The 288358-nt window shown below is 41.1% G+C and overlaps 6 protein-coding genes and 1 long non-coding RNA gene across 18 annotated transcripts; 4 read left to right on the top strand and 3 right to left on the bottom strand.

Annotated features, from left to right (window-relative positions):
- The first annotated feature begins 12964 nt into the window (after nt 1-12964).
- Nucleotides 12965-41179, top strand: OCLN (occludin). Of its 2 annotated transcripts, XM_073346206.2 has the most exons (9): nt 12965-13142; nt 15021-15113; nt 15926-16610; nt 19569-19730; nt 27954-28087; nt 34340-34540; nt 37376-37547; nt 38297-38338; nt 39894-41179. In XM_073346206.2, exons 2-9 carry the CDS (start codon nt 15064-15066, stop codon nt 39993-39995), a joined length of 1548 nt encoding a protein of 515 aa, XP_073202307.2. In that variant the 5' UTR covers nt 12965-13142; nt 15021-15063; the 3' UTR covers nt 39996-41179. The 2 variants fall into 2 exon arrangements, with proteins under 2 accessions (XP_073202307.2, XP_078709144.1); XM_078853018.1 differs by lacking the exon at nt 15021-15113.
- A 7579-nt stretch (nt 41180-48758) lies between these two features.
- GTF2H2 (general transcription factor IIH subunit 2) lies at nt 48759-73214 on the top strand. Of its 4 annotated transcripts, none has more exons than XM_073344322.2 (16): nt 48761-49353; nt 49971-50066; nt 50147-50224; nt 51686-51722; nt 52475-52561; nt 54908-54958; nt 55533-55587; nt 56527-56632; nt 58584-58674; nt 58827-58914; nt 59589-59696; nt 60969-61032; nt 64153-64256; nt 71746-71848; nt 72108-72147; nt 72810-73214. In XM_073344322.2, the coding sequence occupies exons 2-16, from the start codon at nt 50011-50013 to the stop codon at nt 72927-72929; spliced, it is 1188 nt and encodes a 395-aa protein (XP_073200423.1). In that variant the 5' UTR covers nt 48761-49353; nt 49971-50010; the 3' UTR covers nt 72930-73214. The 4 variants fall into 4 exon arrangements, with proteins under 4 accessions (XP_073200427.1, XP_073200423.1, XP_073200424.1 ...); XM_073344323.2 differs by lacking the exon at nt 48761-49353 and adding an exon at nt 49361-49526; XM_073344324.2 differs by lacking the exon at nt 48761-49353 and adding an exon at nt 49732-49872.
- A 10185-nt stretch (nt 73215-83399) lies between these two features.
- LOC140911394 (survival of motor neuron protein) lies at nt 83400-96419 on the bottom strand. 4 transcript variants are annotated; one of them, XM_073344328.2, is made up of 9 exons: nt 96276-96419; nt 95868-95939; nt 93646-93771; nt 93058-93258; nt 88947-89087; nt 87989-88060; nt 86107-86217; nt 85036-85121; nt 83400-83497 (listed from the first exon to the last, which is right to left on the bottom strand). In XM_073344328.2, the coding sequence occupies exons 1-8, from the start codon at nt 96327-96329 to the stop codon at nt 85065-85067; spliced, it is 834 nt and encodes a 277-aa protein (XP_073200429.1). In that variant the 5' UTR covers nt 96330-96419; the 3' UTR covers nt 83400-83497; nt 85036-85064. The 4 variants fall into 4 exon arrangements, with proteins under 4 accessions (XP_073200429.1, XP_073200428.1, XP_073200431.1 ...); XM_073344327.2 differs by lacking the exon at nt 83400-83497 and adding an exon at nt 83554-84192; XM_073344330.2 differs by lacking the exon at nt 83400-83497 and adding an exon at nt 83554-84188.
- A 3134-nt stretch (nt 96420-99553) lies between these two features.
- On the bottom strand, nt 99554-105624 carry SERF1B (small EDRK-rich factor 1B). The gene is made up of 3 exons (XM_073344332.2): nt 105505-105624; nt 103406-103514; nt 99554-99738 (listed from the first exon to the last, which is right to left on the bottom strand). Exons 1-3 carry the CDS (start codon nt 105509-105511, stop codon nt 99666-99668), a joined length of 189 nt encoding a protein of 62 aa, XP_073200433.1. The 5' UTR covers nt 105512-105624; the 3' UTR covers nt 99554-99665.
- A 6859-nt stretch (nt 105625-112483) lies between these two features.
- BDP1 (BDP1 general transcription factor IIIB subunit) lies at nt 112484-184003 on the top strand. Of its 4 annotated transcripts, none has more exons than XM_073344316.2 (42): nt 112484-112921; nt 115045-115600; nt 116771-116880; nt 118431-118490; nt 119086-119226; nt 120248-120381; nt 122497-122591; nt 123006-123060; nt 123726-123869; nt 125600-125881; nt 127618-127789; nt 129260-129416; nt 130801-130883; nt 133611-133773; nt 137139-137230; nt 138043-138184; nt 138726-138808; nt 139928-140159; nt 140740-140933; nt 141799-142009; nt 142693-142886; nt 148480-148699; nt 149616-149752; nt 151645-151852; nt 152666-152847; nt 154303-154522; nt 156175-156392; nt 157068-157449; nt 158918-159043; nt 159371-159407; nt 161212-161295; nt 163173-163401; nt 164494-164657; nt 166910-167033; nt 168509-168695; nt 170702-170762; nt 172325-172523; nt 174325-174541; nt 175441-175483; nt 177158-177440; nt 179316-179562; nt 181164-184003. In XM_073344316.2, the coding sequence occupies exons 1-42, from the start codon at nt 112710-112712 to the stop codon at nt 181284-181286; spliced, it is 7203 nt and encodes a 2400-aa protein (XP_073200417.2). In that variant the 5' UTR covers nt 112484-112709; the 3' UTR covers nt 181287-184003. The 4 variants fall into 4 exon arrangements, with proteins under 4 accessions (XP_073200417.2, XP_073200416.2, XP_073200419.2 ...); XM_073344315.2 differs by having other exon boundaries at nt 138723-138808; XM_073344317.2 differs by lacking the exon at nt 112484-112921 and adding an exon at nt 113127-113344 and having other exon boundaries at nt 138723-138808.
- On the bottom strand, nt 142840-196647 carry LOC140911392 (uncharacterized). Its single transcript, XR_012158933.2, has 5 exons — nt 195834-196647; nt 187965-188058; nt 164221-164424; nt 161836-161906; nt 142840-142915 (listed from the first exon to the last, which is right to left on the bottom strand). It is a non-coding gene; the product is annotated as an uncharacterized LOC140911392 (long non-coding RNA).
- On the top strand, nt 195644-287220 carry MCCC2 (methylcrotonyl-CoA carboxylase subunit 2). Of its 2 annotated transcripts, XM_073344321.2 has the most exons (18): nt 195644-196114; nt 197448-197540; nt 204132-204198; nt 208366-208450; nt 212155-212256; nt 214739-214866; nt 224260-224372; nt 233345-233458; nt 251097-251161; nt 259272-259371; nt 260547-260642; nt 262050-262122; nt 262373-262449; nt 268559-268625; nt 268852-269008; nt 269880-269994; nt 279126-279211; nt 286813-287220. In XM_073344321.2, the coding sequence occupies exons 1-18, from the start codon at nt 195983-195985 to the stop codon at nt 286928-286930; spliced, it is 1788 nt and encodes a 595-aa protein (XP_073200422.2). In that variant the 5' UTR covers nt 195644-195982; the 3' UTR covers nt 286931-287220. The 2 variants fall into 2 exon arrangements, with proteins under 2 accessions (XP_073200422.2, XP_073200420.2); XM_073344319.2 differs by lacking the exon at nt 197448-197540 and having other exon boundaries at nt 195893-196114.
- The last annotated feature ends 1138 nt before the right edge of the window (nt 287221-288358 follow it).

Below are 288358 nucleotides of genomic sequence, written 5' to 3'. Positions count from 1 at the left end.
CTTGACAGCAGCAAGGAGTGGTTCAACAACAGGCTGAGCAGAATGACTGCGGAGTGTGCTTTTGGCCGTTTGAAAGCTCACTGGCAATACCTGTATGGGAAGCTGGACATGGACGATGACAGTATTCCTGTGCTTATAGCCGTGTGCTGTATGCTCCATAATATTTGTGAAGGGTCAGGTGAAAGCTTCACTCAGGGTTGGACTGCAGAGGCTGAGCACCTGGAGGCTAAGTTTGAACCACCAGAGACCAGGGCTATTAGAGGGGCACAGCGCAGGGCCATAAGGATCAGGATGCTTGCAGCAGCAATTTGAAGCTAAAAGCCACTAATATCTGCTGTTATGCTCGGGATTGCAGTGCTTGTAATGCTAAGAGGTGATAGATGCACGTGATGCAAGAAGGGGCCTTAACATAATTGTATGTTGCTTTGCAGTGCTCTTTTTGCGTTCACTTAATAAAATATTGCTTTTAAACAAACATAATTTTTATTGAAAGACAATCACTAGAGGAGAGAGTAAATTAAAAAAAACATCAGCAGGGAGGGGCATGGGGGATGGGAAGGTCTCAAGAGGAGGAGGGGTCCCGGGATGGCTACAGATTTGTGTATGTTGACAGATCATAGCCAACCCTCTCCACTGGAGTACAATGCAGTGGGTGCTGTACTTCAACATTGCCAAACTGCAGAGGGATGGGTGTTGAGTTCAGTGGGTAGTGGGAGTCCACAGTGCTGGACTGTGAGGAGGGAGGAGTGGAATGCTGCGGGTACAGACTGGAGCCAGGAGGTTGATAACAGTGTGTTGGCGCTATGGGGGAGGGGGGTCACATGGGGAAGAGTTTTGCAACAGCGGCTGCAGGGGAGGGTAGGCGCGGGGCTGCTCAGTTTGAAGAGCTAGTCTCGCCTGGAGTGTGTCTGCTTGGTGCTCCGTAACTGTTAAGAGCCGCTCTGTGGCTTCTTTCTGGTGTGCTGCTTTCTCCTTTCGGTCCCTCTTCTCGCTGTCCCGCCACTCCTTCAGTTCTTTTTTCTTGGCGGCTGAGTGCATCATAACCTCACGCATGAAGTCCTCTTTAGTTCTTCTTGGACACTTTCTAATTCTGCACAGCCATTCTACCATCGATAACAAAGAGGGAGGCTGGGCTCCCAAGGTCATCTCTGTGAAGTTTAAATGCAACATTTTACAGAAGCAGTATTGTTTGCAACACAGACAACACTGTTTCAGTGCTTTAAAACGCAGCCAGTACTCACACACCTGTCACTAACTGGCTGGCCCCAGGCAAGCACACATGAGCCACAAGACCCCCAAAATGGTGAGTAGCCACAGGGGCAGGGGAAATCTCTGCTCCTGGACCCTGCTGTACACTGGGCATGTGGCACTTGGGGAGAGCCAGCACTGTAGGGTGGGCCTGATAATCATTCCTGTCCCCACACTTTCCACAGGAGGTGATCATTATGGAAGATATCTCGCTGCTGAGGGTGAGCAGGGAATCAAAGGAGGGTCTTCTCCAAGCCTGTGGCTTCCACCCTGGCCCCTATGCGGCTCGCCTGTGTGCAGCAATGGTCCCCCGGCGCCTGTGACCACAAAGTGGTGTAGGAAAGTTATCGTTAATGGGGCAAGAAACAAAGTAGCTCTGCCAAGGAACCTGCAGCAGCAGATTGCTCAGTATCTCCACAAAAGTTTGCTGGAGATCTAAGGGAGGGAGATTCCTGTGAAGTGAGGGAGTCTATCAACAGCCTGTTCCCGCCGCTCAGACTAGGCATGCAGTAGGAAACAAGCCTGCTTTCTGCAACCCTCCTGCCCCCAACAACTTGCTACCGCAATTCTCAAAATCAGATCCGCTTACCAGGAGCCTCCTCTCCTGTTTGCACTTCGCCAAGATCCGACTGCTGTGACTGACTAGGCTCCTCTGGGGTAGAAAAGAGCTCCTGACTGCATGCATCTTTGGCCTCCAAGTCATCTTCTGCCTCTGAATCCCGCCCCCCTCTTAGTCCAAGACTGATACCTCCTGGCTCGGTCCACTCTCAACTGGCACACAAGCCAACGAAGTATCCACAGGGGCCTTTGCCTTGGAGTTGGGGTCGCCACTGAGTATCGCATCCAGCTCTTTGTAGAACCGGCAGCTCATGGGCACAGCACCAGAGCAGCAGTTCACCTCACATGCCTTGTGGTAGGCATTCTGCAGCTCCTTCACTTTGACCCTGCACTGCAGTGTGTCCCGGTCTTGGCCCCTTTCTATCGTGCATCTAGAAATCTGTCCATAGGTATCATAATTCTGAGGGCTGGAGTGCAGCTGTGACTGCACAGCCTCCTCTCCCCAAATGCTGGTGAGGTCCAGCAGCTCAGCATTGCTCCAAGTCGGGGATCGCCTGGTATGTGGAGCAGGCATGGCATGGAAAGATGCGCTGAGACCACTGCATGTTAGGATATAGATATTCAGGCCTGTCTGTAAAGGCCTATACTCGAAGAATTTAGGTGTATTCTTACCACTTAGCTAGTTATAGAGGTATAAAAGAAAGAATCAAAATCACTGTCTGCCAGTGTAAAGGCCTTCTCTTACTGTGACAGTCTGAGGCCCTGTTCTTATGCTAAGATGTTTGGCTAAGTAGCAGAGGCAGCCATAAGCTGGGAAGCGAGTGGTCACACCCTTACATTCCAAACAAGTCACATTGAAATAAGGTGCTCTTGGGCTGTTAGGAATACAGTTCTGTCCTGATAATACCTATCACCTCCAGAGAAAGGGAAGTGCCTAGAAAATGTAAAGGGAAACTTAGTTTGATAGCATCCTGTCTGGCAATGCTGGGCATGTGGCACTTGGGAATCTTATAACTTATCAATAGCTGGGATGTGAAATCCTCATTTCTGTGTTGTTCTACCATTGTAGTCCCCATTTCCCTATTGTTTGTCGTATAATCTCTGTCTGGTTCTGAGATTGTTTCTGTCTGGTGTATAATTAATTTTGCTGGATGTAAACTAATTAAGGTGGTGGGATATAATTGGTTACATAATCATGTTACAGTATGTTAGGATTGGTTAGTTAAATTTCAGGAAGGTATAGCGAAGCAGAACTCAAGTTTTACTATATAGTCTACAGTCAATCAGGAAGTAAGGGGGGAAATGGGAACAGGGAATGGGGGTGAGGAAATTGGAATCATGTTTTGTTAAGGGGGGGAATGGGAACAGGGACACAGGTAAGGCTCTGTGGTGTCAGAGCTGGGAAGGGGGACACTAAGGAAGGAAACTAGAATCATGCTTGCTGGAAGTTCACCCCAATAAACATCAAATTGTTTGCACCTTTGGACATCGGGTATTGTAGCTCTCTGTTCATGCAAGGAGGACCAGGGAAGTAAGCGGGTGAAGGAATAAGCCCCCTACCACTGCACACATCACTGAGCAAACAGGAAGGAGACTTTCAAATTTGCAAAGGAATGTATCTGGTGGGGCTGACGATTGGTCACCTAAGGTCAGGGCAGTAGAGTTCAAACTGATGACCAGAGAGGTGAGAACAGGCATTGTGGGACACCTCCTGGAGGCCAATCGTAATGCTATAATCAGCAAGGTGTCTACACTGGCACTGCAGTGCTGTAGCCCCGGCGCAGAAAGCTGTACGCCTCTCAGCGGGGCGGTATTTTTAGAGCGCTGTATCCGCGCACTACGTGGCTTCGCAGTGTGAACACCTTGGGAATTACTGCACTCAAAGCTGCTTTATGGCGCAGAAACTTGCCAGGGTAAATGGGCCTTATTTATTATTGTGGTTGCTGGGAGGTGGCAAGTATGACTGCTATTGCTGTAGGACAACATACATAACTTAGTACAAAATCTGTTCTAATTGTGATGAGGCAGATACCTAATCACCTGGAACTATTTGATGATTAAGTGTAAAACAAGATAGTAACATCTTTTCATTATTACTGTGACCTGGATCTGAAACAATGATCAAGAAGATAAAAGCTCCATCTCCTCCTCATCAGTTAATTTAAACTACAAATGCCATTTAGATAGATCAGACTGTAATTACTGGAGTAGGAACTTACTTAGGACAGTGTGACTAACACTCCCACTCTTGTTTTAAAAGATTAATTAAATAGTCTCTTGGGCTATTCAGTAATAGGTGTGTCAGTGCATTGGTTTTGACTCTCTTCTATGAAACACCTCTAACACCACAGTGGTTCAGTTCTGACTGAGGAGTATGTCATTGACTGTTAACACCATTTTCTCTAACACCATTAATTACATTGCTATTGATATAATTGGCGATATCTTTGATTGCTGATGGCCCAAGTTTGGCTGACGGAGGTCCAACTTTGAGTTATCTACGGGCATGTCTTCACTAGCAACGTTAAATCATTGCCGTGGCCGTGATTTAACATGCCTGTGTGGTCGCTGCACCAGTGCTGGGAGAGAGCTCTCCCACCACTGTAAAAAACCACCCCCATGAGGGGAATAGCTCCCAGCACTGGTGCACTGTCTACACTGGCACTTTACAATGCTGAAACTTACAGTGCTCAGGGATGTGTTTTTTCACACCCCTGAGCAAGGAAGTTGCAGTGCTGTCAAGTGCCAGTGTAGACAAGCCCTACTTCTCTAGTTCCCCTGCCAGAAAATGGTAGAATATGGTAGAAATTTTTTTTTCTCTCTCCCCTACTTGCTGCCAGGGTGGGAAATTAGCCTAGCTCTGATTTGCCAAGTCTGTACAGAATCCCAAAGAATTTGCTTGCTCTTTAGCCCAGCCCTGTTTTATGGAGGTAACCTTTTGTAAAACTGGGATGGATTGTTTGCCCACCTTGAGCTACCTCTGATGAATGACCCCTTTGAAATATTGTGTACAGTACTATAGTTTGCTTACTAGGTTCATTTTCCACTGTGCTCCTAAATGCACTATTAAGCACCTGATCTGGAAAAGACTCAAACGTAACTTTCCATATGTAAATAATCCCACTGAAATCAATGCAGACTATTCATGCAGAAAGTTAAGCATGTACGTGAGTCTTTGCAGCGTTATAATCCAAGTTTACTATTCAGAGTAGACCTGAAAGAAGTATTAAAATATACCACCAAGCAATTAAAATTTGTAAAGCTGCCAGAGCTATCTGAACTACCTTAGCTGTGTAACTGAACAATTACTAAATGTGTGAACATCTACATTAGTTTAAAGAATGATTTTATTTTACAGTACTTATATTGTAGGTCCATGGTCCAGCAGATTTTGTACTTTTAACTAGTGCCTAAGTACTGGTATAGGCTGATACTTGAGAAATTCCATAACAGAAGTGGGAGAGGCTATTCTTATGTTGTGTGCAGTACTGTATTATCTGCTCTGCAAAGCTCTATTTTGAATCATATGAGTAAGTTCTGAATTTTAAACAGGAAATATCTGCTGGGAGTTTTAGACAAAAGAACCTTCATTCTGAGGAAACTAGATTAGAAGTTAGGATCTGACAGTTATAGTCACAGAAAAATATTAACCTATCTCTATATCAATGAAGAATATTAGACTTGACTACTTAGTTTTTGACTGAACTACTCCAAGGTACTCTACTCCCATGAGAAGTGAGAAATCAAGTTACATCAGGGAAATAAAACAGGTGCTGCTCTTGCAACTTTCTATAAAAAATATATATACTTAAGCCTTGATCCTGCAAGTAAAAGCATATAGATGTATTCCTGTTCCGCTCAAAGCCCAATGCAGAAAATGGGGCTCTGTCCATGCATTGTAATTTGTAGGATCAGCCCTGTGATTATGTCCTAGGGCCAAGATTTTCAAAAACAGGAGCCTAAAATTAGGGTCCTAAATCCATATTTTGGCACCTACATTAGTGACCTGATTTTCAAAAGTGTGGCGTGCCCAACAACTCCCATTTGAGGGTTTACTTGCAGTGAAATTAGAAGCCACTTTAAGTCCCCCCCCCTTTTTTTTTCCTGTTAATTCACTTTGAAGGGGGGTCTTTGTTAAACAACACTTAGTTTTATAGGTCCTAGAAATATGGTAGGTGCTTAACAGGAATAAATGCTGTTCTCAGAGTGGGTTTTTTTAGGCATTTTAGAGTATTTGTACTGGGGTGATTCACTACTGAACCAATACCCCATTTGTGGGGTTAGCTGTGTTAGGGGCACTGTGCCATTGCAGATACTGTTTTTCAGCCAAAGCATAAAATCAATTTTGATCATTGATAAATCTGTGGTAACTTTCTAAGAAGCCAACTGTCCTGGCTAAATTCCCATTTGGATAATTACATTCTATCTGCTTAGGTTCTTAAGACACCCATCACTATGCTATCTAAATACCTGTTCTGCTTAGCTACGTTCCCCTTGCAGTTTCAATGGCACAGGGTATATTATATTGAAATCCTAGAGAATGAAAGGCACTGTCTACTTCTAGATACTGTTTATTTGTAACCCATTGCTAGTGTTAATATGCACACTTACCCTGTGCTAAGACATTTTAGACCCTTAAAAAAGTGTTATCTCCATACAAACAAAAGTTCCATTCAGATATGTCCACCCTCTAATAATCAAGTGTACCATTTTTGTTCTCTGTTTTGTCTACTTTGAATATAAGGTCATAGAAGGCACTTCTCTAATCTTCCTTCTCTATAATGCTGATTACATTGTTGACACTCAGTACATAATATTAATTACCAGGATATGCCTTGCTCAAGTTGCTATATCAATATGCAAATGTGTGTAATAAATAATAATAAAGATGGGTGATGTTTTTCCATCTTGGTATGTTAGAGCAACAGAATCAACTCCTGCTGACTAATTCAAACAATTAGATTGTCTAATCGCCAAACATTCTATTCACTTCATAATACTAGGCCTCAAAGTTAATAGCATTACTTAAGTGCATTGAGTGGACATAGAAACTGATTATTTTCTTCCTCTAAGAGGCCATTACTCTAGGTATGTGTACACAAATGAGGCACATTGCCAAGGTCCTGTGTGGAAGTCTATTCTTCTACTGGCTATGTTGTACCTGTTATGAAAGAAAAAGGAGTTTTTAGCATTCATGAGTGTCAGTCTGGTTCTTCTCACCTTTGCTGTGTTTAATTTTAGAAAGATCAGAAGTTGTTAGTGAAAAGTTGTAAGAAAAGCACCACCAAGAAGTTAATATCTAGTAGGCTCATGCTCTAGGACAGTGGTTTCAAACTGTAGGTCATGACCCAGTACTGGGTCACGGAATATAAGGCACTGAGTCGCAACAGCTCTGGTCAGCACTGCTGACCAGGCAATTAGAAGTCCTGTCAGCGGTGCTTCCCAGCTAAGGCAGGCTAGTCCCTACCTGTTCTGACACCGTGCTGCGCCCCAGAAGCAAGTCTGGCTCCTAGGCGCGGGGGCCATGGGGCTCTGTGCACTGCCCCCACCCCGAGCACCAGCTCCGCACTCCCATTGGGAACCAGCCAATGGGAGCTGGGGGGTTGTGTCTGCGGGTGAGAGCTGTGTGGAGCCGCTTGCACGCCTCTGCCTAGGAGCTGGAACTGCTGCTGGCCGCTTCTAGGGTGCAGCACAGTCCGCGGTGCCAGAACAGGCAGGAAACCTGCTTTAGTACTCCCGTTGCGCCACTGACTGAGAGCTGCCCAAGGTAAGCCTGTGCCCCAATCCCTTGCCCCAGCCTGGAGCCCCTTCCTGCACCCCAGAGCCTGCACCCCCAGCCCAGAGCCTGAGCCCCCTCCTGCACCCCAAACCCCTCATCCCTGGCACCTCAACCCCAACCCTGAACCCCTCCCACACCCCAAATCCCTCATCCCCAGCTCTGTTGGGTTGCAGGCATCAACAATTTTCTTCAACTGGATTGCCAGAAAAAAGTTTGAAAACCACTGCTCTAGGACAATAGCTGGTAACCTTGACTAGTATTTTTGGATGATCCATCCCTAGTGATCTGGCTTTTTTGTCTACTGATGTGACAAAAGGAGGAGAAGGGACAAGGTAAATCTGTAAGCATATCTAATAAATACTGAGTATCTAAGTCCTGATTAAGGTAAACAGCAGTTTAGATGCATCCAACACACATCTGTACCCCACTGTTCACTCTACCACCATGTTAAAAGTACATTAAGGGCCCAGTCCAAAGCCTACTAAAATAAATGAGAAACTCCCACTGACTTCAGTGGGCTTTGCATCATGCCCCAAAAAGGCCGTTGCACTTTTCAACAAAGGCCATCCAGCCAAACAAATCCAGTTGGCTTGTTAATGGATGGAAGTGTTACTGATGGTGGTGGTGTCCTTGATTAATCCTATGAGGTCTGAAGGATTGTGGCAATGGCCAATAAAGGATACTCCATAGACAACAAGTGTAGTTTTAGTTCACTTTGAGTATGGCTACACTGGAAACTTCAAAGTGCTGTTGCAAGAACGCTTCCGCGGCACTGCTTTGAAGTGTGAGTGTGGTCACATGTGAACGCTGGGAGACAGCTCTCCTAACGCTCCTGGTAATCCACCTCCATGAGAGGATTAGCTCCCAGCGCTTGGAGCCTGTCTACACTAGCACTTTAAAGCGCTCAGACTTGCTGCGCTCAGCGGGGTGATTTTTCACACCCCTGAGCCAGCAAGTTAGAGCACTATAAAATGTAAGTGTAGACAAGCCCTTTGTGTTCCCCGGATATAGTTCTGAATTCCCACCCAGATGACATTAGAGCCAAGCTCCTTCCCAGTTGCTGTCTCCAAAAGAGGCAAAAACTGGGAATTCCAAATATGATTTTTAAAGAGGCTTTTTAAAAAAAGACTTAAAACAATTGGGTTTTACAGTAAAAGAGCTAACAAAGTCTGAAAAATTGTGGCGGAGAACCACCCTTTAAAAGAGCCTAATAGACACAGTAAAGATTCCATATTCAAGATTGTAAATAGAAAGCTATTTAAAATGTAACTTTGACCCCCGCCCCCTGGCAATTCCTCAGTATTGAAATAGTCCCTGTTAGACTTTGGAATTAACTTTTTTCTGTTTTGTTTTTGTTAAGAGTGAAAAGAGGTGGAGGAGGAAGAATTCAGACTTTTTATGTGGCTACTGTTTGAGGAAAGTTTCCGGTAACAAGCTTTTAACAAGGGAACAGTGTGTCAGTGTGCATTGTATATTGTAAAAGACAAAACTATGTTTTTTAATGAAAATTTTAAATGAAGTCTGAATAAACAAAACATAGAATTACCCAAAACAACAGACTATAATTTACGTGCATTTTTTTATTTTACCAGAGTCCTTGTTTAGAACCTTCTCTGGATGTATGTGCAGTTGATCTATCATTTTGTAATACAACAGAACATTAAACCATATGTAATTACTGAGGTCATGTCTACACTATGGGTGCTATGCTCTTGTAGTATAGACACTCTGCTCCCTGCATCCATAGAAGGGGTTTTTGGTCAGTCAGTCTGTAATCCACTTCCCCAGCAACTGCAGCTAAGACCTAGCCGTGTCTACGCATGGTGGTTTAGGTTGGCTTAACTATGGTGCTCACACCCCTGACCAACGCTGATAGGTTGACCAGGATCTACACAGTGCAACTTCATAGAAATAAAAGAAGACAAGGTCCCTGTCCTGATGAGCTTAATTTACATACAGATAATACAAGGTTAACTTTATCCAAATGAAATGGGACTACACAAGCCCTCTCCACTACTTGTCTTAATGCATGCAATAAGGGACAAACCCTGGAACTACAAAGAGACCAGGATTTCACCCTCAGCTTTTCAGTGGGGTTAAGGTAACAGGCAAGAATTTCACCCACAATACTGAAGACAATATCAACATTATGGGTGGAGAGGAAGTTTAGTGGGCTAACAAAACAATGGACAGTACTTAGGGGAGTATTAGGGTTAAGTTATGGGTACTTTTGGTTGTCACAATTGTTTCATGTATCCTCTCTCAATGCATCAATATTTATAATGCACCTATCATTACTAGCTGGAGGCTGATGGTTTTACAGGGCTGGAGATTGGCATAACTATTCTGTGCTTGTGTACTTAGTAACTTTTTTAATGTTTCCTCTCAAATAATGATAGTAAATTTATCAATTATTTTGTCAGTTAATCTTTTCAGGCTCAGGATACCAACCAATTTTCTGTATGTATAATCTAATAAACCTTAGGTTGAGGATGCATAAATCCTAGACCAGATATGTAATGTCTTTCCACAATCCCTGCAATATTTAAGCTGCCCAGGAGGGAGGAGGGGAAAGAGAGAAACAACCCTCCTGTTTAGACCCATGAGTACAGTTCGAATGTTTAAAATAAAGAAAACAAATAATCAGGCCAGTGATTAAATTAATTATTTTTCAACAGATTTAGTATTACTCTGTCAAGACTATTGGAATTTGCAAATAACTTCCCCACTGGTACTAATAATGCAATCACAAGTTTAACCCACCGCTTTATGGCATTAGTAAGAAGATATCCTTAGGCTATTAGTACCAGCTGGAGGTCAGCTGTATCATGTCCAGGGAGTTAGATTAACTTGCTCCTTATTGACAGGTTTCAGAGTAACAGCCGTGTTAGTCTGTATTCACAAAAAGAAAAGGAGTACTTGTGGCACCTTAGAGACTAACCAATTTATTTGAGCATAAGCTTTCGTGAGCTACAGCTCACTTCATCGGATGCATACTGTGGAAAGTGTAGAAGATCTTATCTGATCAGATAAGCTATTACCAGCAGGAGAGTGGGGTGGGGGGAGGTATTTTTTCATGCTTTGTGTGTGTAAAAAGATCTTCTACACTTTCCACAGTATGCATCCGATGAAGTGAGCTGTAGCTCACGAAAGCTTATGCTCAAATAAATTGGTTAGTCTCTAAGGTGCCACAAGTACTCCTTTTCTTTTTGCTCCTTATTGTTATTATCTCTGATAAATGAAACTAGCGCTTACTTTTTAAATTTAGATTAGACAAAGTAGAAGGGAAAGGGTAAAGACACTTAATGCCTATCCACTGAAAAGTGTCTTAATTGCTACCAAAGAGGTGGAATCACACTAGTTAATGTGTAAAAATAATTCCAGCTCTTATACTAGTGCTTCCAATATAATTACATCAAGGATAAATAGTCCAATCTCCAATACCAGATGTTTCTACTGTTGTTAAAACTAATCCCATTCACGCTTTACAAAAGCTTTTGTTATAGTAGCAAGGGGCCTTTCTTATGTAGCTGCCTCTGGGATCAGCTAGCCTTAGGAATATCAATGTGAGAGTTAAATGTCCATCTCCACAGGTGATTGACACACCAATACAGCTCTTGGGACTGAGATCATCTAATTTATCAGGGCTTCAGGAGGTAGGTACAGCACCCAAGGAAGCTGAAGCACTGTCTCCATTCAATTTTATTTTGCTCCTGACTAAAATGCATTCTATTTTGAGCTTTGCTTATAGGGGAAAGTTATGTATATGGACACTCTCAAGTTATGTTTACACTATGGGTGCTAAGGTGCCATAATTATGCTGTTTAAGCACCATAGTGTAGACTCAGAAACCCAGCAGACTGGGTTTTTCTGTTGCTCTAGGAACTTCACCTTCCCAAACAACAGAAACTGGGTCAAGAACAGCATTCTTCCCTCAACCTACCTGCTTCTATACTGGGGATGAGGTGGGCATAGTTATGATATAGTGCTCAGGAGAGTGGACCTTTTACACCTCTGACTACTATAGATAGCTATGTCAACCTAAGTTTTAAGAAAAAAGAAAAGGAGTACTTGTGGCACCTTAGAGACTAACCAATTTATTTGAGCATGAGCTTTCGTGAGCTGCAGCTCACTTCATCGGATGCATACCGTGGAAACTGCAGCAGACTTTATATATACACAGAGAATATGAAACAATACCTCCTCCCACCCCACTGTCCTGCTGGTAATAGCTTATCTAAAGTGATCATCAGGTTGGGCCATTTCCAGCACAAATCCAGGTTTTCTCACCCTCCACCCCCCCCCACAAATTCACTCTCCTGCTGGTGATAGTTTTAAGAGTTTGAAGTTTGAAGTTTTAAGAGTAGACCAGGCCGTACGCAGATATTTTGGGGGTTTAGTTTATGGTACTTAGGAAGGGGTTTAAGTTAAGCTGAAAAAGGTACTCCTACACTAGTGTGTCCAGACAGAGGATTGTACCAGTCCAACAATTTTAGTTGAAATTCAAACCTTAGTTTATACCACCAACCCTCCCCCCCCAAAACGCATGTTAATATATTATAAGGGCTTTGTTCTTTTTATTTCCTTCTAGTGCATGCAGTTGAGGAAGGGGAAAGGTGCACAGAAACAGCGCCACCCCACTCCTACTACTGCTGATTTAAAGGGTGGCACTGGCAGCGGGAGAATGGTAGGGATTATCACCTTTGCCCTAATGCTTTCCCCTCAATTGGAACCAGTTTATTTCTGCCCAACATTGTAAAAGGTCTTTCTTTTTTCCTGGGGCTAACACTCACAGGCCGGGGAGCTGTGCCCATTCCTGTTTTATTGCTACAGCACAACAGGCATTTTACAAACAACGTCAAGACGGGTGCCTGGGCTGAGGAGCTGCAATCTCAGGGCTTCATCACTGCGCCCCCAAATCGCCCACTGATCTCAGGGGGGCAGTTCTGGACAGCAGCGGAGGGGCGACACAGGCATCCCAGCTGAAGGGTTAAAGTGTCTGTGAAGTGGCGTCAGGGAAGGGCTGAGAGTGAGAGGCTCCCCCGCTGCCCCTCATCCCCCCACCCGCACTTCGGCGTTCCTCGGGCACGGCTCCAGCCCGCCCGCTCTTTATTTACACTCGAAGCTCAGGGCTTGGCCATCCTCACTCGAAACTGGTTCCCGGCTCCTTCCACGCGCTCGCCAGCGGCGCTGCCGGAACAACCTGTTCGCCGCCTGGTCCCGCGCCTGAGTTTCAGGTGACGGGGTCGCGCGCCGCGAGCGCCCCGCCCGCTGCCGGAGGGGAAGAGAGCAGCCAATGGGCGGCTCCCACCCCGCATTCCAGGCAGGGCAGCGGGAGCGCGGGGCGGGAGGGAGGGAGGAATGGGGGATGATCGCTCCCGTCCTTTAGCCCCAGGTGTGCAGACAGGGCGCATGCACCGCGGCTGGGTGTGGCTGCTTGGCAGGGAGGGGGAGAGGCAGGCAGGCAGGCAGGCTGGCAGCGCCTCGTTGTACAGCACAGAGGTTAAAGAGCGGCGTTCTGGCGAGTCCAGCTGGTGCGTGCGCTGCTGGCATTAAGGTAAATGGTCTTCGGGAGCGGAGTGCCTGCGTGGGTTACAAACCTCCGAAGGGAAAATCGAAGTGGGATGGGGGTGAGAGCAGAGTGTGTGTGTGTAGTTAATAGTGTTGTTTGCTTTGTGTAGTGGTCGCGGGGAGGAGTCTCCCCCTCGCCCCGCGCTCAGCGACGCGGAAATGTAGGGGACTTTAGTTTCTCATTAAAAGTTTTCGTATATATTTATACTTATGGCTTGTAATTTGAAATATCGAAATAAGACAGAACGCTGATACTTCCAGTCTCTAGGGTACTAGTATGCGTTGTTCATTACTATAGCGAGATCATGCGGAGATCTCATTTATTAAATGCTCGGTTGCATTGGGCGTTTTTTTTCCCTGACACCATGATGGCTCTTTAGTTACATCTTTTGCAAGTTACGGTTCTGGGGCTCTTTTGGCACCTTAGAGACTAACCAATTTATTTGAGCATAAGCTTTCGTGAGCTACAGCTCACTTCATCTGGGGCTGTGCACTATAATAAGGTTTTAGTCTCAATTGCTCTCTGATGTGAGTGCTCTCTAAAAAAGAGTAATACAAGGAGGGAAGAATCAATCATATGATTTTAATATGTATTTTCCACAGAAGTTGTAAACACCACATCCTTTGGGAGCACTCAATAAGTACTTCCTGGGTGTCCTGTTCAAAGTTGAGTCTTTTCTAACAAGTTGCTTCCTTAAGATTTTCTTCCTCAGGAGTGACCATTCCACCAGGGCATTCAGTCTGTTATGAATGCTTTCTTTTCTGTAAAGAGATTTTTCAGTATGCACCAGAAAACATGCATTAAATTCTTCTTTGCCTCTCAAAGAAACTCTGTATTATTCAGCAACTAATGTCTTCTATTCTTTCCTTTATCTTCACCTCAAGTAGTATCACCTCAAGGCTGCACTGAAACAAATTACATTTTGGTTGAAATAGCTGTACTCCGCATAACTAAGTTTGTGAAATGTTTTGGTAATGTTTATTGAACTGATTTTCCTACCCCAGCAATTAATGAGGACAACCACTTCGGGGACTGAAATCTTTATTGTTTGAAACCATAATTTTAAAAGGCTAATTTTAAAGAGAGTTCTTGGTACTCCACTCTACACATAATGACTCTAAAACCAAGAACCTCCACCATCAAAAACCGATTAGCTATATACACTACTTGCTGTCACTGTGGGTGTGGTGGAGATAAAATTTTCACTCTCTTAAATGCGTGAATAACAAAAGTTTCCCAGCCAGTATTGCCAAGTCCTTTCTTTTGCTGTAGTTCATGGGGCAATCTGATTGACCAAGGTCTTTTCTCACTCTTGTTTAGAGAAACATCCAATTTATCCCCAAATGTTGAATTAATTTACTAGATGCACTCTACCAATGGTCATCTGAAATGATGTACTGCTTTGTATCAGTACATAAACAAACTGGGTAAAGGCAAAACTAAAGCACCCCTCCAAAAAGGAAAATTGTAGATGGTCATGAAGAATTATCCATGGTGTCACTACTTGAGAGATCTAGCAAGCTGTTAAATAATTCAAGATATTTTGGGGAGAAATCGTAGTGTTAAGATCAACCACTGTATATTTTTTTTTTTTTTTTTAAAAAGTGTAGGATGAAGGGGAGTCTCTGCATATTTTGGGGGAATAGAAGGGATTGTTTGTTTGCAGTTGGTGAATGGAAAGCTCTAATTGTTGAAAGCCTTGAGAGAAAAACTAACTGATTTGTCTACTTGTCTTTTCATTATTATTAGAGATTGAATAGTTAGCTGTACTGCTTAATAGCAAGGTGATCAGATTAGCTATTATGTCATTAAGCTGTTTAGATGGCTTTGTTACTAAGCCTGTCACTTTTTTTTTTTTCCTAGTTACCAAAAATAAGTCTGAATTTAGCGGACCAGCACTTCAGCTATGTCATCCAGACCTTTTGAGAGTCCTCCACCTTATCGACCAGATGAATTGTAAATACTCTCTTTTCTGCTTTGGTTACCAATTTAATTTACCCCAGATAAGCAGTGTACATAGTTGGAGTTCATATCTTTAACAGCTCATTTTATACAACTGTTAACAGTAGCTGTGTCAACTATCATCAGGTTGCTGCTGTTGGACTGTACCTTGCTGCTTATTTAATGAAAAAGCAGACATCTGTCTAACACATGGGGCATGTGTAGGATGTTCTAATAGCTTGTTTACCACTTTACAAGATGCTTTTACAGATCTAAGTGACAAAACTAATCAAACATAAAATTTAAACTGTCAATTAGGCTTTGCTAGGCTCAGTGTTGCAACTGACTATCAATGGGGTTTAGGCTCCTATGTGCCTAAATTCCTTTTGAAAATGAGATTTAGGCTTCTAAATCAATTAGGCATTGTTGAGTGCTATTCAATCTAAATACCTTTGCAAACGTGGGCCCTACTGTTGTGTATAATAAATACTGCACATTATCACTGTTAAACATTCTCTCCAAGTTTTCCAGAGCACCTGTTATAGTAATCTCTAAATGCCAATGGTCAGAGTTAATTGATTTCAACCTTCTAATATTTATAGCCAATCATTGTAAAAGCTATCTTTTTGGAGGAATATATGCATTCCGTTTAAATTTAGGGGGTCTTCTTTAAGAACTGGTTAATTCTGATCACTTCCTGAATTAGTCTGTTCCTGATAACTTCATAATCTCATTGCATACGTGTCATGCACTATGATTTTTTTGTACAATAGTTTTTCAGAGATGGCTTAAAAACTTCAGTTGATAATGTTTTCATCTTATTGCAGCAAACCTTCTCACTATGCACCAAGCAACATTACATATGCTGAGGAGATGCACTCTCAGCCCATGTATTCTCAACCAGCCTATTCCTACTACCCAGAGGATGAAGTGCAACACTTCTACAGATGGACTTCCCCTCCAGGAATAATAAAGATCATGTCAATTCTCATTGTAGTGATGTGTGTAGGCATCTTTGCTTGTGTTGCTTCCACGTTGCCTTGGGATCTAGAATTCTATGGAAGTTCCTCTTTGGGATCTGGTATAGGATATCCTGGATATGGTGGTTTTGGAGGCAGTTACAGTTATGGCTCTGGATATGGATATGGTGGAGCCTATGGCATTGGAGGAAATTACATTGAGCCCCGAGCTGCTAAAGGCTTCATACTTGCAATGTCAGCTTTTTGCTTTATTGCTGGAATGGCGATTTTTATAACAAGTGTTACCAACTCAAACATGTCTAGAACAAGAAGATATTATCTAATTCTGATAATAGTAAGTGCTGTCCTTGGCTTCTTGGTATTCATCGCATCTATAGTGTATGTAATGGCAGTAAACCCAACTGCACAAGCTTCAGGATCTGTGTTCTACAGTCAACTTATTGCTCTGTGCAGCCAATATTCTGCATCTACAAATACAGGAATCTTTGTGAATCAATACTTGTATCACTACTGTGTGGTAGAGCCTCAAGAGGTATGTATGCACTAATGGTTTGTTTGTTTTTTCCCTTTAGCTGACTAAATCATACATCTAACAATTCTGAGTGCAAAAAGTCATGTACAAAATCCATAGCTAATCTAGCTAAACTTTCTCTGCTCATTAAACCAACTCCTTTTAAATTCTACCTTACCCACTGCACGGAGTGTTTCTAAAACAAATGAAGAGCCCCTGAAGAACTTTTAAATTCTTCCAGGAATATAGTAAACTCCAGGAGTAGGGCCCTACTAAATTCATGGTCCATTTTGGTCAATTGCACAGTCTTATGATAGATGAAATCATTAATTTATGATTTCATCTATCTAAATCTGAAATTTCATGGTGTTGTAAGTGTAGGGGGTCCTGACTCAGAAAGGAGTTGTGGGGCATTTGCAAGGTTACTGTGGGGGGGGGGGGGGGAGGTTGCAGTACTGCTATCCTTACGTCTGTGCTGCTGGTGCATTCAGAGCTGGGCAGCGGGAGGGCGGCAGCGGCTGGCTGGGAGCCCAGATCTGAAGGCAGAGCCACCACCAGCAGCAGCACAGAAGGAAGGATGGCCTGGTGTGGTATTGCCACCCTTACTTCTGCGCTGCTACTGGCGAGATGTTGTCTTTAGAGCTGGGCACCCAGCTAACAACCGCCGCTCTCTGGCTGCCCACAGAAGTAAGGGTGGCAATATCGCACTCCCCCTACAATAACCTTGCAAACACCCAACACCGTAACCCACCCCACCCCCGCACGGCAACTCCCTTTTGGGTCAGGACTCCCAATTTAAGAAACACTGGTCTCCCTCTGTGAAATCTGGTCTTGTGTGTGCTTTTAACCTAATCTATACAGATTTCACAGGGGAACAACACCAGATTTCATGTCCATAATGCATTTTTCATGGCTGTGAATTTTCTAGGGCCACATACATGCTCATGGATAGAATTAAAATAAATACAAATAAGAGGTCAAAATAAAGTCCTTTCCTTTTCAACTGGTGGTGATCTGTTTAGTGTGCCAACCCTTTTTTCTCATTTCCCATTGCCCCACTACATCCCTACCCTGTCACAGTAAAAGGAGCTAATTACTTTGGATGTTTTTGCATGTGGATTTTCAGAATAGCAGCTGTGTTAGTCTGTATCCGCAAAAAGAAAAGGAGTACTTGTGGCCACTTAGCGACTAACACAAATTTATTTGAGCATAAACTTTTGTGAGCTACTGTTAGCTCACAAAAGGTTATGCTCAAATAAATTTGTGTTAGTCGCTAAGTGGCCACAAGTACTCCTTTTCTTTATATGTGAATGTGAGTCTTGTTTCTTTGTCGGTGTTTTTTAACCTAGTTTCTTGTATCACATTTATGTGCACTAATAGCAGCCACGCAAGAAAAAAGTCACTATGATAAGCCATAACCACTTCTTGGTGTCCAATATGACCTTGTGGTGATACATTTAATACCTTTTTAAATAAATCTTCAGCTACTGCGGTCACTAATACGTCGGGGTAATGGAATTTTATAAAATACTAAATTTCAAAACCTGTATTTGATGATTAAAAGAGCCTGAGATAAATACAACCGTGGCACTTGTGGGTAGGCCTTTTTTTAGAATGCCGCAGTTTCCATATTATTGACTAATCTCCACATTTCTAAAAAGTAGATTTAATTTTAATTGAATTCATGTACAGAAAAAATCTGAGCTGGTGAAGTTTAATGGCACAATACCGTAGACTTCTGGACTCCTGTCCTAATTAGTGAACACAGTTTTCCTTGGTCTCTTGTCTTCTCGTGTGTGTGGTTTTTGGTTTTTTGTGTTTTTTTTTTTTTTTTTTTTTTCCCCCTAGATATAGGTAGAGAATGTTTTGAAACACATGTGGGCACTCTGTTTAAGGTCCCAGAAAAGGAAGGGGTATTTTTAACTTGAGGTAAAATCTTAGTGAAGAGGTGGTTTGTAGTTTTTGTATAGGTTATCAAGTCTAAGATTAGGCTCCTCAGTAGGCTTTGACTCAACCTGCTTCAGGGGAAATCTAATCTGACCTGATACCTTGTGTGAAAACTACAAACTGCCTTGCCTTCACTAGGGTTTTTTTCCTCAAATTAGTTAACTCCAGTTAAGAACACACTTTTTTTTTTTTTTTCTTTTCCCTCCCCCTGCTCAGTGAAGACAAGACCTCAGGGTGATGTCAGATGAGCTATGTGAGTGAAAATTTACCTCTCAAGTCACTTTTAGTTACCATTCACTTTTTTCTTTATAAATCTATATTAAGTGAAATTCATATTTGGGATCAAGGGGGCCTTTGCTAAAGATCTAACATCCTTGACTCCTATTCAATAAAGGTATTAAAGCTCTTAGTAAACATGCTTGAAACCTCCTGAAAGGTCCTTTCTGGTTTTTACTGGGAGAAAAAATTTGTTTCCTAATGTTTCTGGTTTAAAACTTAAAAAAAAAGAAAAAAAAAAGAAGAAAAAAGTCTAAAGTTTCAAAAAATAAAAAAGCAAAAAAGGAGAAGGTCAATTTAAAAAAAATCCTTTTCATGTCACCTTTGAGGAGTTTCTTAAAAAGAAAAGAAAAAGAAAGTTGACTAGGTGGTGGTCCTGCAGCAGTTCTCTTCATGTTTCATACAGGCACCGCTGAAATCAGTGCAGGTGCCCAAGATCCATCCTCCTTGGTATAAAAGCGTGGGGGGAGGGGGGTTTCCAGCAGGATTTACTCCTCTGCTAGTCTTAAATAGCTTCAATTTGGACTGCTCAGTATGCTCTAAAGCCCATATTATTGGTCTGGAAATTGGGGATGTTCATCTGATGGGAAGATGTCAGAATTTTAATTTGGATTAGGATGCTGATTTATGTGGAGAGGGAGGAAAGGGCAGCTGTTTGTGGGTGTTTTGGAGGGGAGCACTGAACTGATTTTTTGGCACCTTGAATGGATGGTTTTGTCTTTAACTAATATCTGCTACAAATTTTTTCTTTTTTAGGCTATTGCCATTGTGTTGGGATTCTTGGTTATTGTGGCTCTTGCCATAATCATATACTTTTCTGTAAAGACCCGAAATCAGATGAATTATTATGGTAAAATGAACATTCTCTGGGATAAAGCAAAGGTTTATGAAGAAGATCCCCCCAATGTAGAAGAATGGGTAAGTTTTTCATATTGGATGCTTATTCTAAACAGGTATAAACCCTCAAATTTCTTTTCAAATTCAAGGTTTCTATGCCCCAAATTTGACTCACCTCTATTATAAGTGACATGATTATGTAAAACTCTCATTTTAAAAAAACCCAACCCCATATCTTTAAAAATCTGGGGGGAGAAAATATTACCAAGAGCATAGTACTAAGAGCAACTCCACAATAACAAGTCAGTTTGCACATGGAATAGAGCAAAAGCACTGTTAAACTAAGTGTCGGTTTTCAGCTTCTACGATGGGTTGTCTCCAACAGTAAAATTATTGTAAAATTTACTATCGTATTTTAATAATATTCAGGGCTTGTGTGTATTGTTATACGAAATACTCTGTAAACAGATGGTCTCAGGTGATTAAATCAATCTATACAGTGATACTAAGAACATAATCGGAAGAGGAAGCACATAAAACTGTAACGGTACTTTGATGTAGTCTCCCAGTTAAACGCTCTGGAAACCAAGCAACTGGGCTGTGAGATCTGTTATCCAACTTTGAGAAACATCCTTATTAGCTTTTACTTGTAGCTGCTTTTCAAAAAGCCCAGATGGGTATCACGCAATCTAAAGTAAATCACACACAATTTCAGGGGTACTTGATTTCTTAATGCTTGTAACTGCATTCACAGTATTCATTGTGTACCTTGTAAGTGTGTTTATGACTCATGTGATTCTGCCTGTGCTCATTGGGTAAAGGTCATGAGCCAGGACTGTACTGGGAACTGCTATAAAGATTCATTTGAAGTAAATGTTTCGGTGAGACAGTTTCTGGGTGTGTCTTTTCATTACTTGCTTACTTGTGTTTGAAGATGGCAGAAAACGGAATATACAGGAAACTATCAGTAAAACTTAAAACCCTGATGATTGATGTCTTGAGGTTTTTTTGTTTTTGTGTTTTTATTTTTGTCAGTATAAAGAGGTGGTAGCCTCTCCACAGTTAAGGTTTTGGCGAGTTTCTGTTGCAAAGGTCTCTTCTAGTCTCTTAGAATTTATGGTTTGGAAGATTGTTTTGGCCAGAAAACTGCCAGATATATTCTGAAAGTGAAGGATAATAAACTTTGTTTGAATTACAGTTACGATTACATTTTAGAGACTTCTGCTCTTCTGTTTCTTTTGTCTCCTCATAGGTCTGTAATAGCTTGTTTTTACACCTTCACATTTTCTAGGTAGTTGAGTCTCCTTCAATTCATGTCCTAGCTTTATCTGAAAAAATGAGTTTAACTTATTGTTCTGAGACCCAGTCCTGCTCTAAGTGATGATGGTTGTAGTTCTTTGCCACTGCAGTGGAAGAATTGGATACTATGCATGTGAACATGTAGTTCTCTAATGGCTGGCAGTGTCTTAGAAATAATTAGGGGGGTGGTTTGGTTTATTTTATTTTTTTCTGTATATGTTGGTCTCCTTTTAGTTTAAGGAGTAGATGTTTGGTTTTGGATACCAGGCTAAGGTTCCAGTACTGGCTGTGTTGGGGAATGTGGTAGTAGCCTCTTAACAGTTGTCACAATAGTCCATGATTATTTTGAAAATGGTGGGTTGTTTTGTTTTTATCAATCTTACCACTCCATACAACCCTCCCCACCCCCCGGAGCTCTTAAACTTCTAGGGTTAGGTCTTCTTGAGAACTAGAACACTCTCTGAACATTTATATGAAACTAAGGTTTCAGCCATGTTAGTCTGTATTCGCAAAAAGAAAAGGAGTACTTGTGGCACCTTAGAGATTTAAATTGGTTAGTCTCTAAGGTGCCACAAGTACTCCTTTTCTTTATATGAAACTAAGGGAGTACTACTTGAGGTGAAAAGATTTTGTTTTCTGTGTGAAGTTTTTGCTAAGTGTCTTACCTTTCAGAGACCCTCTCTGTCTGCCCAGAAAAATCACATTATAGCATGAAATGAAACCTAGGGAGCTCTGGAAATTGCTTTGTTAAAAGATTGTTCTGTTCCTGGTTTTGAAGAAATTGTCATTGATTGAAAAGTTAATCATGCTTCACAGCCAATGAGACTGAGGAAGGAGAGAATATAGTGACAAAGACTATTTTTGCCTCTGACTTCCAAACTGAACAGGACTAACTTTCAAAAGTGAAGAATGATTGACAACTACCCCTTTTATTCAGGTTCTGATAGTGCACCCATCACTGTGGTACCTGGGTTCATGCCTCACCAAAATTATCCCTTAATTTAGGATATGCACAGATGGAGGTGACTGAGGAGCTGAGAGTTCAGCTTACTAAAAGTTACACAACTTGTGGCACAACTGGGCACAGAACTCTCTTAAATCGTGACACATTTTGGCGGCAAAGTCTAGTTCAAGACCCTAAAATGAATTTTTAAACTTAAGCGCTGCCCAGTCATTTCTCCAGCGTAACAGCTGGGCTTGAAGGGAAGTGCGGTGTTTTCCCTTTTGACGTCTCACTGCCTGTCGTCTCATCTGGTGTTAAGACATCAAGGGGAAGCACACTTCCTTCACAACACACCTGGGACTTGTCTATTGTATCCTGACATTTTGAAATGACCCAAATCTTGTATCTGTTCTTAGGACAGCACTACTAGGACAGCACTTTTCTCAAACTTCATTGCATCGTGACCCCCTTCTGACAACAAAAATTACAACATGACCTCAGGAGGGGAGACTGAAGACTGAGCTGGCCCGAATCCCATGGCCTGAGTCCCACCACCCTGGGCAATAGGGGGGGTCAAAGCTGAAGCCCAAGGGCTTTTGCCCGGGGGGGCGGGGGCGCCATGTAACTAGCCCTGGGCAGTGGGGTTTGGGTTTCAGCTTCAGACTTGCTGGGGCCCAACACCAGCCTTGGCAACTCCATTAAAATGGTGTCACAACCTAGGTTCCCTGTAAGCTGTGCAGCTGCCATGCAGGTTGCCCGGCCCAGGCCCGCCGGAGTTGCCATGGCCGGTGAGTCCCCTCTCTCTCTCTCGCCCGAGCCCCCTCCCACACTCCGAACCCCTCGGGCCCCACCCTACCATATGAAGTTTCATGTGCACCAATATGGAGGTGATGTGTCACACAGCACCTCCATATTAGTCCACTTAAAAATTAAGTCCACACACGCTGGGAAAAATTAGAGGGAACACTGGTCATGACCCACTTTGGGGTCCCGACCCACAGTCTGAGAACCCGTGAACTAGTATGATATTAAGTGACTGTAAAGGGGAGAGATTTTGTTTTTAAAGTTCAGGGTTTCTTGGGGGTGGGGTTTGCGGTTTTGTTTTTTTTGGCTGCTTTATAAAGATGATGTGAAGTTTGTTTGTTTTTGTGTTTTTTTTTTTAAAAAAAGTAGAAATATCAGACAAGTACAAGTAAAGTCTATTTTCCTGGTCCACTGAAAGACTTCTTGTGGGAATGGGGTCTGGTGATAGAGCTGGTTCTGAACTTTCTGATGAAAGTGGTTTTAGTCGGAAAATGCCACTTGGTTGAAAACAAACATGGAACATAGTAGTTTTTATGAACTTCTGGCAAAAGTCAGGCAGGGTTCCAATGGAGAGCTTCTGGGGTCTGCAGCTCTGAGAGAGCCTGGCCGTGCTTCACAGCAGGGAGCCTGTATACCAGGGGTGGGCAAACTTTTTGGCCCGAGGGCCACATCGGGTGCAAAATTGTATGGAGAGCCAGATAGGGAAGGCTGTGCAGCCCCAACGGCCTGGCCCCGCCCCCTTTCCAACCCATCCCACTTCCTGCCCCCTGACTGCCCCCCTCAGAATCCTTCCACCCATCCAACAACTTCCTGCCCCTTATCCAACCCCCCCAGCCCCCTTACCATGCAGCTCAGAGTAGCTTGTCTGGCCGCCCGGCTGGAGCCAGACACACTGCCCTGCATGAGCGTGCAGGTGTGCTGCCCGCGTGGAGGCGTGGCTGCAGGGATGGGGGAACAGTGGGCTAGCCTCCTGGGCCAAGAGCTCAGGGGCCGAGCAGGACTGTCCCCATGTGGCCCGCGGGCCATAGCTTGCCCACCTCTGCTATATATGCTGAGAGCATGGGTAAGACATCTGGTCTAAGGAACCTCCTCCGTTCTTTCTTGTTGCTCTACCAGCCAAGTTCTGCCAAAATATCTCTGTTCTGATTGCCATTTCTAGATCTCTACTTCTCCATCCTAAGTAGATAACTTCCATTGTTCCCATTATGTGCTGTTTTTCCATGTGTCAAAAGTCAACACACTTTTTCTGAGGTCTTCGTTCCAACTTCTAAACTTTCGTGTGTGACCTGATCAGGATTTGAACTCTTCCTAGCTGTAAACGATTCATGCATTCGTGAAAACACTGTCAAAACAGACTTTTTAACGTGGGAATAACTAAACAGTAATGTGGATTTAAAATGCATGAGTTTTTTCCTAAATTGGACAACTAAATGTTTCCTCTGCTGATAAACCTTGTTGAATGTACATCCTAACTTTATGCTCTAATTTGCAATTGTTCATATGTGTTTGAAGAGGAAAACACATTGATGCTTTATCTACATGCAAGCTGTGTTTGTGTCCTGTCCTTTAAAGCTCATGTTGTCCAGAATAAGTTACATTCCTCTCTTAGACTGTGTCTACACTACAGACCTTACAGCAGTACTACAACAGCTGTACCACAGCAGCTGCACCGCTGTAAGGTCTCCTGTGTAGTCACTGTATGCCGACATAGTGCTGTCACAACGGTGCGTCTGTCGGTGAAACTTATGTCAGTCAGGGGTGTGTGTTACTGACAAAGTTTTACCAACCAACAAAGGTGCTAGTGTAGACATAACCTGAGACTGAAGGACAGTTGCTAAAGGGTGGATATCTAAATGTGTTTGTTTCCTTGTCATATTTTCCTCCAGCCTAAATTCTGGTCTAATTAGAGTTGCACTAGCATAATGTAAGGGGTGTGACTTTTAAACCAATTTGGTTACATTGATGTGACTTTGTGGACACTCCCACATTGATTTAAACCTGGCTTATGTTGGTTTGAATTTACAGGGGCAAACTACGTTGCCAGGCTTAAACAGATGGGAATGTGCCCACATAAGTTTTCACTAGTTCAGCTAAATGTAATTAAATTGGCACAAGTTTGTGAAGCCATACCCTTATTCTTCAAAGATTTTATGTTGAAAAAGAATTGAGCCCTTATGAACAACCTTATTTGGACTTTTATTTAAGGAAATATGTCTATTTACTAGCTTGGGTGGTTTTTTAAATTGTGCTTCCCTCTCCTCAGGTTGTTTTTCCTCCCGCATCTCCTCCCCACCCCCTTTTTTTTTTCTCCCTGTAAGCAGTGTAGTATAATCTCCAAGTATATTTTTCTACGGCAAAAAGTGAAGGGTTTTGTGTGCACTTGAACATTCTATCGGCTAACAGAGCTGATTCCCACAGCTAGGAAGGGAGAGGGAGATAAAAATAGGTTTCAGAGTAACAGCCGTGTTAGTCTGTATTTGCAAAAAGAAAAGGAGTACTTGTGGCACCTTAGAGACTAACCAATTTATTTGAGCATGAGCTTTCGTGAGCTACAGCTCACTTCATCGGATGCATACCATGGAAACTGGTCCTGTCATCCAGAGTGCACAAACTTTGTACATGGTTCATAAGTAACACTCATTCTTTACGGCAATATAGGTTTTTAGAAGTTGTTGCTGCTTTTTCCCTTGTCTGTAGTGTGTGGGGGAAAGTAAGAGTTGAGATCCTACCAGTGCAGCATTCTGAGAGCTTTTGTTTGTCTCTTGCCCGCTGCCATTCTAAATTAAGTAGCTTCTTTCTCTTTTTGATCTACCTTTCTGGAGCCTTGTCCATGCCAGCAAACTTTGTAGCAGCAATTGACTACTGATGAGAGTAAGGGTGAAAGCTGCAGTGAAGCCAGGGCTTGGGCATCTTTACCATGGTATCACAACAGATGACATGATGGGTACAGCATGAACCTTGGCTATGCTACAACTTCCATGGGTGGTGAATTATATGTATACCTTTTACTAGTGGAGATGCACTTAGGTCTCTTATTTGTTCCTGTGTGTGTGAGCTGTAGCTCACGAAAGCTTATGCTCAAATAAATTGGTTAGTCTCTAAGGTGCCACAAGTACTCCTTTTCTCTTTACTATTGAGTGTCTGTGTGGTATGTCTCCTTGCTCCAGGCCATGCTGGTGCTGCCTCTTCTTCATCAGCAGAAGCACAATTAGACTGAAGCTGATCTGGTACGATAAGCACTTTTCTCCTGGCTTAGCAGTTACAGAATGGCACTGACTAGGCTTTCATGTCTGCTTTTAGGGTGGCTCCATCTGCTACAATTAGTGGGAACAAGAACATTGGCGTAATAGTCCCACAATAGAATTTGAAAAACTGGTATTGATGAGGAGATGCAGGATATTGACCTCTTGTGCCAACCCTAAACCCTTCTCTATTCATAGAGATCTCTAGTTATTAAAAAAGCAGGGAAAAATCAGTTAAGTGATATTTTGGAGTTAAAAAAATACTTCTGATGCCATATCAAATAAAATCTGGAAGAAAATTGAATGTTTTGAGACTCTTCCTTGGAAAACACTTCGGATGTAAAACACCCTGTAGAACTGGAAAAACTAGTTGAGCCACCCTTTTGTCCAAAGAAACCCTAAAGGGATTTCATGCCTGCATATTTTCACAACATTAAAATCTCTAGATTAGACACAGCTTTGAGAGTAAAAAGAAAAGGAGGACTTGTGGCACCTTAGAGACTAACCAATTTATTTGAGCATGAGCTTTCGTGAGTTACAGCTCACTTCATCGGATGAATCCGATGCATCCGATGAAGTGAGCTGTAACTCACGAAAGCTCATGCTCAAATAAATTGGTTAGTCTCTAAGGTGCCACAAGTCCTCCTTTTCTTTTTGCGAATACAGACTAACACGGCTGTTACTCTGAAACCTGTCAGCTTTGAGAGTAAAGCCCTCTTCTGTCTGAACTGTGAAGAGTAGGCAGTCTTGCAAACAATCAATAGTGTCATGTACACAATACCCAAATATAAATTTAAGACTCTAAAATGCTTAATGCTGGAGGACACTACAGAGAGGTAAATTACAAACATACCTGTTGTATTTAGATCCATTGAGCACAATCTAGTTAATTCGGGGCCCAGTTAAGAAAGGTTCTTAAACTCGTGCCAGACTTCAAGCACGTGAATAGTTTCCTTGACTTTAGTGGGTCTACTTGTGTTTAAATAACTTGTTGAACTGGGGCTACAAATAAAGCTGATCACCCAGTTGCTCTGAAAGTCCTATTGTTTCTCAGCCAACTACATTAATCTACTCCTTCTACTCTAATCTTCACACTTTGAAAGCCTGCCCCTTTCAATTTTCAGGTCACTCTTAATGGCATCTTTTTAAGAAATATAAATAAAAGTTACGCTTCAAATAAAACAATCTTCTCCTTTTCTCCTCCCCCCCCCGCCCCATACTATTTCTACTTCCAATTCCAAAATTGCTCCACTTCCTTCAAACTGACCCCCCCACCCCAAAAAAAAAGACAGTAGTAATGGGCTGGGGAAGACTTATGTAGTCAACCCTCATTCATTAATCTGGTGCTGATACGAAGCAGCTGCTGAGGCTTATCTGAAAGTGATTAAAACTATTCCATGGGACTGCAAGTGTAAGACCCTTTTTTCATATACTTGTAAGCTATCTTGTTTCAGAAATACCCATAGCACAAATACCTCATGTAACAATGGGCAGCAGAATCAAATTTCTTTATAAATACAAACACAGGACTCTCACGCTTTGGGCCTAGAGCTTCCTGTGCCAAAAAGGGTGAAATTGCTGTGGTGCTAAAGGATTTATTTATTTATGGTCCTCTGTGGTCCTCAGTGATGTCTAGCATGTGAGGGATCTTCAGACAACAATCCCCCATGCGCACACGAGCTCAGCCCTCGGAAGCATTCAGTCACGCTTATTTCAATCCGAGTCTCCACGTCTCTGTGGTCAGTGCTACCCTAGTATTAAAATAGAGCCTCATGACTTCATCATAGGGGTGCTAATGTCTCAGTCAGCTGCTATACATATAGGAACATTTTTGAATAATTTGTGTAATTCTAGTTCTGAAAACGCTTAATTTATTTTAAAAATCAAGCAAAACTGAGAGTGAACTGCTACAGGTCTTTGTTTAAAAAAAAAGAAAAGAAAAAAGCTTTCAGCCACAAAACTGAGATGGTATGTATTTTAATGTTTCTCTTTTTTGGATGGGGATTATTTTACTAGGTAAAAAATGTAAATGCAGAACCAGCAGAAGTAGCGGACTACCCAGATCAAGTTGCCAGTTCCATGGTTTACTCTGTTTCTGAGAAAGTTAATGAAAATCAAGTTTATACAGACACAACCTACAGAGCTATGCCGTAAGTAAACTGTTCCTGCCTTGTTAATGGATACAGAACACTAGAAGGGTCATAGAAATGCATTTAGACTCTTGCTCTAAAGAGAGGATCAAATCTTTATTCTTACTCAGGATTTCCTATGGAAGAACTTGGTGGGATTCTTACCTGAACAGTTATTGCAGATGTTATCCTGTCTGTAGGGTGTTGATTAACTTGTGAATGTTGACTTGATTTTGTGTCAATTTAATATTATAGTTTTCTAAGGTTATGGAAGATTAATGTGAAACTTTTACCTTTTAGTTTGTAAAAATCAAGCGAACTTTTACACACAAGCCTCAGCTCAAAGTGTAGTTGAAAGGGGTGGTCTCCAGGTTATGTTGTTCTTACTTATTCATAACATGTTTTTGATATGAAATAGTTGCTAGTCAATTTGTTTTAAGATAATCTAGGAATTGGCTGTATTTTGTAGTATTTATCCATATTCGTCCCTTTCTGGTGCAGAGATTTTTAGTTGCTGTCTGTCGCTTGCATTATGCACTTTTATCCTTGTTTTGACTTGCAGTCTGGTCTGCAGAGATTACTTACATTGAAACTAGTGCTGTGCAGAGTACAAAGAGCCTAGGATAGATTCTTCTAAGGCATTTATCATTTTGGTGTCCAAGCACCAGAGTGTGTAAATATTTAAAGGAGAAAAGGGAAATACTCCTTACCATAAACCATAGTGGAGGTAGGGGGAATTAAACAGAGTATGCTGATGAAGGAAAAATTGCACCTATGTTTGAAGAAGAATAGAAGGGAACTGTCAGAGCTGTGGGGGTAGGGTGTGTGTGTGGGGGGGTGGGGGGAGAGTAAATTTAAATGCATGAAATTCAAAGATGGGGTGCTGAAGAGAAACACTGACTGGGTGGATAAATACATTCACTTCCAAACAAGCAATCAATAATGGTAGTCTAACCAGGTTCCTTCTAAAAAGAAAGTACTAAAATCAACTCATTCTAACCCACCCCTATATCTCTTTATCCTTGGAAAAATTATCAGTCTCTCATATGAGTGGAAATATCAAGTCTCCTTAAGGTCATATTGATCTCTGAACTCCTTTCCCCCACCCTGGGGGAGTTAGGGCATGCTACAGAGTTTGTTGGCTTTGTGTCCGGACTAGAAGGTGTGTTCTTCAACTTTTAATTGCCCATCCGTATCTCTCTTGGGCTCATCTGTGGCACACGATGGCTGCTCTCCAGACTGGAAATCATGTAGCAAATCCACAACACTGGACTGCTGCTAAAACACACATGCTGTTCCTTTTTCTATGTTATAGAGCAGGCAGAGGACTTGGACTGTGCAGAAATTCCGCTTCTAAGCAGGACTCCTGTTCTCTGCTTGCTCATGATAATGGAAGAGACACCACTGCCAAAAGTGAGGGGGGTGGCTGGGTGTATGTGTGTGTATACCTGAAAAACAAACCCATGGCTGGGTCTAATTTGAGGTCGACAACCTGTCTGTTTAAATATAATTGTGGTTCTTTCCTGAATGCTTTAAATCAGAACATGTCTCTAAAGACTTTGGATATTCTTCATTGATTGTTACTCTCACATTTTGTGAAAAGAAAATTCGTTACAATTTGAAGATCTCCAGCAACTGCTTATAACTGTAGTTATTGACACACATTCAAATACTACAGACATTTCCTTCTCTTTCCTGCAGATCACTTGTCATACAGGCATTGATCTTTCAAGAAACTGTTAAATAGTGAACACACTGAAGTGTGAATCAGGCTCTGTACTTATGAAACACATTAGAATTTTGAAAACTAATTCAGAGCAACTGAACCCTGATTCTGGAATTCAATGCCAAATGTGCAGTATCTTAACTTTGCCACTCACAACAATTAGGAGGGGAGTTACACCTCTCCTCCCAGTAGATGCATCTTCTGTTCCAGTAAGTGCCAGAGATGATTTTCTAGATTAGTGGTCCCTGAACTTTTCAGGGTTGTGCACCCCCCACCCTGTTACTTCTGTCTGTGCCCCCTCCTGGCGCGCCAGGGCTTCTGGGGTGGGAGGGACATGGATGGGGTAAGGGGCTGAGGCCACAGTTGGGGCAGGGCCGGAGCTGAGGCTGGGAGTGGAGCCAGTGGGGCTGCAGCTGGGGGTGGGGTCAGAGCAGAGCTGGGGACGGAGTGGGGCTGGATGGCGTTCCTTTCCCGTCCCCTGTGGGGGCTGGCCCAGGCCTGTCTCACACCCCTAAAGTGGTGTGCCCCACAATTTGGGAACCCCTGCTCCTAGATACCCTTTAGCTGCATAGGGAAAGGAAAACACTTCAAATTCAGTAGGAATTTTTAAATTAAATTTATAATAGGATGAAGTCTTATGGCAAGTCTGAATGGAGTCCACTATATCTGTTTCTCTCAATGACAGGTGCATGGGCCAGCGCCAGTCCCTGAGATCTCCCTGACACAGTTTTAGGAAGGCAGCAAGCCTGTCCCTGATATCAAAAAGGTTGAGAAATACTGCACTAATCACTCTGTGGTACCTCTTAACCCTCTTTACTTCCCTCCTCTGACAGCTTTGGACTGGGGTGATCTTTTCTCCGTCTGAGGCATGCTGGATATAGTTTCCTTCAGAAGAATGCCTTGAAGTCAAGGCACAGAGAATATATTGCTAGTTCTAGGTGACGGTACTGTTTCATCCCACCCGGCACTGGACCCTGGTTCTGGTACTGACCCTGGTACTGGGGTCCCAGAAGTGGTGCCAACCAAAGTGGTGCAGGTGGAGGAAGAAGAGGCAGCCTATCCTCCAGGGCTGGCCTCTTCCTCCTCATCCCTGAATGAGGCGGTTGCAGGCCCCAGTAACCTGCTCCCTCCGGATGACTTCAGAGCCCATCAAGAGCTCCTGAAATGGGTCACCATAAACTTGGGGCTGGAAGCTGAGGAGCTGAAGGAGCCTGTGCACAATTTAATTGATATTCTGGCTGCAGTGACTCCCCCCAGAGTGGCCCTGCCAGTTAATGAGGTAGTATTGGGGCCTGTCAGGGTGCTATGGCAGACCCATTCGTGTCTGCCCCCATCTCAAAAAGGGCAGAGAAGTAGTACTATGTACCTGCCAGTGGGTTTGAGTACCTGTACTCACATCTCTTCTCCCCCGCCCTGGTCCCTGGTGGTGTCGGCTGCAAACAAGTAGGACAGACAGGACAGTTGAACTCTACTCCCGAAAATAAGGCGGCTAAGAGACTGGACCTGTTTGGACATACCACTTATTTGACAGGGGGGAAGGGATAGCTCAGTGGTTTGAGCATTGGCCTGCTAAACCCAAGGTTGTGAGTTCAATCCTTGAGGGGGTCATTTAGGTATCTGGGGCAAAAATTGGGGATTGGCCCTGCTTTGAGCAGGGGGTTGGACTAGATGACCTCCTGAGGTCCCTTCCAACCCTGATAGTCTATGACAGGCAGCCTCAAGTTACATATCTCTAACCAGCTGGCTCTAAGTCAGTATGATTTGAATCTGTGTGACTCAGTGGTCCAATTTAAGGACTCTCTGTCGCAGGAGTCGAGGCAGGAATTCATGGCCATCCTGGAGTAAGGCAAGATGCGGGGCCAGGGACCTCCCTCCTGACTGCTCTGGATGCGGCCGACTCAGCAGCCAGAACGATGGCGTCCGTCACGATGAGGCGCTGTTCGTGGCTCCAGTCATCAGGTGCCTCTCACAAAGTGCTGCAGTCCATCCAGGACCTCCCCTTCAAGGGTACCTCCCTGTTCTTGGAACAGACAAACATCAAGCTTCACCGCCTCTAAGACTCGAGGCCTATGCTTTGCTCCCTGGGCCTTTACACTACCCCAGCCTCAAAAAAGCATTTTAGGCCCCAGCAGCCTCCCAGATTTCTGGTGCCTCCCAGGCAAGAGCCCTACAAAAGAAAGGGAAAGGGCTATAAATGTTGTCAGCCCTTACCTTCTGCCTCAGCTTTCCAGTTGGGCTGACACAGATAGCCTGGTGAGGCCAGGCAGGCCTTTTGAAGGTAGGCCTAAGGATGGCATACCCATCTCGACGGCAGATCCATCCCCCTATTTGGTTTTGGACCGCCTGTCGCCCTTCCACCTGGCATGGTCTTAATAACATTGGATCATTTGGGTGCTCAGCACTATAACAGTTGGTTACATCCTCCAGTAACCCTTTGTGTCCCGTCTCCGTCCCCGCTACCTCCTTCCCCCATCCCTCTTCAAGGACCCTTCTCACAAGCAGCTTCTCATCCAGGAGGTGCAAGCCCTCCTTTGTGTGGGGGCTGTAGAGGAAGTTCCTCAGACATGAGAGGGAAGGGGTCTTATTCCCAATTTCCTAATCCTGAAGGCCAAAGGGGGTCTAATGGCCCTTCCTGGACCTGTGTCGCCTCAACAAATATCACAAGAAACTGAGGTTCCACATGGTCTCCCTGGCCTCCATCATTCCCTCCCTGGATCCAGAGGACTGGTATGTCAACCTCAATTTGAAGAACTCTTATTTCCATATCTCCACTTTCCATTGACACAGGAGATTCCTCAGGTTTGTGGTGGGCCAATGCCACTACTAATTCACTGTGCTTCTGTTTAGCCTGTCGGCAGCCCTGCAGGTTTTCACTAAGTAGTGGTTCCGGCCTTCCTCGGGCATTGAGGTGTACAAGTCTGCCCATACCTTGCCGACTGACTAATCAAAGGCCACTCACAGGCTCAAATCCAGCAAACACTGGCATAATATGGGCCACCTTTCAGGCGGTGGGCCTCATAATAAACAAGCAAAAGTCAACTTTGATCCCAGCTCACAGAATAGAGTTCATTGGCGTGGTACTTGACTCCAGCTCAGGCCTATTTACTGGAGACCATATTCTGAGCTCTGTCAGACTGGATCTCCCAGCTTGCAACCTACCCTCTTACAACTGCCTGGGTTTGCCTCAAATTGTTGGGTCACATGGCAGCATGTACCTATTTGGTGCAGTAGGCGCAGCTATGCCTCAGACCTCTACGGATGTGGCTGGTGTCAGTCTACTCCCTGAGCAGACACCAAGTCCAAGTGGCGTTTTGGATTTTGCTGCCAAGTCCTAGCTTCACTGGCTTGGTGGAGAGACCTGGGTTCCATACCTTTTGCTGCCATGTATCTGTCGGTAACCTTGGTTTTGGATGCATCAGACCTGGGGTGGGGAGCCCACCTCAACAGTCTCATGACTCAGGGTATCTGGTCCCAGGAAGAACTCTTCCTGCAAATAAATGTCAGGGAACTCAGGGTGGTACACTTGGCTTGCCAGATGGTCCTTGCCCAGATCTAAGGCAAGGTGGTGCAGGTCTTGACAGACAACACAACTTCCATGTTTTACATCAACAAGCAGGGAGGAGCTCAGTTTTCAGCCCTGTGCTCTAGAAAATCCAGGAAGAGAGCCTATATGTTAACAACGATAGATCATGTAAATAGGAAATTTATATACAAAACATGATTATTTGCAGGTACTATCACCATCCTGTGAAATTACTTGTTGGTGCAAATGCCATGTTTTTCCTAACCTTTTGCTCACCATAACTCTCTATTTCTGTTGCCCACTTCTTAATCTTCAGTGTCCTTTATTCTTCAGTGTCCATCCTAAAATGTGATACTCAGGATTGCGTCCAGGACAGTCAGTGTGGTCTCTCGATTCTTGCTATAAGCAAAATGTAGTTGAGTTTCTAAAATCTTAGGGGCATTCGTACAGCAGAAATGCTAATCGTGTAAGAAATTTCATACTCCATGGTTAGGTAACACACAGATTTCTATCCATTTGAAGGACAGCCTTTGACAGACCTACCTTTGACAGCCCTCTGGGCGACTGCCATTCTATGAGCTATTTTTTTTTTTTTAAATGGAGTGCAATTCCGTAACACACACTTTTAAAAATTCACAAGTAGCTTTCCTTGTATAGGGATATCTTCTAGTTCTTTAAAAGGTTAGTTGATTACACTGGGCTGAAAGTGTATGTTTCTCAACTCACCAGTTCTAGGTGAAAATGGGAGCATGAAATCAGAGGTGGAGTGTTTTAAAAATCTTGGAAACTTGTTCCATTTGATTTTGGAACAAATGCATTCATATTTTATATTCATTTTGTTAGCCAAAGTTAGTGAATTAAAATGAGTGACTTTTGTTTTCCAAATACATGTTGAATTTTTTATAGAATAAAAATCCAGATTATTTTGTCTTTAATTGATCCTGTTAATACTTACCCTGCATGGTTAATGTTGATAATTCAGCCTGTAAATGGCAACTAATGAGATCTTTACCCCTTTTGGTAGGGAGTCTGAAGTTATTGTTCCATTAATGAAGGATCTCACGCAGTCAAATTATACTGGTAACAGTAGTTATGATGGATCGGCTAAGGAACCACCACAAAAGAGAAGAGCAGGAAGACGGAAAAGAACCAACTCTGATAACTATGATGCAGATTACACTACTGGAGGGGAGTCTTGTGATGAGCTGGAGGAGGACTGGGACAGGTACTGACAACAACTTCATCAGGCATTGAAATAATACTAACTCCCCTGCTTGTGATGCTCTAGATGAACTAACCCAGTTAATAAGTGTGGTGTCTGCTGAATGTGGTAGTGGTTGGAAGCTTGTTATTAATATAGCTGCAGTGCCACTTCTGTACTGTGAATAGTGGCAGCGTAAGGACTATTGGAATAGGAAGGAGGGCCTAGAAAGGTGGTGGGGAAAAGAGTTTCCTTTTATACTTGGAAACATTGCTGTTGAAAGGAGTATTTGCAGCAGTAGCATTATTAGCAGCAGTATCTGCTGTTACTTGTCTGAAGTAGCCTCTTCCACTGATGCTACTACCTAGAATGATTTCATAACGTGGTCACTGAACAAGACTTTGGGTGTCTTGGGACATCTGAATTCACCAGGATGCACCAAGTACATTTGAAGTGTCCCATTTATATTTTAATATTGAGACTGAAACAGTTAACCAATATAACAGATGCTTCAAAATTTGTTTGTGAGTTCCTAACACTGCTCACCAGAGCAAGTCAAGTTGAATGCGTACATGCTGCAAGCTCTTCCACAAGGCGGGTAATAAAACTCTCCCCTCCTCTGCAACACTCCTGTTACTTCAATATTGAAACGCACTGACTTCCTCCCAAGCACACGCAGCAAATCTGTGCTAAACCCGCTTTCATAGTCTTTAATGTTCTCTCACAGTAAGTACTGCCCCTCTTCTCACCCCTCCCCCTCAAAAAAAAAAGTTTATTCTGCCCTGCATATAGACAAAAACTGACATGCTTTGGGTGATGAAGAAACTGAAATATTTGTTATGGACAGCTAGGATTTCATGCCGCTATGAAGCGGATAGTGCTTTTTGAGTGAAATTAGCCGTATTTAATAATAAATACAAGTGGTCTTTAATCAAGTTAATCTGTGGAACACTTGCTAAAAACTGATGGCTATTCCAAAATGAGCTGGTGAGAGGGCAGTAGTGGAATAATATAGCTGAATCCTAACCTGCAGAGGTGTAAGATTTATAAACCTACAAGAAAGAAGGATTAAACCATTCAAACCACTATAGAGTTTGGTAAGGTTAGCAATTTGCATTTAGGAAAAGCACTTGGGTATTTTTGCGTTGTATATAATGTGAATTGGGGAAGTTGGTTCCTGGGAAAATCCAGAAGATGGGAAGAGTACTAATGTTGTGCCAGTATTCAAAAAGGAAAAGTAGGATGACTTGGGTAATTATAGGCCAATTAGCCTGACATCAATCCTGGGCAAAATAATTGAAAAGCTGATATGGGATTCAATTAATAATGAATGAAAGGCTAGGATTATAATAAGGCTTGGAAAGATTAGATTTTTATCAATTAAATGTCAATTTCACTGTTCACATGCAAAGCAACAAAAAAATATTTCCATCAGTAATCATCAAAATTTACAGATGGGTGAAGAAATAAAAATGCTGCTTTGAATATTTGGACACTTGATGACAGTTTGTGTTTTAACAGTTGTAAAACTAACTTTTTGAATCTCAACATCTGTAATTAATCACCTCACCCCTGCCTGATTTCCCGCAATTGTGAAAATGTAATCAGTAAAAAAAATTAAAAATGCCTAACAATAAACATTGATATTATCTTGAAATTATTTTAAAAAATTGAAGCCTAAATATAATTAATGCCAGTTAAATGTGATTTTATGGAATACAGGTCTTGTCATACAAATCTGACTATATACTTTGGTAAGATTACAAGTTTGATAATAAAAGTAACTGTGTAGATGTAATATACTTTGATTTTAATACTGCATGCTATTCTGATTTTAAAAATTTGGCTCTATACAATGGCTTAAGAACTAGTTAACTGACAGATCTCCGCAAGTAGATATCAGTAGGGAATCATCCTTGCATGGGCGTGTTTCTAGTGGTGGTCTCAAGGGATTGGTACTAGATCCAATGCTATTCAACATTTTTTTATCTATGATCTGGAAGCAATATAAAATCACTGTGGACAAAATTTGCAGATGACACATTGTTGGAATGGTAAGTCATGATGACTGGGAATCATGTGGAACAATCTGGTTTGCTTGATAATCTGGGCCCATTCAAACAGAATGTGTGTTAATAATGTCAAAAGCAAAGTTGCACATCTAGGAACAAGGAATGCAGGCAATGCTTACAGAATGGGGAGATGTATCCAGGAAAGCAGTGACTCTGAAAAGGATTTAGGAATCAGTGAACAAGTAACTCGACATGAGCTCCCAGTGTGCTGCTCTGGCAGAAAGGCTAAGACCATTCACAGGGAATATTCAGTAGGAGTAGGAGGTTATTTTACTTCTATATATGGCATTGATGAGACTGACACTTGATTATTCCATACAGTTCTGGGGTCCACATTTTAAGAAAGATATTGAAACATTGGAGAAGGTACAGAAGAGGGTCACAAAAATGCATAAAGGGATGGAGAAAAGGTCTTACAGTAAGAGATTTGAAGTGATTAGTCTGTTTAATTTATCAAAAAGGAGATTGAGGGGTGAGGTGATTACAGAATACCTTCAGAGGGAGAAAATCGCAAGTACTAAAGGGCTCTTTTAACTTAAAGGAGAAAGACATAACAAGAACTGAGTAGTTTGCTATGTGGCCCTACCAGAGCCATTAGTTTCTCTGTCAAGAGCAGTAACTTTCATCCAAAACTTAACATGCACGCACTCACCCTCCATCAAATGGATAAACAAATGTTTTTTCTGTTTATACAGCTGAAGATAGCCCATACCATATGTAACAAATGGGTTTTTCTCTCTCTCCTTCTCTTTTCCTTCCCCTCCGCCCCCACCAAATCTTCCCCTAGGGAATACCCACTAGTAACAACAGATCAACAAAGGCAAGCATATAAGCGAGATTTTGACTCCGGATTACAAGAATACAAGAGTTTGCAAGCTGAGCTTGATGAAGTCAGTAAAACTCTCTCTCGACTGGATAAAGAGTTGGATGGCTATAGTGAAGACAGTGAGGAATATAAGGTATTTCCATGGAAAAGTTGAATGTTTAAGCAGGATATCTTGGGGGGGGGGAAGGTGGTGTTTGTTTTAATGTATGCAAAAATAGGTGCCATGTACCAGTGAATGCTAGCTTTGTCCTACAAATTACTGTATAGCAAGTAAAAACTTAGACTTAGTGAACTGATCATGCGAAACTTACTGGATTTGAATTTGAAAAAGGAGCTTTTCAGAATTTAGAGGTTTTATTAAAATGTTGATGGGATACTGAAGATCTTAGTAATTGGAAAACTCTCCTACAAATAGGATGAAAAAACTTCCTGATCTTTTGATCGTAAGATGATCATATATTTTTAGACTCTGCTCCAGAGTTCTAGATCTTAACCTGGGATTAAAAACTATCCACGTACTGGAAGAAATACTGATGGTGGTGATCTCTTCTGTCAATATCAGGATTTTTGTCCAGCCTTAATATCATTCCCCACCTCCTGTAGATTTTTATTAAATGGGCCTTTCTCCTCTGAGAGGATGGCATGCACCATATATCCTAACACAAACAGATTTCTAGCTCTAAATCCGTCACTGTCTACCAGGCTGACTCCAAAGACTATTTTTATATCCTCTGTAGATCAACTGCCTTTCTTTGTAACTTTAGATTTTTTTCCAAATGTAGGTTAACCACTCAAAACCGTGTAACAGAATGTTAAACCTGTGGTGTTCATAGCACTGACATGAACTGTCCTACTTAATTTAATTTTTCTCCCTAATTATAGATTGCTGCTGAACAGTACAATAGGATGAAGGCTATAAAAGCAGTAAGTATCATAATGTTCTCTTATTCTTGTTTGCTATTTCTAAGGACTTTTTTGTTTTTGTTTTAAAAAAGGGTGGTTTTTTTTTTCTTCCTTCTTTTCTCCCTGTCTGACTCGCATGCAGAGTGGCACCTGTTGGAAGCAGGTGCCAAGTACTTTTTCTTTTAGCAGATCTCTAATTGGGGCTTGCGCAGTAAATTCAAGAAGTCAAACTTGGCCCATCTCCAATGTAGTCAGGCAGTCTAGTTGTGACTGCTTATACCAGGACTGAAATTGGCCTAAACTACAGCGAAACCTGTTAAGAGGCTTCTCAGTATGACCAAAATATAATGGGTGTTTATGGTGAGATGACTCCATCTATTGCAGTACTGAATTAATGGCAACTGAGTAAAGACTTCAATGTGCTTAAAGCATTTTCTAGGCAGGCAGAATGCCCATTAAATAGCAGGACTAATAAAGCACTGGCAAAGGTTAATTATGGGGCAAGATTCCCTTGTCCTTCAATCCTAATATACAACATTCCTGATTTTCAAGCATTGGGCTTCTCTTGATTTAGTCTGTCAAATTATACGGGTTTGTAGGCAAACTTTAGTAAGGGACTAAGATTGCATTGGCAGGGAGATACTGAATGGATAAACAAGTCCTTTCCTATCTCTGCTGGTTTTATCTTCGTAGAAATTAAACAGTTACTTTACCTAATCTGAAACTTCTGCATACATGAGAACAGTATCTTCTGACAGCAATTTTTGAAAACTTTGAAACAATAGATGAAATGTTGCCACCTCTCACAATTTCATAGCAAGTCTCACGATACTTAGTGTCAGTCCTAATACTCCAGGTGATTGTCAGCTTTTTAGTAAAATAGTTTTTAGATCTCATGGCTGCAGAACAAAGCTTTCAAAATGAGCTCTGAATGCTCAAAGAAAGAACACAAGGTCAATAGTTCTCCCCCACCCCAAAAAGAGACTAACTCATGATTTTTGAACTCTTGAGATTAGCAGTACTGGAGTTGAAACAATGTATTTCCTAGGTATTGGCAATATTTTTGCTACTGGTACTGGGAAGCTGCTTTGGACCTTGCATAGGAGGGTTGGTTGCAACTCCTGTCTCTTGATCAGACTGTGTCTGTGCTTATTTACATATGATTCCCTACTTGCTGGTCACCAATACACATTTGATTTTTTTTCCAAAGCTTAGAAGTTCCTATTCGAATGGTTTCTTCTTACAGCAGGCTAGTGCAGTTGCTTTACCAGTTTAAGTACTTTTTTACAGTATAAAAGTAACTTAAGAGTCTAAGTGTTTTATCATTATACAAATTGCCAGAATTATATGTAACCAGATGAGCTGCTTAGATTCCTGGGTACCCTTTTCAGATAGGACTCAAGCTGAAGTTTACTGACTGACTTTTTATAACTCTGAAATTTATAATTTTATTTCAAATGCATTTTTATATTAATGTGCAGCCCTAGAGCATTTTTCATATGAAAAAAATACTTTTAGATACTTCTAGAGAATTCTGGTTGGTCTAATGCCACACTTGGTCTGTTTTTCTTTTTAGTCAGCAGACTACAAGAACAAAAAGGCACAGTGCAAGAAGCTGAAGAGTAAACTGTCCCACATAAAAAGGATGGTCAGCGACTATGACAATCGGAGATCGTAGAGAAGGAAAAGAAGGAAACAAATTAGAATCACTAAATAGGTTATGTCCAGTTTTGTAACAATGGGATATAAAATGGCTTTGGTGGCAGCTGAGAACCAAAACCCCTTTTGTCTTACTGGTAAACAAACAAACAACCCACCACCAACAACAACCTCTGTTTGTTTTAGTTACCTCAATGTAACAAATTTTGATACCTTGTTTACTATGGAGTATGGCTAACAAACCAGACAAGGAATCTGTTCTCTTTGAAGCCTGGCATTTTTGCCTGGGAACAATTCAGGTCCAAGGCTTGTTATCTAAAAGTTGAACTTATTTAGAATTAAGTTGTTGAGGACTTTAAATATCATTGCCCTTGTCTGCATATTGACTCATTCCCCAGCTTTGTTCTCTACTCCATATGGTGTGCCCTAATTTTGAAAAGCAGTTTCCAGATAATACTGCATCTCTTGTGGCTCCTAGTTGCAACACATTTGGATCTGTGTTGCTGACATAAACAGTAAGCTCTGTGACCTTCAAAATTTCACTCCTCCAGTGTGCATTATATCCCACTGTAACCACCCCATTCGTAGGGTCATGATTAACCATTTGTTTAGGAATGTGTTAAGTTGCATAAGTAAGTGTATTAATGAGACCAATGTAGTGTGTAACTAATGAAAAAGTGAAACTAAATGTGAATATATTCGCTTTTTTAAAAACAATCTACATTTGTATTTTAGATTTGTTTATTGTACAGGCGTGTATTTAGAATAACCAGTTAATCTTTTTATGGCTTAAGTATGATTTGTAACTGTGTGACTATGTGCAGAATCTGGAAGTTCCTGTGAGCAGTTGTCTTCTGCTAAATATGATCTATTTGACAACTAAGTCAATGCATTGTCTGATGCAATTAACTTTGACCATTGTTTTTTTTAAAACAGCCAAAATGTTTTGACCATTGTAATTAAAATAGTTTGGTGGGGGCCTAAATGAACTAAAACCAAAGTGAAGTTCAGTGATTTTAATAAAGTTCTGAATCTTCCTTTTTTAGGCTTAAATTCCCATGCTAGCTGCTATTTTTTTTAAATGGTCTCTTAAGAGGAAAAAAGTGACTCTTCGTGGAAATTCCAGAACACTTTTTATACATAATAAAACAATCTTTTCTGAAAGTTGCACTCTTAAATTTTTAATAAAAAGAAAAGGAGTACTTGTGGCACCTTAGAGACTAACCAATTTATTTCAGCATAAGCTTTCGTGAGCTACAGCTCACTTCATCGGATGCATACTGTGGAAACTGCAGAATCTTCTGCAGTTTCCACAGTATGCATCCGCTGTAGCTCACGAAAGCTTATGCTGAAATAAATTGGTTAGTCTCTAAGGTGCCACAAGTACTCCTTTTCTTTTTGTGAATACAGACTAACATGGCTGTTACTCTGAAACCTAAATTTTTAATGTAATACTTAAATTGTCTGCAGTATATAGCTTTTTTAAAGTAAATCATTTTTCATATTAACTGCTCTTAAAGAGTAAGCAAGTTTATGCTTCTAAAAATATTTTAGCCTGCATTACTGAATACCTTCAATAAAACCATTTACAAAAAATCTGATTTTACTTTTTTTTCCTATGCATTTCATACTGTTTCATTTCACCCATGAAAGCTCATGCTTCAATACGTCTGTTAGTCTATAAGGTGCCACAGGACTCTTTGCCGCTTTTACAGATCCAGACTAACACGGCTACCCCTCTGATGCATAAATAGATTAGTCCTTCTAGTCAATTTGACTCTGATTCTCATGTGCTGGACCAATGCTAAAATATGTGGGTTGCAAATAGCTGTAGGAATCACAATCTAACATGGCAGAAAACCTCAAGCTAGAGAACCCCCTGATCCCCTCCCTTCATATCCCCACAGTTGGATAACTCTTGGACCCACTAGATTGCCAGTAAAGGGGATCCATATGGATTTAAAAAAGAAAGTGGGGAGACATGGACTGGCATATGTAGAGTGATGGTAGAGACCGAGGCACTCAAGAACAATGAAAGTTTAAAAAGCTAGAGTTTTGCAATTAATGTCTATGGCAGTAAGATGGCTTAAACAGCACACCACAAAATTGTCAGGGCAAGTAACAGTAACAAAGAAAGAATTAGAAGAATCAAAAGAAGCTGCACAGCCCTGGAATGCTCCCACCTCCCCCCTGCCCCCCCTTGCAGGGTGGCAAGCAGCCCAGAGACAACCAGCACAGGAACAGAATAAAACACTGGAAACAGCTGCAAGGAACCTACAAAAAAGAGATGTGCCGTCCTCTGTTATAAATATTGGTGGTAAACAGCAGACTTCAAGTAGCTCCCTCGTGCTTGAAGAACGGGAACAGAAGTGGAAAAAGATAGCCCTAGTAAAATTAAAAGATGAAACAGGGTCCACTACAGTGCAACCACTAGCTTATGATAAAAGCTAGGTTCTGGTAAAACCTAGACTGGTGCCTGTCAGAATGGGACAAGTAAACGCACAGATGGAAAAAGTAGCACACAATACTTTCACTGAATTGGTAAATCAAATGAGGGGAAAAAATGGAAGAATTCACAGAGCACATTAGGAGACAGGAGCTGCAACTCAATTGCAGGGGAATGAATAAAAAAGGAATTTCAAAGTCAAAAACTAAAATTGAGCAGATTAACACCCAGAATTGATGCATTAACACATGGAGTTGCCCAAAAACAATTAACTACAGCAAAAAAAAAAAAAAAAAAAAGGCACTCCTGCCATCCATTTGGCACGCACACAAAAGCAACAGATGCTGGGCAAACAAATTCACGTTTTACAAGAGCAGGTAACGACCCCCACTCTCTTCTCAGAGCCAGGATAAAAACCAAGGGTGCGGTTCCCAACTGTGCTGGTTCCCAACTGCTTTGACCCAGGGAACCACACTCATATCTAAAAATACAACCTTCTTTCTCAAATATTTTTACATACCTGTTACGTTTTTCCATTATATGCTTTCTCAGTTTGCTGAATTTGCTGCTGCTGCCTGTACTTTCAAATACCTTGATAGAGTTACTCTCTCTTGGCTCAGGTCTTGCTACCTTTCTAGGTTGCTCTTGACCAGCCCTTTCCCCTGCCTCTCCTCGCTTTCGCTCACTCTCTTTGTTTTAAAAATTATAGTTTTTTTACAGAAACCTCCAAAAGATAAAGCAATTGAAAACAGAACAAAACAACAAACAAGGAAAACAAGTTAAAAACTTTACCTTAAATAAATCCAGTAAATTACTTATTTTAACCCTTCAGGAATGCAACAGCTGGAATTATTCCTAACTTTCTCGAAGATATGGTTGCCAAGCAACAGAAATGCAGACTCTGCTTCTAATCCTAACCATGCACTAATATTTGAAACATGGGCTTTTCTAATTTCATATAGCAGAGTTTTAAAATAATGTTAAATATAAAGTAATGCAAAATTCCTTGTTACCAAATTAATTCAATAATTTAGCATATATTAATATATTTTTGTCAATTTATATTAAACATTTTAATTAAAGTAATAACTTGCTTAATCAAGTGTTTAACCCTTTTTATTTTTGTTTGCTGTATTTTGTAGTTATGAATAGAATTCTGGCGCCATTCCTTTCTAACTGTAAGTGTGTCCTGTATGTCATGTGTTGTCCTGTATTGTATGTTGTGTGTGTCATGTAACTATTTTTATTTATTTATTGGTTGCAATGAAAGTCAATTTTATACCCTTTAAAAAATATATGTGGTACCACACTATTTTAAGATCATGGTTGGGGTATAATCATAGTATTATGATCAATTTTTTTTTGCAAAGTTCAAAAAGGTTTCAGTTACAAATATCTGTACATCTATTTCTGCCTCAACAAATGATGCAATTGCAAACAAGAATTCTTTTATCAGTTTTTGTTGTTCAAAGAAAAAAGGTAAGGGGAAATCTCAACATTAAGGTAAAGATAATATTAACAAAATGTCAATTTCTTGTTTGGGCTTTTTATAAACTTGTTTGGATTTTTAAATATAGTTATAGCAAAAATGTTTTAAAAACAACAGTTTATGTATAAAACTAATCAAACAATTTCAACAGGTTTCCACGTTTTCAACAGGTTTCCACCTTTGGCTCCCAAACACCAAAAAAAGCATCATAAAAGTTTAATACCCTTAAAGTATTTGCATGAACCTGTATTTAAAATGTATTTTGGGTTTAATTTTAGAGTTGGTTTAATTAGATATGCTTTTCCTTTGGTGTTATGTTACATTATGTTAACAGGAAGCAGTGGTTATTAAAGCTTGTGCTTCTAAACAGTTAACAAGAATGAAATTGGTATCTCAAGCAAATTAACTCTGAAAGCTTGGTAAAAATTATGTTAACTCTTTTGCTAACATGGAATGTTTTGTTTTTTTTAAATCATATGTAACTTTGTAGTTAAGCATTACATTTAGAATAAAATATTAGTAATTCAGTTCAAATGAAAATGAATATCTATACAACAATTGGAAAAAGTATAGCTTGTATTATAAAAGACGTGGTCCCTATTACATTGTCAACAAACTAAGTTAAACTTTGTATTAAGTTTTTGGTTTACTGAAAACAAAAAAGGAAAAACAAACAAAGTTACTATGTTAACTAACAAAAGTTGTTTAAGTTGCATCCCACAAACCAAAGACTCCAGAAAGTATCACACCCTGAAGACGCCAGAAAATATCGGTATACAGTGACAAAAACCCCCAAGGATCAAGAAAAGAAAAATGAAGTGCTTCATATAGGAGAGAGACCCATCAAATACACCTATCTACCATATATGAACAATTAAACAAACAGCCAGCTGAAAACCACTAGCTGAACCAGGATAAACTGTCATTTAATTTCAACTTGGTTGCTGTGGAAAAACAATTGTATTATCGCTGTACTGTTGTATTATTGCTGTACAACATTTACAACGTGCGTAACCTTGCTAAACTGTTTAACCAACACACGGGTAACAATCAAAAAACGAATGGCAGCAAACAACATAAAGGCAAGGAAAAAACAAATTGCTATAAACTTAAGTTACACAGTAACTGCAAATTGGATAAACAAATTCCCTGTTAGTACCAGTCATAATTTGGGTTACTGACACTGCATCCTAATCCTAATGTTATTCAGAACAATCTTATTCGGTGTCTGGATACCAATACTAAATCCTGACACAGCAATATTTAATAACTTGGTTACTTTCCATTCAGTAGGTTATCTGGAAGACAGCATTCATGGAAAAACAACTGAATCTCCCTCAACTACGGGTGTATCACAGAGAAGTTCAATCAATGGAATAGAGAAGCTAGCCCGTTCAGTTTTCTGCCCAGTGAAGCTTACCAGAGCGTGACAACCAGCATTAAGGATAATCTATAACATGGAGGGACGGTACTGTGTAGTAATTAATTACAATATATTTATAAATAAAGGCCTCAGGGGTAGTGTCACTACTCCAAATTTCTGTTTTATTTCTCACATACATAACACTATGGGACACAACATCACAATCCCTATCCTAGTATTTCAAAACTCTGAGCCTACTGCTAATAATGATACAGATGGTAACTTTAATTGCCCTAATAAAAGTGAGTTGCTATCTGCAGTACCACAAGGGCCAAGCTACACTGTCACATTGAAAAAGAATTGGTATGCTTGTATATAAAGTGCTGACATATGTACACATAAAGATTATATCAATATGCCTGTATACACTATAAATATATATATTATTTGGGAGTGCCTCTAAGACTCAATTATAAAATGACATTTCTCAGGCAAGTTCCCAGGCTTAACATTCCCAAGCCCACCCTAAGGGACTAAAAATAATTGGATAATAAAGTCTATCAGTCATATGAGGGAATGTGCAGACTTAAAGACAGATGGGGCATGAGTGTATGGATGGTAAAATAAGGTAACCACATCACAGTGTTTAGCCCACTGGGGTTATCTTTCGTCCATGCATTATGCTTTTCCAGGACAAACGGTAAACATTCTCCCTGTAAAAAGACAAAAAGTGGGGGAATGTAGTAAGATGAGGCCCTGAAACATAAACCCTTGGTATCAGAGGCCCGGTATGAGACCTAAGGCCTGAGCTAAAGCAATGGTCAAGACTTTGCTAACATAAACAAAGTTAAGCTGTGAGCCAGAGGCAGGCCCTGCTCACAGAAGCTGGCAAGGAAAGGGCTGATGTTGTATAAAGATATGCTGTTGCATAAACATGCATCTAAAGTGTATTAGATACCAGAGCCATACACAAATGGTACAAGAACATTCTTATACTGTCCACACAGATAATAAGGACAGGGGCAAAAGGCTAGTATGATGGATAGAGTTGTTTTGTTCGAACCAACATGTACAAGGTGAGAGGTGGCACCTTACTGTGTATAAGGGTGGTGCATTATTACGTAAAGGGATTGCACCTCAATACATCAGGAGTGTTATGTAACTTGTTTGTACCTGTGTACAAGAATACATCTCTGGGGCACTGTATTTGTCTAGCCTAGGGGGCAGTGGAAAGTCCCGCCACTGACTGAGCTGAGTCCATTGTCAGGGAGCACATAGGGACTAGCAACAAACCATATATAAGTTATATGAATTGGGGAGCTAGAGATTGTGTTTCTCTTCGACAATAAACCTGGCTGACATGCCTTCATACCTTACTAGAGTTTGTGGTCATTGGGGGTTCTCTTGGGGTCTGCTGTGTTAGCTATCTGCGCAAAGCTGGGGCAGCACACAGAGGGAACACGCACGCAGCCAACTGTTATCATCGAACAAGAGCAGAGCACCACACCGGTAGCTACTGACAACACTTTTCAGAAGTTTGAATCTTTAAATAATTTTTTTTAAGGGTTCCCATATAGAGTAGAATAGTTTCATGCAAACTCATTGCATAGACACTTAAAAAATAGAAACTACTAGATACTTAGAAAAAATGCTGTTTCTCTTCCCCATAGCAATTACCACCCCGCCTCATGATAATCATAGATGTTGTTCCATGTAATAAATATTCAGAGATTTCATGTATGAGTCAAGTAACTGTCCATAGGTTTGTACTGATGTTTTGTTAGAAAAAATCCTAAACAAAGTAAAATATCCCAAGGAAACAGGTTCCTAGCCCCAGGGAAAGCATTCTGAGGTCAAAGTTTGAGATTCTATTTGATTTGTAAAAACTATTAACTTTTTATTTGTTCAAATTTTTTCTATTAGTTGATTAGTCATAGAGCCATATAAAATATATTACACTACTGTGTAGAAGTAAAACAATTCCAGACTCTGTGTCTTACAAGAGTGTTACTCCCACATTTCAGAGTAACAGCCGTGTTAGTCTGTATTGGCACCTTAGAGACTAACCAATTCATTTGAACCTGAGCTTTCGTGAGCTACAGCTCACTTCATCGGATGCATACCGTGGAAATGAAGTGAGCTGTAGCTCACGAAAGCTCATGCTCAAATAAATTGGTTAGTCTCTAAGGTGCCACAAGTGCTCCTTTTCTCCCACATTTGGGGCCATTGGTGTAGACTACAATAGTATTATTAGGGAACATTCAACAAATAGAAAAAATAGATGTACAATAACTTACACATAATACTGCATTTTAATGTATAAATCCCACTTCTCAGATACTTCAGTTAATGGCTAGAATAAAGATGATTTACACAGGTGTTTTTAGAATGTAGTGCTTTAATCTGGTGCAAAATCATACTTCCTTGACAACAGATTCCCCATGAAACAAATTTATTTATGAACATGGCATGATACCTCCACAGTCTGGCACTATGTGAATAACAGCAAATGACCAAGAGAAACAATATTATTATATGGGAAACAAGATTAATTTATATCTATGTGGAAGGGAATTTTGCCCCAATCCTACAGATTTATGAACCCACAGAACTCTACACCCTGTGAGTAATCCCACTGACTTTGGGGGTATTCACACTATGTAAACAGTCTTTGGAGGACTGGGATCTTTGTCAAGTAACTAGAGTAGGGGACTAACAGTTGTGTGATTCATGATTTGACCTAGGGTAAGCCTACTTCTGGATCTGAACTAGATCAGTCTGTCTTAGGTATAGATGCTGTGCTAACCACCACAGTCAATATTGGAGTGCTTTACAAACTATAAACCAAGAGAATATTCAAGATATAAATACCTCCTTGCCCAGCACATGGATTTTTTTATTAAATATTTTTAATGTTGTTAGTTATGGCAGAGAGATGTCTTGTATTTTATTCTGACAGTGGCAAAGTTTGTCCCAATCTTATCTTCTAAGGAAGTTTCATGGCTAACTATCAGGTGCTCTATCAGCTCCCACTAGTCTCACTTTTGTTCTTGCAGAGCACAGCTTAATGGCAATATTGAAGACCACTTGTCCAATCCTTTTGACAGCTTTGACGGTGAAGACCAGGACATTAAATTTAATCTGGTATTTCCCTGGAAGCTAATGTAGTTACCAAAGCACCAAGGTGATGTGCTTATATGTATGGTGCCTAATAAGAGAGTTTCACATGTCCCAGAGGCTTTTTCACTGTCTCTTAATTCCTAGCTATATTGTGTTTTGTACTCATCAAGTCTGCCATGGTGGTGGTGACAAATAATTTGAAACGATTCCCTCTTCTTCACAGCAGCTCTGACTTGTCTGGGTTTAGTTTCACCCAGTTTACCAACCAGCTGCTGAGTTATTTCCGGGGTCGGGGATAACCACTTAACTCCTTGTCTCTTCACAGACAGATTTTGAATTTAATGGGTGAAAGAGCAAAGGTTCAGAGGCCACAAGAGCGGCCAGCTCTGGCTGGGGAGAGTTTCCCCTCGCAGGAACCAAGGAAGTGCGAGGCTGGACGCGCCTAAAGGTCCTGACTGACGGCGGCCGCGCACTGGAGGCTGCAGCGCCTAGCACAATACCCCTGCCAGAGCCAGTGGCAAGCGTCCAGCCCCGTGGGGTCTGGGGCCAGGTTCAGAGCCGCCTCCTCCCGAGCCGGGCCCGCGGAGGTACGAGGGCGGACGCTCCATGGGCCGCAGCGCAGCCAGGAGCGTGCTGGGGTCCCGGGTAACTCGGGCCCCGAGCCACAGCAGCCTCGCACAGGAGCGCGCGGGGCCAGGCGCGAGGAAGAAGCGTTGGTCCACAGCGCCGCGTGCCTGCCGGGGGTGGGGGAAGACGGCACGTCTTACCCCCGTGTAGTTCCCCCCGGGGGCCGGGCACCACTCCCCGCCCCGTTCCAGGCCGGCCCTTCCTGAAGCCGGAACGTTCCTGCTGCGGCCCGGCGCGCCGGTCGGACGAGTTGCAACAGCGCCGAGCGGCTGAGGTTGGAGGTTGGGGGTTCCGGGAATTCGCCGCGGGGAGCTCGAGCCCGGTCCCGGCAGGTCAGCGCCGTGCGCTGGGATCCGCGCGTCCCCCCGACACCCCCCCGCCCCCGGCCGGCCTGGGAGAGCGGGGCGCACGGGCGGCAGGAGCAGGTCGGGGCGGAGGGGAAAGTAGAGCCGCGCACAGGCCCCGGGGCCAGCAGCCTCAGCCCTGCCTCTCCCGGGGGCCCCGGGTAATGGCTCCTCGCCGACTGGCCCCGCCTCAAGCCCTCGGGACTCCCTTTAGCTCTCTAGGAAAGTTAATTTGCTTTAAAAAACAGTCCTGCCCTCCCCTCTGTGGGGCGTGGGAATGAGCGTCATTGGCTTAAAAACGAACCGGTCACAATAAACGCCCGGAACGCGTTCCCCGGCGCGGCGTCATTTAGCCCGTCTACACTCGCCCCCCCCCCCGCCCGCTCAGGAGCGCGCCCATGCCCAGGGCAAAGCTCTACTTGCGTGTTAGTATTATTGGGGGGACCTAGTTTTGACACAAGTAATTCAGCATCTTAAGTCACATTTTTATTGTCAGCCCAGAGACTGGTACGTTGCATTAGTTCCCGATGTGCTATCGCACGTAATGAGACAGAATTTATCAAAATGCCTTTGCTTACAAGGATGTAATCATTTATCCTTAACAGTATCGTAAGCAAGCAGATTTGGACGGACAGACAGACAGACATGGATGACGAGCCTGAAAGAACTAAACGCTGGGAAGGGGGTTATGAAAGAACATGGTAAGCTTTGTTTTATTAATTATTTTATTTTAAGAGAGAAAATTTAATCTAATTTGTATGTAATAAATTGTTCATTGTAGGGAGGTTCTCAAAGAAGATGAATCTGGGTCACTGAAAGCAACTATAGAGGACATTCTTTTTAAGGCGAAGAGAAAAAGGTAAGTAGTCAGTTCTGAAGTACAGGGAACACATTAGGAAAAGCTCATCTCTGATGTAACTATGTTGAAGTCAGAGGAATTACACTGAGAAAAAATTGTCCCCATCAGGTAGATTAAACATACTGCAATATTTATAAGTAAACATACTTTCTCCTTTTCCCCCTTTTTTCCTCATTCTATGTCTTAGATTCAGCCTCCCGTTCCGTAATTCTGTCTATACTTAATTGTGCCAGAAAGAGTAACTTGAGATTTCTCTGCAGCAGGGGTGGACAAACTTTTTGGCCTGAGGGCCACATCAGGGTTGCAAAACTTTTATGGGGGGTTGGGTAGGGAAGGCCGTGCCTCCCCAAACAGCCTGGACCCTGCCCCCTATCTGCCCCGTCCCACTTTCCGCCCCCTAATTGCCCCCCTCAAAACCCCTGACCCATCCAGCCTGTCCCTGTTCCTTGTCCCCTGACCACCCCCGCCTGGGACGTCACCCCTTATCCACACCCCTGCCCCTAACCGACCCCTGACTGCTCCTCCACCCCATCCAACTGCCCCCTGTACCCTGACTGCCCCCCGGGACTCCCTGCCCCTTATCCAACCCCTCCCCGCCCCCTTACCACGCCGCTCAGAGGGGCAGGAGCTTGCAGCCACGCTGCTGTCCTGCCTGGCAGGAGCAGCGGGCCAGAGCGCTGGTGTTGCAGCGCGCTGAGGCTGCAAGAGAGGAGGGACAGCAGGGGAGGAGTCAGGGGCGAGCCTCCCCGACTGGGAGCTCAGGGGCCAGGCAGGATGGTCCCGGGGGCCGGGCCGTAGTTTGCCCACGTCTGCTCTACAGCCTATTTAAGGGCATTGATACTGGGTGGTTCATACCTCTGCTCCCAAAGAAGTTAGGTCCTAAACTTATATATGTGGAGTGCAGTGTGCTGCAACTAGACTACTGAATGTAAATAGCAGAATCCATCTTTGTATGTCCTCTAACAAAATATTGATATACAGATTATTTTAATCTGTTCATTATTGGACTGGCTGGATATTTACCTAGTGCTGTGTGACTTGCACCAAATTATAAATTGATGTTGTTTAAAATTCTGTGTCTAAAAACATTCTAGGCAAAGGCTAGTTTTAATTCACAGATTGATGTTAAGGCATAAAACCCCAAACTTTCAAATATATTATATTTTTGTAAATAGTTCAGAGTGGCAAAGAAGTTCAAAACAAACTCCATTAAAACTCCATAACTCCATTAAAATTTGATAAGACTCACTGCACTGTTTTTTTACTGAGCCTCTGCCCTCCACAGTTTTTCATAGCCCTAGTTGTATGGCTATTTGGAACCTAATCTTTCATCCTTTTTAAATGCATTGATGTTAAGGGTAATTTAGCATGTAATGTAACTGTAGGATTGGCCTTAGTTATTGATGCTGTTTAGAATCCCATGTTATAGTCTTAGCTCAAATTCTTCTGTATTTTTACCAGAATCTTTGAACACCATGGGCAAGTTAGACTTGGAATGGTATGTTTATATAATCCCCTTGACTCTTGTATCTAGTTTTGTTGTGTCTGAGATTATTTGTACTGAAGTGGTTTTCCCTCTTCAGAAAACATAGTGGCTTCAAATCTAAGAAATGTTTTTACTGACTTGATGTGCATGAGTTTGAGGTTTCTTTCTGTCCCAACAGACAGTTTTTTTTTTTTACTTTCGTGAATTGGTGTGTAGTATGCTAAATGTTGAAAGTGTCTGATATTCAAGAGACATGGGTTCTATTTCCCCTGCTTTGTGATACAGTTGAATCGCACAGCCTCTTGGAGTCTGTTTCCCAATGTGTAAAATGGGCATAATGGTACTAGCTTAATTCAAAACAGTTGTGAGAACTGATTGATTTGTAAAACACTGACTTCCTCAGTTGAAGTGACGATATAAATACAAAATATTATTATTCCATAATCCTTTTGAGAGAGGATGAGAACAGTGATAATTTATCAGGAGAAGATCTCTGCTCACATTGTAAAAGGAGGATGGAGAGGAATTTAACCTCTTTAATCAGCAGCAATTAAAGAATCCTTAAAGGCCATTATGCTGTTCCATACTCTAAATATTGCCAATGTGACAGAGAAGGCTGTACATATTTTCTATTTAATGTACTTGAAATAAACAGTAATTTTAAATTACTGTCTTATAAATTTGTTTCACGTGAGTTTTAAAAGTTTATCTTAGTTTCAAACCAAGAATTTGTGGAATTAATATCCTTTATGATTATGATTCAGATGCGTCACCTTTATGTGGTGGTAGATGGATCAAGGACTATGGAGGACCAAGATTTAAAACCTAACAGGCTTACTTGTACCTTAAAGGTATTTATTTTATCAAAAGTATGTTAACCTACCTTTGTTGTGATGTCTGCAGATCACATCCATCTGGGCTCGAACAGGATTGCAACTACCTTTGACTAATACTTCTGTTAATGCTCCCATCTGCCTCTTTCCTTTTTGTCTGTTGTTTGTCTTACATATTTTGCAAACTGTAGATCAGTGATTCCCCGACTTTGTAGTAAGGCGACTCACCAGCAATGTTTGGTTGGTTGTTGTTGCAACCCACCATTACATATTTGCACCCTCTGTTCTGGCACTGCAACCCTAATCCCGGCCCAGTGCGAGGACTAGGAGAGGAAGGGCATGTTTGGAGAGTGAATACACCCTGCACTGATCCTGCAGTGGCAGCTCCTATCCAGGGTGTGTCCCCCTCCAGATGTTGTGACCTGGTGCACAGGAGCGCAGCACCTCTCTCTCAAATTTGGCCTTGCTTCCCCTCCATGGTGACCAAATTTGAGTGGGTGGCACTGCAATACCATATACCAGGTAGCAACACCTGGAATAGGGAGCTGGGCTCAGCCCCACGGGAGAGGAGCTGCCACTGTGGAATGAGTATGGGGTGAGCTTGCTCTCCAACCCCCAACTTTCACCAGGCTGGGAGAAGTGAATGCTTGGCTAGGCTGTGCAGTGATGGGTTAGTCTGGCCCTGGTTGTGGTGATCCGTCTAGAATATTCCTGTAATCCACTGGTGGGTAGGGAACACTGATTTGGGAAACACTGTTGCAAACTCTGTGAGGTAAAGGCTGTCTTTGTGTTTGTTTTGTACAGTAACTAGTACAATGGGACTGTTTGGCATCATTAGACACAACAGAAGTAAGAGTAATAATAATAACGTTAGGAGGGCTTTGGAGACGTTTAAACAACAGAAAGTGCCATACAAAGAATGTGGGAATTAGCAGACGGGGGGTATCACCCATAGCATGCAGTGGAAAGAGAACAAATACACTTTACACTTCTTAAAAATAAATTTTAATATTTTGTACTGAAAATATGCTTCAGGTCCTGCTTGAGTCTGTGATAGTGACTTATTCCAATTTAGATAGGTATGACGACTACAGTGGACTGAACTTGATGGAGATAAGATGTTGCCCTGATAATAACTAAGCATTAAAATTATGTTTTAAAATGTGTATCATTCTGATTTCCTATACAAATAAAACATTTTATTATGTGCCGTATTTATAGCAACAATTTTAGCTAACATAGGCAAAACTTTCGTATTTTGCTGAATCAAATACTCTGTTTTCCTCTTTTCCCTGTAATACAGTGATGGACCCCCTGCAGCCCATCAGGGTAATCTGATTGCGGGCCACAGGACATTTTGCTGACGTTGACTGTCCGCAGGCACAGCCCCCCCAGCTCCCAGTGGCCGCAGTTCTCTGTTCCTGGCCAATGGGAGCTGCGGGAAGCGGCAGCCAGCATGTCCCTGCAGCCCGCTGCTTCCTGCAGCTCCCATTGTCTGGGAACGGCAAACTGCAGCCACTGGCAGCTGTGGGGGGCCGTGCCTGCAAACAGTCAACGTCAGCTAAATGTCCTATGGCATGCAATCAGATTACCCTGATGGGCCGCATGTGGGCTGCAGGTTGCCCACCACTGCTGTAATATCTTCCATGTGTTCAGAAGTATCGATAATGTAGAGTCCTTGGTGTGAATTAGGGGAACACACTTTGTTTAAACTTCAGAGCTTTTTTTAAAAAAATTAAGTAATTATCAGTATTTCTTTTGTGTGAATGGGGAAGACCCTCTGTTCAAAATAACGCTAATCTTCCATGTGTTAACCAAAATACTGCTTAGTTTTGGTTAGTGAATTTGAGTCATATGGAAGGTGGAATAAGTTTGGCTGAATATGACTTAGTCCCGGATCTATTCCTGCAAACAGTTACATGTGTTTAACTTTACGGACGTGAATAATGCCAGTGACTTAATTGGTATACACACATGCTTAAAGTTGTACAACCGTTTGCAGCATTGGGACCTTAATTTTTGCTAACTAGATTATTGGTCACAGAAAATAACTCAATAATCATTACCACTGATCTGTATTACAGATTAAAATTTCAGCTGTTGTCTTAATTCTAACTAATACTGTTAGATCTATTTTAAATTTGCTGCAGAAATAACACTAGTATAGTTACCATATACTTAATGTAAACTGAGATTTTTTTCTAAAGTTTCTGAAGGGTACTATGCACCCAAGGAGTGTAGAGGTGGAGGATTAGGGTGTTTATAAAAGTTCTAAATGGTTTTATTAGTACTGTACTATCATTTTAAGAGATATGAAATGACTAATGTATTGAATTATCTAATACTCAGAACTTTTTCTTATAGTTATTGGAATATTTTGTTGAAGAATACTTTGACCAAAATCCTATTAGTCAGGTAGGTATGTACACCTGTGTTGGAAACGAGATTCATTGTTACTGATTAAGAAGTTGTCTGAAAAGAAAGTTGGAAGAACTATTTTGAAGTTTTCATTTAATTTTAATAATTTTCCAACAGATTATTTTAAATTAGTAGTAGTCTTTTCCTCTTTCTCTCCTGATCTTGTGTAAATTTTTTTTCCTATTAAATGGTGAGAATGAGAAATCAATTGAATACTGATTTACAGTTTTTCTGAAGTACAAATGCTAACACAATTAGGATTTGGAATTGCATTCTTAAAGACAGGAAGAAGATGTAAAGAGACATTTTAGTCTTTAAGGGCTTGAGGTACCAATAGGGTGAAGAATTAAGAATATATTTTCATCTTAATACAAAGGGAGTTGTGCTAGTAATTTCCTGTATCTCAAGGTGAGAGCTGGTTTCAAATTACTGTGCTTGGAAAGAAAGCCTGCAGAGAAAGATGTAGGTATTGTAAGCACTGATCCAAAAAGATCTATCTAACAATACATCGGGTATACGAAGAATGTAGATCAAATTGTTTGTAACTCACTAATAGAACTATTTCTTGCAGATTGGTATAATTGTAACTAAGAGTAAAAGAGCTGAAAAGCTGACAGAACTTTCAGGTAGGAAAGAAGTATCCTTTTGTATTAGAGAATCATTGTCATCATAACTGTTGCACTCTACAGCTCTGATCTTGCAACTTATTCCATACAGACAGACCCTAATAAAGTTAGTAGAGCACCAGAAGGATGTAGGGGTCCATGTTAGTGGATCTAATTGCAGGATAGTAGTCTGTTTTGAGATAAATTTCTGATTGGTCAGGGAGTCTACTTATGCTTAGAAATATAAATATATGTATGTTTAAGAGCAGCAATCAAATTTCAGTATTGATTTTTCTCTTGATAACTTTGTGCATGTAATTTGTATTGACTGCCAACACATGAATTTCTCTATTGCCTCCCTTTCTGCTCTTTTTTTCCTCTCACCAACTTCCTCTTTTATATACATTTTCATGACTTGGTGCGAGAGCCGTCTTCTCGGAGCACTTCCTGTTTGGAACAGCCTTCCTGTATTTCTCCCTCATCAATATTTCAAATATCCTATGAAAAACATACCTTTTTCCCGATACTGGTTATTTTCTTTCTCTCCTTGTTATCTGTTTTAACTTTGCAATTGTAGTTAATGGAGGCCTTATGATCTAGTGGATTAGAGATGAGGCTGAGAAACAGGAACACTTGATTTTTGATTTAAGTTCTGCCACTAACAAACTGTGTGGCTTCAGGCAAGTCATTTAACTTCTCTTTGTCTACTTAGCCAATCTACTACCTTGTTTAGGTGCTTTGAGGGTGATTTAATGTTTGTACAGTGCTTTGAGGATGTAAAGGACAATGTAAGTACTAAATAGTATTGTTACTAAAACAATTTGTGATACAGTTCACACAAGGATATTTTTGGTTTATGTATATCATACTGTATCAGTATAAATTTAAAAAAACTTAGTTGTACATTCTTCTGTTATCTTACCATTTCAGGTGAGTTTTGTTTTTTGTTTTTACTTATAGGAAACCCAAGAAAGCATACAACTGCTCTGAAGAAAGCTGTAGATCTGACCTGCCATGGAGAACCATCTCTGTATAACTCTTTAAATTTGGCCATGCAGACTTTAAAGTTAGTATATGCAGGTTATTATAGGTTTTATTCTTTTGGAACAACAGAAACTGATAAAACGTTGATTGGGAGTAATGCCTTGCATAGTGCTGCACTGATCCTTCTGAGATACTTTAAGGTGTTATTGCAATACAAATAACTAACTTCTGCTTTGTACACGCACAATCAATGTAATTGTCATTTAAAAATAAAAAAAAAGCATTTAATATTCCCAGACAAAAACCTGTTTATGCTGCTGTTCAGATGGGAGTATGTAATTGTTAGGAAAAATTGGAAGCATTATTTAATACTAGTAAGAAGTGGGAAACTTTGGTTTTCTGTTTCTATAAGAGCACAAAGTATTTATCAAAACATATAAACAAAACATAACCGTTAGATATCTATAACATAAATATCAAATGTCGCCTTGTCTTTTGGTTCACTCTTCAGTTTCAACACCTTGGAGAAACAATTACTGCCAAAATTAACACTTTGAGTATTTGTGTATATGATTTCATTCTCTTCTTTGAAGAGGTAGGCAAGACCACAGCTGTTACATGTAAAGAGCTGAAAAGTGCAGATTTTGAACTTTTAACTGCATATTAATTAAAGCAAAGAACATATTAAAATTTTTCTGCATAGTAAGTGGTTCAGCTCTTCAGATATGAACAGACTTTCCATGGTGCACTCCAAAGCTGTAAAGTCAAATGGGAAAGTGGTGTAAGTAATAGTCTGTAGGAAAGGTTTTAATGAAATTGACTATGAGGCTAGGACAAATGGAACCTGGGTTACTGTAGCAAAAGGAGCAATTGATGAATTATTTTTTTAATTATGATAGTGTGTAAAGGCCCCACTCAGGATCCAAGCCCCTTTGAGCTGGGTATTGTACAAACACAGCTGAAGACAACATAGTCCCTGTCCTAGAAAGATTAAAATCTAATAACAGATGAAAGTTTGGAAATGGGGATATAGCAGACAGGTAAATGAACAGGATGATGAAATACCATCAATTTTGTTAGTTTTCTATTTTTATTTGTAACTGTTTCTTTTTAATTTGGCTGTAGAGGTAGGGTCTGGGGGAATGGCAGGAGTGGGGCTAGTTAAAGGTATGAGAAAAGGAAGGAGGGGGAAGAGGAACAGTCATGGCTTACCACTTGCGCCAAGGTCATCTGGCTGAGTTTTGTATGTATCACATGAAAAGTGAGCAGCTTTTTAGATTTTTGCTGGGAGGGAGCTTGCATGGTAAATAAGTGGCATGAGAGAAAGAATGGATGTTTGAGGGAGAGTCTGACTGGTGAGCAAGAAAGGCCAGGAACAATGACAGAGTAAAGGTGGTGGTGGATATTGCAGTAGGTTACTAGGACAGCTAGTTAATGTGGTTCTAAATTAAGAGCCTGAAAAGGAAAGACAAGAAGCTTGTTGTCTGAGTTGATGGTGATTTCTTTTTCCTATAGGGAATTGAAAATGAAATAAAATAGATCATCTTAAAGCATTTGCTGTATTCTGATATGTGAAAGTGAGAGAGAAATAGAAAGACACAATAAACTTTGAGAACCCTGCTCTCTGTGAAAGATGTCATAGATTTGCATCTCTGAATTGACCACAGAATAAAGTTTAAAAAAAGTGCTCGGAGATTTGTTGTGGTGGTTTCAGACTGAATCTAATTTATCCCTGGAGGACTGTGGTGGGATAACTTCAAGAACTATAACAAGCCATCAACTGAAAGGGACATTTCAGTAGGTTAGATTTTGGAAAAGTATGACCTTATTGTGGGAGCAATTCTGTGAGGGATTTACGTTATCCTTTAGTGTTTGTGGGCATTAGCCATGTGTTTTTCTGAATTTTGTACAACTGAGTACTAGGAAATGTTACTCTTGGGGACACACAGCATCAAACTTCAACGTACGTGTATGTAATTGTTATATTCTTAGTTTATAGCTAATTTAAATATACATCTTTTTACCTTCTATAGGCACATGCCAGGACATACAAGCAGGGAGGTTTTGATTATCTTCAGTAGCCTGACAACATGTGATCCATCTAATATCTATGATCTAATTAAGGTATAGAAGTGAAGAATTAGTACCACTTAAAAAAAAAAAATGTTGTTGAAGCATCATTTTTTGTCATTACTTTTTAATTGAAAATGTATGCACCTTTTACAGTTTTCAGTTCTGCTGATGCATTTGCGTGTTTTTTGTTTTTGTATGTGAAGTGCTTAAAGGCAGTTAAGATCAGAGTATCTGTCATCGGCCTATCTGCTGAAGTTCGAGTTTGTACTGTACTTGCCCGAGAAACGGGTGGTAAGTATATAGACTGATTCTGAATATACATCAGTAATAGTCATTTAAGTCTGAAAGTAAAGTAACTGTTTTGACAATTTTGTAAAAATAAATTTTGATGTTTAAAGAGGATGTATTTTTTTGACCATACTGTTGTGTTAGGAGAATATTTCATAATTGCTCCCTCCGTTTAAAGAAGTCATACAAATTCAGTAGATTTGATACGTAACTGTAGCTGCTGATTTGGAAGAGAGATGATTAAAGAAATAAAGATACCTGAAAAAGTCTGTAGGTAAACTGTATCATATTAAAGTTAATAAACATGTATTACCATTCGTGACTACAATGGTTAGTGGGAAAAAAATTGCATTGTATAAGTTAGTGTGGAGAGGGAAAGGTAGGCTCTCTCTATCTAACATTTTAGAGGTACACAGTCATACTTGTATATTTAAAAAAAATATGTAGTAACTATAGGTAACATCCCATATATTTTGCACTATTAGCACTATACATTTTTACTTAAACTGTTTTCAAGTTTTGCCTAAACTTGATATTCCAGGTTTTTTTCTTGTTCATGGTTCTGATCTCAGTAAAACTACCCATACGTTATTTGAACAGCTATTATGATTGTGGTGTTTTCGTATTCTTAATACATGACTCTCCGCCAACTCATTTATTTTCTTCCTCCATGATAGGAACATACCATGTAATTTTAGATGAAAGCCACTATAAGGAGCTGCTGATGCATCATATTAGCCCTCCACCTGCCAGTTCAAGTTCTGAATGCTCCCTTATTCGAATGGGTAGGATTGTATTTTATTAAATTTTAAGTGCAAGATTTAAGAATCTTTGGTGTAACATCCTCTTTTGTGTCTTCTGTATTAAAATAATATGAACAAAGAAGCTGTTTGGAATCTGAAAAACATATCGATACATAATTGTTTTCATTTTAAGTTTTCAGTTTTAGCAAACTGAATTCTAATATATTTAACAATATACCTACAAACCATTTAGCTATTTAAATTAAAAATTGAAAATTAAAACAAAAAAGAGACAAAACTCCATTTTAAGTGGGTAGTAGCAAATTTTACACAATATTTCTTTGTGCGGTAGTGGAAAAATGTGATATGTAAAATATTAAGAAGATAAACCTGAAAAGTGTATCTCTCCATTTGTATTTCTGTTTGCCATCTTATCATGATGACTGCCTTCTGTACCTTGGCCAAAACCCATGAGCCTTTTAAATGCATGCCAGTATTGCTATGTGATTAACAAATTGGGCATATATTAACAGAAATCTTGTCAGCATGTTCCTTTCTAACAACTGGAATCAGCTCCTTGGCTTCCTCCTGATGGAAAAAGAAAGAGTGTGAGCCTGAAGTTAAACCAAAGTAGCAGCACAATGTTCTGCTGCTGTGCCACTGTGCAGGCTTGATCCCCATTTTAAAACAACTTTCCTTTCATTTCTCAAAGTGAATAAATATATAAAAAGTAGACACTTGTGTGTAATCCTTATAATTAAATTATTTAAGTTTTTGTTTTTTCAGTCTAATCAGGGGAACAGAAATAAAAAAACTATTTCCTTGGTTGAGATGAGCTATAAAAATAATAACTAGAGGAGGACTCGAAGCTACCTAGGACCTCCAGAAAATATTGTATTAACCATCACACTGCATTCAGAAGGATCGTGTCTCTGAAGTCTGAACATTAAATGATTTCCCTTAATTTCTGACTTGAACCATAATTCCCTTTAATACATTGTTCTTTCTCCTTCTGTACTATCTCATCTAATTTTCTGTGTAATTGCCAAAAAATTGGGGTTTGTCAGTTTCACTCTAAGTGGGGGAAAAAAATTGTTTTTGTAAGGAGATGCAATACAAGATTTGGAGGTAGAAGTAGGAAGAGAACAATCATGATGGATTTAATATCTAGGAAAAGGTGCATTGATTTCTGTAATAACGTGAAATATTCTAAACAGTAACCCCTAACTTTTTAACTTCTCCACTCAAATAGGAAATTGTTTGTTGTATGTTACCAATGCATATAGTGATGTAATATTTTTCTTGGCTCCTAAGGGTTTCCTCAACATACCATTGCGTCTCTCTCTGATCAGGATGCTAAACCATCATTTAGCATGGCGTAAGTAAAATATGGTTACTTTTAGGCATTATTAGAACTCTGTGGTATCTAGATAAACTTAGAAAATGCTGTATTTGCACTGAAAGGTACAAAACATCATGAAAATGGGTAGGCAGCAGGTGTGCTGTGACCACTGCTTATGACATTGTTCATGAGAGACAAGGTGGGTGAGGTAATATCTTTTATTAGACCAACTTCTTTTGGTGTGAGAGACAAGCTTTTGTGCTTATACAGAGGTCCTCTTCAGGCCACTGCATACAACTGTTCATAATAGTCTCATTTTATCTTGTACTGCTAACATCTGTTTGTATGCAGCTGTTGTCTCTTATCTTATACTTTTAGATTTTAAGATCTTTAGGTAGCGTCATCTTTTGGTTGGTTGTATAGTGCCTAACACAATGGAACCCTGATCCCTGACTGGTGCCCTTAGGAGCCACTGCAATACGTATACACTTTTTACTATACTATAGCAAATAATATAAATCAGCATCCTTAAACATGGTGTTGATAAAGAAAGAATACCTGGAACTGAGTCTTCCATTCATTTAGTTGTTAATGTATAGTGAAATTGAAAGCTTGATGAGCAAGAGAATGCCCTTCTTCGTGAGAAAAGACAGTAGAGGATTTTTTTTTAAGTTTCAGAAGGAAAAAAATGGTTACTCACCTTCTCATAACTGTTGTTCTTCGAGATGTGTTGCTCATATCCATTCCAATTAGGGGTGTGCGCACTGCGTGCACAGTCGTCGGAAAGTCCCCCCCCCCCCCCAGCAGCGCCTGGAGTGGCGCCTCCATGGCGCTCAATATATGACCCTTCTGACCTCAGTTCCTTCTTGCCAGTTACTCTGACAGAGGGAAAGGAGTACTTGTGGCACCTTAGAGACTAACCAATTTATTTGAGCATGAGCTTTCGTGAGCTACAGCTCACTTCATCGGATGCATACCGTGGAAACTGCAGCAGATATTATATACACACAGAGATCATGAAACAATACCTCCTCCCACCCCACTGTCCTGCTGGTAATAGCTTATCTAAAGTGATCATCAAGCTGGGCCATTTCCAGCACAAATCCAGGTTTTCTCACCCTCTACCCCCCCACACACAAACTCACTCTCCTGCTGGTAATAGCTCATCCAAAGTGACCACTCTCCCTACAATGTGCATGATAATCAAGGTGGGCCATTTCCAACCTGGATTTGTGCTGGAAATGGCCCATCTTGATTATCATGCACATTGTGAGGAGAGCTGTCACTTTGGATGGGCTATTACCAGCAGGAGAGTGAGTTTGTGTGTGGTGGGGTGAAGGGTGAGAAAACCTGGATTTGTGCTGGAAATGGCCCAACTTGATCACTTTAGATAAGCTATTACCAGCAGGACAGTGGGGTGGGAGGAGGTATTGTTTCATGATCTCTGTGTGTATATATAATATCTGCTGCAGTTTCCACGGTATGCATCCGATGAAGTGAGCTGTAGCTCACGAAAGCTCATGCTCAAATAAATTGGTTAGTCTCTAAGGTGCCACAAGTACTCCTTTTCTTTTTGCGAATACAGACTAACACGGCTGTTACTCTGAAATCTGACAGAGGGGAAGGTGGCCGGGTTTGGAATGGATGTGAACAACACCTCTCGAAGAAAACAGTTACAAGAAGGTAACTGTTTTTCTTCTTTGAGTGATTGCTCATATTGATTCCAATTAGGTGACTCCCAAGCCTTACCTAGGTGGTGGGGTCAGAGTTATGGAATCACAGACTGGAGTGCTGCCCTGCTGAAGGCTGCATCGTCTCTCATGCTGGGTGATGGCATAGTGAGCCATTTCCGCTACAGCCGCCGGAGCGCTCCACACCAATGAAGTTGGTGCCGGGTCTTGCTCCGCTGGGGTGGGGTGTGGTCTCAGCACCTCCTCCATAAGGAGCTGCTTTAGGCGGCAGTCTCTTGCCTTTTTTTGTTCTGGGGCGAAACCCTTTACAAACCCTGCACATGTCCGCTTGGTGCGCTTCCCCCAGACGCTTTAAGCGAGCGTCGTGGGGGTTGCCTGCTGGGATTGGCTTATTGAAGGTTTGAACCCTTGGGACTTAGGCATGCCCTGAGTCCCCAAGGGGAGAATGCAGTTGGGGTGGAGGGGAAATCCCCACTCCCAACAGCTATTGATCATAACTGCAGTAAACTAAACTAGAAATAACTCTAAAACTACACTACACAGAAAGGCTAGGGAAAACGAGGAGAGCTTGCTAAGCCAGTCACCACAGTTCCAACAACTGTCACTGGCGGTAAAAAGGAACTGAGGAGGTGCTGGGTTGGGGGGTCATATATTGAGTGCCATGGAGGCACCACTCCAGGAGGCTCCACAGCCAAACCGGGTGCTGCTAGGGGAAAAACTTTCCAATGACTGTGCACGTGGCATGCGCACACCCTAATTGGAATCGATATGAGCAATCACTCGAAGAAGAACAGTGTATACTCCATGAGAGAATTAAAATGCATATCTTTTGTTTTTAAGTCCAAATGAGAGTTTCTCTGTGTGTGGAAAAATTATGACTATAATATAGTGGATGCCTTTTATAAAGTCACTTTCTAGAGGTAAAGGAAATTTCAGTTGTGGGAGGAAAATTAATCTTCTGTTATGGAGGGAAAGCAAGGTTCTGGCTTCTGAGGTGGCCAAATCAAGCATAAATTTCCTCTCTAGAAAAAAGATTTCTTTAAACCATTAGATCTTGGATCACATTTCAAAAAGCTTATTGAACTCCTTATGACATTTCCCTATTCTTGGGTGTTGTTGAGACACAGGGTTAGAAACTCCATTATCAGTGGAAATTGAGCTACTAGGTAACACTTAATAAATTTCTGAATATTTTGCTACTTAAGAAATGGGAAGGTTAATCCCAGGATTTAATTAAAGACCCTGGTAAAGTGTTGGTGTTTTCTTATAACACTTAATTAAGTGGCCATGTCATTTAAGGAAATGTGTATTTAATAGTGAATTTTCTGGTTGATTTGCAACTTTGCATCACACCAAACTCTATGTGACAAACTCTATGTGTGTTCTCCAATTCTGTCCAACAGTTTCACATTTGTCCAAGAGATTTCAACAATATTGATTTCTTCTCTTCCCGCCCCACCCCCAGGCACTTGGAAAACAACAGTGATCCAGGTCTCACGCTGGGTGGATATTTCTGTCCCCAGTGTAGAGCCAAATACTGTGAACTCCCTGTGGAATGCAAAATCTGTGGTGAGTATGAAAAAACAACACAAAGTATATAGACTTGGTGAAAACAAAAGGAGGGAAAACAGAGAGATGATGTAATGGGAGGGGGTCTACTAGACCAGCAAATCAGGAGAAGGAGGTGAATGAAGCATTTCTAGAACAAATTATAGAAATAAGGAAAACATCAGACTTGGTAGGAATGGGGGACTTTAATTACCCAGGCATCTCTTGGAAAAGCAATATGGCAAAACACAAAATGTCCCAAAAATTCTTGTAATGTATTGGGGACAACATTTTGTTTCAGAAGATGGTGGAAGTAACCAGGGGAACACCATTTTAGACTTGCTTCTAACTATCGGGGAGGAATTGATTGCAAATCTGAAGGTTGATGGCAATGTGGGTGAAATGATCATGAAACGGTAGATTTTATGATTCTAAGGAAAGGGAGGAGAGCAGCAGAATAAGGACTTAGACAAACTCAGAGAACTGGAAGGTAAGGTCCCATGGGAGGAAAATGTAAGGGATAAATGAGTTCAGGAGAACTAGCAGCTTCTCCGAGACAATATTAAAAGCATAACAGCAAACTATCCTGATGTGATGGAAAGATATGAAGGATAATAAGAGGCCACTTTGGCTGCACTTGAAAATCAAAAGGGAATCCTACAAAAAATGGTAACATGGACAAATTGCTAAGGAAAGTACAAAAGAATAGCACACACACAAAATCAGAAAGACTAAGGCACAAAATGAATTGTACCTAGCAAGGGACAATAAAAGGCAACAAGAAGAGGTTTTATAAAGACATTAGGAGCAAGAAAAAGTGTAAATCCTGTACTTAGCAGGGAAGAAGAGCTAATAATGGATCACATTGAGATGGCTGAGGTGTTTAATGCCTATTTCTTCCGTCTTCACTGAAAAGATAAGTTGTGACCAGATACTTAACACAATTAATATTAACAACAAGGAAGAAGGATTGCAGACCAAAATAGGGAAAGAACTGGTTAAAGAATATTTATATGTATTCATATTGGCATTGCCTGATGAAATGCACCCTAGGGTACCTTAAGGAATTACCTGAACGAATTTTGCAACCATTAGTAATTATCTTTGAGAACTCATGGAGGATGGGGGAGGAATAGAGAAGGGTGAAGATAGTACCTGTTTTTTAAAAAGGGGGCCCAGGGAATTATAGACCAGTCAGAGGTGAAAGTAAGCCAGTACGGTGTACCAGTAAGAAAGTGGCCGCTGGTATGGGCTGGTACATAGCTGAAATTAAAGTGCTGCCGTGGCAGTGCTTTAAGGACCATATCGGCAGGGGCAAAAGGGGCAGCTGCCCTGGGGCTCGGCTATTTAAAAGAACACAGGGCTCCTGGCCACCACTACTGCAGCAGTGGCTGGAGCCCCAGGCAGCGCTGCAGGTGGCTGGCCCCCAGTCCTGCCCATAGGTGTGGGAAGTAGGAGTGTGGGAGGTGCCACAGCACCCCCACGCTTTGTGCCCAGAGTGGCCCCGTGTTGGGGTCCCAGCCGTCAGCCTCCCACCCGGGGGCCCCACTGCAGGTCTCAGCTGCCGGCCCCTCATCCAGGGTTCCAGGCGCTGGCCCTGGGGGCTCTGCTGCTACTTGGGGTCCTGGCCATGGGGCTCTGGTCCTGGCTCTGGCCTTCACAGCCGCCCCTAGCTATGGTCCCAGCCTGGGGCAGTGAGGGGCGCGGACAGGGCAGGGGTGAGGGGGTGCAGCTCAGCACCCCCACCCTAAAAATTGTTCCAGTGTCACTGGCTATGCCCCTTCTGTCCGAGGCCCCGTCCCTTCCAGGGGCCCAGAGCCGCCCCCCACCTTGCTCAGGGACCCAACAGCCCTGTGTAGCAGTAAGAGATTTAAGCTACTTTCACCCTTGAGACCAGTCAGCCTAACTTTGATACCTGGAAAAATATTGGAACAAATTTTTAAACAATCAATTTTAAAGCACCTAGAGTATAATAGGTTTATCAGTAATAAAGTAATCAGTGTGGATTTGCTAAGAACAATTCATGCCAAACCAATGTAATTTCCTTCTTTGACAAGGGTACTGGCCTAATGAGTGGGGGCGGGAGGGTGGCAGGGCAGCGAAGAAGTAGACATGATTTATCTTGATTTTTAGTAAGGCTTTTGACACAGTCCCACATGACATTCTCATAAGCAAACTAGGGAAATGTGGCCTTGATGAAATTACTATAAGGTGCATAACTGGTTGAAAGACTATATTCAAATAATAGTTATCAATGGTTTACTGTCAAGCTGGGAGGACATATCTAGTGGGGTCTTCCAGGGTTGTGTCCTGGGATCAGTTCTGGTCAGTATTTTCATTAATGACTTGGATATGGAGTGAAGGGTATGCTTATAAAATGTGTGGATGACACTTAAGTACGGGAGGTTGCTTGCACTTTGAAAGACAGGATTAGCGTTCAAAACCACCTTGACAAATTGAAGAATTGGCCTGAAATCAACATGATGAAATTCAGTAAAGACAAGTGCAAAGTACTGCACTTAGGAATACAAAATCAAATGCCCAACTATAAAATGGGGAATAACTGGCTAAGCGATAATATTGCTGAAAAGGATCAGGGGTTACTGTGGATCACAAATTGAATATGAGTCAACAATATGATACAGTTGCAAAAAAAGGCTAATGTAGTTCTGCGGTGAATGAACAAGTGTAAGACTTGGGGGGTAACTGTCCTGTCTGGTGCTGATGAGGCCTCAGCTGGAGTCCGGTTCTGAGTGCCACACTTTAAGAAAGATATTAACAAATTGCAGAGGCTCTGGTGGAGAGTAACAAAAATGATAAATGGTTAGAAAACCTGACCTATGAGTATTTCGTGTTTTCAGTTTTTATTTGTTTAAAAAAAAAAAAAAACTGGGAATTTTTCAGCGTTTATTTTCCAAACCTTAAAAACGGGATGAAATCAGGTTAAAAAATTTTGGGAAAAATTGGATGGGCGGGAGGAGGAGAAAGGGGGGAGGGGAGGAAATACCCAAAAACTTTTCTAATATACACATTTTACTACCGTATAATTTAAACTTTTTTTTTTAAATGTACAAAGGTATATTTTGTGTCTCTCAGAGCTTGTAGTTTTTCCCAGAAATCCTGGTTTGCGTACGCTTGTATAATTTTCTTCAAAGTATCTTCACTCGTGTTGAGCCTCTTGCAGTCATGGAATTAGTCCAATTTTGAAAATATGCACTCTGCATCAGTAGATCCAGGGGATACACTCATAACTTGCTGTGCCACTTTGCTGAAGTTGGGAAGTGTGTTTTGATGTTGTTGTTCTAAAAAGCCAGAACATCCAGTTACGTATTGTCAGGGTTAGGCAAGTTCATGGAATTAGTAAATGCCCCTTTCAGATTTGAAATTTTATCTTTAGTGGCCAGTGGTTGAAATACTCTGGCATAACTGTCATATTCTGCTGCAAAATTCATCTTGAGGAAGGGGTGCAATACCGGACGACATTCCAAAAAGAATCTTTGGCACCAAACACTTTGGGGGTTCAGATTATAGGCCACAGTCATCTCCTATTTCTGGCTGTGTTGTGCTGAAGGTTTTGAGTGCTTGTTTGATTTTTCTTGTGTTCCAGGGTGGGAAGGATTTCCAGAAATAGATGGTTTTCTTGCCATATGTTTCTCCTGCAGCTTTTATGCTCAGTTCAGCTGAGATTTTGGTTCTCAGGATCGGGTCAATATCTTTATTGGCAAACGGCAGTAGTTGGAGAAAATTCGAGTGTTTTCTGTGTGTCACACAGTGACTCTAAGTTTTCAACAATGAATATTACCTTGGTGTGCAGAATCTAGCACTTATTTTGGTTATTTGTCAGTCTCTTCAGAGTTTCTGCTTTAGAACCAACAAACTCAGGATGATCTAGAAGATACATTAGCACAGTCCATGTGTTATTTACATAACAAGCAGCGAAATACAAGCTCATCCACCAATGTGGCACAACACAGGGGTAGTTAATTGGCAATTGGCTCTGCACTCAATTCGCACTGTGTTAAACAAAGCCTTCAGTTTGTTTGCAAGCTTGAAAATGGCCCTGAATCCAGTGATACAAAATTTCACATGTTTCATTTCTCTGTAGCAGTAGCTGCTGACAGCACAGTATTACTCAGATGAGCTGGACTGGTAATACGCAGCAGCTCCGGTTTCTGATTGAGTTTAATCTCCTGTGCAAACGTAGTCATGTAGGAAGCAGAATCTGTATTAGTTGTGGCCACGTTTTCCCTAGTTGGTACATATCAAACATGTCAGTTATTGTTGTGTCAACAAAACCGCTGTCAGCAGAGGGATGAATGTCACATCAGCACAAAACAATGTGGGTTTATTTGCTTTGAAATAAAAAAATGAGAACAAAAAGCCAAGAACTGGATGGTCCAAAGTGTCAGGAGACTCATCACAAATCAGACTAGACTCCACATTTCCGTCAATCTGTTCCATCAGTGTAGGTGCTAAAGCATTGTCGTTTTCTTTCAGGTGCTTACGAGTGAGGTTGTCTGCATTAGGAAGGGTTTTTGCAGCTGGACAGTATTGTTGCACAAAGTCATCAATAGGTCCCTCTGCTATTAACAGCAGTTGTCCAGCAAAAGAAAGAGCACGCACAAATTAATTGACACAATCATGCTGTGCCTTCTCTTTCATTAAAGCCCTGGTAAAAGCTCCTGGTATTGACTGTTTATCCGGAAGCTCGCTTTCCTTCTTTAAGCTTCTTGTGTCGCTTGCTTTCAACATGTCCCTTTATTCTGTCAGCACGAGCACTGACCTCTGTTCCGCAGTACTTGCAGCACAATGCATCCTCCTCAGTCCCATCTTTACCTTTCTTGAAAATGTCTAAGCACTGATTTGCTTATTGGTATTCCGCATAGGTTTGCGTCTTCATCCCATGTTTACCTTTTTACCTTGTCTATCTATAGCCCCCAAGGAGCTTACCTAAGCTTCTGGGACTCTATGTGCTGGTAGTTCAGGGAGAGGCATACCCTTCCCCTGGGAAGGGAGAGCCAAGGGCAGACTTGAGTCTGCTAGGCAACCAAGTGGGAGAGAGGAGAGATACTGTGTAGAACAACAGGTTTCAGAGTAACAGCCGTGTTAGTCTGTATTCGCAAAAAGAAAAGGAGGACTTGTGGCACCTTAGAGACTAACCAATTTATTTGAGCATAAGCTTTCGTGAGCTACAGCTCACTTCATCGGATGCATACTGTGGAAAGTGTAGAAGATCTTTTATGCACACAAAGCATGAAAAAATACCTCCCCCCACCCCACTCTCCTGCTGGCAAAAGCTATCTAAACCCACTCTCCTGCTGGTAATAGCTTATCTAAAGTGACCACTCTCCTTACAATGTGTGTGATAATCAAGGTGGGCCATTTCCAGCACAAATCCAGGGTTTAACAAGAACGTTGGGGGGGGGGTAGGAAAAAACAAGGGGAAATAGGTTACCTTGAAGGTAAAAAAAACATTTCCCCTTGTTTTTTCCTACCCCCCGCCACCCCCCCCAGTCGTTCTTGTTAAATCCTGGATTTGTGCTGGAAATGGCCCACCTTGATTATCATACACATTGTAAGGAGAGTGATCACTTTAGATAAGCTATTGCCAGTAGGAGAGTGGGGTGGGGGGAGGTATTTTTTCATGCTTTGTGTGTATAAAAGATCTTCTACACTTTCCACAGTATGCATCCGATGAAGTGAGCTGTAGCTCATGAAAGCTTATGCTCATATAAATTGGTTAGTCTCTAAGGTGCCACAAGTACTCCTTTTCTTTTTGTGTAGAACAACAGGGGCCCCTGTTGGTTTGGGGAAGGATTGCAGGCATGTCTGCTCAGAGGAAGAGGCAGTCAAATGATTGACAAGGGAAAGCCTGGGAAGAAGAGCGAGCTTGATCAATAGGGAATGAGATGCCCATTCCTGGGAGCCTTGGAGTGGGGAGAAACCATTTTGGGGGTAGTGTGGAACCAGCCACAGAAAGGGTAAGACTGGCTGTGTGGGGATCCTGAAGAACCCAGACCTGTCTATCCAAACCCATAAGGAGATTGGTAGTAACGGAGATAACCAGGTACATAGGGGCCATTACATATCTTTATCTGTGGAGGATTGATTGTTTAAATTCAGTGCCACACTAAATGAACAGAAAGAAGTGGACAGGTAGTGTTTCCTTGTGAGCCAATCGTAGCACGATATTAATGTTTAATTTTCCAACCTCTACCGTGTGTGCACTGTGTTTTACACTGTGGAACTGCTTCAGTTTCAGAGCTGCAGGACACAACAATCGCATAAAGCGTTAGTGTTTAACAAAAATAAGTACCTGAAAAAATACTGAGTGGATTGATAAAGGGGTGTAAATCAGTAAAAACTGAACACCTTCAATAAACCTGGTAATTTATCAGTGAAAATTGGTAAAAACTGAAAACGTGGAACACTATGAGGAAAGGTTTAAAAAAAACTGGGCATTTCTAATCCTAAGAAAAGAAGACTTGGGGGGAGGGAACCTGATAGTTTTCAGATACATTAAGGGTTGTTATAAAGAGGATGATGATCAATTGTTCTCCATATCCACTGAAAATAGGACAAGAAGTAATGGACTTAAACTGCAGCAAGGGAGATTTAAGTTAGATATTAGGAAGAACTATCCTTCTAGTTAGACAGTACTGGAATAGGCTTCCAAGGGAGTTTGTAGAATCCCTGTTGAAGGTTTTTAAGAACAGGTTAAACAAAATAAATGTTAGGTATGGTTTTAGGTATATTTGATCGTGCTTCAATGTAGGGTGTTGGACTAGGTGACCTCTCAAGGTCCTTCCAGCCTTATATTCCGATGATTCTTTACATATAATGGTAAGCAACAACAAAACAAATCCTTAAGCTATTGGGATGTAGAAAAACTCAATTGTGCCTGTTGCAGAACTTGTCCTTAATTCTATAGTCTTGGGTATCAAATAAGTTTGACGCTCTCCGGGCTACAGTGTGTAGAAAGCAATACCATAACAGACGGTTGTGTCATAGACTGGATGCTGAATTCCTTGTGTGCTTGAAACTTTTGTTGAGGACAGTGGGAATTTGGGATGAATCAGAATTTGATCAGACTCCATTTCTTTTGTATTCCAGTATCTTTTATATTCACTTGATTGGCATACATACATATCCAAAAAGGGATTCCTTTAGCAACCAATATAGTTAGATAGTATAGTGGAAATATCACTTGTGCTGGAGGAAAGGTGTAATTTGCCTTCATTGAAGGGCTTGGGCATAGTTATATTTTTATTATAGAATTAAAATAATAATTCACCAACCCTCAAAAGAAGTCATTAGTATACTTTTGTAAACCTCTGCAATCACTAACCTAGATGGAACAGAATGGAATTGTATAACTTCTAATTCTTAAGAGATTTTTAAATTCTATGTGGACTGAGGCAGAAATTTTCCTGTATTCATGAAATCAAATATTTTGCTTTATCTTGACAGATGATTTTTTTTGGTCTTTTTTTTTATTTTGACATTCAAGGTCTTACATTAGTCTCTGCACCCCATCTGGCTCGGTCTTACCATCACCTGTTTCCTTTGGATGCCTTTCAAGAAATTACACTGGAAGAATATAAAGGAGAACGGTATGTAAATCATGCCTGCTATAAAGAATCAACTTGAGCCCTTACAGATCTCATCTTTTGTTTTGAAAATAAGATAAGTTGGCAATGATTTCTTTAGTAGTGGTAGAACTAGTGCATGTTAAGTTAAATGGCTGTGATTTGTCCTTTAAATTACAGAAATGGATATCAAATAATTGTATAAGAAATGACTGTGTAAAATGGTGTTGTTTAACAATTTTTTTCTCTGCTTTCAATAAAAATATTGACTTCTGTTTCATAGCTATTGTCAAGGCTGCCAAGGGGAGATTAAAGATCAACATGTAAGTTATTAAAATGTAATGTAATTTGCACACTGCTTCTTAATGTAATTTAATCTTTGTGAAGGTCATCATGACAAAAAACCTGTATGGAGACCATCATGTTGGCTAGATTGAATTCTCAGTCCTAGCTTCTCACTTTTTCGACTGCAAATCAGCACACTTGAGGTAAGGGAATGTCCAGAGACTCAGGTGTGCTGCTGCTCTTGCTCAAAAAGTTGACAGGGCTAAGAATGAGTCCTGTTCCCACCTCTGGGCATAAGGATGGTGGGAGTCTCTAACGAGTAGAGTAAAATTAGAGAAAAATGAGCTTTGTCAGACACAATGCTTATAGTTGTAGAACTCTTTAATGTAACCCGTACTTATTTTTTAAACATATGTTAGCTGTAGTACTCCTAGGATTCCCAAGTTATTACAGTGATGGGTTTTTTAAGGGTGAGAATTTGGGCAACTCTTAGTTTAATAAGAAACACAATTTATAGTTTATTCGGATTGAATCTAAGCTATATTTAGCCTGAAAGATACTGTCTTTTCATATTGGAAACTTTAATTTGATGTAAATATGCAACATAGTTTTTTGTTTACAGTACTCTATTGCATTACTGTAATAAACAGGGATATTTGTATTTGAAAATTTAACTTAATTTTTTAATCTTTTCACTCAGGTTTACATCTGTAAAGTCTGCCAGAATGTATTTTGTATGGAATGTGACTTATTTGTTCATGATTCTCTGCACTGCTGTCCTGGCTGCATTCACAAGGATCCTGCTCCTCTGGGTGTATGATACCAGGTGTTTGTAGAGATTGTCCTACCTGTTTCATTCTTGCACAGAGTCAAATTAGACTATTCAACCACAGACTTCAGTAAGGCAACTCAAAAACAAGAAGAAATACCTAGATGAATGTGGTAATAAACCCACTTTTTAGTTAATGTATAGAATTGGAATATTTAAATTCTTCTGGTTAATGTTTATAAAAATATCTGCATCATCTGATTCATTTCCCTAACTTGTTTTGAAAGCCTTTGACTTACTTGAGTCATGCTAAATAAAGTGTAAATCTGTAAGTGTGTGGAAAAGTGATAAAAATTGATTTGTATGCTAAAACAGTTTTTTTTTACAAGTTATGAAACAAACATGAACCAATCAAATATATTATACTTAAACATGGTTTTTCTACCCTTGGGATAGAATTTTTTAAATTATAGTAGAAACAAATCTTTTATTATAAGAACTTATCCAAGTACTTTGTGACAGACTCGCAGGATAAACTTTCTAAACATAGAAATGCAGGGCTGGAAGGGACCTCAAATAGTTATCTAGTCCATCCTCCTATGTTGAGGCAGGGTTAAGTATACCTAGGCCATCCTTGACACATTTGTCTAACCTGTTCTTAAAAACCTCTGAGGATGGGTATTCCACAACCTTCCTCGGTAACCTGTGCCAGAGTTTAACTATTCTTATAGTTAAAGTTTTTCTTAATATCTAACCTAAATCTCCTTTGCTGCAAACTAAGCTGATTACTACTATTACCTGTGGTAGAATAACTGATCTTACATATAAGAAACACTCCTTCAAATATGTAAAAGGTTATCCAGTCTCTATTCAGTTTAGACTAAATGTGCCCAGTTCTTTCAACCTTTTCTCATAAATCATGTTTTCTAAACCTGAACTTCTGTTGTTCTCTAGATTCTCCAATTTGATCACATCTTATGGTGCCAAAAATTGTGCGTGGTACATTAGCTGAGGTCTTACAGAGAACTCTCTTGTTAACAGATTGCAGAATGACTTTTGCCACAGTGCACGCTGCTGACTCATACTCTTGTGAGCCACTATAACCACCCCGTCCTTTCCTTCAGTATTTCTGACTAGCCAGTTATTCCTCATTTAGCAGTTGAGCATTTGATTTTTCATTCCTCAGTTATTTGCACTTAACTTTACTGAATTTCTTATTCTCCAATTTATCAAGGTAATTTGGAATTTTTAATACTCTCCTTCAGAGTTTGCAACCACTCCCAGTTTGGCATCAGCCACAAATTTTATAAGCATACTCTCTACTCCATCAACCCATTCATTAATGAAAATAGTGAGATGGACCAGACTACTCAGGGATCCCACTGTTAGCCGACGGCCAAGGATGTTTGGTGAGGTGCCAGCTATGCCCGTTTATACCATCCGTGACTTTAACCGCTAGGACGCACTGTCCCTTCGCGGCGGGCAGCCCGGGCTAGGCTGACGGATGCCCCAAGGTCCTAACCACCCGTGACTTTAACTGCTAGAGCTCAGAGCTCCTTCGCAGCGGGCAGTCAATACTGACTGACAGGTGCCCCAATGGCAGCACTAAGAGCCTCTCCACACCCGTGACTTTAACTGCTAGAGCTCAGAGCTCCTTCGCAGCGGGCAGCCAGGATTGACTGACAGGTGCCCCAAGAGTTTGCCCCGTGGAGGCGGCACAACTCAACGCTAGGCTCTTAGTACTCTCACCTAATGGCCAGGCTTTAGAGCCAAAACGGCTGAGGTTCTTTAATTGTGTTGGCTGCTTTACAGTAAACCAGAGAAACAAGTCAGGCTTATGCATAAATGGTTACCAAAATTTATTAAGCTAGATTCTAATCATGTGGTTACAAAATTGCTAGTGCCTACTTATTTAAATGTAGAGATGTTACACACACAAACAAGTTACAAAACTGAAGCCACAATCCCAAAGAAAGAAAACAAAGTATAGAGCTCTATTTCAAAATATGTGTACACTAAAGATAGAAGATCAGGTGTGGGTGCTTCTTACCCTCCTTGCATCTCTCGATTCCAGCGGTGCCAAGCCAGGATCGGTCACTCAATTCCGCAGAAAGACGAATAAGGGACAAGGCGTAGGGACCCTCTTAGCTGCAGAAGCCTTGGGAGGCTGTCACTTATCTGACCAGCAGATAGATAGTGAAAAGCACTCAAAAATCATGGTGCTGTAGGTCCCCTACTTATACCTCTGTACTCCTTTATTCTCTTTCTCCTTTCTTATGCCAAATTGAGGCTGGTCTGTCGGGGTGACGCCAGCTTTCGCAAGAGTAGTTTACACTTGCAAAGGAGAGAAACAATAAGTGTCGACTACTGGACATTTCTTTTATCAGGGTAAATATTTTCCCAACTAGGATGTTGGTGTGTGTGCATCACGCTATTTAGTAGGGGCTAACAGCCATGTCTGTCACAGGGCCTCTGCCTGCTGTGAGCTTAATCGTTGTATCTGTTCCCAGAGGCACATTGTAGCAGCACACCTGTGCTTTCACAGCTTCAAAGGCTGTGCTGGAATATATGTTAAGTGCCCTGTTCCTGCTTCCTCCTGTGTTTCCAGCAATGCTGGTCTGAGGGGGGGGGCTGGCTGTCTGGCTACATCCCAGATTGCAAGGTGGCGGTGATGCCAGCACCTCTTGCCCTCCTTGGGGAAATCTAGAAATACCCAACAACCAAATTAGAGGATGAGGGTTCGCGGAATTGGTTAGGATCCCTTTTTAGCTCTAGGTATCTGATTTGTGTGGAGGACAGAGCAGTTTGAATCAAACGCTTCATAATACATAAAGTTACACAAAAAACAATTACAATAATTAAAATGGTTAAAACAGTATTCACAACCGAATGTAAAAACGGGGAGAGGGAGAATCCCAAGTGTTGAGCTAACCATTGCATCCATGAGGTTTGTCCATTCTCCGCCACTGCATGTAGTGGTACAAATTCAAGTCCCAGTCCATTGGTTGAATCCAGCAAGGTGCACATCCAGCAATTTGTAGCACCAGCAGCTGAGGCGATGGTTTGGATTGCTCCCTGAAGAGGATGTTCTGGTATTGCCAAGGTGACTGGAGCCAACAGAAGGATCGTGAGGGCTTGCAGGAACATATCTCTGGTGGGTCGTGTTGTAGCTAAAAAAACTTATTTTAAAACCAAAAGCAAAAATTACACCTGATATTATAAGTAATGGCAAATATATCAACAGTCCATAGTAGTCTCTAGTGATCAAACAGGTCTGCTGCATGGTCCATTTTGCTGACAGGTTAGCTGGCAGGTTGCTCGGAACCATGGGACCATTCCTGCAATAAATCACATGGTCAGCCGGTCTTGGATGCGATCCAAGCCTCTGTAATGGTTATTAGCCTTTTATCAGCATTTAAGGCACTCCATACACGTTTCTCTTTATAGGCGTGCAAAACGCAGGCAAAGGTTCCCAGGGCTGGGTGTTTAATCACAACAGTATCTCCGGGAGCATACTTGGAACTGTGCAGTGGTGTTCTGGCAGGGGAGATAGCTTTCCCTGTAGGGAAGAATCCCCTGCTGATTGGACTTCCTGTAGGAGTCTGTCTGTTGTTTAATCTCTGCACCACTTCGTCCAGTCTGTCTCCCCATGTGCCATCAGTAGGCTTCAAGTGATTCTTTAGAAACCCATTCCAGCGCTCGACCATGCCATTAGATTGAGGTCGATATGGAAGGTGGAAGGTCCATTGGACTCCATGGTTAAGGGTCCATTCCCTTACAAGTTTATTCTTAAAATGCGAACCATTATCTGATTGGATTTCTTGAGGCATTGGGACAATTGCTGTTAAGCGGTTTAGTCCCATAACTGTGGACAACCCTGTTGCCAATCGGGTTGGATATGCAAAACCAATCCCTGAAACAATTTCTACTCCAGTCAAGATGTATTTCCACCTCTGCCTTGTAGTGGGCAGTGGTCCGACATAGTCGACCTGCCAGGTTGCCCATAGTGTTTTTCCATCTCTTAGCCTGGCAAACCTTTGTCCTTCTGCTATATGTTTTCTAGTCTCAGCACAAATAGTGCAGGCTTGCACCAGGTCTCTAGCCTGTCTGTGGGTGATAGGCCACCCCCTGATATGTGCTTGCCGCACTAACTCATCACTTCCTGTGTGTCCTAAATTATCATGTAACCATGAATATAAGCGTTCCCATTCTACTTGTGTGGTAAAGAGCTGGGCAGCTGCATCGGCTAAATTGTTTAACTGTGCAGCTGGGGTATTATTCTTCTGATGAGCTGAGACATGTCCTATAGACAGGGGTTGTTGCAGGGCATGCTGATATAACCACTTCCAGTATTCCAGTCCCCAGACTGGTTTACCTCCTATTTCCCAGTGGTTATTTTTCCAGTTAGTGATCCACTGAGTGGCACCTGCCCATACTGCATAGGAGTCCGTATATACTGCGGTGGCTCCTGCTTCACAGGCCAGTTTAATTGCAGCTAATTCTGCAAGTTGTGCTGACCCATCAATTTCAGCAGTTAGGGGTGCTGCAGAGGTGTCTGCAGGCACTGCTGCAGCTTTTCCCTTCCATTTTCCTTTTACCAGCCTGGCACTGCCATCAGTGAACCATACTCCCTCAGGCTTAGAAGGATCAAATGGGGCAGCATCCTTAATGGGAGACTGCTGTGGAGGCAGGCGGTATTCATCAGGCATTCCTACTTTCCATAGGGATTCCTGAATCATAGTGGGGTTTTGTGCAGTGTCTGCACTCCCTACCCTGTGGTGTATGTAAAGTGCCCATCTTTGGATAGTCATCTTTTGTGCTACACCAGGTGGTAACTCTTTCCCTTCCAATATAGGTTTAATGATTGGAAGAGGAGTGTGAATTGTGATGTCCTTATCCTGAGTTAATTCCTCAGTTTCTCTCAAGGCTGTGTAAGCTGCCAGAAGCACCTTCTCATAAGGTGTGTAGTTAGCCTGTGACCCTTGCCATGACTTGGAACCAAACTGAATTGGTCGTCTGGGAGCAGTGTCACTTTCTTGCCAGAGAGCATAAGACATTCCAGTGGCTCCCACAGTTAGGTACAAATGGAATGGGGCTTCAGGATGTATGGGACCCAGAGCCTGATAGGTGTGTATCTCCCCTATCAGTTGCCTGAGGGCTTCCTCATGGGCAGGAGCCCATTCCCAGGCAGCACTTTTCTTTAACAAATTGTACAATGGTCTGGCTATAATGGCAAAGCCAGGTACATGTTTTCTCCAAAACCCCAGAGTTCCCAAAATCTGTCTCAATTGATCTTTACTTTCAGGGGAGGGTGCCCGATTTAGCTCTTGCACAGTGTCATTAGGCACAGACCTCCTACCTCCCATCCATACAGTACCTAAGAATTTTATCTCTTGGGAGGGACCTTGGCATTTCTCAGCTGGTAACTCTAAATTAAGGGCTTCTAGTGCTCCTTTGATTTGATTCATAGCCTCCTGTACCTCTTCTGAGGTTTTCCCACCTATTAAGATGTCATCAATGTATTGCACAGTTTGTACATTGGGTGGCAGGATAAGGTCATCTAGGACCTTTGCCAGTGCCCCATGGCAAATAGTGGGTGAGTGTTTAAACCCTTGTGGCATTCGGGTAAAAGTGTATTGTACACCTTTCCAAGTAAAAGCAAATCTTTCCTGGTCAGCTGGTTGCAAAGGGACCATGAAGAACATGTCCTTTACATCTAATACTGCTAGCCAGGGTTTATCCCAGGTTTGTATGGTGTTTACAATATCTGTTATGCTAGGGACTGCTGCAGTTAATGGTCCAGTGTTACTGTTTAGCTTTCTATAGTCTATAGTGAGTCTCCATTTGCCATTTGGTTTCTTAATGGGCCACACAGGAGAATTAAAGCGAGAGTGGGTACGAATTAAAATTCCTCGCTGTTCCATATCTTTGATCAGGTCAGTAACAGGGCTTATGGCCTCAGCTGGGACATTATACTGCTTTATGTTTGTTACTGTTGAGGGCGGGAGAGCAGGTGCGCTGCTCAGTAAGTTTACAGAATAGTGGGGAGGGCTTTCCTCTTCCAGGTGGGTGGCATGAGGAACAGAACTGACTCCAAAAGCCCATCTTTCCCCATTAATCCTTCCCTTCTTTCCTCTTAAAACGTCCATGCCCAGTATGTTGGCATTGCCCAAAATCACCTCATATTTTCGGGGCTGATGGTGGGGTTGCAATGGGATATCCAGTTTTATCTTAACTAATGGGTAAGTTATGGTACTGCCATTTACCCCTGTAACAAGTACCTGTTTTCCGCCAGTAGGTGACGAGCCCTGAAAACTTTCTCGCTTAATCATGGACCTTTGAGCCCCTGTGTCCATTAAGAAAGGAATAATGTGTTTGTCATTTACAGTTACATGTAGCCGGGGGTCTTTTGCTGTTGTTTTCTCCTCTTTGGATTTAAGCTGGTTTATTAGGAGAGGAGATTGGCCCCCGCAAGCTAGTTTCCCTGCTCTGGTAATTCTTGCAGTTGCTGCAGCAATGGAGTATACCGGGTGTCTGCAGGTGGGGAAAGAGGAGAGAGCTGCAGAGGTGCACTGGGAGTAGCATTAGTTGTCTCCCAGTCAGCTCTTTTAAAGGTGGTGAATAATTTTAGCCGCTCTGTGGGCAGTCCATTTATCACATCTCTGGGATAACCTAAAGCCAGACATTGTCTCCACAACTTGGCTCTAAGCTCCTTTTCCTCCTGGGTTGGCTCTTGCTTGTTTTTATGTCCTTTAGATGGTGCCCCCTTGTTTCCCTGAAGGGAACGCATCTTAGCTTTGCCTGTCAGTGCTCTGATGTCTCCAAATTCTCTAAAGTATGACACCAGAAGGTTTAGCAGTGCCCGAAAGGTACTGTTATGTGCTGCAGCTTCTGATCTAAGGGACAGTGCCATAGCCCTGTGGTTACTCGGAACTCCCTTAAGCAGGGGTCTGAGATCATCTACATCTACCTGACCCTCCCATGGGCTTTCATAGGCTAACTCTTGAGGGTTTTGACCAAGCATGCTAATGACAGCCACAGTTAATAGAGCTGTTTTTACCTCATCTATGTTGGTCCAGTGCATTACTGTGGGTTCATCTCGGTCTGCTGGGTAAATTCCTTTTGCCCATTGACAAGCCAGAGACCAAAGTGTTTTAGGGATGTTCCCCTCTGAATGTTCCAGGAATATTCCTGCACCTAAGTTAAGGCGCTCAGTTTCTTGGGCTGTCAGGCGTATATATCCACCCCCAGTGTCCCAGAGGCGGACCAGCCACTCTATTATACCTTCCTCATGCTTTTTAGCAAAATCTCCCTGGATTGTTTTAACTCCATGGGAGTATATTGGCGGGTGGTAATTTTGGTAAAGTGTGTTGGAGCTTTACTCCCTTTTCCCTTTTTACCTCCCTTCTTTGTTTTTGAAGAGGTGGATGGATAATTGTCATCCCCTTCTTCATCCAGCTCTGCCCCACTCAAATTTTCCTCATGTTCTTCTGATTTGTGATGTGTGATAGCTGGTCTTAATTTTACAGAGGGACCTTCCTCCTCAGAGGAGGGGGACTCATTTGCTGAATCCCAAATGTCTCCATCCCATTCCTCAGGGTCTAGCCAGAGAGCAGTCTCAACTTTAGCCCGGTTGATACTGCGTGTTTTAGTCTCCAGCTTTTCCCTTCGTTCTATCCCTTCTTTCTCAATTAAGGGAAGTAATCTTTTCTGAAGATGTTCCATATCCCTATTCAGTGTTCTTACTCTGGTATCTAAATTCTGGCATTCCTTGCGCAGTGTGTCCCTTTCCTGTTGCAGCCTATTAAATTCTATTGCCAGACCATGATAATCCTTACAGGCAGCTTGCCAAACGTTAGTAAGCAGCCATATACAAGCACCTTTTCCTTTCCCTTTCTTCATCTTGCAGGCAGTTCTCCAGTTACAGAAATGCTGCCAGATCTCTGCTGGTTTTCCCCAATATTTCTCCAGCAGTTCTTTGCTCCACAGAGGATTTCCCCATCCCTCTTGGGTCAAACTTTTCTCTAGCTCAGGGAATTCTGTGGTGTTTATCATGACTGGTTTCATTGTGTTACTGTAGTGCAGCCTATATCACAATCCTGTTCGTGACGCCAATTTCTGTTAGCCGACGGCCAAGGATGTTTGGTGAGGTGCCAGCTATGCCCGTTTATACCATCCGTGACTTTAACCGCTAGGACGCACTGTCCCTTCGCGGCGGGCAGCCCGGGCTAGGCTGACGGATGCCCCAAGGTCCTAACCACCCGTGACTTTAACTGCTAGAGCTCAGAGCTCCTTCGCAGCAGGCAGTCAATACTGACTGACAGGTGCCCCAATGGCAGCACTAAGAGCCTCTCCACACCCGTGACTTTAACTGCTAGAGCTCAGAGCTCCTTCGCAGCGGGCAGCCAGGATTGACTGACAGGTGCCCCAAGAGTTTGCCCCGTGGAGGCGGCACAACTCAACGCTAGGCTCTTAGTACTCTCACCTAATGGCCAGGCTTTAGAGCCAAAACGGCTGAGGTTCTTTAATTGTGTTGGCTGCTTTACAGTAAACCAGAGAAAACAAGTCAGGCTTATGCATAAATGGTTACCAAAATTTATTAAGCTAGATTCTAATCATGTGGTTACAAAATTGCTAGTGCCTACTTATTTAAATGTAGAGATGTTACACACACAAACAAGTTACAAAACTGAAGCCACAATCCCAAAGAAAGAAAACAAAGTATAGAGCTCTATTTCAAAATATGTGTACACTAAAGATAGGAGATCAGGTGTGGGTGCTTCTTACCCTCCTTGCATCTCTCAATTCCAGCGGTGCCAAGCCAGGATCGGTCACTCAATTCCGCGGAAAGACAAATAAGGGACAAGGCGTAGGGACCCTCTTAGCTGCAGAAGCCTTGGGAGGCTGTCACTTATCTGACCAGCAGATAGATAGTGAAAAGCACTCAAAAATCATGGTGCTGTAGGTCCCCTACTTATACCTCTGTACTCCTTTATTCTCTTTCTCCTTTCTTATGCCAAATTGAGGCTGGTCTGTCGGGGTGACGCCAGCTTTCGCAAGAGTAGTTTACACTTGCAAAGGAGAGAAACAATAAGTGTCGACTACTGGACATTTCTTTTATCAGGGTAAATATTTTCCCAACTAGGATGTTGGTGTGTGTGCATCACGCTATTTAGTAGGGGCTAACAGCCATGTCTGTCACAGGGCCTCTGCCTGCTGTGAGCTTAATCGTTGTATCTGTTCCCAGAGGCACATTGTAGCAGCACACCTGTGCTTTCACAGCTTCAAAGGCTGTGCTGGAATATATGTTAAGTGCCCTGTTCCTGCTTCCTCCTGTGTTTCCAGCAATGCTGGTCTGAGGGGGGGGGGCTGGCTGTCTGGCTACACCCACTTAACATATCCTCCCAGGTTGAAATCTAACCATGAAAAATGAGTAATTTTGAATTAATCCAAGGACAAATCATTTTGATGTTTCAATGTATGTATTATAGCCACTATGGAGTGTAAAAGTTTGAGTCTTATAAACAAGTTTTAAAAAGTGGGGGAAAGATATGTGATGTGAAAAAAATAATAAGCAGTGCATTTTAATTAAGTGACCCACCCTCATTCTCAGAAATGGGAGCTGCAGGCTTTTTGTCAGGGTGTGAGACATTACATCTAACCTAAAGGAAATAAAAATGGGGGTTAAAAGTCTTATTCTAAATGATTACCCAAAGAGCACTCTTAGCAATTCTGTTTTTAGTGCTTTTCATTTGTTAGCATTGCAATGTTACAATATTTTGAAAGAGGATTTGAATTATCTTCCTTATGTCAGCAAGAGAATGATGTAAGTTCCAGTGAATTATAATCTTGGCAAATGTACTTTGATTTGCCCAAGAAGTGGGAGCAGAGTTGGTTACTGACGGTATGCATCCGCTGAAGTGAGCTGTAGCTCACAAAAGCTCATGCTCAAATAAATTGGTTAGTCTCTAAGGTGCCACAAATACTCCTTTTCTTTTTGCGAATATAGACTAACACGGCTGTTACTCTGAAACCTGACAGTTAATGATATTTCAGACATGTAAGAAAGGAGTGAAAGTAGTGTGTTACAAATAGCTACACCATCCACTCTGAATAACTGCATTGTGGTAGGCCTTTAACAAGATGCAAATGAGGGGGTGTATATGCTACTCTTGTGAGTATTCTGCACTCCTGTGCACATGCAGAATTTGTTTCCCCCCAGCAAATATTTTCCCCCTCTGCAGAATATAGATTCTGCTGCAGAGGTGTTGCAGTTACCCCTTTCATCCACCAGGGGCTGCTGTGGGACCAGAAGAGAGAGGCTGCACTCACAGTAGGGTCAGGTGAGGAGGCACTGGCCAGACAGAGCAGGGCACAGGGGTCTCCAATCTTTTTGAATCGTACACCCCCAGGGCCAGCTCTGGGGAAGCAAAGAAGGGAAAAAAAAAAAAAAAGCTGCCACCAGCATGCCACCAAAGACGAAGCAGGGAGAACCGAGCTGCTGCAGGCTTGCCGTGGAAGAATCAAAGGTCCAGGAGCGCTGCTGCCACCATGCCGGAGGCACTCCCCTTGCCGCGTACCCCACTTTGGAGACCACTGATCTAGATGGTATGTCTTTCCTATATACATATGCCATCCAAACAGTAAAAAAAACATTTAAGTTTAAAAAAGCAAATTCAGAGAGTTTGAGTAAATTTTATTTACAAACATGCAAAATAAGTACAGCAACAACTCATCTATGAGCCTTCCCTAGCTCATCTGCTCTATGTTCAAGGTTCTGATCCTACTCCTAAGATAGGATGTTTAACATTTTCTACATGTCAGTAACTCCCACCAGCAGTTACAATTACGTACATCACTGCCTATCTGTATCTTGCTAAAATATTTTGTACTTCTCAGTTCTGATCAAAATTAGTTGGATAATTCAAATTACAAATTTAAAAATGTAAGATACAACCATACAGAGAGATCAGCATGTATATAACCTCTTGTTTCAAAAGGGATCTGTACAGTATTTTTAAAATCCATAACATTAGCTTTAAACAATTTAAGAGGGGCAGGTGTCATTTTATTGCTGCAGTGCTTTTTAAATATACATCTTGCTGGTTGCCTTTAAGAATGCATGAATGACTATTTTGCTACTTTAAGAAGTCTGATGTTGCACTAATTCAGTCAGGCAGTTCACTATTAAAATTGCAAGGGATTTAGATGTTAAGCCCAGTTAGTCTTTGTGCTTTTAAAAAAAAAATCAATCTTCATTATCAACCAATGCACAAGTGACGTCTCTCCCCCAAAGAGGGATATTTGTACCTGGCTTAAAAGAGAAATAACAATTATATTGTATAGGTACATGCACACATTTTTTTAAACAAGTACCACCTGCAAGTCACTATAAATCATACTTGTCCTTTAAAGACAAGTCTGTCAGAAAAACAAGTGAAAAGGAACAGATGGCAGAATACATTTTGTGCACTGCAGTAAAGTGATTAATACTTAAGGGAGATCCTATGCAAAAGTTATTTCAAACCGAAGTGCAGATACTCAGCATTAAGGTGGGGGTGGGGGAAAATAAAATTAAAAACCTTAACAGGACAGGAAAAACCTCAATAACTGAGCTAGATGTTAGTCCCATCTTGAAAAAGAAACTCAAGCACAATCTCTCCTACTCTACATGTATAAGCAAGCAATTGTTTCTAAAAATGTGTGTAGGGTCACAAGTCAGATTTGATCACAAACTCTCTTAACAGGTCTTCTGTTTCCATGACTGATTAAGTTAGCTGTCTTGTTCACATTAAGATAGCAGCCCTTCTAAATCATAGTGGAAGTAGTCAACAACATGGACAAATTAATTTTTAGTAATACCAGCCACACTGATTTCCCAATCACAAATCCATCCTTGGAAAGTACTGTTAAGAGCCTAGTCCAGCTCTCACCCACTATGCCTGGTGGCAAGTCACTTGCTACATTTTGACAGTGACAGAGATTTTCTTCACTGATGGCCAAGATGACTTGATGTCTTAGAACCTAAAGGTGCCCTTTTCTTTAAAGGGACATGCTCCAGAGCTAGGATGCAATTCCAAACTGAGTTTCTCAGTTTGGTCACAGGCTGATCACTGATTGCAACATTTAAAACTTTAAACACAAATACAATACTTACAATTGCTCAAGATAGTAAGTGATATTCAATTATTTAGGGTGAGGACCTCTCTCCAAGGCAGCTTCCATACGGCTCTGTTTTAAACCCTATGGGACACAGGATAGCAAAAGTTTGTTATTCAAGTGTGAAGACAAAATAAAAAATGAAACTTTCTCATCGTGGTAAAATATTTTGGGCCAAATCCTTCTAGTCTCTCATGAAACATTGGTTATTTATAGATAGACTGAGGACAACCAACCAAACATATTATATTGAAATCAGGAACTAAAACAACTATTTGCTATTGCCTTGATCCGTGTCCCTACAGAACAACTTGAGAAATTTTTGCTGTTAAACCAAAAGTAAATAATGGAAACCCACAGACATTTAATCTAAAGTGCCAATTCCCAAATTCTGTTTGTTTAGTCTTCAGTCCACATTTGAATGTTAACAAGAATGTTCCATTAAAGAAAAAGGGGGGTCATTAATTATCAAAGCTTGAAAAGTCAAATCTGTTCCACATTTTTTTCCCCTTCCTTTGCAATTATGCAAAAAGCAGCCCTCCACAACCATTGATTTTTCATCAGTGTGGAGTACCAGCATAAGCTATCCATGTACCACAAATCCATCCCTCCCACTGGTCAGCAATGAAGAATATTGTAGGGGGGGGAGGGTGTTAGAGAATAGATTAGCTCTATTTTACACCCCACCAATATCCAGCAGTTGTTAGAAAATAAAAATCTTTCCAGAACAAGTCCAGATTTATTCCAACCACACAATCTGTTCTTCAATTATGACAAACTGTGCATGGTAGGAAACTCCACTGGCCTGGAAAGCTGCAACTGTTGATCTCAAATTATTTTTATATAATATATTTAAATGTGTAAATGTAAAACATAGAAAGTTCTCATTAGTTAAGTGGACTGATCTGCTTTTGCTCAGAGAGAGACAGGAACACTTAAACAGAATGCCTTTAGAGCTAGGTTCTCATAAATTAGAATAAAAGTTCCATAACAAAAAACTACTTTTCTTAAACAGTAGAAGAACCCAAAGCTAGACCACATATGCAACATTTCAACAGGAGTCACTTACCAGATAGTAGCCGGTGTGATAACCACTCATATACCAGGCTATTAACATACTTCCCAAAGCTTCCTCATCTTCAGGAGAATCTGGACCCATGGGTGGTGGAGGAGGAATCAACTAGGAGATTGCAACAAAACCCTGTGAACTGGCTTTATTTAATTGGTGTTTATCTTACAGGCGGAGGAAGTGAATGACAACCACCATCTCTGAAATTACTGACAAATAATTAATTAAGGAATAGAAATGCATTCTTGCACATGCTTCAAAATAAAAGAGATAGTATTTGCTTAAACACCTTATTTACAAAGGCACATGTACCACTGCTCTGTATTTAGCTCCTATGATCAGCGTATCCACTGAGAGATACAGTAAGGGAAAAACTTATTTTCCAAAATTCATAACACACTCAGGGCGTTTCTACAAACAAAAGCTTTGACTATACTGATAGTTAAAGCACTACCCACCCACTAATGCAGATGCAGTTGTATTAGTATCATTATTCCCATAAGGGAAGGGAAAAGATATGTCAGTATAAGGGAACTTAATATCTGTTGGAATTATTAATATTTTAAATTAAGATAGGAAATCAACAAATACCAATTTAATAATAATCTCCTTTATTAAATCCACAGGCCAAATGGTACTATATGTAAAAAGAAAAGGAGTACTTGTGACACCTTAGAGACTAACAAATTTATTTGAGCATATAAAATCTCCCCACTGTATTTTCTACTTCATGCATCCGATGAAGTGAGCTGTAGCTCACAAAAGCATATGCTCAAATAAATTTGTTAGTCTAAGGTGCCACAAGTACTCCTTTTCTTTTTGCGGATACAGACTAACACGCTGCTACTCTGAGACCTAGTACTATATGTAGTTGCTCTAAACATGCCTAAATAATAAGCAATTTATTACATCCAAACAGTAACAAAACACTGTAAGCATTTGATCAAGATACTTACAAAATGGGCTATCCCCAGGGTACTCAGACCCATATAGGTCAGTTCCAAAATGGTCAGGCAGGTATTAAAGGTATTTTTTTATACCCTTTAACAAACTAGTGATGCCATTGCCAATTACTAACTTCAGTTAAAGACCAATTTGAGACAATTCATCCTTATTTTGTCTTAATCCAGATAAGATTTACAACCTTTCCTCCCAAGGGTTTTCCACATCTCCTCCTTGTTGTCCAACAGTTTTCCCATTGCACCTGGGTTCACCTGGGCTTTAACACTGGTGTGGGGGTTGGGGAAGGGCTATGTTGGCTCATTTTAAGACATTCTCTTTGTTTGATTTAAAACCATCTGTACTCACCCCCTCTCTCTGTCAGAGGCTGCTTTTTTAGAAACTTCCCCTAATGTTATTAGTTATTGAATCAGACATCCTCAATACTTTATTCCTTCTGGCCTTACCACTTATTATTTTCAAGGCCTTCTTCCTACTTGCTAGTCAGGCCCTTTCTTTGCAATACATATACATTTCCTTAACCAAACTTAAGATAACTTTAATTCTTTAATTTTATACTTATTCTACAATATCAGGTATAACTATTTCAGTAAAAAAAAGTCTCACCTCTAACTGAAATAGTTACACCAGTACAAAAACTCTGTATAAAACAGATCTTACTCACTCTATCCTTGTGAATTCCATAATAGAAATGTACTCCCTGTGATCCAGAATACAAACTCCAGAAGCTGGGAGGAAATTTATAATTGCAACATTAAGATTGGCTTAACTGGAACACTGCTACTGGGCACGTACGCAGTACTGACTAGGTATTCATTTCAATTTAAAAGCAGGTATGTGCACACCGATGACCAAGAAAGTCAGTTAGAAAAGTGGAGATCAAATATTTGCCTTTAACCACTATTTTTCACATACCACTTACCGGTGGTCCTGTTGGGAATGGTGGGGGGCAGCTTGATAAGAAAGGTGGTGGTCCACTAAATTTTGGTCCAGACTACAGTGAAATAATTGAATATGAAACAAAATTTGGAATTAAAAAGGGAAAGAAACCTGCCTTAAAATATTATTATGCAACAGATCACAAAACTGCTTAAGCAAAGGTAGCAAGTCCCAATGACTTAATGAATCAAAAGTATAGGAACATGGGCCAGCTATAAAAGCTTCTTGTCGGTATTCTCTGACGTGAGCGTCAGCAAGCCTAGCAAAAAAAGACAGTGACTTTATAAATATCACAAAGAGAGGCTTGAAGTGATGTTTTAATAATAATAATTTTTAAAACGCCTTTTAAAGGGAATCTGAAGCTGCATACTCACATTAAAAAACTGTTCCTTACATCTAATATTTCTATATCCAAGATATAACTGATCATATCTGGTCTAGCATAGGATCTAAGTTCACTCTATTTTTGAATATTAAATTTACTATACCACACATTTTTATTACAAATCACACTATGCTCATATTTAAAGATGAAATGACAGGCTCTTATCTTAATTTATATTGGTTCTTCACATATGAAATGTTCTGGTCATCTTCCACTTATATTGTAACGTTCCAAAAATAAAAGCCAATTTTTTTTTTCAATTGCATTTCATATAGAATCTATTCTAGATTGTAAATACATAGGGTGACAATTTGACCCCAAAGAAGTCAATGAGAAAACTCCACTGATTACCAGGGTGTCTGGATTTCACTCCTACGATTTACCACAGGGATATTTAAGTTTCAAGAGTTGTCATGAGAGCTTAACACCATGCAAAAGTTGGAATTTAATATCTAGAAGAAGAGTGGTAAACACATTTTCTCAGAGCTGTGAAATAAGTCATGTCTGAAGATCCTGCTCTGCTTCAGGCCACTATCACAGCTAGGGCTATGCTTACCCTTCCCAGGCCTGGTGGTGGAGGAGGTGGAAAATGGGAGTTCCAGTGAGAGGATTTTAATTTTGTAGAGTTGTATTTGTTTCCAGGTGACTGGGAGGACTTTTCACTTTCATCTGTTGAATACTGAGTCTCATTTTCATTCTAGAAAGAAAATTGTATTCTTAACTAAAACTCTCGTACACTTGTTCCCAGGTTACAACTCCCACGTATCTATAGCAAATGTTAAATCAAATTCAATATGAAACCTTTCACTAGGAAAGCCTTGTCCACATCCTCATCTTCCATCTTGATTTCTTAACTCTGCCCCTGCTGATTCAAAAATGCACCTGCTAAGATCATCTTCCTTGTCTTTCATTTTGACCGTGTAATCCCTTCTCTCGTTGAATCTCTCCACTGTCTCCTCTCTTTCTACCACATCAAGTTCAATCTTGTTCTCACATCCAAGGTCCTTTACAGTTCTGCTACTCCCCTATTTAGCAATTAAATTTAATTGCTCATTCCTTAAGAACGGCCATACTGGATCAGACCAAAGGTCCATCTAGCCCCGTATCCTGTCTTCCGACAGTGGCCAATGCCAAGTGCCCCAAAGGGAATGAACAGAACAGGAAATCAAGAGATCCATCCCGTTGCCCATTCCCAGCTTCTGACAAACAGAGACTAAGAGCACCATCCCTATCCATCTTGGCTAATGACCACTGATGGACCTATCCTCCATGAATTTATCTAGTTATTTTTGAACGCTGTTATAGTCTTAGCCTTCACAACATCCTCTGGCAAGGAGTTCCACAGGGTGACTGTGTGTTGTGTGAAAAAATACTTCCTTTTGTTTGTTTTAAACCTGCTGCCTATTAATTTCATTTGGTGACCCCTAGTTCTTGTGTTATGAAGAGTAAATAACACTTCCTTATCTATATAATTATGGCTGGTGTGGAGAAAGTAGATCTCTATCATATCACCCCTTAGTCATCTCCTTTTCAAGCTGAAAAGTCCCAGTCTTATTAATCTATCCTTAGCAGCCGTTCTATACCCCTAATCATTTTTGTTTCCCTTTTCTGAACCTTTTCCAATTCCAATATATCATTTTTGAGCTAGGGTGATCACATCTGCGCATAGTATTCGAGATGCGGCTGAACTATGGCTTTATATAGCAGCAATATGATATTTTCTGTCTTATCTATCCCTTTCTTAATGATTCCCAACATTCTATTCACTTTTTTGATTGCCACTGCACATTGAGTGGATGTTTTCAGAGAACTATCCACAATGACTCCAAGATCTCTTTCTTGAGTGGTAACAGCTAATTTAGACCCCATCATTTTATATGTATAGCTGAGATGTTTTCTAATATGCATTACTTTGCATTTATCAACATTGAATTTCATTTGCCATTTTGTTGCCCAGTCACCCAGTTTTGAGAGATCCTTTTGTAGCGCTTCGCAGTCAGCCTGGGACTTAACTATCTTGAGCAATTTTGTATCATCAGCAAATTTTGCCACCTCACTGTTTACCCCTTTTTCCAGATCATTTATGAATATACTGAAAAGGACTGGGCCCACTACAGACTCCTGGGGGGCACCACTATTTACCTCTCTCCATTCTGAAAACTGACCATTTATTCCTACCCTTTGTGTCCTATCTTTTAACCAGTTACCAATCCACAAGAGCACCTTCCCTCTTATCCCATAGCAGCTTACTTTGCTTAAGAGCCTTTGGTGAAGGACCTCATCAAAGGCCTTCTGAAAAATCTAAGTACACTTTATCTACTGGATCCCCCTTGTCCACATGCTTGTTGACCCCCTCAAAGAATCCTAGTAGACTGGTAAGGTATGATTTCCCTTTACAAAAGCCATGTTGACTCTTCCCCAACAAATTATGCTCATCTACGTGTCTGACAATTTTGTTCTTTACTATAGTTTCGATCAGTTTGCCCAGTACTGAAGTCAGGCTTCCCGGCCTGTAATTGCTGGGATCATCTCTGGAGCCCCTTTTAAAAACTGGCATCACACTAGCTATCCTCCAGTCATTTGGACAGAAGCTGATTTAATTATAGGTTACAGACTACAGTTAGTAGTTCTGCAATTTCACATCTGAGTTCCTTCAGAACTCTTGGGTGAATACCATCTGGTCCTTGTGACTTCTTTTTTGCATTGCTCCCTTATCCCCAGCACTGCCACCAGTTGTCAGCCTTAACAACCCAGTTGTCTAGTTCTCCCACTCTTACCACCTTTTTCTAGTCTCATATACATCTTGGGAAGATGGATTTTGATCATTTAAAATTCAGAAAGTGACTTTAAGACATTTTAAGGCCGGGGCTATTTCTTAGCACATTCACACACAAAAAGATCACTCTCTAATCTCATATGAAATCCTCCACATTTAACACCGAGCCCCGCATCAGCAAAAATAGTAGATTGTTTGTGTTTTCTTGTAGAAAGGGCCAAAAGTCTGCAGTGTACAGGGAAAAAGAGACAGCTGTTTTCAGACCTGACATGTCTACTACCCCACTAGTAAAACTTCTTAATGTCCAACACTGCTGATTAGAAATTGAAATAGGAGATTGATATGTGCCTGTCACACTGAGAAAGACAACATCTCCCTTCATTAAATGATTATTAAGTGAAATATCAGGAGAAGCAGGGTTTTGCAGCAATCCGGCAGGTGAGAATTAGTTTTGTGCAAGAATCCTAGGGCCATATACAGTCCTGATGTGGTAATAGTAATAATACCACTTAGCTCTTCTAAAACACTTTCCATCCAAAGCTCTTAGAGTACAGTAACTCCTCATTTAAAGTCATCCCAGTTAATGTTTCGTTGCTGATCAATTAGAGAACATGCTAGTTTAAAGTTGTGCAAAGCTCCCTTATAACGTTGTTTGCCAGCTGCCTGCTTTGTCCACTGCTTGCAGAAAGAGCAGCCGGTTGGAGCTAGCTGGTGGGTGCTTGGAATCAGATTGGAATGGCACGCCCCCTATCAGCTCCCTGCTCCCCTAAGATCCCTGTACCGCAGCCTCCCAGCAGGCTATCAGTTGCCCCTCCCCGCACTGCCACGTGTTGCTCCTGCCCTCTGCCTTGGAGCTACTCCCGAGAGCCTCCTGCTTGCTGTGCAAGGTGGGGGGGGGGAGGGACAGAGGGGTGCTAATGTCAGCGTGTCCCCCTATCCCCGCTCCTGCCCCCCATCTCCATAGAGCATGGGGGGACATGACAGGGCTCAGGACGGAGGGAGCTTGTAGGCAGTAGCTGCTGTCTCAACTAGCTGATCTAGCTAAAAAGGCAGTGTACTTAAGAGTCGGGTCTGTGTACTTAAAGGGGCAACACACGTCTCTCTCTCTTTCACACACACACACGGTGTGTGTGTGTCTCTCTCTCTACCATACTGTCTCCCCTCCCTCCGTTCGTGCTGCGTTGGAGAGTGTGAGGCTATGTTAAAAACAATGTATTAACCACTGAGGGCTCAGCCGAATGCTAGTTCATCATTTAGCAGTAACGCATTCCCTGGGAAATATCCCACTCTCTTCCATCCTCTGACTCCACCACCTCAACCAAGCTTCACAATGATCATTGCTGTGTACAGTATTGTTGGTTAAAACTTATACTGTGTGTGTGTAGATATATAAAATATAGTCTTTTGTCTGGCAATTTTTTCCCTGGAACCTAACCCTCCCCCCTATTTACATTAATTTTATGGGGAAATTGGATTTGCTTAACATCATTTCGCTTAAAGTAGCATTTTTCAGGAACATACCTACAGCATTAAGCAAGGAGTTACTGTACTCTACAAAAAAGGTCAGCACCCCCATTTTACAGACAAAAAAACTAAGTCCAGAAAGGAAGCCACTAGCCCAAGGTCACCCAGCAAAGCAGTGGCAGAGCTGGGAACTGAAGTCAGGTCTCCAGAGTCTCAGTCCAGCACCCAATCCATGAGGCCACAGTACTAAATAGGCACCATATACCATTACTTTCAACAGATTCATGACCATTTATAGCAAGGATCACTTTTGAGTCACATACTCTTATCGCCCTTCAGTTCTACAAGGGCAACAGGAATACAACAAAAGTTAAAAGGCTTTGCTTATTTTTAGTAGAATATTAATTGTTTATATTTGCCCTCTCACCTCCCCGGCATTCTGTTCCTTGTTTTCTTTTTCAACGGTGTTTGGAAGAAGCAGATCAGATAGATTGTGCTCTTCCCTATTTCCATACCCAGTGTAAACAGCAACACAGGTCCCTCTCTTCTGATCGATCGAGGCAATAGTTGCTAGGTACACATTGCCATCCTCAGACCAAACTGCACTACAGGCATCACCAACTTTCCACTGCAACGAAAGCAAGAAAGTCAAGTCAACAGCTATACCTGTGACCCTTGAAAAATGTTTTCCCCAGATGTAACTTTTCTCATCGTCAAGTGTTTCAAACATCTAAATGTTAACATATCCATCTACTATGCATACAAACTTTTGAATTAAATTCTGCCCGATGTGCCTCTCCCTCACTACAGATTATTCTTTGTATCCAATTAATCTGTTTCTAAAGTGGCCCCAGCAAAGCAAGAATTTATAAATCTTATTTACAATCTCATTGAGGTCAATAACTAAAATCTTCCCTTGATAAGCAAATAAACCTTATGTTTTAAAATGTACTATGAACATGTGCAGTACAAAAATCATTAACATTTAGTTTTGGTATTCAGCTTTTAAGGTGACCTGCTTCAATGGTGCTGCGTTGCTTTTCTTCCTACTTCTGTTCTTTTTATTATTTTTTCTCTTTGTCCCTGAGCATTGTTCTTGTTTGTCTGAAGGCTCTGAACACTCACCATTCTTTAGAGCATTCTACAAAAGAGAAAAGGATTTAATGGATTATACCCCAACATCTCAACTATGACGTGTACTTCTATCCCCCATCAAAATAGCAACCAGAGCTAAATAGGGGATGCAGATGGCAAATTTCTCCTGATTTCATAAATGACATAATAGTAAGGGTGCATGCATTTACTTTGTCTATATTTTATGTTGTTGTAAAAAGGACCACTAAATTTAGACGTGTGTCTTTAAAACACAGATTTTAGCCAAATGTGACTATTTCCACTTGTATGAGCCATTTTCGATAATTCTACTTTTGAAAGAATAATCTGACCAAAATGAACTTCTCTACACTACGGGTGTTTCAGCAGCACAGCTCTGGCTGTATAGCTGTTCTGCTGTAGAGCCGTCGTGTAGACACTTCCTACAGCAGCTGGGAAAGGATTTTTCCATCACTGTGGATAATCAGCCTCCTCAAGTAGTGGTTGCTCTGTCAACAGAAGCATTCTTCTATCAACGAAGCAATGTCTATGCCAGGAATTAGGCTAGTGTAGCTATAGTGCCAAAATGTGAATTTTTCATACACCTAAGCAATGTAACTATGTTGATCTAAATTTGAAGTGTAGCCTAGGCCTGTAACAAAGGAAAGGAAAAGCATCCCCATAACTGTCTCACACTCTTAAAAAAGAAAAAAAAACTATCGGCAGTGACTTATCATACACCTCTACACCGATATAACATGAATTCAGATATAACGCGGTAAAGCAGTGCTCTGAGAGGCGGGGCTGCGCGCTCCGGTGGTCAGTGTGTCAGGTTCCGACACGCTGCCCTGAGCAGCGTGTTAAGGGTGCTGAGCCAGGGCTGAGGGGTTGGATAAGGGGCAGAGGGTCTCGGATGGTTCAGAGGTTCTGAGGGCGGGGCGGTCAGGGGTGCTGGATAGGGCATGGGAGTCCTGGAGGGCCTGTCAGGGGTGTGGATAGGGGTTGGTGCAGTCAGGTGACAGAGAGCATGGGGGGGGAGGGGTTGGTTCTGAGGGGTCAGTCGGAAGGTGGGAAGGGACTATTAATAACAGAAATGCTTGAGCCAAAACAAGTTGGATATAACACTGTTTCACCTATAACGCAGTAAGATTTTTTGGCTCCCGAGGACTGTGTTATATCAGGGTAGAGGTGTAATTCCCAATTGGAGGAGGATCAGAAGCCACCTCCGAATGCCATCAAGAATAGTTATGCCCCTCTCGGTTTAGAAATTCAAAGTTTTGTGTGAACTAGGGAGGACCCTTTGGCACCGATCCCACACAGAAGAAGCACCTCCCCCCAACACGTAGGGTTGCCAGACATCCAGTTTTCAAGCATAATGCCCGGTCGAAAAGGGACCCTGGCAGCACCGCGTGGCGGAGCAACAGGGGCCCCCCAGGGCTAAGGCAGGCTCCATGCCTGCCCTGGCTTTGTGCCAGTCCCAGAAGCGGTCACCAGGTCCTGCAGCCCCATGGCATATGGGTGACCAAGGAGGCTCCCTGTGTTGCCCCCACCCCCAGCGCTGGCTCCACAGCTCCCATTGGCCTGGAACCATGACCAATGGGAGCTGCACCTGCGGGTGCGAGGGCAGCACCCAGAACCGTCCTTGTGCCTAGGGGCCGCAGGGACCTGGCGGCTGCTTCCTGGGAGCCATGGTAAGCACGGCCGGGACCCTGCACCCCAACTCCTCTCACAAACCCCCACCCCCTGCCCCAGCCCAGAGTCGCCTCCCACACCCAAACTCCCTCCCAGGGCCCGCACCCCAACCCAGCGCCCCCTCCTGCACCCCAAATCCCGCACCCCCAGCCAGGTGAATGAGCGAGGGTGGGGACGTGCGAGGAACAGAGGGAGGGAGCGAGAATGGAGCGAGAGGGGGTGGGGTGGGGCCGGAGATGTTTCGTTTTGTTTGTGCCATTAGAAAGTTGGGGCAACCAACCCCACGGACCCGGGAGGGAGGGAGGGAGGAGGGTCCGAACGCTGCCGCCGCGAGGTTCCCCGCGGGACCCGGGCGGTGCAGCGCAAAGATGAGAAGTTTTTGGAGCTGGGGTGGTTGGGGCTGAACGGCTGCTAGGCCGGTCACGGGGACACGGCGCGGCAGGGCCGCGTTACCTTAAACGACGCCACCGCTCTGTCGTACGCCTTTATCAGGGCGGTGTCATCCCAGATGTCCGAATCGTCGCTCTGTGGGGGGAGCGGGGACAGGAAGTTTTACCACCACGTGCAGCCCGCGCCCGGCGTCGCCCCCCGGCCGGGTCAGGCCGCAGCGGCGGTCACGGGGTGTCGGTTACGGGGAGGGCGGACAGGGCACGGGGCAGAAACCCGCCCGGCCGGCACGGCCGCTAATGGCCCGGGGGCAGCGCGCGGGGAGCAACCCCCGCCGCCAGGCCCGGCCCAGCCACGCGGCCCCGCCGGTCCCACGCGCCTGAGGCGGCCCCGGGCCTCCACCTGGTGATGAAACGCCCTACCCCGAGCCGCGACCCCTGCCCGAGGCGAGACCCGCGCGCCTCCCGCCAGTACCTGCCCGGCGCCGCGTTTAAACAGCACCGTCTCGGCCCCGGCGTGGCCTGCCATAGCAAAAGTTTGACCGGTCGGTGGCCTCTACCACTCAGCCAGCGCGCATGCGCGGCCCTTCACACGCGCCCCCCCCGGGGAGTAGAGGGGTGGAGCTTGATGGTCTGCTGCAGCTGCCTCTGTCGGCACGGCCTCCTCCCAACTCCAGCCCTTCCCCCACAGCAGGGTTGGACGCGGGGCTGACGTGCTGCCCTCGTTTTAACAAGGGGTCCTCCAAGGATCTTCTCAGCCCTTCCCCCTCCCCCAAATGAGTAGGGGTAATCTGTTCATTTCCTATTTACATGAATGTGCTTTTCCAAAAAGAGGCAGGAGCACAGACAAATTCACCCAGGGTCCAAGTGCTCTTCTGCAGGACGTTTTATTTTCTTCTGGAAGAACAGACTAAAGGCATCCTTAGCATAATGCACTGCTCAGAGTGTATGATTTTAAACAGGGATAACAGAGATGGAGAGGAAATTTAGGGGACTGTCAGGTATTTTCCCCAAAACGTCCATGGAGCAAGATGGACATCTTAATGCAAGAATCAGAGTCAAAAGTTCAAGAAATCAAGACGGTTTAGGAAGTTCTGTGAGGAATTTCAGGTTTTGTATTTATGCAGAGGTGAACTGCTTATATAAACCACTTAATGAGTGCTGTGGCTTGACAATGCTTGTTTTACTCCTGCAAATATTTCCAGTTCTGAATTTTGCATCTGGCATGGTGGAAGAGACCTAAAATGGGTACTAACCCTACTTGTTCATAATATGGGTAAATATTAATTTTACAGAGCATGCTTGTGCTATTAGTACTGCTGTCAAAACTGCCACCCTTGGAAGCAAATTTCATTACACCATTTCAGGCATTCCCTCCCCACCCTGAACTCTGGGGTACAGATATGGGGACCCGCATGAAAGACCCCCTAAGCTTATTTCTAGCAGCTTAGGTTAAAACTTCCCCAAGGGTCAAATCCCTTCTTGTCCTTGGATGGTATTCGCTGCCACCACCACGTGAGTTAGACAAAGATTCAAGGAAAAGAACCACTTGGAGTTCCTGTTCCCCGAAATATTCCCCCCAAGCACCTTCACCCCCTTCCTGGGGAGGCTTGAGAATATTATCTTCACCAATTGGTAGAGGTGAGCACAGACCAAATCCCTGGGTTTTCTAAGACAGGAAAACCAATCAGATTCTTAAAAAAAAAACAAAAACAGAACTTTATAATAAAGAAAAAAAAGTATAAGAAGCACCTCTGTAAAATCAGGATAGAAGGTAATTTTACAGGGTAATCAGATTCAAAACACAGAGAGTTCCCCTCTAGGCAAAACTGTAAAGTTACAAAAAACAGGGATAAACCTCCCTCTAAGCATAAGGAAAATTCACAAGCTAAAACAAGATACTCTAACACATTTCCTTGCTCTTGCTTACTATTTCTGTAAAGTTAGATGTATCATTCAGTAGGAGCTAGATTACTTGCTTGGTCTCTCTCTGTCTCCGGAGAGAGCACACACAGCACAAAAACAAAGCCCCCCCAAGATTTGAAAGTATTGTCTTTCCCCATTGGTTCTTCTGGTCAGGTGCCAACTATGTTAATTGAACTGATTAAGGGCATTCTGTACCTCTAGCTAAGAGGGATTTTATATTACTGCATGCATAAAGTTGTTACCCTTCCCTTTATATTTATGACACACCATTCTTGCACTTTGGCATTAACATAGGGAACACCACTTCTCTGTACAAGGATGATGGCATGATTATAGCTTTTTGTTGATACTATTGTACTACTTTGATAACACAAGTTCTTGGCCAATTATTGATCTCTTTTATTGCCTCCTAGAAGAGATGTAAGAACAGTGGTAGAACAGGTGTAGATTACTCTATCAATCAGGTGGAGGCATAGAATTCCCCCCTCTCCCCCCACAAGTTACTGGGACCTGCAACTTCCTCATGCCATTTCTTTATATTCATGCAGGGAAGAGGGAGTTTCTTCAGATCTAGCACTTTCAGACAAGCTTGTGCTTCATTTAAATTGATAGTTATCCTTAATAGAAGATCTGGCAGATTGTGTAGAGAGCAAGACTTGGAATTAGGTTAACTGGTAGTTCAGACTACTTTCTATTTATTAGTCTACTACATAGGCATCAAAAGGAAACTAGAGTTTGCATAATTTGAGGCATATATAGGAGCAGTGAAAGCTGAATTGACAATGAATAATTTTGCACCCCCCCGGCATGTATATATGGGTAAAACTAGCTTTAAACTCCTTGAAACCCACCTTTCCTACTCCCTAGAAAAGCTAGTTCGCTAGAGTTAACCTTACACTCAGTTCACTGCCCCCCTCAGCCTCTGCCCTACCTATGAAAGGAATCCCTCTAAGGCAATTTACCTCATTGTACATAGCATTTTGTATGTATATAAAGAGAAATGGAGGATTGACAGTTAAATGCATGTTTAAATATTTTTTTAATTGCCCTCCCATGATTTTTCTAAACTAATCTCATTTTAATGAAAGTTAGTGTTCAGATTTTTCTGAGCAGGAGTAGTTCTCCTTGACTTTCAGTTGAGGGTGCTCAGAAAAGTAAAGAAGTTATGGCTATAGATCTGTGGTTATGAGGTTGCCGCCCTTCCCAACCAGACAGTGTTTTAACTTGGTGAGGCTAAACTAAAAGTTTACAAGCCAATATACTATAATCTTTCCCAGAAGACAAGATTGAACAAGTCATGCCAGATTTTAGTCTTCTGAAAGTTACTGTTTTGAAAAGTTCATTTTCTTGGTCTTACAGTGCAGATTTCTTTTAATTCAAGCCCAGTAAAAGGTTATCCACTGTACCCCATTTCAGATTAAACAATACTTCATGTGACATTTTATTGTAAAAATAATTTAAAATGAGATTTACAGTTCAGACCTTTACAAGTTTGAATACATTGTACAAAGGTATTGGGCTTTTAAATTAGTGTTCCACTGTGAATGATTGTTATACTTTAAGGGTCACAAAGTAGGTAAACTGGTCTAATCGTGGCTTTAATAGTGTAGTCACACAAGCCATTCAGTGAAGCCAACATTGTTAATAATGAAAGGTGCAGTTAAGCTATAGCTACCATTACTTAAACTAGGCTTATTTGCATGCCTATAAGAGCGCTTGCAATTTTTTTGAAATAAGTATTCTAGGTAACTTAATGAAGTGTTGGTTTACTCAGCCTATACGAACCAAAAATTCTAAATAAGTGCAAATTGAATAAGTCTACAAGTATAAGATAAACATTTGCCATTTAATGGTAGGCCACTTTTACAAATAAGTGATATTTTAGGCCCTATAACTTGGTGTACTGTAACATTTTAGGCTATTTATGCAGCCACACACTTTATTTTGCTTCTGCCTGCAGAGTCTTCTTCTCATTAGCTGCTTTCTGCTTTTGCTGCATGATTTCAGAGTCTCTGTAAAAGACAGATATTTAGTTAGAAAAATAGTGAGTTACTGAAAATATTCCTTGACTGTTACTTCCATTCTTGCTTTTCAAGCAATGGAACAAAACCACATGCAACAGCATATAATGGATCAATATTTAAGCTTAAAAGTGATCAGGACAATAGATTGATAGCCCTGCAGAGGCCCAGCCCAGATACCAAGTCTACTTGCCTGCATTTTACTACATGAAAGAACTATTGATATTTTATGTACCTGTCAACATTCATCCTGGATGAATAGATATTTCCAAGGTAGCACTGAAGTTCTAGTCTGATACTTCAGCAGACGGTGCATACAGTAGATGAATCCAAGCTCCAATATTTAAACCCATTTGAGGTACCAAATTTTGAGTTTGCCAATACTTGGCAGAAAATGGAAACCAAAGCTATTTGGTATAGATATTCCAAAATCCAATCCACAGATTATACTCAGTCACATGAATGAGCTATATATAGATCAAGCCCCAACAAAAAGGTTATAAATCCTGTCTCATATGTTCAGTAAAGTCAGGAGTCTGACAGCTTTTTACCTGGTTGTAACACACAGAGAAAGCATCTTTCAACCTGTAACCTTTAGGTCAAGAGGATGTCTCTCTAATTTGACTGGCTCTGAAGACAGCTATTTACTGAACCAATTTCAATTTGAAAGTGTATTTTGAGGCAGTTGCTATTTAAATCAAGGCTGATTGCACACTTTATAGTTAATTATATAGTACAAGGTAGTATATTAAAGTCTTATAATTCAAGAACACTGTGGTGGCCTTGAGTCATGTTGTGACCAGACTTAAAAACAAAGATCCAAGCAACAAATTAAGTGTAAAGTACAGATTGTGTTTAGTGTGATGCTTCCCCAGGGGTTCTCAGGAGCGTGAGGCACTTCACCACTAGCATGAAATAGTCTGGTCTGTGCCTGCTGTAGATCTCCTCCCTGAAGGCAACAGCCCCTGGCAGCACAAGCACTATTTTCCAGGCCTCTGCAGACCTTGCTCTCTGTTCAGGTACAGAGAGGCACACCCCAGTCCCTGAATACTTGGGAATGTTCCCTGTAGCATCCAACCCCTAATCCACTGAACACTTACAGAATTACCGGGACTGCTATTCTCAAAGGAACAGTACACACTAACTTCTAAGATTCAACTCAGGAACATCACTTTGCTTAACACCACAGCACTTAGATATAGCTACAGTAAAACAAGAAAAAGTTTATCAAAGACTATAGTAAAGTGGCAGTAAGAGTATTGGAAACAAAGAACAAAAAATTGGGCTGTTGATTAATTGCAGTTAACTCATGCAATTAAAAAATTAACTGCGATTAATTGCACTGTTAAATAGAATACCAATTGAAGTTTATTAAATGTTCTTCTATATTTTCAAATATAGGTTTCTATTACAACACAGAATAGAAAGTGTATTACAAATATTTGCACTGTAAAAATGATAAATACAAGTACTATACAAGTACTATAGTGAAATCTATCGTGAAAGCGTAACTTAAAAATGTAACCAAAAAAAAACAAACTTACGTAACTGCACTCAAAAAACAAAACAATGTAAAACTTAAGAGTCTACAAATCCACTCAGTCCTACTTCTTGTTAAGCCAATTGCTAAGACACAAAAGTTTGTTTCCATTTTCAGGAGATACTGCTTCCTATTTACAGTGTCACCTGAAAGTGAGAACTGGCATACTCATGGCATTTTTGTAGCCAGCATTGCAAGGTGTTTACATGCCAGATATGCTAAACATTCGTATGCACCTTCATGCTTCAGCCACCATTCCGGAGGACATGATTCCATGATTATGATGCTCGTTAAAATAAAATTGTGCGTTAATTAAATTTGTGACTGTACTCCTTGGAAGAATTTTATATCCCCTGCTCTATTTTACCCGCATTTGGCAATATATTTCATGTTGTAACAGTCTGGGGTGATGACCCAGCATATGTTGTTCATTTTAAGAACACTTTCACAGCAGATTTGACAAAACGTAAAGAAGGTACCAATGTGAGATTTCTAAAGATAGCTACAGCACTTGACCCAAGATTTAAGAATCTGAAGTACCTTCCAAAATCTGAGAGGGACAGGGTGTGGAGCATGCTTTCAGAAGTCTTAAGAGAAACATTCTGATGCGGAGACTACAGAACCTGAACCACCAAAATAGAAAATCAGCCTTCTGCGATGGCATCTGACTCAGATGATGAAAATGAACATGTGGTGGTCTGCACTGCTTTGGGTTGTTATCGAGCAGACCAAGTCATCAGCATGGACACATCCTCTGGAGTGGGAGTTGAAGTATGAAGGGGCATATGAATTTTTAGCGCATCTGGCGCGTAAATATCTTGCAACGCTAGCTACAACAGTGCCATGCGAATGGCTGTTCACTTTCTGGTGACACTGAACAAGAAGCAGACATTATCTCCTGCAAATGTAACCAAACCTGTCTGTCTGAGCAACTGGCTGAACAAGAAGTAGGACTGAGTGGACTTGTAAGCTCTAAAGTTTAACATTGTTTTGTTTTTGAATGCAGTTATTTTTTGTACATAATTCTACATCTGTAAGTTCAACTTTCATGATAAAGAGACTGCACTACAGGACTTGTAGTAAGTATTTTTCAATTCACTCTTGTTTACAGTGCAAATATTTATAATAAAAAATACAAAATGAGCACTACACACTTTGTATTCTATGTTGTAATTGAAATAAATATTTGAAAAGTGTGCAAAACATCCAAAAATATTTATAAATAGTATTCTATTATTGTTTTACAGCATGATTAATTGCAATTAGTTTTTTAATCGCTTGATAGCCATAAAAATAAATTTAGTTTTTAGAAAGCATAAGTTATTCTTTAGAAACTCTCACCCAAAGTAGTCTAGCATTTTCAGCCAAACCCGGTTAAGACCCTTTTTTCCCCCATGAAGCAAAAGCACTCTCCTTTTACTCCCCCAATGAAGGGTGCCTGGGCATCCCTTCTGTCCCCTCAACTATACTCAAGCAAACCTTTGATATGCACTTCACAAAAAGGCCCCCCCGGTGTTTTTCTTCCTGTTAGTTTTATCTTACAATCCTTCATTTGTATTCAGTTCAAATGAATGGTAGGTGGACCCACTGTGAATGAGGCAATACTCAATTTATAGATGAACAAATCTCTCCTCTACTAGGTTAAGCTGCTTTTCAGACTGAAATGGCTAATTCCTTGTTTAGATAAGAAAAGTATCCACGGTTTCGACTGAACTGGTATGCTGATTTACTCTCCATGAACTACACTCTTTAAAAAAAAAGTCTCAAAGCATGTAAGAGGGAAGGAAAATATGAAGAACTGCTCAATCTGAACGTTTTTGTTTTGGCACCTCAAGTGAATGGCTGGGGAGGTACTGCCACTTCCCTCCTAACAAGGGGTCAAAACCAAGGACTACAGTAGAACCCAGAAGGGCATTTGAGGCCCACCCATCCACCCAAGACAGATTCAAGATCAAGAAATACTGAGGGGAAGCCAAGTCTGAGTAACCTAAAATATGTACAGATGTTCAAAATATAATCAGTGTCTACTAGTATCAAGTAGGTACAGCTTATTTGCATGAGCAGAGCTTATAGAATACCACTCACCCTCCTCTTTGAGACCTGTGTACTAGAGCTTACCTTTGTTTTCTCTGAGACGCAGACAAACTATCCTCTTTCCTTTTCCCCTTGAGGACCTCCTGGGTTTTCTTCAGATTTTTCTGGCGGGCAAGTTCACGCTGGTTCCCACCTACATAATATTCAAGTTTATATATGTGCTGTAATTTTCACTTCCTTACCTCCACTCTTGTACACAAACAGTAATTTAGTACCTTAAGACCAAAACCAGTAAAAAGCATTGCTAAAACTACCCATGGAGGTTTTCCTCCCCAAGTTTGGATCCAAGAGAGAAATTCTGCAAGGCAAAACAGCAAGTCTGGTGTAAAGCAAGGAGGTGCTAGAGCTTCACAAATTTAACAGTGAAGAGAATTTAACATTTTTTCCCTAACCTTGCTCTGAAAAACAGCTACATGTTTTTTGTTGAAGTGTTCCTAGGAACTTCAGTTTGAGGCAGATGTGGCATGGAAAAGTTCTGCCAAATATAAGCAGTTCAGGCTAAGTTACAAGTAAGCTTGGAAGGATCAGATTTTTATTGGTGTCAGTAAATGTTGATTTCACCACATGTACAAGCTGACAAAATTATTTCCAATGAGAATAATCAAAGTTTAGGTATGTAGTCTGATGATCATGTATTTAAAGTTTTACATGTCCCAGGACTCTAAACCTGGAAGTTCACTATATAATGAAAGTTAGGACTGCTCAGTATAGCAGAAAGATCTCCAGGCCTGCTCTGCCGCTTCAATTACTATTTTAGAATAGATAAGGAGGAATGTACCAATGCCCATTGTCACGTATTAGCAAGTACTTTTGATTTGAGGATGACAGGAGTACAGAACACATCATCCATGCCTCTTTTTGACCTCAAGTTATGCATACTATACAGTACCTCTTCATAAGTAGACTGAGACAGCTGTGTCTCTGATTGCATAAGCCTGCAACTTCCCTTTCAGGCTGGAGGGCATTTGCATGAGGAAGTTTAGTTCTTAATTATGCAATTCTTCCTTGAACTTGGATCACTACAGTGAATTTAAGCTGCATGTTTAGAAACTCTGAGCTCAACTTAGAACATCTCACAAGTTGAACTACAAAACAGACAACTTCAGTAATGCTGAAGATTAACTTGTTTCCAGGAGAAATGAAAAAATTGCTCTAGAGTTTAAGAAAACTGTAGTAATGAATGTCTGACTACTACTGTGACGTTTCAAACGCTGTTAATTTTTTGCCATTAATATAGTCAAGTGACATTGTACCCCCCCGCCCCCACACACACACCTGACTTTGAGCAATATGGATTCCTGCAACACCTCATAGTACTGCTACAGTATGTTTGATTTTTTTTAGTTATGTACGTAAAAAAAGAGGGCACAGTCTGGCAGTGGTAAGAAGTATGGCGCTATTAGATGCTCAGGGGCCATTTAGGGGGAATTTTATTTGTAGCCTGACAGCCAACAATGGAAGGTTGAGCGCCAGACCTGACTGATCAGCAGCTCATCACAAACAGCCCTGCAAAGACTACCCAGGAGCCGCTGCTTTGCTCCGAGTTGCCCATGTTTTTAAGGCTGGCTTTAGGGACACCGTTGGGGACCCGGCTGTGAACACACCCCTTGTTTACAGCCACCGAGGTTTCGCTCCAGAAATACCCAGTTGTACGTGGCGGAAAATGGGGTCACCAAGGCGCGAGGTCGCACTACGAACGCCACAGATCCCCGAGTCCCGGACGCCGCGTTAATCCCCCGCCAGGCCCCTTCCTGGGGGAGCCCCGCACAACCGCCGCTCACCCTAGAGGGCAAAGGGAGGCCGCGGGCCCGGCCGCTCCTGCAGTCAGACGCTGGGTGGGGCCACTATGGCGCCAGCTCTGACGAAGCCTGCGGGGCTCAGGGGCCCCGGGGCCTTCACAGCTCGGCGGGGAGGCTCCGGAGCGGGAAAGAGGCGCCTGGAGCCTGAACGACCAGGACCAGCCACCCTCATGCACGTACCGAGCCCGACCCAGAGCCGGCGAGAAGGGGGCGCGCTCGCGGGCCGCCGCCGCTCCATCACCTAGGCCCGACAGCGGCCAGCGAACGCGCGGAGCCGGCAGAGCCGTTCCCGAAAGGGCAGGGCCACTTCAGGTTGATACTCACGGGCCATGGCGGGACGCACAGAACCTGAGCCGCAGCTACTTCTCCCGAGCGCTCCGACAGTTGCCAGAACCTTCTTCAGTCTCCTCCTCAGCGCCCCCCCGCCGACGTGGCTTATATAATGACACGCCTCGGTGATGTCACAAATATGCCGACGTCACCAGCCACCCCCACCAAGATTAGAATTAGCCGGAGCCTTTGAGCGGGGGGTCGTTAACATTGCGCGTGTTCAGTTAGCAGCATGTCCAGGCTGCTGTTGCTCTGATGGACCTCGGTAAATCTTGCATAATGACATGTTTCAGAGTAACAGCCCTGTTAGTCTGTATTCGCAAAAAGAAAAGGAGGACTTGTGGCACCTTAGAGACTAACCAATTTATTTGAGCATGAGCTTTCCTGAGCTACAGCTCACTTCATCAGATGCATGCTGTGGAAACTGCAGCAGACTTTATATATACACAGAGAATATGAAAAAATACCTCCTCCCACCCCATTGTCCAGCTGGTAATAGCTTATCTAAAGTGATCATCAGGTGGGCCATTTCCAGCACAAATCCAGGTTTTCTCACCCTCCACCCCCCAACACAAATTCACTCTCCTGCTGGTGATAGCCCATCCAAAGTGACAACTCTTTACACAATGTGCATGATAATAAAGTTGGGCCATTTCCTGCACAAATCCAGGTTCTCTCACCCCCTCACCCCCCTCCCAAAAGCCACACACACAAACTCACTATCCTGCTGGTAATAGCTCATCCAAAGTGACCATTCTCTCTACAATGTGCATAATTAAGGTGGGCCATTTCCAGCACAAATCCAGGTTTTCTCACATCCCCCCCACCCCCATACACACACAAACTCACTCTCCTGCTGGTAATAGCTCATCCAAACTGACCACTCTCCAAGTTTAAATCCAAGTTAAACCAGAACATCTGGGGGGGGGGGGGTAGGAAAAAACAAGAGGAAATAGGCTACCTTGCATAATGACTTAGCCACTCCCAGTCTCTATTTAAGCCTAAATTAATAGTATCCAATTTGCAAATGAATTCCAATTCAGCAGTTTCTCGCTGGAGTCTGGATTTGAAGTTTTTTTGTTTTAAGATAGCGACCTTCATGTCTGTGATTGCGTGACCAGAGAGATTGAAGTGTTCTCCGACTGGTTTATGAATGTTATAATTCTTGACATCTGATTTGTGTCCATTTATTCTTTTACGTAGAGACTGTCCAGTTTGACCAATGTACATGGCAGAGGGGCATTGCTGGCACATGATGGCACATATCACATTGGTGGATGTGCAGGTGAACGAGCCTCTGATAGTGTGGCTGATGTTATTAGGCCCTGTGATGGTGTCCCCTGAATAGATATGTGGGCACAGTTGGCAACGGGCTTTGTTGCAAGGATAAGTTCCTGGGTTAGTGGTTCTGTTGTGTGGTATGTGGTTGTTGGTGAGTATTTGCTTCAGGTTGCGGGGCTGTCTGTAGGCAAGGACTGGCCTGTCTCCCAAGATTTGTGAGAGTGTTGGGTCATCCTTTAGGATAGGTTGTAGATCCTTAATAATGCGTTGGAGGGGTTTTAGTTGGGGGCTGAAGGTGACGGCTAGTGGCGTTCTGTTATTTTCTTTGTTAGGCCTGTCCTGTAGTAGGTAACTTCTGGGAACTCTTCTGGCTCTATCAATCTGTTTCTTTACTTCTGCAGGTGGGTATTGTAGTTGTAAGAAAGCTTGACAGAGATCTTGTAGGTGTTTGTCTCTGTCTGAGGGGTTGGAGCAAATGCGGTTGTATCGCAGAGCTTGGCTGTAGACGATGGATCGTGTGGTGTGGTCAGGGTGAAAGCTGGAGGCATGCAGGTAGGAATAGCGGTCAGTAGGTTTCCGGTATAGGGTGGTGTTTATGTGACCATTGTTTATTAGCACTGTAGTGTTAATAAACAATGGGAGGGGGGTGAGGGGGTGAGAGAACCTGGATTTGTGCAGGAAATGGCCCAACTTTATTATCATGCACATTGTGTAAAGAGTTGTCACTTTGGATGGGCTATCACCAGCAGGAGAGTGAATTTGTGTGTGGGGGGTGGAGGTGAGAAAACCTGGATTTGTGCTGGAAATGGCCCACCTGATGATCACTTTAGATAAGCTATTACCAGCTGGACAATGGGGTGGGAGGAGGTATTTTTTCATATTCTCTGTGTATATATAAAGTCTGCTGCAGTTTCCACGGCATGCATCTGATGAAGTGAGCTGTAGCTCACGAAAACTCATGCTCAAATAAATTGGTTAGTCTCTAAGGTGCCACAAGTACTCCTTTTCTTTTCTCGGTAAATCTGTTTCTCACGAGTTGTGGAGATCAGTGTTCTCAGGATACTTAGGCTGTGTCGGAGTCTCAGGATATTTGGTGTGGTTTCTACCCCTTCCGCCAAATTCCAGGAGGCAGTAACGTCACGTGCTAGCTGAAAGCCACAACTTTTCTGTTTTGGAAGCAGGTTTTTGTCCTGCCTGGTCGCATAAAAAAGCGTGAACATATAATCCCAGTGCACCCGAAGGTCTCAAAAACCAGAAAGCAAATAGAGATGTTTTGAGCCTTTTAGGGAACGCTTTGGGTCCTGTTTTCAAATATTTCTCTTCAAACATGAAGGCTTTTCAAAGAATTAGAACCGCGATTCTTCATATCATCACAGAATTCCAGGTACTCGGACTTAAAAAACACACTAAATATTGCAATAGTTAAGATAAAATGGTGAGTGATGGTAAATTTCTAAAATGTCAACTGGAAGTGCCCAATGTTTACTTGTCTTGCAATGTAGAAAATTATGGTGCTCTAACAGTGCCAGGTCCAGTCCTCCCATGCTAAATGAGAACTCATTGCCAGGAATTCAGAGTTAATCGGAGGTGATTTTTGTACAATTTGAGAAAAACAATATTTTAACATCACATTTAATCCTTAAACAGGTAATATAATTTACCTAAAACTAAATACGAAAGCCCGAAAAACTAAACTTCATAAACCAGATGCCCCACATCATTGCAAATTATAATATCTCTTTGGGCTGAAAATATTATCTGCTTGATTCTCAGCTCTTGGATTTAGAATTATTTTAGAAATGTAGTACAAAATTAATTCAGCTGTTTTTGAGTTACTAGAATATGAAAAACTGTGGCCCTGACCTTGTAATCAGATCTGTGCAGGCAGATCCTTACAACTATGCAGCACCCCTTTGATTTCTCTGCACAGGCAGAAGGGTCTGCCACTCCTACACAGGTTTCATTATAAAGTTGGTACTTTAGGTCCCAAATCTATAAACATTTAGGCACGTGTTTAACTTCACTAATGTGAGTAGTCTCAATCAAAGCAATTGGACTGCTCACATGAGTAAAATTAAATAAGTGCCTAAGCACTTGCAGGATTAACACCTACGCTGTTCAATGAGTTTTGCATGAGCAGATACTTGTAACTAACCAAAATCATGAAGGCAATGGGGCTCTGCATGGACACAAGAAACTGCCTGCATGGATCTTATTGCAAGCTCAAGATGTAAAATTATAAATTTTTTGGTTGCAGGGACTATTTCTTATTATGGCCCTGATGAACTCTGTGTAGTTGCCAGGGTCTGCCCATGCAGAGTTCACAGCAAGAATGAGGCCTATATGTGCAGAATGCCTGGCACAATGGTGCCCTGAACCTGACTGAGGCCTGTGTACATGACTGTAATACAAATAAATAAAAGTAATTCCAAACTACAGAAAATCTTATTTATTGACTGCAGCATTAAGTCTGTCACAACAATTATGGTCCTCAAGCAGCAAAGAGTTCCACATGGATGCAGGAGCTTACTTATATGTAGCTTTTTGCTGGACTAAGCCCTCTATTTGCATCTCCTTTAATACGTTATTGTGACGAGGCAGAATAAATGCCTTTTTACTGCCTTGAATTTTGGAGGGTTTTTAATAAGGGTCAGGGCATATAAAATTTACATGTTATATAAAACCCATCAGTTGATTTTATAAATAAATAAAAATTAAAAAAATAATACTTTACAATTCTATAATAACTTTCATCCCAAAGCTGTTCATCAAGCTACTGGTCAAATATTGAAGTCAACTCTAGGGGGCAGGAAGGTAATATTTTGGCCTGAGATATTGGTAAAAACACCTATGAGAAGAGAAGGCTTTACGAGAATTTGGATGGATCATCTCTAATATTCACACAGCTAAGATCTGGGTTTTAAGAGCTCATCTGAAAGATACCCCTTTCCTCACTCCCTACTGCATAGAAAACAATGCAGTCTCCCATTTATCTGTCTGAGGGGTTGAATTACGGGGTAAAGGTGGTGCTATCTTTTAAAGCTCCACCAACAAAATAAAGGCTTGTCTACATGACCAATTAGTTTGTGGCTAGCTGGGCTGTGAATCTACACCCAGTAGCAGGCCACTGACCAACTGTCCATATGCACCCTCCTGATGTACGTTAACAGGGTATACTTTGATGCAGTCCTCTTTGAAAGTATCAGCAGAGTGCACTTAGTGTGTCAGCAGCAGGCTAGTAGTATGTTGTAGATTCACATCTCAGCTTGCCGTGAACTAAATGTTCATGTAGACAAGTCCTAAACCCTGCTCATATGAGTTGTCAAAATGAGACATTGCTAACAGTAGATTGTGAAGTATTTCTTATGATTGTGCATGTTCTCTGAGCTCTACTGCACTCCTTGAGCTTGGCTCCCCCTGGTGGGGTCTGAATATACCTGTGGACTCTACTGGATTCCTTGGGCTTGGCTTCTTAATTGGGGAAAAAATTAGTATTAAAATTTAAATTATTACTGTGCATGTGCATTAACACCTAACTGAAATGAATGGGGTAGTTAATGCCCAGGAGAGCTATGTTATTCCAGGCTGTCTGCAAACTCATCTCCATTTCAGTTACACCTGCTTGCCATTTTTGAGGTTTTCTTTGCAACAAAAGCTAGAGATATTTTTTTTCTAAATGGAAGCTGAAATTCTAGAGAAAAAGATGGAAGTTTTTGGAAGAGTACTGTTATGGCGTGTCACAGTGTTTCAGCTCCGTCTAAGACCTGAAGTATGGGAAGAATGAAGGAGCCAAGGCCACCTTGATGGCATCTGAGGCCTGGTGTTGCAAAGAGACAAGCTTGAGCTAGTGCTTTGGATGCAAATACCCTCTCAATGAGTGAGTGGGCAAGTGTGAAGCTGAAGCCTGGGCTTGGCTCTGCATTTGGTGACTAGTTCCTCTATGCCACTTTGAGGTGTTCCCAATATGGATCCAAATTTAAGTCCCTACCCTGCTGGCTGTTCAATGGACGTGGTCCCTGCATCTGTTTGGAGCAACCTGCAGAATATATTCCTGGGGGAATTCTGCACGACTGCGTGCATGCAGAATTCATGTCCTGCAGATTTCTTTGCTTCCCCACAGAAAAATGACTTTCTGATGTGGAAGCAGAGGGGAGCTGCAAGAGCGGTCATGAGCCCCTCCCCAGCAACACAGGCACATTGTTTTGGGTGCCCAGAGTAGCCAGCGGAGGGGTAAATCACAGCGGGGAGTGGGGGGCACTGGGGATGGCCCAGCCAGTGACTCCTACCCTGCAATGGGCTCAGTTGCTAGTCCTGGATGGGCTGGGGTTGGGGGCAGACAGGACTTTCTCTTCCCTGCAAAGAGTGGCTGGGAACCTCCCCTGGCTGCAGGAGGCTCTGCACCCTCCCCATCCCTGCCTCCATCACTCCTCAGCCATGGGAGGAGCTACTCCCCCATCCACCCAACCCCTGTGCATCTGAATCCCTCCCATTCCCTCACCCCCACCTGAACCCCTACCCTGCTGAGCCTCACTCCCTGCATCCAGAGCCTCCATGCACCTAGATTCTCCCAACAAGCCCCCTGCACCAAAACCCCCCCGCTGAGCTCCCTCTGCACCTGGACCCCACTCTTGGATCCAGACCACCCCTCACTGAGCCGTCTGCACCTGGACCCCCATCCCATTAAGCCCCCCCAGCACCCAGATTCCTCAGCTCAGCCTCCATGCCCCCCCACTGAGCCCCAACCACCTTCACCTGAACTTCCCCTACAGAGTCCCATTGCCCTTGCAAATGGAACCCCCCAACAAGCCCCTATGCATCCAGATTCCCTCTGCACTCGGATGCCTGCACTGAGCAACATGCACCCAGATTGCGCCACCCAAAATCTTCTCACCCCACATCTGGATCCCCCCATGCTAAGCCTCTCCACACTTGCATCCTGGTGGACTGACTACCCATACCTGGTGTGCATGGTGCGGAGGGGTAGAGCCCCCGGTATCTTTCTGGGGCAGGCCCAGCCCTTGTGCTGTGTCAGGTTCGGGTGCAGTCTCACTGCTAAGTCCATGTCGCAGAGAGGTGCGGGGGCTGCAGGGTGATCTCCCACTTCTATGCAGCCAGTGGCCTGTGCTTCCTACTGCCACGCTGGAGCCTCCACATTTATTGACGAATAAAATTTGTAGGATTTTGGAATATTGTGTACAGAATTTTTAATTTTTTTGGCACAGAATTCCCTCAGGAGTAAAGCCAGTTTATGGCTTTGCCCCAGGGATTGTCAATCGCAAAAACTTGAAAACCCTGAATAAGAACCCCCTCTCTCCTCCCAAAATCAGAAGACTGGCTTACAAATGAGATTTTAAAAATATCCATTTTGGAGGTATTATTTATTTGCTTTTTTGTATGAGCCCTTTTCAACTCTGTAAAAACACAAAGGCTAGAAAAGTGACAGTTTTAAAGGAAAGCTGAGATTCTCACATCACAGACCTCCAAGCACTGGGGAGCGTGTGTATGTGGGGCGCGCTTTAACAAACACCCCATACCCCGCGAGGCACAGACTCGCGATACACAACACTGTGTGTCCCCTCCGGCTCCCCGTCACTTTGGCCGCAATCTCCACTAGTTACGGAAGGTCTAGCGGGCGAGCACGCTCCACTTACCCCGCCTTCTGACGCGTCACGTTGGAACGTAGTTTTCCCCCTGCGGCCGGCCGCAGGTTGATGACGTTTGGCTGCGCCAGGCCCTGTACACGGCGGGGAAGGGGGACCCGGTGTGCGGCAAGTGACATGAGGCGGCGCCGCCGGAGAGGGGACACTTGGCTCTAGCGTTTCCCTGGCCGCGAGGGAGTGACCTCGCCGCTCCCAGGGGCCGGACCGAGCTCTTTCCTCCCGCGCCTGAGCGACGGGCTCGGGGAGCAGCCCGGCAACATGTTCCGCCGAGCCAGGCTCAGCGTGAAGCCCAACGTGAGGCTCGGGGGTAGGGGCGGCGGCTGCGCCCCGGAGCCGCAGGGCGGCCAGGATTCCGCCTCCCCGCCGGCAGGGAAAGAGCCGCAGCCCAGCGCGACAGCCTCTCCCGGAGCCGCTGCCGGTCCCTGCCCGGACCCCCCGCCCCAGCCGGCGGGGGAACAGCCGGGGAGCAGGTGAGTCCCGCAACTCGCGCTGTGTACCGGGGTCTGCGCGGCTCTAGCCCCACCCCGCCGCCGTGGGCAAGTCCCGCCGTCAGGAGCTGCCCCAGCTCCGTACAGCCCCGGGGAGCAGGACCAGCAACCGCTGGGAGGGCGCTGCTTGGAGGCTTCAGTCCTGTACAGGTTCTCAGGTATCTGGAAAGCTTTGGGAGCTGCCTACCATCATGGCCAGCAGTCTGCCTGCCCTTGCCCTCCACACCGCGCCTCACACCGCAGCTGCACGCACCGTGCTTGGGAGCTGTCAGGTGTCCAACGCCTTCTACGCGTCTGTCTCCCTTTATTTCAGGAGATATTTTTCCTGTCTGAAGGTGGTTCCCTCGTTGGCTTGGGTTTGCCGTGTTTGAAGTTGCCAAGTACATATTACTGCAGGATGAGAGGGTACTATTTGCTAGGTCTAAGATAACTAACAATGCAACGGGTGCTACGCCTTGGTTTAGAAATAAATGGCTCTATAGGTATTTTTTGTACATAATTATTCTTTCTTTATGTTATAGTCCCCAATCCTGTAATAAGCCTCATGTGGAAGGGCCTCCATTGAAATAAATTGATACCTGCCTAGGTGCAGGGGTTTAATATTTAAAATTTGTGGTTGAAGTTAGTACTTGGAAGTTTAGTGTTGATTTCCCTAGAACTGAATAATTTTATCTTTTTCATAAGTACAGACCTTTTTCTGTTGTTATTAATCTACTGTTTTATTGCAGTGGCACATAGGAAGTTATATCTTTTTTTCTATAACATCTTAGGACACTAGAGCAAGTATTAAGAAACCATTATAATAATGATTCACTCTGGAGCCAGATATTACCTTGATTTGCACAGTTCTCATTGAAATCAATGGTGGAGGTCCTCAGAACACAGCTCAAGGAAAGTATACTGCTCCTAGTTATGTAACACTGAAATTTGAGGGGGGCCATTAAAAAACAGCAGCAGCAAACGGGTGGTTTTTTTTTTTTTTGGTACCAAAACTTGGGTGTATATCTGTGAATTAGGATGGGCAACACTTTCTTGGATTTACACCTAGAGTTAAAGAAACAGTCCAGATTAAAATTGTTAAATGTTACTTAGTACTTTGTCCATTTTAAAGTGTCTAAATGATTTTACCACAGAGCTTGAAAAATATACCTGACATTTTGTGGAGTTGTATTTTATTAAGACTTGACATTCCTGGTACTTTGAAAGTTAAAATACAACCAGGGACTCACCATCCAGGCCTTTTTATATATATCATGTAGAACCAAAAAAAAATCACACACAATCGTCATTTAAAAAAAATCTTTGCAGTTTACCTCTGCTTTATCTTGACCAAGGAATGATCAGCAGTTGAGGCACTGGAGTGGTGTGCAGAGCTGGAAGACAATAGTACATTGGTTTGCACCAGGTTCATGTTGGGAATATTGTCTTTGCAAACTTAAGTGTTAGAAACTTAGTTTCATTTTAAACAAAGATTGACTTCCTGTAGAAACTAATAGTACTCACCTAGGAAAGGCTGCAGACTTTTTGTACACTTAGCATAGAATAGTGAAAGTAGAGTAGCCTTTTGTCAGTTTCACTCTGGGTTTTAAGGAGTTACACAGTGATATAATATTTGAGTTGCAAATACTGCAGAGGAATTTAAATTAAGCCTTTTTCCTGACCCCTAAAAATCATAAAAATGGTTGTTATGTCTGAGTTTGTTAAATATTTTTATACAATTTCAATTTTGGGCATAAACTATTCTCCAGTATTTTATTACTTGGTGATCTATGAGTGTGTTGATATTGAAGGTAAAGAGCATTCCATCAAAAAACAACAACAAAAACCAGTCTGAATACTTAAATGTTAATCACTATTGCTAAAAACTTGTTAATATTTTGAGGTCCGTAATTTTTGGACATAAGAATCAATATTTTACTTAATTTATGAGGCAACATTCAATATGTCTTGGTTTGGTTAAGTATGGATTCTTGGATAAGGTTCTCAGAGTAATACACTTTTCTTTAGTACTATATTTAGGCTTTAGATGTGCATGCTTCAATGCAATCTTAAAAGTAGCAAAACTGTCATTGTAAGGGTAAGATATTTGTTTTAATTTTCCATAGAGATGAAAGGACTGGTGCTGCCAATGATGATGGAGAAGCTAGGAAACCTGCAGATACACCTTTACAGAGAAGAAAACGAATATCCACTATGCCTAATCTGGCAAAACCCAGAGTTACACTTCCATCTGCACAACGTTCAGTATCAAAGTCTTCTCAAAAACAAGTACCTCAGTCTGTTACTAATGGTAACTCTTCACTTCAGAAGGAATCCTATCCATCAGAGAAGAGCAATACAGAAAGCTCTCCAAAGTCTCCCATACTGCCTGAAAAGAAAACACCTGTCCCACAAGTGCCACAGTTTTCTCCACTTAAAAAATCAGTGAGCAAAGAGCCAAATGTGGGTGTAACTGCTCTCAAAAATGACGAAATCCTCCAGAAGAACACACCCTGTCCTCTCAAGGAGAGACCTACCCAAGGAAGACCTACACAAGAGGAAATGCCACATACAAAACCCCCTCTAACAAAAGATAAACAAAAATGCTCAGACCGTGAAAGAATCCTCAAAGCTCAGAAGTTAAGAGAGATGCTCAAAGAAGAGCTGAAGAAAGAGAAAATGGTAAGGTCCTGCTTTGGGAATTTTGGGCGGAGAGGCAACAAAAAAGGGGATCAACATTTGCCTGATCCCTGTGGGTCAATTCCAGTAGGTATGATAACTGTGATGTCAGCAGCATAGTGCTGGCAGCCTATGATGGGGTCTAGTAGCTCTTGTCCTATCACAGGAGTGAGTGTTCTTTTGTATAAAAATGATTTTTGTGGTGGTGTTGGTCAGGTGATTCTACTAATGGACCTTTATGTGACATAATAATACTCCTGCTAACATGCCAGCCAGAATGCTTACTATTTTTACTATGTATTTTTATCATTGGTAAATACGACAGCGGGGGCTGAGAATTGGGACTCTTGTGTTCTGTACTCAACTTTGTTATTGACTCAGTTCTGTTACGTTGGACAGCTCACTTCTCTACTATTATACTGTTAACCAATATCCACCATTTTATAGTTGAGCAATCTTATGGGGATGTTAAAACACTTAACTATTAAACCTCATGAGCCTAATGAAAACTGAATTCAGCAGCACAGTGTAAGATATTTGTATATATCAGTAGAGAAGACACACATGAGAAGGAAAAGAGGCAGCAGCTTTCCTTTAGGTGGATAAGTCAACTTGAAAACTAGTCAGTTTAAAAAAAAAAGTGGTTTAATACACTATGACAGGTCCTTAATCTCTCTGCCAACAACAATAATAATTGGGTATTCATAGGAGCATTCATAGTGTCTGAAACGACTTTTAACTATTTTTTTAATTGATAGTGTTCATTTTTAAAAGTTGAATTAATCATTTATATGAAAACCCAACAGTTGTAATCCTGTAGAAGTTCACTATTTGTTTTATTTTGAATTAGGCAAAGATCAAATATCATCTAAAGTGTCTCAGGCTCCTTGGTTTGGCACACCTCAGTCCTTTTAGTCTCTGATACTAGACCATCTGTCCAGTGTGTCTTGGCTTCTGGGTCTATGCACTCATACCCACACAGAGCATTGAGGTCTCTTGAAAAGCCAGGTTGATTAAGGTTGATGATGTCTTTGAGAAATGTACACTGTAAAATCAAAAAGTTACAATAATGGTAGAGAAAAATTAGACCAGGCACATATAAAAATAAATATTTACATTATATAATTTGTGTGAGTAAAGAAAAATCTAAATAAACGTGTCTTTGGTATGTAGAAAAGATGGAAAAATAGACCTACGGTAATTGAAGGGAAAACTCCACCAGATCATTCCAAAATGACCATGAGAGACTTGATATACTACCTGCCAGAAAACAATCCTATGAAGTAAGTACAGTTCTCTTTTCTTAAAGGTAAATTGTTTTTGTCTGTGTCTACTAATTTAATCCTTGTGAAATGTATTATACTGATAACCCTGAATATGGAAGTCCAGTTTATCAGTAGAAGAGGTAAAGCATGAGCAGTAGCAGTGTAAGCTTCTGAATGCTGTATCACTATTACTTGGTATTTATATTGCAATTGGGAATAGGGTCTTGTGTTAAGTTCTGTACAAACATACGGAGACCCAGTCCATACCCTGAAGTATTTCAATGTATATAGACAAGTAATAAGTGAAGGGTGGTATGACATAATCAAATCTGTGTGTATACATGAACATACACTTGAATTTTTCCTAATTGTAGATTAAATATTAGCTGCCCTTCAGTGTAGCCATCATATGTTGGTTGACTTTTTTAATAGGCATCATGGCTGAGGTGTGTCTTGAGAGGGTAGTGACCGTATGGTATCAAATTGGAGTATGGGTGTTCCATGTAACAGAAGTAAGGTTAAGATTTTGTCATGGTTATTTTTAGTAAAAGTTACAGACAAGTTGAGCAATAAACAAAAATTTATGAGAGCTCTGACCTGTCCATGACTTTTACTAAAAATCATGCGGTAGAGCGGGAGGAAAGAAATGACACCTGAATCCCCATGGCGGGGGCTAACATCTTTAGCCCCACCACCATGGGGGGGGGGCGGGGCACAGCTCCGGCTCCACACCCCGCAGAAGCCGTGCAGTGGGGCCACCAACAATGGCTCTGGTGTCTGTTGAAGCCGCAGGGGTTGAGTGCATGGCCTCAGCTGCGGGAGATGAGGGGGACCCCTGCTCTGGCTGCGCTGCTGACAGCTGAAGCTGAAGTCATGGCGGTCCAGTAAAGTCACAGAATCCGTGACCTCCATGACTAAATTATATTCTTAATCATGTGTAGTATGGAACAAGGCATGAAAATAATGTCAAACCTCTGGCAATATAATCCCTACCTGGAAGGACCAGCCTTAGGAGTAGTAGGGTAGGAAGTTCATTTTCCGTGTCCACTGGAAGTTTGGCACTTTTACTTGCCTTGCTAACGTTGTTGCCAATTGTGCTGGTAGCAGTGGCACTGTTAGCTGTTCACTGGTAACTGGTCTGAGATCAAAAAACTCATGGTATGTCTACATGGAGTAGCAGTGTGTGCTACATGGATATGATTTCTAATGTGCGCTAACAAGTTCCACGCTAATGGGTCTATATAGCTAGCATGAACTAAAAATACCCTATTGCATTTTAGCGTAGTACTATGATGTTATGTAGTGGATTCAGACAGATGATGTGAAATGACAGCAGGTTCTCTATCCCATTACTAATTCTCCTGAACTATTCATTTCTAGAACCTTAAGTTGCTGAAGTCACTTAGCAGTATATACAGATTGTGAAATTAGATGATGCACTAGCATGATGTAAAGATGTTTTGCCTTCAGATTTAGAACAGAGTTTGGGGGTGGTTTTTTTTTTTTTTTCTGTTAGAGTAAATCTATGCATCAGTGAATATTGTCATATCTCTAATATTCATTAATAGGTCTTCTCTGGCAGAAGAAAAGAAAACTGAGAAGACTTCTACACAGGTCCAAATGAAAGAGTAAGTCTTTGTGTCTGTGGTACTTAACATCAAAATGCCTTCTGTTGGAAAAGAAGTACATTTTATGTATAATAAGTAATGTAGAAGGGATTGTCTGGTTCCTAACTCATTGTTGTGATAAATTTATTCCTTTGTTTTAAATTAATTATTTTAGGTGGCGGGAAGATGGAGGGGAAATGGTAGTCATTAGATACATTGTCCAGGAGCAGAATGTAGAAATCGATCTGTTCACTCAGACTTCTTGAGGCAGGCTAGCTGTGATGTTATTCATGGTAATAGGTTGATCATGTTACATTTGTGTTTTTAATCATTATTATGACAGGGAGTACTTGTAATTCAAGGAAAGTTATTGTTGCAGCCAGTTAACATCATGTTAAAGTATGTTTGTGGTGTTAATTTTACATGCATCAAGCCAACTGACATTTTCATATATCAAAATATAACTGATAAAACATTAATCTGAAGATTTATAAAATTGTGGGGGTTTTAGCTAGGTGTCTGAATAATGTGTGGGGTAATCTAGCAGATACATCGCGAGCAGAAGAAAATGCTTCTTGTGTGTATGTTCTGAAGTGTTAATCTTTCAAAATTGTAGATCAGAAGAGATACATGTTCCTGACCATGAAGATGAGGAGGCTGAGACTGAGCCAGAGGAAGGGGAGGAGAATGATGGTCCTCTTCTAGTTCCTCGAGTGAAAGTAGCAGAAGATGGTACAATTATTCTGGATGAAGAAAGGTAACTGATATTCTGCAACTGACTCCTGTGCTATGTGTGTCTGATGAATTACTGTCTGGTTTCCAGAGTGGTTAACAGTGTAACTCCTGCTAACCGAGTTAACTATCTGGCTTCATAATTTTACATAACACCTACAATTTATTTCCATGTTGGATAGCAAATTAGGGCTATACACAATGCATCATTACACAGTCAGGATTTGAGTTGCTACAGGAGCTTAGGGATGTTCTGGTAGAGGAAGTTGGAACAGTCAAAAGGAAATGAAGAATTTCCCATACGTGACCTTGCAAAAGAGTTTTCTTGGAGTTTAAGACTAATTGGACAAACATTTTTGAGATATTGGACTCTTCACTACACTTAATGTATATGTGTTCCATATTTCTAAAATGTTAGAGTGAATGTAATTACAGTAGAACCTCAGAAGAACACCTAGGGAATGGAGGTTGTTCGTAACTCTGAACAAAACGTGGTTATTTTTTTCAAAAGTTTACAACTGAATGTTGACTTAATACAGCTTTGAAACTTTACTGCAGAAAAAAATGCTGCTTTTAACCATCTTAATTTAAATTAAACAAGCACAGAACCAGTTTCCTTACCTTTTCAAGTCCTTTTTTTCTTAAAAACTTTCCCTTTATTTTTTTAGTAGTTTACATTTAATGCAGTACTGTACTGTATTTGCTTTTTTGTTGTTGTTGGTCTCTGCTGTCTGATTGTGTACTTCTAGTTCCAAATGAGGGGTGTGGTTGACTGGTCAGTTTGTGTGACTGCTGTTTGTAACTCTGAGGTTCTACTGTATGTAATTTAACTAGATTAATATCAGTCCCCAATATTCTCTAATTCATATAATAGAGAGATATTGGCATGGTAGTGAAACCTAGTTAAATTGATGTGAACTTGGAGTATGGCAGGAAGAGTCTTAATTCTCAGGTTCTCAACAGACATAAAATGTGGTTCTCCAGTTTTTATTGCCCCAATGGCATTTCTGATGTCTGACATTCATGGGTTGCTTTCTTCTTTTCAGTTTAACTGTAGAAGTTTTAAGGACAAAAGGGTCATGTGTCGTAGAAGAAAATGATCCTATCTTTGAGCGTGGCTCCACAACTACCTATTCCAGCTTTAGAAAAAGTTTCTATACCAAGCCGTGGTCAAATAAAGGTAGGTGTACTTTAATTTCAAGTTTTGAGTCTGTAGAAGACTAAGCCCTGATCCTGCAGACACTTGCAAACGTACATTTACACATGTGAGTAGTCGCATTGACCTCAATGGATCTATTCATGTGTAAAGTTAATCACTTATTTAATAGTTGTAGGATAAGGGCCTTAATGAGCAAAGTTCTAGTTTGTGTTGAGCATATGCATACTCACGAAACCCCACACCTAGTGAGATAATGGGCTGGAAGCTGGTTGCCACTCCAATGTGTCCGTGACAGGAGGGTCATTATGGGACTGGGGACCAGATGTATAAACTGCATATTAAATCATGTGTGCTTCCTAATCCGGCAGCAGTTATGCATACAGCCCTTCCAGCATGGTTTAGGAATAGATGGTGTGAGGGATATCGTGCATCGTGTATATGTGCACATATGTTTTGTGGGTGCAGGACACTATGCTTGTATCTACCAGAATTTGGCCGCCATTATTTGCCGGCAGCACAGTGTGGTAGAGATCACTGTGTATGAGAACACTTCTCAAACCTTTGGGTGGAAGATTGTGGTGTTTCATTCCTGATTCTCTCATGAATTCTTTGGAATACTGCTACTCTTTGTAAATAAAGAGCAGTTAAAAAAATACAATGTTTTGTTCTATTTTTGTGGTTTGATTAATAAAGAATAAGATGAGAATTAAAATTAATGAATTAATGTTGATCTAGTACTCTGCAGAATTAGTGAGATGAGTGTTTGCTTATTTTAAAAATCTAGATTGTTCTTTTTGTTGACAATTGATATGATAATAGTAGTAATAAAGATGTATTTAAGAAAGTAACACATGGAGTAACTTAAGCCCAAAATGTGACAATTCTTAGTATTCTTTTAATCTGAGAACTCTATAAAATAACATTCCCTAAGCATTAATTCTCCATTGATACTGATACATAAATAAAAATAAGCTTGTTAATTGAAAACAAAGGAAACTTCTAAATGTTTGTGAAATGCAAGAGAACAAAATTGTTAGGGGCAAAGCTGTTTTTTTTTTTTTTAAATTAAACATAGTATTATCAATACTCCCATGTGTGTACGAAATACAACTATAAAATCACAATAGTGATTGTAAGTAATAGCATATAAAATAAGCTAAACCTCAGGAGAAAAATATTTTCAGCAAATGTGCTGAGTGGTTATTCATAGTCAAAAAATTGTATGATCTGCAGAAGCCAAATTCTTTGTTTAGAACATGCATTATTTAACGTCAAAGTATACTGTTCACAAAGACGTAGTATAGAGGGAATTGATTTTCAGGTGGTTAAAAGCTGGTGTGAAAATGTGAAGTATTTGATAACCACAGAAGCAACTTATTTTGATTAAGCTCTTAGAACATGAACATTATTCCTGATACATGATGATCATTTTTAATTACTTCAGTGTTTATCTTCCTGACTTAATAGCTTACTTATTAACAAAATTACATTATTTAAGTTTTAGAGAAGAAGTCTTCTCCAAACTGGTCTTTACCGGAGTGAATAGTGTTAGTAGTACCTGAATCACCTCTCCCTTCTTCTTAAGTCACGACATGAGGAAAATATTTTTCAGTGTTATTTAGTGTATTCGACTATGAAGGGTGGGGAATCAGTGAATAATTTCAAGTGTATTGGATATATATTCACTTACAGTAATTAGCTTGATACTTTCTCCATGTTGCTAGATGCTCAGAAGCTACACTGATGCCGTAAGTACCTAGATAAACATTTGTACAGCATTGCTCAGGAGTATCAAGATGCTTTACAATGTGATAAGCAGAAAAAGTATAAAATAAAGCAAACTCAAATAACAATAACTTTGAATACGGGGTAGCTGGGTGAAATGTAATGGCCTGTGGGTTACAGGAGTTCAGATGATCCTTTTTGGCCTTAAACTCTGTGCAACTATGAACTGGAATAATGGTCTGGTTTGGAATTTAGCTCTGTCTGAATATATTGGATATACATATTTTTTTTACTCTTAAATGTAAAGATTTTGGTTCATATAGTAAAAAGAATAGCATTCAATGTGTGTGTGTGTGTGTGTGTGCGCGTGTAAAGATAGAGATATTTTAGTTTATTTTATCTTTGTTCCAGAAACTGACATGTTCTTCTTAGCTATCAGCATGGTAGGAACAGACTTCTCTCTGATTGGTCAGCTGTTTCCTCACAGAGCAAGAACAGAGATTAAGGTAAGTAAAGCAGAGAATGATATTAACAGTGCAATTGTCAGCATTTGCTTTTGTTCTCAACCTCTTGCATGCTGTTTATACAATATTTTAGTATTAATAATTTTTGATGGTATTTGGTTCCGGGGTAAAGTTTGTAGTAACTGTACGTTTTCAGAATGCAGTTAATATCCAGAGTAATATGTCTGAAATGGATAAGATGCTTCTTGATCTGATACAAATTAGTTCAACTTCCTAATTTGAAGTAGATATACTTGTAACACACTGGTTTGATTTACAACCTTGTTTCTTTGTGGGCAACGTTTTCCCTAACTAAAGGAGTATTTTATCCTGATTTGCTACCTTCTATATCTGTAGTACTGTAACATTTGCTTAGTGGAGAAGGATTAATATAATTTACAATATACATTTTTTCAGAACAAGTTTAAACGTGAGGAAAAAGCAAATGGATGGAGGATAGATAAAGCATTCAGTAAGTTTTTACTTAGCTAAATTCTTCTGATTAAGTGTTATGAATATGTAATTTTTTAGGGGCTTTAGTTTGTTTGATCCAATAAATTAATTCTACAACAGGGTGTTTGTTTGTAATACTTAACATTTAGAGGATAGTATAGTTGTTAAAGTACAAGACTGAAAGTAAAATTTTTAGCTTTTAGTCCTAGCTCTGTTGTTGATTTGGTGTCTAATTTGGGCTAAGCATATACTTTCTCTGTGTCTCGGATTCTTTCTGTGAAATAGGGAGTAACATTTAACTCTCACATGTTGAGGATCCATTGGTTACTAATGGTAGAGCACTCTGAGAATCTTGAATGACAAGTGCCATATAGGTACTACTGTTCCTGTCATGAAATTTGAGTGTCTACTTCATTTAGCACAATGGGTCATAATTTGATATTGTGATGCAACCTGAATATTTGTTTCTGCACGCCTAATATGTTTCCTCTGGTCTCTGCAAGCTTTCAGTGCCACTTGTGTAAAAGACACTGACTAGTCATGAAACGTGCAGTATGGAAAGTGGTGATTGAACATGGAAATCATAAATGAACTATGTGGTTTAAAAAAGCAGAAGCTTAAAGAATAACTTTATTAACTGTGAAATATTAACTTTTTATATTTCACTCTTTTTTAATTGGACAGAGGAAAAGCGACCATTTGACTTTGAATTCTTTGCCCAGTTGCTTGAGGAGGTACTGGCAGATGAGAAAAAAAGGAAGCAAAAAGCTACTAAAAGACCAAGTTCAAAAGAGAAGAAGGCACCCAAATCTCGGAAAAAGCAAAAAGGTACTTAATTTAAAATTTTCCTTTCAAAATAGTAATACGGAATAATACTGTTATAGTGCTTCACTATTGGGTCATTGAACAAGGAAAAAAAAAATCCTATAAGACAGTGGTTCTCAAAGCCCATCCACCACTTGTTGAGGGAAAGCCCCTGGCGGGCCGGACCGGTTTGTTTACCTGCTGCATCCGCAGGTTTGGCCGATCACGTGATCGGCCGAACCTGCGGACGCGGCAGGTAAACAAACCGGTCCGGCCCACCAAGGGCTTTCCCTCAACAAGTGGCGGACCGGCTTTGAGAACCACTGCTGTAAGAAATCTCATACTTCACGGTTCTGAACAGATTTCTTTCAGGCAATGGGAGACTTGTGTGATACTGGATTCTTAGAAGGACGTTTTCAGTTCTTAATTTGCTCATTTAGGGGACAGTATTAACCAATTTCTAGAGAGGTATTTTATATGAAATAAAATTGTACTACCTTAACCAGGTTACAGTTGGTTTGGAATCTTGTATTTCTGTTTTGGAGTATTTCAGATTGATCTGTTAATAAATATCTTCGTAGGGTGCTCACAAATTTTTTATATAGTACTTCAATGCTTGTAAAAAGAACTTCATGAATTTTTATGCATGTTTTGCTTTAGCAGTAGTGTAAGACTATATTTATAGTTTTTAAATGTCATTTTGTGACTCTCTGAACATTAGCCACTGTCAAAAGCTGTTTCAGGGAAAATGGCCTTGAGAACAATATGTGAAAAGTTGTTACAAAGGTGAGACTGTCTAGGAAGTAGCAGCCAAAAAAGCAATTCTTAAAGACCATTGTTGTTTTTAGAAATTTACTTGTCTGAAATTTACTAGATAAGATTATGAATATGAGTTAATGGAAATCATGCTCTCTTTTCCTACCTGATAGATTTCACACCACATGTAAAGTGTTAGGTTTATTTTTTAGCCCACAACTAAAAACTTATTTTGTACTTAATGCAGTACAGAAGGCATGTTTCTTTACTCTTGTGCTGCATTTTGGATTTGTCACTTATACGGGTGGGGAGGAGGGATGGGAAAAAATAGTGTAAAAATATAAAATGCAAGTAAAAGCAGTTACTCATGGTGTTGAACACTATATATAAACATCAAGATTTTTGCGGTGATTGACTATTGGTATTTCAGAGTGTGCTTTAAAAAAGAAAAAAGTAGTTGAGTCATTTTTAGAAGCTATTTACCAAAACCAGAAAACAATCTGCCTAGAAAGTTTAGGTTCCTAATACTTCTGAGTAGTGTAGTATATAGTAAAAGCAAAGAATTTATCTAATTAAACTACAGTAGCGTAATATACCATATGCAGCCACAAATTAGGATCTACCCACAATAGTAGGATTTTTTTTTTTCCGGGAAGACAGGTGCCTAATTTTCATATTGTAGTACAGTCAGTGTAACTACCCAACCTAAAAACCACAAGAGCAAAGTGATGTGCATTGAGTATAGAATGACATTTTTAGCAGTCTCAGATAAAAGGGTTGTCCCCCAAATGTGTGTTGCAGCATCAGTTAACCTGTGCTGAGACTTGATTGCATCTGGTTGGTTGTATGCCAAAACATTTTTTAGGGCTCTGTTGCTATATCTGACAGGATATTGCCATGGATAGATGAATGCGCCAGACATTGATAGTGGAAAGACCTTGGAGATTCTTGGTTTATAATACCAGTATATTTACCTGGAACTGTACTGTCTTTGATAGCTAAAGTTGTCAGTGAAGAAGCAGGTAATGACCAGGATGATCCTCAGGGTGTCAGAATTTCTGATGCAGAAACAGAAGTGGATGCTGGGACAGCTGAGAAGGAGAATGAAGCATCTCTGAATGTCTCTGAACAGACAGAAGAGATTATATTGGAGCCAGTGACAACCAAAAAGAAGAGGAAAAAGAAGAAAAAAGATGATTCTGAACTGGAAGTGGAGAATCTGTCTGAAGAGGGAGCTGCCCCCTCAAAACCAGCTAAGGGAGGGAAATCCAGCAATAAAAGTAAGATTAAAATGCTCAACCATAATCCCTCCTTCTGCTGTTGGCATTGTTACAGTTTGTTGCACATTAGCAACCCCGTCGGATTATAAATCTCAAATTTTAGCCTATGGAAGTACCTGGTGTGTTCTCTTTGGGCCTTTGTATGGTGTAAAAAAATTATAACGTGTAGGTACTATTGTTGGTTCGGAGAGGATGGTAATTGTTTTCATTCAGCTTGGGTCTCACAATTACCATCCTCTCTTAGTTTACCTGTACCCTCTTTAATCTAATCTACCTCCTTATCAGAAGCCTGGGAGAAAACACAAGTTTTGCAGTGTGCTCTGAAGGTCAGCAAACCATTGGGGGAGAAATGAGCTTTAGTTGAGGGCGTCTCTCAAAAGATACCTGGCAACCAGTCCCCTCTCTTTTTAAACAGGAGTGCTATTAGCTTCAGTACCTTGGTTGATATTAAGTGTCATTTACTGCATATGGATAGAGTTCATCTCTTTGGTACCCAGGACTCTAAACCATTTAAGGTTTTGAAGTGAAAACAGGTTGAATGACATATGGAAACAAATTGGATCTTTCATTGCAGACCTTGGGGCACAGACACAATTTATGAAGCACCTCTAAGCAAGAACACTACCACTTTCTGGACTACCTGACGTTTCATGGTGGTCTTTAGATATAACTCCCGATAATGCATTACAACAATCCAATCTATTATGTTTGGTTTAAACCACTGTGGTCGCACAGGTGAGATCTCCGCTATATTAATATGCAGTATGGATCGTCCTTGAAAATGTAGTTAGGGAAAAATATATAATGAATTCATAAACCTTTTGGTGAAAGTTGTATGGCACTTTTCATTTTAAAGGGCACTGTCAGGTAGTTTTGGCCCCAAATCAAAAAATGCCCCAAATCTCCAAACAGCTCCCATTAAAATTTAACATCTTGAGAAATATTTTAATTTAAAAAAATCAACCTAGTTTTTGTTGAGAGATAGTAATTTTCCTCAGAAGTGTTTAAAACTTTGCAGCATTGTTACGTGAAAAATGGATGGTGAAACTGTGTAGAAGCTCCAAACTGAATGGGGTGCAAACCAGTAAATGAAATAACCTAGATTTTTAAACCTCTTTGAATGTTGATTAATAGAGGTAAAGAAAATGTTTAACATTTGAACCTCAATTTCTTTTCAGTTTACTATAAATTACAGTATAATCTTAAAAATTCTATAAGCCTACAACTTGTAATGACTTTCATAAAAGGTTGCATCATTTTCAGTAATGGTAATTGACAATTGACATCTGTTCAATGACACAACCATTATTTAGAAACACCATCTCCATACGCAATATTGTTTTCTTTGTAGACTCCAAATTTTGCTCCACTTAGAAAAAAGTGATGTTCTTTTTCCTGACTGTAGCAACGAATCTGAATGTAGCCCAAAGTTTCAAACTTCAGCTATCTATACCCATAAGTCTGAACTTTCAAAGTGAAGTGATTTTTTTTTTTTTTGGTTGGTTGCTTTAATTTTTGAGGTGCCCAGTCAGAAACACTTTAAATGCCAGATTTTTCTGAAATTCAGGTCCTTCTCAGGTGTCTCAAATTGGTCCCCAAAATAACTTCTAAAATTGAAGCCCAATTTTTGTTATGAGTGTTGGTGTTTTTCTCTTGTGGATGTTTTGGAATCTGTACCTAATGTTTCCAGACATTTTCTGGAAATACATATTAAACACCTAACAATTTGTTAACAGAAAAAAATGCAGTGTCTGGTACAAACAGTGACAATCATACTGAAAGTGGGGAGGAACTGGATGTTCTTAATCAAGAAAATGCGGCTGAGACTCCTGTCCTGATGGAGCAAGAATCACATTCCTGTTTACAACTGAATGATAAAACCGAAGAAAGTGATCTCAATTTAGCCAGGTAATTTTTGCTACATATGGACTCAAACACAGCAAGAAATGGTTTGATTTTTAAAATTAGTTGTTTTTTCATTTTTACCATCACATTCATTAGTGAAGATGGGCAGGGTCTTCGGTTTCCATGTGTTGTCAAGCTTTGCTCTCAAGGGTAGTGGACTCACTTGCTTTAAGTTTATACCTGCAACATGATCCTTACCCTGAAAGCCTTGTCTTAATTTAATGGCAGGTTTCAGAGTAGCAGCTGTGTTAGTCTGTATTCGCAAAAAGAAAAGGAGTACTTGTGGCACCTTAGAGACTAACCAATTTATTTGAGCATAAGCTTTCGTGAGCTACAACTCACTTCATCTGATGCATAAAAGTGGAAAATGCAGTGAGGATGTTTTTATACACACAGACCATGAAAAAATGGGTGTTTATCACTTCAAAAGGTTTTCTCCCCCCACAAACCCACTCTCCTGCTGGTAATAGCTTATCTAAAGTGATCACTCTCCTTACAATGTGTATGATGATCAAGGTGGGCCATTTCCAGCACAAATCCAGGTTTTCTCTCCCCGCACCCCAAAAATTAATGCTAAACCTCCATTTTTTTGATTCTTTAAATCCAAAATTTTTCTCATTTTTTGGGATGAACATCAAGACCAGAGACTTATTCCAAACCTTTCCGTAAAGCTTTAAGGAAAATATGATGGTACCACTAAAGCAGAGCTTAGTAACATTATTAGTGTACTTTCTGGCAGGGATGGGGTGGGGGGTTCTGTACACTTTTTACTATAAAATGTATCTTCTGTAACACTTGTGGGGAAACAAAATTATACTTAATTTCATGCCGAGTTGAAACAGAACCAGGTTTTCTGTCAAGATGCAATTGTTTTTGGTCATGAACTTTGAGAAACTTTTTTACAGTACATGACACTTCACTTTGTGTTACTTAAATCCACGTTTACTAAGGAGATTTTCTTATCCCTGTTACAGAACATCTATCATTTTTGTGTAAATGACGAGATATTTATGGAAGAACTATAACACTTCTAATATTCTCTGGGTTGAAGTACAATTTCATTGTGTTAATGAAGCTCTTCTTGATATTCTCCCTTCCATATTAGATTTTCTCTGTAAAATGAAAGAGTTCCTGTAGCCAATTCAGAATATTCAAAAGCTTTTTTGCTTTTAAAATAATTCTTCATCTGCAGTGCTTAAAAGGCATTTTATTAAGATAAACCAAAACTTTTCAGAGTGTCTGTATTTGGTTGCAAGAACTCTTATTTAAACGAAGGGAATGAAGTTGGCAGTCATAAGATTTGGCAGGTTCAATAGAACTCTTAAAATTTCTGCAGATTGTCCGGTTGGGCAAGTGCAGAGTGGTAACACTGTATATTTAATAACTCCATAGTGCAATTTGATCCTGCAGCCCTGATTAACTTGTGTGTGAAAAGTACTGATGTTACATTTTCTCTGAATGCCTTATTTACAGCTTTCAAGATACTAGTGCTGGATTAATAGAAACTGAATCTTCTGAACCAGAAACCTCAGATATCATCTCTGGGTCACAGGATTGGCAACCTTCAGAATCTCAAGCTTCAGGTACCAGAAATAAAAAAGGAAATGGTGAAGAAACCAGTGAAGCAAAGGTATCTTTGTTTTTATGGATTCTTTTGGACTCCGGTAATCCTTCTCACATAGTAGCATTCACATAAAATAAAGATTTCTTCGATAAATATCTCGTAACATTCTCATATACAGCTCAGCACACAGTCATTAAACCTGGAAATATCACTAGAAGTTAAATAAGTTGCCAGTCAGTGGGATAAATGACTTTTATTGGTTTTATTTTAGTAGGCCAAACTGATTCAGGGAGTATAATGTTTGGATTGGGTTCATCTCATAGTGCAAAAATTTAAAGGTGCTGTTTAAACTCTTCATTAGCTTTCCAAAACAAAGACTATGAAGGAGAAAATTCCACTAGTAAAATTCCGTGTCTTCCATTGTCTTGGAGCCCACTTCTGCAGGGACTTGGTACCATGTGCTTGCTAGCGTAACTAGTAATGCTTGTCTGAAGGATTCTTTTAATCTTTTTAATCTTTCTAAGACACAGGATTGTCTTGTGGCTGAAGCGTGGGAGGGGTCGGAGATACTTCCTATGCTACTTTGGGCGAGTCGCTTAAACTCTTGACTGTCAATTTCACCAGTTTCGTCAATTTCATTAGTTTTATATTTAAAAAATAAGCAAACAAACCCCATTTTTACTGGGAGGCTGGCTAATTCTAATCTTTGTGAAGCACCTTGAATCCCTTGAGTGGGAAGTGTTGTAGAAATACAACACTCAACTGCCTCAGAAGAATTGAAGTGTACAGAGTAGCCTGGACCCTGTAATGTGCCTCAGTCCTGCCTACAAACCAGAACTAAGCAGACGTGTTTTCAGGCCAACTAGCTATGACAATATATTGCTATTGTAACAGGAGGGACAGCCTTAAGAAAAGCCTGGAGTCTCAAGTCATCATAATCAGAATGATTATGTTACTATCACTAATGTTTTTACATTGTAGATTACGTGTGCTGCGGTTAAATGAATTTAATTTGATGCATACTAAATCTCCGTTGCAATCTGAAAATGCCAAACCAGTCAGTACAGGAAATACTTTGAGGATATTTATGTGATGAAACAACTGTAGATTAAAACGAGGAAAAATAGTTTTATGTAGCAGAAATGCTTTTGTTCGTATCTAATAGGTAGATTTTATATTTTACTATACCCGTTGATCAAGAATAATTGCCTTTATCATTCTTGCTTTTTGCAATAATGCCTAGTGATCTCTGGTGGAAAGATTATTTAAGGCCTACAGCCAACAATAGTTAAAATTGGTACTAGAATCTCACTCACTCAATTTAACTGAAAGATGAAAGAGGAGCCTTGTTTTCACTTTCATTTGCACCAATGTTTAACTGTCTTGTAGCAAGAGTTTCTTCACTATTGCAGGAATCAGGAGTTCTAAATATTACTTTGTTTCCACATAGAACAATGAAGTATGTGATTTATATAAACCAGCTGAAAAGGAGAGTACAGCAGGAAAAAGCCATGATTCTAAATCTGAAACAATGTGAGTAGTTATTCTGCCTAGCAATAGTAGTCTGCTGAGAGTTAAACCTATATTTCTCAATTTCGGGGTGGGGTAGGTATGTGCGTTATAAAATCTGTTCACACGGCACAACAGGTGGTCTTTTGCTCCTCTTTATTTTAAAAATACTTCAAATAGAACTAAGTTTCTGTGGTCAAAGAATGACGCTTATAGAAAACTTCAAAATGTTGCATAGGGACAGGCAGGTTATGTTGGTTTTAATGCGAGTTACAGCCTGTGCAATTTAGTATACCAAGATCTTGGGGGTTCATGGTCAAGATAATAGCTCTGAATGAGTAAGGGGTGGGGATTGAATTAATCTAGTATGTAGTAGTGTACTATTCAGATCTTCTGATCATTATGCCATACTACAGCATATTAACTTCCTTCTGCTGTCTCCAACCTAGGACTACCGCCTTTTTAAAGGCAGCTCAGTCCCATGTTAGTGGCTGTTTTAGTCTTACTTGGCCTGCCCCTGCATATATGTAATCTGATGAGGAGTCTGAGGTAGCATGTGCCAAAGAGGATCTGTGGTTGTGTTTCTCCATTATCTGCCTTCAGCAGCCCTAGCCAAGAAAAATCCATAGGCCAGGGTGGCATATAAGATTCTGATTCCTGAGTGGAACGGAGAGAGGTGGGTTTCTTTCTAGGGGAGGGAGGAGAATGGAGAATGAATGCAGGAAAGAGAACATGGAGGAAAATATAGAGAAAGCAAAGGAATACAACATGAAATAAAGAATTAAATATACAGAGAAGGCACAGTAGGCAGATGTTAAGAGCTTTTCAAAGGAGGGGAAGAAAATGTACTGGATGCTCCCTATTTCCCTCTTCTCCCTGTGGCTGCTTTTTGTGTTTCTTGAAATGCGTTTCTTTGGAGGTTATTGCGAGGTATCTTTTGATCCTTAGGCCACACCTTGCTTTATCATATATGCTATTAAAAAATGGAGTGATACTTGGATTTTAAAATATAGTTAATATTTCATGTTGTACTATTTGTATCAAACTGCAAAACGAGAGCATTTTTAGACCCTTTAGTAAGGCCTATCAGATTTGTTTACCCACTTTTAGATGTAATCAGCTTCCACAGGATGGATGTGTTCACCCGTATGACCTGAAGGAAAATACCATTGTAGCTCAGGAGGGAGCAAGAGATCGGCATCCGACTTGTCTGAAGAGAGCTGTTAGAGGAAGAGGGGCTGACTTACAGCCTTGGAACAAGAGACCAAGAGGATAATTAGGGTGGAGAAGGGCATTTAAACACTGTATTTTCCCAATTCAGGCACTGACAAGAGGAGTAACTTGTCTCCAGTCTTGAGAGGAACTAGAGAGAAATCCATTTGAGCCCCGATCAAGCTGCTATTGAAATCCAATGAGTCTTTTTTCCCATTTACTTCAGTGTGAGACCTTTGGGAAGGATATATCCCTATACCTGATATCAGGAGAAGATGTTACAGTTTGTCAGGGTGGATTGATTTAAATCAGTGATTTAAATCACCAAGTGGAAAGCCCTTGATTTCAATAATTTTTAACCAACTTTGCCGTTTGTACTTCAGTTATTTTTCTAAAGAAAGGTGCATTCTTATTGGTTGATATAAGTGTTAAAACATGTTGATTTACAACTAAATAGATCTTATACGCTAGATTTGGTGCATCTTTTTGCTACCTAGGAGTACACAATAACTACATACATTTACAATACTACATACATTTATTTATGCAATTTTATAGCTTAATATTTTCAGATTCTTATGATACATTTTTGGTATGTTAGAAAACGATGAATGATATATTGCTTATTTACTAGATAATTAATTTTTTGTTCATTTTTTTTGTCAAGCTGCATTGGGATTGTAAATAGAATTTAATCAAACACACCACAGTGTACAAAACTTATTTTTTTATTAAACAAAGCAACCTTAAATGTTTTGATAAGATAAGTTTATGTATCCAAAACCTGTTTCAAATTTACAGCTAAATTATTTATTAAAGGAACAGAGGAATTAACTGTAGTCAGTCAAACTGATTATTGAAGTTTAATTTTCAAATATGCCTAAGTGAAAGTAACTGGATCTAGTCTTGTCTAAACCTCTCTTGAAAATGAGAGAGTCTCCTGAATTACTTAGGCTGAGCTATTGTGGTATATTTATAAAGCTTGACCTCAAAAGTTAGATGTTTTCCACCTGATTCCTTCTTTATATAGGAAAACAGCTTTTAATTCCAAGTTTTTAATAGAGGTTCATGGATTCAGCATATTTTTTACTTAAATATTTTAAGAGATTATCAATTTAGGCCTTAACATATTTTGTGTTAAATTCAGATTTCATTTTAAACAGGTTTATTTTTAAAAAAGAAAACTTATTATAATTCAAATAACCATAAAAAGAATTTTATATTTTTCAAAAAAAATCTATTTTTTTTATCCACCCTGCAACTGTTACTTCTCTAATATTCTCTTTGAGGGTGTGGCCCCATGCAGTGCTGAAAACCAGTAAATTTATGAAGTGTCCTTACACACTTACAAAAGATTCTGTACTTTCAAGAAATAAAGCATACCCACAAATGGCATAGAACACAGTAATGATTTCTGTCAGTTACTATTTTATTGTATGGAATATGTAGGTAACTTGTTTTTGGAGGATATATTTGATCATCTAAAGACCTGGATTTCTTTGCTGTGAATATTATAAGCTATTGTTTTTGTATCTTAAGGGAAACTGAAAAAGCTGCTGCTGGAAAGCCATCAGTGAGAGGACGCCTGCAGAGACCTAAACCCAATTTAGCAAGGGCATCTGGAAAGACAGAAGCAGCAGTCCAAGAAAAATCTGAGGTCATGATTTCTCCTCCAGAGCCTACAGAAGGGGCTGAAAAAATGGTGGGGAGCAGCAATGTTAATTGCAAATGCTAACAATCTTGTGTTATACCCACATGTAAAAGTTGATCTGCTAAACCTTGGTGACCTGTTCTGTGACACATCTGACCACTTTTATATAGCAACTGCTTATACATAGATGGTCAAGTCATGCGTGTTGGTTTTAGTGATTAGCAGCATATCTGATTACTTCACATCTGAAGCAGTTGAGCTTTATCCAAAGAGGGCATGGAATGTCAAAACCAGGGGATGGACTTAGTGGATCTCTCACAAGATAGGCATTGGCTACATTTGAAGCTTGTTCTTGGCACCTGAAGGTGAAATTGAGGTTCCTTAGGGGAATTGTCCCAAAGCGGTGACTTGAACTGAGATGATAGCTCGGTAGAGTAAACACATCTTTAAATAGGGGTAGGGTAAATGTGACATGTCTTGCACCTTAAGGAGCAGATTCTGCAAGGTGACTTGTCACCTGATGTCAGGAGGGTTGATATTGGGCAAAACAGGCAGCCAGGCCAGGTTGGTTAGTTAATGGTACTTATTATATGCATGGTTTCATGTAGCTGAGTGTCTGTTAGTCCTGTATGAAAAGAGCTTAGCCGCACTGGAGAGTAATACTCTGCTACAAAATAGCACAAAATAGCACCAGCTTTTGTGTTTATACATTAGAACCAGCTAATTTGCTGATATGGTTGTTGGCTGTTTTTATTTTCAGCAACATCTTAGTAAGGCATTTCTTGGAAATCAAGGGGTGGTCCAGTGTGACACCCAGATAGGCTGGACAATGACCCAAAGCCAGTGTGTGTCCATTCAGGAAGATATTGAGCTGTTTGTTGGCCTTTGTGTGGTATAGAGGGAAGCAACTGGATGCTGTCTTTTTGGTAATACGTTTAAGTCTCCATCTTTTACAGTAGTGAGCCATATCTTTCATGTTAGCATTCGGGACTTCTGTGTGACTGAAATCCTGGTTCTTTACTGCCAGACAGATTAGTGCAAAGATAAAATGCAGTGATTGGAAAGGCTTTTCAAGTAATTTTGTACATGCAACTTAGCAAAGTGATGGGGCAGTAGTAATTTTTGCAACCTAGTGTGCTTTCTCAGGTTTTGGCAGGGCTATTACTTTTGCTCTCTTCTAGATCTTGGGTATTTAATTATTGTTGATGACTCTGGTTAGAAACATGGGTAGCCATTGTCTGCTAGTTTTCCCTTCTGGCATTTTCATTACAGATGACACCATTTTGTAGATTGCCTGCACGATTTCAAGCATTTCGCCACAACTGATATATCCATTCACATCAAGATCATACATGCTAAGATGTATGCTAGTTTTCCCTTGTTCTTCAGGGATTTGGGGGAGAGGTTATCAAGCCCTCAGGCTTTACGTGTTTTCAGTGTTTTGATTGCCAATTCTATTTCATCTGTGGTGAAAGGCTGCAAGTCTTTTCAGTATCGGGTATACACTCTTTGTATTGCACCATTTGTTCTTTATCTCTCCTTCAAAATTTTTTGTCCTTCATCCACTTTTGTGGAATTTATCAGGGGGGTAATGATACTATTTGGAGAGACTGAACAATGGCATTGTGCTGGAGGCTTCTGAGCAGCACCAGGTTTTCTGATTAGTGCCCAGGCTTTGCTGTTGTCTCTTGATATGTTTAGTTCCATGGTAGATTGCTTCCATCTTGCTCTTCTAGAAGTGTTCGAGCTGTCTAAAAGATGCATGGTGATGTCTGGATTGCCACTGTCTTCACATTGCTTGAGGAGTTCTGCACACTCCTCATCTAGGCAGGGAATATAGGTCTTAACTTAGGCCCTACTTCATTCGCAATATTGCTGAAATTACAGATCCCGCAATATTAGGCCTCCACCACAATTTTTATTTTGATTCGCTTACTTTGCACAGTCCATAATTTTGCATACATTTTAAGTATGCAGTTAGTGCAGTACTAACATTCAATGACCGTAAAAGGCTAAAGTGACTATTTGATTTCTATAGCAGTTGTGTTAAGACTGTCTTCTGAATTTTATATTGCACCAGTTCCTTTTTTTTTTTTTTTTTTTTTAAATGAACATAATATAGTTGCAGCAAAATGTCTGGTTATGAAAAAAAAAAATTAGAAGGCATAACATAATACTTGTGTTTATGTTGTTCCAGCAATTTTTTTAAACAAATAGGTCTACTCTTGCTTTTTCCAGATTACCGCTATTAATAAAGGTCCATTATTATTTTTCTTCTATGATTTTTCCATGCAGCTCAGCTGCAGTTGTTTGAAGATCATCCTGCAATTCAAGTAGGGCCTTACTTATAACAACCTTTTGGAATTGACTTGGTGGCAGCTTTGTAAAATTTTTTTTTTTTTTTGTGAACTGCATGTAAGCTGCTTCAGTAGAGATGTTGTGTGGGATACAAGCTTTGTGAATTGTATGAAGCTGGGCCCGTTTGCTTTCTGATCGTTTCAGCAAGGGTTAATATTGATGCTCACAATAGGTATGGTTACTCCAACTTTGGTAAAAATCAGACAAGGTTGACTATGTGGGAAGTTTTTCATTTTGCTGCATGTAGCTTGAAGTAGATGATGGCCTCTGCTGGTGGTCCAGGTGAGGTCAGAGGAGTAGTCTTGCTTCCATTTGGGAGAACGAAAAGTACTCTGCTTGGATTATGGATGAGGTGAAGACCATAGAATGAAACCCAGTCCAAAAGGTCTACTCCATTTTGATCTGACTCTCTGTATCTCCAGGTAGTGTGATGGCTTTTAAAACCTATCAGGCTGTGGGAGCTTACGAATAATATTTGGGGTAGGGCAGGGTTGGTTAGGGTATATGTACCCTTTTGCCATTATGAAATGACTCTTACAACATCAGAGGTCTGGATTGGATTGGAGTGGTTCAATGCCAGCAAGATCCGCTCTAACATAGGTAGTGTGCCACATTTGCTATGCAAAGGGTAACTCACAAGGTCATAACCTGTGGTGTTAAGGCAGCTGGCAGATAGTGAGTTGATGTGTCTCCTGGAGGCAGATTATGTCCATTTATGTTTGGAGGCTAGGGACTGGAGAATAGAACATTCAGCAGATGAGTCCTTCAACATTTAGTTGAAGGACTTTTAGGGTTGGGGCAATGATCAAAGCTTCTTGATCATGGTTAAGATCTCTGAGATCACTTGAAAGTCCATGCTGGCCAGGATCTGACCTGTTTAGTTGGTGCTTTGGTTTCTGTTACTGAAGCAGGATACTTTTGGGGTATACAGTGGGAATGTAGCTGCATTATACCCCATCTGACCGCTGACTTTGCAAATCAAATTTGACTCAAATGCTCGCTCGCTCTCAGCTCTGTCCTCTATATAAAAAAATTAATTTTTTTTTATTTTAATTCAGTATACCATGGAAGCTGGTGAAGGTAACACAGCTGAAATCACCAGAGATGAAACCACAGGAAGAGAGATCAAAGCCTTAGAGACTAAATCCCAGTGAGTATGCAGAGATCAGTTTATCATATCATCTTTGCTTTAACTCTTAACTGTTTACTCCAGTATCTTCTAGTTTATTGCATACAGTGATCTGTTGTAGTCCTTCCATAGGGTGGTCTGATGAACTATGATGGAAGTGCGAACTGAGGAGGCAAGTGTGAATCATGAACTTGGCTTCTAGATTTCCCCGGACAATATGGAATGGCAATACCATGAAAGTGTTGCACTCCTCTCCTGGGAGGCTGAAGAGAGCCAAACTCCACACAATACCAAACCATTCTTTTTAATTCAGAAGTTTTATTAATGATGATTTGAACCTTACTAGAGGCAGGGAAAATTAAGTGATGTCCAGGGAGGAGTAGTTGAAACTACACAGGGATAAAATAGACTTTCATAAAGGTATATACTTAGGACTTTGATTCTTCCTCACATTCCACAGCTTGATGCCTAGCTTCTGAAGATTGGAGCAGGAACTACAGAGAGTAAGCCACATAACTCTGTTACAGAATTTGGAAGACTTAATGCTAGTGGAAGTTGCCAAAAGACTGACTATACATATTTCAACGAGTGGATCATAGGATTTTCTGTAGTGTTTCAGATCAAAGCAGCTTCTGCACATCAAAGAAATGTACAAACAGATGTAAAAAAAAACAATAATACCCCAAAGGCAACACTGTATTTAAGGTCCTTTTTTTAATAAAGAAAATTGTGCAGGCCATTGAAAATCATCTTTCTTATTTCTTAGATGACATTAATAGGCTCGAATGGTGCAAATGCCGATTCTGAATGCCATATTTTTTTTTCTTGTGTAGGGAAACTGAAAAAGCAGCAATGAGAGGCCGTCGGCAGCGATTTAAACCTAATGTGGTAGGAGCATCTGGGAAGAGAGAAGCACCTCTACAAGGTGAAGGAAAGGAGAAAACTCCTCAAGAGCCCGAGGGAGCAATTGAAAAGGTATTTAGTAGAACAAAATTAACTGGAAATGATAAACCTTTGTATTTTGTCAAGTGGCTAGAAAAATAAGCCTCTATACCTAATCATGTTGTTGTTTTTGTCCTTTTGTTGCTGAGTGTAACCAGAAGTCTCAGTCAATAATCAGTGTAATGGATTTTTGTTCTATATTTATCACTTATATTGTGGTAGAGCCTAGAGGCCACAATTAGGTTGCGATCTTGATTGTGCTAGGCACTGTACAAACTTACAGTAAGTGATGGTCCCTGCCCCAAAGAGCATACCATCTAAAAGGGTAGGTGTTGGCCTGTTGGACATAATTCCCATTAGATTTCACAGTGCAGTGGTCTCAAGATGTCTTCTGTGACTGATATAAAGACATCTCTAAGGTCCTCTGCTGTGTAGGACATATCCACACCTTAACCTACAAACCTGGTATATTTTAGGCTCAGCTGTTATCAGTTGTAACAAGACTGTTTATTATATCTTTTATATAGCTATGAAAATTTAAATTTCTTCATTTTAATTTTCTACTCTTCAGCAGAGTACTGACCCAGGTAACACACCTGACGGTACCAGAGGGGAAACTACAAAAAAAGATGGGAGGGTCTCAGAGACTGAACCTCAGTAAGTATGTACAGAGCAGGGAGACATATCCTTCTATTTTCAGCTCTTTCCCTGCCTTCTCCTTTCTGATGGTGTTGCATAGAATGGTGAATATAAAAGCTTTTTCTCTTTAAGTTATATTTTTGGCAGTCTTTTCCAACTTGCATTTTAATAAGTGGAGCAGATTGTGTCACTGCTATTCAGATGAATTTTCTTGGACTATTTACAAGGTGCAGGTAAGATAAATGCCAAACAGTTAAAGGAAAAGCTAGTCCCTTCAAAGAAAATAAATTGAATTGCTAAGTGTAAAGCAAGCTACAATAATGAATTTCTTATATTTTTATATGACAGAACATAACAGGATTTGACATTTACAAGGGTAAGAAAATTCACAGTTAAAGTAACATATCTCGGATAACTCCTCATGTTTCAAGCACAAGCTAACTGCAAACTGTCTAGGGCTGGGAAGAAATTTCCTGTAGCGTGGACAGGTTATTCTGTTGGGTTTTTATAGTTTCTTGCACTTTTCTTCCTCAGCCAGAATCATGATGTGTGTAATGTGTCTCATGTATGGTGGTGTATGTTGTAAGAAGGGTGTAAAGTAGTGGAAAAAATGAGACAAATTCTTAAGACTCAATAAGGGATATGGAGATTTGAAGAGATGGGAAGGTAAATAAATAAATTTGTAGCAACAAGAAATATTCAAACTTTTGGTCGGAGAAGTGAAAATCTGTGTAGGGTATATAGTGATTATAATTATATACTTCAGTTGCTTTTTCAAACTTTATGCTCTCTGTAAAACTATCCATCAATCTTATTATACTAATGTAATCATGTGCTTGGAGTAAGGATATAAGAAGGCTTATTGCTGGCTAAAAATATGTAACTCATAATGGCAGGGCAGAGGATTGAGTTTATCCATGCATTCTGTAAAAATGTTTGCAATTGAACATTTCATATTAAATTTTAGTAGGTTCAAATGTCACTTTAATCTAACTTTCATTAAATTTGCAATAAAATAAAGTGGCTGTATGCCTGTGGTTGTTAACAAACTGAAGACCAATTCGCTATTAGATTTGAAGACTCCCTTTAGCTTTCAGAAATCTGGGACATTGTTGTTTTGAATGTGTGCCTTTCCAGGTCCAAAGAAATATCCTGTTTACAAGAAGGTGGCAAACAGAGTGTACTTAAACCAGCACCATTAATGAGGGGTCGAATGCAGAGGCCAAAACCAAATGTAGGAAGGGCAGCTGGAAGGCAAGAAGTATCAACAATAAAAAAAGATGTACAAGATGAAAAAACAGAAGTTGGAGAAGCAGTGAAGAGTTTGATACATTGTGAAAACAAAAGTGGTGCACTCCTCACCACAGGTGTAAGTTTCTTTCATCTGCACTGTAAGACTACTTTGCAGCTGCATGGGCACATTGTATTATTATATGGGGCCCAAGTAGATGTCTTAGAGCAGTGATGGTCAAAGTGCAATCCACAGAATTCCTGTGTAGCTTGTAGCCATCTTGCCTTTTAAAAGTGGCCTGAAACTTGCTAGGATCTGAATTCAAGCACTTGGAGATTCTGTGTTTCTACTGGAGCAGTAGATTACATCCCAAGAATCTAAAGTGCTGCGAGTTGCATTCCGTACCTTGTCTGTGATGATAGCTATAAAATGGGAAATACAGAATCCAAACGCCTATCTTTCAGAGACATGAAAGATAATTTGTAATATTTTAATTCTAAACAAATATTAAGGATTTGGAATCTTAAATAGTTTTCTTTATTTTACAAATACCTAGTGATAATACTTGATGTGCCTCTGAGTAAGGGGAAGCTTGTTTGAGGGTATATTAAATGTTAAACTGCTTTTGAAAAACGTACATTATTTTTCAGTACTTTCCGTCCTACAGAAAACAGCTTTTTCAAATCTTTTTAATGAGTGAAATTGTTGTTCCTTTTAGGATGCAACAGGTAATGAAGACATCCTGCTGTGCTCTGAGATATCAGAAAAAGAAGCCACTGCAGGACCTGAGACGGTGGTCTCAATGCATGTAAAACAGCATTCCCAAGAGAAACCCTTGGGATCTGATAGCTGTGAACAAGAAAAGGAGTTATGTGTGGATGATTTGGAAGAGGTTTCAGATTTTGGTACAGGGTAAGTTTAAGTGAAGGAAAGGGAAAATGCAGAAGCACTGGATGTCTCCACACAGCGAACACCTTAATCTTCAAATTCCACACTTATGTTTAGTTAGCATCATCAAAGTAAAAATTAAACTGATTTTTAACTGAGCATATCTAACAGACCACTTTAATGTTGGATTTTTTTAAAGTAAATCTGAAAGCAATAGGATTTCAGACGAGATGGGTAATAACTAGTTCCCCTTCTTTACATTTTATTTCTTTTTAAACCCTACAAGAATTCCTTGAATAGCCCTTTTTAAAGTGTAAATGCTATATAAAAGGATCTTGGATTGTGAGTCCAATTTTCAAACTTAAAGATTTTTGTAGGATGCCCAGAACCTGCAGGTGTAGTCTTCAAAACAGTTCTTACCTGCGAATTCTTAAGTACTCATTTGAACTTTTAAAATACGGAATTTGATCTTACTTTTAAGATTGAGGTGCCACATTTTGAAAATTGGGTTTAGATCTTATATGAGGTTTTAGATGCTGTGAGTTGGTTAAACTTGTAGTGAATGACACATTCCTCATAAAATAAGACTCTGGGCTGCATTTGTCCAAAAGTTGCTGCTTACCAAGACATCTCTTTGCTTGCCCACCCATTATTTTATAGTTTTGTGATGTGCTTGCTTCCTTCTCATATTCCTGTTAATCTTTGGCAGCAACCTAAGTAATTGGAAGCTGCGGATTACATGCTTAGCTACTATATTGAGGAATAGCTGTTTTATAGAGGGTCATGTGTTAGTTTCAGTTGCACCGTTGTGCTCTGTACCATGTGTGGGAGCTAGGCTATATGGTTGTCACCTGTATTGCTTCTTTACATATTTTCTTTGGTCTAACAGAGATGCCAGTTCTCAACAAGAAGAAAAAGTGGCTGTTCAGACAACACATCTATTGAGGAATCAATTTCAGAGGCCAAAATCAAATGTAGGAAAGGAAGCTGGAGGAGGGGAAGTGCCAGGAGTGGATAAAGATGTGTCAGAGGACAACAGTGAAAAAGACAATAGTTTGATACAGTGTGACAGTAAATGCAGCATGCTTCCTGACCTAGATGTAAGTTTTGGATTTTTTTAATTAGAGCTGAAACTTTGGGGGTGTCTTTGAAAAGCTGTATTTATGTGCATTATTGTAGGTGCAACTGAGGAAAAACATTGGCAGAATTTTTACATAGAAGTTTATCCTTGTTGAACCAGGAAACCTGTCAAAGCTTAAAAAAATTAAAAATTCCATTTAGTGCTCTATGAAAATGTACCGTAAAGAACAAGCCTACCGTGGCAGAGTAATAGTTCAAATAGTCAGTTATTTTCCATCATTAGCAGGTGTCTGTCTTCATTCTCACCATTCCCTCTGCTCAGAAGTCCACTCAGCTCAGAAACAAAAGTGCTATTATAAAATATCAAAGAAATAATCCACAGAAATCTCCAGTTTAGTTTTAAAGCAGACATGGGTCATTCCCCTGAAGTACAGGACACTAATATTAAGCTGTTGTGTTGGGCCCCATGCCAGTTCTTGCTGACAGACATTTAAATTTCTGTATGTCTCAGTATTGGGCAAAAATTGAGGCTCTTCATTTGTGGACACTGGACAGCCTTGGAAAAATTTAGACCATGTTTAATAGTAATCTTAATGAACTCTGTCCCTTCTGCTTAAATTATAAGTATATTTTTTTAAATTGTGCAGCATAAAACATTTGAGTGTTTTAGTTCAGATGTTTACACTATTAACACTTCTTTTAGAAAGCAGCAAAATGTGAAGTCATGCCATCCTTGCAGTCATTAGAAAAAGACGACCCTGCAGACTCTCAGGAAATATTTGCAACCCCAATAAGCCTTCAGTCCCCTAAAAAGCTTTCAGGATCTGAGAGTGGTGAACAAAATGTGTCTCCTCCACCCGCAGATAACCAGGAGAAGACTTCAGCTGTTGCTGCCAGGTAACGGCTCTGTTCCTTTGTTTTGTTTCCTGAAAATAATAGTGAGGAGTTAGAAAATGAAATTAGTCTCCAGGTTTTCAACTGGCTAAGAAAATTAGCTGGAAGTACCTCTTTATATCAAACTTTTTTATTTTTGCATAGTAAATGCTGATCTGTTTACTAATTGAATTATTTCTACCCTAAACTTAAAATGAGTATATATTAATTTCAGGGTGGTAAATGTGATATCTTCAGTGGAATGACTTACCTCAGCTTTTTCATGAAAATTGGATGTACAGTAGAACCTCAGAGTTAAGAACACCAGAGTTATGAACTGACTTGTCAACCACATACCTCATTTCGAACTGGAAATATGCGATCAGACAGCAGAGACCAAAAAAAAACCAAAGTACAGTACTGTGCTAAACGTAAACTACTTTAAAAAAAAATATTTTTTTTGACAAAGTAAGGAAATGGTTTCTTCGCTTGTTCCATAAGAACATAAGAATGGCCCTACTTGGTCAGACCAAAGGTCCATCTAGCCCAGTATCCTGTCTTCTGACAGTGGCCAGTGCCACGTGCCCCAGAGGGAATGGACAGAACAGGTAATTCTCAAATGATCCATCCCGTCACTCATTCACGGCTTCTGGCAACCAGAGGCTAGGGACACCATTCCTGCCCTTCCTGGCTAATAGCCATTGATGGACCTCTCCTCCATGAATTTATCTAGTTCTTTTTTAAATCCTGTTATGGTCTTGGCCTTCACAATATCCTCTGGCAAGGAGTTCCACAGGTTGACTGTGCATTGTGTGAAGAAATACTTCTTTATTTTTTTTAAACTTGCTGCCTATTAATTTCATTTGGTGACCCCCTCATTTTTGAGAAGTAGTAAACAACATTTTCTTATCTACTTTCTCTACACCAGTCGTGATTTTATAGACCTCAATCATATCTCTCCTTAGCCGTCTCTTTTCCAAGCTGAAAAGTCCCAGTCTTATTAATTTCTCCTCCATACCCTTAATCATTTTTGTTGCACTTTTCTGAACCTTTTCCAATTCCAATATATCTTTTTTGAGATGGGGTGACCACATCTGCACACAGTATTCAAGATGTGGGCGTACGATGGATTTATATAGAGGCAACATGATATTTTCTGTCCTATTATCTATCCCTTTCTTAATTATTCCCAGCATTCTGTTTGCTTTTTTGACTGCACAGTGAGTGGATGTTTCCAGAGAACTATCCACAATGACTACAAGATCTTTCTTGAGTGGTAACAGCTAATTTAGACCATCATTTTATATGTATAGTTGGGATTATGGTTTCCAATGTGCATTACTTTGCATTTATCAACATTAAACTTCATCTGCCATTTTGTTGCCCAGTCACCCAGTTTTGAGAGATCCTTTTGTAGCTCTCCGCGGTCTGTCTGGGTCTTAACTATCTTTAGTAATTTTGTATCCTCTGCAAATTTTGCCACCTCACTGTTTACCCCTTTTTCCAGATCATTTATGAATATGTTGAATAGGACTGGTACACCACTATTTACTTCTCTCCATTCTGAAAACTGACCATTTATTCCTACCCTTTGTTTCCTATCTTCTAACCAGTTACCGATCCATGAGAGCACCTTCCCTCTTATCCCGTGGCAGCTTACTTTGCTTAAGAGCCTTTGGTGAGGGACCTCATCAAAGGCTTTCTGAAAATCTAAGTACACTATATCCACTGGATCCCCTTGGTCCACATACTTGTTGACCCCCTCAAAGAATTCTAGTAGATTGGTGAGGCATGATTTCCCTTTGCTAAAACTATGTTGACTCTTCCTCAACAAATGATGTTCATTTATATGTCTGACAATATTCTTCTTTATTATAGTTTCAACCAGTTTGCCCGGTACTGAAGTCAGGCTTACCGGCCTGTAATTGCCGGGATCACCTCTGTAGCCCTTTCTAAAAATTGGCATCACATTAGCTATCCTCCAGTCATCTGGTACAGAAGTTGATTTTAAATGATAGGTTACAGACTACAATTAGTAGTTTTGCAGTTTCACATTTGGGTTCCTTCAGAACACTTGGGTGAATACCATCTGGTTCTGGTGACTTATTGCTGTTTAATTTATCAGTTTGTTCCAAAACCTCTTCTAATGATACCCCAATTTGGGACAGTTCCTCAGATCTATCCCCTAAAAAGACTGGCTCAGATTTGGGAATCTCCCTCACATCCTCAGCTGTGAAGACCAATGCAAAGAATTCATTTAGTTTCTCTGCAATGGCCTTAACGTCTTTGAGTGCTCCTTTAGCACCTCGATTGTCCAGTGGCCCCACTGGTTGTTTAGCAGGCTTACCGCTTACTGCTTTTTTTTTTTTTTTTTTTTTTTTTAAACTATTACTTTTTGGGTCTTTGGCTAACTGTTCCTCAAATTCTTTTTTGGCTTTCCTAATTGTATTTTTACACTTCATTTGCCAGTGTTTATGCTCCTTTCCATTTTCCTCACTAGGATTTAACTTCCACTTTTTAAAGGATGCCTTTTTGCCTATCTCTGCTTTTTACTTTGTTGGTTAGCCACGGTGGCTCTTTTTTGGTTCTCTTACTATATTGTTTAATTTGTGGTATAAATTTAAGTTGAGCCTCTATTATGGTGTCTTTAAAAAGTTTCCACGCTGCTTGCAGAGATTTCACTTTTAGCACTGTACCCTTTAATTTCTGTTTAACTAACCTCCTGGTTTTTGTGTAGTTCCCCTTTCTGAAATTAAATGATAGTGTTGGGCCGCTGTGGTGTTTTTCCTGTCACAGGGATGTTAAATTTCATTATATTATGGTCACTATTACCAAGTGGTCCAGCTATATTCACTTCTTGGACCAGTTCTGTGCTTCACTTAGTACTAAATCAAGAATTGCCTCTCCTCTGGTGGGTTCCGGGACCAGCTACTCCAAGAAGCAGTCATTTAAGGTGTCAAGAAACTTTATCTCTGCATCCTGTCCTGAGGTGACATGTACCCAGTCAATATGGCGATAATTGAAATCCCCCATTATTATAATTGAGTTTTTAATTGCCTCTCTAATCTCCCTGAGCATTTCACAGTCACTATCACCATTGTGGTTAGGTGGTCGGTAATATATCCCTACCGCTATATTCTTCTTACTGGAGCATGGAATTCCTATCCATAAAGGTTCTGTGGTACAATTTGATTCATTTATGATTTTTACTTCATTTGATTCTACGCTTTCTTTCACATATAATTGCCTCCCCGCCCCCCAAGCACAACCTGTTCTGTCCTTCCGATATATTTTGTACCCTGGTATTACTGTATCCCATTGATTATCCTCATTCCACCAAGTTTCTGTGATGCCTATTATATCAATATCCTCATTTAATATGTTGCACTCTAGTTCAACCGTTTTATTATTTAGACTTCTAGCATTGGTATATACACACTTTAAAAACTTGTCTCCTTTTAGCGGTCTGCCATTACATGATGTGATTGAATGGGATTCTTTATTTGACTGATTGTTTCTGATCAGACCCTGCCTGTACGTCGTCATTTTCCATCCTCTCGTCCTCATTAGGACATAGAGATTTTTCTATTAATAGATCCTCCTCCAGGGGACGTCCGAACCACGTGCTCCTCTGCACCTGTTGGCTTTCCCCCAGGCCTTAGTTTAAAAACCGCTCTACGACCTTTTTAATGTTAAGTGTTAGCAATCTGGTTCCATTTTGGTTTAGGTGGAGCCCATCTTTCCTGTACAGGCTCCCACTTTCCCAAAAGTTTCCCCAGTTCCTAATAAATCTAAATCCCTCCTCCCTACACTATTGTCTCGTCCACGCATTGAGATTCTACAGTTCTGCCTGTCTGTCTGGCCCTGCACGTGGAACTGGGAGCATCTCAGAGAATGCTACCATGGAGGTCCTGGACTTCAGTCTCTTATCTAGCAGTCTAAATTTGGCCTCCAGGACCTCTCTTGTCCTTCCCTATGTCATTGGTACCTACATGTACCATGACCACTGGCTCCTCCCTAGCACTACACATAAGTCTATCTAGATGTCTCGAGAGATCCGCAACCTTCGCACCAGTCAGGCAACTCACAATGCGGTTCTCCCGGTCATCACAAACCCAGCTATCTATGTTTCTAATGATCAAATCGCCCGTTACTAATACCTGTCTCTTTCTAATAGCTGGAGTTCCCTCCCCTGGAGGGGTATCCTCAGTGCGAGAGGATACCACAACATCATCTGGAAGGAGGGTCCCAACTATGGGATTGTTTCCCTCTGCTCCAGTTAGATGCTCTCCTTCCCTGGGAATTTCATCCTCCTCAACAGAACAGAGGCTGTCAGACCGGGGGTGGGACCGTTCTACCGGAAAGTCTTGTCTATGTACCTCTGTCTCCCTCAGCTCCTCCAGTCCAGCCACTCTGGTCTCCAAACCCCTTCATGGTCTCTGAGGACCAGGAGTGCCTTTCACCAAATGCACACATACGCCACTTGCCCATAGGGCAGGTAATCCTACCTGCTGTATTGGGTTCAATAAACTGGGTAGTTGCCACTCTATTGCTGGACTTCTGCCTGCATTCTCTTTTTACTCCCGCAGCTGGTTCCTTTTGTTTATATCAAGGGGGTGTTTTTGGCTTTTAAATTTTTTAAAGAATGTGGAGTTCTAGCCCATGCTCACGCTGCCCCTGGAGAAACTCCCTCGCCAAACTCCCGTTCGCCGCTCCTGTCCCTTTAAATTAGAATGGCTTAAAAGCAGCATTTTTCTTCCTGCGTCGTAAAGTTTCAAGCTGTATTAAGTTAATGTTCAGTTGAAAACTTTTGAAAGAACAACCACAATGTTTTGTTCAGAGTTATGAATATTTCATACTTATGAACACCCTCCCTTTCTGAAGTGTCCTTAAGCTAGAACAGAAACTCACTAATTTTCTTTTGTATCTGCGAGACCTGTTGAAAATCACTGCAAACAAAGCTAATGCCTAAGACAACTTAATTCTATAATGGATGCACTGAGGTAATGAGGTTTCTCTAATGCTCTTCTGCAAAATTTTTGCTGAGGTGAGGAGAAACTGCAGTTTTTTTTGTTCAAATTACTATTTGCTGTGGCAGAGGTTCACAACCTTTTTCTTTCTGAGCCCCCCCCCCCCCAACATGCTATTAAAAACTCCATAGCCCACCTGTGCCACAACAACTGCTTTTCTGCATATAAAAAACAGAGCTGGCGTTAAGGGATAGCAAGCCAGGTAATTGCCTGGTGCCCCATGCCACTGTGGCCCCTGCAAAGCTACATTGCTCAGGTTTCAGCTTCAGCCCTGGGTGGTGGTGCTCAGGGCCATTGGGTTCAGCCCCATGCAGTGGAGCTTCGGCTTTCTGCCTTGGGCCCCAGCAAATCTAATGCTGGCCCTGCTTGGCGGCCCCCCTGAAACCTGTTCACGACCCTCCCAGGGGGCACCGGACCCCTGGCTGAAAACCACTGTGCTATGGTATTTGTTTAAAATTTAACATCTGTACTGTTAGAGAAAAACAGAACAGAAAGACTTTATTGATATAGATGTAACTGACCTATGAATACTAGTATTATGTTTGCATTACAGAGGATTTCAGATATCACGTTGCTTTTTTCCTCAGGCTCCACAGCAACCACATCTCTCAAGGAGAAAGTAAACCAGCCTCTCTCCAGCCAGCCCAGATAGTGAGGAGCCGATTCCAGAGACCCAAGCCAAACATAGGACGGGCAGTTGGAAGGAAAGAAACACGAGCATCAGAAAAGGATGAAACTGAAAAAAAGACTGAAGCTGAGCAATCAGCTCTGCAAAAAGATGAATCTGCTGGCATCCCCTCCATTATAGTAAGTTGTAGTAGAAGTAAACAACTTCAAGGCATTTTCTTTAATATTTAACTTCTCAAAAAGGAGTATAATGCAGCTGTTAGGTAGCAAACAGATGGAAGCTTAGACGGTGTACTATGGTAAAACCTTATCAGGTTGAGTTATTGCAGACATTACAATTGTGAACTCTCTTTAAAATCTATTTATTTTTAATAAATAAAAGCTTTATTATGGAAAACGAAGGGTATGGTTTTGTTTGGATTGCAGTAGAGGGAAAGATTAGGCACAATCAAGTAACTCCTGGCTGGGCTCATATCAACTACTTAAAAATATGGGTTTTGCATCATCCTTCCTGATTAAATAAGAGGCAAGGAAGGAACAGCAGGAAACTATCAGTTCTTACATACAAAGCTACATTCTATTTTTTAAGCTCTTTGTGGCACAGCACTACTGCCAGAGAAGTAAAACTATGCCTGCTGACTTTCCTATAAGCATGGGTAACCTTAGGCAAGTCACTTAGCACCTTCCCACCCCTGTTTAAGCATCTGTAAAGTAGAGGATATTTAGCTGCATTTTGTTTACTGATTCTTAGGTTGTGTAACTTGCAATGAAATCCTCTGAAAGCCACTAAGTGCAAAACAGTGTGCCCAAAACTTTCAAACTTGGGAGTCTATAGTTGAGCTTCTAAATCTCCTAAGGTGCCTAAATATGGTTTTAGATGCCTACCTGTGTGCACTCAGATTTTAAATTTCTGTCCTATGATTTTTTTTCTGCCTGCCCATTAATAGAATTACATGCTCAGATGGTTTTCATTTTCAGATCCTCAGAGGGCCTTATTTTCTGCGATTTTATAAAATGCAGTCCTAGTTTAAAACATGGGGCATTTTAGTACTTGTTTGCAGTACATGACCACTATTGATGATAGTTATATTTTCAGCACAAGTCAAAGGGTGAAAATGAAGCTGTATCTTCTGAAGCTTCAGGAGATAAGTTGTTGGGTTGTGAGAAACAGACACCAGAAGGAGAATCTCCAGTGCCTGATATTTACCAAAATGTGTCAGATGAACAAAGCAGGTGAGCTGAGTTTTAGGAAACAAGTTTGAACGCTTTTCATGCGAACATTTACCTACTGTACAAATGAGATCCCTGTGCATGTATCAGTACCTTTCTTCCCATTGTTTTCCAATTCGTTCTGGTCTTTTATTTCAGTGCTAGCATCTAACATTTTCACTCTGTGGTTTTCTTTAGTTGAGCCCAGGTGCTTGATATTGTTTCTCTGTGAGGCTGTCTTGAATATATTTGAATTCAAAGTTCTTTCCTACCAAGTTTTGTCTTCATGGGGGTAGCTTTTTCCAAATGCATATAAATGTCTAATACATTAATACTTGCATGTTTTTTCAAATAAGATTTCCAGTATCGTTAATGGCAAAGTCCTTATTTGTTTCCTTTGACCCAATATATTCTTATGTTACTAGTCTAGGTGAATGCAAGTGCTAAATATGTATTTTGTTACTGGTTTCCCTGATGCTATTTGTGTTGCTAGCAACAGAAAAACTCAAGTTCCTGATTACATAAATAACTAAAATAGCTGATCTCCAACAGTTTTATGCCTCTTATAGACAAATAATACCTCCAAAAATACTTTCTTTAAATAGATCTTTTTTCAAACCAAAAGAAATTCTACAAACTTTTTTAAACACTGATTCTTTAAAACAACTTCTTAGCCTTTGCCTCATTCATAGGGCCAGCACTTGCAAGGCAACACGTTCTGTCCTTGGAGCCAGGGAACAATGCATGTGGTTGTTCCTTTTGGGGATTCTAGAGGAAGTCACATTTTTCCAGCACCCACAGGCAAGGGAAATCTTTTGGCTTGACACGTGTATCTTGACTGGGGGAGAGAAGTAAAGTAGTAATGGTGGGATTCTAGAGATCCACCATCTTCCAAATATCTTGCTTCTGCCCTTCATTTTTACTCCTTGGTTACCTCTTATCTTTTATTTATAAGAAATTTAGAAAGATTAAAAAGCTAATCTGAGTACCACTGGAACCAGAGTAGCTATAATGAAATGCCGTCACTTTCCCTTCTTGTTACTGATGCACCTATATGTTAAAAATGAAATAACGTGGCACTAATTAACCTGAGGTATTTGGGGTTCTTAGATCCTGCCCAATTACAAGCAAAGGGGTTGGACTAACAAATTTTGGAGTGCTTTGTTTGTTGTGGTGCTTTTTAAATCATTGCACAATTTCAAACACTGTACATTTTTATTGGCAATATTGCAACCTCTCTCATTACAGGAGCAATAAATGGATTTTTTTACATCTTATTTTTAAATTAAGAGGCATAAGGCACACTTTTTTTATTGTTAGTTTATATTTACAATTGCAACTTAATGCTGTTAGTAGACATTATGAATTAACATGAAGTATTGTTAGCGTCACAATTTAAGACCAAGTTACGATGCCTTCTCACCCATAACCCTTAAAATCAAAAAAGGGTTTATGTATAACTGATATAATCAGGTAGCAGTATTGTCACACAGGCATAACTAGAATATAAATATTTAAATTCTGGAAATTAGGTATCTAGAAAGCCAGAATTTGTTGAGCCCCTTCACGCTGCTTCTTTCTGGCTTGGGCTACTTCCTAGTATTTATGAAAATAGCTAGCAGTGATGTTATGACAAAAAGCAGAAAAATAATAGTAAGAAAAATCTTGACACTGGGCTTTGGCTATGTTACATGTTCAGAGTTACTCCCCAAATGCTGAAAACTAGAAACTGTAAATACTAAAGGAGCACATTTTCCTCGTCTTAAACCAAAAGGCACAGCATGAAAAAATTTGTAACTCTTCTGTATAAGTATTGATTTTAGAAAATCTGTTAACAATGAGTGCGGTAACAGGTTCCATTAACTGTAACCATGTGACATTTTCTGTTTTTAAATCATTGGCACTGAAAAATCCAGTTCCCAAGAAGATAAGCCATGTGCTATCAAACCAGCACAGCTAATGAGGAGTCGGTTCCAGAGGGCTAGACCAAACCTGGGAAGGGCATATGGCAAGAAAGAAGAGCCAGTGGCAGAAAAAGTTACTGCTCCAGTTGAAGGGGAAACAGGAAAAGCAGAGGAGAGCCCTTTACCACACAGGGTTTCTGATGTACACCTCTCTCCAAAAGTGAGAATTTTACTGAGATCTTTTTGTTTGTTTATTGATACCCGTCTTTTACCTGCAGCTTTTGTGAAGAAAGAGCTTAAGTAGGCTAATAAACCCACATACTAGGCATGAATTAAATCATATTTTTGTATCCTTATGCATGATACTTACAGTTTAATATAAACCAATCAGGAACACAGTACAAATGCCTAGATGTTTGTTAAGCAAATGGTAAGATTTATTCTGTTTCTTTACCTAAAAAACTAAAGACATTTTGAAATTTCAGATATTTTCATTGCACTCCATGTTTAATATGCACAGGCATTTTAAATGCACTACAGGCTATTCCTTATTGCCATGTTTTTTATTCAGAGACCTGTAGTAACTGATCCAAAAGGAGACTACTGGATGTTTATCTTCCTAGACTAGTGGTTCTCAAAACTTTTGTATTGGTGACCCCTTTCATACAGCAAGCCCCTGAGTGTGACTCCCCCCTTATACATCAAAAACACATTTAAAAAAAAATTTAACACAATTATAAATGCTGGAGGCAAAGTGGGGTTTGGGGGTGGAGGCTGACAGCTTACAACCCCCATGTAATAACCTCACAACCCCCTGAGGGGTCATGACCCTCAGTTTGAGAACCCCTGTCCTAAAGACTACCTTGCCTTTATTGAAGGAATAGCAGTAGTGACTAGTTACTGTAAGATGCTTAAAGCCTTTAGAAAGAAGTTCTGATTCAGATTAATTGATGGATAACTCAGAATGCTTTTTTGTTCTTTAAAATATCATATTTAATATTAATAATTTTTGTTGTTCTAAAATAAATTAAAGGCTGAAGTGGAGGCCCAAAAAGATGGTTCAGATTCCTGTGGGGTCACCTCACCAAAAAGAAGCATTCAATCAGAAAAACTTTGCTCCCTTGAGAAATCTTTGAGCTGCAACAATCAGCAAGATCAAAGAAAGAGTTGTATGTCTACAGATGTTGAGAGCAGGCTTCCGAATTCTTCTGAAAGGTAACGTTCACATTTCATAAATGAATGGTCTTTAAAACACTATTGTGCTAATACAATTTTTAAATGTGAATGGAAGTATTGTAAAGCTATATCAGTAATATATAACTTTTGTTATGGCAGGGGTCACCAGGTGGCACCATTACATAATCTTAGTTTGTTTTCTTGTTGTGTGAGCACATTTTTAATCTTGGGGGGAAAAAAATGTCCTGATATTGTTTTGCTGTGGTTTTGGTTTTTTCCCTGTCCCTTTGGTGGAGCTGTGGCAAGCAGCAAGGGAGTTTATTTTCTGCCTCACTGTCACAAACATAGTTTTGAGGCATAGTTATTCTGTGGGATCCAGGCAAGGATGTTTACGTTTAGGCCTTTGAAAGCTGGGACTGTCTGCATGCCATTTATTCCCACCTCTGATCAAGGACTGTGTATGCATAAAATGAACAAGCTGTATTCATGCTATATCCAGATTCACTTATTTCTTCTCTTGTGGGAAGTTGACCCTCAAAGCCCTGACATCTGCTACCATTGCTATTATCTTAATTTTGCCAGCCTCCTTGACTAGTTTACGGATTTATTCCTTGTGTTTGAAGAGTCATTTGTAAGCTCTATAGTTCTTAATATAACCAGACTGAAGGACTACTTCTTGGCAGCCTCTTGGCTGTAGTGAAGACAACAAAATCAGAGTTAGGGATGAATGCCAACCCTTCATTTTATCCAGTTCATCAGATTTTTTCATGACCAGATTTGATTACATTCTGAATTCCTGCAATGTTATCCTGCTTTTGTTTGCAATAAAATATTACTCCACTGGCCAGTGTTGCTTTGTCATTAGACAGTGCATCATGTCAAGATGAGATTTTTCTCTAAGTCAATAACATGTACCTCCGTATTCATTTGGCCAGATCTTGGATTCTTTCTTTCATCCAATTGCAGAAACTTTCCAATCTTCAGACCATCAAATCAATTTTATGGAAGAAGTTCAGACTCTTGATTACCAACACCCTAGTATCGGAGAAGACTTCCCCTCTTCTATCCCAGGAGAAACAAATAGTGGATGAAAAGATGTCCCATCATCACCCATCATTTGTTTGGAGGGGAAAAAAATCTTGACTTGCATTCGGGTTAGCTTTGGGCACCTTGAGCCCACAGTGGCTTGTCCTCTCCTGCACCCCACCCCCCAAAATATTCCACTTGCACTCAAGAGCCAGTACTGCTTCAAAGAAAACTGAAACATCACCACTGAAAACGATGTGCAGGCAATTTCCCTTTTCGTATCTTCCTTTTCCCCTGAGTGGACTTCTTAAAATACTGTGTGCAATGAACCTTTATAGGAGTTGCCTTTTTTTTTTCCTGGTTCACATTGGGCAGATGTTACATATAGTTAGGCCAGTACAGTAGATTTTCAAAAGCTGTTTTAATGGTCTGTGACTGCTGATATGTACAATCATAATATTTTTCTAGGTCCAGTTCTGGAGAAGAAAGTAAACAAAGTGCTATAAAACCTGCACAGCTAGTGAGGAGCCATTTACGGAGGCCAAAGCCAAACCTAGTTAGAGCAACAAGAAAGAAAGAAGCCCTTGAAGAGGGAGAAAACACAACTGAGGAAAAGACTGAAGGTAGAAATACAGAAGAAGGTCTGATATCCTGTGATATAAAATCAGAAAACCTAACCTCGTTACTGGTAAGTACTGAACGTCTGATCTAAGTCAGTCTATTATGTCAATGACTGAATTCTTTTCTTCCGCTTTCTTCTTCTTATGACCTATGGGTTTTGTGGAATCTACTTTCTGGATGTGAGGGGTTAAATTGGTTCTTTGCATCTTGTTGCCAGCAGTGAACTGATGTAAAAATAATGAGCACAAAGCCTACATACTTCAGAAGTATTTTAAAAGAAAATGTTTCAGCTTTTATATTTTACTGTATTACATTTTGATTTGCCATCAGTAACTTCATTCGCTTCCCTATTCTGTAATTTCATTACCTGCAAATGTAAATAAGTGTCCTTTACACACCGAACAATACAAATAAAGGCATAACCACAACTGCTTAAAATCTGTATGTATGCACACAAGGTCTTTTGTGGCTTATATATTAAATATTAGTGGATATGGAACTACATGATTCAGACATGATTCAGGCTTTTATTTTTTTATTTTAATTTCCGGGATAGCACTGAGCTGACATAGGATGCTTTACTCTATTTCTGTTGTCTGCAATGTATAACTCAGACTTTTTTTATTTCCTTTTCAGTATATGGTTCTGTCACAGCGTGGCTTGCCCTTGTAATTGAAATAGGTCCGGTGCCTCTGTGCCAGTTGGGGCAGGACTGCATCTGGATTTATAAAGGGTCAGCGAGAGATTGGGGAGAGGGAGTGTCAAACTGGCTGAGAGAGCTAGGAAGCAGGAGCAGCAGAATTGCTAGAGTCCCCTGGGATGGGAGGCAGAGAGAGCCTGAGTTGTAAAGGGTGAGCTGAGTGCAGGACTGTTTCTGTACATTTGGACAATAAAACTGTGTTAAAAGAGACTGTGGGCATGGCAGTGAGTCCTTAGCAAGCTGAGGAGAAGCCCTGCCTTCTGACAGGTTCACTAAATATTTGGGCCTGCAAATTATTCCAGCCAAAGGCCCATAGCTGATGAAGTACAATTACTGATACATGTTTTAAAAAGTGAGATGTTCTTACTCAACTGAAGCAACCAATGACTGGCTGAGATTGTGACTTACTGGATAAAGTGAAGATTATTCTTTCACCCCCTAATAATTTTCTGGTTTTATGGTGAAGGTTTCTCAGTGAATTTTGATGTCTAATGGGTTTCTGCCATCATCTCAGAAGGAAAAGTTCAAGGGTTCTATGTCAGTAGAGCTCCTGAAGGAAATAGCAACAACAAAATGCTCGGAGTGCTCCCATCACTTACTGTAGGGATATCTCTGCTCTGGGCAAACTTTCTAGTATGTCTGAATGAGGAAAGGTTTTTAAAAAACAAACAAAGAAAAAACCTAGGCATGTTTAGTCTTCAGAAAAGAAGACTGAGGGGGAACCTGATAAGTCTTCAGATATGTTAAGTGCTGTAATAAAGAGGACTGTGATCATTTGTTCTCCATGCCACTGAACATAAGACCAAAAGTAATGGACTTAATCTGCAGCAAGGGAGATTTCCGTTAGATATTAGGAGAAACTTTCTAACTATCAGGGTATTCCGAATAGTAACTAGGCTTCCAAGGGAATCCCAATCAGTGTTTAGAGATAACAGAAAACTCTTAATACAATTAGTATAGCATTGTCCACTGTCAAATATAAACTTACTTTGGCCATCATTGTCTTCATGTCTGTTTAGCACACATCTCGTAACTTAGTGGAAGTTGCATCCTCCTCAGAGGATTCACAGAAAAAAGAGTCTGCAAACAGTATTGAGGCAGTGCCTCCTAAAAGGAGCAGGCAGTCCTGTAAATTCCAGTCTCCAGAGAGATTGTCGGAGAGTGAAAGTCAAATAGAACAAGAGGAAGATTCTCAGCCTCTTTATGCTCAGGAGAAGACCTCAAACAAACTGATAAGGTGAAGTAACTAAGGGTTTAATGATACTAGTCCAACTAAGATCCCATAGTTAAGTGTCTCACTTTTTCTGTCTGACCACTCTTCTGATGTGGGGGAGGGGAAGGGGGGTGGGTGGGCATGCGCACTCATACTTATTCCCCAGATGTTTTTTAATGGCTGGAATACTCATCTTAAAACTCTTGACCTCTTTAGCCACCCACTGTAGTTGTCTTTCTCCTGCAAAGTCAGTGTGGAGACTAGGCTTTTTCTTGACTATGCTGCCTGCTGAAGGGTTCACAGATTGTAAAATACACATGCGCGCGCACACGCTCTTGATTCTCCACAATAAAAAGGAAACAATCCCCTCCTCGCTATTGCCATAAATGACCAGGTCCTTTAAATTTCACTGCACAGCACAGTTTTCCAGAATTTCCGCCTGAAGTTAAAAGATAAGGAAACTAATTATATCCACAATACAATATCAGTACTTTGAACATTCACAAAGGAATGGGGAATGCTGACCAAGGGAAGTACTGATTTTTATTTTTCCCAGTGTATGATTGTAATTATCATGTCACAACAGTGGTCATAATCCCAATTACCATGCGAGTTCACTGCGACTGTAATATTAATTCCTTTTTATGTTTAATATTGCTACTTTACTAAAAAGTTAATTTCTTTTTTATATCCATTTAGAAGGCAGTCTAGAAGGTCATCCGAACAGGGAGGCCTGCCAAAACGTGTATCTGAGCTAAGAACTTCTGCCTCTGAATGTGAAGTTGATCGCTTTGAAAAGGGAAAACCACGTCAAAAGACTAAACCAAATATCACCAAAGGCAAAGGCTTGAAAACTGCCCACAGCAAGAGATCTGGGAAAGAACATGGGAGTTCAAAGGTAACCTTGGTGACCCTCCGGGCTTCTCAGGAGGAGGATGAAGATGATGCAGATGAATTTGAGCTGGATGATGAAGATGAATGTTTTTCACCAGAAGAAGTAAACAAGGCTCCAGTGTTTGTTCCTGTAGGTCTTCGATCTCCAAAACCTGTTCCTGTCCAGATTGAGGAAACCATGGAAGAGGTATGACATGTTGACTTGTTTTGTAGAGGTCTGGTGTATTGGAGTGTAGTATTTCCTTTTGCCACCAGCTTTTCTCTCACTTGCTTTCACCTGCGTTGTAGTAACAATAGCAGTTTATTTTACAAACATGTTGTGGGTGTGCAGGGTTTCTGTTTTGTTTGGTTGACGAGTGGAGTGGCGTTAATATTTGTGGCATGTGTTCTTGGTTCTGGACAAGATGCACAGGCTGCTCAGGGAACGTAGCCTAAAGCCCAGTCCTGCAATGAGTGTTGTGTGGGAGGCTCTGTTTCATTCAGTGGGGTTCTGTGTGAGCACAGGAATCCACCTTTGCAGAGTACATTGCAAGCTTGAGGCCTAAGACAGAATGAATGCAAACATTTCAATTTCATGTTTGAGTGTCCGAATCAGAGAAACCTGTGTTCTTCTGCTTGCTCTCTCAGGAAGCATATCTGACCATAACAATGTCCAAAACGATTGGCAGCTGTGGTGGAAACATGACTGACTGGGAGAAGGAGCTGGGGTCAAGTCTGGGAGTGGCTGGGCAAGGAACCTGGGACAAGGAGCAAGGGAGCAAGACTGAAAACTGAGCAAAGAGACTAGGATGAGGAGCCAGGGGAGGGGGAGAAACAGGACTGAGATAAGGACAGAATGGAGGGGACAAACTAGAAGGTGTCAATGAGGGAGTGGGCCAGAAAGTTCCATGATCACAGGAACACGCTTCCCTCTAGAATCTAGAATGGAACCAAAATGATTCCTGAGTCTCAACATTCTTCGACTGTCAGTAAGTAAATGTGAAACCCAGTGGCAAAGTGTCTCTCTGTGTCATCCCCCTCTAGTGGTTAGTCCACAGAGGATGACCACTTACTATTGCTACCAGTTACTCTTAGCTCAAGTGGCAGAGAGCTATGATATGGCTCTAAAGGTTCCAACCCAGCTCATGACCCATGTGAGTGTCAATGGTTCCACATGATAGAATTTGTTTTCTGATTGTTTTTCTTTTTTTTTTTTTTAAAGACTAGAAAAAATATGTGGTCGTGTAATTAAAGATGATTATGGTGAACTTACTTAAGGGGCCCGAGTTCAGACTGCACAGGCAACTTTAATTCTAGCATTTTCTAATTTTGGGTGCTTCACTTTGCAACCTTAACATTCTTTTAACAGTTTTTTTTTTTGAGTGCAATACATACATTAATATGTATAATGTCATGAGACAAGAATGTTATAGTCAGATATGTTTCTTGAGAGACCAAACAGAAGAACACAGGTTGCTCTGATTCTGACGCTCAAAGATGAAATTGAAATGTTTGCATCCATTCTGTCTTAGGCCTCGAGCTACTAATTTTAATATTTGGTTTAGAAAAAAATAGTTTTACGTGATGTGCATATACAGCCATTTTCTTATGTGTTCCTGCAAGTTTTAGACCACTTTCCATTTTTGAATAAATAGGAATAACTTTGATTTTTGCAGCTTGAAATATCTGTGAATGTCCCAGATGTGCCCTGCATTACTACTGCTGAATATCTGTCTCATGATTTAAATGTGGTTGTCCAGCCTGTGATGCAGAGAGATGAAAATCTGAATGCCTCACAAATCGTAAGCATTCCTTTTTTAGTACTATGCTTATGGTTATGTAGTATGTTTAATTTTTATAGTATTAAACATCAGAGAAAATGTAAAATAGTAATAGTATGGCATAGTATAGTGTAATAGATGGGCATGGCATGTGCAGGAAGTGTGCAGATTTTCTTCAGATGGCTTTGTCAGTCCAGTGTTGATGCTGTACAACCCCATTCAATCAGAGCGGATTGCTCATGCTGAACTTTGCAGTAGAGAATTGGCCATTGGGCTTAAGTTGAAATCCCTTAATTTTATTTGGGATTTTGGCTGTATTTGACAGATCATTTATCTCTTTTCTTCAAGGAAGTGACTACACATGAAAATCCAGAGACCGACACAGGTAAATACAAGAGACACTTATTTATGAGTGGCCCTCTATCTTGACATCAAGCCAGCCAACCCTGAGTTGATGAGGTCCCATACGTAGTTTTGGAGGAGCTGTGCTAACTGACTACTTCTTCAGTGAGGTCCATCAGACAGACCAAGAGTTATAAGTCTGTTGGCTTAGGTCCAGATTGTGGCTGTCCTGTGTCTCCTCACTCCCATGCACTGGTTTCCCATACTGTGGGTAGTTGTGCTATGGGAAAATCAGCCTTTGCAGGGGCTTGCAACATGCCTGAAAGGTGCGGGAATAGATAAATCCATGGCTCTGGTACCAACCACCATTCCCATCCCTCTCGCAGACTTGCTAGCCAGCACATGCTATGGGGGAAACAGGGAAACATCATGACTGAGTCAGAAATTGCTTCCTGGTCTGCTCCCAGGGCAGTAAAAAAATTTTTCCCCATACATGGGGCTCATTACAAAAAGCCCCAATTGATCCATTGGTTTTTAGAATTGAATTTGAAACTTTGCTAAGAGATGGCTTTGTTTAAAGGTAAATAACATTTTCAGTGAAGAGGCAAAACCCTATTGGAGTTTATGGGCTTATTTCAGTGTGATGACTTTGGAACACAGAAATGTTGTATCCTATGTTACTAAGTAGTGGAAGATGAAAGGAGGAGATACCTGTCATCCAGTGGATAGGACACAGGAATGAGTCACGAGACCTGGGTCTAAACCGACCTGGATCTAGACCAGAGGTGCGCAAACTACGGATGTGGCCTGTGGGACCGTTCTGCCCAGACCCTGAGCCCCTGGCCCTCCCCCCGCTGTCCCCCCGCCCCCACAGCCTCAGCTTCCCGTGCCGCCAGCACTCTGAGCAGTATGGTAAGGGAATGGGGAGTGGGGGGGTTGGATAAGGGGCAGGGGGTCCTGGGGGCAGTCAGGGGATAGGGAGCAGGGGGCGGTTTGATAGGCCTGGGAGTCCCGGGGGGGGCTGTCAGGGGGCGGGGGTGTGGATAGATGTCAGGGCAGTCAGGGGACAGGGAGCAGGGGGTTGGATGGGGCTGGGGTCCGGGGGGGTGATTAGGGGTGGGGGTGTGGATGGGGGCGGGGCAGTCAGGGTACAGTGAGCCAGGGGGAGGTTGGATGGGGTGGAGGTTTGGGGGAGGGTCAGGGGATGGGGAACAGGGGAGGTTGGATAGGCCTGGGAGTCCCGGGGGACCTGTCTGGGGGGCGGGGGTGTGGATAGTGGTCAGGGGACAGGGAGCAGGGGAGGTTGGATGGGGGTGGGGTCCTGGGGGATGGTTAGGGGCGATGGTTCTGGTAGGGGGTGGTGAGGGGACAAGGATCTGGGGGGGTTGGATGGGTTGGGAGTTCTGAGGGGGGCGGTAAGTGGGAGGGGGTGGATAGGGGGCAGGGGCCAAGCTGTTTGGGGAGACAGAGCCTTCCCTACCCGGCCCTCTGTACAGTTTCGCAATGCCGATGTGGCCCTCAAAACTTTGCCTACCCCTGGTCTAGACCCAAATGTCTGTGTGACTTGAGCAAATTGCTTCCTCTGTCCATGTTTCCCCCTCTATAAAATGGGAATACTGCTGCTTACTCAATGTTTGTAGAACATCTTTAGTTTAATGGATGACCATCACTATGTGTGTTAATGATTGCTACTAATATCTGGAATCCCCAAGAGGAAACAAATTGAAAAAATATTTTTTTTCAAGTTAGCAGAGACGGTAATATCTGCTTTTTTAATCATGTTTTAGTTAAACTTCTAACGAAATGACTGTGCTTGTGATTTTACATGTATGTGAACAATTTTGCAGGGATTAGTGATGGAAGTACTGAAGCTGCCATGACATTACTTGCAATGGGAGATCCAATGTTTCAGTTAAAAATAAGCACTCAAGGTATGATCTATTTATCTGCCAAACCCTTCCATATGGGTTCATTTGTGCGTTGGGGTTTGAAAGGTTGAGGTCATAATGACCCTTCCTTCATATCCTCTCACTATAGCAGCAGGTGTGGATTCTTCCTTTGTGTTCAGTATGAAAGAGAGGAGGATGGATTGGGCCATGATTCACTGTCTAGTGAGGTAAAGTGGTCCAGCCCCTAGCCAAAATACTGCCAACTCCACTACATGTTTGCTAGAGGTGCATAGAGCTCTTTTTCAGCAAAACACTGATATGTAAGATGGAATACATGCCCTGATCAACTCATTTCATACCGGCAGTATGACTCTTGTACGTAATGGGCATTCAGCACCTTTTCTCTCTACTGTCCTCTGTTTGTACCACTAAGAAGGATTTTGCAGGTGTGTATGTGGATATTTTCACTACTATGTACTACAGTTACTTCAAATTCAGGCTAATAAAGTACTCATGCCACCACACACTCAGATGAATCATGTTATGATTAAAATTTAAGTCTAGGTCATTCTTTTGTCTTACCTTTTCTGAGATAGATCCAGAACTTGTCCTCAGGTTTGGTCTCTTGCTTTGAGTTAGCAGCATTAGCAATACTGCAGAGAAGGAGTTGGGGAACAGAAAAAACAATTTTTTTTTTTTTTTAAAGAAGCCAATATAGATGGCACAACCACTGCCACCCATATTGAAAGAACTGTTGCAGCACTACGTAACTGGCACAGGAAGCAAGGGGAGAGGAAGTAAATTAATTTTCACTTCAGCCTTCAGCTCTTCATAGAGGTTCAATTGGCTCTTAAAGCTTTAGGAAAGGAGTTGCTGAATTCTTACGGTTCTTAACTGATCTTTCAATGGATAAAATGTATTAGTTCTTTCTTTGATAGGACACTCAGGTTGTTCACCAAAGTGTTTTTGTTAATTTTTAAGACAAAATTGTATAAAAACAAATGGCAATTCAAAGGCTGAAGATTTGGTATCCTCATCCAGTCTCTTTTGGGAGATGAAACTTGATCTAGTAAAAGCATTTAATGACAGGATTTTTTTTTTTAAAAAATATTAAACTAGTACTAAGATTATTTTCATTATCCCTAAATCCCCAAAACGTGGTTATGTTCAGTAGTGTGATTGTTGCAGCTGAGACATAAATATCAAGTCACTCTATACCCTGGAGAGCTTATACTCTAGAAAATAAACATGGAAAGACAGGATATGCTAGAGGAGATCCAGAAAAAGCATTAGACCCCTAAATTTTTCTATTGTGATTCTTTTTGTGTAGGTCTTACAGAGACTGTTGTCTCATGAGTCAGACCATTGGAGAAGAGCCAGGTTTATGTGGTCCATAGTAGTCCATCTGTTTCGTCTTACTTCTTTAACCAGAAAAATTGTTTTCCATTCTGTTTAGCTATACTGTTAAATCATTAGAGTCCTGTGGCACCGTATAGACTAACAGACGTATTGAAGCAAAGCTTTTGTGGGTGAATACCCACTTCATCGGATGCATTCGACGAAGTGGGTATTCACCCACGAAAGCTTATGCTCCAATACATCTGTTAGTCTATAAGGTGCCACAGGACTCTTTGCCGCTTTTACAGATCAAGACTAACCCGGCTACCCCTCTGATACTTGTTAAATCATCGTTTATTAACCTGGCATTAGGTTGACTTTTAACATATGTAGAGGTAATCCCTGCACTCTAATGAACAAAAAATCTAGTCGTCAAGATGTGTTTTTACCCAGGATTTGAATTTGTATCTCTGTAGAATGCAGTTATTCAGAATGAAGCCTATAGTTGATCTACCTGTAAATAGCTTCATGTGGAGACATAAACTTGCATCTTTTTAATTATGGCTTTATTTTTAAACAAGGAAGGACACAGGTGTTTCCTGATCAAGATGAATTGCACATGGCTGATGGCCTCATAAACCAGCCTAATACAGAGCAAAATGTGGCCCCAAGTAATCAGTCACTTTCTTCACCTACTAATAATGAACTGGTTCCCTCAGAGGATGGAAACAAAGTCATTCTACCGGACCACAGTTCTGGAAAAGAAGCAAGTGTACACATTTTTTTTAAGGAAGATGCTGCACCCACCAGGTTAATTTCACTGTTTTTCTTTAATCTCCCCCCCCCCCCCGCATCCCCCGCAGTGATCTGTTCTCTGACAGGGCTCCCCTTTAAGGCTTCTGCCACCATACTCTTAGGCTAACAAGTAGTCTTGTTTTTAGCTATCATGGCTCATAGGTTATGTAGTTCCACTCCATATTGATGCCTGTCCTTTTTTCTTCCCTTTTAAATAGGGACTTTATGTTTAGGTTAAAATAGGAGTGATGGAAATGTACAACTTCCTGAATACCCATTTTAAAATAAGGATATGCTTGAAAAAATTAATTTTAAAACTTGCCTCACATAGCTGGCCACTATTTTATCTGGCCTTTTTTTCTGAAGACCTTGCGTCACTGGTCAGACAAAAGCCAGTGGTTTGAATTTCATTGCTTCCTGTCACTTGTCATGCAGCTTAAAGGCTTTCAGGCGGCCACTGTACATATATAACTACTAGCAACAAAGGAACTGCTTGAACTTCTTCCACAGCTAGAGCATGTGGCTCTGCCCTGATTTCTGTTGTGGAATATTGTTAAAAGATGAACTTCAAGTTAATGAAGTAACTCAGAAGAACTTGGTTTCAAGATGCAATTGGTTATCATGTCAACTTGTTTAGAAAGTTGTTGAAAATCCTGACAGTGCTAATGTATAACTTCACCTGCTTGTTTTAACCCCAATTAAGCCCCCCAACCATTCAAAATTAGATGACCTACTTCTACTTTAATGTTAAATTTAATCAAAATATTACATTTTTTTAAAAAGATTTCAGTTGCAGAGAAAAAATTCTGAGTTACCTAGCTACTGTAAACTTACCTGTTCTGGTCCTTGTTGGTCACTATGATTAAAGCTGTACTCAGGCTCCAGTCACTCAGAGTTCTCCCAGTTCAACTGGTCTTTCTGCTTCTCTTCTTCCTGCCAGCCTGCCCATTTTTCTGCTAACTCCATCACTACTCTTGTTCATCGGCCCAGCTGCCTCCCCTTACGGCCCTCATTACTGGTATTAATTTCTTCTTGACACTGAATTCAAACACATTAAAGAAAGGAAAGTTTTAATTACATTTATGGTATTTTTCTGTTTCTTTGTAGTGATCACCCTGTGCCCAAAGCGAATAGTACATCAAGGTTTGCAAGATGCAGACTTCCTAAGCCTAAACCAAATCTTAGCAGAGTACTGGGAACAAATAGGAATGTTCATCAGAAATCTCTTCGGCCAAATACAGATGTGGAGCAATTCAAGCAAGTTCAAAGTGGTGAGCTTTTCCTTTATTTCCAAGCTTTAGAAAATGGGAGCCTACGGTTAGACTCCTAAATATGGAATTAGGAGTAGATCTGGGTGAATAACCTTTCTTGATAGGCTGGCAGCTCTGCAAAATTGGATACAAAAATTGTGGGGCAAATCAAATCCAAAACGTTTCAGTGAATCAAAAATTAGTTTGGGTTCTAATGAAACAACGTATTTACAGGTATCTTTAAAAGGTGAGGAGGCAGCGGCCTTGTAACTTTTACCCCAGTGGTTAGGGCATTCACCTGGGAGAGAGAGGACCTGAATTTAAATCCAGCTTCAGAGCTGGGATTTGAATCTGAGTCTCTCCCATCCCAAGAGAGGTCCCTTAACCACAAAGCTGTAGGGTATTCTGGGGTGGATTTGTCTCCATCTCTTCCTTTGAAGCTGTTCCATGTTGTAAAAACTACCTTAATAGCCATTGGGTCAGACAGAGTGGGTAAGAATAACTCTGTCGCCTGATGATTAGAGCACTGATATGGGAGACATAGGTTTGGGTCCATGCTCTGAATCAGGAACTTGAACCCAGGTCTCTCTTCATCCAGGTGAGTGCCAGAACCATCGAGCTAAAAGTTAGAAGGTGGCTTTCTCCTCCTTCAGTCATTTTGTGACTCTAGGCCAAATTTTTATTTCTGGATAAAACTATTTGGCACATTCATGGCAAATTTGCAAATTGTTTCAGATCAATTGAAACCGCATTTTTAAACTATTTGTCTGAAATATTTTGCCCAACTCTACTTAAGAGCCTACCTTTTTAGGTGTCTTTTTTTCTGAAAATCTTGGCCATAAAACTAAAACAAATTGAAAACTCAGCTTCCTGTTCATGTCTACAGGCATGCATCAACATTTCAACAGCAGAGTATCCAACTATTAAATTCCATACCTGTCTCCTGTTCTTGTATCTCTTCTTTAAGTGTAACCATATTTGTCTTTGCAGTATTTTTTTTTTTTTTTAAATAGTCCCATAAGCAGTGGTGAGCTGGAGCCGGTTTGCACCGGTTCGCTAGAACCAGTAGTTAAATTTAGAAGCCCTTTTAGAACTAGTTGTTCCGCGAGGGACAACTGGTTCTAAAAGGGCTTCTAAATTTAACCGGCCAAAAGTGGCGCCTTAGGCACCGACTCCACGGGTGCTCCAGCCCTGGAGCACCCAAGGGGAAAATTTGGTGGGCGCAGAGCACCCAGCGGCAGCTCCCCACCCCACACCCGGCCCTAGCTCGCCTCCGCCTCCTCCCCTGAATGTGCTGCCCTGCTCTGCTTCTCCGTCCCCCACCCCAGGCTTCCCGCGAATCAGCTGTTCGCGTGGGAAGCCAGGGCAGGCTGAGAAGCAAGCAGCGGCTTCCTGCTCAGGCCCAGGGAGGCAGAGGGCGAGGAGGGCTGCCTGTGCCGCAGCAGGTAGCTGGGGGCGGGGAGGGTGGGCGCAGGGGAACCACTCCCCGCCCCAGCTCACCTCTGCCACCCTCGGCCTGAGTGTGAAGCTGCGGTCTGCTTCTCAGCCCACCCTGGCTTCCTGCCAAACAGCTGATTCGCGGGAAGGGGGAGGGGTGTGTGCAGAGAAGCAGAGCAGGGTGATCCATTCAGGGGAGGAGGCGGAGTGGAGGTGAGCTGGGGCCGGGCGCGAGGTGGGGAGCTGCCGGTGGGTGCTCTGCACCCACCAGTTTTCCCCGTGGGTGCTCCAGCCCCGGAGCACCCAGGGAGTCGGTGCCTAAGGCGCCACATTCGATGTGATCAGTGGGGGAGCAGCCGCTCCCCCCCGCCCTAGCTATGCTCCCCCACCCCTAGGAGCCAGAGGGACCTGCCTGATGCTTCCTGGGAGCTGCCTCAGGTAAGCACCTCCGGGACTCCCCACCTCGCCCCCTGGCAGGTGCCTCTGGCTCTTAGGGGTGGGGTGGGCACCCACTTTGGTGGCCTACGAGACCCTCCTGCCCGGTTCTGGGGGCAGTTGGGGACAGAGGAGGGGGGTGGATGGGGCAGAGGTCCTGGGGGGGATGTCAAGGAACGTGGGGGGGTTGGATGGGGCTGGAGTTCCAGGGGGCGGGTGTGAGCAACGACCTCCTCTTGGGGTGAGGAGGGAACCCATTGTTAAGATTTTGGCATCTCATCACTGCCCATAAGCTAATGCATGTATGGTAGTGTAAGGCATTCAAACAGTAAGTCGTCTTGCTGTTGGTTGCAAAATATTACAATAGCGAACGTCATTTAATTTAATTTTTAAAATCTTAGAGGGGAAAGCTCTAAGAGAGACCATAGAAGAGCAGGAAGTGGAACTAGAATGGAAGATCAGACCAGCTGAGAACAGTTCTGCAGGTCTGCAGAATTTTGGATCTGGAAGCACAGACCTTGCCGAGTAAGTAAAGTGAACAGATATGAAAAAATCCTTTATTCATATGCTAATTGGTGTGTCTCTTAAATGTTTTGGACTAAAATTTCAAAAAGTACATTTCAAATGGATGCATAAAACTGAGATCTATATCTATCTCATAGAGATATAGATATACACATTTAAATTGCGGGAAACTGACAATGGTGTCTGCAGTTGTTTTGGATGCACGACTTAGTTCCACAGTGTGGCAGGGATTTTTGTTTGTTTGTTTGTTTAAGGCCTTTATGTACTGAATATCCTTTATGTAAGGCTAATGGAATCAAAACTTTTATTTGTATGTTTGGCAGAGTAGCCACTATTGAGTCCCAGGAACTGAGAAAGCAACTAGGTCCATTTTTCTGATGGATACTTTGGATGAAATTTATGGAGGTCTTGGTACACCTGTGGGCTGTTTGACTGTGCTTGCAGCTAATGTCTGACTTTGGATGCCTTTTGAGACTGAGCTAGGAGAGGTTTGTCAAATAAGGCATTCACCAAAAGTACTTACCCTTAGGAGATTTCTGTGGGGATTTTTAATATTTTTCCTTAATAGAGGAATGTATTTATGGTATAAAGCAGAGGTGGGCAAACTACAGCCCGCGGGCCACATCCAGCCTGCGGGACTGTCCTGCCCGGCCCCTGAGCTCTCAGTCAGGGAGGCTAGTCCTTGGCCCCTCCCCTGCTGTCCCCCCTCCCCTGCAGCCTCAGCGCGCTGTGCCGCCAGGGCTCTGGCCCACTGCTTCTGCCAGACAGGGTGGTGGCGTGGCTGCAAGCTCCTGCCGCTCTGAGCGGCATGGTAAGAGGGGTTGGATAAGGTTCAGGGGATCCCGGGGGGCTGTCAGGGGACAGGGGTGGATGGGGCGGAGGTTTGGGGGGGCGCGGTCAGGGGAGCAGTGGGGTTGGATAGGAGGTGGGGTCCCAGGGGGTGTTTAGGGGCAGGAGTGTGGATAGTGGTTGGGGCAGTCAGGGGACAGGGAGCGGGGGGGGGTTGGATGGGGAGTTCTGGGGGGAGTCGGGGGCAGGGGTGTGGATAGGGGTCGGGGCAGTCAGGGGACTGGGAGCAGGGGGCTTGGATAGGGGGTGGGGTCCCAGGAAGGGGCAATCAAGGGACAAGGAGCAGGGGGGTTAGATGGGTCGGAGGTTCTGAGGGGGGCAGTCAGGGGGCGGGAAGTGGGAGGGGGCAGATAGGGGGCGGGGTCTAGGCTGTTTGGGGAGGCACAGCCTTCCCTACCCGGCCCTCCATAAAGTTTCACAACCTCAATGAGGCCCTTGGGCCAAAAAGTTTGCCCACCCCTGGTATAAAGTGTTTTTTGTATGATTTTGTTTTACTTTTTGCATAAAGGAAATATTTCAGCATACAGTAGCCATAACAGCCTTGTGGACTGCCTGATTTAGCCCATGTCACAGTATATGTTACATACTGTTTAATTGGTTTCAAATTAACTGTATACATTTTTCAGAACAGAAAACAAGACAAGAGAGAGTTGGGAAGCTTCAGTGGAGTTAAAATCTCCTATAATAGCTCCAAAAGCAGAGATTTTCCTACCTGGGCTAGAGAATGATCCTAATCAAAGTTCTACTGGTGTCCTTCCGGAAGATAAGCCTGGTACTGTTATGCACAGCTTGCCTGAAGTTCAGTTGACGCAGGTAAAAAGAACTTGTATTTTTTTAAAACATTTGATGCATTAGAAATGCCTGTTTTTGTAAGAAGCTGTAAAAAGAGAAGTTATTTGGAGGAACTATAAAAAAGGCAATAACATTATTGTTTTTTAAAGTTTTCATCCATTCTGGGTAACTAAGTGAAATTTAATGGCCTGTGGTATTCAGGAGGTCAGTTCAGATCAGGGGTCTCAAACATGCGGCCCGCCAGGCCCCGCCCCCCCAGCATTTACTTAGAGTGGCTCCGGCCTGGTGTGTGCTGGGGCAGGGCAGGCTCCCTCCCTCCCTGCCTGCCTGCGTGCCCTGCCCCCACGCCGCTCTGGGAAGTGGCCAGGACCTGGGGAACAGGGGGCACAAGGGTCTGTGTGTTGCCCTGGCCGCTCCTCCAGGTACCTCCCCTGAAGTAACGGTTCCCTGTTCCTGGCCAATGGGAGTTGCGGGGGGGTGGGGTTGGAATGGGGGGGGCAGGGAAGGGGTGGGAAGAGGCGGGGCAGGGACAGGGCCTCACTGAAGGGGTAGAGTGGGGGCGGGGCAGCGGGGAGGGGGGTGGTCAGTGATGCGGCCCTCGGGCAATGTACTAGTCCTCATGTGGCCCTCGTGGTCATTTGAGTTTGCGACCCCTGGTTTAGATTAACTAATGGTCCCTTCTGGCCTAAAAAATCCATGACTCCTAAATCATTTTTTCCTGATTGGATAATTTAGCCCTGAACTACCATACCATTTGCATGCACCCATAGATATGTCCACACAAATATCCCAAATTGTGCTCCCCTTTTGAGGTATGCGTGCTTAAGTTGTGCACATTTGATTCTTTAGCCTTAAATTGTACTTTTAGTTTTGCCAAAATGCTATTATGATCAGACTTGCATTTCTATACCTACCTTCTCTCACTTTATTCAAAATTATTATTGGCCTTTTTCTGGCAAGATTTTAGATTGACAAGTTGGGTGAGGTAATATCTTTTATAGGACCAACTTCTGTTGGAGAGGGAGACAAACTTTCAAGCTTACACAGAGCTTTTCTTCAGGTCAGCTTGTCTTTTTCACCAACAGAAGTTGGTCCAATAAAAGAGATCCCCTCCCCCATCTTGTCTCTCTAATATCCTGGGACCAACATGGCTACAACAACACTGCATACAAGATTTTAGATTGAACTTTCATGCTATTAATTGGCTAACAATTAAACAAACAAACTGAATGAAAAAACCCAAACCCTCCTAGTTATTCTTAGTTTCTTAAACCTTTGACTTGGTTATTGAATATACAGTACTTCAATCTAATGGAGGGCATTTTAGAGTTCCAATAAATTGCCAAGCTCTTTACTTCCTTTTTGATGCTAGCAGGGCTTCAAGATCACAGCTCTTTTGTTTTGCCCTTTGCCAGTTGGTTCAGAGCTCAACTGACTCTATCCAAGCCGAACCGAGTGCAGGACTAAATATGCCCTGACAACACTCCTCCCCCAACAAGAGCGCTATAAAATACTATTTTTTAGCCACATAATCTGACATGAAACTGAAGGGGAAGAAAGAATGACTAAGCTCAATGTTTTTCTCCAAGCTCCAGAGTGTTTCCGTAATAGGTAGGGGAATTGATGCTCTTTGCACTGCTGAGCAATCCATTATATGAGTCAGCTTTGCAGGGTTGTGCTGTAGGAAAAGTAAACTTTTTTTTTTTCACAAACCATTTCTAGAGGGAATGAAGATAAAGTACGTATAAGCAGAACGCACAATAATGCTTATAGTTAAATACCCAAGTGTTCCCAGTCCCCATCATCTTTATATCCTTCCATCCTAAATACTTAGCGTAGTTTGAGGAAGGGGGGGGGGGAATCAACAAAATCTGGGTAGGGTGTGGTTAAATTACTCTCCTTTTGTTACTCTTAACACTTGATAAGTGTTTACAAAACAAAAGTCAATAATTCTTCATAAAACTTTTTCTGTTTTCTAGAGTTGTTTGCCAGGCTTGTTAATATTTCTTTTGAAATACTTTTTCTAGACTGAAGCAGTTACACAGGAGTTTCAACAGCAATACATAACCAGCACAAAAGAAACTTCAGGTACACTACATTAATGGCCTAAAATAGCAAAGCAATACTTGCTAGCCCAGCTAGGTGTAATATTACATCACTGTGTCTCAGAACTGCTTTTCATAATTTTAGTGTGTGTGTAAGTAAAAATAAAATGAAAACAAAATTAGTATGATAGAAGTACTTGTGCAAAGATGGATCAAGAAATGAAGAACTTTCTATGTTAACATTGATGTAACTGACCTTCTATAATTTGATATTAAAGTAGCTTGTGTTAGTGATATGCAGATAATTGATTTTTCGCTATTGTATATTTAAATTCATGCCACAAGTCACTGAAGAGACTTAAGTTTTGAAGCATTTTTAGATGTTGCCTCTGTAAGCTTACACATTTGAATGCAGAAGAAGATATTAAGTGGATAGAACAAACTAAGATGAATAAAAACAAAATTCAGCACCAATACCGTTTGAATAAGAAGAAAAAACCTCTGAATTAGGAATCTTAGACACTTACTTTAAAGGAATTCGTCTCACTGCTAACTAAGCTTGTAATTTACACTTTCAAAATGAAGGCATATGTGACTCCAGGCTCCTTATCCCATTGTGCCTTGTTATTGCAGAGATCTTGCAACAGTGAATCATCTTTCAAAACAAATGAACTGAGATAAAGAAGCAAAGTGAATTAAGAGTGGAGTAGTACTTTTAAATCAACAAAAATCAAGGGATTTCTGCATTATATTAGAGTTTTAGTTTTTTTTGTATAATTTAGATTTAACTTTAATTTTCAATCTCTTTCTTCAAAGCCATTCTTCACAAACTTTGTTCGGGGCACTCTAAATTTAGTGATAGCATGCTGTGTGTAGTATATTTAATGTAATAGCTTGTTACTCTGTAGTTCAACGTGAAGAGCTAATTGGACAATGCTGATGTCTGCTAGATTTGGAAACTGATTCCTTGTCTTTAATTGCCTTCTTGTTAAATTCATCCTAACAGGTGGCAATTGGCTGCTATCTATCTGTTAATGTTTGATTCTTGGAAAAATCTTAAGGACTTGTCGAATGTTAGGATTGATGCCCAATCCTACTGTAGCAATGTACCATCACAGGTTGTCTGTGGGACTAGAAGCTGGGACTACTGCCAAAATAACAGGCCTCTGCTGCTGTCACTAAAGGAGTAATTGTTAGCTACTGGTGGTGGTATTAGGTTCTTATCTTTGTGGATAATGGATGACTTGACTGATTTAATTAGCGTTGCACAAGCTTATAGAGCGTCTGCTTATTATTGTGCTCATCTTTCTGAGTGAAGAGTACTGGCTGGGGCTCACCTCAGACACAAAACGCAGCTCTCAATCAGCTATAAGGATCACTGTGGAGTGATGCTAGGTTCCTCCCGTCTCTCCCTGAAGAGGCCAAGCATGTTTCCACAGTACTCCCAGCCTTTTCTGGCTTGAGCAACAAAATGTGAAAACCTAACTGCAGTTGTGGAGAAGGGCAGGATACAACACACAACTGCTAGAGTTTAAATAGTACACTTTAAATAGTAAGGTTTAATTCTCTCTCTCTCTCTCTCTTGTTTCCAACACCTTTTGGTAGTGAATGGAAATGGTAATGAATATCCAGAGGAGGTGGCGGAACAGACATTTATTTTAACATTGGTGGAAATTCCAGCTGACTCGAGAGAGTATCATGACCCATCTATGTCACTAGATCAAGCTTTGGAACCATTGCTGCCAGCCCCCATACTTCTCACTCCAGTGAATACAGGCTTAGCTAATGTGATGGGAGAGCAGAGGTAAATGATCAATATACTACAAGATAAATTTGCATTTATTTCTGAGCCTCTCAGGCTAACTTATTGGAGCCTCTAAAGTTAAATACACTCACTAAAAGAAGAAATGCAGGAGAAACCACTACATGGCTCATTTATCAGCCTCACTAAAACAAATGAAAGGTGATCGTGATTCTCTGAGCAATAAATCAGTTATGTAAATCTGCTAAATTTTGATTTGTTAAATATTTTGGTCATGTGCCAGCAGCACCATAGTCAGTGGGACACTTGCAAAGCCTAGTTCTATATTGACTTGAATATTTCTGGTGAAAAGTAATGGAAATTATAAATCTGAGCACCTTTATATTTTCTAAAGTATTTTGGATTCCATAGCTAAATCACTTTTTCCAGATTTTTAAGGTCTCACCTTTTTTGGAACACTTCGGTGAAAATGACAGAACATAAGAATTCTTTGTTTTAATTTTTTCATTCTGTTGATTAGTAATACTTTTCTTGAATAAAGACAGACAAAATTATTTAACTGATGTCAAACGAAGCTTACAGCACTACAGGAAAACAACAAAGGGTTTGAGTATGACAGTGCATATTTTCACATCACAGTTGTTGAAATAGGTCTCACATTTCCATGAAATATTGCAACAAAATGTACACATAGTAAGTTACAACAATATACTGTAAGTTAAGAGGAAGGGAAATCTTCCTAAGAATAACATAGTAATATGCTTTTAAAACTTTGACATGCTTTCTTAATGTATAGTTCTATTCCCATGTCACAGCATGTGTGAAACAGAGCTCCTAGGCACTGAATTGGCTCTGTAAGCTCAGCTGTTAAGCCTGCTCCTTTCTCTGTTGAAGATCCTCCCCTTCAAGAAGGAGCCTCAGCCATACAGCTCTGGAGCTCCTGCATCAGAGAATTACTGCCTGTTGGGCGCCTGATGATGATAGGCAATGATACTGAGGGCTAGTAATGGAATATGTCTCTCAAGACCACCTGTATTCTTGTAGGTTCACCCTGCTCCCTTAATCACCTTCTGTGGCAGGCCAATTTTGTCCTGGTTGTTCCACAGGACTATCATCCTCCCCCAAGGGTGTGCCGTGGAAATCTAAGAGAGACGAGACTGCAAGTATAAATACCCTGAGCATCTAGAATACTGTAACCATTACAGTAAAATGCAGTTAAAGTAATGCATGGATTGATTTATGTTCTCATGGAAATGGAGTTTAATTATTTGACAATTGTTTACATGATTATAGTAGATTAGAAGACATAGCTATAATTGACAGGAAGAACGCCCTTGGTGGTCAGGGATAGTACAGCAAAATGCAAATCTCAAAATACATGTTTTATTAAAAACATAGTTGTTCTTTTTTACAATTCACTGGAGCAAACACATCTTCTAGTATGCGATATCATGCATACAAGTCACCTACTAACTCATAGTTGTGTTCGTACATGGAACACTTAACTTGCATATTAAGGAAAATGTAAATGAAATGCACAGTTCAAGCAGAAAATGAAACAAAATGTTAAAAGAACAAAACCTTTAAAAAGACTGACAGAGGGTGTCATGAGAATTCCTAGTTCCTCGTGGTTTTTAAAAAAACAAAACCTTGCAAGGCTTATCTAAATGATAAAAACCTAAAAGTGTTTGAAGCGGTACATGTTGTAGATAAGAATATAAGCAAAGATTTGTGTCTTAATCATCTTATAACTTTGCTGTATACACTGCAAATTTGATTTTTAATTTATTTTAAGATAGTAACTTTTCACAGTGGTAACTTTGACACGTATTTATAATTACAGCATTGGATCACTGACGACTCCAGTTGATAAAGCTGCTACCTCTTTAGATACCTGTACAGGAACAGAAGGACTGCAGAGAGCATCAATAGAGTCATTTACTAATTTGGATCAGACATCTTGCAAAAGGTGTGCTATTGATCTTGAAAAAAGTGACACTCCTCCTGCCAAGCGAACTCCATCTACCTCAGCAGATGATAATCTTGCAAATACTTACAAGGTCAGATACTAATTCAGGAAATACCTTTTTATGCATACTATGAGAGTATTAACTGACTTCAAAATAGTACTGTATTAACTAGGTTAATTACCTAATTTGAAATTTTTCCACGAAGCTTTTAAGCAGCAAAATGGAAGCTGTAAGTTGCTTTTTGTTTCAAACAGTAGGAATGCTAAATATTCTTTAGGCTCTAGTTTCTGTGTTCACTTTGTTGGGTATACTTATGGGCCCCGTTTTCCATTGTACTTTTTACTTGATATGCTTTGTATTCTTCTTAATTGTTTCTGTGCGTTCACCCACTTTAATTTTTTTTGATGGTGCAGTTGCAGCAGGGGAAGCTTCAGGCATATGCTGGTCACGTGGCTGTCTTGTTTCAGGGAAGGGTGCATCATGATTCTTGGAGGAAATTCATTACAGGAAAAAGCTATGTGACCTATGTGGCTAGAAATATCCCCATCCCTCTTTACTGGGGCGCTAGCTGCAAAGGGAAACTGGACGAATTTCCCATACTGTGGGGTGACCAATTTATTTGGAGTGACTTACATGTATTTTTGCTATTGAGTACAATATGTTTTGAGGTGTGGGGAACTCTACACTATGATTTCAACAACTCCAGTGGGAACCTTGAGAATTCCCCCAGCTTCCTTGCTTTTATGCTCTCTGAACTTGAGGCCCCTGTCATGGCTATCTGGTAATACCCTGAAAGCCTGCTTTTCAATCAGCACTAGGGGTCACAAGTGACAAAGGTCCCATCACATTCCTGAGAGTTGAAGACCTTTTCCTTCCTGTTGTTTGTCCCCAGCTGATTTAAGATCTGTAAATGTATAATCTTATTACTGTACTAACTTTTATTGTGCTTCTTTGAAAAAGAGAAATTGACTTTTAAATGTTTAATATAGGAGTCTTCAGTTAAATCAACACATGCTCCAAGGAAAATGGCTGGTAGGTGAATTTTTGAGATTTAATGTATGTGGAGTCACTTGTAAATGGTAGCTAACATTAATTGCCGTTTTGCTAACTAATCCTACCAGCGGCAATGTATTCATAAGGGGAAAATTGTCTTCTATTCACTTTAATTGCCAATTACCTGCATTGGGATTAGGTGTCTGGCAAAATTTTATATATTCATGTTAAAATTCCACTGGCTTCAAAAACATTACTATATTTGGAGCCTTAAATGAGATGATTTTCATGAATTTTAAGAGCGGCCTCTTATTTGTGCATTTCTAAAAGTAAGATCTATTTATTTATTTATTTTATTTTATGGTTGGTGGGTTTAAAAAAGGAAAAAAAAAAGCAACCCCAAAAAATTAACAAGCAAAAGATACCTCAGATATATAGAAGTGACTCCCCGTTCAAGGTACTTTTTAGAACTTGTGCATAAAGGCCACAGGAAAGATCTCAAATACAGAGCCGAAAGGAATTTTTTGTTAATTAGCTGATACGTTTCCACCTGTTTGGAATGGAGCAGTTAACCGATGATTTGTATTATGCCAAACTACCTTTTTGTGCATTTACAATTCTAACCAGATCAGCAGAGGTCTTGTCTTAGCTGCTATGAAGTCCCAGCAGAGCGAATGTGAAATGTTAGTGGGACCTCATAATATAGTGGAGATGCTTTATTTTTAATATCGCTGTAATTGAATAAAGAATCTGGATAATACAGGGCTTGATCTGAAGCTCCTTAAAGTCAATGGAAAGACTTATAATGACTTCTGTGGGCTTTGAATCAGGTCTACAGCTTGCATGCATGTCAGGAATGATAGTCTCCCTCTCTACAATTTACAACAGTGGTTTTATTTTTGGTCACCTTGTTACTAAAAATATGTGAACATGTTGGAAGGAGTTCCAAGAAGATCAACCAAAAAAAAAGAATAGGGGACTGGAGGGTCTGACATATGAGGAAAGACTAAAGAAACCAGATATGTGTAGTTTCTTAGTTAAAAGGCTTAACTGAAAGAAGGATTAGCCTACAAATATTTGAAGGATGGAAACATCGGAGGCATAATATTTGAGCTAATGTAAAAAGAAGGGATGTAATTGTAAAAGAAGTGGAATGAAATTGAGGGAAAAAATAGTAGATTGAATATCAGAAATTTCCTGACAGTGAGATCTGTTTAGCACTTTGCACTTGTATAGGGGATTTCAGAGTATTACTTTTAAGTTGTGCAATAGTCTCCCAAAAAAAATTATGGAAGCCCCTATTTGGAAAAATTCAGAATGGGGCCAAGCCCTAGAAAGTATAATAGAGGAGAGCATTCTGCCTTAGCAGAAGGTAGGTTGCATGACCTAATTGATCTTTTCCAATTCTAATGTCTGTGTGATCTGGTAAGGTTTTCAGGTCCAAAAATACAACCTATTTAAAAAAAATTAATAGTATCTTTTGAGAAACTTAGCTTGCTTGCGTTTATTTAAAAAACAAACAAAAACAAAAATAACACTAGTGTCAGTTGTAATGCCCCAAAACACTACGTCTTTTAATATCATCGCCACCACCACAGTGGTTTGGACCATGATGTAGAATACTAATATTATAAAAATATTAAGAGTATAAGTTCAGTCAATAAGAAATGTACATTTCCCATTTATGCTTAATATTAATTTTTTCCCTTAAAGGGAGAATTTCTGAGAAATTGAAAACTTCAAAGAAGAAAAAACTACCTACCTCTATATTTGTATCTAAAACTGCAGAAAGTGGGCAATCTGAATCCTTTCAGAATTTAGGAACTGTACCAGTTGAGGAATCGGCATGCAAGTGTTCAGATGAGCTGGTGTCTGGAATGGACCGTGAGGGAAAAGAAGCAGCAAATGAGCAAGAAAGTTCTATGGATATTTGTGAATCTGGACATTCGGGACATGTTGGAAGCACAGCTGCCCTTTCAAAGAGCCCGATGCTAAGGTATTTCTAGGAACACTGGTTCTCAGCCTTTTCATACTGAATACCCCTTTCTTATCAGGACTTGCACACGGTGATCCTTCTACTTAGCATCGTGGTAAGAGCAGGATAGACATAATCCCAGGTTAAAAACCCATACACTAGAACATTGTCCTTCCTTTTCTTCAGCAAAAAACTAGAAAGGATCAGCTTTGGAATTTGAAATACTCTAACCATGGAATGGTAACGGCATAGTTAACAGAAAAGGAGTACTTGTGGCACCTTAGACTGTATAAAAACATCCTCACTGCATTTTCCACTTTTATGCATAAGATGAAGTGAGCTGTAGCTCACGAAAGCTTATGCTCAAATAAATTGGTTAGTCTCTAAGGTGCCACAAGTACTCCTTTTCTTTTTGCGAATACAGACTAACACGGCTGCTACTCTGAAACCTTAGAGACTAACCAATTTATCTGAGCATAAGCTTTCGTGAGCTACGGTGATCCATGCTGTCCCATGCTTTTCTGGCAATGTGCCTCAGTGAACAGATAGCTCATGCCTATTAAGTATTTGGCTTTTCTATTTACACAGCCGCCTTTTGTGATGTAGACTCTGTTCACTAGCATCTGGACTTGGGAAAACCAGATTGGTAGCTTTAATAAACCATTTCTTTTAATTGCCCCGTCCTGTGCTGTAGTATACTGTATAAACATATCGTGTCTTTGAACTTTTCAGTTAAGTAGTAGCAATTAATACACTCAGTGTGCTCATTCTTTAGAGCTGTATTAAGACATGTCACTGCCCTACAGAGTTTACAGTCTAGACAACAAACAGAAGATGCAACATTACTCTTTTATTCCTTCTAATGTTCCTTTTAATATTTTTTTATTTACCTTTCCCTTGTATTTTAGTTCTATTCCTCTAAGCATCACTTATTTACTCATCATTTTACTTTTCCTACAGTCATAGGTTTTTTGTAACCCTCTACTTTTCCCTGTCCTAGTAGCATTTACCATAGCCTATTGGCCCCTGATGATTTTGCCCCTCCTCTCATATCATTGTGGTGTGTGGGGTTTAGTTGTTGCTTATTTGTATTCCAGTGTCAACCACAATATGTAGGTGCTGCCCATGCATAGAAAAAGACAGTCCCTGCCTTCAAGATTACAATCTAAAAAGTGACTCTGGGCTTTTGCCCAAACTTTTGTTCCTCAGTTAACATTAAGTAACCGTTCACTGTGATTGGCTGTACTGATGTTGGTAGAGTGAAGATCTGGTGCTGTTCCTGCTCCAAGGAGTGTCTTCCTTCTGTATTCTGGGACGCTTTCTAGGTTGCCCTTGGGAAAGGTGGGATTCCTCCCTCATGTGGTACATTAGAGGAGGCCTGTGGAAATGACACATGAAGGGATTCTCTCCTCTTTTGTGAGCTAGAAGTTGGCTGGTCTCCTCTACAGCTGTTCCTGTTGCTAGGAGTATCTTCTGCCTAAAGATCTGGGAGCTTATGTTGGCCACTCTTGAGTAGTGAATGGTGGGCTCCCCAGCTCCCACACTGTGGTGGCATGGAGGCTGTTAAAGGCTTTTACAGCTCTACAAGGAGCTTTCTCAGCTCTGTACTGCTTAAATAATCTGGCAAAAAATGTTATTTTTCCAATTCAGAGAATAAAAAACAAAACGTAAAAAACCACCAAACGCAACAAATCCTGGGGTTGATTTAACCTATTCCAAATTATTTATTTTAGAATGTTTTAATCATCTTCATATAATTTAGAAGTGTTTGCTACTAGATTGTAAGTCAAACTCTCATTAAATACAAACAATATTTCTACTCCATTTTCATTAAGCAAGATGACAATATTATATAAACCTTGAAACTTTATTGTTAATTTTTGTTGTTTTGAACAGGGCTGGCCGAAGACCTCTGGGATTTTTATCTTTAATTTGTAAATCAAGTATCTCTGAACCTGGAGAGGGTGCTAAAGGGAATGGACAGAGACTCCAAAAACCTCTCATAGCTTCCTCAAAGCAAAGTCTGAAAAGACCTACTCCATCCGCTGAGAACAATACAGACACTCAAGAGTCCTGTTCCCTTCCCTCTACAAGCCTGTTGACGTCCGCTGAATGTGAGAATAGAGGCACTGCTGCAGTTCAGGTACATACAGTTACCTCTGAACATCATGTCTGTATGAAATGTAAAGCACTACTAGGAGACAACCATTTGTGTGTGTGCAAAGTGATCACTGTGACATTCTTTTATAGATTTGTGGACTCTTTGCTTATCTGTATGCCATGAAGCTGAACAAAAGGACTATGTTGAATAATAGGAAAAACAAACCACAGTTACGTCAACTTTTTTTAAATGTTGGAGAGTCTCTTAGAACAATGCTCCAATAACAACAGCAAAGGCATCTTAAAATTTGGAATTAATGTTTCATTTTATATGATATTTTATTTCTCCCGGTTTCTGCCTACACTTCTGTCTTAAATCAGGAACCTGAGGTCACTGCTTTGAGCACATCAGGTGGAGAGCAGACCCAGGGAGCTGACCACATATGTCTCTGAAAATTCACCATTTGCCACTTTACCCAAAGGAGCCAGCTGTGTAGTGTTATACGTGCTGCAAAGTGTAGGGGGGAGCCATAACTGAACAGTTAAAAATGCAGCTGCTTGATTACATCCCATCTCATTTGTACTGTTTATTTCCTCTCCCTAAGGAGGAGATTGTGTTTTGTTGATATGAAATCTCCCCAGATTCTCTGTTCTGATCTCTTGAGGTCACATTACATTTTCCACATTAAGCAAAACTGAAACAGGACGTGTATCCTAAAATAAGTGTCTGTTATTCTGGTGCAAGTCTGTGTGCAAAGATTTAAGTGCTTTACAAACACTTTGAATATCTAAAACACAAAATAAGGATAATTGTTTGCAACCCCCATTAAATCCCTAATAAATTGCTCCCAAAGGTGGTTTTAGAGGTTTGCCGTAATCACTTGTCCTGCCAACGTTTCCCATTAACTTGAATGTCCTTCCTGACAAAACTCCTTAGGCTTTTATTTGGAAATGCTAAATCCCTCGAAGTCCACTCAGCTTTCATTACTTGACACTATGTTGTGCTTGTTTCCAAGAGACCATATCTGATTGCGTCTTGCTGCAGCAGCTTGACGACTCTGTTTTGGGGGTTATGTCATCTCACGTTTTGTGAGAGGTATGTCTGCTACATGTCTGCCTCTGACTTGTGTATGTCTATGAAATTTGCAAAGCAGCCACATCGTCTTCTCTGTACAAGTTTACCTACTTGAGATCAAGTTTACTTGCTTGAGATCAAATTTCCATTATTACCTTAGCAGAAATATCACGTGAACCTGTCCTGTGTGACTTTGTAGTTCTGTGCTCAGGGCACCCACTCAAGAGTAGGATTCCATTAAATTTTGTATCTTTAAAGAATAATTGTTACAGGTAATAGCTTGATCAGTTAAAATTAATCTACCTGACCAAGTAAATGAATGGAAGATTTGAAGGATGGTTGTACTACAGTTAACTTGGTGTATCCCAAATTATTCTCTGAAACAATTTTGCTTGGGGAAATCTTTATTATGTTGGTAGAGGGAGGCCTGTTGCTTTTACATTTTAAGTGAGTGCTGAAACTTACCACAAGACTCTAGTTTGTACACAAGATGAGGCATAGATGCATGAGAAACAACAAATCTCAGTAGATGTCAAACCTGTAAATGCAGTTTTTTTATATTTTGGTAGATTTCTTCTGAGTCTTCTGAGAAGCAAGCTTCCAGTACTAAACAGGAGAAAGAAGAGGAGCCAACCAGAATCTCGGAATATTTTTTCAATGATATCTTTATGGAGGTGAATGATTCAGAATAAACCTCTGGGATCCAAGACTGCCGTGTAACAGCAGAACTGTGTATAAATGAGTTGCTGTGAATTCTCCTTTGTTCTTCCTTAGTCCTAATTTATTACTAGCCTCGCTAATGGAGAATAACAAGCACTGTTGGAAGACCAAATCAGTTTTTCTCGTTCTGGGCAATCTGAGCATTTTTCAAATTTTTAAGAACTAGATTGGCATGATGAGACCAAACAGCAGCTGTTGGCTTACACTGTAACTTTTCTAGATGCAGATGCTGGGTGCATGACTACCTTCTAGAAGTGCAATGAATGAATGACTATCCACATGACAATATCCCTTTAAATCATAATGCTGAAGCTTGTTGGGCTGGTTATAAAAGTTATTTGCTATACTTCTTTTTGTGAAGTTCCACTCCAGGAAGGAGAATTACCTTCATATTTATCTCCGTTGATAGAGAAGCAATTCTAAAAGCTTAGTGTAGTAAATACATTAAAATGTTTTCTATTGACGGCTATTTTATAGTCTTCTCCAAATTACATATTTTTATAATGACAGATTCACAGGTACATAAGCTTAAAAGCCCTGATGGAGAAAAATTTTTTAATCCCTTTTAAATGTACAGAGATAAACATGAAAGACTATATTTATTTAATTTTAATTTATTAAAAGATGCTATCCCATGTTAATCCTTTTTCATCTGTCTGATTTGGGGGTGAGGAAAAGATTAACGTATCTCCCATTGTAAATGCTTATTTCTTCCTAAAGTAAATATTTAATACAATAGGCTGGATTCTACTCTTGCACTGTCTTTTATATACTCCTGTAACTCCATTGACTTCAGTGGAATTTCCCTAGTATAAATCAAGAGTAACTGCGAGCAGAATCGAACCCAGAACTACTGAGTGAGGATGCTTTGAGGATTTGCTACTTTGAAACCGTTAAGTTAGAATGGTTTTCCTCATGTTTCCTGTCTACGTTTTGTTAACTAGCACAGTGTAACTTAGTTTTAGGGTGGTATTAGGTTTGTCACAGGAAGACTAATTTTCCACTTACGTAATAAGGAAAAATTGCCTTGACAAGTTGAGAGTCACATGGTCTCAATCTTAAAATCAGGCATTCTTCTAAAAGATAAATATATTTTCATTCTTAAATTTTTGACTTTTTGAAATGAGTAGGTAGATATTTTAAATTAGACTTTGATAAAGTCTGCATTTTTCTCCTTGGTTAAATGTTCGCCGCTGGAGATCAAGGATACAGAATAGACTTTCAGAACATGGGATTTACATAATGTCACATACCTCAAGATGAGTATCTCCCTAATTATGTTCCTTAACAGTTCTGAAGACCCCCTTCAAACCAGAATTACTTTTTTACTCTTGCTTCACTTGCCACAGGTCAGTCAGAAATGCATAGTATATGTTTGTTTACCTTACAGGTTGTGCTTCTACCTTTAATTTGTATTTTGTGAATGGGTCTTGCCAAAATGAAAATGATTCTTAATGAGAAAGTAATTTAAAATATTTTGCTAAATTTGGTATTCAAACTATTTTTTAAGATTATTTTGCCACCCTCTGCAAAGAAATATCTACTCTGTAGGGTTGGATGGTGATTTACTAGCAAATCCATAATTTATTTTCTAATTATAATGATTATCAGATTTCTCTTGAATCACTTGCTGAGACTTGAATTTTTATCCTTTCAGAAGTTATTTTTTGACTTGTAGCTTCTAAAGGAGCCTTCAAGACTGGAACAATAATCAAAAATAGACCAGCTATTAGGAATCATTAAACTAGAAGACCAGATCACGTACTTTATAGCAGCTAAATGTGAGAAGTGGTTACAATTTTCATGCTACAGTGGAAGGGGAAAACTATCCTACAATAGAATGGTTTTCCCTTGTTTTTCAAGTAAATGACAACTTGCATTTAAAAAATGACTGTACAAATGGATCCAATCACATGTCCATTTTCAGCCTAGTGTCTCATGGTTTGACTATTTCATTTTAACTTGAAATACCCATTTTTTCTCCTACTGTAAACACTGCAGTAATAGATTAACATTGTATACATGTAGCTAAGGCTATTGTACATCTTGTAGGGTCTGGTTTTTGTATGCAAATATTTTGTTAGTTATTGTTACATGAGGCATGTTGTATTTTAGAATCAGGTAAACCAGTTAGATCATCCCCGCTAATATGTTCTCAAAATTGATTTGTGGAGGAGGACGCTATAAAATAATGTCCTCTAAGTACCTACTAAAGTAGTAAAGATTCATTCATAGTATTTCAGATGCAATTCAAACGACAAGGCAAAAATAATTTGTATTTCATAAATTATAAAGAAACGACAAAATTTGTGGTGCCTTATTTATCCCTATTAGATGGAAGGGACAACAGACCTTGTTCTTGTTGTTTTTTCACAGCAAACCATGTGCACTTTGTTATCAATATCTTTTGAAATGAATCTCATTTCTTTAGAGGAATAAGATAACGTGTGTTTTCCGTGTTGGATATGAAAGTTGTATAAGTCATAGTGATGGAAGGAAACAGAACAGCATCCTGTGTTAAGTTCCACTGATCAATGGTTTATCATTTCTATTAAGATGTGGCAAAGGACTGCTTTCCTTGAAGAGTTCTTTGACAAACATATGTAATATTGTTCATGCGTAAGTTTTCGGGTTCAAAGAAAGCAGTCTGTTCTTTATGTAAATTATGTAAATAAATACTTTTATATCACTTGTGTATTTGATCTTACTTTAGCTGTCTTAACAAAACTTTTAGCAATAAGCAAGTTTATAATGATCTAAAAGAAGAAACTTTTAAAGGTAATGAGAGTTGAATGGCTAAGGTTCCCATATTAGCACATAGCATAATAGCTATGTTTTGCCGTCTGTTCACCCTTGCGACATTTTACTTACTTTATTGTAATGGTGGGTGAGTAGATTTTATTCCTTGATTTGGCATGTTTTATAGCAATTTTGCAACATTCTTTTAATTACATTAATTTTTTTTATTTTGAAAACTTTAGTTTTTCCATTCACAGCTTAATTTAGAGCCTGATATTTCTAGTATGAAAAATGTTCCAGTGTTTTCTTTATGTAAATATTCTAGACTGAGAGAAGATCAAAAAATTAAAACCTGATTTTAAACCTTCTCTGCTTTAGAAAACGGTTTGGTTTTGTTTTTTTGGTGGGGGAAGGGAGAAAGATTGAAAGGTTTTTAAAACCCTGGACTCTATACTTATCTGCATGTGTTTGACTAAAGTTCATTAAAATTCGAAAAACATTAAGGCCAGATCATGTCCCCAGGCCCTTCTACAGTGTTTATTTTTGGCGGCGGGGGGAGGGGAGGAAGAGGGGAAGTCCATGCTATAAATTGTAATCTGATTTTGTTTAATTCCATCTGAAAAATTAATCATGCAAAAATCTTTTTTTAAGCACTGCACTGTACTCCAGTAGTTCTGTAACAATGTTACATTTGGGCATATGATAATCAGTATAGGGAGAGGTAGATACTTTCAGTCTTCTTTTAAAAGGACTTCTATCTGTGAAAGTCTTGCACACATGCGCACACACACATATATGACTTCCACAGTAATTCATTTATATATTTATGACTAATATACAAAAACCATATTGAATTACCAGAGCTACAGTATTTATATTTAAGGGACTGTCCCCTGAAGCTCATTATCTTCTTTACTCCTGCAACAAATTTATAATGCTGCATTTTTATAACCATCATTTCTGTAGGAATAAACAACATCAAGGGATTCTTTCTCTTCAGGATGAAACTGAAAAGAACCTTATTTAAACACATCTTCAATAATAAAGGAAAAAACAGAAAAATACTGTCTGCATTATACATTTACTTTATTGCAATGTGAAACAAATTCAGCGTGTTACTACAAGTAGGAAACAGCCTCTTTTTGGAAAATCAGGACCCAATTGCCAGTTGAAGAAAGCTCTTTTCCAATACTGGACCAGAGATATCAATAGACAATAGTTTTATACGAACATCTGCACTTACCTGATGGCAACAGAGAAGGTTATTTGCCAGTAGGATAAGTACTAGGGATCAGTGATAAAGTGACTGATCTACACAGGTTAGAGGAGTGAGTGTGTGTGTGTGTGTGTGTTTAAACTTAGGGAGAAGGCTCTCCTAGTCATGTCACAAGGAAAGCACTGATATCCTTTAGGTGCGACTGAATTCCTGATCCACCATAACCTTCCTCATCCCTTTTGAGACACTACTTTGGATAAACATCCTAGTTTTAGGCCTGATCTACACTACAAAGTTAATTTCACATAATTTGCATTGACCTAGTTGTGCACCTCTACATTTAAAGTTGTTTTCCACTGTTGTAAGTGCCCTATTATGCTGACATAGTAACCACCTCAAGTGGCATTGAGCCGTGGTTGATGTATGTAGGTCATCGCAGCGTGAGTAGACACTGCATTACCTGTGTTGACATTAACAGTCCTCCAGCCATTGTCCAACACTGCCTGACATTGACTACTCTGCTCACAATTGTGAATTCCACTGCATAGGGACATGTAGACCAGACGCTTGCCTACGCGGGGTCCCCCCCCCTCCAAAATCCCTGTAAATTTCTGAATTGCCTTTTCTTGATTGTTCAGTTGAGCGAGCATACCCAGCAGCTCTCCGCTGTGTGCAATGGCCTAGCTACCCACGACTCCAATTGTGTTTCTGCCTGAACTAGAGGGGAGATGCTGGATCTCCTGGCCTATGGGGAGAAGAGGCTGCGCAAGCACAGCTCTGAACCAGCCACAGAAATGTCAGAAGATTGCTCAGGTGTGCAAGAAAAGGGTTTTGACAGGGACGATCAGCAGTGCTGCATGAAAGCCAAGGAATCAGGCATTACAGAAGGCCAGGGAGGCCAACCATTGATTTGGTGCCAAGCCGCGGACCTGTTACTTTTGCAAAGAGCTGCATGCCATACTTGGCAGAGACCCTACTACCAGCCTGTACGCCACTGTGGAAACTTCTGAGAAGGGGGGGGGGGTGGAGGATGCGTACAAAACAATTTATGTACCCAGGGATGTCCTTTGAATCCTCCTGAGAGATCTAGATCATCTGCAGTCCTCTCAGGTTTCTACAGATTACAGACTTATTCTTCCTCTGCAGTAGGACACTTTCTCAAGCCATTCAGCAATAACTTCGGCAGGCACCTGTGATGCTGGCAGACCAGATGCCAGCTCATGTAAAGGCCCCAGGTCTCACTGAATGCTTACAGATGCATAGCTAGGAACCAGTCTTGCTTATTAGATCTGAAGTTCATAAGAATGTGTTTAGTGTTTTATAAAATTATTGTAGGATGCTGCATGTATTGTTCTCACTCAATACCCTGTTATAAAGTGATAGCAAGCATTTGCATAGTCTGACTATGTAACTTATCAAACAGGGAAAAAGCCTTGGGTAATGCAAATAATGGTCTCTAACAAGAAGATGTTAAATCCTGTTTGTTAAATGCAAATGAGCCATTGTGCAAGATCAATTATCAGACTTTAAATGCATTCTTCCCTCCCTCCTTTTCCCCCATGATGAAGGGACCTGTGTGGCAACTGTTGTAGTCAGTTTGATTTCTGTGAGACTCTATAAGTATGGACACACAGAAAAATTCTTCATTTCTTGACTGTTTGGATTCTAAAAGTGCAGAATAATCAAACAAGCAGACAAAGATTCCTAGAGTTACTCTGCAAAGCCCTAAAAGACTTTTGGGAAGCTGGCAGATTACTACATCTCTGCTATCTTTTGAAATTATAGAATGATTCCCCTGTACGTATATTTTTATTTGCTTTAACCTCTCAATAACTCTCATTCCTTTTTCTTAGCTAATAAAGCTTCAGTTAGTTTACTACATAATTGGCTACCAGTGTTGTCTTTGGGAATGAGAATTAGGATGCAAATCGATCCGGAGTGACTGGTCTCTTGGGACTGGGTGTAACCTGAATACTTTGATTTTTTTTTTTTAATATAAGCGACCATTTATCACTAAGCCCAGCTTCCTGGGTAGCAAGATAGACTGGAGACCCCAAGAGGACCATCTGTGACTCCATGGTAAGACTAGTACAGTGATCCAGGAGTTCTGGTTAAATCTAATTATAGAACATACCTGGTTTTGTTACTGGTGAAATCTAATTATAGAACATACAACCAGCTTGGGGTTTCTGACCTGTTTTTGACAATCTGCTCTGTGGTAGGCACTCATGGTTGTGAGCTATTCTAGACAGTGTGACACCATTGCCTTAAACAGGCTAGTAACATATGGGCCTAGGCAACTTCAGGATGTCAGCAGCAGTTGTGCTTTCTCTGCCTTTGTCACCCCCAGGCATGAGATATCAGCTTAAACAACCACTATCACTGGAAAATGTTGCCATTCTTCAGTCCCAGTGCCCTATACTCAGTTTCATGCATCCCAGCAATTCCCTCTCTATTTCCCTCCCCACTGATGGGTCACAGTCACCATGGCTCTCAGCTGTGTCTTGATCAAGCATTCCAAAGCGGAAGGGCAAATAAGCATATCTTGTTTCACACTTTAGGAGATCAAGACAAGGAGAGATTTATGAATCTTAAGTTTTGCTTTCTGTACATAACACGGAGACATCATTGTCAACATAGTATCTGTAGCTGCAGCCAGGAGGGGTACACCTTCCATGCCAGCAGAACAACTCACCCACATAAGGACGAGAAAGAGGATGTGGGATGACATGTTCTTTGCTGCATCAGATCTTGAATAGATGGTCTGCAGGGTGAATATTGGAGACAGCCTGGAAAAGGAAAGAGTGGAGATGAGAGAGGCCCAGGAGCTCCAACAGGAAAAGGAGAGGGCGATGCACCAGGATACAACAACAACAAATGCAGGTGCTGCAGACTCTTGTGGACCTCTAGATTCAACAATCTTGGGCTCAACTGTCATTGCAATTGGTGGAGAACTTCAGCATAGCATCTCTTTACCCCTTCCTCAGCATTCCACATGGCTGCAGGGCCAACACACCTACCCCTTCCACTCCACACAGTGGGAAAGCATGGACAACCACAGCGCCATATACACTGACCTGTGAGAGCCATGGTTGAGGTATGTGTAGCTACACTGGCCATCAATTTTCCTTTCCCTTTGTTTGTTTGTTTAGGTTCTAAAAATATAAGTTAAAATGTATTTGTCATGGTGTGTGGAGTGGCTCACAACTGAGAGTGCCTATCTTAGGACAGACTGTCAGAAAATGGGGCAGACGCTTCAAACTGATGGTGTGTTCTATAATTTAGATTTCACCAGAAGTGAACTCCTGGATCACTGTAACAGTCTTACCATGGAGTCAGACAGTCCTGTTAGCCTCTCCAGTCTATCTTTTCACCCAGACAAACTGGGCTTTGTGATAAAAGGTCACTTAAACCAGAAATCACATCACATTAAGGTTGCTCCCAGTCCCAAGAGACCAGTCACTTACCCCAGATCAACTGGTACTCTAGATCTTACACCAAAGACAACATTGGTAGTCGATTATGTAGTTAACTAAAGTTTGTTAGCTAAGAAAAGGAAGTGAGAGTTATTGAGTGGTTAAAGCAGGTAAATTATATGTACAGGTGAGTCACAGTTTGTAATTTCAAATGTGGCAGTGACGTAATAAACTCCCAGTTTCCCTAAAGTCTTTTTAGGGTACCCAGATTGTCTGTGGGGATCTCTGCTTTGCATCTGGTACACTTCCTTGTAAGAGCCCAAACAGTCCAGAGATCCCGGATCTTTTCTTGAATCCATACTTATAGCTTCTTTTCACAGAAAACAAGATGACAGTGTCACTACCCCTGTGGGCTTTTCCTTTGACTCAGTGAGGAATGCTGTTGAGTCTTTGACCTCCAATCATCAAACACAATGACCACTTGCTTTGAAATTAGCTCTTTTCTGTTAGAATTCTTCATTTGCATTCATTTGCATTCCACAAGGCTTCTTTCTCATATGATTGGTTATTTAGTTACAGGTGTAGACACAATGTAGATCTTTACACATTGTAACAGGATACAAATAAGTGAAAACAAAGCATGTAACATCCCATTAGTTTATATTAAGTTTAAACACCAAATACTACTTATACATTTAACAGTCACTTTGATCTATACTAACACACCAGCTGAATCTATGTGGGGCTTCGGAATGAGCTGGCACAGGTTTGCCAGCATCACAGTATTTACTATTATGTTCTGCAGCGTGTTCAATGCTATTTTTGTAAATCAAAACTTTTATTTTGAAAGTGATTCATCTTTACCAGTTTACAACATATAGTGTACAATGCCTGCTGGCAGTGAAAGTAATGGTCTTGTACACTCCCAACCCAGTGGCAAACAATGTAGTCGTTATAAGTGTACAGCAAACACCTCAACATTACTAGCTGCACTGGCAGTGACAAATGTGCAGCCAGCACCACACAATTCCTAACAGGCCCCCCAGTTGCAGGGCCAGTGCCCCACAACACATTACTTGTTCAAATGCTTTTTCAAAGCCGCCTTGAGCTGTATAGCTCTACGCTGAGCTCTTCTGATAGCCCTTATGTCTGGCTGTTCAAACTCAGCAGACAGCTGGTCAACCTGTGCCCTTCACCCAGGTGGGAACTTCCCCCCCTTTGCTTCACAGATGTTATGCAGGACACAGCAGGCAGCTATAACGATTGGGATATTTTTTGCATTGAGATCCATTCTGACAAATAAATGACGCCGCACCCTTTCAATCTACCAAAAGCTCATTCAGCTATCATTCTGCACCTGCTGAGCCTGTAGTTGAATCTCTCCTTGATGCTGTTGAGTGGCTTCATGAGCCAGTGATGTAAGGGGTAGGCTGGTCCCCTAGGATTGCTACTGGCATTTCAACATCACCAATGGTATTCGGCGGGTTGGGAAAGAAGGTCCCTTGTAGTTTTCTGAACAGTCCTGCATTCTTAAAGATGTGAATGTCATGCACCTTCTCTGACTTGCCAACATTGATGTCAATGAAGCATCCACGATGATCCACCAGTGGTTGCTTAACCATGTAAAAGTAGACTTTTATGTTGATGTACTCTGGGGCCAAAAGAGGGATGTGTACACTGGCTGTTGCTCCACTTCAGTTCAGGAAGTCCATAGCTGCAAAACCATCCACTATGTCCTCCACACTGCTGAATCACAGTCCTGCATAGCAGGAGACAATTAATGGCCCTACATGCTTGCATGACTATGGGATTTTTCAACTCTACAATTGCTCAGTAGCAATCCAGCATTGCAAGTTTTCATAGTGTGATCACTACTTGCTTCTCAACTTTCAGTGCAGCTTGCAGTTTGGTGTCCATGCATTGGATTGCTGGGCAAGCTAGGCACACAGATCCAGCAATATAGATGCATCTGAAAGTTGTGTAGCCACTACTTGTCATCCCAAACCCACATTATGATGCAATCCCACCAATCAGTGCTCATTTCTTAGGTCCAGAAGCGGTGCTTCACTACCTGCAGCTGCTCCGTGACCAACACCAACAAACATGAATTGGTTTGTGCTATGTCCCATGGCAATCACTCCGCCAAGAAATCATCATGTTTCCCTGCATGTCTTTTGGCTCTGCAAATACTGTAGGATCATGTGTCCTATGCTTGTAAAGCTCATGACAATCATTCAGAACTGTGCAGGCTCCATGCTTCTGTTAGAATTGGCAGAGTCTAGCATGGGATCATGGGAAATTGAAAATAGGCATGAAAATTAGGGACTACAGAAGATATTTTGGGATGGAGAACATTGCATTATGGGAAGTTGATCCCTTGCTCCCCGTCACCCCAGCTCGCCAGGTTGCCAGAAGTCTAGTCGGCTCCGTACAACTCCTGGCAGCAACCAGCATGTTCCTGCGGCCGCTAGGAGTAGGGGTGATCAGGGAAGCTCCAAGCACTGCCCCCACCCACAGCATGGGCAATGGGAGCTGCGGGGTGGCACCTGTGAGCATGGGCAGCACACACTGCGCAGAGCCCCCGGCCTCTCTACCTCCGGGCTGGACATAGCGGCCGCTCTGGGAGCAGCGCAGAGCCCCGGCAGGCAGGGAGCCTGCCTTAGCCCTGCTGCACCACTGACCAGGAGCTGCCTGAGGTAAGCGCTGCCTGGCTGGAGCCTGAACCCCCTGCCCCAGGTCAGAACCCCCTCCCACACCCTAACTCCCTCCCAGATCCTGCATCTGCACCCCAACCCCCTGCCCTAGTTCTGAACCCCCTCCTACACCCTAACTCCTTCTCAGACCCTGCACCCCCACCCCAACCCCAGGTCTGAACCCCCTCCTGCACCCTAACTCCCTCCCAGACCCTGCACCCCAACCCTCTGCCCCAACCCTGATCCTGCTCCCACATTCCAAACCCCTTGCCCCAAGCCTGGAGCCCCTTCCTGCACCCCAAATCCCTCAGCGCCCACACCCCCAGCCAGAGCCCTCACCTCCTCCCAGGCCAGAGCCCCCTCCTGCACTGTGAACCCCTCATTTCTGGCCCCACCCGAGAGCCTAGGGGAACCCCCGAGCCTCCATGCCCCTCTGCGGGACTGTGTGTGGCCTGTGACTGATTTTTTTTTCTGGGGGTCAGTGGCCCCTAATAGAAAAAAGGGTCCCCACCCCGATTTAAAGCTTTCACAGCCCAAATCAATGTTTCTTTCCTTGTCTCTGGGATAATCTTTAGTCCCTGCTGCTCAGTTTTAAAGGCTTTCCCTTAACGAGATATCTGCCTTTACCTTATTATTTTAAGGCTCTGGTCACAGATACATAGGCATGCCGATGCCGAGTGTCACAGTGCCTAACTTCTGGGTGTCTAGGAAAATCACAGCAATTTACAAAACTTGAGTTTGGTGCCAAAGCTCCCTATAAATCAGTGGTTTTCCAACTTTTTGTACTGGTGACCTCTTTCACATAGCAAGCTTCTGAGTACGACCCCCCCTTATAAGTTAAAAACACTTTTTAATATATTTTACACCATTATAAATGCTGGATTCAAAGCGGGGTTTGGGATGGAGGCTGAGAGCTCACGACCCTCCCCCCCCCCGTAATAACCTTGTGACCCCTGAGAGGTCCCAACCCCCAGTTTGAGATCCCCTGCTATAAATGAATGGGGAGAGACAAGTGTCTTAGACCCTAATTCACAAAAGCCACCAGTTAGGTGTGGAAGATGCCTAAACTAGCAAAGGTGAGAGGTCGATGAGAGGGGTCTGTTCAAAACCTTGTGGTCTTAGCTTCATGTTCTAAGTCTTGCTTCCAATCTGCTGCTGCTGCCTGCAGTGGTAGGTGAGGGGAGTTTAGGCAAGGCTCTCGTCTAACCCCACAAATGGGCAGATTTAAATAGTTCATTAGTAACTGGCAGGCCCTGGATTTAGGCTGAGTTTGAGGTTCTAGCACACACAGTGTTTTCAGGAATTGAAATGGGGGGGGCGGGTGTCAGGGCCGATGAGGGGTGAGAGCGTGAGGGTGAAGGTGGGCTCTATGGCACCATAGTAAAAACTGAAAAATGTTTCATGACCATTTTATTAGATTTTAAAATCATCACCCCAATTAAAGTTGGCTACTCAAGCCTTCTATGAAGCACTACATCTACATCCTTCTTGGTTTCTTGTTATAATTTTGCACAACTCTGTTAATGAACTTCTTGAATGCAATGCATTCATCTTTGGTGGCTTCTCGTACATCCAGTACTTCCATTCCTTCAATTGATATGCTCGTTAGTTCATTCACATGATCAGGCAGAAAGCGACTTCTTTCAACATACAAAATTCTATTCAATGATGAAAAAGAATGCTCAACTGTGGCTGTTGTGACTGGGAGCAGCAAGAGATGAATTCCTACTTCTTTCAGCCCAGGAAACATAGCATAAAGATTGGGTTGAGCTACTAGTGATGATAAAAAAGAAGCTGAAGTCAAATCTTCTTTAATTCATTGTATGATATTCCACTCTGTGTTCAAATTCTCTATTCTGTCCTGAGCACATGGCAGCTCCCCTGCTGGTAGTACCTCACTCCACTCAACTGTCGGTGTTTTATAAGACAGGGATCTGTAAAAGCTACGTAGAGGTTGAGTAGAATCTAGAAGTCGCTATTGTAGATTTTTAAGAATCAAGTCTGTGTACTTTTTCAGTTGTCTTAACAAACACTTCTTGTCCTCTTAAATTAAGAATTCAATATAAATGCCTCCATTAGTCAACTTCTGGACTGAAGTCTTTGCTTCTTCCAGTACTTTTTCAATGGATAACTCTCTGATTGATCCAAATGTAGCTTCTGTTGCTGGACAAAGATCTACTACTGTTGTAGCAGATGCCTGGATGGCATTGTTTAATGACCCAAATGGTTTCAACAGTAGACTTACAAGAGAGAGAATGGCAATAGTCTTCTCTGAACATAGTAGCAAAAGTAATCCACCAGCTTCACTACTTAGATCCATCCCATCTTAGTAGATACTTTCCAAAGCCAGTAACAATGGCTGGAGTAATTTTAAGACAGCCAAGGATCACTCATGAGAAAGCCAGAGGGTTTTCCCAGGTTGGACTAATTTGAACTTCAGTCCCAGTGTATCCTCTATGTTTTCCAAGATATTCAGTCTTTCTGGACTCTTGCTGAAAAAAATATAATGAAGACAAATTTATAGCTTTTCAAAAGTCTTTTGAAGAGCCTGCAGCTCGTACTAGCGCTAGTTGGAGTAGATGACCTCTACAGTGCGTATAGGAGAGACAAGGGTTACACTTTTCTCTGAGCAAAGCTTGTGCTCCACAATGTCTTCCAGAGAAGTTTGCAGCTCCATCAGATGCACAAGCAGCCATCTATTTGGGGTCCAGTTGACGACAAGCATTTAACTCTAAGATGTGGGTTGTCACAGATGCAGCCAATCTGTCTTCTATAACTTGAACATCTAGAAATGCATCTACTGGCTTACCACTGACATCAAGATAACGTACACAATGACTTAATACTTGATGAACATTTGCACTGGTACATTCATCAGCCATATATGCACATTTTTTGAATGTGGTGAGAGGGTTCTTCACTTTTTCAACTGTTGAGTCTTTCACTGTTGCACCACGTGCGTCTAGCCAGTCGAGTTTCTTGCAGAAAGACAGTGAGCATTTGCTGGTCTTGTTTGGAAACCAGTGTTCAACTTCAGGATGAACAAGTGACAATGCACTTAACATGGGCCTCCAGTTTGTAGTGTGTGGTATCTCTTGCTTAAATAGAAAGTATAATGCCACAGCCATGTTTGTTTGCATGAACTGTGTTGTGTCTCCAGCATTCTTAACAGTCTCATTAACACTCACTGGTTGTGTCCTTGGTCAGTGGAGACTCTGAGTTCAGAGGTGCTTTCATATGAGTTCACCTCCCAGGTGGGGGGCAAGAAGGCACCTTGCACCTTCCTCCAGCTGCTCACTGTTCACTTTGGCCACGGTTGTTCATTGTGCCAGAGTTCACTCCATCGCTCTGTTGCCAATGGCCCTGTGCCATCACCTTCTGCTGCCACTGTGGCATCTGCAAGTTGGTCTCTTGAGATTCCACCCAGCTCTCAGTGATTTCTGCTGAGCTCTCAGTGAGGAAACCTTGCTCCTAGTGCAGACTGGGCTGTCTCTTCCACAGAAACACTGTCCCACAGCCCGTCTAAGCACTTAGACCTGATTATCAGTGATTTCACCTGTAGTGGTCACTTAACAGAATCAAAGACTATCCATGGAGCCTAATCAGCTCTGTCTTTAAACAGGAGAGTGGGGCAGGTCAAATAGTACTTGTGACTCAGGCAGATTATTAAGCAAAACACCTGTTTCCCCCCCTCCCATACCCTCATTCAGCAGAGGCTAAGTACAGTTCTACCACCCTTTACTCATACAATAAGAACAACATTTCTTTATGCCCCCCGCATTCAAGTGATTTGTAACCCAACCCCAGCCAATCTATCAGTTGGGCAACATAGCTCTGTTTGCTGGATACTTATGTAGATTAGGTGTGAATGTAAATACAATCTGGTTCTGAAGCCTTTCCCTCCAGCTCCCAGCTCATCACCAGCTGTCAGGGAGAGCTCATTTAGACTTTGCTTACAAATCATAATTTGAAATTATTAGGTTGGCTCACATCACTGAAATGAATGCACTGACATGGTCATAAAAATGACAGCTGTACAAGGAAGCTAGTCTATGTTCATACTTTTCAGATCTATTATACTTTTTCAGACACACGCATTTTATCATACACTGTATATGCTTTTAAAGTGTGTATTAATGTTTCAATTTCAATTCACATTTGCAAACAATCACTGAACTGGCAACACTGCCTGTAACTAGTTCACAAAACCGCGGGTGGGGTGCTGGGGAAATTCTGGGGGAGGGGTAAACACCTCCATGGGGGGGGGTGTAGGGAAGTCCCTGCCACGGGGCGCTGCGGAGCTGCAGCTCAGTGGGCGCAGTTCTGGGCAGACGGGGCCCGGCAGGCGTGTGAGGGGCCGGCAGCCCCGGGGCCCCTGTCTCCCACACGCCTGCGGGGCGCGGCCGGGCCCTGGGCGACCGCCCTACCCCGAGCGATGCCGCAGGCGGCTCAGACCTCAGCAGCAGCAGCAGCAGCAACCTCCGGAGGCCGCAGCTCGGCCCCGCGCTTTCCATTGGCTGCTGCGGGGGGGAGTGGCGGGGCAGCCGGCTGCAGGCCGGGGAAGCTGCCGCTTCCGCCCCCGTGCCCGGAGCTTCCGCGCCGCGATGCTGTCGGGCCTGAAGTGGCGGCTGGGGCTGCGGCTCTGCCGCCCGGCCGCGACTCTGGCCCGCGCGTACCACGGGGACAGGGTGGCCGCGGTGGGCTCGCAGCCTGACGCCGGCTCCCCGCTCTACCAGGTAGGCCGGGCCGGGGCAGCCTCGCCACCAGGCCGGGCTCTGGGGCTTGTCTGGGCCCCGCGCCTGCTCCCATCGAAAACTGCGAAGACTGTCTGGCCCCTGCTACTCGGCTGCGCCCCGGGCTAGCGCTCCCCCTGCGAGGCCGCACACATGGTGTCAGCCCTCGCCCTACGCCGCCTCAGGGAGACGCCGAGAAAGGGGAAACGTGGGGGGAGGAACGTCTCCCTGCCCTCTCCCCGCAAACCTACATCTCCGGTTATTCTTTATATAATGGGGGGTAGCGCCCGCTAGGTGCCAGGAGCGCCTCAGGCTTTCAGGAGCAGGTGGCCACAGCTCCAAGCAGCTTCCAATCTAAGGTCGCACATGAAACGTCCTTTTTTCCATAGCTCCCACTCTTCTGCAAAGGGATCTCTTCGGACAAATGGCCAGATTCCGATCCCTCGGTATAGCTTGAGTAAATGAGCTTTGTTCAGGAGATCCTACAGTAATACCTCTGATAGATCGCTTCGCTCATGAAACAGAGAGGGAGAGCTAGTGTGCCTTAGAAGGCGTTGACTGATGTATTCAAAGCTGGAAGCAATGCTTCGCTTGGAAATTAAATGTGAATTGAGGGAGTGAGCAATGTTTTTACTAAGTCAGTTAGTATCTGCAGTAAACAAGGAGGAAATACGTAAAAATATCCTTATTTTGGAAAGGATCGGAAGTTTGGGTTGATGCAAATTGGCTAATCTGTGCATCATTTTAAAAGGGCATTGTTAACTTCATCACACTGCAAACAAAACTGTGTACTAGTAAACTTAGATTACTTAAAACTGTACATGTTAGGATTCAATTTACTTTTTACCAGTTAAACTGTTTGTGTACATGCATTTTCCCCCAGCTTGAACACTGAAAATCAATCACTTGCACTTTTTGATTCATAGTGCTGTAGTATGTGGGTTGCAAACCTTGCAGGGGAATATGCATTTATTTTAAAATCTTTCCGTTGGGATAAAAAAAATCCCCAAACAACAAAACAAAAAACTGAACCAGCCAACCAAACAAAAATATGTTATAGAAAGATTTCCATTAATCTTAGGTTTTGTTTTGCAAAATGTAAATTTGGGGACAAAACAGCTGACAGTGACACTTTAGTAAGTGTATATATGATAAACCAAACGAGTCAGAAATATTGTAAGTGTTCAATAGTTACTTTTTACTTTAGGCAACTAAATTGGCATTAGCCATCTGCGTGTGCCCTCAGAATTCAAAGTAAAAATGAGACCTGACTCAGTATTTTTTTTTTTTAAACAAACTTTTCACTATTTTTTCAAATGTTCATGTATTTTGGCAGCAGTTTCCTATGGGATGTCAAGACAGGCCAGGTACATCCAGCTATACTGGACAAGCACATTTACTTGGATACATCTGTTACGTCATTCATGCAGTAAGGTGGCAAACAGTGTTTACATTTTTGTAGAAGTAATTACTTATAGAGCACTGTAAGTGTATGTGATGTTTTACAAACACAGAAAAGCCAAGGTCCCTGCTATAAGGCACTTACAGTCTGAAACAAAGGTATTACATGGGATAACACTGCAAACACAAGAAGGCGTAAGGTGAATGATGAAAGTCACACTTCCCTTAGCTAATATTTGTCTTTATGGCTGTAAATTCAGCAAGACAGTTTACATTTAGAAGGCCAACCTATTTTACAAACCAGAGGGGCAATTTTAAAAAGAGAAAAGGAAAGTTTAAATTCTGGAAAAAGACCCAGAGGACCAGATCCTGTAGCCATTTTGCAAGTATGGCTTCTAATAGAGGTCTCAACCTTGCAATAATTGCGGGATTAGTTTGTAATTTCTGCCACCTCAGATTTGCATTGTGGTATCAAGAAGTTGTTATATTAACAACAGATGTGTATAGTAGTCATAAAGTAAAGACCGTTTTCTTCTAGAGAAGAATGCATGGCATCTTGCATGTCCTTTTAGCATTATATAACAAAAGTTCAGAAATATATGATAGAAGTAATAATGTATACTGCTAAAAGCAACCTTTTATTTTTTAAATTTTTATTATTTTGCTCAAAGCGTAAGATAAGATCTAAAAGTATTATTGTTGCTGCTTTGTAGAGTAGAATGATTTACTGTTCTAGTTAGAGAACTAGGATTAAAAATGGAGATATTCAAGTCTCAAATTCACTCAGTAGTTCCATTTTATGATATATTAATTCGTGGCCTGAAAAACCCTTCTACCACTGACAAATGGGAGGCATGGGAGGGGTCGCTAAATGATCTGCTCCTGCAAAGACTTAAGCATGCCTGTGTCTTTATGTATAAGAGTAGTCCCACTGAATTCAATAATTCATATGCATACAATTATTTACATGCTTAAGCCTTTGCAAGTTCATGGCCTAAATTGTCAGTTTATGCAGCTTTTAAAGGGATGTGGTCAACTCAATATCTAGTCAATTTAAAAAATGAGTTTAGTTTCAGCTAGTGTATCTGTTTCCAAGTCCCTCTGCCAATATTTGTGGTTTTTCAATCACTTTTTTTTTAAAGGGGGGTTTTCTTTCCTGATACTGTGTGAAAGAGAGACATGTGGGGCAACTGACTGAATAAGAGAGAAAGCATCCTGGCAAATGACCCACATAAGAAAACAAAGAATAAAGAAAATATTTTTTCTTAATCACAGTTACAGAGATTTGGGGTGTTGTAACTATCGTAGGCTTAAAAATGAAACAGACGTGTGATGGTTATTTTATAACATTTTAAAAATTTGGGGAAGTTTCAGAATACTGGAAGAAAGCTAATGTGCCAATATCTAAAAAAAGGTAAATGGGATGATGAACTGGATAATTGTAGGGCTGTCTGTCTGACTTGATCCCGGACGAGATAATAGTGGCTGCTGTGGGACTTGGTTAATAAAGAATTAAAGGAGGGTAATATAATTAATGCCAGTCAACACAATGCCAGTCTATTTATGAAAAATAGATCCTGTCAAACTAACTTGATTTTTATTTTTTTTAATGAGATTACAAGTTTGGGCATTTGACTCGTTACTTTGTGATATTTTGATTAAAAAATTAGAACAATATAAAATTCACATAGCACCTGTAACATGGATTAAAAGCTGGCTAACTGATAGGGCTCAAAATTGTAAATGGAGAATTATCCTCCTCCTTGAATGGCTGTGTTTCTAGTGGGATCCTGCAGGGTTTGGTTCTTGGCTTTATGCTATTTAACATTTTTAGTGATGAGCTGGAAGAAAACATAAAGTCATCACTAATAAAGATTGCAGATGATGCACAAATTGGGGGAGTGATAAATAATAAAGAGGACAGGTCACTGATTCAGAGTGATCCAGATTGCTTGGTAAACTGGGTGCAAGAAAACAATATGTGTTTTAATATGACTAAATGTATACATCTGGGAACAAAAAAGGTAGGCTGTACTTACAGGCTGGACAACTCTCATATGAGAAGCAGTGGCTTTGAAAAAGATTTGAGGGTCATAGTGGATAATCAGTTGGACATGAGCTCCCAGTGTGCTGTAGCCAAAAGGGGCAATGCAATTCTTGGATGCATAAATAGGAATCCCAAGTAGAAATAGAGAGATTATTTCACCTCTGTATTTGGCCTTGGTGTGACTGCCACTGAAATATGGTGTCCAGTCCTGGTGTCCACAATTCAAGAAGGATGTTGATAAATTAGAGAGGGTTCAGAGGAGATCCACAAGAAACTATTAAAGGATTAGGAAGCATGCTTTATAGTAATAGACTCAAGGAGATAAATGTATATAGTTTAACAGAGGAAAAAAAGTTAAAGGGCGTCTTGATTATTGTCTATACGTACCTACATGGGGAACAGTCTAGCAGAGAAAGTTATAACACTATCCATGGCTGGAAGTTGAAACTAGACAAATGCAGACTGGAAATAAAGTGTAAATTTTTTAACAGTCAGAGTAAATAACCCTTGAAGCAATTTACCAAGAATCGTGCTGGATTCTCTGTCACTTACATCAAGATTAGGTGTTTTTCTAAAATAGCGGATCTCAAACTGTGGGTCAGGACCCCAAAGTGGGTCATTACTCTGTTTTAATGGGGTCTCCAGGGCTGCCGCTAGACTTGCTGGGACCCGGGGCCAAAGCCCCAGTCCCACTACCTGTGGCCAAACCCCAAGCCCACTGCTGAAGGCCAAAACCTGAGGGCTTCAGCCTTGGGCGGCGGGGCTCAAGTTACAGGCTCCCCCCCACCTGCAGCAGTGGGACTCGGGCTTTGGCCCCCAGCTCAGGGCAGCGGGACTTGGGTGGGCTCAGGCTTCGGTTCCCCCTCCTGGGGTCGTGAAGTAATTTTTGTTGTCAGACGGGGGTTGCGATGCAGTCAAGTTTGAGAACCCCTGTTCTAAAAGATATGCTTTAGGAATTATTTTGGTGAAGTTCTACGTCAGGGGTGGCCAACCTGAGCCTGAGAACGAGCCAGAATTTACCAATATATGTTGCCAAAGAGCCACAGTAATACGTCAGCAGCTCCCCATCAACCCCCCCAGTGCCTCCCGCCCACCAGCAGCCATGTGGATCAGCACCTCCCGCAGTCAGCTGTTTCGCATGCACAGGAGGCTCTGGGAGGGAGAGGAGAGAAGTAAGGGCATGGCAGGCTCGGGGAAAGGGGCAGGGGCCTTGGGGGAAGGGATGGAGTGGGGGCAGGGCCTGGGGTTGAGCAGTGAGCACCACCTGGCACATTAGAAAGTTAGCATCTGTAGCTCCAGCCCTGGAGTCAGTGCTTATGCAAGAAGCCGCATATTAACCTCTGAAGAGCCGCATGTGGCTCCGGAGCCACAGGTTGGCCACCCCTGTTCTATGTGCTGTGTTATAGTGGAGGTCAGACTAGGTGATCACAGTCGTCCTTTCTGGCCTTAGACTCTCTGATAAAAGAAAAAGCTAATCAATAAGTCTACAAAGAGAATCTTTTGGATGTGAACTGAATGCAGTTTTGTCTCCCTTAGTCTGCTGAGAGCTTTTGCACAACTGCTGCGGCAGAGCAGTGAAATTAACAAGACTGGTCAGTTTTTTGCTTGCTATTGGGAATCCTGTGACACCAGTAAAACTAGCAATAATCAATTGCAATGTGTACTTACTATTTAGGAAAGTGGTGAACAGTAGAAGTAGGTACTGGAGCTATTTGCAAGGTGAGGGGATTAAAATAAAAATAAAGAAAAAGGCTGAAAGAGGAATGAAGCATAATAGACCACTTCCTCCCCCTCCCCCACCAGGAGCCTGGAAAGTGCAGGGAGGGGTGTAGGGTTGTGGAGATTCCCCATACTCAAAGCAGCCAGTAGGCTCTAGAGTGGTAGTACGTGAAAGAGAGAATCTCTCTTCCAGCAGCTGAGGGTAGAGGCTTCAGTCTTATCAGTTGCTTATTAGCCAAAGGGTGATAAATAAAGATGGCACATATAAGCAGTGTCCCAGGAAAGCACCTTGCTAAGAATATGAACCCTTTTTCAGGAGCTGGTATGGGGGGGTTGAGAGCTGGATTTTTTAAATCAAAGTGTGTCCTTGGATCTTGCTGATGGGTCTCCACCCACACATCTTTTATATCAGCTCTGACTACTAGGTGACTGGCAAAATTTTAAAGCCCTTTATTAAGACCATATGTTTTCACTTTTCAGTAAAGATATTTTAAAATGCATTTCTCAGCTTCCAGTAATAACTTCAGAATGCATGTGATGATCTTTTGCGACAGACTATGACTTAGTATGAAATTAAAATAACTCAAATGAAAATTGTCTTAGTGTTTGTTTGTTTGTTTTCTGCATGTGCGCACTTCATCTCTTTCTTTTCCTCTTCCGCTCCACCACCATTGTGCCCTTTCTGTGACTAAAGGAGTGAGTCAGGGTATTGTGTTGACCTGAGAAAGCCTTATTGTTGTGAGACTCATTAGATATCTGGGGGACAACTTTGATTAACAATTCTACATTTTCAGAATTAAACAGAGTGGTTCTATTGATATTAAAGCAGAGTTCTATATTTTCTAACTGGATAACAATAAGATAACTCAATATGAATGAGTGCACAATAGCTATTGTCTTCTTTCTTTGTCTACTATACCCTGTATATGTGTGTATATGTAAGCTATCTATATTTAAAAAGAGCAACTCTCATTAGAGTCTTTAAAAAGCCATATTGGAATATGGTGGGATAGTATCTTTAATTACTGAGGTATGCTGCAATAGTAATTTTGTGCAGTGACCCTGGCAAACAGGGCAGTAATTATGAGCTCATTAATGGATTACTCACATCCAAAAACATTAGAGCCCGTTTTATTAAAAGAAGGGATGTTGCTGAGGACACCAGGATATTTCTATTCTTTCTTTGATAAGCATCTTGGTGTCTTTAGCCTATACTAGGGTTGTCGATTAATCGCAGTTAAGTCAAAAAAATTAATCACAATTAAAAAAATTAATCACAGTTTTATGCCCCTTCGTGCTTCAGCCACCATTTCAGAGGACATGCTTCCATGCTGATGACGCTCATTAAAAAATAATGCGTTAATTAAATTTGTGACTGAACTCCTTGGGGGAGAATTGTATGTCTCTTGTTTTGTTTTACCTGCATTCTGCCATATATTTCACATTATAGCAGTCTGGGATGATTACCCAGCACATGTTGTTTATTTTAAGAACACTTTCACTGCAGATTTGACAAAACGCAAAGAAGGTACCAATGTGAGATTTCTAAAGATAGCTACAGCATTTGACCCAAGGTTTACGAATCTGAAGTGCTTTCCAAAATCTGAGAGGGACAAGGTTTGGAGTATGCTTTCAGAAGTCTTACAATAGCAACACTCCGATGCAGAAACTACAGAACCCGAACTACCAGAAAGAAAATCAACCTTCTGCTGGTGGCATCTGACTCAGATAATGAAAATGAACATGCGTTGGTGTGCACTGCTTTGGATAATTTTCGAGTATGGATGCATGTTGCCTGGAATAGTGGTTGAAGCATGAAGGGACATATGAATCTTTAGCGCATCTGGCACATAAATATCTTGCGACACGGCTACAACAGTGCCATGAGAATACCTGTTCTCGCTTTCAGGTGACATTGTAAACATGAAGTGGGCAGTATTATCTCCTGCAAATGTAAATAAACTTATTTGTCTGAGCGATTGGCTGAACAAGAAGTAGGACTGAGTGGACTTGCAGGCTCTAAAATTTTACATTGTTTTATTTTTGAATGCATTTTTTTTGTACATAATTCTAGATTTATAAGTTCAACTTTCATGACAAAAAGATTGCACTACAGTACTTGTATTAGGTGAATTGGAAAAATACCATTTCTTTTTTGTTTTTTACAGTGCAAATACTTGTAGTCAAAAATAAATATAAAGTGAGCACTGTGCACTTTGTATTCTATGTTGCAGTTGGAATCAATATATTTGAAAATGTAAAAAACATCCAAAATATTTAAATAAATGACAGATTGTTTAACAGTGCGATTAATCATGATTAATTTTTTTAATTGCTTGGCAGCCCTAGCTTATACCTAAGTAGTCAGCTGGAATAAGTATAGAGAATCTGAGTTTTAACTTCTCCTCAGGCTGGGACTTGAACCAATGAACTTTTGGCACAAAGTAGGAGTACTAGCATTTGAACTGAGTCCTTCTGATGTATGTTATTATGATTAGTTAAAAACAAAACTTAAAACTTAAGGGAAAAAACCCGAGCACGCTTCCCCCGCCATAGCCTCCTTTTATGGATAAGCTGATTTCTGATGGACTGAAACATAAAACAAGTCTTCTGAGAATCTAACTCCACTAGAGCTCTTGTGAGGCTTGTTTGAAAGCACTTTGAGATGCTTGGATAAAAGATAAGTGAAAATTTTGTTATTAGTGTGAAGAAAATATAAACTTTTTTGAAGAGGAACAAACAATGTGATATCACCAGTATCTAACACATTTTCCTGTGACATGATTCTCTATTAAAATATAGTGCTATTAATGTTGGTTAAAGTTTAAACGCTCTCCTTTTCCCCCCATCTAGGAAAACTATGAACGAATGAAAGCATTAGTAACTGAACTCCAAGAGCTAGCAGAAAAAATCAGATTAGGTAAGTTCTGTGTATGTGATTTTAGAACATTATTTAAAGTAGCCCTGGATTTATTTTTTACAGAGTTTATCTTAACTGATCTTATTTTTTAATAACTGGACACATTTATGAGTGTGTTGTGTGATAGGGTTTCTCGTGTCAGTAGGGGGCAGAGCTCATTTATGTTCCTAAAGCTCATGCTTCAGGGCTTCACCCAGCCACCTGCAAAGGTCAGGAAAGAATGCCCTCTCCTCCCCCTCCCGCCCTGCCCAAGAAAAAAATTTTCTGCAAGAGTTTTTGGTCTCTTCTTCTGAAGCATCAGAGATGGCCATGGTAGGAGATGGGATACTGAACAGGGTGTGCCAGTGATCTGAGGTGGCATTCTCTCTCTCTCAGCTGGCTGATTCTTTCTCACATGCTCAGGGCCTAACTGATCATCATATGTGGCGTCAGGAAGGAATTTTTCCCCAGTTTGACAGAGACCTGTGTTTTCATCTTTCTCTCTTGCATGATTTCTCTTGTATGATAATCAAGGTGGGCCATTTCCAGCACAAATCCAGGTTTTCTCACTCCCCCACCCCCTTTTTTTTCCCAAAAAACACACACACACAAACTCACTCTCCTGCTGGTAATAGCTTATCCAAAGTGACCACTCTCCCTACAATGTGCATGATAATCAAGGTGGGCCATTTCCAGCACAAATCCAGTGGGGGGGTGAGAAAACCTGGATTTGTGCTGGAAATGGCCCACCTTGATTATCATACACATTGTAAAGAGAGTAAAAAGAAAAGGAGTACTTGTGGCACCTTAGAGACTAACCAATTTATTAGAGCATAAGCTTTCGTGAGCTACAGCTCACTTCCTCAGATGCATATCGTGGAAACTGCAGCAGGCTTTATATATACACAGAGAATATGAAACAATACCTCCTCCCACCCCACTGTCCTGCTGGTAATAGCTTATCTAAAGTGATCATCAGGTGGGCCATTTCCAGCACAAATCCAGGTTTTCTCACCCTCCACCCCCCCACACAAATTCACTCTCCTGCTGGTGATAGCCCATCCAAAGTGACAACTCTTTACACAATGTGCATGACAATCAAGTTGGGCTATTTCCTGCACAAATCCAGGTTTTCTCACATCCCCCCCACCCCCATACACACACAAACTCACTCTCCTGCTGGTAATAGCTCATCCAAACTGACCACTCTTCAAGTTTAAATCCAAGTTAAACCAGAACATCTGGGGGGGGGGGGGGTAGGGAAAAACAAGAGGAAACAGGCTACCTTGCATAATGACTTAGCCACTCCCAGTCTCTATTTAAGCCTAAATTAATAGTATCCAATTTGCAAATGAATTCCAATTCAGCAGTTTCTCGCTGGAGTCTGGATTTGAAGTTTTTTTGTTTTAAGATAGCGACCTTCATGTCTGTGATTGCGTGACCAGAGAGATTGAAGTGAGCTGTAGCTCATGAAAGCTTATGCTCTAATAAATTGGTTAGTCTCTAAGGTGCCACAAGTACTCCTTTTCTTTTTGCGAATACAGACTAACACGGCTGTTACTCTGAAAATTGTAAAGAGAGTGGTCACTTTGGATGGGCTATTACCAGCAGGAGAGTGAGTTTATGTGGGGGTGGGGGCGGAGGGTGAGAAAACCTGGATTTGTGTTGGAAATGGCCCAACTTGATTATCATAGATATTGTAAGGAGAGTGATCACTTTAGATAAGCTATTACCAGCAGGAGAGTGGGGTGGGAGGAGGTATTGTTTCATGGTCTCTGTGTATATAATGTCTTCTGCAGTTTCCACAGTATGCATCCGATGAAGTGAGCTGTAGCTCACGAAAGCTTATGCTCAAATAAATTGGTTAGTCTCTAAGGTGCCACAAGTACTCCTTTTCTTCTTCCATTAGTTGAAAACTTTGAAGGGATAACATCAGGTCTAATTTGGTTCAATAAGGTTTTGCCATAATAATAATAAACCTTAACAAAAATCTGACACCAATAACATGTTTCCATGACATTTTAAAAAAATTGCAGTGAAGTTTTTAAATTAATGTACCCTATGCTTGCCATTCAAATAGCACAGCTGTGTGCTGGTGCATAAGGACCTGAAAGTAACTAGAAACAGACTCTAAAGGAAAGTGAAGCTGACTTAAAGAAACTGTATCTTGCATCTGTATCTGTATCTTTCATTGTCTAAGCTGAGAGAAAGGCAAAAAGTAAGCAAACTGAATAAGTAGTAGAAAGTTGATTATTAAAATGAAATAATTTTAAATTCCTAACATCTTAGGAACAGCTAAGTATGTTGTTTTAATGAATTTAATGACAGTATTCGTTTAAACAAATAGGATTGTTAATAAGAGACTTTTACTGATACGTTTTTCACTTCAGCTGTTTTCCCTTCATTCCAGTCTGTTGCTATGCTTTTTGCCTTTATAACCAGTCAGCTGGGCAAATACACTTCTTTTCAAGTTGTCAATTAGTGTATCAGGTCTGGTTTACACCTAAAAATTAGATTGTCCTCTCTACGTTGCTCAGGGCTTTGAAAAATTTTGTGCCCTGTGAGATATTGTTATGTTGACCTAAAACCTGGTGTAGAAGCAGCTAGGTCCATGAAAGAATTTTTCTGTTGATTTAACTACTGCCTCACGGAGACGAGGGTTAACTACATAGATGGAAAAAACCCTTCTGTCAGTGTAAGAAGCAACTATAGTACAGCACTACAGCCATAGCTGTGCTGCTGTAGTGTAGATATACGCTCAGTTTACAGAGATGACCTTTGAGGAACTTAGCTATGCCTTGTATTATAGGAAAACTACAAACACAGGGATTAATCTTCAATGATAGTAAAATCCAAATTGACTAATTCCAACTAAGTGAAGAATATAAAATTTAAAATCAGGGCTGCACAACTAACTGTGGTGGACCTCCAACTGCACAACTAACAGGGCTGGATCTCCAACTTCAACTCTGACCCTTTGTTTGTCTGCATTATGAGAGTTTATTTGTTAAATTGCTATTTCTCAAATTTTACAATACAGTTTCTTCCACACCTTTGGAAGGGAACAGAATTAAGGTTGCATGTTTAATTTTATCGTTATTACTTGCTTGCAGGATTGGGCTCCAGATTTTCTTCTGGGAAGTGCTGAATATCATTGTCTCCCATTAATTTCAGTGGATGTGAAGGGTGATCAGTGACTCCCAGTGGTGCTCAGGACTAATAGGATAGGGCTGTTTGTTTCTGTGACTCTTCCTATGTTTTTCCATCAGATGGGGATAGGAGAAAAGCAAAGTATTGCAGTCACTCTACTTTATCCTGCTCACTTAAATTCCTCCTGAGCATTAGTTTACCCTTCAGTCTGTGGAATTCACTGAAGTTGTGAAGTCTATAGTGTAATGAAAAGACATAAAAGCATACAAAAATGATTAGGTGTCTGTCTGGCATAAATCTAAAGGGTAAGTATCTCTCACCCTATCAATAGGAATGGCTCTCACTGAATTAGCCTTCACTGACATCTGTGGGGTTAGTTTCTGAGGAAATATAAAATGATACATGCCACTGCTACTAAGAGGGTGAGAGATGTCAGCTGGCAACAAGTGTTGGAATGGTGTTAAACGCCAAGAAATGAGAGGTATAATTTAGGGTGGTCCAAAGTTAGATAATGAAGGAATGGATGAAGAGGAGCAAAAGGAAATGGTGTACACCCCGACTGTGAGGTCTTCTACACTCTAGAGTAATCTCCCGAGAAATCTCCCATCAGTTGAGCAATTTAAAACTGAGCTTAGCAAAGCAATTTAGAATGTGCTGTAGGGAAATTAACACAACCCATGTCTCCTTCCTATGATCCCTGAAAAGTAAGTTTTTGAGTGCTCTGTTAGTTCATTGTCAAAATGAAAACTCCAGATGACAGCAGCAGATGAGCTGTATTAGCTGAGAGTTTATTTGTTTTCAAACTTTGTTAGTAAAGAATGTAGAAAAAGTAACTTAGAACATATGACAGACAGAATTATCTGCATCATCATCTTAAATCAGTCATCTAAAATGTCAGCTCTATTAAATATATTGTCTCCTTAAGGTCTGTATTTTTGTAATTGAGAATTCAGATCTGTTTTCATTCTATGTTAAGTGTTAATAGTGATTTATTCATATATGTGTACAGTAGATCTAATGAATGACCTCGTATCACAGGGGGTGGAGAAAAGGCACGGAAGCTTCATACATCAAGAGGAAAGCTGTTACCCAGAGAGAGAATTGACAGACTCATAGATCCAGGGTGGGTAATTTATTTTTGGCTATAAAGCATCATATACTCTTTTGTGTTGTGTAAACTAACAGAACTGTCTCTTTTATTGAAGTTCCTAAACTACTGGCAAGCAGGGTGGATTTGATTTAAATCACTAGTCAGGAAGACTAGATTTAATCATGGATTTCTACATAAAAGTGCATTCTTGTTGGTTGTTATAACCTCCATATATATTCTTCACAACTCAGGTTTCATTTTTAGAAGGTACACACCATAAATTTTTAAAGTGATTTATTTTGAAAACTTTCCAGATTAGTTTTACAGCTATATCAGAAAATGAATGATTGTTTGGTTATTTCAGTTACCAAAGGTAATTGAAGCAGATATTTATGAAGTCATTGGGAGGTGAACTATCTCCAATTCAACAGGTTAATCATTAATATTTGGAGGATTTTCTTGGCATGCTGTATTAGGAGGAGAACATCACGAGACAGACATTTAAATTGTTTTATTTAACTAAAACAACATTATGTATTCTGGATTTTTTTCTTCAACAGCAAACGTATAATATTTTAACAAAACAAACATGAATTTTTGAAGTTAATTAAACATTCAGGTTTTTTAAAATCAGGTTTATTTTTGTTAAAATTGTTTTTAACTAAAATAGTTAAATGAAATATTTAAAAAAACCCAACAAAAATTAAATAGACTATGTCAGCCTGGTCAACATGAGAAACTTAAAATATTGGCTTCTGCAGCTGACGCAGTCATCTTCACCTTCATTTTCCTGTTTGTTCGTAATCTAGAAAAGAAAAACAAGCTTTCCTGCTTTTTCAGGTCCCAAACGATTTCTCAATTTGGAATGAATTAGTCTAAAGAAAGAAAATATTCTTTCTACACCAGCAGAAGATTATCACTTCAACAGTCTCTGAATCCAAGTGCTTAAGTGACTTCCACCAGTTCACTGTTTATGACTTTCTTTAAAACATCATCAGCAAACATATATTTCTTGAATGGTTCGCCCTTAATTCTGAAGTTTATTATAGTTGGCATTATGGAGGGCTGATTGCTGGATGTCCATGTCACAGCCAACTCCTCTTCAGCAGTTAAGGTTTGACCCTGGTACCGAGTATTGAGAATATTTGCAAGAAAATGAGCTGGAGAGAGTGCTTGTCCCATTAGTTTTTTTAATGCTTGTAATTTAACGCTGTCATTGCATATTTCTCTTTCTAAGATCTCACTCAGTTCCTTTCAAATTTCAACAGCATCAGCAATAAAACAGCTATTTCCCTGCATTTTGTTCAAGGCTACAGAAATAGGCTTCAGGGTACTCAGCATGTGTTCAACATGTCTCTTAAGCCCAATGTTGACAACTTTGTCTGTGACAGTGCCATCTATTTTTTCACGATTTTGTTCACAAACTGTCATCAGATTAGGCTAGTTCTTGATATAGTGTTCGAAACAGTCCACTACTGAGTTCCATCGCACGTCTTGTGGGAGAGTTAACTTGGTTCCTCCCACTTTTTTCAGAGCAGCTGCTGCAAAGTGGTTGTTACGGAAGTATTTTGCAATTTCAACAACATTAGCCTTTATTTCTGGAACACTGAAGTCTTTAACTAGGAGGTGCGTCAAATGAGCACTGCAACCGTATGTTGTTAGCTTGGAAATCTCTTCTAAATTTCTTCTCATCTTGGATACATTTGCAGCATTGTCTATGACCAAGCTGCATACTAGACATTTGAATTTTTTTTCACAGTTTGTTGTAGCTTTTACTGCTACTTCTTGAAACTATTCTGCTATGTGTGCATTTCCTGATGTATCAATTGTTTCTGTAAGGAAGACATTTCCTTCTTCTGTTGTCACACAAGCACATACAACCGGATCATTGTGGACATTGCTCCACCCATCAAGACTCAGGTTAACAATTTCACCCTCTAGACCTTTTGCACACTGCTCAATTTCTCTTCCATATGCTTTATCCAGCAATTTGCCTGCGACATCTGCTCCGTTGGGTGGACTGTATCCTGATCTTAATGACTGAACCATGTTAATGAAGTGTGGGTTCTCAATCATACGGAAAGGAGAGTTTGTTGCATAAAACTGGGCAATTTTTTCTTCCATTACCTCTTTTTGTAATCTGCTGGTTCTTTTCACAAATTTGTCTATGGTTATTTCTGGATGATGGAGATTTTTTTTTCTTTTTGCTATAGGTGATATACTGTGGCTATATGACATACGTGATGTGACTGAAACACTATCGTTGGCAGATAACTCTGAAACATAGAAAATTATGGTGATCTAGAAGGTGGATAGTCTTCAGAATCCTGCATGTTGAGGATGGATTCTCCTTAACAAAATAAGTCAATGCAGTTATTTAATTATTATTAGCATACTGCTCATTTAGTATTACTCATTGCATTCACTGACACTCAGTACTACTTTAAAGATGAAATTGTAAAAGGAAGATCTGCCTATTTCAGCTGTTTATTTTTTATTGCAACTGCATCTAAAATGATGGTACCATAAAATAACAACTATATTCTTTGCTCAAACATGAGAATTCAAGAATAGTCCAGAAGGAAGACAGGCAGTCCTTAGGAAAGAAGTCTGAAATTAAAAAGGTTTACCAACCTGAAGATCCTGCATGTTCAGACATGTTCCTTTCATCATCTTCAATGCAGCTACTTCCTGAGAAGGAACGCTACTCATGATGTTGTTTCTTTCGGGCAACCAGGCCTTGAATTTCTCTGTTACACTGTTTGCATTTTGCACGCATGCCTGTCTTATCCACAAGTAGGGGAACTTCATTAAAATATTCTCAAACTGGGTCTCTTTTATGGCCTGCTGCCATTATAGGTTTTCCCTTCTAGTGAAAGAATGGTATGGTAGATGCCAAATCAATGAAGGCTACACTCAGAAAGGCCTCCAGACTTCTGGAATATGCTGCTCAAACAGTTTCACTTTCGTTTTTGCTGCCTGTCCCTCCCTTCTTACATTTGTCTCCAGATGACTTCTCCTTGTCCAGATCTATTCCGCCCCCAACAATCTTCTATTCTTTGAACTTTTTGAAACTTTGCACTTTCAGAGAGAGGTGTACACAAAATTGCAGAGGGACAATAGGGTTGAGGTCTGTTATTTCTCACCTCTATATATTATTTATTTATTTATTTAAAACCATTTTTGCTGTTAACATGCATGCTATCTTTGAAGACACAAATCCACAGTTTGAGAACTGCAAAACTAAGCATTTCTGATGGTATCTTCTAGATAGAGCACTGAGTCCCATTGGGCAGATAGAAAGATTAACCTAAATAATTTATACAGAAGCCTCTGGAACCCCATAAGATTGGGGTCCCTATTCCATGAACTATTGGAACTCATTTACAAAACTTTTCTTAAACATTATATGACTATATTGTCTCATACTATAGAATTAGAATTTATAATCCCTATTCTATGATGAAATATCTTTGAGCTATATTGTATCTTAATTAAAACTATCTTTAGATAGGTTTTTTCCTCAAAAAAATCCAATTTTGAATTTATTTTTTTAAATCATTGATTTTTATCCACCCTGCTGGCAAGTAGTGTTGGTTCGTAATCTTGACATATCTATTGTTTGGAAGATGTATTGCAAGAACACATTTTAAAGCCATGAACTTTACAAAAGAAAATAATGTTTGTCAGGCTGCTTCCGGTTAATAATCCTGTCAAAATGTTTGTCATTTTTTTAGGTCTCCATTCTTGGAGTTCTCCCAGTTTGCAGGTTACCAGTTGTATGGTAATGAAGAGGTACCGGCAGGAGGCATTATCACAGGCATTGGAAGAGTGTCGGGGTAAGAAATTGCCAGTGATCTACATATTATGTCTATTATACAAGCAAGAGGATGTTTTTGTGTGGTTCCTAGTTCCAGCCCTGGGAGCCATCTAGCACTTTGTTTCCAATATTAAGTTGAAGGCTTTCTCGTACTTGACTTCTATGACCCAGAAGATTACTAAAATGGCTATTCTGCCGATTTAGTTTTGACTTCAGGGAAAGGATTCAGCTGGGTTCTTATTATTCTTATTCGTAGGGCTTGTTTACACCTAAAATTCTGCAGCTGTGCTGTCTATGCCAATGGGAGAGGTTCTTTCATCAGTGTAGGTAATTCACCTCCCTGAGAGGTAGTAGCTAGGTTGACAGAAGAATTCTTCTGTCAATTTAGTGCTGTCTACACGGGGGTGGGGGGTGGGTGGATTTAGGTTGGTTGTGGATTTTTCACACCCCTGACTGATGTCATTAAACTGATCTAATTTTCTAGTGTAGATCAGACCTTAGACAATACATGTAGCAACGTCCCTATTAACTCATTTGAAGGCTGCAGTGTTATCTTTCTGATGAGAAATATGTGGTTAATTGTGCAAGGACATAGGTGAGGTAGAAAGGCAATTTTAAACATGTGGAAAGGTGTCCTGGATTAAGAATGGGGTGTGCTCATTTAAAGTCTCTCTAAGGGAGATTGATGCACTTGTTAAAACTAGTGTAATGGGATATTACTTTAGGGATGATGAGCCAGGAAGCTGAAGGAACCCCAGGAGGGTAATGATTTTATCCAGTGCCTTCTTGTGCCACCCACGATGTATGGCTTAATGGCCAAGCTCCTCTCATATTTCTTTCTTAAAAAAAATATTCTGAACAGCCATTTACCTTTCTTCAAAATAAAATCTGTTTTAGTAAGGGCATTCAAATGGCTTGTGGCTTTAAGGGGATGCCACTGAGGTGGAACTGTTCTTTGGGTTTGTTTCTAATAATGGGGAGGGTTTTTTTTTTTTTAGTTTCAAGTACCTGGGTCACTCTGGAAGATTTCTGGTGTTTGTGGATTTCACCTATTCTGTTTTAACATAAGTTGGCTGATCAGTGAGCAATTAACTGTTGCTACTTTGCTTTCACAGTCTGTCTGGGTAATTCATGGATTCATTGGTATGAATCCATGGTAGATTCTAGGTAGAGCCACTCACAGGCTCTTCTAGCATGAAGGTATGGTGCTGCAAAGACAGAATGGCTCAGAGTTAAGTCAGTAACAAATTTTTTAAAAATCAGCTTAAATATCTACACGAGTCTTAGTGCCAGATTATCAGCCTCAGCTAAGGTTCTGAGGGGAAGGGCAGATCACATGGTGGTCCACTGATTCTAGACTGGTGAAGTGGTCCCTGTGGGATGACTGCAGATAGCGTAGTTTAGAGCATCCTTGAACAGCCCAGAACTGGGTGATTGAAATGTATCTTAGAAACACCTTTTCCACTCCACTATCACACCTCAGCTACTCTGAGCCGAGAACCTGTCTCTTATTCTCTCAATAACCCAAGAAGCCAAGTTAGTTTATCTGGAACTGAAAAGAAATAGTTAACAAAATACATTACAAATTCATAGTTCCTTGGTTCTAAACTCCCATGTTGAAGCTAACACATCAAGAGCCTCATTTCTGCCATCAAATATAATACAGGTATATCTATCTAGTCATAACTGTTGATTACTATTTCCAGTTTCATCAGGAATGATGACAGCAAGTATTTTATTTTCAACCAGGCGCCAAAGTACAGTTAAGAAAACAATGTATTTTTTTCTTCCAAAAGTGTATTAGACTGAGAATTTCCGAAGTGTATTTAGCTACAGTTGGTTTTAAATCCAGCATGTGTGTTATGTTAAAATAACACTTTCTCTTTTCGTTAACGTCTTGTGGGTGGCCTTATGTTGAAAAGTAATATCGCTGTTGACGTTGACAGTGTGGGAGCCCTGCATTGTAAACTTTTTTTTTTCAGCTTACATACTGCTAATCAACAGAACAATTGCTTTGCCACATGAACAACAATTGAAGCTATAAAGTTGTTCCTTTAGTTGATGCAACTGTAGAGAAGGTTTGGGGACTGCTTTATATTTTGACACTGGACTGTCATACTATGGGTCCCCTTCTCAGAATATGAATGCTGCCAATACAGAACACAGAAATAGGGATTTTTCGAGAAGGACATGCACTTTGCAGCAGATTTTGAGAGTATAAGAAAATGTTTAACAACAGCTGTGCTCAGTAAAATGCGTGCAGCTTTCTTTAAAACTAGAGATTTCAGATGCTTCTTCATTAATAGTATTTTTTATAAGAACTGGAAGCAAATATGACATGAAATCACATGCAGCCTTGAAGAGAGATATCGAACAGTGGAACAGTTTTAAAGCAATAAACATTTAATGCTGATGGAAATTGTTGCAGTTATCATGGTTATAGTGGTAAAGTAGGTCAGTTGGGAAATATGTTTGGTTCTCATAAAGTTTCTACTTTTCAGAGTGGAGTGCTTGATTGTTGCTAATGATGCAACTGTCAAAGGTGGTACCTACTATCCAGTCACGGTGAAGAAACATTTACGCGCTCAAGAAATTGCAATGCAAAATCATCTCCCTTGTCTATATTTAGGTAAGTCCCATTACAAAAATAGTAAATGGCTGCTGTTAAACAAAGGTCAGGGATTCTAGCTAGAAGACTACATTTTTGAATGGACACCATCAACACTATATCTTGACTTTAATAAGGCTTCTGATGTCTCAAATGACCTTCTCATAAACAAACTAGAGACATATAGCCTAGATGAACTTACTATAAGGTGGGTGCATAACTGGTTGGAATACTACTCAGAGAGTAGTTATCAGTGGTTCACAATCGGGCTGAAATGGCATATCAAGTGGGGTCCTGCAGGGATTTGTCCTGGGTCTGATTCTGTTCATTATCTTTATAAATGATTTGAATAATGGCACAGAGAGTACATTTATAAATGTAGACAGTACCAGGCTGGGAGGGGTTGCAAGCCTTTTGGAAGACAGGATTAGAATTCAAATGATCTGGACAAACTGGAGAAATGTACTGAAATAAATAGGGTGAAATTCAGTAAGGACAAATGCAAAATACTACATTTGGGAAGGAACAATTGGTTGCACAAATACAAAATGGCAGTGCTGCAGAAAAGGATCCGGGGTTTATAGTGGATAAGAAACTAAATATGAATCAACAATATAATACTATTGTAAAAAAAGTGAACATCATTCTGGGATGTACGGTAGTACCTCAGAGTTAGGAACACCTTGGGATTGGAGGTTGTTCGTAACTCTGAAAAGTTTGTAACTCCGAACAAAACTTTATGGTTGTTCTTTCAAAAGTTTACAACTGAACATTGACTTAATACAGCTTTGAAACATTACTATGCAGAAGAAATATGCTGCTTTCCCTTTATTTTTTTAGTAGTTTACATTTAACACAGTACTGTACTGTATTTGCTTTTTTTTGGGGGGCTCTGCTGTTGCCTGATTGCATACTTCCAGTTCCAAATGAGGTGTGTGGTTGACTGGTCAGTTTGTAACTATGGTGTTTATAACTCTGAGGTTCTACTGTATTAGCAGGAGTGTTGTAAGCAAGCCATGAAAAGTAATTCTTCCACTCTACTCAGCACTAATAAGGCTTCAGCTGTAGTATAGTGTACAGTTCTGGGCACCACACTTTGGGAAAGATGTGGACAAATTGGAGAAAATCCAGAGGAGAGGAACAAAAATTATTAAAGGTCTAGAAAACATGACCTATGAGGAAAGATTGAAACAAGTGGACTTACGTAATCTTTTAGATGGGAGTATTTCAGTGCTGAAGAATTTATATTAAAAATATACTACCTCACAGCAAGCACATTTAGCGCACAGATGAAGAGAAGAGTGAAGGGGGACATTACATGCTAAGTCTTCAAGCACATAAAAGGTTGTTATAAGGAGGAGGTCGATAAATTATTCTCCTTAATCACTGAGGACAGGACAAGAAGTAATGGGCTTGATTTGCTGCAAGGGAGATTTAGGTTAGACATTAGGAAAAACTTCTAACTGTAAGGAACAAATTACCTAGCAATGTTGTGGAATCTCTGTGATTGGAGGTTTTTAACAACAAGGTAGATGAACACCTGTCAGGGAAGGTCTAGATCAGTGGTTCCCAAACATATTCCACTGCTTGTGCATGGAAATCTCCTGGTGAGCTGGGCCAGTTTGTTTACCTGCCGTGTCCGCAGGTTTGGCCGATCGCGGCTCCCAGTGGCCGCGGTTCACTGCTCCAGGCCAATGGGAGCTGCTGGAAGCGGCGCGGGCCGAGGGTTATACTGCTGCTTCCAGCAGCTCCCATTGGCCTTGAGCAGCCAACCGTGGCCACTGGGAGCTGCAATCGGCCGAACTTGCGGACGCGGCAAGCAAATAAACCGTCCCGTCCCATCAGGGGCTTTCTCTGCACAAGCAGCAGAACGCATTTGGGAACCACTGGTCTAGATAATACTTAGACATGCCTCAGTGTAGAGGACTGAACTAGATGACCTATTGAGGTTCCTTGCAGTCCTACATTTTTAAGGGTATGTCTACACTACGAATTTAGGTCGATTTTGTAGAAGTTGATTTTTAGAAATCGATTTTATACAGTCGATTTTATATGTCCCCACTAAGCGCATTAAGTTGGCGGAGTGTGTCCTCAGTACTGTGGCTATCATCGACTTATGGAGCAGTGCACTGTGGGTAGCTATCCCGCAGTCTCCATTGCCCATTGGAATTCTGGGTTAAGCTCCCAATGCCTGATGGGGCAAAAACATTGGCGAGGGTGGTTTTGGGTACGTGTCGTCAGTGCCCCTCCATCCCTCCCTCCCACCATGAAAGCAACGGTAGACAATTGTTTTGGACCTTTTTTTCCTGGGTTACCCGTGGAGACGCCATACCACTGCAAGCATGAAGCCCGCTCAACTCACCGTTGCTGTTGTGAGCATTGTAAACACCACTCGCATTATCCTGGAGTATGTGCAGGACCAGGCTAAGAGACGCCAGCACGAGGGCGATTGTGATGAGGACATGGACACAGACATTCCTGAAAGCATGGGCTGTGGCAGTTGGGACATCATGGCAGCAGTGGGGCTGGTTGATACAGTGGAACGCCGATTCTAGGCCCGGCAAACAAGCACAGACTAGTGGGACCGCATAGTGTTGCAGGTATGGCATGATTCCCAGTGGCTGTGAAACTTTCGCATGCGTAAGGCCACTTTTCTTGAACTTTGTGAGTTGCTTTTCCCAGCCCTGAAGTGCAGGAATACCCTGAAGCTGCCCTGATAGTTGAGAAGCAAGTGGCGATAGCCCTGTGGAAGCTTGCAATGCCTGACTGCTACCAGTCAGCTGGGAATCAATTTGGAGTGGCCAAGTCTATTGTGGGGACTGCTGTGATCCAAGTAGCCAGTGCAGTCACTGACGTTCTGCTATCAAGGGTAGTGACTCTGGGAAATGTGCAGGTCATACTGGATTGATTTGCTGCAATGGGGTTCCCTAACTGTGGTGGGGAGATAGACGCTGTCAAGGTTCCTCCCCCACTCTGAACTCTAGGGAACAGATGTGGGGACCTGCATGAAAACCTCCTAAGCTTACTTTCACCAGCTTAGGTTAAAACTTCCCCAAGGTACAAATTAATTTTATCCTTTGTCCCTGGATCTCCACTGCCACCACCAAACTCTAACTGGGTTTACTGGGAAACGTAGTTTGGACACGTCTTTCCCCCCAAAATCCTCCCAACCCTTGCACCCCACTTCCTGGGAAAGGTTTGGTAAAAATCCTCACCAATTTGCATAGGTGACCACAGACCCAAACCCTTGGATCTGAGAACAATGAAAAAGCATTCAGTTTTCTTACAAGAAGACTTTTAATAGAAGTAAAGAAATCCCCTCTGTAAAATCAGGATGGTAGATACCTTACAGAGTAATTAGATTCAAAACATAGAGAATCCCTCTAGGCAAAACCTTAAGTTACAAAAAAGACACACAGACAGGAATAGTCATTCTATTCAGCACAGTTCTTTTCTCAGCCATTTAAAGAAATCATAATCTAACACATACCTAGCTAGATTACTTACTAAAAGTTCTAAGACTCCATTCCTGTTCTATCCCCGGCAAAAGCAGCGTACCGACAGACGCAGACCCTTTGTTTTTCTCCCTCCTCTCAGCTTTTGAAAGTATCTTGTCTCCTCATTGGTCATTTTGGTCAGGTGCCAGCGAGGTTACCTTTAGCTTCTTAACCCTTTACAGGTGAGAGGATTTTTCCTCTGGCCAGGAGGGATTTTAAAGGGGTTTACCCTTCCCTTTATATTTATGATAGACGCCTATCCTTATCTTGGCACCAGGCCACCTTGCCAATCAGTACGTAAACTGCAAGGGGTACTTCTCAATGGTGCTGCAAGCACTGGTGGATCACAAGGCACGTTTTACTGACATCAGCGTGGGATGGCTGGGAAAGGTGCATGACGCTCTCATCTTTAGGAACTCCGGGCTGTTCGAGCAGTTGCAAGAAGGGACTTACTTCCCAGACCAGAAAATTACCCTTGGGGATGTTGAAATGTCAATAGTTATCCTTGGGGACCCAGCCTACCCCTTGCTGCCAAGGCTCATGAAGCCGTACACAGGCAGCCTGGACAGTAGTAACAGTTCAACTGTAGGCTGAGCAAGTGCAGAATGTTGGTAGAATGTGCCTTTGGACGTTTAAAAGCTTGCTAGCGCTGTTTGCTGACTAGGTTAGGCCTCAGCACAACCAACATTCCCATTGTTATTGCTGCTTGCTGTGTGCTCCATAATATCTGTGAGAGTAAGGGGGAGACATTTATCGCGGGATGGGAGATTGAGGCAAATCGCATGGTGGCCAGTTTTGAGCAGCCAGACACCAGGGCGATTGGAAGTGCAAAGTGAGGTGCGCTGCGCATCAGAGAGGCTTTGAAAACCAGTTTCATGACTGACGAGGCTATGGTGTGACAGTTTTATGTGTTTCTTCTTGCTGCAAACCCACCCCTTTTGTTGATTTTAATTCCCTGTAAGCCAACCACCCTCCCCCCTTTGATCACAGCTGGCAAAGGAAATAAAGTAACTATTGTTTTGAAACCATACATTCTTTATTAATTAAAAAAAAAGTGAGATAACTGACAAGGTAGGTGGGGTGGGGTGCGGGAGGAGGGGAAGGACAAGGCCACATTGCTTATTGTAGATTCATAGATACTAAGGTCAGAAGGGACCATTATGATCATCTAGTCTGACCTCCTGAACAACGCAGGCCACAGAATTTCACCCACCCACTTCTGTGAAAAACCTCTCACCTATGTCTGAGCTATTGAAGTCCTCAAACCGTAGTTTAAAGACTTCAAGGAGCAGAGAATCCTCCAGCAAATGACCCGTGCCCCATGCTACAGAGGAAGGCGAAAAACTTCCAGGGCCTCTTCCAATCTGCCCTGGAGGAAAATTCCTTCCCGTCCCCAAATATGGTGATCAGCTAAACCCTGAGCATATGGGCAAGATTCACCAGCCAGATACTACAGAAAATTCTTTCCTGGGTAACTCAGATCCCACCCCATCTAACATCCCATCACAGGCCATTAGGCCTATTTACCATGAATTTGTAGCCACACTACAAATCAAAACTGTTTGAATGGCAGCCTTCTGTTGTTTGGGCCTTCGTCTGGAGTGGAATCATAGAATATCAGGGTTGGAAGGGACCTCAGCAGGTCATCTAGTCCAACCCCCTGCTCAAAGCAGGACCAATCTCCAATTTTTGCCTCAGATCCCTCAATGGCCCCCTCAAGGATTGAACTCACAACCCTGGGTTTAGTAGGCTAACGCTCAAACTACTGAGTTATCCCCTCCCTCCAAGTGGCTGGGTGCCCCCCCTCCCTCCCCATGTTCTTGGGCGTCTGGGTGAGGAGGATATGGAACTTGGGGAGGAGGGCAGGCGGTTATACAATGGATGCAGTGGAGGTCTGTGCTATTGTTGGCTTTCCTGCAGCTCCAACAGACGCTTCATCATGTCCGTTTGCTCTCCCATTAGCCTCAGCATCGCCTCCTGCCTCTGCTCTTCGCGCTCACTTAATTCTTTCCTGGCCTCTGCCACTGAATGCCTCCATGCATTAAGCTGTGCCCTGTCAGTGCGGGAGGACTTCATGAGCTCGGAAAACATGTCATCGCAAGTGCATTTTTTTCGCCTTCTAATCTGCGAAAACCTCAGGGATGGAGATGATCGGGGAGCATAGAAACATTTGCACCTGGGGGAGATAAAAAGGGAGAGTAAAGTTTAAGATGATACATTTCTGAGAACCAAAGGGAGACTCTTTCACAGTGAATCAAGCAATTCACAGCACAGCACATGTGCTTTAGGTACAAGGTCGCATTTTGCCTTTTATATTGAGCACCTGCCAGTATGGTGACACATCACAAATGGCTGGGTAACAGAATTCGGTTTCCAGGCAGCCATGGTAAGCCTTTTGGTACGCGGGGTTGGCTTCTTACGCCTTCATGACATGTGGGAATGGTTTCAAACTGCAGCGCCATCCTTTCCCATAGCAAGCAATGCCGGCTGGGTTTCACATTTAAAAGGAGGGGCTGCGGTTTTCGGGTGGATGTGCAGCACACACCTCCCCCCACCCGAAAACATGGCTATTCTCTGGGATGATCCCTTCATGTCCATGGGGCCGGACGAGTTGCATCCGAGAGTGCTGAAGGAATTGGCGGCTGTGATTGCAGAGCCACTGGCCATTATCTTTGAAAACTCGTGGCGAACCGGGGAAGTCCCGGATGACTGGAAAAAGGCTAATGTAGTGCCAATCTTTAAAAAAGGAAGAAGGAAGATCCTGGGAACTACAGGCCAGTCAGCCTCACCTCAGTCCCTGGAAAAATCATGGAGCAGGTCCTCAAAGAATCAATCCTGAAGCACTTGCATGAGAGGAAAGTGATCAGGAACAGCCAGCATGGATTCACCAAGGGAAGGTCATGCCTGACTAATCTAATCGCCTTTTATGATGAGATTACTGGTTCTGTGGATGAAGGGAAAGCAGTGGATGTATTGTTTCTTGACTTTAGCAAAGCTTTTGACACGGTCTCCCATAGTATTCTTGTCAGCAAGTTAAGGAAGTATGGGCTGGATGAATGCACTATAAGGTGGGTAGAAAGCTGGCTAAATTGTCGGGCTCAACGGGTAGTGATCAATGGCTCCATGTCTAGTTGGCAGCCGGTATCAAGTGGAGTGCCCCAAGGGTCGGTCCTGGGGCCGGTTTTATTCAATATCTTCATAAATGATCTGGAGGATGGTGTGGATTGCACTCTCAGCAAATTTGTGGATGATACTAAACTGGGAGGAGTGGTAGATACGCTGGAGGGGAGGGATAGGATACAGAAGGACCTAGACCAATTGGAAGATTGGGCCAAAAGGAATCTGATGAGGTTCAATAAGGATAAGTGCAGGGTCCTGCACTTAGGACGGAAGAACCCAATGCACAGCTACAGACTAGGGACCGAATGGCTAGGCAGCAGTTCTGCAGAAAAGGACCTAGGGGTGACAGTGGACGAGAAGCTGGATATGAGTCAGCAGTGTGCCCTTGTTGCCAAAAAGGCCAATGGCATTTTGGGATGTATAAGTAGGGGCATAGCGAGCAGATCGAGGGACGTGATCGTTCCCCTCTATTCGACATTGGTGAGGCCTCATCTGGAGTACTGTGTCCAGTTTTGGGCCCCACACTTCAAGAAGGATGTGGATAAATTGGAGAGAGTCCAGCGAAGGGCAACAAAAATGATTAGGGGACTGGAACACATGAGTTATGAGGAGAGGCTGAGGGAGCTGGGATTGTTTAGCCTGCAGAAGAGAAGAATGAGGGGGGATTTGATAGCTGCTTTCAACTACCTGAAAGGGGGTTCCAAAGAGGATGGCTCTAGACTGTTCTCAATGGTAGCAGATGACAGAACGAGGAGTAATGGTCTCAAGTTGCAGTGGGGGAGGTTTAGGTTGGATATTAGGAAAAACTTTTTCACTAAGAGGTGGTGAAACACTGGAATGCGTTACCTAGGGAGGTGGTAGAATCTCCTTCCTTAGAGGTTTTTAAGGTCAGGCTTGACAAAGCCCTGGCTGGGATGATTTAACTGGGAATTGGTCCTGCTTTGAGCAGGGGGTTGGACTAGATGACCTTCTGGGGTCCCTTCCAACCCTGATATTCTATGATTCTATGATTCATCCCTCCTCCCGCCGTGTGGCTATTCTCTGGGATGATCCCTTTTAGCCAAGCGCAAACAACCCAGCATGAACGAGGTCCTTTTACTGTTCCCTTACAAAAAGAAAAGGAGTACTTGTGGCACCTTAGAGACTAACCAATTTATTTGAGCTCAAATAAAAGGCTCAAATAAATTGGTTAGTCTCTAAGGTGCCACAAGTACTCCTTTTCTTTTTGCGAATACAGACTAGCATGGCTGTTACTCTGAAACCTGTTCCCTTACAAAAATTCCGCTATTTCAACCAGGTGACCATGAATGATATCACTCTCCTGAGGCTAACGCAGAAAGATAAAGACCTAATGTTGCTTGAATGCGACCAAAACCCAGGACCATTCGCTGCCATGCTTTGTGGTGCAATGATTCCAGACTACTTGCTACTGGCTTGACGTAGTAAAGTGTTCTACCATGGAGGATGAAATAAGACAGCCCTCCCCAGAAACCTGCAAAGGCCTTCAGAGTACCTCCAGGAGAGCTTCATGGAGATGTTTCTGGAGGATTCCTGCTCCATCCCCAGACACATTAACTTATTTCATACACGTTCACATATACAATGCTTTTTGATGATATGCTTATCTGTTCATTCCTTTTATAAAGGTAGTAAAGTGAACTAAAGACCCAGAGGAATGGGTTATTTCATTTTACTACCTGTGTAATAGAACAAAGCAAAAGAGTCCAGTGGGGAACAGTTGTGTGCACACATCAACCGTAATTCAAGTTACATGTAAAAGACAGGAACTGAAGTCATTTTGTTGTTTTATTATTTCTGTTGAAAGATTCTCTTAGAAAGTTACTTACATTTTTTGAAATACTCCCATCTAAAAAAGAATAAAAACTCAAAACTTCATCTGTAGTTTCTGTTAATAGCTTTCTACAATTTGACATTTTTTTGAGTATATTCCATCTCAATGTGTTTTACTCCATGTTTGTTTAATCAGTCAAAAAAGTCAATGGTTGAGTAAATTATTTTTTTAATTTTAGCATGCTTAGACATTTTATTAAATAAGCAAATGTGTGTGCTAAATGTGCTTGCTGTGGTATAGGTAGTATATTTTTAATATAAAATCTTCAGTTTAGCTTCTTAACAAACAATATTTGGCTTGTAAACTTTTACTGTCAGAGTGAATGGATTGCCAGTGAGCAATTCTGTGTGATTCTGTTCTTTGAAACCAAAGGTATGCTCTTCTGTGATTTATCAAGTTATAAGCAAAGCATTAGGCTCTTGCAACCACTCATGAAGTGAGAGGTTAAGAAGTGCCTCCCTTAGAATGTCTTTCCTTCTATATTGTTTTAATTAAGTGTAGTTTTAATTTCTGCAGCTACAGTGAATGATATTAGATTGTATATATGTAGGAAGGAAATAAGTTTATCCTGGAACACAGAAAATTTAATTTTTAATTTCCTGTTTTAAGGCCTATAAGGAAGTGTCTTTTAAAACAAACAGGTGTTTGTCAGATGAATTTCAAAAGATTTGTAAAGCCAAGTGTAATTACATCTTTATATGCAGCTACCATTAGTTTATCTAAAAATGTTTGGGATGCATAACAGCTGCTCATGTGTGCTCATCAATTTTCCTTTTGCAAATGGAGGCGCCTGGCCTGTTTTTCATGATTAGTATGTTGAGTATACATTTTTGCAAACAGGTGACATTTCAAGTAATTTTTAAATAATATGAAATAATATCTCTGTTTAAAATTGTGCAGGAGATAAATTGTATGTAAATCTATTTTTCATTCCACTTGACTTAGTTGACTCAGGAGGAGCAAACTTACCCCGCCAGGCAGAAGTATTTCCGGATCGAGATCACTTTGGTCGCATTTTTTATAATCAAGCACTCATGTCCTCAGAAAGAATTCCACAGGTAACTTTTTTTAAAGCAAAAATTTCTAGCTACTCTGCACGCCTGCTTCTTCAATCTGGGTGTAAGGCTCATCTCAGCGCCTCAGGTTTTTGGCAGCTTAAAGTTTTGCTGACCTGATGCTCATTGTGGGGATTTGGAGACATTGTAAACACCATGACTGTTCACAGAATGGCATTGTGGTTTACAAATAGGCTGTCTTTCTTCTCAGCCTCAAGGTTAGTGATGTGACTTAGCTGCTCCTGGAGTGGAGAAAAAGAGAAATGGTCAGCCTGGGATGAAGGAGTGAAAGAGAGCTTTAGGATATCATTTGCAACAGTTGATTATTCTGAATCAATGCTTGAGAGGTGAGGACCCCTGTGCATGATGGTGAGTGTAGACACATATTTAGCTAAGTCGGGTAGGGATGTGTGTGTGTGTCTGTGTGTATGTATGTATTTATACCATTTTTGTACAGCTGTTGATAGGGGGCATTTTCTAATGTATTAATGATTCATAGAATTACTGTTAGTCATGATGTCTCAATTAAAAGTGTTTTTTGGGGTCTTCATGTTTTAGACACTGGTATTACTGGTAACATGAGCACTTAATTCTCTGTATTCATTGCTGCATTCAATAAATTGATATCTAGGAGGGAGGGAGGATTAATAAACTTGACAGAATAGCTCACCTAATTAGAAAAACTATACATATGGAAATGACAACTGGAATCTTGTACATATTAGAGGAGTGTGATTTTTGCATATTTTTTGCTTTCTGTGGGTATTGTTACTATGTCTTTTTTTCGGGATTCTATTTTTGGTGAATTTTTATTTTGAACCTGGTTCGTTAGAATAAATTTTACAGTGGAAATCACATGGGTTTTTCTCCTTTCTTTGATTGACTGAGGCTATGCCTTCTAATCAAGAGGGACAACTTGGTCTAGCAGAAGCCATTTTTATTTGGATTCTCTGAGAGAGAAACTGTTTTAGCTGACTGTTCTGATCCAGGTGGGGATGTTGGAAAAGAACATTTCCTTCTGGCTGGAGGCAGGCAGTGGCCAAGAGTACAATGTTACATTTGCTATTTTCCCTGCTTAGTAGTCAGTGTCTTTTTTATTATGATACACTAAAAAACTTTATCCCAGTTTTACAAAGGGAAATCAATTTCCTTGAGAACAGTAAGTTCTTCTCTTATTGAAGATGAGGCCTAGTCCAGCCTTCGGTTCCAGCACACATGTGAGTGGGCACAAAGCTGATGAACCTGAACCTTGGCTATGGTTTACAATGAAATTAGACCATAGATAGGAAAAATTGGATTCATTTAAATTTAATTCTTGTTTTTAACTTCAGGGTCTGAGAACCTAAGTGAAACAATTCTCACATAATATTAGGGGGAACGGGAATTATGAATCACATTATTCTCTTGTGAACCCATTTCAAACTGAACTTGGAAGATCTCATTCAGCTCTACCATGGCATATTGAGGAATGTCGCCAACTGCTATTATTGATTTTAGAAAATATAGTCTTCAGGGTAGTAAGTTCTGCTTTCTACTATTTTAGCTTTATTCTTCCCCAATACTCCTACATATAATTGTTACTGAATGTCTCCTCTATGGAAAACAGGGCAGAGGCAGCCTCTGGCACCCTTTTCTGCTAGGTATAATTGGTGTCCTACCAGTTCAGTGGAATACCATGAGGAGGAGAAGGACCTTGGAGTATTGGTTGATCATAGGATGACTATGAGCTGTCAATATGATATGGCTGTGAAAAAAGCTAATGCGCTCTTGGGATGCATCAGGAGAGGTATTTCCAGTAGGGATAAGGAGGTTTTAGTACCGTTGTACAAGGCACCGGTGAGACTCACCTGGAATACTGTGTGCAGTTCTGGTCTCCCATGTTTAAGAAGGATGAATTCAAACTGGAACAGGTACAGAGAAGGGCTACTAGAATGATCCGAGGAATGGAAAACTTGTCTTATGAAAGGAGACTCAAGGAACTTGGCTTGTTTAGCCTAACTAAAAGAAGGTTGAGGGGAGATATGATTGCTCTCTATAAATATATCAGAGGGATAAATACCAGAGAGGGAGAGGAATTATTTAAGATCAGTACCAATGTGGACACAAGAACAAATGGATATAAACTGGTCATTGGGAAGTTTAGACTTGAAATTAGATGAAGGTTTCTACCATCAGAGGAGTGAAGTTCTGGAATAGCCTTCCAAGGGAAGCAGTGGGGGCAAAAGATCTATCTGGCTTTAAGATTAAACTTGATAAGTTTATGGAGGAGATGGTATGATTGGATAACATGGTTTTGGTAATTAAATATTCATGGTAAATAGGCCTAATGGCCTGTGATGGGATGTTAGATGGGGTGGGATCTGAGTTACCCAGGAAAGAATTTTCTGTAGTATCTGGCTGGTGAATCTTGCCCATATGCTCAGGGTTTAGCTGATGGCCATATTTGGGGTCGGGAAGGAATTTTCCTCCAGGGCAGATTGGAAGAGGCCCTGGAAGTTTTTCGCCTTCCTCTGTAGCATGGGGCACGGGTCATTTGCTGGAGGATTCTCTGTTCCTTGAAGTCTTTAAACTACGGTTTGAGGACTTCAATAGCTCAGACATAGGTGAGAGGTTTTTCGCAGGAGTGGGTGGGTGAAATTCTGTGGCCTGCGTTGTGCAGGAGGTCAGACTAGATGATCATAATGGTCCCTTCTGAGCTTAGTATCTATGAATCTATGACTCAACAGATAGTTACATTGCTATTGTGCTGAATCGGTGAGTGATTTGTTTGGAAGGAGTTTTAACTAACTTTATTCTCAGTAATGAGTTCCTTATAGTCCTTGAAAGAGACTAGGAGGCTTTAGGGAGCATAGGAAGAGTCAGCAGCCAGGCGGGAGACTGAGAATGCTGTGGACGTGGTACCATCCTGTGTAAATGGAGTACTTTGTATTAAGCAGTGTGTACACTACAGGTGCTATAGTGACATAGCTATTGCAATGTAGTTATGCCATGGTACTGCCATAGTGTAGACACAGACTATAGCAATGGAAGGAGTTTTTCTGTCGCTGTAGGAACTCCACCTCCTCACGAAGCATTCTTCCATTTCCCTACCTGCTTCTACATCAGGTGTTAGGTCAGCATAGCTGTGGTGCTCAGGGGTGTGGATTTTTCTATGCTATGTCAATTTAAGTTGTAAGTGTAGACCAGACCTCAATCAGTAGAAGCCTAAATGATTAGCACTAAAGTGACTCCTGTCATTGTCCAGCAGAGGGATTGTAGTATGAAGATAGTGACTCAAAATGGGAAAGTTCAAAGCAAGAAAAACGGGGCTGGAGAAATCTTGATTTTTTTTTTTTAGCAGGGTCCCTGGATGCTTTTAAAACATTTAAAAAAAAAATCATGTTCAGTATTTTCCTTAATACTCTGAAGTAATCAAATGTCTAACACTTAAACACATTCAAAATATAATACATTTATAGTGTTATATTTTTCATAGTTTGACCATTATATGGCATAAAAATAGAGGAAACATATTGGGTTTTATATAAGCAAAACGCTGACTGTAGGAAAGAAATTACTTTTGATTAAAACATATCTATCCCTCAGATTAATATGGCAATGGTGAGAGTTTTCTGAAAGCATTTACACAGGGAAAGAAAAGTGGAAAACATTTTTATTGCAGCTCCTATTACTTTAGGCTTGTTTTAGATTCTCTATCGAGATATCTTTGCTTTCCCTGAAAGTTTTGGTTTTTTATCTTTATTTCAAAGATATTTGTGTTTTTGAAAATCTGTTAATGCGTAGCAGTGACCTACATTATCTTCCTTGTCTGACAAGACATTTTCTTAGACTTGTATTGAGAAAATACAGTGCTAGCTTTTTTTTTCTATCCATGTTAATCATTGTTCTTGGCTTGATGTCCATTGTTGGCAATGTCAATACTAAAAAGTTGTGTTCTGCAGAAAATCAGACTGTTGGCTGCAACTGGAGTTTAATCTAGTTTGGCGACACTTATTCTACTTGACTATTCTTATTTCTTTTTGACTGAAATGAATCCAGAGTGGGTGCCAATCTTGATTATACTCTGTTACTATACTTTTGAACGTGTTTTCCATTGCGAGTGCTACTTTCAACAGCCATGTTTTTTTCTTTTCATTTAGACAAAAAGCAGTTGTGAATTAATATACCTTAAAATTTCCTAACAAAGCACTATGACCAAATAAACTTGTGGTTCTCTCTCAACTTACTGCGGTTAGACATACAAAACTGTTTCTCTTGGGCAAGAAAGAGTATCATCAACAATAACTTTTTAGCTCAGATATTGCCTTCACTTTCTATAACACTGGTGCTGTCCATGACACTGGTGTCACAGTAGAATGCAAACGCTTCTCTTTCTAGATTCATAGATTTTTAAGGGTAGAAGGTTCTACTATGATCAGGGCCAGCCCAAGTGTCCCAGGTGAGGAGCATCTTCAGTGCCCCCTCCATTTGTCAAACTTTTGACTACCTTATTTTTTATTGCATTTGCAGCCCATTTCATGACTTTGATGCACGATTTGCATGCATGAGTTATCCCGGTCTTATAAAACGATAAATTTGCACACTAGGATCTGTAAATCTGTATTTATTCATGCCATATATAAGCAAATAAAAAAATTGTTTCCCCTAAGCTTATAGAAACTTTAATAGTAAGAATAACTGAAATGTACTAACATCAAGAAATTGAACTGTGCACCAACATTGGGTGGACCAGTATTAAATAGCGTTACACTAGGTGACAGCCTTAGAATGTTAACCCTTGTCCTTTAGTTCAAAAGATTGCTTTTCTCACCTTTGCCATCGCGAACTGAAGCACAGCATCCAAGAGATCCAAAGACTGGCCAATGGCATTTTCAGGTGATAAAATAACAAGTGATGTCACTCATTGGCAATATGTTTTATCGATTGAAAATATGTTTTAATGAGCTGAGCTTCAAAAACCTGCACTCACCACTCCTAGCTGTGACCAGCAGCATGAGCAGAATCCTCAAAGCTATCCGCACATTAGGAAAAGTGTCCTTCAGCTCTGCATCATGAATGAGTTGGAGAACTTGGAGGGGAGAGCGCTTTCCGTGTGGCAAACTGTGATGGATGTTGTCCAATTTGACACAGAGGTCTTTATCAATGACATCTGAAGATTCCCCAGGTGTCAGTGTCTGGTGAAGGTTTGTACAATTGTTCATGAGTGTTTTTCTGTATGCTGAAAGCTTACTAAGGTCATACAACCCTCCAAGGTCTTTTTGTGGAGCTTCATTTGTCCAAAACTTTCTTCGATGGGCATTCAAGCAGTGTCAATGAGTGAGCAAAAAAAAGCTCCCTCTTGAATTTTTCTTCTTAGCTTCCCATCACCTCATCTTTGCCCTTGAACCAAACTGTCTCTTCTTCTGATGAATACTAGTGTCCTTGAAGACAGGCTTAAATCCTAAGTTTTCTGCCATTTCTTTTGCAGCAGTTATGGCAGCTTCAAATCTATTGTCTCTGTAGCCACAATGAAATCAAGGCAGCTTCTCCTCATAATAATGGTCTCAATGTCCGTCGACTGAGTTTGTAATGCCTTGCTTACAATGTTTCCTGTAACAAGATATTGTGCCAAATCACACTGAGACTAGAAATTTGAAGTCAGTGATCTGTTTTGCCAGGCGCTACTTGTGTCAGATTCTGGCCTGGTGATTGCACCAGTTCCATCAGGGCGTCATAAACCTTAGTCACTTGGTAACTCACTGGCCTTATGCTGTCATGCAGCTTTCCCAGTGAGTATCACTTAGTGGCTTCACGGTCAGATTTTATAACATTGCCCATGAAGATCTTCTGCCTGATAGTTGATGCTGGAAACAGGACATATATCCTTTGTAGTAATCTGAAGAGAGATACTGAATCTAAAGAAGATGCATCTGACACAACCGGATTGAGGGAATGTTAGCCACAATACATGAAGAAAGCTCTTGGATTCAGCACAAGAATCCTTCACTGGATACCACTGTTTCTTCTCTTCATGTTCACACTGTTGTTGCAGCCTTGGCTGTGGCTTTTATTTTGTTTTCATTCAAAATGTTTATAAATAGTTCTATTAAGCGTTTTCCAGTAGAGTTGTCCACTGACCTTGTGGCAAGGAAGGTGCTTGATAACATAAGGTCAGTCAATTTAGTTTTTGAATTGTTTTGCTGCAGTAATGGTCCATAGCTTCTTTATGAACTACTTGACATAGGTGCTCACACATGACATCATATTTCCCAAGATCTCTACCAAACTGAGGAAATTACTGTTATGTTCATCCTGGTCTATGTTCTGTTTCAGATATTTTCCCATCAAATCTGCCCCTTGCTGCAAACTAGATTGCAGTTGAGGTTTTCGCTTCCTATACTGAGCTCCTGAAGGCTTCTTTGGAGGCATCTTTTATTTTCTATAGGGGCAAACAGATAGTATTAGGGAGAGCAAAAGTCTATGTTCTGCAGTCTTAGAAAGTCATGAAATATGTGGTAAGCATGGCAAAAAAAGTAACAGTATTTTATGTTGTTGCGTAGATAGGAGTTCGAGAGATATCTCTGGCATCGCATTTAAATATTGTCTTTATTAATCACTACTTACATTCTTCAAGTCTTGAAACACAAGTACACTTTCACAGTTATACAATAAAACAAGGTTTGCAATATTGCAGCTGGACTCTCACTTCACTTCAGTTTGTTCTTCTATCTCGCTGACTGAGTGGCGATGCCCCTGCCCCTTATATACCTGCGAGGGCATGACTGACAACATTTTAGGAGGAAAATTTAGTTCTTAGAAGGTCTGGAAGGTTCCACGAGATTCTACAAAGTAATGCAATCAGTTAACTAGCTCTGTAGTCTAGCGATTTGGAGATCTATTTTACTTTGGATCCCAGAATTTTGAAATCCCAGATTTATATTGAAAAATTATTAACACAACTTGTATATCAAACACAACAACTTCATAAAAAACAAAAGCCCCTGGTGGGGGGAAAAAGGAGGGAGGGACCATTATAAGTGGTACTCTTAAGGAGTCTGTCATTAGACTTGTGGATACCTGATGATGTCTGATAAAATGTGTAAGAGAAAGTCCCATTGATTCATCACTCTGTCCTAGGTGTAATTCGGTGCACAGGATGCCAGCTGATGAAAAAGCTCCTTTTGACTCCATGCTAGGAGGCGTAATGGCATAATTCAGGCCTGTTTCAGGTGCAGGTGAAGCCCCCGACCATCTGTTTTTGAAGAGCACATTTGCTTTTTAATAGCAGCCAGTGGCAGATTAGTCACTGGGCCTACAGAACCTGTGTCGGGTGGGCAGGGTAGGGGAAGTCCCCCAACTCCACTTGCCGTAAGCAGTGCCGGGTGGGCGGGGCAGCCCCCATACTCCCCAACTGCACTCCCTGGCAGAAACCGGGGGGCGGCGGGAGAAGCCCCCCAGTGCCCCCCATCCCTGGCAGAAGCCCGGGACTGCAGGGGAAGCCAGTGGACGTCAGTGAAAGCTCTTGCGTCTGACCCCATTCCCAAGCAGAAAAATAAAAATTTGTCCCGGGCCTGGCCGCTGCAGAAGCGTGGGGGAGGGGGTGGCAGGGGAAGCCCCAGCACTGGGACCCTGGCTGTCGCTTGGGGACTAGAGGAGCTCTCACTGCCTGCTGACTCCTCAGGGCTGGGGAACTCTCACTCCCCGCTGGGGCCATGGCAAGGGGGCAGAGCTTCTCTGGTCTTGGGGCTGTAGTGGGGACCAAAAAGTACCAAACCGGTTGCGGGGCTGCAGTCGGGGGGACGGAATGTGGGGGGACCCTGGGTGGAATGGGACGGAGCTCCGGGGAAGAGGCAAAAAGGGGTGGGGGCGTGAGCAGGGCCACAGGCAGAGGGGGCGGAACGGCGGCGGGACCACAGGTGGACTGGGTTGGATGGGGCCCCTACACTTGCTCTGGCTCAGGGCCCCAGGAAACCTTAATCCACTGCTGATAGCAGCCATTAAGTTATTGCCAATGTGTAACAGTGGAAGATTGTGTGTTTTCGCTTTTTATTAATATTATCCCAATCTCTTTCTGTGGTTCAAACTGTATTTTCAGTAGGTGAGAGAGCAAATAATAATACATTAGACAATGGTATGCTTTGCACTGCCTGGCATTTCTGTGCCTTCATCAGTGTTCCCCTTTTTTTGTTTTCCATATTACCACTTTGTTCTGCAAGCTGCTTTGAAAGGATTTACTTTCTTGTGAATCCTTTTTGAAACTGGAGTTGAGAGAAGACTTCACTCTAGTATCACAGGCTGCTATGGTTTTTTTTAATATATATACGTTTGTTTTTGGATTCATAACAATCCACCCATCTGGTGGTATCTGGGGACAAGCCAGTTCTTTAAAAACACCACTAAATTAAGTGTGTGTGTGTGTGTGTGTGAGAGAGAGATAATACCTAGACTTCACCTCACCATTAGAAATAAACATGACATCAATACCATATGAGGCAAAAGCCTGAGAAAAGAGGTGTGCTTTATGTTTTGCTATTAAGATCAACAAACGTGGGCTTTGTTGGTAGACTGCTTGGAGGAGCAAATTAATTCCCACTGAAAGTGAGGCACCTCCTCGGAAAATGTCCTGCCCTTAGTCCTCAGATACTTAAACCGAGGGACTTTGTGCTTGTGTATATCAGCTGATCTCAGCTGTTGACTTCAGTGGAGCTGTGCTGATTTTCAGCAGCTGAGGATTTGGTTTAAATAATGGGAAAGCCCTCAGATGCTAGGACTATGTGGATCAAAAACACATCTAGAGTGATTCCATGTAGTTTCCAAAGAAATGCTAAAAAAAATCAGAAAAAGGTCCTATCTGTTCTGCATGGACATTAACAATCCCATGTCACTTCTAGTGAGCCTTTGACAAAATCTGCACAATAGAGATTAGTGAACAGGTGCCTTTGAATTTCAAAGAGTTTAGACTGATTTGTTAATATATATTGCTGTTTTTCTTTCAGATAGCAGTGGTAATGGGATCTTGTACAGCAGGAGGAGCGTATGTACCTGCAATGGCTGATGAAAGTATAATAGTTGGCAAGCAGGGAACAATTTTCTTGGGAGGGCCTCCATTGGTAAGTAGTCACATCTTTTTAGCAACATAATTTAAAACAATTTCTGCCTTTGCGTGTCTGAAAATTTTACAGCTGTACAAGTAACTCAGCCTTTCTCTATGACCTGTTTTGCTCCAAAGAAATGAGTAACTTTGAATTATTAAGATTACTTTTGCCTTTTAAAATTTTAAATCAAACCTTTTCTTTCTCATACTTGTCTGCAGTAGCAGTATAACAAGTGTATAATTGAGATTATGTTAAGCTTTTCATAAGAGAGACGTAAACTATCCTGGCAAAAACACTGTTTGCCAGTATAATTGCATCTACTCTAGGGCTTATACTGGCATAGCAATGGTGGTTAAATAAAATCACAAATAAAAAAAAATCACACCCCTAACTGACATAGTTTTGGTGGTATAAATTTTAAGTGTAGGCCTTAGGCAGGCAATTCTACTTTAAATTAACTACAGGATGCAATTTAGAAAAGAAGTTAAGATGTGGTATTTGCTGAATGTTAACTGTTAAAAAAATCAATAGAATACAATTAAATAAGGAATTAGGTTGACTCCCCACATTACAAGAGGCACTGGAAATAGATGACATGCTAAAAACACTAGATAAAATCTTGGCCTATCAGTGGGACTTTTGCTGTTAACTTCAAGGGGGCCAGGATTTAATGTGTAGGACCTTTTAGAACTAAGGGCTTGTCTACATGGGAAAGTTGAGCAGAATAGCTATTCCATTTGGATGCTGTATTTCAGAATAAAAGTCACTTCATTCTGGAATAATTTGTATGCTCACAAAGCACACTAATGATTCTGGAATAGTTTATTCCACAATAAACTATATTGTTAAACAAAGTGATATAATGCAGCACTTTGCTCTACTGCTCAATGGTGGGGTGTTTTGGGAACAATCTGAGGGGCTACAGTTGCCTAAAATTAGTAGACACCAAATATCTCTCAAAAGTGCTTGCATCTGAGTATGTAAAAATGGGGAAATCAGTTGTTAACTCTATTACTGATTACATCACACTACCCACTTCCTAGGGAGACAGTGATGGAGGACTCTGGTGAGGGAGTTTGCTTGTGGCAGCCAGTTAGGTCACAGGGAACATATAGCAATGTCATTTCTAAGTATAGCTAGATGGAAACAAGATTTATTTTTTTTTAATGAAAATTATTCACCCAACAGTTGTGCATGATTCCATAACTTTTCTCCTTCCAGCGCAAAATTACTGCTACTGGCTATTTTTTCACATTCTGTGTCATTCTGTGTTTATTTGAATGGCATTGTTCTTATTCCCAATGTCCACCCTGGCATTTGAAGCTATTCCCTTCACTTTAGTTTTATTTAGTCCTATTAATCAGGGATTTCAGTATTTTGTAAATTTACTTGACTCCATGTATGGGTAAGTTTATAAATCCTGTGAGGTTCAAAAATAAGCATATATAGTTATTAAACATATTTCTGTGTGAACTTGATAGTTGCTGAACGTTAACCATTCTTTCCAAACCTGTCAGCAGAAACATCGTTGAAATGTGTGCGTGGGAGGGACATGAAGAACAAAATCATGTTGTTGTTTAGCATGGGAAAGTATTTTCTATATTCTTCTTCGAGAGGTGTCCCTGTAGGTGCTCCACTCCAGGTGTTGGTGCATCCCTGCGCCTTCGCTCGGAGATTTTTACAGCAGTACTCATACTGGGTCACACACACACAGAGCCAGCCCCCACGCTCTGAGTGTTCCTTAATGGTACGCGTGCGCAACCGGTCTCCTCAGTTCCTTCTCTACCATCCTTGGCCTTAGATGGAGCTCAGCAGACTCATTAGAGACTTTTCTCTTCCTTCATTCATATACCTTCCCTGTTAGTTAGTTTGTTGCCAATAGTAATTAGATAGCAATTTTCCTGTCTCTTTCTCTAAAACTACCAAAAAAAAATATTTTTTTCTTCGTTCCTGTCAGAGGCAGCCGCTTCCAACATGCCTGGTTCCCCAGGCTTTAAGCGCTGCTCTAACCGCAGTGATGCCATCCCTCTTTCGGATGGCCATTCAAAATGTGTAAAATGTTTGGGGGAGTCCCTCATCCCCCCAAAATGTGCCTACTGCAGCAAACTTAAATCCAGGGCACATAAGGACAGGGAGCTGAGGTTAAAATTGCTCCTCCTTCAGAAATCTCTAGGGTCAGCTTCATGGGCACTGACTCAGCTACATGCCGCAGCCCTCCCACCTCAAACAAAGACAAGAAGATTGCAAAGAACCAGCACCCTCTCTCACCCGCAAAGGGTTCTTTGTGGGACAGGTCTACAGCCTCCCTCCCGGCGCTTCCCCAGCTGAGCACTTTTGACGTGCTGGGCTCCTCTGGTGCCGCACGAAACCCGCCTGCGGCTGCAGCAATTACACAAAGCTCCAGTGCTGAGGCTTCAGGCTTCCAGGTGCCTGCTGCTCTTGTGGCACCGTTCGGCACCGTGACAGAAGCGGTGCCAACACATGTTGACATGTCTGACCCCCCGCAGGCTATTCTTGCTCTCTTGGCATCGTCTCCCACTGAGCTGATTGGCAATGAAACAATGCTCAGGACAGCGGTGCAGAGGAACCATTCTTCATGGCAGATTCCTCTTGCACAGCCCTCACCTCACAGAGGAGCTCCAGCACCACAATTTACACAGTCAAGGGACCTGCTGGTGTCACCTATCCCTCAGTCACCCCTACTTAATGCCTACCTCTCTCCAAATGCTCAGTCAGGGTCCGGATAGCGTTCCTCCAGTGATGAGGAAGCTGGTCTGCAGGGGGTGTTTTCACCATATCGAATCTCCCATCCTCAGACCCCAATCAATAGAGGTCATAGAAAAATCACCTCGTCATACTCTCCGAATCCTGCCCCGTGGTGTGTGAACCCCTGGATGGCACCACCCATTCCCTTCCCACCACAGTGGCGATATTGGGCTCCATGAGCATCTTATCCTCGAGACCACACTCGCTACACCACCACAGCCAGGTGCAACACCTGCCTGCCATCGCCAGCTGACGAACCTGCCACTGACATAAGAGTCCAGGCAGCACCATCACAACTACAGGATCAGTCCTGACCTGCCTTCAACCCGGTAGAGCCACTTGTTATGCCTGATGAAGCCCTATTGCCTCCTCCGCCGTCATCTTCAGTCGACTTCTCAAAATTTCAAGATCTTTTCAGAAGAGTTGCTAGTGAGTTAAGAATTAGCTTGAAGAAGGTTCCTGAACAGCCTCAGAACTCACTCCATTAGATCTGTGGCTACCTCCATGGCTTTTCTACGCAAAGTACCTCTGGCTGGCATCTGCAAAGCGGCCACTTGGTCTTTTGAACACAGATTTGTTAAGCATTATGCCCTTACTCAGGACCCTCTCTCTGATACACGATTTGGCAGAACTGTCATCTACTCCATTCTTACCAAATCTGAAGTCCCTACCTCCTTTAGGTATACTGCTTTTAAGTCACCTAGAGTGGAGCACCCACAGGGACACCTCTCGAAGAAGAAGAGGAAGTTACTCACCCTGTGCAGTAACTGACGTTCTTCGAGATGCGTGTCCCTGTGGGTGCTCCACTACCCACCCTCCTCCCCTCTACTTCGGAGTTGGGGTAGCCTCTGTTGTAGAGAAGGAACTGAGGAGACCAGTCGCACACGCGTATTATTAAGGTACACTCAGAGCAGGGGAGCAGGTTCTGTGCATGCGTGACCGGTATGAGTACTGCTGTAAAAATCTCCGAGCGAAGGTGTAGGGACGCACCAACACCTGGAGTGGAGCACCCACAGGGACACTCATCTCGAAGAACATCAGTTACTGCACAGGGTGAGTAACCTCCTCTTTTTATTTCAATGGAGATTTTTCAGTCTGAAGAAAAGAACAAAGTAATCAGCATAAACAAATGTAATAGTCAATAGCAAGTCCTGAATGACGAAACTGTGCCATTTAGTGCAAATTGATTTGTTGTTCATTTCCTTTTAGAATTTCTCAGGCACTAATTATGTCATTTAAAATGAGTTAATCTAGTCTTTTTTTCCTTTTTGTACCTTGTAATAATCCTGTTTACCAGAATGGTAGCTTATTGATTATTTGTAAACTCAGAACTTTCCTCAAAATTAAGGATTTTTATGTACACTTATTTTATCTGTCTTAATTGGAAAGATGATCAGGATTTTCTTGTGGACAATGGCATAAATGTGAACAGACATGTTACTTCAAAACAGAAATGTCAGTAAGACCAGATGGCTCTTTCCAGATACTCCATGTAACCTTTTATTGAGGGGAAAAAGCTTAGTAGGATTAAAAAGAAATAGACATTTATGTGGCTAGAGATAACATCCATAATTGTGTTAGGAAGGATAAATTATCAGGGCATAAGCCACCACTGTCTAATGGAAGTGATCAAGAAGGTTCTCGTATTGGCAAGTAATTCCATAACTATCTACTGTGAGGTTTGTTGCATCGTCCTGTGATGCATCTGGCACTGGCCACTGTCAGAGAGAACATTTTGGACTACATGGATCGCTTTTTGATCTAGGATGGCAATTTCTATGTTTGTATTGAATTAACAATTACATTATAATATATAAAAATCAGGTCCAAAATCTTTTATTTTCTTTTTTCGCAGTCTAGCTTTCCATAATGATCAGTATAATTATAAATATCTAAATGAACTAAACACTTTTAAAAAACATTAAGTTTTAGATTATTCCCAGCCCCATCCATGTCAGATGGTCTTCACAGTGTGCTGTTCTCTGTCTCCATGGCAACTGGGGCACACCAAATCTTTGATGTGAGCATGGGCTTAGGATTCCCCCTCAGAAAGAACTGTCCAGAATTCTCTGCCTCTAAGCAGCATACGTGGCAGACTCTAAGTCTCTCTTTGGAGTGGACCTTTGACAAGATTTGTAAAATACTTTAATTTTCTCTGTTTCTTCTTTGGCGTTGAGGTTCTTCTCCTCAAAACTGCTAAACTAAAAATGTGTATCTTTTGGCTTTCTGAGGAGGATTTGAACCACCACTCCCCTCCCACTAACAAAGAGCAAACAGGTTGTAGGGAAACCTGCTCCCGGCTGGCATGTGTAAGGTGGTCAGGCCAGCCATAGACATACTAACCCCCAGCCAGCATGTGGGTGAGGTCCATGACAAGGCAGGCAGGCTGCAGGGAACCAGGCTCCCAGCCAGAGAATGATCAAGGTCCATGGCAAGAGTCAAGCAGGCTACAGGGAAAGTCCTTTTACTGAGACCAGGCCAGAATCAGCGGTATAGAGACAGGTGTCTGATTTTCAGAGCCCCCCTGCCTCCTGAATTTTGGGGAAGGCAAGGTCCCCCCACAGCAACCAGGAGTAAAAGATTCCTGCCCCTAGCCGGTACAGGCAAGGTCTGTGATCAGATGGTTGAGAAGGTCATAACCATGCCCCCTTCCCACAAACCATTTTACCTGCAAGGCCTCTGCTGCTGTGATGGGGCCTTTCTGATACTAATGAGTCATTTTTATCACCAGAGACTCTGGCTCACTTCTCATTCTGTGTGGATGTTCCCCAGTCAGTCTAGACCCAGCAGTAGGGAGCATGGGGCGAAATGATTCAGATCTCCTTCCCTAGGAGATGGACCTACCTCCTTTCCCCTTCCAGCCTCCAGGGGTCCTATATTAGACCATAAAGGCTCAGGTCCTCAAAGGTATTAAGGCTCCTAACTTACTGCAGTCAGTAGAGGTTTGGAGCCTAAACACGTTTGAGGATCTGGGCCAAAGTGGCTACTATTCTCCGTAGGGAGACATACAAGATATTTGTCTGCAGACTAATCTTTTCAGTCTCCCTGGTAACATGCTCTTCCCCTCACAGGGCCCCTTACCTCAGGGTTTGGCTCAGGGACTGGTGAAGGAAACTGCCCCCAAAAGGGGCAGTGTAAAATCTTAAAACCTCTTCTGAGAGATTCTGCCATTTAGATCCTCAAAAGAGGAGAACTTTGTAAAGCAGGGGCTTTGGATGAGATACCTCAGCTTCTCAGCTAAGCTTCCCAGAATTAAGCACAAATGGGGCTCTAACTTCACATGTGCTTATGTTTTTAGAAAACGAAATAATGGCAAAACTCTGCAAAATTGAAAAAGATCTGTGCAGTTCAACTAGTTTATGAGGGTGTCATTAAGGTGGAGTGGGAATTCCCTATCAAGATCTAATTGTACCTAATATTAAACCTGCTTCAGCCTCATAACAGAAAGGGCATAGTCAGATCAGCCAAGGGAGTATTCCTGCAAAAGCAACAGAGAATAAGATCAGCAATTAGGCTAAAGCTGGTGTGACAAAGTTCCTTCTCTACCTTGGTGGGTCTTGCGCTTATTGGCGAATTTGCTCGCCTCGGAGATTCATGGCAGCCCTCAGTTTGGCCGTTTTCATGAACCCACAGTTCAGGTCAACTTCTCCTGTGTCTGATCAGGAGTTGGGAGGTTTGGGGAGAACCCGGGCTTGCCCTCTACTCCGGGTTCCAGCCCAGGGCCCTGTGGAATGCAGCTGTCTAGAGTGCCTCCTGGAACAGCTGTGTGTCAGCTACAACTCCCGTGGGCTACTTCCCCGTGGCCTCCTCCCTAAACCTTCTTTATCCTCACCATAGGACCTTCCTTTTGGTGTCTGATAATGCTTGTACTCCTCAGTTCTCCAGCAGTACGCCTTCTCACTCTCAGCTCATGGTGCCTCTTGCTCCCAGCTCCTCACACATGCACCACAAACTGAAGTTTTAAACCCAGGTGCCCTCGTAGGCCTGCCTTAATTGATTCTAGCAGCTTTTTGATTGGCTACAGGTGTTCTAATCAGCCTGTCTGCCTTAATTGTCTCCAGAAAGTTCCTGATTATTCTGGAACCTTCTCTGTTACCTTACCCAGGGGAAAGGGACCTACTTAACCCTGGGGCTAATATATCTGCCTTCTATCACTCTCTTGTAGCCATCTGGCCTGACCCTGTCACACTGCATACAGGAGCCTTAGCCCTGAGAGTAATGACTGTAGTGTTTGTGCTCACCTGGAGGCCACTGTGAACATGCGCCAACACCCAATCTCCCTACTCCAAACAAACAAAAGCCCTACTCCATAATATCTCCTTTAAACAAGATTTTCCTAGCAACTTTTTCAGGATGGTTGCTTTACCTGACTGACTTTCTGTACATTCAAAACTTCCAAAGACATGGCTTGGGGGTAACTGTAGCGCCACTTGAAGGAACTGGAATTGCAGGCTACCATCCGATATACTACCAAATATTTTGTTGGTAAGCTCTTTGGAGAGAATAGAGACAAAAGTCACTGAGGCACCTTTAAAAGTTGCTCTTGATTCCGGGTTTCCCAAATATTGGCAGATCCTGCACTCCATGAAAGGAGCTTCAGGGCACGCCTTCCTGTGTGGGTGATTGTCCTCAGAAAATGAGTGCTTGAGATAGTTAGGGAAGGATATTTGATAGAACTCACTCATTCTCCGAGTGACAAGTTTATCCTTTACTCAAGGTAAATTAAAATAAACAAATACTATCAACAAGACCTTTGTAGCATCAGAAGCTGAAGGATGCAATGATCACAGTTTCTTATACTGGAAAAATACAACACGTTCTGTGGAGAGACTGGCATTTTGGTAAAAGCACAAGATTCTATGTAGTACAAAGAGAAACAATGTCATGCAGCCCATTTTAGATCTCGGGTCCTTCAACAAGTCCATAAGATGGTCAATATTCCATGTGGAAATATTGGGCATTATCTTCTCAAAACTTCAGAACATGAAAATAAGCCTCCTGGAGATCTACTGAAAATAAGATTGGGGAGAGTCGCCCAGAAATACTTTAGTTTTTGCTACAGTAAGAAGTACTTTCAATACAGAACACTTCTTTTTTGGACTCATAACTTCTACACGGTTTATTCACAAATGCCATATGATCCCTCCCGTCAAGTGAAAGTCTAACCTTATCTGACAACCTTCTCGTTAAATTATGCAGAGTCCAGCAGTCATCACTTAAAAACTTTCAAAAAGGTGGCTTTGAACGAACAAGTGGAGGGACCAATTACAGCTTTCATAAAACTCCATCATCTCAGTTGTTGTCCATAACCATCGTTATTTAAAAAGAGAAAAAGAAGAAGATGGTGTCTGATTTGCCAAACATTAGCACATCTCTCTGAAGATAAAATCTTAACTCCATTCAGATTAACACGGCTGCTGCTCTGATTCCTGGGATAGTTGGTTTCATGTCTCAATGCAGGAGTGGTGGGTGAAATTCTGTGGCCTGCATTGTGCAGGAGGTCAGACTGGATGATCATAATGGTGCCTTCTGACCTGAATATCTATGAATCTATTTATGAATCAATACCTGGCATAATTCTTGCTTTGTTTCCAGACCCCAATTATAGCAAATCAGTATATAAAGATCTTGGTCCAGATCCATTATTAGAATCTCTTGGTGAAATCATTCTTAATATTTAACATTACCTGATGTCAAATCCAGAGAAGCCTGTTCATCAGCATAGATACTAGAACCCATATAGGGGAACATATTGTGACTCCTATATGTCTTTGGGAGGGTATAATAGAAGGAGACGTGGAGTATAATATGTTGCATGTGATGGACCCTCAGATTGACTACTCTATTTCTGGTAGATATTTCTCCAGAAATGTGATGTGTATATAACTGAAAGAAGACAGAAAACATTCGCAACTGCTTATGGTACTAGCCTTGTTCATGTTCTGGGCAGAAGCTCTCACTCTGTCCCTCAGGAGTCTGTGCAAAGAAGAAAAGTCAGGCTGGCTGAGCAAGACACACATAGAACCGAATGATTGCAATCTAGACCATCTAGCCTTTGTGCACCACAGGCCAGGTTGGAAGCCTATGGACACACACAAAACACAGTGCAACAAAGTGTGAACACATGCACCCTGTATTCACACCCTGCACATTATTGTAATAATCTTTGTACAAAATATGCCTTGTGAGGTATCCTTGAAAAGTAATAACTCATTGGTTAGTAATATGGTGACATGTATGTAGCAACATTATATGTAAAGTTATGAACATAAGATGAAATTATGACTGAAATGTGGTTACCATAATGGATAAACCTGTTTCTCAGAGAGAAAGGACAAGCTGATGACTCTAGTCAGGAGTCATCAAAGTTGATGGACAGTCACCTGTCAAGTGATCATTTTTTGACAAAGAAGAAGAGGGACAGTAACAGATTGATCTACATTTTAGCAAACAGCATGGAATCTCTTTCACCATGAGACTCCATGTCTCCAACCTCACAGCTGGAATGAACTTTACCTAGAGGTAACCCTCAGGAAAATGCATTTTAAAAGGTGCTTGGACTATAAACTGAGGGGCAAAACCACCTCAAGGTATCTCTCCCTCCTTCCTTTTTCACCTAAGAAGACAAAGGAAGTAGCCATTTGACTTTGGGAGAGATCCTGACCTGAAATTTGGTCAGCCCTGTTTCTGTAAGCATGTGGTAAGGATTTGATCTTGACCCAAGTCTAGTTTAAGTTTTTTAGCACGAGAAAGCATTTGATCTTGTAACCATTTCTGACTTAATGCCTTGTACTTGTAGTCACTTACAATCTATCTCTTTGTAGTTAAATAAACTTGTTTTATTCTTTAATCAAACTGATCCAGTTTTGCATTCAAACTGAATTGTTTGGGTCATTCCCTTTAAAGTAGCAAACTGTTGAATATTGTTCTCTTACAGGAGCAATGGACCTACCATATCAGGACTGTCCAGGAAGGGACTGGACAATGCAGAAGACAAGTTTTGGGGGACAATTCGGGACTGGGTGTATGTTGTAGTAACCAAGGCTGCTAAGGTCAGTGTTGCTGGCAGGCAGCTATATCAGACACTCAGGGTATGACCTGCATGCCGGTCGGCTGTTTGTTAGGAGCTCAAAGCAGCACCCCAGGTTGCAGGCGAGCCACCCCAGGTTGCAGAGCAGGTGCTGACACAACCCCTTACTGGTCTAGATTGCACCCCAAATGTGATACAGGGATTTTTCCTGAACCAAAATCCAGTGCTGCCTAACATCAGCTGGGAAGCTGAAAGGAAGGAACTATAGTCACACATTCTAAGAAGGTGATAAACGCCCTCCTCGCATCTCAGAAGTGATTCACAGGTGATGTCTATATATCACTTGAGGTTTAGATGAGTGTTACAAGGAACACACATCAAGGCTAAGTCAGCTGAAGCAAAGGACGTTCTAGTGTTTTTACAAGATGGCCTGACCATGGGGCTCAAGGCCAACACTTTTTGGAAAGATAAGTCATCAATTGCAGGCACATTGCGCTGTAAGAAATCCACCCATCACATAACAGATTTCTTATTAGTCCTCTGGCAATGTGCAGATACTTGTCATAATCTCAATCTGTGTACCAGTAAAACCACTTTTCAGTTTCATAGCTGGTAGCTCCTATTCTCGCTGAAAGTATGTTCCCTACTCTCTACTTCCTTGTCCAGTGAGGTGTCAGAGCTTGGTGTGCTGTCAGTGAAACTTCAGTTCCATATTCTATCAAACATTTTATGAACTAGCCAGGTGTCCATCCCCAATGTCACCACAATCTTCCTCATGTAATAGGAAGTGGCAATATTGTCCTTCTGGATGAATCCAAACATCCCAAGGAAGTAGAGTACTTAATTTAGAAGTGAAAAGAGCCTTCAGGAGAATAAAGGTATATATAGCTGCATCATTCAAAGCCTCTGGTCCAACTGTTCTCATTACTGTGCACTTGTGAAAAGAGCAGTGATTTTGTGGGAAAGAGATCATACACATCTTAGGAGGAGAGCTGTCAGGCTAGAAGAGGGCCTTCCATCTACACTTGCTCAAATACTATAGAGCCGCCATCCTCACCCCTGCTGATTCACTGTTTAGTAGAAGAATGTTATGGAACAGGGTGCCCCAATAACTCTTAAGGATGTTTCAGTCCTACATAGGTAAATTGAATCCACCTTTCTTCTCTAGGGATGATATACTGCTTTCTGTATCCCCCTGTGAAGACTGTCTGACATGCAGAACACTGAGAAAGGGAAAATTCTGTCTTACCCCTATGAATTTTCATTTGAGGACTCTCATGTCAGACAGTCGAACTTTCCCTTGGAGGACTGTATTATGTTGAGAGTATTCTTCTGGCGATTACTCGCTTGTTAAGTAGATTGAAAGGAAACAGGATGTTCATACAGGAAATACCTAAATTTCATGTTAAGGCTTTGCTGCAAATGGTTGGAGTTGAATAGCACTTTTAAATAGTGTTTTTTAGCTCTGGAATGTATCATTCTAGAGGGCTCTTTCTGAACGATGGGTGGTCCTCAGCCCAGGCTCGGAGCAAAAATCTGATGAACCGCCAGAAGCCAGGGTGATGGGGAATGCCCATTTGTGAAGACTGTCTGACATGGTGGGTCCTAGAACGAAAATTCACAGGTAAAACAGAATTTTCCCTTTTTGTCATAATGTTCATCTGAGTCCAATAATATGAAATTCCAATGAGATGTAACAGAAGGTTGTGTTTATGAAAAGTACCATTATAATATTAAACTAACTTTCCCATAAAATGTTTAGATTTATCAGATATATTACAAGATACTGAGGTCAAGAATTTTAAACATAGGGGCCCAGAGTTAGCCTATTAAATCTTTATGTACCCACCTAAATAAGTGGTCTTTCAAATCCTATGAGCATCCAGCAGTTCCTATTGAATTTAAGCTGAATCTGTTAGTTTTGGGGTCTGGAATAGATATTTAGACATAATTTAGTACCCAACAAATGCTTCATGTGTCCCATCTTTCTTTTTCTGGCACTTTGGGAGGGGGTGATTGTAGGTATACTGTGAAATTAGTGGGCTTTTTTTTTATTTAAGTTCTTTACATATTTTATGTTTGTTATAATTTATTGTGAAAGTGCATAGAGGTTTTGATGAGCTCTTCTGGATGTTTATAAATGGGTTGCAGCCATTGTTTGCTGCTTTCTGGTATATTAAGGACTGAAAGGTTTTGGATTTTTTTTAAAGGCTTTTCTCTTGTTCTATCTTGGATATATCAAGAAGTCAAGTCTGATCTTCTCTCTGTTTGCTGGAGGATTTCTTGGATGATTGAGAGTTGTGAATAGGGAGATTTGATAGCCTCTAAAGGTAGGGATGGAACTGCTGAATATTTAACAAGACAGCTTTTCCCCTTGTACTTGGGGTTTTTTTTATGTTGTTTTCTCAGTTCTTTATAAACATAACATAACTTCTCACTGCTAACAATCAGGTTTCATTTGCATATCTTCTCTGATGTTATAAACCTCCTGCTTCTCCAATCATCCACAGTGTTTTCCAGGAAAAACACAGTAGGAAGGAACTAATTTCCCTTCTCCAAACTTTTCAGGCTACCATCAACATAAAGACACAAAAAAGGCACAAACCCATTTTGTTGCTTTGTAGATGACATTTAAAGTTGCGGAAATACATACTTGTAATCATGCCAAAAGGCTCTTAATCTCCAGAGGCAATAGTGAAAATGCAATAAGGTGGATCAGGGAACTGTTTGATTTGCAGTGTGTGTTGATACTTTATTTCATATGATTCAGCATGCTGCAAGCTTCTTGAGCAGCTCTTGTTTTATGTAGTATATATAAAAATTTGAACAAAATCAGAGGTTATTTGGGTTCTCTTCCCTGAGTTTTGTATATGTGAGAGATAACTAGGACTGAGGCTAGACAAGAGGTCTTGGCATTTGTGGTTGGCAAATATTTAATAGTTACATTACAGAGAACCTGGATCTGACCTTTCAAGAGGATTTTATCTAAAAAACTTGAATGTGAGAAAAAAAACTTTTTGTATATTGCAAAATAAACAATAAAGATGGATTTAGTACTGAAAATACCTCTAATGATCTGAGTTTAGGCACTGAGAATAAGCATTTATTACTGGACATTTTGGTTCAATAAGCAATCATAAGCCAAAGATCTAACTGGCATTTTTCTTGAAGTTGTGACTTGTTGTGGGCTAGCATTGAGTCTAAATATATTTACAAATATTTACATATTTTATTTTAACATAATTAAAGTAATGAATAGCCCAGGGGTTGGTATTTGGCCAGAATGACTTTACCTTTTGTGACCGGATTCCCCGGGGAGCCAGCTGAGGTCACTCAATTTGGGTGGACTGCAAAGAATGGGGCAGACAATCCCCAAAGCTGGTGGATATTCCAATACTTAGATTTGCCAAGCCAGCACAAAACAGCTTCTTTATTACCTCACTGGTTACCCAGAAGCCAACAGCACAGTTCCCTTAAAATAACCCAGCCTCAGGCCTCCATCTAGACACCCAAGTCAGATATGATGAGGATTAATGAAAATCTTCATCGTATAAAAAAGTTCTACCAATCCCAAGGGATCAGACACATTACCTTCCAGGTTAATGAATATTCCAGATCTTACCCAAATACACACTTACAACCAATTCTTATTCACTAAACTAAAATTTATTAAAAAAGAAAAGAGAGTGGGTATAGGTTAAAAGATTAGTAAACACACAGACATGAGTCAATCTTGAGATTCAGATTCATAGCAGAGATGGTGAGTTTGTAGTTGCAAAGAGTTTTTAGAATTTAGTCCATAGGTTATAGTCCAATGTCTAATATCCTATTCAGGGTGTTCCAGTTTACGACTGGGATTTCAATCTTGTGGCTTAAGCTTCCCCTGCACTGAAGCATCAAGCAGATCTGAGATGACAGGATCAGGACCCAAGGGTCTTTTATACATTGTTCTAGCATTCACTTGACCATACAGTCCTGGGTAAACAATAGGCTTTTAATGTAACCTTCTGTTTCCTAACACCACCATTAGTTATACAAATTAATATAGGGCAATTTATCCATTTGGCAGTCTATCACAAACTTCAGAGAGACATATAAACAATGATGTTATTGCACTCAAGATTCATCTAAATGTTAACATTCCCTTTTGATCTCTGAATCAACAGCTATAGTGACAGACAGGAACTGTCTGTTTACATGGCTAACATTTATGAGTACACAATTAGTATCACTTCTAACAATATAGGTTTGCTTTTCAAAGTTCTAGCCTATCTACCATAGATCCTAATTACCATTTCTAACATGTCTCTACTGGTTGGCTTTGGGTTAGTTAGCCTGCAAGCTGTTTAACGCCTTCTGGCCATGTGTTATACTTTGTATAAGATTCGGTGCAATTATATAACAGTGGTAGCAACAATGGTTTGCATGATTATATTTTAATTAGATAATATCACACCTTTTATGTGGTTAGGTGTAATCTGGCAAAGTTCCTAGTGGATATCTAGACAGTCACATAATCAGAAGAATACCATGACCGCTGATAGGAATTCAGCAGAGAAACCAAGTATTGAATGGTCACAGAAATTGAATTATTCTTTCTCCTGAAAATGTAGCTGATCTGGAACAGGTTCCTCCCTTCCCCAATTATTGGGCAGTGTGAGAAGATTTTCAGTGCTGCCTGTACTCTTCCTGACCTGTTTAGTAGTTCAGTAGAGGTCTTTACTCTCTAGGATTGTCAGGTGGGCCTGTTTTACAAGTACTAACAACTCATTTTATGTAAAACACACAAAGAAGTGATGTGACGACATTACAGTGGTGGGCACTTACATTTCTGGAACAAAGGTGGAAAACGTGGGTTTTCTTTTGTGTGATCGCACACTCCCTATTAACAGTTAATGTATTACAGAGTATTTCACATCCTAGTGGATACAATGTAGTATAAAGTTCCTATTTTTAGCCATAGGAGGGACATGAGATATTTGACCATAAACTAGTCGCATGTCCAAGGCAGTATTTTATCCATCTTGGGCCAGTATAATTGTAGAGAGAAAATTCCACTTTTGGAGAAAGAAAAGTTTCTTAAGCAGGTTGATTTTTAAAATAAATGCTCAGACATCTGGAATATTGGTGATGATCCAGGCACAGATGAATCAATGGGCAGAGGTCCAATGATACACTTATAGGCACATAATTATCATCATACCAGAGCCATGTGATAAATTATGGAAATAGGTGCAAAGTAAAATCTGTCACATGGGTCTGTAATTTATCACATGCATCACCACCACATACATGTGGAATGTGCATATATCTCACGCTCATAGTTTTTCTAGCAATTACTTTGGAAGAATTTCTACCAAAATACTTTTTGACAACATTTAGGATACTTGTTTTATAAAAATGAAGTTTCCAAAGATGAAGAAATCTCTCTATATAAATTTGTCTCTTGGCAAATCTCAATCCTTGCAGATTGAGCACCACCTAGATGGATCTCTATGTAGACTCTGAATGTGGCCTGGATGGATACTCACTTTACGTCCATCATTGGCAATCTTATTACACCACCAGATTTTTTGGTGGCCACATGATTGCTGGCCACGTAGCAGCATTCTTGGGTAAACTTGGTCTTCTATCTTAATATGTCCTTACCAAGAAAACTGGTAAAAAAACAAAACCAGTGCTGATAAAAGTGACTGCTGGGTTCAGCTACGAATATCCTCATTGTTAACCTTGTCCTGCCTCTTAATATGTAGCAGCTGACGAGGATGACAAGAATCCAAAACATCAATCTTTAGCTCTTCAGCCTTCCACAGCACTCGCATTTTACTGCTGTGCAATAAAGTTGGTATAACTGTGGTTCTATAGATCTGCAGCTTTGTAGCACACTTGATGTCATGACATCCCTCTAGAGGTTGCTGAAGGGACCAAAACATGGCAGCAGCTGCTGCTATATGAATGTCAACATCTTTTGAGTATCCTCTAGCACTATCTATAATGCTTTCCAAGTATTTGATAGTTGCCACCTACTTGATGTTCCATCTAGACAGGTTAATACTGAGCTGGTTGTGTTCTGGAGCTGGAGGCTGTTTGATGGTGATTGCCAGGGGCTTAGTTTTATCTGGATTAATAACCAGACCAGTGTGGTCTGCTTCTTGCCTAATCAGACTGGCCATCAGCTGTGGCATAATGGCCCTTTCACAAGGTTTCATTGGTTGTCACCTCAGTAGCAGAGAAACTCTTAGCCATTTCAGATACAGGGACAACTGACCAGATTGTTGCAGGTGGCTGGCTTCAGTATAAGCATCCTTCTGACTTTTTATATCTGTAATAACATATGATACCCGATTCCTTGCATACATTTTCAGAACTTTCATCAGTGTTCACAGTAGCTTAACATAATTTTTTTTCTTGATAAATGTCATAATTCCAGTGACCACAGTAGTAGTTATAGTTGTTTTCCAACCCATTTTCAAAACTCATTGATACAATCACTGGAATTATAATCAGGCTCCACTTCTTAGCACTTTGTCACTGGATGTGAAATACTACACACAAAAGCAATATATGATGAATGTGTGTATTTTATATATGCAGGGATTCAGATATGAAAGTATTATCCCTGTTAATGAATAAGTCAAAATTTAATAATTTTATGAGTATTTTCGTATTGCAAGTAAATGATTTTTAATTTAGTTAATCAGATTCTTGGATTAAATTCAGAATTTGAAATTCAAAAAGTGATATGAGAATGGTGATATTTTTCTCTCCTGATGTCTGCTCTGCCTCCTACATCCCTGTTCCTCTGAGCTACACAGTGTTTTTTTCAGCTTTGGAGAAATCTTTATTTATAAAGCATTTATGCTAATTATTATTTTGGAAAGGTACATCAATAGATGTGTTTCAATAGTAATTAATGCAAAAAACATGAGATTACATTGCTTTATTATAGGTAGAAATTCTATCACTCCTAAATTACTCTGTCAAGTCCTTTTGACAAACCCAAGTTACTTCACACCGTGTTGTTTTTTTAGGAGGATCACCCTTAATTCCGATAATTTTCTTTTATAAAAGTGCTCTTTTTAGAAAAGGTTTCTTTTTAAATTATTTTGTGGGTGTGAGACAACACTCAGTAATGCACAGGTGGATTTAGATTGTTTTAAGGTTAATAATAGAATAACTAAATTAAACATTTAACATTTGTAAAAGAGTTTGTCAAGAAAATAACTGAATATTAGAGTAGATTTTGAATCAGAAAATGTATAAGCTAGTACCATGTGCCAGTAGGGAAATGGTTTGTCTAGTGACATTCCATTTGAAAAAGGAATTATTTAATTTTGGCATTGGTATATTCCAGGAATTGAGTCCAAGCCTTGCATTTGTGGTTCTCACTTGGAACGTTTATGGATACAGCACAGCATCCCATTTGACATTAACGTTAGCTTTGTGAAAAAGAGCAGAATACCTGTAGCTAGATTAAAAATGGTTTACACTAATAATCTATTGATGAGTAATAACTTTTACAAGGTATGCATTAGGTGATGGTTTTAATCTAAAAAATAATGGTCAGGTAATACATATACCCACACACATTAGTATAGGAAAGAGCTTTGTGGATATAGAACTTAAATGTAAATGCTGAATAATGAAGGTATGAATTCCATGAAATTTGGGTAATTTAAAAAAGATCATCTTAGCACATTTTAAATACTATAGCAGGAAAATATTGCAGAAACATGACTGAGTCTAATTAGTGAAGAAACATTTGGAGAGGAACTCTTTTTATTACTAAACTTTCCTAAACATTCATGTGAAATAAGTGCAAACTCTTTCCCTGATTCTGCTGTTTATATACTATAGGTTAAAGCTGCAACTGGTGAGGAGGTATCAGCAGAGGATCTTGGAGGTGCTGATCTTCACTGCCGGTAAAACAAACAAAACCCCCTGGGGTTTGTCATTTTCCACATACCCCCTTTAGTTTTTAATGGGGCTAAAAATGAACTGATCAAAAGATTTTTCTAAAGCAGGTTGGTCCACCTAGTTTAGTATCCTTGTCTAGCAATGACCAGTAACTAATTATTCTTCTTCGAGTGTTTGTTCATGTCCATTCCGATCAAGTGTGTGCATGTGCATGGTAGCTGGAAGATTTTTCCCATAGCAGCCTCCGTGAGGTTGGCCTGGGCACCCCCTGGAGTTGCGCCTTCATGGTGCTCAATATAGAGCCCTGCCCACCTGCCAACCCCTCAGTTCCTTTTTACCGCCAGTGACAGTTAGCTGGAATGTCCCATAGCCCTTGCTTAGCAAGTGCCTTTATCTCTGTGTTTTGTGTATAGTTCTCTCTAGTTAGTTGTATAGTAGTTAGAGTTAGTTGGGGGTTCCCCACCTTCCAACTCCCCGGAACTGAGGTATGCCGCAGTCCCTGGGTTTCAAAACCTGTGAGGTCTGCGCTAAGTGCATGCCAAAGAGTGACCCCCACACTTCTTGTCTAAGGTGCCTAAGGGAAGGTCACCAAAAGGACCGGTGTAGGAACTGCCGCGAGTTCCGTCCCAGAACTATTAAAGAAAGAGAACAGCGGGTTAAGGTTCTCCTAATGGAGGCAGCTCTTTGCCCCCATTCACACCCTGGGTCGGGGGACACCACGCACAGCACATCGGCGGGGAGTGCCCTGGCACTGTCATCCCAGGAACTGGTGCTGAAAAAGGACTCTCTTTGAGACACTCGGCACCAGCACAGCTCCTCTCGTGGCCAGTCGGCCAGGCACCAGTCTCAGTCGCCAGTGTCACAGAAGAAGAAGAAGCTGGAGAGAGAGCATTCTCCCCCTGCTAAGTCTAAGGAGCCAACAGCCGTGAGACCCCAGTTGGGCCACAACACTAGATCCCCGGACAGGGCCGAGTTGACTCCTGCCCAGGTGAAGCTGTTGAGTCTGGGCCCATCGCGATCGCCAGACTCTACTGGCCAGCAACTGCCGCTCCCCTTGACACCGGTGGCTTTTTAAGCAGCTCAAGACTTGCTGCATGTCACAGCGCCATTCTCGCCCCCTAGCACAGAGGCGGCTCCGTCCCTGTCTGCACCACCGCGACCCCAGGTGCAATCCAGAGGGAAGCTGGCGATGATATCCTGGCACTCTCCTCCTCAGTGGCACCCTCCAGCACTGACACCTGTGGAGAGAGAATCCCGTCGGTCCCTGAGCTCCCTCCGCTCGGTGCCCCGAAGCATGGCTCCTCCGTGGTGTTCGTTTTTGGAGACCTCAGAGTTGGAGTCAGACACCTACCGTTCAGATAAGAGCAGGAGCAGCAGGTCCAGGTCGCGGTGGGACAGGCAGGCTTACCTGGCGCCGTGGCCACCGCAGTGGCAGAACCCCTCTCAGTGGCCCTTCTGGACTTCCTGGGCCTTTCACCAGAGCCAGGGAAGGAGCCAAGGGTTCCACTCAGTGGTGGCTTCGGCCACCTTTATCCCACCGGCTGAGCAACCAGCCACTGAACCACTACCACCAACGTTGACACCATTGACTGTGGCACCGTCGCTGGCTTCGACACCAGCTGTGGCTTCGACACTGGCATCAGCACTGGCCTCAACAGTGGCTCCGATGCCACCAGCAGTACTGACAGCGACCCCGAGTTCTATGCTGACAACCCCATCAACAAGCACGGCACCATCCTTGTCTGCTCCTGCACAGGACCCCCAAGAGTCACGGGATCCATTGGGTGCCGCTGGCAGGGAGCAGCTGCCATTATTTGGGGCTTCCTCCTCGTCGTCACCAGACGAGATGCTGGCTGGTACTGCCATAGCCCCGGCGCTTGAGGACAATCGGGTGTTGCAGCACTTGCTGCACCAGGTGACCCAGGGTTTGGGCATCAAGGCAGAGGAAGTAACAGAGGACTCCGATCCCATGATGAATATCCTCGCGCTCTCTTGACCTTCCCGTATTGCCCTACTGCTCATAAAAACTATTGTGGACACCAGCAAAACCCTGTGGCAGACCCCAGTCTCATTGCCACCCACGGCCAAGTGCAATGAACAACAGTATTTTGTGCCGTCTAAGGGTTATGAACATCTTTATTCCCACCCGCAACCTGATTCGCTTGTTGTGGACGCTGCTAACCAGCGTGAGTGTCAAGGTTTTCAAGGCCCTTCCCCTAAAAACAGGGAGGCTAAAAAACTCTACCTTTTTCAGGAGGAAGGTCTATTCCACGGGTGGATTGCAGCTCCATATTTCCAACCAATAGGCCACTGTCAGTCAGTACTCTTTTAATACCTCTATTGCAATGGCAAAATTTGCTGAGCTGCTCCCTCTAACTCCCATGCCGAGTTTTCGGCCTTGGTTGAGGAGGGCAAACTGATCTCTTGAGTTTCCCTCCATGACGAGAGTCATGGCTACAGAGGTGGTCATGAGAAGGGGCTCCTGGATCCAGGTCTCAGGTCTCCTGTACAAGGTTCAGCAGACCATACAGGACCTCCCATTTGAGGGTGTGACTCTGTTTTCGGAGAAGACAGATAAAAGGCTACGCAGCCTAAAAGACTCTAGAGCCACCCTCAAATCCTTGGGCCTACACACTCTTGCCACGCAGCGGAAACCTTTCAGGCCTCAACCTCCTCCACGGTTCTACCAACAGGATGGCTCCCAGAGGAGGACTAGGAATGGCAGAAAAAAGCCACACCCATCCTCAGCCCAGGGCTCTGGCCAACCCAAACCATCTTCTGGCCCCAAACTAGCCTTTTAAAGGTGTGGTCGAGCATGGTGCACTTGAACAAAAACTGGATCTACCTTTTCCTCCCGACTGTCCCCTTTCTACTGGGCATGGTCCCATAGGACTTTGGACTGCTGGGTGTGCCGCAAGGTGGAGAGGGGATACTCCATCCAATTCTGTGCCCTCCCGCCCTTCCACTCCTCTTACCCGTCCCTCTTCAGGGACCCTTCTGATGAGCAGCTCCTTATCTAGGAGGTGCACTCACTCCTTTCACTAGGAGCAGTGGAAAAGGTTTCTCAGGAGCGGAAGGGCAGGCGTTTCTATTCTCGGTATTTCCTAATACGGAAAGCCAAGGGCTCAGGCCCATACTAGACCTGCAAGAACTCAACAAATTTATAAAGAAGCTCAAGTTCCACATGGTCTCTTAGGCCTCCATCATCCCTTCATTGGATCCAGGAGACTGGTATGCCGCCCTCAACTTGAAAGACATGGACTTTCATATAGCTATAACTGTCCCACAGAAAATACCACAGGTGTGTGGTAAACACCCACTACCAGTTCACAGTCCTCCCGTTCAGCCTGTCAGCAGCGCCTCGCGTTTTTACTAAGTGCATGGCATTTGTGGCTGCGTTCCTGTGCAGACAACAGGTGCAGGTGTTCCTGTACCGTGGCGACTGGCTCATCAAGGGCCACTCCAGGTCTCAAGTGGAAGCACGAGTCAACTTCATAAGGGCTATGTTCGACAAACTGGGCCTTCTTCTGAACGAGGGGAAATCAACGCTGTCCCCGGTTCAGAGGATAGAATTTATAGGGGCAGTACTGGACTCGACTCAAGCCTCCTGGAAGCAAGGTTTCGGTCCCTTGGTGACATCATACGAGGTCTCAGCCGGTTCCCCTCCAGCACAGCAAGAAATTGCCTGAAAATCGTGGGACACATCGCTTCTTGTACCTACATAGTACAGCATGCCAGACTCAGACTTTGACCACTTCAGTCATGGCTAACGTTAGTGTATCAGCCAGTCTGGGACAGCTTGGACAGGATCGTAATCCTGCCTCGCATGGTACTTGACTCCCTCCTGTGATGGCTCGACCCACAGATAGTATGTGCAGGGGTCCCCTTCACCAGCCCTCAGCCGTCCCTCTTGCTAGTGACAGATGCGTCAGCCTTGGGCTGGGGAGCACATTTGGAAGACCTCAGGATACAAGGCCTTTGGTCTCAGGCAGAACTTGCTCTCCACATCGATGTCAGAGAGCTCAGAGCGGTATGCCTTGCATGCCAGACTTTCCGAGACCACTTGATAGGGAGATGTGTGTCAGTTATGACAGACAACACCATGGCGATGTTCTAATATCAACAAACAGGGGTGTGTGTTCCTTTCCCCTGTGCTAGGAAGCTCTCATGTTGTGGGACTTCTTTGTAGGGCACTCAATACATCTGCAAGCATCGTAGCAACCTGGAGTGCAGAACGAGTTGGCAGACTATCTCAGCAGGTTGTTCTACGGCCACGAGTGGTTCCTTTACCCGGACATGGTGACCTCAGTCTTCCATCAGTGGGGTTTTCCCCAAATAGACCTGTTAGTCAAACTACGCAACAGGAAGTGCCAGCAGTTTTGCTCCTTCCTAAATCACATCCCGGCTTCCATCGTGGATGCGTTCCTCCTCCCATAGGGAGGCTGTCCCCTGTACGCATTTCCGCCTATCCCTCTCATTCACAAGGTGCTCCTCAAGATACAGAGGAAACAAGTGTCCTAAACATACAGTTAAGGGTAGCATAAAATCCCTCCTTTACCTGTAAAGGGTTAAGAAGCTCAGATAACCTGGTTGGCACCTGACCAAAAGGACCAATAAGGGGAGGAGATACTTTCAAATCTGTGGGGGAAGGTTTTTGTTTTGTTTTTGTGTTTTGTGTGTTGTCTCCGGAGACAAAAAGAGAGACCAAGGAAGTAATCCAGCTCCTTCTGAAATTATACATCTAATATTACAGAAATAGTAAGTAATAGCAAGGAATGCGTTGGATTTGTCTTTTGTTTTAGCTTGTGAATTTTCCCTGTGCTAAGAGGGAGGTTTATCCCTGTTTTTTGTAACTTTGAAGTTTTGTCTAGGGGGGAATCCTCTGTGTTTTAAGTCTTATTACCCTGTAAAATTACCTTCCATCCTGATTTTACAGAGGTGCTTCATTTACTTTTTTTTCTTTATAATAAAGTTCTGTTTTTTAAGAATCTGACTAGTGTTTAGTGTCCTAAAAACCCAAGAGTCTGATCTGTGCTCACCTTGTTTACCTATTCTCAAGCCTCCCCAGGAAAGGGGGAGAAGAGGCTTGGGGGAATATTTTGGGGAAACAGGAACTCCAAGTGGTCCTTTTCTGAATCTTTGTCTTACTCACTTGGTGGTAGCAGCAGTACTCATCCAAGGACAAGGAAGGATTTGTGCCTTGGGGAAGTTTTTAACGTAAGCTGGTAGAAATAAGCTTAGGGGGTCTTTCATGCGGGTCCCCACCTCTGTACCCTAGATTTCAGAGTGGGGAGGGACCCCTGACAACAAGCTTTGGTGATATTGATAGCTCAGCCTGGCCCCACCAGCACTGGTACACATCATTCCTGGTAATGTCTGTGGAAGCTCCAATCACCATGCTGCTCTTCCCGGATTTACTAATTTAGGATCATGGCCGTCTCCAACACGCTAACCTCAAGTTGCTGCACCTCACTGTGTGGAAGCTCCATGGCTGAATCCAATGGAGCTTTCTTGCTCGGATCAGGTTAGACAAGTCCTCCTTGGCAGTAGGAAACCCTCCATGAGAGCCATCTACTTTGCCAAGTGGAAGAGATTTTCAATCTGGTCGGCGCAGCACCGTTTGTCCCCGACGCTCACCTCTGTGCCATTTATATTAGACTATCTTGTCCATGTCGTCAGTAAGGGTTCACTTGGCCACCATCTCTGCCTTCCACCCAGGCACAGACGGCCGCTCAGTCTTTGCTAACCCTATGATCAGCCGCTTCCTTAAAGGTCTTGACAGGCTATACCCGCATGTCCGACAGCCTGTCCTGGCTTGGGATCTCAATCTGGTCCTTTCCAGACTCATGGGACCACCCTTTGAATCTTTGGCAACATGCTCCCTGCTCTATCTCTCGTACAAGGTACTGTTTCTCATAGTGATAACCTCAGCCAGAAGGGTGTCTGAGCTCAAGGCACTGACATCAGAACCCCCTTACATGGGTTCAATAAAGACAAGGTTCAGCTCAGGCCTTACTCAGCGTTCCTCCCAAAGGTTGTCTCCCAGTTTCACATAAACCAGGACATCTTCCTCCCAGTGTTCTATCCTAAGCCACACTCCAGCGGCAGGGAGCAAAGGCTTCACTCATTAGATGTCTGCAGAGTGCTACATTGAGAGAAAGAAGCGATTCTGAAAGTCTGTCCAGTTATTTATGGCAGTGGTAGACAGAATGAAAGGTCTTCCTGTCTCCTCTCAATGCATCTCATCATGGATCATGTCCTGCATCCGTGAGTGCTACAACCTGGTGAAGATGCCTGCTCCTCCGATCACTGCACACTCCATCAGGGCTCAGGCCTCTTCAGCTGTGTTCCTGGCGCAGGTTCCCACCCAGGAAATCTGCAGAGCAGCAACGTGGGCCTCCATACACACTTTCACCATGCACTGTGTGATCACCCAGCAGGCCAGAGACGATGCAGCCTTTGGAAGAGCAGTGCTCCAGTCAGTAGACGGCTCTGACACCACCTGAACTTGGGCTTGTGAGTCACCTGATTGGAATGGACATAAACAAGCATTGAAGAAGAAAAAAACTGTTACTCGCCATCTCGTAACTGTTTATCTTGGAGATGTATTATTCACGTCCATTTGAATACCCACCCTCTGTCAGAGTAGCTGGCAAGAAGGAACTGAGGGGGTGACGGGTTGGCAGGGCTCTATACTGAGCGCCATGAAGGTGCAACTCCAGGGGGCGCCCCGGCTGACCCGATGGAGGCTGCTATGGGAAAAATTGTCCGGCTACTGTGCATATGCGGGTGCGCACACCTGATTGAAATGGACATGAACAACACATTTCGAAGAACAACAGTTACGAGAAGGTGAGTAACCATTTTTTCAGAGAAAGACAACCCACTTCCATAATTTACCAGTCCAGTTATTTAAATGTACACATTTAATGCCCGCAGTCCCCATCCAATGATAGTAGTGGAAATTGTACTGAAAATGGTGTCCTTGTGCAATAACTAAGGAAATTCTAGGAAGTCTCTAGATACCATGTTTGACCTCAGATTCCCAGACTTTGTAGTGTTGTATTTTACTGGTAATACTTTATCTTCGGCTATTCAAGATTTTTTTTTTAATTTAAGACTTGGTATTTTTTATTTTGTCATTTTTGAGGTTATTGAATTGGTAGCATTATAAGAACTTGTATGACAGACGCATTCTATTGCTGTAAGTATGGCAGTGTGGGTATCATATGTTGGAATAAAATTTTTGTTATTATATATATCAACTGCAATAACATGTCCATTATAGGTATATTTCTATTGTGCATTCTGTGTTTTATGTTATTAGGCTATTAAATCATGGAAAAGGTCATACATCTTATACCTTCTAGGATTCTTTCCTTTATGGTCAATTGTAGCTTATTGCACACTAAATCAAAATGTCCACTGATAAAAGGAACATTTGTAAAGAGTCTATACTATCAAAGCTGAAATAACTATATACTTTCACTTTCTCAGAATGGGAAGGGAAAAAAAGCAAAATGTAAGCATTCCTTTATAATACAATGAATAAATAAGCTCCGTTTGTACTTCAGTTTACTGGTGATTGAAGTGTTATTGTTAAGGTAATTAATGATATTTTAAAATCACTGTCAAATTTCTCCCATGATTTCAGTTATTTTCATTCACTATTTTAACTCATATTTTAGAAGTTTAGTATTGAAATTTTTCTTCCCTAATAGTTCTTCATTCTTCAACATGCATTGTTTTTTATTGTTCACTTACTCATAAATATTGGGCTGCTCAAAATAGATTTTATTTTAAATATTGAAACACTTTGTATTTTAAACCGATGTAAGGAACTACATGGATGGTGCAAAAATATACAAGAAAAAAGGAGTGCAAATATGATGTCTGCCAACTTTGTGGTCTCTTTACAAATGTAAAAAAAACTGAAACTATACGTTAACTTCCTAAATATGGATTTGGGAGCCTGGTTTTAGGCATCTAATTTTTAAAATATTGGCCAAAGTATTTTAAAAACTCTCATTTTTACCAGTTTTTTGTGTATGTGTGGTGTATATTACATACATTATAAATATATATATATATATATATATATTTACTTCTGTACAGAAAGTCTGGTGTAACTGATCACTATGCTTTGGATGACAATCATGCACTTCATCTAGCTAGGAAAGTTGTGAGGAGTTTAAATTACCAAAAGAAAGCAGATGTAAGTATATATGTGATTTTTTTTAACATAATGCATTTTCTAAATTAAAATGTATAATTTTTCCTTTTTTTGCTGTGTCATAGCCGTGTTCGGCCCAGGATATGTGTGAGACATGGGTGAGGTAATATCTTTTATTGGACCAACTTCTGTTGGTCAGTGAAGCTTTTGAATAACGCAGAGCTGAAGAAGAGCTCTGTGTAGCTCAAAGTAAGAGAGATTATCTTATCCACCTTGTTTTTCTAGTTTTTCCTTATTATTTGTATGTGCATTGGTATGTTTGACATTAAATACATTTTTGACATTGAAAAAAGACATGGTTCCTGTCCCAAAGAGCTAAAGGTCTAATCTTGCAAGTATGTGCTCCTATATGCAGTCCCAGTGAAACTGATGGGACTACATGCAGGAGTAAGCAGAGGTTTGGGGGTAACTGTTTCAGAAATATGCTCTAAATTAAGTTCCACAACATACTTAATTTTAAGCATATGACCAGTCAGTCCCATTGACATCAGTGGGACCTCCTCATGCTTCAAGTCAGATACATGCTGAAATACCTCCTTGAAACTGAGTTTTAGACAGTAATGAACAAAGGAAGTGGAGAGGGAGGGGGTGCACTCAAATCATTAATAATTCAGGTTCATCATGTGTCTTGTTGATTTTAAAATAATAGGGTAGGTTTGATGTAAAGGGTGAATGGCTTGTAGTGGAGGAATTGGCTTAGGTCAGAGGGTCAGACTGAGGAGATAGAGTACACTGGCTGAAGGAGGAGAGGGTATGTAAACATAAGTAATGGCCCGGAAAAAATCTTTTTCAGTTTATGATGTGCCAATTACCCTGGTATCTAGGTGGGGACAGGGTGCAGATATGCAAAAGGGAGAAAGATGCAAAAGTTTTGGTGAAGTGGGAGGAATTGTCAGTGTGGAGCATGGGCAGAGGTGACATGTGCAGTAGAAGTTAGGGACAGAAAGAAGGAGAGGAGTGATGCTGTTCAGACCCTTCAGTGTAAGGGGCTTGAACTTGATGCAAAACAAGGTTCAAAGCCAGTAAAGTGATCTGAGCATGAGTGGTGAAAGGGGAGCTATGAACAGGGTAGTTGGGAAATTAATTAGGCTGTTTTGGCTTATCATGATGTGAAATAATTTCTTTGTCATTTTAATAGCTTTATTAAATTGCTACAGGTGACTATAGAACCATCAGAAGAGCCTTTATATCCTGCTGATGAATTATATGGAATAGTTGGGGATCAGCTTAAAAGAAACTTTGATGTCAAAGAGGTATGGATAAAAATGTAGCTGCAAAATACACACACAAAATACTTTTTGCACTCAGTTTCCTTGCAGGAAGGCATGCTTCATTTATTCCTCAACATTTGTCTTCAGAATACAGCTGTTGGGCTTGATGAATCTTCCATTATTATAGGATCTTCTAATGTTTTAAATGTTCTTGTTTTAGTAAGCCCAGTAAAATGTGAATGCATTGTTAAAAATTTAACACTTTTCTATTATTCTCTTGAAAAAACGATTAACAAAGGTTAGAGTTTAAAAGTATTTTTAAAAGGTTGCCAAGACTACAGTTAAATAATAGGTTTGCAGATCTTCTACACCACGTGGCCACTGCTTGGATACAGTATTTTAGCATTCTTTTTTTGCTAATTCTGTAGAGCTAGATATAAAGAATTCTGTCCTGATTTAAGGATTCTGGAGGCCTCAAACGTAACAGAAATAGTTTAGCTCTCCCAGCCACACAAAGGGATCTCACCCTGCAGAGCGCGGCTCCACAATATGTAGCACTAGTGTGCACATCTGCTGATCGCAGTGTGCTCTTAGAGGGCCCTAAGGCCTCAGTAATAGCTGCACAAGCAGTTCACATATTGTTTATGGGTTGGGGAAGAGGACTGCATTCTCTCCAAGCCCCCCTGCCTATGATCCCACATGCAAAGCCTATTTACTCAAACTTTGCCTGCAAGACCAGTATTTGGTCTGTGGTTAAGAGTCCTGGCTTGAAACCTCCTTTAAATACTTTACCAGGAGACATGAAGTCTCACTTTCATTACAGGGATGCTGAAGTACTTGAATACTCCGATTTCCTATTCTTTAAAGTTGACATTTCTTTTGCCATGTGTCTTGCTGGTTATGCTCATATGCTTAGTCACAAAACCAAATCTTGGTCATTTTAAAACTGATTGTCCATTGTTGTATGACAGGTCCCAAACATAAGCAAAGCTTCATATGCATGTACCTTCAAAGAGAATGGCAAATGCATGTGTGTAGCTTTTTCTATCTTTGAAATGTATAGTGAGTGTACCCATTTGTGGTTAATATGCCTGGAAAAAACAGTTTTTCTGTCTGACATGGGAGTAAACAGAAGAACTTGCTTATGATTCAGTTTTGAAGGTGTGTAAAGTTTGGGACCTGATGTTTTCAATCTTTAAATCTCTTGATGAAAATAGAGGTAAAGCATAACTTATAAGGTATAAGGGTTCTTCCCCCCCCCCAGCCTAACTTTCGTCTACCATCAAAATAAATACATAAATCAGGATGCTTGACATCTTCTAAATGGAATGCCCTTGAATACTTGATGACAAGTTAAATGTCAAAGTGCACCCTGTCTTTCTAAACAAATTTTAGTGCAAACTAAAATAAGGAGGGAAACCTAATTTTCTTCTTCTTTCCCCCCTTAAGGTTATTGCTAGAATTGTAGATGGAAGTAAATTTGATGAATTCAAAGCCTTATATGGGGATACGTTAATCACAGGTATTTAGAACATATATTTTTTAAAAAAAATTATTCTGTAAATATTTCTCCCAGTTTTACAGGTGGGATAATTTTGTTTGGCTCATCCATTGTGCTGAGCTTTAAAATTATTTAATAATAAAGGGTTTTCTTTCCTCAGGAGACACATCATTACATCAAGAAAATAGTATTGGCTCTGCATTTTTTATAGTGAACTCAATGTACCTGAAAATTTGTAACTTTTTGTTGTTTTTCTTTTTTCCCTGTTCAGGATTTGCTAGACTATTTGGTTACCCAGTAGGAATTATTGGAAACAATGGAGTTCTCTTCTCCGAGTCAGCAAAGAAGGCAAGTTTAATGTGTTATTGAGTCTCTCTTCAAATTTTAATTGAACATCGTTACTGAGAACTCAACTACTGGATCAGAATTTCCAAGGGGAAAAATGGGGTTTTTTTTGTAATAACTAATGGATGTGTCTGTGTGGGTATCTGATGTGAAAATGAAATGACCATTTCATTTGATAGACTTTGAAAGTAATTTACTTTGTTTTATAAAAGGTGGTGTTACCATAACAGATTCAGATAAGAGGCAGACATGGCAACAGGAAAGTATAGTTACAAGAAGAGCAATCAAAGCTGTATGGATATGTCACAGTTGAAGTAATAAATTCTGAAACCTCCAGCTGTTACAGGAAAGTCAATACAAATGCTTTAAAAAGTAATTGTTAGATGAAATTCTAAACCTTTAAATTGAAATGTTACAGTTAATCATAATTTTTCTAGTGATTGATAAGAATTTAGTTCCAGTAAAAATTTCTGATGTACTCTTATTTCTCATTCTGGTATCCAATTTGTTGACTTACAATAGGTTTGCTTTTCATACTTCTTCTTGGTAACTCCTGAAAGAAACTAACTAATATAAGGATGTATATTATATATTAATTTTATCTTCTTTACAATCTCGGTACAATGTATTTTTGTTCCTTTTTAAAAAAACAAAAGTGTTCCTCCAGTACAATGTTCTGAATATGTCAGTGCCTTGACACAAGGATCAGGGAACAGAGAGGCTCTTTAGGTGAGAAGGTGGCTATTGGCCAAGTTTTGTCTTACTTAAATAAGGGATTCTGGATTCTTTAAAGAAACAGGTGACAAGGCCAAACTGAATTTCTATTTTGGGGGGAAGAAGGGCAATAGTAATCATATATCCTGGTCTCTTTTGGTGAAATCCTCACAGAACTGGTGAGGAAGTTAGTGCAGAAAGACTGGGGGAAAGAGAAAGCTTTTGGGAGAAAGTTGAAGGAGGGAAAAGATTTTGCTTGGCTCCTAGGTGGCATGAAACAAGGCACAAAGGTGAGCTGCGTGTAATGGAGAATACTTTGAACTTTAAGGATTGCAATAAATAAGACCATTTTGTGGTGACATTTATTTTCTACAGCTCTCTGCAGATTTAAAGACCTCATTACCCTTTTATACCTTCAGTATTCTCTGGTGATTAGTATTGCAAAAGCTTTCCTATCAACAAGAAAGCAAGGGAGTACTTTTTCTCTCTTTCCCCTTATTATTTCTGCCATAGCATCTGGCACTATAAGAGTAAGTTTATCAACCTCCAATCACCAAATAGAGTACATGTTCAGAACAATGGAATGATAGTGTTCAGAGTCCTCCCATGAAACTTGGTGGTAACTCTCGGCCACTTCTATCATCAGACCTGTCCAACTCATATTCTCCTGTTAAATGGCAGAAAACTTAATTAACACAGAGTTACGGTTGCCCAGTAACTGGTGACCTTTCAGAACATCAAATTTAGCACAACTCAGACTTCTGAAAACCAGGAAAATAAAGAGTTAAGGTAAATGCCCATGCAACCTCTACTTTGCCTTCTGGAGCAGGCAATAGTTATTGAGAATTATCTGCATTCACTATGGCTGCATTAACTGTGTGAGGTGTAGTGTACTGAATGGTAAAGGAGTGAATTGGAGCAGTTTGGATGAGCTGTCATAGTGATATGAGCAAGGTCCTGAGAAAATAACAGTTTTTAAAAAATCCAAAGCAGCATCATGAGTAAATGTTCAAGTTTCATGGGCTATGTATGGCCACCGAGACACCCCACCCCAAGGTTAGTAGGGCCTCTAAGATCCCAGAGCACACAGTAGTCAGGGAGAAGTGCTCAGACCCCTGCAGAGGGATCGCGCTCTCCCAGATCCCAGTGCACATACAGAAGGGAAGAATTCAGAGCTGACTGTCCCCCCATTCCTAAACCCCCAACTTCCTGTGCTACACCTTCCCTTTCACCTGAGTCCCCTAAGCACTCTTCCTTGCCCAACCACCCATTCCCACTTATCCCATCTCCATAATACCCCCATTTCTCGCTACAGACCCAAACCTCTTTTGAAGCCCTAGTCACTTCTCCCCTCCTCATGAACATTTGCATGTGTAATTTGTTTTCTTTTAAAAATAATTGCAGCATCTTCTGAATATTCTGCTGTATTCAGATTGCATTTCTAACTTCCCACCCTCACCCCAAACCAAAACACCAACAACCCACCCCCCACACCTGGACAGAGGCAGATTTTTCACAGTTGTTCATAGTTCATTCTCAGATTTCTGCCCAAGGTGCGTTTCAAACTTCAGAGTTGCTAGAATCTGTGAACTCAATGAAATACTATTTTTTTCCGCCTTGTGATTGAATTTTGGAAACATCTTGCTCAATGACCCCACATGTGGATTGCTAATCCAACAGTACAATGAGGCATAGCAAATTTTAAGACCATCTGTATAAGCACACGTATTTTAGAGCGCTAAGAAGAGTCATCCTTTTAACAAGAAGGACTTCCCAACCATAGTGAGGGCAGAGCTGGTGCTCCATTATAATATTGTATGAAATTAGGAGGAGACTGGAAGGGAGAGCCTCTCTGCATCCATCAGCAGCATAGAGCTTCAGAGGTGTTCAGTGGTCCATTTGTCTCAATGAGATGTTCTCAGGTGAAAGAGAATACCAAACAGAGATGAGTACATCCTGAAACAATAGCTCTGAGACATGTGAACTGCTCCTTTCATGTCAATGAGTGCTCCCCTCCATCAAATGCTGGAGAGTTTCTGATACCCATTCTTAGCTCCTTGCTTCTCACCTAGTCTCAGCAATGTGTTCTTGGTGCATGACCCAAGCATGCCTGTTCTAAGCTCCCCACCCAGAGGGCAGGATCGTGGCTCACCTCGGGGAGGGAGAGGGGCTCACACCCCCAGAAAGGCAAGGCCCTCCAGAACCACACTCACATGGGGAGGGGAGCAGGAAAGGGAAGTTACACCCCTGTAGATGGGCTGGGGTTTCCCGATCTTGGCGCACATATGGGGACAGAGAGCTGGGCTCAGAGACCATGGAGGTGCGGGAACCCTTAGATCCCAGCTCACATAACAAGGTAGGGAGAGGGACTTACATTTCTCCCAGAATAAAAATTCCCCTTTGACAGAGGCAGATGGGAGCAATATGTCTGCGTTTCTTTTTTCTTTTTCTTTTTTTTAAACTTCAGATTTCTCCCGTAGGTTGGATTTGAGCTCACCGGGACTAGAGTGTTGCTCAGAACTGGTAACCCTAATGTGTCCTTGAAGCCATTCAGGTCCTGTGACGTAGAGATAGTTTTATTGGCAGTTAGCACTTCACTCTGTATATTCTCAGTGTAATCCATTGGGTGCATAAACCTTCGGCCAGGTCTACACTACAGACCTATGTCAGTATAAGTACACCACTCAGGGGTGTGAAAAATCCACAAAATTGAGCAACGTAGTTAATACCCAGCTAACCCCCTGCATGTAGACAGCACTATGTCAGTGGGAGGGCTTCTCCTGCTGACATAGCTACTGCTTTTGGCAGGTGGATTAATTAGGCTGATGAGATAAGTTCTTTTGTTGGTGCAGTAGTGTCTTCACAAAAACCCCTTTGTGGTGCAGCTGTACTGCTGTACGTGAAGACAAGCCCTTAATGTGCCTAACTGGAGAAGCAAACTCTGTTTCAAAAAATGTTTTAATTTGATTTTCCCCAAAGGGATGGTGGGTGCCATGCACTCTGCTGGGGTAACCGTTAAGCATCTGAGATCTTGATGTGATGATCTGAGCCCTGGTTTGGTCTCTGTATGTCAGCAAAAAATGGTGCCAGAACCTGTCAACTTTAAGAAAAGCTGTTTTTTCCCCTCTAGGGGCTGTATCTTGGGAATCCGTCATTCAAATGGCCCCAAATTTGGATCACTGTCTGTACCCTCCTTCCCCATGAGGCACACCAAATTTCAAGGCAATCTGATTAACTATACGGATTAGAGCATTTAGAAAGCTGGTCTTAACAGCTCTGCTCTATTTTTTCTTTATATATATATATTTATAAATGAGACCCTTACCTAATTTTTAGCTTAGTCTGTACAACATATGATTTATCTTCTGTAAGGGCCATAACCTGATCGTGTGTGCTTTTTTCATTACATTATTTTTAACAGTTCCAAAACTATACAGACCTATTTAAAATGGCAGACCTGGCCTACTGTGGCTTTTCCCCATAGTGATCACTAGTTTTTTGAGTGCTTCTGTGTGTATTATCACTGTTTTTTCCTCTTTGCTAGCAACTGGGGGTTATTTGGGTATTGTGAAAAGGTCACGGTTTTTTGTTACTATCGTGCACCCCCAAGGGGTTTATGGGCTGAAAGAATGGTCATTAATTTAAACTCTATCAGCAGAGGATTAATAAGGTTTTTAAATGAAGGAACAATATGTAATAATGACTGAAAAGCCAAGTCTTTCATTTGTGTCAGGTTTACATTTTTCAGTATCAGTACGACCACCTGCTTCTTGCCCTTTCAGGTTAATTTATACCGATATCACAGAATAGATTTTGTGTTACAGAATTAAGATCCCCTCTTCCCCTTCCCACCCCCCCCCCCAAAAAAGAAAGAAAATGCGTCAAAGCCATCTCAGCTTGTTTGTTGTTTTTTCATGGTTTACCTAAGAATGTAAAACACGCTCTTTTTATCTTCACATGTGATAAAACTAACCACATATAATAGGCTGAAAGTATGAAGGCTAAAATATCCTTGGCAATGACTCACAGGCATATATAATCTTGTGGACTATCTCACTACTCTGATGCTTTGTAAATACTCTGCATTTTTGCCTTGCCTCACTGATCTTGGCCATGCTCAGTGAGCTAGTGGGTTCTTTGTCCTCTTGACCTGCTCTCCAAGTTGGTCAGCATTTCAGTCAGTATTCAAGTTCAATCAATTGTATGGGATTCCTCCAAACATAATACAATAAAATGTTTTTGTACCTGAACTCTGCATCACCCACCCCGCAACAACCAGGCCTTTGGAAATGCTAGAGTGGGGTGGACAGGGATGGACAAATTCCCAAAGGCTGCGTGACCGCGGGTAGGTTTGCCAAGGATGGTTTAGGCACAGTTGATTTAATGTGCAAAACAAAACGTTAAGGGACAAAGCCAATAAAATTAAGAAAAAGTTTAGTGGTTTTTCAAATTCTTGACTACAGCCCCAAACTGCCCTTGCTGCTGAGGTTATCTTGGAGTCCTCCCTCAGGCAGGTCTGCCTCTGTGGAACTACAAGGAGCAGTGACCTCAGCCTGTTAATGGCTTTCTATACAGCAGCATTGTTCTTGTTGCCTTAGGCTATGTCTGCACTGCAGACCTTACAGCGGCACCGTTGTACTGCTGCACTTGTGCCGCAGCAAGGTCTCCTGTGCAACCGCTCTGTGACGTAGCACTGTTCATACCGGCACTTATGTCCGTCTGGGGTGTGTTCTTTTTACACCCCTGACTGACAAAAGTGCTACTGTAGACATAGCCTTAATTTTGTTACCTGCTGTTTGCTACACCTGTTCTTTAAATTAACCCCACCTCTAATGGCAGCAATTACCAGAGTGTAACTGATTGCAGAGGAATCTGCTGCCATTTCTTCACTAGGTAAAATCACCCTTAGTTAGGAAATGAGGAGAGGGAGAATAAAAAGACAGAATTTCCTCTGTGCTCCACGGAAATGATGGAGACATTGAATACTGCAGTAGTTTGGAAGACTAGGAAAGGTAAGGAACTGAGGATTTGGGTAGATTTCACTGGAAGGAATGTAAAAATGTGGTTTCACTCATAACTGTGGTTTTTATCTTTTTATTTTCCATTATACAGTATTACTTGTTACTTTATCTTTGAACCTACGCATTAGTTACAGGTTTCTGTTTCCATTGAAGTCAGTGGAAGTTTTGCTGTTGACTTTAGTGGGAAGAGGAGTAGGTCCTGCCCCCAGTGTGTCCCCTGTGATGAAGGGGACAAAGCAGGGCCTGCCCTTGTTCCCACTTGAAGCCTATGGCAAAATTTCCATTGGAAGTAGAGTGACAATAACATCAAGCAGAGCGACTGTAGATATTGCTTCACTCATTCATCTCTTAACAGTTTACCTTTACTCTGTTTGCAGGGAACTCATTTTATACAATTATGTTGCCAAAGAAATATTCCCATTGTGTTTTTGCAGAATATCACAGGTGAGTAAACCTGACTAATAGGCTTTGTTGCTGGTCATTCAGGGTCAGGCACTGAAGCAGCATCTATGTGTATATTATCTGTATCTCAATTGCTCAGAAACCAGCCTGTCTGAACATATAGGCCCGTTCCCATCAATGATTTATAATAATATGGTTTTGTTTAAGTGAGTGCTGTATAGCTAGTATTTAGCAACTGAAAGATCTTGTTCATCTTAAAATGTATTAGGTTTCATGGTTGGTAGAGATTATGAAGCTGGAGGAATAGCAAAGGATGGAGCCAAGATGGTAACTGCAGTAGCCTGTGCCAGTGTACCTAAAATAACAGTAATTATTGGCGGATCCTATGGTGCTGGAAACTATGGTATGTGTGGAAGGGCATATAGGTAAGTATCACTCCTGATTATAATAGGAAGTAAAGGTTTCATATGCCTTTCAAATCCCATTACCCCAAAATTAATTTTAACTCTGGCAGAAATTGTGCTGCCTTTGTTTAGAAAGCATCTTGCACACAGTGAGTGTGACCAGAAGTAAATAATAGCTGTAGGACCTTGTGGAGATTGTTAGGCTCATAACTTAACTATTATTAAAATGTTGTGGTGGAGGAAATTCTCAGGAAGAAAAATAGCTAACTTCTTGAAAACAAAACTATTGCTCCATTGCTAAAAAATGAAAAATGGCTGCTGTTTTTTGTGCCTTTCACAGCAACCATAGTGGGCTGGATCCCGTAACCCTTATTCATACGAGTAGTGCTTATTTGTGTGAAAGTCCCATTGGATGCAGGGTGTCTGATTGTATGAGTAATGTTTATAGGATCCACCCAAAATTTTTGTTAGTTTTTTAGTCTCTGTTCACACTATTCAAATAGTGTTTTTGATGACATCAATGTGTCTGTTTCTGTTGAAGCTGCATTTGTTAACTAAAGTAAAGAGTCATGTGACAGGTTTATTTGTTCTGTCTTGTGTGCTTTTTTTCGGGGGGGGCGCTTTTTGTGGGGTGAGGGAGATGGAAGACAAATGTTTAAGAAATGTAGATACTAGAACCTTTAAAATAGAAACAATGGAGCATATTTTTCAAACCCTATAACATGATGTTACAAACAATGGAGTATTGTTCTAGCTTAATTTACATTTTTAAAATAAACCCTATCAATACAAATAACAGAATTGTTCACCTCAACAGTGTATTTTTTAATTCTCTGGTAAAAAGCTGATCTTTGTGTTTTGTTTTAAGTTTGTTTAATGTTGTATTTTTCAGTCCAAGATTTCTTTATATGTGGCCAAATGCTCGCATCTCAGTGATGGGAGGAGAACAAGCCGCAACTGTTCTGGCCACAGTAGCTAAAGACCAAAAAGCAAGGGAGGGGAAAGAGGTACTATCACTCTCTTCTGCTTACCCCTGATAAGATCCGGGCAAATGCCAAATGAAAGTAGAGACTCTTAGTCTACCCCTTGTATTATGAGTACCATCATTTTCATCTAATCTTGCATTGTAGCTGGCTTACGTTGTAATACCTTCCCTTTGACCTGGTAGAGTGCTATCACGCAACATTTTGATTAAAGAACTAGAACAATATAAAATTCACATGGGGGCCCATTAAATGGATTAAAAGCTGTCTAACTGATAGGTCTCAACATGTAATTGTAAATAGGAAATGGTCATTGAGTGGGTGCGTTTCTAGTGGGGTCCCACAGGGATTGGTTCTTGGTCTACGCTATTTAACATTTTTGTATATGACCTGGAAGAAAACATACAATCAGATGACATGAAGATTGGGGGAGTGGTAAATAATGAAGAGGACAGATCTCTGATTCAGAGTGTTTAGATTGCTTGGTAAACTGGACTCAAGTTGGTTACTTGGTAAACTGGACACATTTCATTATAATGTGGGTAAATGTTGTTAAGGGGCTTATTCCTTCATCCACTTACTTTCCTGGTCCTTCTCGCATGAACAGAGAGCAACAATACCCAAAGTCCAAAGGTGCAAACAATTTGATGTTTGTTGGGGTGAACTTCCAGCAAGTATGATTCCAGTTTCCTTCCTTAGTGTCCCCCTTCCCAGCTCTGACAGCACAGAGCCTTACCTGTGTCCCTGTTCCCATTCCCCCCTTTAGCAAAACATGATTCCAGTTTCCCCACCCCCATTCCCTGTTCCCATTTCCCCCCCTTACTTCCTGATTGACTGCAGACGATATAGTAAAACTTGAGTTCTGCTTAGCTATACCTTAACCTATCATTTTACTGAAATTTAACTAACTAATCCTAACATATTGTAACATGATTATTCAACTAATTATATCCCACCACCTTAATTAGCTTACACCCAGCAAAATTAATTATACAGCAGACAGAAACAATTACAGAACCAGACAGAGATTATACAGATAAACAATAGGGAAATGAGGACTACAATGATAGAACAACACAGAAATGAGGATTTCACATCCCAGCTATTGATAAGTGAGTTCTTGCCAGACAGGATGCTATCGAACTAAGTTTCCTTTTACATTTTCTAGACACTTCCCTTTCTCTAGAGGTGATAGGCATTATCAGGACAGGATTGTATTCCTAACAGCCCAATAGCACCTTATTTCAATGTGACTAGTTCGGAATGTAAAGATGTGACTGTTCGCTTCCCAGCTTATGGCTGCCTCTGCTGCTTAGCCAAAAATCTTAGCCTAAGAACAGGGCCTCAGACTGTCACAGTGAGAAAAGGCCGTTACACCGGCAGACAGTGATTTTGATTCTTTCTTTTATACCTCTATAACTAGCTAAGTGATAAGAATACACCTAAATTCTTCGAGTATAGGCCTTTACAGACAGGCCTGAATATCTATATCCTAACAAATGTAAATGTGTATATATATATATATATATAGTAACAAAGAATGTAGGCCATAGCTACAGGATGGGGGACTCTATCCTGGGAAGTAGTGACTGAAAAAAATCTGAGGGTCATGGTGAATAATGAGCTAAACATGAACTCCCAGTGCTATGCTTTGGCCAAAAGGGCTAATGCAATCCTGGAATGCAGAAACGGGGGATTCTTGTGTAGGGATGGAGAAGTTATTTTATCTTTGCATGTAGCACTGCTCCAACCACTGCTGGAATACTGTGTGTCCAGTTCTGGTGTCCACAGTTCAAGAAAGTTCTTAAACTGGAGCGGGAAAAGAGATGAGTCATAAGAATAATTAAAGGATTAGAAAACATGGTTATGGTGGTAGACTGAGCTCTTTGAGTCTATCTAGTTTTACAAAGAATGTTAAGGAGTAACTTGATCAGTTCATAAGTACCTACATAGGGAACAAATATTTAATAATGGGCTTTTCAATCTAGCAGAGAAAGGTAGAATACGATCAAATGGCTGAAAATTGAAGCTATACAAATTCAGACTGGGTAGAAGGTGTGCATTTTTAACAGTGAAGGTAATTAACCATTGGAACAATTTACCAAGGGTTATGGTGGGTTTTCCATCACTGATAATTTTTAAATCAAGATTGGATGTTTTTCTAAAAGATCTGCTGCAGGGATTATTTTGCGGAAGTTCTATGGCCTGATTTATACAGGAAGTCAGACAAGATTATCACAATGATTCTGTCTGGCTTTGGAGTCTATGAATCTGACACTTAACAGTTTAAGGCTTCTGTTAATGCTGCTCAGTGGTGTGACTAGCAGGGGGTGTTCATGAAATGCTAGTGCTTGCATCTTTCCAGTAGCAAGTGACTTGCCCTGTTTCCACTAGCTTAGGAGACAATTACTTAAAAAAAATTTTTTTCCCAGGTTTTCTCTCTCTTTGGGCCCTAGGGCCGGATCCTCAGCCCTGCCTCAGCTTAGCATTTGGAGATTCCCCTATGGGGGAGATAAAAGAGGAATATCTGAAAGCACAAAGTGTCTTTTTCCAATTACATTTGCAGTGACTTTGATTTCACCATTTTCATTTGAAATTTGTGGTATTTAAATAAGCCTGCAATTGTTTTGATTTAACGAATAGGCAAAGGAATTGGAAAACATCACTTGTGACTGTTTTTGTATTATATTTCTTATGCTTATGTCAGGGCATCTTGATCACTAACACGAAATGGAAGATACCTATAGTTGCCATGGAAACTGAATACATCCTTACATGTGAAATGATCTGTTTCAATGTATTACAGAATATTGGAGTCAAATGTAGAAAATAGATATTAATAATGAAGCAGAAAATGGACATTGTCACTGGCTATGAAAGTTTTCCTTTTTATCTATTAAACTAATACTTCGCATTAAAGTGTTTTTATTGTAATATGTCGTACTCAGAGTTTTTTATTGTGAATAACAATCAGGATAATGACATTTTTGGATTTTATCTCTCCCATCTGCTTAGCATTCCGATTGCGTATTGCCTGAATACTTGGGCTCTATATGGGTAGAGTAAAATTTACCCTTCCTCTCTCTGCCTCATTTTCCCCAATCTGTAGAATTGAGATATTACCGTGAAGAGAAGTTTTGATACTGAATTACAGTTAGTTTGTAAAATGTTTTAAGAACCTCAAATGAGACATGATATAAGTGTCATTTCATGTTTTTGTGGTTATAATTAAGGAAAGCCAGAACTTTGTATTTATTATTGCAGTATTCTTGTCAGCAAGTTAAAGAAGTATGGGCTGGATGAATGCACTATAAGGTGGGTAGAAAGTTGACTAGATTGTCGGGCTCAACGGGTAGTGATCAATGGCTCCATGTCTAGTTGGCAGCCGGTGTCAAGTGGAGTGCCCCAGCGGTTGGTCCTGGGGCCGGTTTTGTTCAATATCTTCATAAATGATCTGGAGGATGGTGTGGATTGCACTCTCAGCAAATTTGCGGATGATACTAAACTGGGAGGAGTGGTAGATATGCTGAAGGGCAGGGATAGGATACAGAGGGACCTAGACAAATTGGAGGATTGGGCCAAAAGAAATCTGATGAGGTTCAATAAGGATAAGTGCAGGGTCCTGCACTTAGGACGGAAGAACCCAATGCACAGCTACAGACTAGGGACCGAATGGCTAGGCAGCAGTTCTGCGGAAAAGGACCTAGGGGTGACAGTGGACGAGAAGCTGGATATGAGTCAGCAGTGTGCCCTTGTTGCCAAGAAGGCCAATGGCATTTTGGGATGTATAAGTAGGGGCATAGCGAGCAGATCGAGGGACGTGATCGTCCCCCTCTATTCAACATTGGTGAGGCCTCATCTGGAGTACTGTGTCCAGTTTTGGGCCCCACACTACAAGAAGGATGTGGATAAATTGGAGAGAGTCCAGTCAAGGGCAAGAAAAATGATTAGGGGTCTGGAACACATGACTTATGAGGAGAGGCTGAGGGAACTGGGATTGTTTAGTCTGCAGAAGAGAAGAATGAGGGGGGATTTGATAGCTGCTTTCAACTACCTGAGAGGTGGTTCCAGAGAGGATGGTTCTAGACTATTCTCAGTGGTAGAAGAGGACAGGACAAGGAGTAATGGTCTCAAGTTGCAGTGGGGGAGGTTTAGGTTGGATATTAGGAAAAACTTTTTCACTAGGAGGGTGGTGAAACACTGGAATGCGTTACCTAGGGAGGTGGTAGAATCTCCTTCCTTAGAAGTTTTTAAGGTCTTGGCTGGGATGATTTATTTGGGGATTGGTCCTGCTTTGAGCAGGGGGTTGGACTAGATGACCTCCTGAGGTCCCTTCCAACCCTGATATTCTATGATTCTATGATTAGCATTTATTTGATGCCAAATACTGTAGTTGCCTTACAAGGCTTAAATTAAGAATGTCAGGATGACAGTAAGAGATCAAAAACCATTCTCCCCTGTATTATATCAGTCAGCTAGGAAACCAGGACAGGCATCTCTGTTCAGCAAAGCACTTGAGTATGTGCTTGAGTTTCATTGGTGTAAAAGATTACACGAGGCTCAGGCCAGCAGGGAATCTGGACCATTGACTTCAATGGGACTGCTCACATGCTTAAAGTTAACCAAATGTGTAAGTGCTTTTTTGGATCAGGATCTCAATCATTTGGGAACATCTGGCCAAAGAAGTGCATCTTAAGGTCTTTCTGGAAGTGGCTAGGTTCATCCTTACCCTTAATTTCACAGATGGTGAACTCCAGCAGTGTTGGGCTCAAGAGAAATAAAGTATTATGTATTGACAGAAGCAAATATATATATATATATGAAAATAAATAAATGGTCAAAATATTAACATAAGCCTGATGTGTTTTGTTTACTTTTCAAAGTAATGGCTTACAAAGTTTGTTTTATTTTTTTAAAATAACATTGTTCCAGATTCTCAGCTGATCCAACAAAGAACTTAAAAACATGCTTAACTTTAAACATAGGAATAGTCCCATTAACGGAAGTTGAGGGAGCAACACAAATTTGTGACAGCTGAGAATTTAGCCTGATATTTATATTTAATGAAAGCTTAAAAAAGGGGGTGGGAGTGAGATCCTCCTTCTGTTCTAGTCCCTTTAGACCAAGTGAAAGGTCTGCAGTGACAGACTGGGGCTCTAAAAGACCTGGATTTGCTGAGGGAGGATTTCCCCACTACAAGCACTGCAGATGACAGCTGTAGGGCTGCCTGCCAAGCATCCCCTCACAAGCTCTGGTGTAGGTGGCATACTGGGATAACAGGGGTGTATTGGGGCTGCAGTATGGGAGGCTGCCATAATTTAGGTTCCCAGGGCTGTTTAAATTACATTATGTCTGGAGCAGCCCAAGGTTATGAGGGTGCAAAGGTGGCTTAAAGCAAAATCTCAGCTGAAAGAGAAGTCCAAAACCTGGTTTATTTTACTATTTTTATCATTTAAAATATGGCCTCAATAATTTTAAAATAGCGAATCTCAAATTACAGCACTTAAAAACTCTTAAATACATGACTAATAAGCAACTGAAAATGGAGATTTTATTAGAAATTTTTGACATGCATTAGGATAGAGTTGTTTTACCCTTTTGTATTGCAAAATTGTCAGGGTGCCTATTTTAATTTTAATGCATGTCACTTGATTCGCTAAAGTGAGAATTGTGGGTGGAGCAGGGTGAAAAATGCCTGGAGATGGTTTATGCAGTGTAATTCTAGCCGTGATGGTCCTAGAATATTAGAGAGACAAGGTGGGTGAGGTAATGTTTTTTATTGAATCAACTTCTGTTGGTGAGAGCGACAAGCTTTTGAGCCACACTTAAGGGGGGGATATGATAGAGGTCTATAAAATCATGACTGGTGTGGAGAAAGTAAATAAGGAAGTGTTATTTACTCCTTCTCATAACACAAGAACTAGGGGTCACCAAATGAAATTAATAGGCAGCAGGTTTAAAACAAACAAAAGGAAGTATTTTTTTCACACAATGCACAGTCAATCTGTGGAATGCCTTGCCAGAGGATGTTGTGAAGGCCAAGATTATAACAGGGTTCAGAAAAGAACTTGACAAGTTCATGGAGGGTAGGTCCATCAATGGCTATTGGCAAGGATGGTGTCCATAACCTCTGTTTACAAGAAGCTGGGAATGGGCAATAGGGGATGGAACACTTGATTACCTGTTCTGTTCGTTCCCTCTGGGGCACCTGGCATTGGCCACTGTTGGAAGACAGGATACTGGGCTATATGGACCTTTGGTCTGATACAGTATGGCTGTTCTTATGTTCCTACACACAGCTCTTCTTCAGGTCTGGGAAAGGTATGAACATCACAGCTACATGAAAGGTGGAACAGATTCTTTAGCGTAAGTAGTTAGCACATATTCTAAGGGGCTGTTCAAGGTAGAGTGGCCTGTTAACACCTCTACAGTCATAAGACACACTTGAGGAAAAAAAATCCAAGACTGTTACCTGGAAATCATGCAAGAAATCCAGAACAACTATGACCTCACCCCACCCCACCCCACTGCCTCACCTCCCAGTGACAGCCATCCAACACAAAAATAAATAGTGGAACCAATTGCAACTACTCTACAACCCACAGAACACCACTTCTGGGAGAAACCATGGCACCATACCCAACACATGGACACTACACGACAACCAAACTTCATCACTTTATCAAGACTACCATTAACTGGAGTTGAATTATCTGTACTGTCTAAGGGACTGAACTTCTGCCCAACTACAGAACCTGATATCATACTAATATGTGGACAACTAGAAGAATTCTTCCGTTGTCTCTGCCTCAAAGAATTCTTTCACAGCAGTGATGACACCACTCACAATTACCATATCCCTTCCGACAATCATAAGAAAAAGGAATTAAATACTGGACACCACAGAGCGGATGAAACCATGCTCTTGATCACTGCATTAATTGCTTCAGGGAAAAAAATTGACTGTGAAATCTTTAACAAACATAATCTTTCCACTGCCGAGAGGATAGCCATTCAATCCCTGAAATCTAACTACCAGATAGTGATCAAACCAGCAGACAAAGGGGATGCCATTGTAGTCCTCAACCATGATGCTGCATTAATGAGGCCGACTGACAACTATCTGAAATCACGTACTATAAAGAACTCAGAGAAGACCCCACACCACAATTTACCCAGCAACTTAAGGATATCATCAAATCCTTCCCCAAACAACTCCAGGAGAAACTCTGTTAACTCGTCACCCATGAACCTACCCCATGAACCTTCTACATGCTTCCCAAGATACACAGACCAGGGAACCCAGGCAGACTCATCCTATCTGGCCATGGCATTCTTACTGAAGGAATATTGGGACTCTCTTAAACCATCCTCAAACTAATCTCCACACAAAGGGCCAGCTTCCTCCAGGACACAACTGACTTCCTCCACAAACTCCACAACATTAGCAACCTCCCTCAGAACATCATCCTTTCCACCGTGGATGTCACTTCCCTGTACACCAACATCCCTCAGAATGATGGTATAGCTGCCTGCCTGAAATATTTACAAGACAATGGACAACCCTCAGATATCCACCCCAAGCAGATATCCAAACTCATCCATTTCATCCTCACCCATAACAATTTTACGTTCAACAGCAAACACTTTCTCCAAACCATGGGAACAGCCATGGGTACTAGGATGGCTTTCCAATATCCCAACCGCTTCATGGGCCACCTTGAAGAAGAATTTCTGGACAAATGCACCATGAAACCAGTGATATACCTGAGATACAAAAATGATATTTTCATCCTCTGACCAGACGTTTAAACTCTGTCATAGATTTCCACCATAACTTCATCAACCACCACCCGTCCATTAAACTCTCTGGGATGCTCCCACACTAGTATAAACTTTCTGGAAACCACAATCAGCTTCAGCAATGGAACCCTACAGGCCACCATATACAAGAAACCCACAGATCACCACATCTAACTTCAGATATCTAGTAACCACCCCAAACACACCAAGAAATCTGTTCTCTACAGCCAGGCACTCAGATACCACAGAATACCACTTTCTCCGAGGAGAAAATCTGGGATATACACCTTAACACATTTAAAATGGCCTTCACCAAACAAGGACACTCCACCAGAAAAGTAGATTACATTATGGAATGGGCCACCCAAATACCTCGGGAGAACCTGCTTCAATACCGAAATAAAACTCCTTCCAACCTCATACCCATAGTTGTCACCTCCCACCCCATACTGGAACTCATATGGGTATCCTCAAACAACTACAACCCATACTCAGTGGGAACCACATCCTGAAAGAAATCTTTCCTGAACCCCCACTTCTGGCCTTCAAACAGCCCCCCAACTTCTCCAAGCTCATAATCAGATGCAAGCTTCCCACAGACTAGGACACACCAACTCAAAGCGGCATCAGACCCTGCCAGAACAACAGATGCAAAACCTGTAGACATATTTCCACTGCTACAATGATCAGCACCTCCTCCAACACAGCTTTCAAGATCCATGGATCCTATACATGCCAATTACAACATGTGTAATTACCCCAATATCAACTCTGTGGTTAAATGAGTCCATCACTATGCTCTCTAATGAACTTACACAGGAAAATGATCAAAAGCAAAAACACCCTATCACCTGTGGGTGAACACTGTTTTCACAAAGTGATCACTCTCTCTTACTATCCATCCTCATCCTCAAAGGAAACCTACACAACACTTTCAAAAGATAAGTCTGGGAGCTTAAATTCATAACTCTGCTAGACACTAAAAATCATGGACTGAACAGAGACACTGGATTTGTGGATTACTACAACAATCTGTAACCCACTAACCCCCTATTTTTGTATGTGCTAATTACTTATACTAAACAATCTGTTCCATCTTGCATTTAACTGTGATGCTCTGAGTAACTTTCCCAGATTTGAATTGCTGTGTGTGGCTCGAAAGCTGGTCTCTCTCACCAACAGTAGTTGGTCCAATAAAAGATATTACCTCACACACCTTGTCTCTGGAGATAGTTTAGCAAGTCACTTCTTGGCTGTTGTTTGAGATGAAGATCTGATGTCATTGTGTAAGTAGGTATTCTGAAGAATTTCTTGTACAGACAGTGTTCAGTTACTCGCTTTATTCCTTACAGTTATCTGAGGCAGATGAAGCAGCTTTGAAGGAGCCAATCATTAGGAGGTTTGAAGAGGAGGGAAACCCTTATTATTCCAGTGCAAGGTAACATGTAAATGTCTATTCCCAGAATGCGATGATATAACCAGAATGTGTTAACACCTTTTAGATCTTAATGCTGAACAACGGACCAGTTACACACAGTTTAAAACAATCTGGAACAAGGGTTTTGTTTAGTGTCCACAGGTACTATGCAATCCAAACCATGGTTCCATCTATCTTGTCTCTGACAGCGGGCAATACCTGATGCTTTAAAGGAAGGTTTCCAGAATGCAGCAAGTTAGTTGTGTACCACTATGTATGTAGGGATGTGGTGGAGAGGGAGATTCTTTACAGATTCCTACAGATGGTCATAGGACCCTATGAAGCATGACATTTGATTTCTCATATCGTTGTAGCTTGTCGAACTACAAACATCAAGGATGATAAACTTACCCACTTTTTTTAATAAGTGTCCAATTTTGTATTTGTATATATCTGATCTTCCACGGGTTACTTGTGCACTGGGTAAAGGGACATTGCTTTATTAATTCTAAATATGCTTCCTTTTTCAAAAGGTTATAAAGGTTGGGCTTATATATTTTGAATACCTCAGTTAAATCCCTTTTAAGTCAAATGCCCTTACAGGCTAAATTATCATAGTCTTTGCAACCTTCCTTTTCATGTAAACCTCAGCGTTTTACTATTTGTCCTCCTTCTTCGGTTCTTTTTAATTTCTTTTTATAGCTTTCTTGAGGTGAGGTGATCAAGTAATGGGCACGCTATTCTGGAGGAGGGCACATACCATTAAAATGTAAATAATGTGTTCTCTTTTCCTTTTATAGTGAGCATATATACAGCAACCTTGTGAAATTTTTGACACTTCTCTCCACTTCTAACCCCATATTTAACTTCTTGATAATGACTGATGCTACTTTTTTGATGTTACCAAATTCTTCACTGATGCCACCACTAAAATTTTGTGCATGTGTTGATCTTCTGTTGCATTTATTATTGTAAATCATTTTCGTCGCCCTCCCATGCCTCTCATCGCTTAGGTCTGTTCAAAATGCTGACAGGAAAATCATCTTCTGATCACATCAGTCCCCCTCTGAATCCTTCTAAAGGGTTCCTTACCCTTATGCTATCAAATTCACGGTCTTTGTCTTTACTTACAAAATACTATATCATTTTTCCTTATATCTCTGGCCGTATCTACACTACAGTCGCTGCAGTGGCACAGCTATGGCGTTGCAACTTTGCTGTTGTAACACCACAGTGTAGGCACTTGCTCCAGTGATGTAGGGTTATTTTTCCGTCACTATAGGTAATCTCCTCCTCCGAGAGGCGGTAGCTAAGTCAACGGAAGACTGGGTGTTAGGCAGACCAAATATGTCACAGAGGACACAACATTTTTCACAGTCGTGAGTGACGTAGCTAGGTCAATCTAATTTTTAAGTGTAGACCAGGCCTCTGTTTCTATTACCACTATTCCTAACCATGCCCTACACCCTTCTCTCTTTTGCCATATGGTACCGTTGTAGTCTCTTCCTCAGCTTGCCTTATCTCTCATCATGCTGCCTGCTTCTCCTTGTTCTCAATTTCACTAATGGCAATGTACACAGTTTATAAAAAGAATTGCACCACAGTTAAAAACAAGTGTTATTCCAAGATCTAATTATCTATGCCGTAAGTTTTACAAGTTCTGATTAGCTAGCTGTAGTGGGACTATATTGTGACTCCTGGTGTCTTCCTTCAAATCTCTCCTTAAAACTCAAGTAACTTGCTCCTACCCTTTTCTCACCAGTGATTTTTACACCCTACCTTAAGTGAACTGTTGTCCACTATATAAATTATTTTTAATGGCAGCGATCCCAAGCATTGTATTTACTTTCATCTTTTGCTTATGGTAGTAAATAAATGAATACCTTTGAATAAAGACATAGACTATGCTAAAAGTTAGCAAGAAGTTTCTCTTTTGGTAAATCCCCTGAGTATGCTTAGAATTATTTAATTCCAGACACACTCTGTCAGTAGGGGTAAATTTGCGTTGTTACAATTGTAAATGTGATTAATTTAACCATTTTAATAAAAGTATGTTAACAGGTGTTTGTAAGCAATAAGCTCCTATATTTAAGCAGTCTCTATGCATATGTCAACTCCTAGTAATTATGTAGACACAAAGCAATCTGTTTTGTTTGGTTTTTTTACTCTCAGGTTAGTGCATTATTTATGAAGTCATAAACTATTACTAACTTTTATTGATTGGTGACATGATGACTTGCACACTTCATCTATTTGTTAGCCAATTGAAGCTTTATAAGATTTGTTCTGAGTATAGATAGAGACTGTGGACCAGGTCCTCAGCTGGTGTAAATCAGTGTGGCTCCATTAAAGTCAATAGAGCTAATTTGGTTTGTACCAATTGAGGATCTGCCCCTATATCACTCTTACAAAGCCTCAGATTTATCCCTCAGGAAGAGAGAAAAATTACAGTAAGGATTTTAATTTTTTTATGATTGGATTGTAAACAGAAGAATTTTTCACTGAACTAATTACATTAAAAATTACAGTTAGGGTGTCTGTATTTAGACCAAATCCTTAATTTGCTGGAGGAGAAAATGAACTCTTTGATTTTGTTAATTTGTCCCTTTTTTAATTTATTTATTATTTTTTTTACATATCCACTGGAATCTTATTCATAATCTCTTTGTACTGAGGACTGAAAAATTATTGGATTTATTAGGCGTGCAATATGTGTACAGTTGTGATGTAAAAAACAACTCCAGTTCCCCCAAAACAGCCAACAACCCATTGTTCATATTTAGAGTAATAGTTACGTGTAAGGAGAGAGATTTAAATATTATCCTAGGGCCCACATGTTTTAAAAATGGGTGTTTCCATTCTCAAAAGTGTCAAGTGATTTTTTGGGGGCCTGGCTTGCGACATCTTAGAGTGTGCTCAGCAGTTTCTGAAAGTCACACTGCTGCAACTTAAGTACGTAAAATAACTAGTTATTCTGAAAATTTAGGCCGAAACCCATATTTGGATACCTAAATAAGTGGCCTAATTTCAGTGGGAGCTGCTGAGTACTCAGCAAGAAACCTAACTTTAGGCATCCTTTAAAAAAATAAAAAACTTTGCCTAATTCTTCAGTCGAGGGAGAGCAGTTTGTTTGTTCATAAAATACTGTCCCAAAATGAGCTAGGAGCTTCACAGTCATAAACTAAGACAAGTCTCTGGCCTGAAGACCTTACAGTCTAAGGGCAGTCTACACTTAAAACGCTGCATCAGCACAGCTGCGCTACTGTATCACTTAAATGAAGATGCTCCTACATTGATGGGAGAGCTTCTCCTGTCAGCGTAGTTAATCTCTTCGGTGAGAGGCGGTAGCTATGTCAATGGAAGAAGCTCTCCCACCAACACCGCTGTCTATACTGGAGGTTAGGTCAGTGTAACTATGTTGCTCATGGGTGTGGATTTTTCACACCCCTGAGTGACGTAGTTCTATGGATGTAAGTCTGTAGTGCAGACCTGGTCTAAGACCCTGAATATACATGGTCTGGGAGCCCTCAATTCCCACCAGTTCTTTTTTTCCTGTGGAAAGAACTGGGCATCTTAATAGGTTTGTCTTCTACCTGTGACTAATATTCACACCTGTCCCCACCAATCATGAATTGTATGCCTACTCCCTTCATACACTTCATTTTCCTCAGTAAGATCTCAGCGTTTGGAATACTGGATTAAGACACTAAGCTTTACACTACTATTTTTGTAGTTTGATGGCCTAGTCCAGTCACCAGTGATATCAAATATTATTTACTCCTGAGGGAATTCTGCGCCAAAAATTAAAAATTCTGTTACATAGTCTCTGTCTGTGCTCTTGGGGCCTGATTCAAAGCCCAATTTACTTCAGTGGGCTTTGAGGCCCTTGAGCAATAAACTTGAAAGTAAAGGGAAGAAAATGCTTTTATGGTCTTAAAATGGAAGCATATTTCCCTATTTGCTTTGTGTATGCAATGTTGCTTATCAATTATAATTTGTTATCTTCAGGATGTCAATATACTTCCCCTTAGTTGTGTTTTCTAATCCAACTTTAATCAATTGTCTGAATAGAACCTTTCACTCTGAACAGTCTTAATTAACGAGAGTCATTAGCCAGCTCTCTTTTTAATGAGCTATATTAATCTGCTTACAGGTTTCCAAATGGAGTTTAATCAGTTTATGTTGTAACAAATTACATGGGCCTTTTTCTTTTCCGGTCTGTTTGTTTCTTTTACTTAGAGTCCCTGTTCTGAATATTTTATGAACATAGATGTGATTCATGTTCTAGCACTGGGTTTTTAATAGGATGTTTAATGTTATGTCCCAATACAGAAGACAGTTTTCTTTAAACAAAGAAAAGCAGAAGGTAATGGTGACCTTGAAAGCAATCTTTACCTTATACAGTGTAAAATCTTTGAGGCTGTCAATAAAAGCTAGTTTGTCATTACAAAAAACAAGTATTCTATTAAAAAAAAGGTGTGTAAAGTTTTGAAAGGTTTTTATTACAACCATAGCCTTTTATAAGGCTGAATTTCTGAGGTTAATTGCTTTGGGCCAGCAATGCTTTCTTAATATAACTTATCCCACAAAAATACAGTTACATTAAACCTCTTTAATGAAATTTGAAATATTGCATTCAATTTTGATGGTTTTACTAAAAGAGATTGAAAAATCATTACGCCAAATAGTGAGGTATATCTCAATACTGCAGGTCCCTCCCAGAGGGACCAAACAAACATGTAACTATCAGAAAATTGAAATGAAATCAAACTTAGAACAAAGAGAAATCACTATATGTAGTTACATTTTATTATCCTTTTAAGATTATGAGGAGCACGGTGACTGAGGGTTTGATCTCCTGAAACTAGATCACTGAGATATCCCAATGTTTATCCAACTGTGCCAAGAAATTAAGCTGATCAAAACTAAATCAGGTTCTAATGGATAATGAAATAAAAATAATACATTTTTATGTGAAATTTGTAGTGAAAACTGCTGAAGTGTTCTTGGTAACATATTCTCTGATGTTACAGAATGTTAGCCATGTATATCTTAGACTGTGATCCCACTGACATTTTCTTAAACTAGGGTTTTATGCATAGATATGAGACACACTCATTATTCCTGAAGAGTTTAAGGCCTGATCTAACTTCCATTAAAGTCCATGGAAACACTCCTGTTGACTTCAGTGGGAGTTAGATTGGTCCTCTATCTCTTCTGGGCTCAAGAGTGTTCTAATTATACTTTTGTGTTTCACTGCTGTGGCTTAAGGAGAAAAAGAACCTAATTTGAGCACTTAATTTTTCAATGTGATATTATTGTTAAAATACAGCAAAAGGTTGTAATTAATGAATGATTATTATTAAAATCCCCAATTTAGAAAAGCACTTAATCACATTCTTAGCTCAAAGCATGTGCTTACACTCTATCAAATTTAGTAAGACATAAGTGGGCATTTAAAGTTAAGTGTGCTTAAGTGATTTCCTGAATCGGGATGCTTTCCTGAATCACATCCTAAGTGCTGATAACATGTGTTATGCTATCCAGGACACAAGCGCAAACAGTATGTCGCTGTCCTGCAACAGTATCTGCTAGTGTGACTCCATGTGGGCATAAGAGTGCCTGCTAGCAGCTCTCATTGTGGGATAGGACCCAGAGGGTACATCTACATGGCAAAAAAACAACCAAACAAAAATGCCAAGGAAGCTAGTCTCAGAGCCCAGGTCAGCTGACTCAGGCTCATGGAGCTTGTGCTACAGGGCTAAAAAGAGCAATGTAAATATTACTGCTCTGGCTGAGGCCTGGGCTTAGAGGCCCAGCCTCCCGTGCCAGATTTCAGAGCCTGGGCTCTTCCCTTACAGGGAATGTCTACACTGCTATTTTTAGTCCCTTAGCATGAGTCCTGTGAGCATGAATCAGTTGACCTGTGTTCTGAGACTCGCTGTCATGTAGATGTGCCCATAGAGACAGAGAGAGGTTAGGAAACAGACGGGAAAACCAGAGAGGGGAAAAGGTTAGGCAATAGGTTTGTAATTTTTTATATTTGTTGGTGTTCATATAGTTTTGTTTCTTGGGAGCATCCTAGAAGAAGTGAGTTTCTGGATATCCTGTTTTTGTGTGTACCCAAGTTGTAAAAGAGAAAATGTAATTAGATATTTTAAAAATTATTTGCTGTGACTTGGTGAAAGTGACACTAACAACAAATTTACAAATTTGTTGCAAACTTCTATTGGTGACTAAGACTCATGAATACTTATTCACATACAGTATGCAGTTCTCTTTATTCTGTTCTTTAGTATTGAGATAAGTGTGCTAAATGTTTTCTTTCCTGTGTGTAACTTGATTTAAAAAAAACAACAACAACTAATCATCAAACAGTATAAAACTGACAACTTGAAATGTTAGCCAGAAGGGAAGACTATTTTTGCTCTTGATTAAAAATTTAGTGTTGGCTACCCATTGTTTTAAAATAACAAGAAAGGACCATCACTTTCAAAACAAATTTACCAAAAGCAGAGCAGTAATTTAAAGACACACAATAAAATTGTCAGTGATGACAATAATGTAGTGATCTCAGAAAAGAATACAAAATAAGTTGCTCTTTTTGGGCCTGGGGAAGGGAATCCTTTTTTTTTTTTTTTAATTTTTTTTAAAGATATTTCATGCTGTGTTGCAGTCCCTCAGCTGGTTAAAATTCACATTGATTTAAATGGACGTTAGCTGCAATAGGACTTCGGTATCTGGTTCTAAACAAAGTGCCTAGGGAAGATAGCTGTACAACATATACAATTTTTAGGACTTTTGGAATTTTTGCTATGGAGCTCATTTGGAGCAGGATGGAATCTTTAGGCACTTATCCTGCAAACAGTCCCATGTGTGCTTAACTTCAATTGGCTGCTTGTATGCTTAATAATAAGCAGGTGCAGAAGTGCCTGTCAATTTGAGGGGTTGGTTGTTCAGAATTCAGAGGAGTTTTTTGTTACTGTGGCATAGCTTTATGAATTCATTGCTTTCAGGGACTTCACTATGGTACAGATTAATTTACAACAGTTTAGAAATAGACTTCAGTAAAGGAGATTAGTGAAATAATGGTTGGCAGTCCATAAAAAAAAAATACTCCCGCACTTTATATCCTTGTGCTTTCATAACTAAACATTTTGAGTTGACAGCTAAGCTAAGCCAAATAACATTTATTAATGATGTTAGTTTACTTTTTAGAATATAGTTACCAACAGGCTGGGGAGCCATTTTCATGATTGGGATCTTTCCCATTTATTTCTCTTGAGATTTTTTTCTCTTGAATTTAGGATGCCATTTTCATACTGAAAAAATAGTATGAATAATCCCAGTTAAAGTAGGTAGAGATTATCCTAGTCATTTATTTAGAACTGTATAGTTAAATCTAGAAGACAAATTGTACAAATAATAAAAATGTAGGCATGAAATTCTGCTTTGTTGCATCAGCATAAATATGAAGTAGCTCAATTGTCTTAAATCAGAATTTGGCCCTTTTTTTATCCACTCCCTCCAACAGAAATATTTATTTACTTCTGTCTGGCTGAAAGCCTATCTCTTGTAAACTGTTTATATAATTCTTCTTTTATTGTTTGGTCTAATTTCAGGTTATGGGACGATGGAATTATTGACCCCGCTAATACAAGACTTGTTTTGGGTCTGAGTCTTAGCGCAGCACTAAATGCACCCACCAAGAGGACAGAATTTGGAGTTTTCAGGATGTGATCTAAATGACTTTTCAGAACACCCTTGTACATTTTTAATCAAAGTTAAAGATCAGATGTACACAGGTAATTCTGAGGAGTACATACATATAGATTTTTGATATAACAATTTTCATACCATGCTTAAGTATTTTTTTAAATATTGTCTGGGATCAGTGCATGCATCGTTTCTGTAATACTGAATCTTGCATTTGGGTGAATAAATTCGAACTATCAGCATTAAGCTAGATCCGTTTGTCAGAGAATCACTGCTATAATCTCTTAACCATTAAAATTACATCCATGAAATGAGTTCTGTTTCTGATGTTTCTCTGTGTTTGCTCCTTTTAAGTCCACATTTTACCTCCAAAATGTGGAAGTTACTCTTGCCATCTAGAACTGGGGTATCACTGAGTGTGCCTGACCCACCAGCCTGGGCTCCCTTTACACTGTATTGCTGTGGCAAGCTCATAAGCCCCATCCAGCACACATTCAGGTAGGGACAAACCCAGCTGCAGTTACATACAGAAGCTGTGAGCAGCTCTGCATGGGAAGGCTTCAGGTAAGGACCTTCGTAAGCTAAGGACGTACAGCGTAAGCTCATGAAATTCGTCCCCGCCCTCAATGTGGAGAGGAATATACACAGCTTTCTGCCCCAGGTTATGATTCCCACATGAACTGGTTTTAGACAAAGCAAAACAAGCTTATTAACTATAAAAGATAGATTTTAAATGGTTATAAGGGATAGCAAAGAGATCAAAACAGATTACCTAGCAAATAAACAAAACTGCAATCTAAGCTTAATATACTAAATAGATTGGATATGAATAGCAGATCCTCACCCTAGGAGATGATACAAGCAGGCTGCAGATTCTTAAGAGCCACAGTGATGTCACTCCCCTGCCTTATATAACTTTTGTATATGGCGGGAACCCTTTGTTTCAAAGCTTGGTTCTCACGTCAGTCAGTGTAAAAGCACTGGTATCCCAAGATGGAGTCCAGCACCAGTTCCGTGTAGCCTCACAGCGGCTGTGAGTCGGAGGTTGTTTGTAGCATTTTCAGGAAGGCTCTCTGCCCCCCAAGGTGGGCAATAAACTTCTTCTAAGGCCTACTGTTCTCCCTAATGATTCATTAACTTGAATGGGCCCTTCCGAACCAGCCGTCTAGACTGAGAGCATTTTGTCTAGTGGGCGTTCCCCATGTATAAACACGATTGTAATACAGATACATAGTCAATATTCCTAACATCAGATACAAAAATGATACATGCATACAAGTAGGATAATCCTATTCAGTAAATCATAGCCTTTCCAATGATACCTCACATGACCTATCCTGCATAAAATGTTGATTATATTATAATCATATAGTATATGAAGAATATGGGGTGCCAGTGTCACACCCTTCCTGGCAGCGTGATCCTCATAGGTAATTGTGGCTCCACATGGGC

The sequence above is a fragment of the Lepidochelys kempii genome, chromosome 5 (assembly GCF_965140285.1).
Source record: "Lepidochelys kempii isolate rLepKem1 chromosome 5, rLepKem1.hap1, whole genome shotgun sequence".
Taxonomy (NCBI): Eukaryota; Metazoa; Chordata; order Testudines; family Cheloniidae; genus Lepidochelys; species Lepidochelys kempii.
Note: the sequence above shows the minus strand (reverse complement) of the source record. Positions and strands in the feature narration are given on the sequence as shown.

Bases quoted from the DNA above. Each gene is read 5' to 3' on its own strand.
- BDP1 (XM_073344315.2), top strand. From the start codon at position 112,710: ATGTTCCGCCGAGCCAGGCTCAGCGTGAAGCCCAACGTGAGGCTCGGG. The intron at 112,922-115,044 runs GTGAGTCCCGCA...AATTTTCCATAG, and splicing joins GGGGAACAGCCGGGGAGCAG to AGATGAAAGGACTGGTGCTG. The intron at 159,044-159,370 runs GTAAGCATTCCT...CTTTTCTTCAAG, and splicing joins ATCTGAATGCCTCACAAATC to GAAGTGACTACACATGAAAA.
- SERF1B (XM_073344332.2), bottom strand. The intron at 99,739-103,405 runs GTAAGCTCTAGT...TGTCTTTTACAG, and splicing joins GCGTCTCAGAGAAAACAAAG to AGACTCTGAAATCATGCAGC.
- OCLN (XM_073346206.2), top strand. From the start codon at position 15,064: ATGTCATCCAGACCTTTTGAGAGTCCTCCACCTTATCGACCAGATGAA. The intron at 16,611-19,568 runs GTATGTATGCAC...TTTCTTTTTTAG, and splicing joins GTGTGGTAGAGCCTCAAGAG to GCTATTGCCATTGTGTTGGG. The intron at 38,339-39,893 runs GTAAGTATCATA...TTTTCTTTTTAG, and splicing joins GGATGAAGGCTATAAAAGCA to TCAGCAGACTACAAGAACAA.
- MCCC2 (XM_073344321.2), top strand. From the start codon at position 195,983: ATGCTGTCGGGCCTGAAGTGGCGGCTGGGGCTGCGGCTCTGCCGCCCG. The intron at 260,643-262,049 runs GTATGGATAAAA...TCCCCCCTTAAG, and splicing joins GAAACTTTGATGTCAAAGAG to GTTATTGCTAGAATTGTAGA. The intron at 262,450-268,558 runs GCAAGTTTAATG...CTCTGTTTGCAG, and splicing joins TCTCCGAGTCAGCAAAGAAG to GGAACTCATTTTATACAATT.
- LOC140911394 (XM_073344328.2), bottom strand. From the start codon at position 96,329: ATGGCAGGCCACGCCGGGGCCGAGACGGTGCTGTTTAAACGCGGCGCC. The intron at 93,259-93,645 runs GTCACCTTAAAA...CTTTCGTTGCAG, and splicing joins ACGCAGCACCATTGAAGCAG to TGGAAAGTTGGTGATGCCTG. The intron at 88,061-88,946 runs GTAAGCATAGCC...ATTTCACTGTAG, and splicing joins CACCACCAGGCCTGGGAAGG to TCTGGACCAAAATTTAGTGG.
- GTF2H2 (XM_073344322.2), top strand. From the start codon at position 50,011: ATGGATGACGAGCCTGAAAGAACTAAACGCTGGGAAGGGGGTTATGAA. The intron at 55,588-56,526 runs GTAGGAAAGAAG...TTTTACTTATAG, and splicing joins AAAGCTGACAGAACTTTCAG to GAAACCCAAGAAAGCATACA. The intron at 58,675-58,826 runs GTATAGAAGTGA...TTGTATGTGAAG, and splicing joins ATATCTATGATCTAATTAAG to TGCTTAAAGGCAGTTAAGAT.